Here is a 276,924-nt window from a genome sequence, read left to right as displayed (position 1 = left end):
ACTGTTGGTCAGAGAAATACAGTTACTTCTTGTTTCAGGATACAAAGTAAAGAGTAATACAAGTACCTTATCCAAATAAAATAAATTAGAATATAGAATTTATGTAAAAGAATTGCTGATTCTACATACAGAAGCTTTGAATAACTGTTGTTTGCAAAGCACATAAATACTTAGGAACAATTGCTGAAATTATTTATGTTTTGGTCTTTACAAGATGGCAAAAGATTCTATAAATACTATGAAACACAGTTTTACCAGTTTAAGGACTGTATAACAAAGGTCAATTACAGTTCCAATTCTTTAGATTAGGCTGCTGACATGGAAGAAATAAATAACATGCTCAAGACCTGACAAGCACAGAATTAAGAATCTTCATGTTCTGAATTGAACCACTTAAAAACCTAATCTGCTTAGAAGAAACAACTTACATAATTATGGACACAGATATTAGCTTAGATGAGGAAGCAGCTCATACTGTTATTCTTAGTCCATTACGTGTTTCTTCCACTTCATAACGTCTTTGCAAGTTTCCAGGATGTTCTTTCAATGTCTTTTAAATTCACTGATTCACTCTGACTTGTCACCAGATGTCTTGTTTTCTGAATTTATGATAGGAACTGGGCTCAGACAATGACAGACTGACCCCCTGATCCCAGTGCCTATTCTTTGCTGTACTCAGGAATCCTCTCCACTCCTGATATGGAGTAGCCATATGGTTGAGTTGGCACAGGCTCAACATTGGCATCAGAAACTGCAAAGACAAAATCCCAGCAAGACCAGACTCTTCAAGGACTTAAACTAATAAAGTCAAGGAATTTCTACTGAGCCTGTGCAAACTGAAATGTTTTCAAAGCTGGATTTCCAGAGAAACAGTATTGCTGGTACAAAAGCAGCTCATCTTCTAGAGGCCCCATCCAGAAAGGAGATTCACAGAAACCCTCTCAGATTGCAGCCAGCACTGGCCAAGCAATGTGCATCTTTTTCCTGCAGTCTCACACACATGGCAGTGGGTTTTGGTCAATACATATTGAAAACAAGACTTCAGCTGTATATGGAAAATATGTTTTAACTTCAAGCCAATTTTTTAACTGTCTGAAAAGTTTTAAGGAAATACTTTAGAAGCTGTAACTGGTGTTTCAACTATGCACCTGTAAGGGTTTGCTGCCAGTCCAGCTGGCGATGGACGGTCACAATTAGCTCTAGCCCTTAATAAAGGATAAAACTTCTTCCTATGGGAGTCCCTGCACAGGATTTAACTGCGTTTTATTTATCCCAAAAACTCAACAAGCTGGTGTTATCCTACTGAAATAATTTGGGGCAAAGCATTTGCAAATATTGCAAATTGTATTTGAAATTTATTTTAACTCAAACTCAGATTAATTTTAAGCAATTAAACACACAGATTTCTAATGTGCTACTTTACAGAAAATTCAGTTTGTGCTCAGAACTGCTGGACTTGGATACTGTGCCATGTTTTGTATAAGTATTCTATTATCACATTTAGATTACATAAATCCATAAAGTTGTGAGTGCCCATCCCTGGAACTGTTCAAGGCCAGGCTGGATGGGGCTTTGAGCAACCTGTACTAGTGGAAGGTGTCCCTGTCCATGGCAGGGGGATGGAACAAGATGATATTTAAGGTCCCTTCCCACCCAGTCCATTCTGTGATTCTGAGATCATCGGAGAACCAGGGTTCGTTGTGTGTTAAGTGCTTACCAGTCTCTGGGTGTTCCCAGTGCCCCTAGCATTGCCTGCTCAGTTCAGGTTCCAGTACTTCAAAAAACGCCTGTGAGAGCTTTTGTGGTACCACAGAAAGGAGCTGGGAGCAGTCTCTCCCAGGAGCACCCCTGTTCTAAAACGGATTCGGAAATTATTGAGCTGTTAATCCAGACAAAGGCGTGCAGGAGGCAGACTGAGGAATGGGGAAAGCAGCCCTGCTCCTAGGCCATGCAGAGCGCAATTAATGTACTGTCATGTCTCGGTTTTTGGGTTGTGCTGAATCGGACCTCGGGAATACCCATCCCCGGTGGGGAAAAACTATGAAAGTAAAATTCTAACAGTGTGTTACCGCGTAAAACTGCTGAACCGTCAGAGTTCCCGGTGACCCCGGGATGGAACCGTGCCGCTGAGCAGTGCATGGGAGGAGCCGTAACGAGAGGCGTGTAAGGGAAGGTGCGCGAAGAGAGGCTGGGGAAGAGGCAGGGGAGTGGCCGGAGGAGCGGCCCGCAAAGGGGCGGGAGGAGCGGCTGCAGGGGAGGGCGGGGAAGGGGCGGGAGGAGCGGTCGAGGCGGGGCCGGGTGCGGGCGATGGGAGCGGCCGAGGAAGGGGCGGGGAAGGGGCGGCCCCGCGGGGGCGGTGCCGAACCGAGCGCTCGCGGGAACCGCCGCAGCCATCGCGGCGTGACCCGGCGCGGCCATGGCCGGCTTCATCAACTTCGCGGACGAGGAGGAGGTGCGGGCGTACCTGGAGAACCTGCACGTAGAGTACAGCTACCAGTGCTTCAAGGAGAAGGACCCGGACGGTAAGGCCCCGCCGCCGCCCCCCGGCCGCCGCCGCGGGGCCGGCGGGGGGCTCAGCCCTTGTCCCGTGCCGTGCAGGCTGCCAGCGCTTCGCCGATTACCTGGACGCCGTGAGGAAGGACTTCGTGGCGGCGGGGCGGGTGCTGCGCGACAACTGCGAGGTGCACGGGCACAGCGAGAGCTGCTACAAACTGGGGGCCTACCAGGCCCTCGGCAAAGGTGGGCAGAGGGGTTCTGGTTGTGACTCCACCACCTCCCTGGACAACCTGTCCCGAAACCGGGCCACCCTCACATCTGCCTGTCCTCCTGACCTTGAAGGGGCAGCTACCTGTCCCGCCCCTTTCATGGTCACCTCGTAAAAGTTGGGGGAGGATGGAAAATCTAAAATTGCTTCCTTCTGAAAAATCAGCTGTATGTTAACTATGTATTATTTTTTTATAATCACATCAGTTTAACAGGTAAGTACAGCCAGTGCTCAGTGTTGCTGCATATTCAGTTAATAACATTTCTTCTTCTCAGTGAAATAAAGTAAGAAAGAATCTCAGACTAGTGACAGGTCAAAATGTATTTGCTGGCACTGTAATGGATAGCAGTTAAATTAGTCAGAGATCTTCCAAATGACAGTACTAAAAAAGAACAATATTTTTACCGTAGTTCAAAACTAGTAGCAATCTTGGTGTAGCTATACTGGCAAAATAATATTTGCCTAGTGTAAGATATTAAATCCATAGATGTATTAGTGGAAAGAAAGTTTCGTGGGTCTGGATTATTTTTTGGTTACTGGCACTGTTGTGATTACTCGTGAGTGGAGGAGAGTTTTCAAAGTCAAAGACATTAGCAAAATGTTTCTCAGTGAGACAACAATAATGTCTCTGAAGTCCTAGATGTTGACTACTGCAAAACAGAAAGCTCCCGTTTGTTTTAACATGTCCTCCCAGTAATGTTTTGGTTCTTGGCTGACAGGTGGACTCAACCCGGATTTGAAAGCTGCCTACAAATCTTTTGTGAAATCATGTGAGAAAGGCGGGAAGAAGTCAGCAAATGCGTGTCACAGCGCCGGGCTGCTGGCCCAGGATGGGAGAGCCAACAGTGATCAGCCTGACCCTGTTGCCGCTAGAGATTATTACACAAAAGCCTGTGATGGCAATTATGCTCCAAGCTGCTTCAACCTGAGTGCAATATACCTGCAGGGAGCACCTGGGGTCCCCAAGGACATGAGCCATGCCTTGAAGTACTCGTTGAAAGGCTGTGAGCTGGGGCACGTGTGGGCTTGTGCCAATGCCAGCCGTATGTACAAACTGGGGGATGGCGTTGAGAAGAATGATGCTAAGGCAGAGGAGCTGAAAAACAGGGCAAAACAGTTGCATAAAGAACAGAAAGAGGCTGCAAGTTCTCTAACATTTGGGGAGTAAAACTGGCAGTTGCAGATATTAAGTCTGTTTTTTTAATGGCAAGTGAACTTATAATTTAAATTGTGAGTGTAGTTTTCATTTAAATAAATATCCTGTATTTGGATATACAAATAAAATCATATTTTTGTTTATACAACAAGTGACATTCTCTGCTGTGCCTTTCTATGTTTTAGAACACACAAGTTTTGCTTAGATACTTCCCTTCTTTTTAAAGACAGCTAAAACTTGTGGTCTTTTGGGAGTTCGTCCCTGTGGTTTCAAGTACAAAGGATCTCTTTTGTGTCCAACACTTCAATATCCAGGCTTGTGCTCTGACCAGTTCTAACACACACAAAAGTCACAACTGCAGATAATCCCAGTTTGGGCAGTCTCAACTGTTCCATTTCTCACGAGCATTTTCAGAACTTTGATAGCTGCATACTTGTGTGAGCTGCTCTAAGGCATCGATATTAATCTAATTCTGTAGGTCTAGGCCAATTCCCAGCTCCCTTACTTCCTCCAGTTGCCAACTCATTTGTTACTGTGTATCTGCCTGTCATGCCTGAGTGCTTCAGACTGCTCTCCCAACATATTTGATTGCCCCTCATTTGATCACACAAATTGTTTTATCTTCCTGCCAGCTTCTGGGACATTATGTTCTATTTTTTCTAATACAAATTTAGGGAACAAGGTGCTAACTCATCAGATCTTGGATTCAAATCCATAACCTATATATATATATACACAAACTGTAGCTAAACATACAGATTCTGAAACAGCTGTTTAAATAAGCAGGACTGTATTTGTAAATGTACTCATGAGCTGACAGAATACTTTGTAATTTTAGTGTGTGTAAATATATATGAAGTTTGTGGTGTGTTTTGTTGTATATTTACTACTCAGAACCTGAATCCCCTAGATTAAATAAAGATACAAACTTCACTATTGAAATAAGTGAAGAGGGATTAAAAGCAACATTACTTTGGCTGTGGCCACACGTGAAAGCAGAGTTGTTGGAATCTCACTGCATGTATGAATTAAAGCAGTTCTCCAATTTAACAGCCTTCTTGGGTAGGATGTTTGCTGCTGGAACAGAAACCCGAGCAGCACAGCACAGCACAGTGGTGACACAGGCACACTGTAACAACAGATGGCAGTGTATGAAAACATTATTGCACACTGGTGTGGCTCTGGTATTCAGCAGCCTGGAAAAAAACAAATAGTGGTGGCAAAATCAGAGTAATTTTTCTGTTAACTGTTATTATTTTTTGGCAGTTCAAAAGGGTAAAGCTCTTAGAGGAACACTCTTTGCCTGATTTTTTGCTAGGTACTATTCTGGGCATTTGTTTCACTTGGGAAAAGTAAGTAAATGCTACCTCTGTGGAGTGTAACACTAGTAATAAAACAGTTTGAAATCCATGTTTCCGGAGTAGGCAATTACAGGTGGGTCAAGGCACTCGAGAATTGGATGATATTTTAAGCTCTGTAATGCTCACTGCCACAGAGTGCCTTGTTCAGATCCTCAGCCCAAGCAGCAGAGCAATTTTCTTCCAGCAGGACTAATGACTGTCAGTGATCCTCCCAGGAACTTCCAATCAACACAGCAAACAAGCAAACATCCACCAGAGAACTGTGGATAATTAAAGCCACATATAAAGTGCATGTTGTGGGGAGGTTTTTTCTTAGCTCTTGAGAACTCACAGACTTGCAGAGCTTAAATACTGTAAAGCAAACCATTTTCATAAAAGCTGTGAAGTGAGTAACATAAGTTTATGAAGTGTCATCCAATTTTGCACCACTGGTTGAAAAGGCAAACCCAAGTTAAGAAAGGCTCTTGTGTTTTCAGGCTGTCTCTGAACAGTTTGCTGCCTGGTCTGGGCACACCAGTATCTTTTTTACACAGATACTGATGATGCTGTAACAGATGCATTTAGATAGCTAAGGTCCTCACCTATATGACTTCCCTCCAAAGTGACAAAGCATCCAGAAAAAAGGTCAGTCAGCCACATTTCAGTGTATTACAAATTATATGTGGTTAATGCTGTCTGTAGCATTGAATAGGCTATATGAATAGCAGTCTATTCTCAACCTCAATATTCTTCTCAGGAGACATAATCAAAATCTTTAAGGAGCTGAAAATTTTCCTGCAAATCTTGGCTTATAACCATCTTGCTCTAGTATTATGGGGGCATTACCAAAATGCCAGTATCTCCCTGCTCTTTCTTTTTACCTGATGTTACAAAGGCTAAATTTTATGTTCTCCTGGGAAGAAAACTTTCTTCAAAGCCTCTGAGGTCATAAAGAAAGCACGATAGATATGTGATCATAGCAGAATACTTGGAAATATGGAAGAACCTGTTGATCTCTTCAGGATCAGTGGGTTTTCTAAGAAATTAAGGAGTTTATCTCAGCTTCACAGCTCCTAAACCACTGTCTGCTTTCCCTTTCATTTGTTTGCATTGATCTAAGTGTACAGCCAACCTTCATTAATAACGCAGCAATATCCTTCAGAAGGCATTAACCCTAATTAATTAAATAGACATGTGAATACATTGCTGTAAATGATGAAAGCATTCTCTGCAGGATGCTTCCTGCAGCTATGAGAAGATCAAAAGTGGAGGGCTAGTTTTGAACTGAGATTAAACACTGGTACCACATTATGTGTCATTAAGTGTCATTTGGATTAATCCTGGACAAAAGATGCTGTTGGGTAAAGAAGCCACATGATTTTGTAGAAAAAGAGACTTATTCTAGTGGTTCTGTTTATGTCGCATATTGTAATAAAAGCAGTTTTGCAGCTTGCTGACCTTTTGTTCAGCCACCAGTAACAACTTCTCTCTGCAATGTATGTGTGAAGGGAGTTCTTGTGGCTGTACACACCCACCCAGGGGGATGGTCTGGGAGATTTTGTGTCATTGTCACACCAAAAACCAAAAATAGTAGTGTTCCTTGTTATAGCACAAACTTTTTGTTCAGTACAGAAAGAAATTCACTCTGTTAGCAATTTTTCACTTCATCATGTGAGACAGAAGAACTCTCAAGTCGCTCTTCTTCTCCTTTGGTAGGTGGAGAAGGAAGAATTCCTCCTTCCCTCATGCTTCCCAGCCTCTCCTCCACTAAACCTCAGAGCAACACAGTTCTGCTCGGGATTGGCTTTTTTTGTGGGGAGTGAAGCAAGAAGAGAGAGGAAGGAAAAGGAGTCATGGCACAGCAAGAAATAGATCAGAAAATAAGCAACAAATCTGGTTGTATCATTATTGTACCCCAACCTGTGCTGGGGTGACACCCAGGGGTTCAATTCAGATCCTGACATTAGAGCATTTGTGTGCACCCATAATGACACCCCTGATCCAGAGACCCACAGACTAAGAGTCAGGGTTGCCCAAAGTCCCTAGCACATATTTCAGTCCTAAACACTGGTACCCTGCTCTAATTTTCCAGACACTGTATCAACAATACAGTGCAGAATCTACACAAAACTGATTTCCCCAAGAATCTTAAGACTACAAGGATCAATTCTGTGCCCAATTTTTGATGTCTGATTTCATTTGCCAGATCTGTAGCCTCCCAGTGCTTTCATTTTTCAGTATCCATACTTGAAGCGAGCACAATAACCAGTAATTACACTAATTTTAGGCTATGTCACATCTTTCTTATTTGTTGTTATTGCCTTCTACTCTTAACATTAGTTACAAATTGCCATTGCTATATTTGTTCCAAATGTGTTTTATACTTCTTATAGACACACTTCATTTTTTGCAGTCTTGTTTGTAATAGCTAATATGGTTTTGTAATGTTTTAAAAAATATTTTTGTAATCTTTTTACCCTAATCAACTAGTCAGACATTTGTGTGCTATGGAATTGTAAAATTTAGGCCACTTTGGAGTGGTGATTTCAGATGGAGATTAGTGAACAGCATAATTGTAATGCATTCATGTGCTCAAATTCACGAGTGTGGTGGGAGTTCTCTGTAAGTTCTCATTCTGTCTATGCAAAACTGAAGTACAGTGCTTTAAAAGTACACTGGAGAGATTTTCTTAGCAACTGGTAAAAAAGAAGAAAGAAAGAAGATGAAAACCCTGCATGTTTTTACAGGAGTTGTCACCCACAGGATTCTAGTGCACTTCACCAAGTCCTTTCCAGCTCACAGAGAGCCATTCCATACAGAGCTGGGGCAAGAAAGCCATTACAGAAAAATATTAATTGTTTGACTGTTATACAATTTTCTATCTTGAAGATGAAATATCTGAATTAGTGTTAGAAGTTCCTTATTCTGACAGTCCTTTTTTGACACATAATAGCCTGGTGAACACTTCATTTTCACCAAGAACACTGAAAAGAAGTGGACGGTTTCCTTCCAGCTCTCCTGCCACTGGAAGCACGCCATGTTCCTGTAGTGCTTCCTGCCCAGGAAACTCTTGTTGCTTTGCAACAACCTTTTCTGCAAACTCCTGAGAAGGAAACCTGGATTATGTCTATAGTTCAGAACAGGAGGACAAGCCACTGACTCATTGCAGGACACACAATGTCAGTAGGGGCCCAAAATGATTATTCCCCACATGATCTTTAGCAAGGCAAGGATTTATCAATTCTTTACAAGCCAAGAAACACCAAGATGGGAAACTGGCCTTTGGATGCTATTCTGATAATATTTATGGAGTATTATTCCAGAGAGATGTGATAGCCACCTCAGCACAAGTGTTATCAATAACGACTGAAGAGAAAATAAGAAGTTGCGACATTGTCAACGCTGCAAGCAGCCCTTCAAAGAAGTTATTTTCTGTGCCTTTTTAAGTGAAATGTTTTCTCCACAGCATTGTTTTACTTATTTGTTCTGTAGCTGACACAAAGGCAATATAAAATATCTGTCAGGGAGGCTGAGATAGAGTGACATCAGCTGTCACAGGGACCCAAACTTGCCTCAGACTGGCAGCTCACATGCTGTGGTATTCATGAACAGACAGTGGCCCTCAGAGAGATTATATATAATTTGAGGTAAAAAAACTTTAGATATTTTTGAAATCCTGAGCTTATTCTAAATTCTTTTCTGTTGGGTTTTGTGAGTTTTATATGTTCCTCAGAACCCAGGGGTTGATACCAGAAGATGCCAGGGACTGACATGGTCACAAAAGCCACAGAATATATGAACAAATTCAATACAAGTGAAGGTTTCTGCAGGAGCAAGCAGCATAAAAGTTTTGTTACAGCAAACTGTAAAAACCTCCCACACCCTTTAACACTTAACCAAAACATCTCTGCAGTGTACCTGGCTTGATAAATTCTGTTTTCTGTGTACTGCAGCATGAAGTGCCCGAGTGATGTTTGCTGAGTGTTCTGTTCATTGCTCCCACAGCAGGGAATGGACATTTCCAGATCACACTATCACACCATAGTGACAATGCTATCCACTGATGGTTTAAACTGCAGCACAAGTCAACAGCTAGCTAATATAGTTCTATAAATGACAAGAGATAGGTGATCTCTAGTGGCTGGTTCTAATTCTCTATGACCTTTCTTTCCTAATCTAATGCCATCCTGATATGTGTTAAATTAAAGCCTATGGTCAGAGAGTATTTTCTTATGCAGTACCTGTACCCTTTAGGTAAGAATTTAAAGTTTTCAGTCCTTTCAAATGAAGGATGATTTTACTTTAGATATTGTACAGTTACAAGTTGCAGCCTAAGGCCATATTTATATACCAGAGCCCTGGAAATATTGTATATATACTGTTTTCCCCATTGTAATCTTTGGGGAACAATTTCAATAAAGGGTTTTGTTCTGTGATTTGAATAAATAAGTAACCTCCACTTGATTTCAGTGACTGTTTTCCCCCCTGCATTTTTCAGTACTGATCCAGAATTCTTGCTGTCATCCCAGAGGCACATACATTACAATCATCAATGACACCTTTGAGCCAAACTGTGGAAAAGTCTTATTTCTTTGAAGCTCCAGATGAAATGTTGCCCTCTGGAGAGCCAAAGGCAAGGTCATTTGGCAGGGTGCAATTTCAGCATCATGCACACAACCTGGGAAAATGGCATCCAGAGGCGAGCCAGGACACCTGGTACTCAGGAGCCTGCTGCTCACACTGCTGTGCACGCCTTGCTTGGTGTTTTTGAAACACATTAATGTTGCTGGAGACAGAGGGTGACAGAAAGAAAGTAACATCTTCCGATGTTTAAAGTGTGAAAGAATAAAGCTTTCTGATTCAGTTCCCGTTCACTAGGCTGAACCAGAGATATTGTGAGGCTGGGAAACAGATGCACCCTTGCACATTGAAGCTTAATACTTGAAAATTTTTGTTTAGGAAGGCCCTTGTGCAATCTGGGATTATGGGCTATTTCTCTGCTTTTGTCCTGCCACTGCAAATGGACCAGATGAATGTGTGGAGGGGAATTGATCGAGAACTGTCTGTGCTTGGAGGCTTGAACTAATAAGTGACAAACATAAATGCTGTTTCTTGTTAGAACCTGCTATGTGCAATCCTGCTCAGCTGTGAATACAGTTAAAACCAAAGGGACTCTGTGCACTTCCTGCAGCACATGAAGCATCAGCTTCCCCCACCTGGGAGCTATGTGATTGCTTTAGGGGGCTTGCTGGAGTGTAATTCAGCTTGGCCCAATCACTCCAAGAAGACAGCTCATAGCAGAGCTGGTGAAGATAAACAGGATCTTTTGAAATGGAAGAGTCTGAAAAGAAGGACAACTTCACAACAGAAATGATCAGGAATAAATTGCATAGGAGAGGAACTATTTCTAGCTAGAACCTATTTGTCCTTATACAAAATGAGATCATATGATTAATTAATTTGAAGTGAATTCTATTTTTTCTCATTGCTCAGGCAATAAACCAAAAGGACAAGTAATTTAATTTGGCCGTTGAAGCATCTCTTGATGTCAGGAAAGGGTCATAGCAAACTGCTTTTTCCCCTGACGTCTCCAGAGTGCAGCAAGAGCTACATTTATACTCTGTGCAACAGGGAGCCTGGGAGGACTCCTTAGAGATGCTGGACTACCTTGTTTAGCTTTGGAGATAAACAGATGATCATTTTTTCCAGCTATACATGTTCCTACAGGAAATCATCTCAATCCTAATTTAATGAAGGAACCAGATCCAGATGATGGCATATTCAGATCAGGTATTCTCTGGAACAGAATCCCAAATCAGATCAAATTATTCCTCAGGTATCTGCAAGGTGTCTGGACAACCTGAAACAGAAATCTTTCACAATTCAATATTTCCCCTGTTAATTAACCCTGCAATCCATACAGAGTGAAACTCTAGGCAGGAATATGACTCTATGGCATAGAGTGGGTGTTGATGGGCATTTATTAAATACAGGCCAGGCTTAAAACCCCTGCAGGCAGAGGCAAGGGCTGGGACAAAAATGCAGATTTTCCTCATGGGGTTCTTCACTTCCCATCTGTAGCCAGGGCTGAACTAGTGGGTAGGTGCACACACGCAGACACACCTCACACACATGCATCTGAATTTCGGAAACTGAGAAAGTCTTTGAGCTCAGACCCAGCTGTGCATTTACTTGATGGGATTGCAATAGCTGTTTGAAGACTTTGGAGAACCCATTAAAAGCTGAAGAGTACCCCAGCACTTTGGATTGAAGGCAGTCTGAGTGCTCTGAATGGATAAAAGACCAGAACCAGACATCTCTATTTAAGAAAAAAAAAAAAAAAGAAAAGAAACAACTCTAACCCCACAACAAAACCCAAATGTTCTCAGGATTGGGCGAGCCTTTTGTGCTCTGTCCTCTCGATATGCTGCTCAGCTGTGCTTTTCTTATTTTCCTGTGGGAGGACTGTTCCCTTGGCTACCAGTGCTGGCCTCTAATAGTTGACATTTGGGCACAGGATGAAAACATTGCTCTGTTTTTCTTTCATTCCTGCAGGAGCAGTGGGAACACAACTGAACAGGTTTCTGGTAGGCAACTGCTCCCTATGATACCACTGAACCAAGTTAGGTGATTTTGCCCTGCTGCACCCTTCCCTTCCAGGTGCTGATCCAGCCAATCTCTGTATTCCTGCTGGTCACTGCCTTGTCAGAGAAGTGCTGACAGGAGGTGAGGTTTGGGTCTTGTTCCTCTGCCCTCCTGCACAGGAGACAGCACAGGCCACCTTGAGCTGCTCCAGCCACAGGCATTTCCTTTTAGCCACACGCAGCAGCATGAGGCACAAGGTGCAGAGCCAGCCTCATGCTAACAGGAGGGCAGGTCACTGCAGACACAGCTAATGCCTGGGAGCGGTAAGCAGTGTCTCTTAATCTTGCTGGCTTTCTATATTGAGCACGTTGTTGCTTCTGCATTAGAGGAATTAGAGGAATTAGAATAGTCTTGTCTCCTCTTGAGATCTCAAGGTCCTGCCTTCATTTGTCATTATGTGCTCCATGAAACTCTGTTTGCGCACAACAACCTTGACCTTTGCACAACAACCTGCTCTCTGCAGTCCCTCTATGGTCTGAGGCTGCTCTCATTCAAATTACGCTTATGTGGAGGGAATCAAATACATCTTTTTCTCTACTTAAATGCCTGGAGCAAACAAATGTTCTTCTGCAGTCATGAAATGCGACAAAGGGGCCATGATTCCAAGGACAAGGTGAGGCTTACACTTTCTGTGGAAAGTGGAGACCAATGTGATGAAAGGGGCAGAGGAGGGAAGCAAGAACACAGGTCCACCAGATGAACAGAAATGATTGTACCTCAGACAGAAGTTGAGAAAATGAGGCAGTAAGTGTGAGTGGATGAAGAGTTGTACACTAGGTAGCTGGGAACCTGGTAAGGACTTGAGGTGACTTATAACACAAAAGCAATAAGGATACCAGTAATCTGGGATTGGGAAAAAAAGAGGAAAAGTCACAAATACAGAAAGGGTCTCCTGCTTTTATTATTTTTCCCCCCTGTTTTCTGTGGTGGCCATACCAGATATTTACATGACCAATTCTGAGAATTCAGAGTCATGCCTGGTGCACAGGTAGATCAATCCCATCTTCGTACACGGGACTGCTGGCTTTGCCCACCAGAAAGGCTCAGAGGATAGAGAAGGCAACTTGTGGAGGGAGAACATGGGAAGCATCGGTGCAGGAGGTGCACTCAGGATTTAGTTGTTGTACAGGAATTTGCAGTGCTCCTGCCTAGCTCAGGAACAGAGGGAAGGTGATTAGCAGGTTGGTTTGCTGAGCCTGTGTGATCTGAATTGAAACTGAGCTACAAGGGGCATTGCAGTTCTACAGTCCGTTTCTCTCTCAAGCCAGAATTATCTGTATTTATTATACCTGAGAGCTGTCTGCTTAACCTCTACCAGAGGCTTCAGTCACTGCATGCAATTTTTTCCTGTGTTTACTAAACTTTCCAGCAGAGAACTCATTATTTCCTCAACCACCACAAATACAATGTCATAAAAGAACAATATGGAAGCCAGCAAGAACAACCCAGGAGCACAGAAGGAGGAGCCTCAGCAGTCTAAGGCCTCCTTAGGCTCTCAGGTATTTATTTTGTTCAAGTTGACTGCAGTAGGGTGTTGTTTACAACCAGGTGAAGAACAAGAGGCCTTTCAGCATTCTGGGAGGTGCAGGAAAGACATGATTCTTCAGCATCAGAGAACATAAGTAGCAAGGGGTCGGTGTTAAAATGCAGTACATTGCAATGAAGGAGAGAAGCAGAAAAAACGAGAGTTGCTTCTGGTACTAGTGATAAGGATTATCCTAGATTTATCTTTCAATTGTGCCAAAGTGTAACTGCTCTTCAGGTTTTATTGTTAGTGCTGTCATTGCAATAATATGCTAGAAATGAACTGTTTTATTTATTGATAAGAAAAGAGATTTACCCACCATGTGATATGCTGCTATATTCACAACAGTACTAAGATTGTATCAGAAGGCTCAGCCAGCTGAATAGTACCTGGAATTAGAGGAAAGGAAGTAGTGGAAACCTGTTGTTCCCAGTTTCTGTCCTAGCAGAGGTGCTGTAATGTGCGCTTAGTCCTGATTTTATTTAAAATACTTTTACTGAAAAATGAAAACTCTCCAATGGCTGTGGTCCAGTTCCCCAGAAAAGAGGATCCAAGGCAACCTGGAACACAGACAACTCTGCTCTGTCACCTCCCTGAGAAGCAAAGCTAAAAACCAAACTTGTTGATCTGAATAAGCAGCCTGACATGGTTTTCCAGTCCTAATCTGGTAATTGTGCCTCTGAAGGTCTGTTTGATGAGATGCAATATAGAAAGATACATAGCCCTTTGCAAAGGTTGGACCACAGATCATTATTTCAGCCAAAAATTTCCACTTCAGACAAAGGAAATCAGAGGATACATAGTGAAGACCATATGAAAACAGAATTCACCCACCCAGCCAGCCCAGTAAAAAGGCTTCTGGTGTGACCCAATGAGTCAGCTCATTTTCTTTCAAGCAACTCATTTAGCAGAAGGCGTCAAACCACTTTCACTGAACAATTCTCTTAGATTTCCACGGAATAAAACACCAGATCCCATTTGCACAGTCTGTCATTTCCTTTTTGTATTAAAAAACTCTGAGCTGACCTTATCAGGTCAGGACTGTCTTATCACCTTCCCCAGAAAGGCTACAGTCCTATACGTAACAGAATTACTATTCACTGTATCCCTCAACTCTTGGAGCTCACAGTTTAAAATTCCAAGTGCTGGCTTGGTAGCTCCAGCAAACACTAGGAAGGTTTGGCAGGATCTCTCTAGCTCCTAAACCACTTGGCACAGACCTCCCAAGTACAGCAGTGCTTTTAGGGAGCATCTCTGGCCATGGGCTGATCCCTCTGGATGTAAGAGACCAACAGCCCCGGTGGGAACACCAGGGGTAAAAGATCACTGTTCCCGTTTAACTCAGGATCATGATTTATTGGCACCAGTTACAAATGCAGCCTAATGAAAAGCAAAGCTGCAGAAACACATTTTATCATTGACTCAAAAGAGAAATCAATATGTTCATATATATTAGAGGGAGCAATCTCCATTAAAAAGCAAAGGGATGAGACAACAATGTTCTTCATACTTGCTAGGATCCCATTTTTTTTAACATTTAAGCCCCCCTGTCAAAAACTGATGGGTTCATGCAAGAGATCAGCCCAATCCACCTGCTTTTACTGACTCCTGGAACCTCACAGCCAATTACCAGGCCCTGCTGGGAAGGCACTTTTCCCAAAAGTATGGGGACATCTGCAAAGAAGAGAAAGGTTTTTGCCTGTGAATAGTTCAGAGTAACCAGAAGATGCAGTGAGGTTCAATTTGGCCAAACTGACACAGTGCACTTTGCATTTGCTCACTTAAGAAAACAAAATTGCATTGAGGGGGTTCATGTTTCCTCTAATTGCCAGGAGATTGAATGGGGGCTGTTTGGGTCAAATGAACAATTTTAAATGCAGTGCTTTGTGCAGGTGTCTTTGTTAAAATAAAATAATAATCAAAAAGAAATCAAAAGAAACAGCTTGAGTCACTAGCAGCCTCTCTGTCTTATAATCACTTGTGGTTTAATTTACGAAAATGAAAATTTATTGGGATGCCACTTCAAATAATTTCACTGCTTTCCTTCAGAAAGCAAAAAGTAGAAAGAATTAAGCTGGTCAGAGTAAATATTCTGTCAAAGGAGGCAGCAGACATGACAGGAGTCACACATTACCCTGGCTTTACTAAACCAGTGAGTGCACATTTGCATAGCTGCAGTCTAAACCCAAACAGCTGCTCATCATAGAGTGGCAAAATCCACTAAAAGTAATTAACTGCAATATTTACTACAAAAGCTACGTGAGACACTGGTGCATCTTGTTACTGAAAACAAGGAACTTTCCAAGTGGCTCTGGTCACAGGTTGCATTATGCATGTTAAATGTCTGTGGCAACAGGAGTACCAGACAGTAGGTGAAGAACATGAAGTGTGAAAAGGCAGCAAAATTACCTAACACAGGCAGCAAAACCACCTGCAGAGACTCACTGCCAAGTTCCCAATGAGCTGGAAGCCACAACTCTACAAAGGTATCAGCACAGCCACTGTTTCTCACAGTACAAGGTCTATAAAGTATCTACGGCAGTCCTGAAGAGAAAAGTAGAAATGTGTTAACTAAGGAAGACAAGGAAGATTTGAAGAAGTTATGTCTAACTATGATGTCAAAGTACTATTTTTACATTTGCTGGTAGTTCAGAGAAAACACTATGAAGAGGAAAATCTTCTGTTCTCAGGAGGTTACTCCAATGAACTTGAAGTATAAACATGGATTGATGTTCAAAGCAGAGGCCACTTTCAGCTTTGGAAATTCAAAGTTACCTTACAGCTTGTGGTACTTTGGAAGAAAATCCTGAAAGACTTGATAAAACCAGGCAGAACTAACTAAAAAGTATGTGCTTTGTTTTCTTTAGTGCATCTTTAGCTCTGGTTCTGATAAACCGTTGAAATGTTTAAGCCTGTGTTTTGACAAAACATACCAGGCTCACCCCTACACGGGTGTGCTGACAAAGCATCTGGAGACCTGTGAGCTGGTGCTGCCTTGTTGTGCAAAGCCAGGACTCACCAATTTTCTCCTGCCTCCTGTCCTGGCCATTTTGTGCTGCAGGTTTGGCCCCAAATGCTATTCACAATCTAAGTCAGAAAATGCTGCAGCACCGCCCTTCACACAGTGAGCAGACAAACTGACATGGGGATGTTCATACCTCAACTTGCAGAGTTGTGATCCTGAAGGATATAAACACATTTTTTTTATTATATACTCTGTACATAAAAACATTGCATCTAATTGAACACGTTCTATCTAAAATAAATGTTTGGTCCCCCTCTGCAAATTCAGTGGAAGTCAGAGTAAACCCATCTGTTTTAATCTCTGAGACTAATATTGCTTCCTCTCTTTCATTAACATGCATTTATCCTGCTCTCCCTTGCACGGGAAATGCAGCAACCCTGAACTTTGATTAGCAGTAATCAGAAAACATCCACACCTGCACGTAGGCAGTGGGAGGCTTTTCAATTGGAAATGGATTTTGAGAACATAATGTCTCTGTTCTGAAAGGGAAAATGCATCTTTTAAGGAATACAAGCAATAAAAACCATTTATGTATTGTGTTTCTTCAAGGATGGCAATGCTATCATAGAATCAAGTGCTCTAATTGTTGAAGTGATTAATTTCTGCTCTTTGGAACTAAATATATTCAATGTCACTAAAGAAGTCCTGGGGAGTTTTTCATAAGCTGGATGATAGCTGGATGATAGCACAGCCAGTGCTTATCATCTGTCCAAAACAAGGTGTCCTTTTTCTTGTCCATTTTAGGTTCAAGAAGCAGGTGCAAGGACTGTGGTGTGGGGACCTGCAGTGATGCTAAAGCAGCCCAGACAGCACTGCAGCAGGGCATGGAGGAGCAGGGTGATTTCTGCTGGAGAAAGCAGCCTGGCAGGGAAGCAGTGCCTTACTGAGATAAGTGACTTTTATTCATTCTGTTTCCAAGTCTCTACTATCTTTAATGCCTGTTGAAATAAAGCCTTTGGGTAAAAAGTCCTCCCTGATGGCAAAACTTTCTCATCTTTTGGTTATATTCTAAGGATGTTACTGCTCCTCATTTGTCAGATTCCCAGGAAAAAGGGAGGAAGGCAAGATTTACTATTCCCATAACACCTAAATATAAACTGTAATCAGATTTATAAACAACATCTACAGACCTTTCATAAGCTATAAAAAGCTTTGAAAAGTACATCTGTGCACTTCTGTTTCCTTTTCATAGTCTTTCACCTCTGCTTCTATTTCCCTAAATAGAAAGATAATAGTATTAATCTATTCCTTGGGGCTTTTGTGAAGATTCACAATTAATATTTATGCAGTAAAAGGGAATAAATGCTGTAGAAGTGCTGAGCATCATTATTGTTCTCTCTCTCTTCATTAGCACATCATGTACATGCCAAGTAGAACAGATAAACACAGAAATTAGCTGTCCTCAAAGTCAGGCAAGTGAGAAAGGTAACATGACTGCTAGAGAGCCATTAATTAAAAATGTTTGCTGTGGGTGACATCTGTGGCAAACAAAACAACCCTCTGAGATTTAAAGAATTAAATATATTTCTTTACTCATTTGAGCAAGTTCTGTCTGCAGCAAAGAAGTTCTGGGAATATTTTCAAATTAAATATGCTGCACGTAACCCCACAGCAGCTGTGTCTTAAACAGAAATCCAACTGAAGCAGCAAGTAGGTTTTGTATTCTAAAACCTGGAAACTTCCTCATTTATTCCTTCCAGATCTCATTTCTTTCCTGTGCTTATTACTATATGTGTGTTTTCCAAAGCACAACCCACGTGGAGCTGGCTTCACCTTCGCAACTACTGTAGTAGCCAATCCCCATTTCCACAGGTTTTTGATGCAGGAATTTGTATTAGTCCCAACACAACCAGGACTTCTCATGGCCATCTCAGGCCATGCTGGCCTGCAGAGCTGAGGTGGCCATGCCCTTCAGAGCAGTAAGGTTTTGCAGAGATAACCTCAAAGATCTTCTCTCTAGGAATATCTGGCTACCTGCTGGAATCTAATTAACCCTGACACTGACAGCTATTTAAAAAGTATTGAACCATTTCATGTTCTCAGCATTTGCACTTCAGAAATATCCTAAAGGAAAAGATGGAAGGGTTCATCATGAATGTTGTCCACTAATTTTGTTGAACTTTTTTCCTTTCAAGAGGAATAATTGCCAATGAGAAGCAGTGAAAACTGCCAATGTTGTGTAAAAATAAGTGTAGTATGCAGCTAGCTATAAATTAAAATGTCCATTTGCCATGGATAAGAGCTAGTAAAAGAAACTCAGTGAAGCATTGCTCTCATCAAAATCAGAGCAGAATCTGCCTGTCAGAAAATGAAGTAGTCTTTGTTCACGCAGACCATTACACTGCTTTTTACACACTCTTTGCATTTCCTAACCACTCCTTAAAGCATCCTTAACTCCTGACATGTTCAAACCATTTCCAGGTAAGAAGAGAGTCACTTAACAGGAAAAGGTAATAAAACAAGTTTGTCTTTACTTTTCATGTTCTGAGTAAATTAACTGGTTTTCTTATTTGTTTGGGGGTTTTTCCCTTTAGCGTGTGTTTTGGAAATTCCTAAATAGTGCATTTCTTCCATTCAGACTACTTTAATCAATGCAATGTCTGATCAACTTATCAATAGATTTTCATGGAAGATGTGCAGATGTTGCACTTAAGGACATGGTTTAGGGGTGGACTTGGCAGTGTTGTGTTAATGGTTGGATTTGATGACCATAAAGGTATTTTCCAACCTAAATGGTTTTTTAATTCTATGCAGGGGTGCCATCCACAGCTCTGCTAGGATGTCATACCCTACTTATGATTAAATATTAAATCTCTCCACCCTGCTACTCTTAGTTAGAGATGCACCCACATACAGTCACCTCTCCTGGTACTCTGCAAATGTTAGAGGCTTTGTTGGAGAACTGTGGGAGCAAAGAGAGCATCCTGAGGCAGAGCTACTAGCAGCTTTCATGATGTGCAGTTTTGGTTCCTTGCTTACTCAGTACCAATGGATGTTTTCTTCTCTGTTTTCTCCTGATGTAGTTTATTAATCAAAGTATAAGTTGATCTGCACTTGTTATTTTCCATAAACATCTGTGGGAACTGTGAGAAATGGACAAAACTCTAAGGATCTCTCTGCTTTTCATACAGTCTTGCCATTTGGGATCCCTCTCTTCTGCCTATAAATATCTGAAAGGCTGATTCCTACCCCAATACAGCCACCTGGATCCCTTCAAACAACACACAGCAGGAACGCATGTTGCTGCAGGGTGGAATCTCCTGGGGCAGGAGGAATTGTCAAGTGCTGGTTGCTGTCTATTATTTCAACTGGCTACAGGAGAAGTGTGGACAAATAGCTGAAACCAGCTAATTTTTAGATTGTTAAAAAGAGGATGAGACAAACATGCCCTTTGCAGCTGTATCTGTTTGGCTTTGCTTTTAAAAGTTTTGCTTGGTTTTTAAAAAACATAAGCAACAATTCTTGCTTTCAGGAAAAATCCAAGAAGAATAAATAAACTTCCTTCCCCCATTGGCACATTGTTATTCTTCCCTAACCCTCTACTACTGTTTCATTTAGGCTCCTTCCTGCAAAGCACCTGGCAGTGGGCACACTGAGGTAGCTGCTGGATTGAACTAAACCTTTGCATGGGTTTGGGATGGAAATTCAGAAATACGGAATTCAGCAGTCCTGATGTTAGAAATTAATAATGAAGCATGCAAAGGCACGCTGACAAGAAGTTTACATTTATCCTAGCCCTTTCTCAATTATTGGTTTGAAAGAACATCTCTTGCTCCACCCATCTACACTGCAGTACAAAACTCATGTTGGGCTGTTATTTGCCTTGACTGGCTTTTGCCTTTAACAAGAGAAACACATGCAGGACCCTACTCCTATCCAGTGCTCTGTTCCTGTGACAATCCATAGCAATCCTTAACTAGAACAGCACACTGCAAGGGGTCTCTGTCAATGAACACCATTGCTACCAAATAGCAATGAAGGAGAAAAACCCTTTTAAAAATGAGGGACTAATTGTAGCAGCAGATGTTAACTGCAATTGCCTTGCAGGACTCTCAGAGGAATCCAGAATGGGAGAGACACTGCCTTTAACACATGTTTGCTGTGTTGTACCTATTTTGCTTGTACAGCAGGGTTTGAGTTGTGAGGAATGGATTGGGTGGGGAGTTAATGGCTGATGTAAACTTAAAACTAGCTTAGTTCATATTTAATTTTTTAAAAAATCTTGAACAGTGTATTCCACCTAGGAGCACAAAAGGTGAGTGATACTAGAAGCCCATGGGCTGTGATGGGAGGGAGGGAGGGAGGGAGGGAGGACATGCTGCTTAAGCACCACGGCTGGCGCAAGCCTAATGCCAAGAGAAGGTGGTAAAACAACGGGACCTGGAAGAGACTGGGAGCAGGAATGTATAATGAAGTTACCACATGGACAGGATGAAATAACCAAAAGTCATAAAAGTCACAGAAATCATGCTAAAGAAACTGGAATAGTGAATTTGGCTCCTAAGCTTCTTAATCTGTCCTTACCTATCCCGGTATCACTGATGCTCATTTGCATTAAAGGATGCTTTATTTTATAACAAAAATGCAAATGATTTGTCAGCTGGCTTCTGCATCTGCTCCCTGGTCATTTAGATTAATGGCATGTATGGCTTTTCTTTAAAGAATTTGTTGCTGCAGCTTTCCCATGGTGCCAAAAGAAAGATGTCTATTGCTTTTCATGCTAATACTATCATTTTTAAAAGTCTAAGTTGTTTTTGATTCACTTAAACTGGGAGTATGAGTAGCAAAAAGAATTAAATTTGCATTGCATAAAATGAAGATGAAAGCACTTTGGTGGAGTCTTGATATACACTTAGGAAACATTTTTAAAACACCCATATTCCCAAAATGTACATACACACATTGAGGATCAGTTGCTTGTTCAAAGGATAATTTATTATAATTTATACTGTTTGGCTACTGAAACAATCTGCTTTCTTTTCTCAGTAAGATTTTAGATTATCTGAAAGAATGAGAGACAGATGTTTGTTCCAGTGGGTGTAGTCATCCACTATCATAAGCTTTCTTGTGCTTCTGGATAAGAATTTTATGCCCAGCATTAAAGATGGTCACATTTTTAGCGTTACATGCAACAGCACTGTCTTTCCCTTTGGAGGGTGCTGGGCCAATTCCATAGGAGGACTGCACGTGTTCTGTACATAATCTGGCAGATCCATCAACATCCTGTTAATTAGAGCTGCTTTTGTAAATTCAGGAATAGTCAGGAGTAGTCTCTGTCTCAGTGAAATAACAGATACAGTAGCTTACCCATTATTTGTGCTTCAAGTTCTTTATTTCATCCTGGTGATGAAGACTACAATGTTCATCAAAAATCCAAGCAAACCTGGAGAATTTAGGTACCAAGAGCCAGTGGTCTGATGTATTGATGGAGGCAACAGGAGAGCATCTGTCTGTGGTGAGTGTGCATAAGGCAGTGGCAGTGCCCAGCTGTACACTTGGATGCCTTCTCTTGTAATCCTCTGGCAATCAGAATGGGTCTTTCAGCTTTTTAATCAGTGGTAAAATAGAGAGACAATCCAATTTGTTAATTGTCTGGGAAGAAGAATAAAACAATATTGCTTCAATTTTGTTGAACAATTTGGTTTTCATGATCTCCATATCCATATTGCTGATTGACTCACATTTCCAGCTGCCCTTCACATTCCCCATGAATTTACCTCACTCTAATTATTTTGTATCTTTTAAAATTTGATTTGACTGGAACAATTTTTTTCTAAGCTAATTCTGATCATTTCTAATTTGGAAGGCAAAAACAGATATGGCTTAGCACAATATTCATATTCCTCAACACTCTTCAGTTTTCATTTGGCCACTGGGGAATTCTTTAGCAGCTGAATGCCAGGTTTTAATGAAATGGTTTTTTTTGGAAAAACTGTTTTAGTTCAGTCCTTTGCCTTTCTGAGCCACATAAACAAAGCTGGAAAACTGAACTGCTATTAGAAAACTTTGTGTTGGAAGACAAGATGTGTACAATGGCAGTTCACATACTTTCTGCATCACTTAAAAATCACATGGTGTTCCAACTTCAGCATTATACTATCCCAAACACTAAGCCATTTGGATTATATTCTGGAATTGTGTTGAGGATGTTATGATACACTTTCCTTGATAATTTGTACACATAATTAGATCATATTTCATTTAACGGAAGCACCTAGCAAGAATAATTCTGACTCCAATCACATTAATTCATACTAAGAAATATTTTTAATTACATCCAGGTATCTGGAAATGCAGCAAAGTGCTTAATTCACATGGTCTGATGGAGACGTAGGCTACAATCTGTTTTATAAACCTCACTTCAAGTTCCTTAAGACCAGTCCACCTTTCTTTTCTCTTCTCCTGCTCTCTCCTGGGCTCCCCCAGCCTGTGTTTCAGGCTGGCTGTGAGCCATACAGCACAGTCCTGAAGCTGAGCAAATGCAGATATCAGCCCATACTCAGGGCTTTGCTAACCCATTGTTTGGAGATGGTATCTTCCTAGCAAGCAGAGTGAGATCATGTCTGATCATAAAAAAAGTGTAGGCAGACCATTGGATTCAAGGTAATGTCAATTACTCCTCAAAATTGCTGGCACATGGAGTGAAGCCGAGATTAAAAGCAAATATGGCCTTAACGCGCTGTTATGAGTTGTGCTGCTCAGGGCTTGGCAAATGTTCCCATCCAGAAAATCCTCAGGGAATCTATTTATTCTGCCTATCAGGTCCAGGACCATAAATCATTATACTAGAAATAAGGAGCACTGGAAAACATCAACATTATTTAACATTGTAGAGATCTTTCTCCAGAGAAAACAGAGTTGCTACAAGGATGCAACACAACTTATGGATTTGGGATGTACTTTTGCCATGGCAAACCAAACCTGGGGGACAATGTGCATACAGGAAATTTTAGTGAGCCAACTTACTGCCAGCTTCCTTTCATTTTCCTTAGCCTGCTGTGCTGACTCCAGGCCCCAGCTATGGATTGTTCTGCTCTGAGGTCCCTGGGGAACACTTCTAAACGTGGCAGATAGGTGGGAAACAGGGCACTGATTCTTATCGATCCTCCACCTCCACCTTCATCCTGGCTTGGCAGAATCCCCTGCTAATGTGCCCCTGGGTATTTTCCAGGGCTGGCCTTGCACTGGAGAGCACAGAGCAGAAAACACCATCTTTCCAAGTAAAAAAACAAAGGACTAAATGTTTCTCAGTTTACTTATGTGAGCAGCACAGCACCTTGGTAATTAGTAGTTTGGGGGGTTCTCATTCTGAAGGGTTTAGTGAATATTAGTGATGCTGAGGAATGCTGCTTTGAGTAGTAAATACCACTGGAGCTGTTTATCAAGAAAAATTTTCAATCTAGGTCAGGAACAGAGGATTAAAAAAAGCCAAAACAGTTTATGAAGTACTACTGGGTAAGAGATATCGCTTAAAAAACAAAAGAAACACAGGGGAAAGCTATTTTACACATTATTAAATTATGGAATTTGATCTTTAAATATAATTTAATGCCTTTGTGAGGCATTCAATAACACTTTAGTACTGTTAATGACACAGTATTTCATCAGTTTGCCCAGCAAAAATCATATGTTAACACAGCAAACAAATGCCCTGTAATGTTTTTTATTCTAATATCTTTTAGATCTATATTCACATAGGTGCCTTCTATAAAGTCCTTAGATAGGAAAGTAAGAACAACATTATGGATTATTTTAAGTGAAGCCAAGCTGGTCCCAGCTTTTACTTTACTTCCTTTTCCCAAGTATTTTTTATTTTTGTCTACACCAATTATCAATCACAACTAAAAGCAGTCCTAAGCCACCCCTGATGAGATGCTTACATGAGATGCTTAAAAAAGTAATGAGAATTTTAAGTATCTGTTTTTGACCCTGGGGTCTGGCCATGGGTAAGATCCCTAAAATGCAAATTTGCACACCCTCCCCACTAAAGAGCATGCAGTATCTTTTTTAATTTCCAGAAAAAATGTTATAAATCTGGGATTAAGGGCAGGTGTGGCCACAAACAAATTTGTGAAGGTGAAGTAATTGCTGTTTGCTGAAAGTAATTGCTTCCTGTTACAATTACCATAGCAATTACCGTAATTCTCTATAATACCATCAGGAATAATAAAGTTGGTGGAGAAGAACAGCAAACAAACACCTTTGTCTGCTCTGGAAAACAGATTAGTACCAAACCTGCCTTGTTACACAGACAGCAGGAGAGCTGCATTGTCCTTAGCACTTCACTTTCTTCCTTTTAAATGCTTGGCTTAGTCAAAGTCATGAGAGACAATTAGGTTTTTGTCACTTAGCAACCATAACTGGGTTCAGGAGCAAAGCAATTTGCAACAGACAGTACTTGACTACTAAACATTACCACTGCAGTACATCCACAGCCACTCCTGTTTGGAACACGGGAGTCTGGGCACAGAAAAACAGCCAAAGCACCTTTTAGAAGAAATGTTCTCATTCTCTATTTCAAGCTAGTAGAGGAACTTCCCCTGGTTTCCCACCATCCCCTCACCCATGCAGATGACTTTTTGAAGAAGTCCTCGAGACAGGAAGGACACAAGTGAGCACCTGAGGCTCTCAAGGCATCTCAGTGCTAATGCCACCCAAGTCAGCTGCAGTGAAACACCTGTGTACTGTGGATGTCACAGTAGACCTCTCTGGTGTGTTCACTTGCATCACATAGGTGCTTTTGAGTTTCAAGTGGGTACGTAGGATGTCCTTGGATGAATAGGAAGTTTTGAATGAAAATATGACACAATGAAATAATGAAAAATTACTGTGATTCTACATTCCTTGTAAATGATGGGACTTTGGGTCTTCAACAGTGGTAGACAAATCAAACATTGGTGATAAAAAAACTATTCCTTTTTATGAAAGTACTTCAAGTAACTGTTTTAGAAGGGTCACAATATGTAGTTAAGACTTAAGGCCTAATTTTGGTATTGGTTGGAACCATTCACACAATGGGCTTTCAAAGACTCAGTTTAAACAGTGCATATGAGGGCAGCAACAGGCACGTTCTGCATTCAGCTCTGACCTGACTCTTGACTCACACAGCATTGCCCAGGGGTGACACAAGTGTGTACTTTCCTAGGAGTTTAAACACAATCTTGAAAAATGTTTGATGGATATTACAGGAGCTCCCAATGGAAATAGAAGCCCCAGTGCAGCTGGTCTCAGAACACTGATGGATTAAAAGAATTTTACTCTGATATTCCAGCATCCAGCTAAATCATTCAGTTCTGGAAGACTGAATAGATGTAGTTGAAAATCACAGTAGCCAAGTATTTCTCATTACTTTTTGCTGCTGAAAATGCTATGGAAAACAGAGGAAATTACTTTGGCTGGGGCTTGCAATGCTTGCCTTGAAGTCCTTAAGTATTTTGTTCAGCCCCAGTACACAGAAAATAAAAACGCCTGAACAAATTTATTGAAGGTTTAGGTCTCTACTTGTCACACTCGACAGAAAATCTGTGACTGGCTGGAGATTGGTGCTGCTGTGTGAGGAAGAGCAGCTCTCTCTTGCCACACCACCCTGCCTAATCTCTGGCACTGGTGATCTGCTTATTGATCATTGCTGGGAGATCCAGCTTTACAGACATCTGCAGGGATACAGCAGAAAGGGAGGCAACAGGAAAAGTGCAACCTGCAGCTATGGGGCCTTGGCAGCTAAAGAGCAACTACCTCCCCTCAAAGCAGCTCCTGTGATAGAAGTCACAAAAGTCTGTATTCACCTGAATTAGTACAAGATCCAACAACAGTTTTGGTGTATTAGACATGTGTTTGTTATGTTCTATAGAGAAATAAAATGACATTTAAATTGTCTCTAATAATACAAGTGCACCATGAAACTACTGTAATCCCTTATGCTAAAATAAGCAACAAAGATTGTGATGATATTTTTGCTTTAAGAAATACTATTTTTTTTTTAACTTATGCTTCTCATTAACACAAAGTAATGGGTAACCACAGATCTAATTGTCAGGCTCAATTTATGCTTAATGACATGTGAAGTCTGCTCCTTAACTTGCAGAGAAATGTGGGCTTCTGGGTGTTTCCTTCTGTTTCTTTCTTAAACATGTGCAGCAGTCCTGCCTCCTAAAGATTTATTTTTTAAAAGGCTGTTAGTGTGCCTTTAATACTGGGGGATCCTACTCTTCCTAATCATTAGATTGGAAAGCCTATGTGTTACACAAACATTTGTTAAAATATCCATATTCCAAATCTGTTTCAAGACATACCTTATAAATAATTCAGATGATCTTAGATCCTGAAAGTTACCGGGGATTAGTCTAATATTTTCCAGCCAAATCCCAGAGTTTTAGGTACTGAACTGAACATGGTGTACCTGAAAGCTAAGAACAAATCGGAAAAGTGTAAATGTTAGAGGAGGTATGACCCAGAATCCAAAACTTCAAAAATCCAAAACTTTTTCCTGAATCATTCTGTGAGACTTGAAACCTACACAAACACCATTTCCTCCTCAGGCAGGAAGAATTTGAAATCTGGAAGGCTGAAAAATAACTTTCCCAAAACCCTTTCTCTCACATCTCTTCTGCCATGTTAGACTCTAGAAAAAGTAAAGGAGTGTGTGAAGGCCTGGATGTGAGCACCTGACAGTGCCATGCTCCTGGCTGACCTGCCACTCCAGTGGCAGTAGTCACTTCACTGGGTGACTACTGAGCAGGGCAGCCTGAGACCCAGCAGCCGCAGAAGGAAACATGGAAACAACCCTGAATTCACTAAATTCTTTGCTACAGCACCACACCTGCACTCCCTCTGGATCAATAAGCCCTGGGTGGAAAATAGCTTTGTCTTACCTGCTCCTTCCTTCCCTCTTTCTTTGTGTGCTCTTCAAATAGCACAAGGAAGCAGATGGTCTACCCCTGGCTTTGCACCTCACAATTTTGCCCAAACAAATCTGAGCCACAGAATTATTTGCAAGTTATAATGAAGCTGGACATGGCTATCTATTGGCCAGAGTCCTTGACAGGACATATACACACAATTTCAAACTTTGTCTGTGGTGTAAATGACCAGACAGAGAGAAAGCCTTCCACAGGCTTTCTGCTCTAAGAGTCCTTTCTAATTCCTTCTTTTGGAGTAAACTCTTTTCACTGTTCATGCTTCTTGCTCCTGTCTATTTCCCTTTCCCTGGATGTTACCACGTGGGATAAGCAATGCATGCTAAGTACTGCTCAGATACAGCCCAGTGATCTGCCAGCAAATTCTTTCTGTGGGTGTTTGAATTCCCCAAGAGTAACTTACAGATTTAATTTAGTCCCATTATATCACTGAAACAGAATTCTGCACTTTCATTTTTCTCTGTCCTGGGATATCTTATGTTTCCTTATGCTATTCCCAAAAGCAGCTGCACAGGACATCATGTTTTGTGATGGTTTTATTTTTGGCTGGCTCATAATTAACTGTTAGCTGGTGAGTTAAAGTATTATTCCACATCCCTTGCCTAACACTGCAGGCTGAATGCTCAGTGCTTTACAACTTCTTTCTTTTATTATTATTTAAGATATTGCGATATTCTGACTTAGAAAATTACTTTATTTGACTTTATTACATGTTACCACTGAAGACTCTTCAGGTTTCTCACAGTACCTGCTGTTGCCAAGCTGATAAATATGAAACATTGCTTGTTGATAACCTGCGAGGAATATTATTTTCCTCAAGTGGAACAAGCTCTCCAGTTGTGACGTATTAGAGGGATCTTGACACCAACTGCCACCCATTAACATGCTAATTAACAGCAAAGAGGCAGAGCCAAAACCACAAACCTAAAAATTCATCAAAGATTGAAGGAAACCGTGGTTTTACCACAGCGGTGTTGTACCTGCTATACCAGCAGGTCCTGCTCAGGCTCAGTACATTCATCCTCAGAGCAGAGGTGAGGACCTGCAGGACAAGTTACCATTTCACAGTATTTTCATCCAAAAGATTTAACCAGTCCTCATGATCTTTGCTTTCCCAGCTCCTGCCTTCGCATGGTAATGGAGAAAATAAAAAATACAAAATGTTCACAAATTACACTTAGTACCTTAGAAGAAACATATTATCAGAGGTGATCTGTACATTAGTCATTAGAGCCAACAACTTCAGCACTTGCTTTCCCAACTGTAGTTCAAATTGTTATTATTTTTTAAATATACATGTATTGCATGAATCTATTTCTTGGAGTTACCTTTTAATTGTGGAGAGATTCTGAATTTGTTGTCTTCATCATGAATAAATCCCTGTATTTCACTTGCAATTTCTGGCATTTCATGCTGTAGGAAACATTCAGACACAATCTCATGTGACACTAAAGTCACTGTACCATGTCTCTCAATATCATTAAAATAAGGAATCATCTCTGCTTTAAAATGCAAAGAAAAATTTCACAGCTGCATTATTTTCTCCTTTGGAGAAAAAAATTTTGGGATCTTTTTTAAAAAGGACAGAATGAAAACCAACATTGGACTGAGAGAACAAGAATTTCCTTTACCTTTTAAAAAACCAAATGCACAAATAGTGATTCTTCAGTTACTTTGCCTCACTTCTTTGAAGCTAAAACATCTCTTTAGCAAAACCAGGAACTGAAGGGAGAAGCCAGTCTATAAAGCTCAGATGGGGTGACAAATTAAGTTTCAAAACTTTGCAAACAAGTTGCTCTGAGACAGTTTTCCCACAGCTGAATCTCTGCCTTGTTTGTTCTGATTTCTCACAGGTAGTTATGGCATTGGCAGTTTGAAATAACTTGCTGATATTCAGCATGTTGTTTTATTTCCTCTCCTATAGTTGGTTTGTGCTGGTTTGACATCTTGATTCAGCACTGTAAAAAAAGCAGATTCCGTTTACTGGAATTTCTGCAGTTGACTCAAAAATACCAATTCAATTTCTCAGTACCTTCATTAAGGGAAACATACTTAACCTTACATTTGTTTGCAGAAACAAGTAGCCATTCATCAGGAACAAAAGGAGCATCCCACTCTCCCTGGAGTAAGTTACAACTTTGGTCAGGGATGGATCCAGCCTGAGGCTTGGTTTCCAGAAGGCTTTTCTGCTTTGGAGTACAGTCTCATAAAAGCCATTGCAGAGCCACTTCAGTACTCTGAAGTGTTGACCTTGCATAACACCTTAAGGTTTTCCACCTGCTACAAGCTGTGCAAGAGAAGAGGGAGAGCAGAGGCAGCAATAATGGCAAAGGACCAGGTCAATGCAAGGTGCTATCTGTGAAATCCAGATTATCATAGTAAACATGAGAATTGACAACATAAAATATTCATAAGCCAGCTGCTCATTCTCCTCTATTTCTGGGGACAAACCTTGGCTCTTGCTTCTACCCACCCTTTTGGAACAGATACAGATTTTGCCTGGATGAGGGCTCAGGAGGCTCAAGATGATGCCCCATTAAGCCCATGCCTCTCTGCAGAAGTTCCTCCACAGCCAACCAAACCCTGAACAACCCATTTTCCCTCAAAACCTCTAGGTCACACTGCGTGATTCAGCTGGCAAAATACTCATCACTGCTGATGGAGGAAAGAAAATAATCATGGTCCTTAATACCCTCTTGCCAGCAGGTTTTTTTTAAGCTGTGGGAAAGGGAAGCTGTGGTTTCGTGAGATACTCTTCAGCTTTAGTATGCCAAAATATCAGATGCAAAAAAGGTGCTTATATGCATCTCTTTGAACTTATGCTGTTTCCACTAATCAATTTCACCACTCTGCTTTGCTGCTGCCATCAAAATGTACTCTCAGTATATGAAGCAAGGCTCTTCAACAGTTTTTCTAAAGGATGTGGGCTGGAAAAAGCAGAGGAATAATGGATGTGACTAAAAGGATGTTTTCAAGTAGCTGGTTTATAATACATGTGAAATCTAAATTTCAGTATATTGGTCACAGACTTAGGAATTTCAGAGATGCCTGGGTAGGTTCTTCCCATACAAAGCTATCTTATACACAGTCTGCACACAAATCTGAAACACTCATCTCTACCTGTGTACCACACTCAGGAACTACAGAATGTCAGGAAAGGGATGCTAAATGCAATAATCTTGCTGAGCACTAGAAACCAGCACCTGTTCCAAAGCTCCAGAAATAAATGGTGTTGGGAACTTGGAGAGATCCTGATGGTGGTTGTTCAGATGAGGTCTTCAACTTTTTCAATTTCTCTCTGCAGCAGAGATCTCTTTTTCTGAACCAGACATATCTTCAAATGGCTCAGAACCAATTCTCCAAAAGCCAGCCATTGTAGAATTCTCTCATCCTCTGCTTTTAATACAGTATTATTAAAATAATAATAATAATAGGGGGGATCTCTACCCCACTATTCAGTAATGGTTAAAATATGTACTTTTTTCTTAAATTCCCAAACTTCCAAACAAATTACTATGAAAAGTACAAGATAATTTCAAATCTATTGGACAAATTTTTAAATTCCTCACTTAACATTAAAAGACAGGATTCCTGTGAGCTTCAGGCTAACAGAACAGAGCTTTAAAACTTCTCATTTTTATTCCTAGGAAGTAGCTGAATCTTTATGCTCTTCCTCAATTTTCCCAAAACTTGAAGGATGTAACAGTTGTGAGGATCTCTAGAATTTGTCTTGAGAGGAAAATAATTAAAATAGCTATTATTTTCATTCAGTAAAACTGTGACTTTTCTTTGGTCTTTCTTCCTTAATTTAAAAATAGCAAACGATAAAGCCTTCAGAAATTATACTTAAGTGATTAATTATGAAAATCATTACATACTTGACTGATTGTGTGGCAGCATTGATGAGGTATTTTCTACTGAGACCCAAAGTCAGATTAAGTAACACAAGTGAACACGCAGTTATTAATACTACAGTATCTAGAGAATGGTAGGGATGACAAAAGTAGATCTCTTTGCCACGAGCTGCCACTTCTGGCAGTGTGACTCCAGAGGAAGAAGCAGCCAGGCCCAGAACTGCCAGTGGGAATCAGCCAGCCTGGTGCCACTGACATCAATCAGGGGCTGCTGCTCCTGCTGCTCTGCTGGTATCTGTGTGTGCGCAGACACAAACACACTTTCTACATCCACAGTCTGAGAGGCCGATTTCACACAACTTTTATTTTGGCCCTATGATTAGAAAAACTCCTCAACTTAGAAAAACAATAAAAAATGTTCACAGCAATGCCTGTGAGTTTTAGTAGTTTCTGTACCGTTGATGGCACAACAGCCCTGAATTTGCTTTATGTGCTAATTTAATCAATTTAGGCTTAAAATGTTCCCAGGGCAAAAATTAGGGCTATGTCTAACAAGTACATTAAGGCTTATTATGGCTATTAAGCATAGGGAGTCACCCTTGTTGTGACTGCACATTACATTTGAAAGCTGTTCTGGGCAGTGTGCTGATTCTCTAATCAAACCTGCGTGGGAGGTACTTTTTGGTGACATTTAGAAACCTTCAATTACAAACCAGCTAGCTAAAAGGGCAAAGAAATGGGTTTTCCTAAACACAGTGACAGAAAACAAAAACAGACATTGGACATAGGCAAAGAACTGGACCTTCTTTTTGCATTCTGTTTTTTACTTTTAGTTCTGTTACTTTGGTATCTTAAGAGATTCAAAATGAATAAATAGCCCAGTATCTGAGGGGAAAATAACCTTGTTATTTGAGGAATCAAAGATTTTGAAATTGCCCAAGAGACAGAAATCAAAGATATTTTGATCTTGCAACATTCAAAATATCAGGTACATCTTGTTACTTTTAAGTATCTTTAGAATTTAAAAATTAAAGAAGTGCTGACTCAAATTTGTATGAAGTTAAAATAACTTAAATATTTTTTTTTTCTTTTCATCTTCCATAAATCTTTTATTGGTGGCTCAAAATGAAGCATATGCTAACAGAACATTTATCTCATGGCTGGCATCCTCCAAGGAAACCAGATGGTAAAACTCATAAATTCTTTCCCTTCTGCTCTTTGACAGTCCCAATCAAGAAAATTATGAGGCCGGAAGATCAGGTTTATGTTCTGTTGTTATAAAAACATTTTCTTTATGCATCCAGTGTGGTTTCAATTTTCTCCAAGTCCATAGTGGCAAATAGCAGTTTAACGAGCTATTATATACAGACATACAGCTATTGGAAGAACACACACCACTTTCTGTACTTCAATAGGAGGCACTGGTCGATTATTTCACACAAGAGCAGATGAGACAGAAGCACTCTGGGGCTTTGATGCACAGTACCAGACAGCTACAGAATTTAAATTTCAAGCACTATAACACAAAAAGATGTGACTCCCAGCAGTAGACAACGATTTTGTCTTAACAAGTTGAAGTATAACCACAGACAAAACTGACATGTTAGGTAAATGTTTTAGGCTTCATCTGCAAATGGAAGGTAAAATCTGTCTACTGCCTTAAAATCAACAGCATGGTTAAATAGTTTTGAAATTCTTTTGATCACTCACCTTAAAGAACCCTCACAAGATGAAAAGAAATCATTATGATTAATGTTCATGATTTCAAGCCTGAAAGCTTGAAAGAATTGACAACCCAAATATGACAGTTAAGACTGTGTTGGCTGTTCCTGAGACTTCTGGGGAAATAAAATGTGCAATTAGAGCTCTTTGATTACCTGAAGGAAGTTCAACACTTCACAAATTAGTGCTCCAAACTGAAATACTACTGGAAAATTTTAGTTTGCTTCCTAAGAAATATTCCAACATGTTTTGATGAAGAATCTGCAAAACAATTTTGGATGTTTATTTCAATTAATTTCAGTGTATACCAATCCCAGTGAAAACAGCTGTTAAAATCTAAATTTCCCTAAAAAAGTAAATTCTTTATTAACTCCATCTTTTGTTAGAAAAATTTCCCATGAAAATAATTTCAAGATTCAAAAGAATCTTCTGAGGAAAGAGAAGTGGGGAGAATGATAAATTAAGAAAAATACAACACAAATGCCAGATTTTATTGAGGTACTGCATTCACATTTGTTTGTGCATTGAACAGTCACATTTGGCAAAAGACAACCATGTTCAAGACATGAAGACACCACACTGAGATGGCACACAGGGAAAGCTTAAAATAAAGCTGGGTCAACATGGTGTGCCAAATTCTGCTCTGCTTGACAACTGTGTTATCTCACTGGATTTGCACAGGATAGAGACAACAACTTGCATGAAAATGACTGACAGCAGTAGCTGATATGCAAATCAAAACACACAACTTCTCAGTACAGCAACCGTACACAAACATCCTGGCACAGCTTCAGATTGGCCTCTGGTTATCGAGAGTGGTTGTAAGAGCCAGGAAACACCTCTGGAAGAGTGAATTGGGTTCTCGTGGCTTACAGTCACAGTCTATCCTTGTGGCTTAGGAAATCTCTTGAAGTCACGTGGCTCTGCCAACAGCTTGTTTTGGCGGGGCCTTTGTGGAGGATGCAGCTCTGTATCTGCAAAATACCAATAACAGTTACGAGTTAGACTGAACAGGGGAAGATTTTTTCCCTACAAAAAAATCCAGAAGAAACCACACAGCTCAATCCATTTCACTGGCATTACTTCTTTCCAAGTATCTCATTACATTCTCAGCCTCTATCATGTGAAGAACTGCACCCCTAAAGGGAATTACTACAGCTATGAAACACCAAGTGCCTCCTCTGGAGGTGTTTGTGGATGGGTAGCTTTGCTGCTGCTTCCCTACTGGGCAAATGAGGGCTTCCCCTTGCATGTGATAAAGGCCCCCACAGTGGTGCTGAAACTGAAAAAAAAAAGGTTTTGTAGACAAAGACAATCATCCATACAACATTTCAATGCAGTGCCCCTTGGAGAATGTACCACTAGTATCTACATCAAACTATGCATTTAATTTCTTTTTAATGATAGACATGCTAGACATATTCACAATGTGTGCCTTTAACCCTGAAAGACACCAGAATATATTCCAAATTACACTTGAGGAATTTCTATACAAATAAATTGCTCTACTGCTCATTAAAGCATATTGATTCTGAGGTAAAACACAACAGCTGTTGGTACAGATGGGTTTAGAAGCAAATGCTTGTCTGGATATGCAAAAAAATGGACATGAACTGAAGTCTGGCTGGACAATTTCAACTAACTCAGCTACTGACAGAAGTTCTGAAGCATGAAATCTTGGACTCAAGGCAGATGGCAACTAGCAACAAGAGCATCCTAACCAGCAAAGAACATCACTTCAGTACTGGTTCACTGAATGATGCTCATCTGAGATACCACTGATACTTTTTGTAGATTCTAGATTATTTTCTATTGAAGACTCTGAGGATGGTTACACATTCCTGATGAACTTAAATGAAAACCTGAGACATACATGTAAACTTAGATTTGTACCATTCCCCAGCATTGCCATCTGGCTGACAGCAGCATGCCCTGGCAGCTGAAGAGGCAAACCCCACCCTGAGGTGTGCCAACCACCAATAAACAACCCGCCCTTCAGAGGAAAGGACTATCCTGTTGTATTGAACCTTGGTACAGCCTCACTGTGAATGCAGGTATGGTTCTGGGTTCCACAATTTAAGAAGAATGTTAAGGTACTCAAAAGCATCCAGAAGAGACCAACAAATATGGAGAAAGGGCTGGAAAGACAGGTGGAAGGAGTGTCCCATGAGCAGTGCCTAAGGACTTTGGGCTTGCCTAGCTCAGGGACAAGGAGGCTCAGGGGTGACCTCAATGCTCTGTCCAGCTTCCTGAGGAGGGGAATGTGGAGAGAATGGTGGCCCTGGCACAGCTTTCCCAGAGAAGCTGTGGATGCCCCATTCCTGGAAGTGTTCAAGGCCAGGTGGGATGGAGCTCTGAGCAACCTGGTCTACTGGAAGGTGTCCTTGCCCAAGACAGCAGAATTGGAACTAGATGATCCTGAAGGTCCCTTCCAACCCAAACCATGTTGTGATTCTCTGATCTCTTTTCCCTGGTATCCAGTGAAAGGGTGCACGGGGATGGTTCAAAGGTACACCAGGGGAGGTTTAGACTGGACATGAGGAAGCATTTCTTTCTTATTTAGTCAGCTTCTTTAGTTATACTTGAGGATTTGGTTTCTCCTGTTTAATTACAGTACTTTAATTTTCATTGCATTTCACTTCTTTTTTTTTTTTATTTCAGAACATTTCCTGAGGGCACTGAGATAATTCTGAAAGGTAGTTTTAGCCCCAGAGTCTTGCAACCCTTCTCAGGGTGGTGTCATTCAAAAATTTTATTCATGTGCTCTTCAGTCCTTCAGCCAAGCTCTTACTACTTATCTGGGATAATGTACCAGACACTTCCCAAGACATCCTTCTTCCCTCCAAAAATGTGCTTGAGAATGAGTCACTGAAAATTTCTCTTTGACTGCATTTTCGTAATGATCTGTAATCACAACCACTTGTTCCCACTTATCTGATAGGCAAAATTACCTTGACAAAGAGAAAAATTAGACTGATCTGTTTTCACAAAATGTGTGTCAGATTTTTCTTGTGCACAGCTCAACTATTTAATAATTTAATGTATTATCATTCTAAATTAGAAGCAATGCTTCATCTGCCTAGTTCCTCTCCATTCCCTTTGTAAAGCTAAGAGCTGTGTTTGCCCTTTTGCTGGAAAAGAGCAGGCAAACAAGTTTGAATTGTATGCTGAACTACACCAGGCACAAGGTAAAGACGCTAATTAAAACTCAGTGAATTTGGCAGATGAAATATGCCTGCTAAAGGAAATCTAATTGGCACCTGTAGCTTTCTCCCAGCAGTAGAAATTTGTAGCCACTGATGGACTCTGGCTTAATACTGCACTGTGAAATGGCTCCCCATGACGGGTGTGGGTATGAAATCTGCAATAAGCACAGGTGAAAAGCAGGGGACAAAAACCACTGAGGACCTGGAATTTCTATCAACACTTAGCCATATTATGTGTTGAAGTTCAAAAAAGATCCTTTCCTCCTTTTCCATTCTGAATCAGGAAGCAAAAAGGTTTACAGACTGAGGACATAGTTTTCCTGGATTTAGCTCCAAACGAGGTCACAAGTATTTTAAGTCTTCACTACAACACCAGCCTCATTTTGGTAACAAAAATGTTGGATAATGCATCCACCAAAAAAGCTTCCAGATTTTTCAGTCTTTATATAATGCATGCATTCAATCCCTACCCGAGTCCTTTGCAGCTGCCTCTCAAGTCTCTCCCTGTAAGCAACAGTGGGTTAGCAGGCACCCTATAAACATCAGCCTGTCTACCACAACAGAAAGGCAGGCAAACAGAAGCATGAGGAAACAGGAGGCTCATGGCCTTCAGAAAGCAATACCACATTCACAGAGCTCAGCTCATCTGAGTACTTGGTGCCTGCCTCGGATATTTTTGGATTTTCTCACTACAGACGGCTTTCTGACTGCAGGATCCATTTTAGTCTTTCCATGGCATTTTTCTCCCACAAGCCATTTCATTTGCAACAGCAGAAAAAAAATGTGTGGAGGTGGTTAGGAGTTTTGAAATTAGTTTTGTTACACTTCAGTATTTTTACAAGAATGAGGAGCCAAAATCAACTTGTTATGCTGCTAAAGAGCTCTAAGAAAGATACATTTGCACTTGGGATGCACAGTGGGGCTTTTTTTAAGGGTACAAGAGAAAACACATGAAAAACAGGGAACTCTTGACTTATTTACTTTCCTGCTCATCTGAAAACAACTGCTGAGCAAACAGGACCACTTATTTCTCTTGTGACAGACATTGCTGATCTGCAGCTATTCTCACATTCTGTGACTGTTCAGCCATGAGCTTTCAACCCCCTGCAGAAAGTAAAATGCATGTTTCATGCCATCTGAAGTCCTTTGCATTATTCATAAAGTCCTCTTAAGTCTGAATCTGTTGTACTGGGGTACATTTTAAACACTATTCTGCATATTCTATGCCATAGGCTGTTAGACCTTTACACATGATTTCAGCAGAAAAAACTTTCTTGCAAGATAACCCTCTCCAGTTCTGTGGCAGAATTTACCTGGCACTAATTCCTGCATCCCCAGGAAGCAATGCAAGACTAAACTGCCCACCAGAAACTTCACTGCTTTCACCCTTTGTCACACACAGGAGTCTTTCTGAAAATTCATCACTAAAAAATTTTTTTTAAATAAGTTACAGTGCTCTGCCTCCTCAGTAAGCTCTGGTGCACCCGGGACAGCTCAGGAAAAGGACAATAACAACATAAGGGGAATATAATCTTGTCTGTCACATAACCATGATGGAGTATTCATGTGCCAGCAAATCTAGAAGGGATTTGTTGGGGAAGGACTCTGTCCAAGTCTCTGCAGATACATCCCTGTGCAAGGACAGGAGCAGAGCAGTGTATAAATAAATCAGAGACGGTTTGCTAGTGCTTTTCAAAAATTTCAAAACTCCCATAAAGAATAATTTTATAAAATCTATGCAAAACAGAGTAGAGAGTATACAAATACAACACAGTAAGATGAAAATAAATGTTCTCACGGTACCTCTTCATAACGTTGATAGAATCCATTCAGTGCCTCTGTCTTTAACATACTGAACTCCCTCTGGCCTCACTGTCTGTAAAACAAAGGCATTTTTAGAAGAATTAACAGCATTATTCTTCCATCAGTTGCAAGCAGTAATACACAGATATACCCACTGCACTAGAAAAACCACAGTTCCTGGAATCTTTTACAATTTTTATAGGATGAGACAGATCAAATCTATTCCACTTTGCATTCCTGGGCCTCGGGGAGGCTGCAATTACTAACTTACTTGTGTTAAAAAGGAATAAACATCAAAGTGAAGAGCAGTTTAAGGTAGCAGCACTATGGTATAAGCTGAGCTTGTAGCAGGAAATCAGAAAGTCTCCTGAAAGAAATTGCATTAGAAATTTCCCATATTCGAGAAAACAGACCAGAAATCTCAAACTTTCATCCCTCTCCAAACATAATCAATCACTGTTGCTTTCACCCAGTGACCCCAAAGCTCTGATTTTGTGTGTGGAGGCTCACAATATTTCTTTGCAAGTCTTACCCATGTTTTATTGAAAGATTAAAGTGATGACAGGAGCACATAAAACTATTTTTAGTTAAGCATTTTACCAGTTTCTTACAAAATCTTTAGTTCTGGCATCTCCCATTTTTTGAGGGTTTGGTTTTGAAGCTTAGTAGCATTAGAATATTGTTGTTCAGAGCACAACTTCATAGGTTAATGTAAGCAATAGGTTAAAATTCTACCAGCTGATACAGACACCTTCTTGGAGCAGAAGGGCAGGAATCTTTTGATTCAGTGCAGATAAATTGAGTTTACCCAGCTGATCAGAGTAACTAAAGCAAAGGCAGCTTGCAGTGGATCACTGCAGGAAGGGAGGAGACAGTCTGCCAGTTTCCACTGATCCCTGCTGACAGCCGAGAAAACAAAGCTCTAGAATAAGACTTTCCTAAATGCACTTTCAACTTCATTTATTTTCTTTCTTACCTGATATTTGTTCTTTCATTCCCTTCCCACTTTCTTCCTTCTGTTTCCAATCCTTATTTTCTGCTACTATGCTTCCCATGATGGTCACCATATGCATGAGTAACAAGTCATATTTGGAGTCTCTCCTCTCTCTTTTCTGCCCTAAATCCCAACCCTGTACACGATTCCCCTTCAGCTAGGCTCCTTCTCCATCTCTCTCCCCAAGCACCAGGCTTCAGCTCCCCAGCCCACCCACAGCCACTGCTCCACTTCCTTGCTCCTCCATCCCCTCCAGCACTGCTGACTCCCTGACCTGCTCCTCTCAACTCCATCAGTCCCATCCCTCTTCCAAAAACTCCAAGGAGCATTCAGCTCCTTGCAGTTTTCTCCTTTATCTGCCAGTTCCAAAGCCTCTCCCTGCTTTATCCTGTCATCTAATTCTCCTTATGGAGCTCATCAATCTTCCTCCCCAGTCTCCCTGTATTTCCCATTACCCTTTAGTTCAACATTGTCTTTGACCTCATTTTTCACTTTCCCAAGTGTGGGGCCAACACAAAGAGACAGAAAAGATAAACTTAACTGGGCAGGGTACTTTTCTCCATGCCAATGTGTGGGGAAGGATTGAAAAACATGTTCCCTATATCCAAAACAGGACAAAAAGTTGACAATGCTAATATTTTAATTTAATAAGAAGCAAAGCAGATTGAGAAAGGGGAATTATTTGTTATTGAAAAGTTTTGAAAGTTGCATTTTATTTTACTTTGTTTGAATTGAAAAAAAATGCAGTTTGGTTTCAAAAATAGGATTTGATAGTTTAGCATTTAAAAACATCTGTACAAGAGTATTTAAGCTAAGATCTTGGTTGAAAACAACAGAGTTATTTCAACTGGGGAAAAAACAAACCCAAAAAGAAGAAAAAAGAATTCTTATCAGTTACAGAGAAAGGCACTTTATTTTTTAAGGCTCCAGCAGCTATGGGTATATTTGTAGCAAAAAACCTGACTCCTAATGAGCTGCAAAAATCTCACTGCTACAAGAAAGTCTGGGAAATTTAAAAGCTAAGGAGTCCAATAAAGACATTTCAAAATTTTATATTTCTAGTGATGTACCCTTCCACTAAATTTGAATTCCCAGCTTTAATTTTCTTCATTTCCTTAAAAAAAAAAAAATATTTTTTTTTCAACAGTTGAGCCCATTTGGCTGATTTTTCCCCATACAGAAATCTGAGGTAGATGACTGGCAAAGATAAAAGTAGCCTAACTGGGGAAAATGTAAAGCCAGCTACAAGAACACCACACAGTTGAAATTACTTCTAAACTTAGAAGACAAAATTATAAATATACACTCCAAAAGCCAAGCAGTGTATCTGAATTCAGACAGCAGCTATCTGCTTTCACAACCAATAGTCAGATAATTGTACTGAGCTAAGAAGGACAATGTGTGAGAGTTTCGTGCTTTTTCATCAAAATACCTGAATATTTCATATATTTGAATCACTCCCCATGAGGAATCTCTAATTAAGGAGAGAAATAGGGACAGGAAAGTCATCTGGCTATTTTTCAAGCTGTGTTTTTCCTTATTATGAAATGAAACCATGAACTTTTGCATATTATGATGTCACTGCTTTGTAAGAACAAGGAATTAATAACTTCTATTAAAGCACATTTTCCCCAGCACTTATGATTAATTTACAAGACCACAATTTTTTCACACTCCAACCTGAAGGTCCCTGCTGTCTGACTCTGAATGCATTACAGAGGTCTTCCTGTGCTAAGTTTTAAGGGAAAAGTATTAGTTACCATCTTAAAATGTAATTTGCTATTCATGCTTTGCAGTGGTATGGAACACTTCATCTCCAGACCTCGCAGAAATACTGGAATACAGAAATACAGAAAACATGTTTAAAAACTGTCTGGGTCACCAGGGTGGAGAGGCTCTCTCCATCTTTTATATCTCTGATGTTAAAGCCCATTCTCAGGGACCAGCAGAGATGATCACTTCTCTTCCATCAGCTGCCTGGTCAAGGCAAGTGTACGTGCACCTTTCCCAGAGTCAAGCTGTGCCTCTGGATTTCCCCTTTTCTGCCTGCTTACCACTCCTATCCTGACAATTAGGCAATATTTACTCAGTCCTCCTTACTTCTTGCACTGTGGGGATGTTCCAGCATTATTCACTCAGCCTTAACAAAACACTTAAAATCCTATGACTTCCTAGCTCCCCATATTTTGAAGGGGATAAACCTTTTGCACAAAGAGAAGTTTTTTTGCTAGAAGAACAAAGCACATGACCAAATTCCCTTTCACCTTGAATAAATAAATCATGTTTGCATATTTAGGACATGGATTTCTTTAAGGCCTTTTTCTTACCACTGTTACATGTCTCCAGCCTTCAAATGGGAGAAACAAAAACATCTACAATGAGATAAATGAAAAATACTTTCTCTTGGAAAGAGTTTAACAAGCAACTGAAATGCAGGATCTCCATCTGTATGTGTTTGCCTGCACATATTGTCTTGCATATTATGGATCAACTCTGCACTCTACAAATAGAAATGTCTAACTCTGGTAACATTTAAGTACTTCTTCCTTGTCTACACCAGTGGCTGAGCTCATTTTTCCTGAAATTCAATGCTCAGATTAAAATGTAAATTTTTGCTAGGGCTAAAACATCCCTAGCTAACTCAAGAAACCAATCTGTAATACTCAGTGCTGATGCTATGGAAGATCTGTGCTGATGCTGTGAAAGACCATTTGTTTAAGGCTAAACAGAGGCAAATTCCAGTTGATATGCCTTTTGTAGAATCAGAAACTTTATAATAAAGGGCTTCATATTTAGTTTATTGTTAGATTTATCATTGATCTTGTAATTATTTCTGTAAAAATTCAACCACCCCGCTTCTGTATTTAGGAGATCTTGGATAAGCCCCCAGAGCAATGACCAGCTTCTGCCATTATGTGAGGTAGGAAAGGCATAAAATAACCAACTGTATGTTTAACGAGATACAAAACTCCAACTGAGATGATGTATTATGGGTGAAATGGAATATAAAAAAAAATACTACTTTCAAAAATGAGTGCTCTCTGAGTGCTCCAGAGATCCAGATGCTGCATAACAACTAAAGTGTGACACAGCCTTCATCTTAAGGCAAAATTATGATAGTTCAGAAAAAGCTGTGTTGAACTAATTTCATATTTAAAATTCACAGTCCTCAGGCCTGCAGTTCTCTGAAGCATCTAAAAACCGTTTTAATTTTTAAATTTGTTCTTATTGCTTATGTATGGTTATCCTGCACTCCCAGAAGAACTAAAAGATGAGGAGAGAGGCTGTTTTTATTTTCCCCAGGGCTGCAAGCAGCTAACCAGCCATCTCATCAGACACTCAGCCCTTGCATTACTTCCATGCAAAAGAAACCCAAATATGACAAAGCCAAGTACTCAAGCTTGTCAGCGAAGTCCTAAAACATTTCCAAAGATCTTTTAACCTTGGCAAAGCAACTGGCTTTCAATTTCCAGCAACCCACCTCACCAACAGCCAAAGCTATGAGAATTTGGATGTGAAATAATTGTCATTCAAAGCAGCCAAAGAAGCAGAATAAAAGCAAAAACTCACTCAAAACCGCGTTTAAATACAAAGGAATTTGTTGAAGCAAAGCTCCAAACCACAAAGGAGGTAGCTGGGAAAAAGCAAAGGTCCCTCAGCTTCCCGGCTTCATAAGGTTTGGAATTGTTACTTGGAATGCCTGCATGAATGCTGGGTTATCAGTGGGATGCTATTCTCCTCCTGATAGGAAGAGAGGAACAACCCTTGCTACCCAAGCAGGATGTGGGTTTGCAGCAGGGTTCAAGTCCGTACAGAAAGATGGAATTGCTTGGCAGCAGTGGTGCAGTAGCACCTGCCTCCTTCCCAGCTCCCCACGTGCCAAACATGTCTGGCACAAAAATAAAAGGTATGAGAAATATAGCACTGCTGTCCTGGCAATGGATTAAGAGCTGGTGCCATAGCAGGAAAACCTGAGGGAAGAAGTTAAACAGCAACACGTTCAAAAATATAACGTCAGTTTATAATTAAAACACAACCATCTTGTAGAAGAGCACAAGAGCATTTTGTTCATCCCACCCAAGAGTTTATTTAGGCAGAACTAGCTAGCAGGTCTTAATTCCACTCTCTCCAGGACAAGTGTGAAGTTTTCAATTTGCAGATTAGTAGCAGTTTGCTGAATGTGTGACTTCAGAAGCTTGCTCACCTCATACAAAGGGAGGGTTTTCAGTTCTGACAGCTCTATGAACCACTTTTAAACCAAAGCCGGCATCTCTGGAGGACAAATTTAGACATAGGAAGCTTGATATGAAATGGACTGTGTCCACATAAGGAGGAGGAGGCTTACTGCTCTATAATAGGCTATAATTACAGTAACTCATTGGTCATTTACTGCCATGCAGGTATAGAAGCATTTTAAAATAACAAGTGAAGAGAAAATTTGAGCTGATGGGACTTTTTTCCAAGAATTATTCCCCTTTTTCAACTTATTGGACTTCCAATGCCTAAATAAGTACAACATTCCTTTTATTTTCTACAACTCTACTGGTTGAACTGCTGAAGCAGTTAATTTAAATATTTAGGAAGTCCAAGACAAAGGGGGAAACTTATAGCACCCCATCTTTCCAAGGAGACTTGCAGTCAGATTTCACAAATGTAGTGAACTGGAGCAGCAGCAGCAGCAGCAATTTTTCCATGTGAGTGGGTTAGTGCTGACTACATGCACTGTTCCTGCAGGCATCTGCCAACACAGTCTGGGTACAAAGGCAGGGACTACTGCTACTGAAACAAAGAGTTTAGACTTCAAAGTCTGGATCCTATGTTGGGAAGAAAGGAAAAAAAAGAATGACCTCTCTCTCTCTGACACAAGAAAATACACTTAAAATCTCTTCTGAGATTTTTATTCTTAAAATAAATCACTACTATATGTTTATGTACTCTTGACAGGAAATCCAGAGCAACTAAGTCAGTAAGTCTCTTCCTGGTAAAGAGGCTAATCTATCCTCACTCAGTATTGCAAATGTTTACATTATTCCTACTACTAAATAAATATAGTGAGCTTGTGTTAAGTGTTTTGAGTTTGGCACAGATTTCACAAAGCAGGCAAAACAGCAGGACAGCTTGATTATATCTTGACATTCCCATCAGAAAGAAAACACACACTGTTAGATTCCTCCACATTCATTTAAAGACAGAGTAAGGCTTTTCCTCTGCAGGTGATAATGCACATCAATAACAACTGGTCTTACCTGCCGTCTGTAAGCTCAGACCAGTATCCAGTTTGCTGCGTGGCTTGGTGCTGATAAACAAATAACAGAGAACACACACAGTGATGATAAAAGCAAAGAGGACCACTGCTGCTATTGACAGGCCCACGAGTGCTCCAACACTAAGAGAGAAAAACAAAAAAATTAGGTGTACAGACAGCCTGGGGTACCCATTAAAACAACGGTCAAGATGATGTCTGGAGTTTACTTGTACTCAGGCACGGGAGTAACTGTATTGTACCGTAAAGAAGAGTTGAGAGCTCCATACTTCAATTGCATAAATTGCAGTTATTTCACTGCCCTCAGAAGGGTCAATGTCATTACACAGCAGTTGAACTACTGGCCCTCAGTGACATTTCATGCATATTACTCCTGAGTCTGACTTAAAGTGTATTTATGAAAATCAGAAATAACTTTATGCAGTAACTGATATCAGTGAGATCAAAAAGTTCTTCAGTGCACACACAGAAAAGGATTCTAGGGCTCTAGACAACCCAAACAACATGACTGTTAAAGCAGTATTTTCAGTCAGAAATGCCATTTCTATAGTATAAAAAAACATGCAAACCATGCTATTTAATGTTAGCAGCTCTGCAGAGCAGGGTGGAGCACTGTGATCACTATTGTGCCTTTACATTAATGAAATAAAACTCCAATCAAAACTGGAGAAATTCTCCCATGATCTTTGTCACAGTAAAAGGAAAACTAAAGCTGAATTAGTTTACTCAAAATATCAAAACCATCAAAGAAGCAGGAATTAATTACTCTGGAGCCTGAACATACAGTACTATATGTAGATTTTATCAAGGTGCTATCCTGAAGGATAAAAACTACTTTATACATCTCCCATATGCATACAGTGAGACCATATATGTATATACAGAAATCTCTCCTGATTTCCAGCCCTTATTTTCAAGTCCTTTCCTAATATAAAATTCTCATGATGAAATAAAAGGACCCAATATAATACAGTCTAGCTATCATTTCCTACACTCTCCTGGGCCATTTGATGCCTTCTGTGTTCCAGTCCTCTATTCTACAGTACATGACAAAGATCCTGACTTCTGGTGAAATTAAATAGCAGCTTTTTGGTTACAGATGAGGAGTCTGAGAACTGAGAATCCTTATATTAGTACTCTGGTATATTTACAATTTTGACAGATGTCAAAAGGACAGAAGAGAGATGAATGTCTTGAATTCTACAAGCTCCATCCTCTAGTCATAAAAATGCCTTTATATATCACTGCCATCAGGGAGAAGTCAACTCTACTGTGGCCTTGCAGGAAGATGAGAAGAATTGTGCCTTGGGATGTTTTTATGAATTTTACATTCAAGATACTGCAAAGCTTCTCTACAAGCTCCCACAGCACTAGCACACAGATATGTCCACAGGAGAAACTCTTAAAATCAGCAGGATGAGAAGAGCAGATATTGCTATGACTTTCACATGCAGTTTTCATTAATTACTGGTCAGATTCAGTAATGAAGTTTGGGCAACATCTAGCTCTGTGCACAGCTAAAATAATTTGTTATCAGCAAAATGGTTCTAGACAGAATAGCTTTACCCTTCTGAAGATTTTTCATGGTATTTATCATCTGCATTAAATAGGATATCCTTATGTATTTGTGCATATATGCACAAATTAAGCAAATTTTTCCTTATTATTTTTGTCTCAAACAAAACTTGCAGGCAAGCAATATTCTGCTTACTATGGAATCTGAATATGACCTACACTCAGAGATCTCACCTGGGTTCTGGCCTTATTTTTGCATTTTTACTTGGAACACCTTGACCCAAATTGACAAAATAGGAGAAATACACATTACAAAAGACAGAATAGCCATAGAACCATGTGATACAAACAAGGCTCTTCAGAAAGTTATTTGTCCTTTTTTGACAGTACAAGCCTTATTGTAAGATTCCATTTAAATTCCAGTCTGCAGTGCAGGACTAAGGAGGTTGCTCATTATTATCCAAACATTAAGCAGAGTCAGCTGCCCTAAAGCCAAACAGATCAAGTACATATTAATGATTATACATTTTCCTATTCAGACATCTGCTACTTCTTGGTTGTAGCTCTCCTCCATGCAGTTGTAGAAGATGACATGAACAATACAGTTGTGTATTACATAGCACAATGCATCTTCAGTATCACTACACAACTTCTGTAAGATATTTTGGGAGTTACAAAAGGCAAAGCCAAGAAAAACATGAGGAACTCTCCAGGTCAAAGACTCATCATAGGCTATATGCTACAAGAAATGTTTCTTATGCTCCAGCAGCAACTTGAGAAGATCTCACCCGTATCACAAAAACAAATAGAAACTCTGATTCTACTTCCTGAATGAATCAGGAATCAGGACAATTTGTACTCACTCTTTTTAAACACACAATGTTTCGATACCAGATTGTTCTCAAACTGCTGAAGCCGTCAACCCACAGAAAAGGTATAATTAAGTTCTATAAGATTAATTTTGGTTAAGGTTTGGGGATGGAGGGCTGTTTCTTAATTTATCTAATTCAGAGAAATTTAATATGTCTTCCACAGCTCTGAATACTGACGTTTCTTAACCAGAACACAATCTTTTCCTTCTTTTTTTTACTAGCTAAAGCTGGTATCAGAAACAAAATACCAAATAACTATGGTCACTGACCACTTTAACAATTACACTCTGAAAATAAAGTCAATCTTACACCATGTCCTCTAGATTCTACAGCAATTTCCATGGTGCTGTATATCTGCTTTAAAAAGCCCTTGCTAAAAGCATTTTGCCACCTTCCATTCTTTACATTAAACACTGTCTGAGGGCCATCCAGCTGTCACATGGTAACAGTCTACAGGTCTCAGGGTGTGTCTTTGAGATCAGTCTTCTGACAGTAGAGACACTAAACAAGCAAACTAAAAAGTCCCTCTTGCCCACAGCTGTGGCCTCATTAGTGACCAAAACCTCCTGCATTAACAACCCACTCAAACCCCTGACATGGGCAATGTTAAGTTTGGTAGGAGATCCAAACAGAACTCTCCCAAGTAATTTTCCACATAAAGACAGAGGCATACCACACATTTCCCTGCTGTTACACTGAGTGCCACATCCAGGCCTGCAGCACAGACAAAGGCTTCACTCAGCAGAGGGGCTCTGCTCTGCCAGCAGCCTCCCCAGGGCTCCCCAGGCTGTGTCCAGAGAGCTGCTGAGTGGGTCCATCGACTTGACTGTTAGTGGATGCTCAGCATCACACACCTACAGTTCTTTTTAGTTCATAAAATAAGGCCATCCACACACTCAAAAGCCAGGGAATATTTAAATATTGGCTAAGCAGAGGCAGCATTGCCCACTGATACACTAAAAGGAACTCATGAGTCACCCGGATCCGAGTAAATCAAATGTTCCCAATGCCATTGTTGCAGTGATGTGTTGTTCACAGTATTTGCAAAGCACACAGATAAATATTCTCAAGAGACTGGAAGAATGGGCATAGGGAAACAAAAGACTTGCTATTTCGGAAAGCCAAAACAGATGCCTGGAGGTCGTTACAGCCAAGCAAAGCTTGGCCTCAGTATTAGGCCACCATGGCTCCATGGGTATTGATTAAGAAGGCATTTTGAGTAAAATCTATACATGGCTTGACAGAATTTTAATCAAATATGTATTATTGCATGCAACTTAAAAGACACTGCTTTGGAATGGATATTAGAAATCTATTTGATACTGAAAGAGGCCATTATAAAAAAAACTTCACAGAAGAGTGACAAAAATAAACAAAAATTTTTAGAACAAAGAGAAACAAAAAGGCTTACTGAACATAACTGCTGCAGTTCAGTACAAATACCACATGTTCAGCATTTCTCCCCTTCCACTCAGCTTGGGAGGTAAAGCAGATGTGATAACTGCATGTGCATGCACAGCACACTGCTCTGGAGGCTGAGCTGCTCAGTGTTTGGCTCATTGGTGTTTTATAGCTTCTGTGTTTTGTGGATTCAAAAGCTGAATAACCTCCTGATGAATTCTACCTTTTCTTAATGTTGCCTTCCCTGCTCCATGGGCTCCTCCACAGCAGGAAAAACACAAGTGAAATGTGCAACAGTTTACTGAAATTCTACCTGGTGTGCCATCAAATGGAAGTAATCCCTGAGATATCACCAACCACTTGTGGTGCAGTCAGTCACTGCTTTTCAAATATCTGGGGGAAGTCAAACAAATGAAGATTTAGGAAAAGAACCCCAAAGTTCTGGAGTATAGCAAAACCTAAAACAGTTCCCCCATCAGAACCTCTGAGTCCTTTCCCTTCCATTTCCAGACTTACCTTGGCTGGTTTGCCTAACTCTTGTTTACCTTTAAATCTTAAGGGTCTCAAGTCTTAAAAGTATGTCCTCAAAGGCTGAAAGAAGCATTTTAAGGATTATTTCATCATATGGCTGTTACCAACCAGTATCAGTAACAGTCTAGTGATCACCAAAACATTCTAAGAGTCCAGAAAATGTTATTTTTATGTTTTCCTTAAACTCCTAATTGAACTGTCACATGAAAATGTACACAGTTTTCAAAATTATGTAATATTCTAATGTTTCCAGTGTGTTAATAACTAAAAATTATTCAATTTGTTACTGAAAACACTTATAGGAAATGGTTCAATTCTAACCACTCAATAACTATGCTTAGAGAAGTCAGTTGTATTTATTCATCATTTTCTACAATGAATATAGCCATTTATGGGAGAAGTTAAGCACAACCAAAACTCCATAAATGGCAATTTCCATGAGTCCTTTTAGCAGCTTAGGGATCTGTAGAAAGAAGAAAAAAATTCCATAATTTTCACAGTTTGGGCCCGAATTTCTGACTTAGGTGAAGGCTACACAGTCACTTCTTAGACCCTACAAAATCTTTTTAAAGGAAGAGCTTCCAGAGAGGTATTTCATTAAAGCCTCTCCTGGAATTCAGTTCTTGGAGGTAGTTTTTGAAAAGATCAAGCTTTAAGAGTCTTCACTACGACATCCAGATGAGATGTCGTGATGCAATGTTAACTTATTCCTTCGGTTCTTCTAACATCTTGAGAAGGTTTACTGTGATTGAAACAGTCAAAGGCTATGCAAAAATATAACATTTTAACATAAAAATCTACTCAAAAGTATGAGTATTTGCTAGCAGAAGTGTAAAAAAGGACACTTGGAGATGTCTTCTCACATCAGAGAAGCCAAGTAATTGTGTGTCATTACATGTCACAGTGGTGGATGGCTGGGAGATCCCCACAATCAATCCACTCTTTGCACCAGAAAAAGTAGATTTTAAGTAATAATACTTTAAGTATTAGAGCACATAAATTAAAATAGTAAGTCCACAGTACTGGATAGCATTAACTCACAAGCCCTGAGGGGAATTCACTTGTGGAACTGCAGAGCTGCTGGCCAAGGTGCTGAGGGTGTCTGGTTGCACAGTGCTGAATCTGAGCCTGGCTATGACAACCAAGCTCACCCTCCCCAAATATGAGGGACAGGTCCTTTGATGGTAAAACCTCTACACCCAACCACCTTGTTACCATGCTCTACCCACAGGGAGCTGCTGGCACTTGCAGCTTCCTGACATAAAATCCTTAATGAAAGGATCAGCATTAGGATGAGGAGAAAACACTGCCTTGCTAACCTGCTGGAGTTTATGAAGGCATAATAATTTATATTAGTTTATAATAGGCATATATATAGTTTATAATAGGCAGATGGATAGAGGAACCCAGCAGAAAGAGTAAGATGTCTCAACAAGCCTTTGGACAAAGCCCTGCCCTGGAAGTGGGGTCAAGAAGACTGAACTTATACAGGATTAGGGAAAGATTTTGCTACAAATTTAAGGCTGCTTAAAAGCATAAGGAGCAAAGTGCAAGGCTTAAGTGGTCTCTTTTCAGTGTAAAGAAAGGTCACCAAGACTGATTTTTATTCATATCTTCATTTGTGACCTGGTGAAGAAGGAAATCTGAGTTTCTGATGACCTTAAGCCCTACAAGCAATCAAATGCTGAGGGCAAGGAACACTACAAGACTTGCAGAAAACTGAGTGAACAGACAAAAGTGATGTACATAAGTTTCAGTGTACATAATGTAATGTATAAAGAACAAAACCAAGCCTACATAGCAATAAACTTAGAACAGGCAGCTCTGAAAGTTTAAGAGTCTTCACTGACAGCTCACTGAAATAATGGAATCTATGTGAACTGGCAAAGACATCAACAACACACTGGCCACCAACAGAATGGATTTTGAGAGCGAGACTGGAGGCAACATTTGGCCACTCTGTAGAACCTTGCCACACCCACTCTTTGGGCATGCAGCTCCAGATTATGCACCTCCAAGACGAGCCCTGTGGAGTGAAAAACAGTATGGATGAGATGCAACCAAAACGATCAGCGTGACATAGCATCTACCTCAGCGATAATCCAAAAGCTGTTCTGTTTGGAAAGGTGAAAGCTGAAAATAGATGCACCAAATGCTCAAAACGTTTTAAACACTGTGCATAAACTGACCCTGCAATTGCTGTTCACCAAATCTTGAAATCCTAATACTAGAGGGCACTCAGGAAAAGTAGTAGGGATAAAACAGATAAAAGGATCTATCTTCAAACAGCAGGTAGTAACTGCTGTGGCCAGGGCTCTACAAGCAGACGGTAGAAGGAAGCCCAGAAGGGGATTTGACAACATCAAGGATAATAGCAAGTCCGTAAGAAACATAGTGGAAGCCCCATGCAGAGGTGTACTAACATCCTGACACGGCCAGCGTGGATGCTGTGGAGCCCGAAGGGAATCAAGCACAGAGAGCATCCGGGCTGGCTGAGCGCAGCTCTCCCTGCCGCTGCTGGAGATCCAGCCAGAGCCACGCGGATCTCTGCACTATCCCGGGAGAGCACTGGGCTCATTATCTGCCCCTTCCAAGTGGAAAGTTACGTAGTGCTTTATTTTACATGTAAAAGTAGCTCAAGTCACTGGGAACTTTATGGCACGCAGCACCTTACGTGCTCAGGCCCCGAGACAGCCGCTCCCCTCACGCCCAAAGGGCGGGAGACGCTCCGGATGCTCTGCCAGAGGCACCGAGCATTTTCCAGCGCTTCCTTATCAAGACCACGAGTTATTTCCTTCAAAAACTAACCTGGCACGAGAAAGTGTCTCTCTGGACTGAAGATGCAGCTCTATCGCTACTCTCGGTGGGACAAAGGCAGCCTGAAAGTGCCCGGCTACAAGTACCTCACAGACACGCACCCGAGCAGAGCTCGGGCGAACACGGGTCTCCCGCCCGGAGCCTCTACCCAAGCAGGCACCGCCGCTCCCCTACCTGAGCCACCACATGTAGCTGTGCTCGTAGGGGAAGAAGCTGTGGGGATCATCGCAGCAGTACTTGACGTCCTGGAAGCCGCAGCAGAACACGGCGCGGGCGTCGCCGCCCGCCCGCGGGCAGCTGAACCCGCTCACCAGCACCTTGTCGGCGTTGAGGTAACTGCTGCACTCGGCGCTCATGGCGCGCCCGCCCGCCCGCTGCCCGCCCGATGCCTCGGCTCGGCGGCACCCGGGCGGGAGGGGAGGCGAGGCGAGGCGAGGCGAGGCGGCTGTGGCGGGCGGAGCCGGGCGGGCAGGGGGGCTGCGCTGGCGGCGGGGACCGCCGCGCCCACTGGCCCCGGGGCCGCCACAGGGCGGGGAGTGGCGGGAGAAGCCCGCGCCCTCAGGGCAGGCAGGGAGGGCGGGAGAGCGCCCTGAGGGGCCGGCCCGCTCCGGGCAGCGATTTCAAAGGTTGGAGCACGGCTGTACCTCAGCCTGGGTCCCATGTCGAGGAGAGCTTCCAGGGGTCCGTCCTTACCCATAACCTGGGTGGGGTCTCAGGGCAGGCAAAACAGGGAGAGCATGGAGAGGGATCACACTTCTGTAGGACTCAGGCCCCCTTGGCTTGATGAAGGGGGGAAAGCTCCAGCTCAAAAACAGGCTCAACACTTAAATAAGCACTGCACAAAGTGAGAGGATGAATGGCAGTGATGTGGCTGGTGCAAAGACTCCGGAAAAGAGGAGAACAGGGGAAATCAATGAGTGTTGAATTTCACCAAAAAAAAGGCTAGATGCTGATGAGATTTTGTGAGTTGTAACTTCATTACTTGAGTTGTTCTGATGAAATCAGATGTAATCAGATCCATTATTTTCATTATAAAATTGAGGATTGACTTATTTGAAATATATCCAGGAAAATGATCTACCAAAGACCAAAAGGTAGCCTTTTCATCTCAGTTATGTCAATGGTGTCAGTATGTGTTAGGATTTAATTGTGTGTCTTGTGTTATTTGAGATTAAGAGACCAATCTCCTGGTCATTTGATTCACAAAGACATGGGGACTGCATCTCTGTGATCAAGGAAAGTCTCTAATGAGGGAAGGATGGGTGAATCTCAGCTCAAAAGCCATCAGTTGGTTGCCCAGATCATGTGTCTGAACCAGTCAGATAAACAGCATGTGGTGTGGTTGAAACTAAGATGTTCAGGGGTAAATGTCATGGTTTTGGAGACTGATTCAAGACCTGGTGAAATTGCCAATCCTGGGTTCACAACAGAGACCTAAGTAAGTCTTTCAACTTCCCGGGATGGAGAAATGTCGAATTCCAGTCTCATCATAGGTATTAATCTCTTGAAATGTCTTTATGTACCTTGTTCAGTTGCTAATAACAATTTTCTTCCAAAACATGAACTGCCATTCTTGTGTTTCTCTCTGATTCTCTTTATCCATCTGGGATTGGTTTTTTCTTTATCATATGCTTTCTTGATCTCTTTCCACTGAGGTTCTGTTCATACCAGAATTCAACAACCAGGGCAGAGAGTCATGAACCCAAGAATCATTCAGTTCATGCTTTCAAGTGAGCTTTCCCAAATCAAGTGGTCAAGAGACTTTCAGGAATATAAAACATTCTTGGTTATTTTTTGTATTTCACATTCTGTTTTACTTTCAGAAATTTTTCTCTCAATCAGAACTCAGATAACTATTTTCCTCTCAGAATTATTACTGCGGTGATGTGGAACAAATAAAATTACCCATCACAGTTTTATGCTCAGTCTTACACAGACTTGCACTCATACTTAATGAGTATAAGGTAGACCTGTGTCAGAGTTGAACTAAAGGTGTATCCTTTGTCCAAATTTAAAGAAATTTGGTTTCAAAGAAAGCTGAAATGTTCTGGGGTGGCAACATCATTTTTCATTTGTTTGTTTCATCAATCAGTATACTCATTTATACCATGCAATCATTTTGTGCTTGCCATGATTACTGGGTGATAATAATTAGCATGCTTTCTTGTTCCAATTATTTGGAAAGATTTATATGAAACATTTGAAATTACATTTGAGTTATCTACCTCAGTGATTGAATTAACTATGTAATTGCTGGAGGATTGAAATAAAAAACCATTCTCATTTGATGAGACACTCAGAAACAGGATTTGAAGTGGGAGTGGGTGGTTCTTCACTGACCAGTGGAACATGTGCATCATTTTTTAAGTCAGAAGAAAACATCACATTCCTTTATCATTCCAGTTACAAAACACAGATCTCTTCCAGTAAGGATTAGTGGTTTAGACCTCAAAAAATATGTTTCCCTCTCTCTTTACTATTACAAATATCAATTTAAGTTGCTACAGAGATGACAAGACCAGTTCTCTCTGCTGAGTGAGGAGTGTGTTTCAACCTAACAATGAGGCCATTCAGCTTTCAGAGAAACACAGATCCAGGACCTTTGGGATACTTGGAAGTAAGAGACAAATTATCCAGTTATTCAGGAGCAGCTTTCAGAATTGTATCCAAAACAGGATACTTCTATTCTCTGAGTGCTGAACGATCCTTCTTGTGAATATAAGTCCCTTGTGCAATGAAGCTCTAGCTCTGATTCTGGTAAAATGTAAAAAAAAAAAAGTAAAATGTAAAATGTAAAAAAAATGAAAAAAAAGTTAAAAAAGCAAACTTTCTTGTGTGCTTGCAACTCAGACTCTTCTGCAAATCTTTAACTGATTTACTGTTACTCACTTTGGTTTCCAAGAGACTGCTATGGCTATACTTAAAGCCTGTCTTCAAAATACCTGGGGGAACTGCAGCTTTCTCTTTATAATTAATGCTTTCAAGCCTTCCAGATGAACTCATAAACATAAATATATGTGCATTGTCAGTGCAATAATTAGAACAGCAGCATTTTTTGTAATCATTAAAAATAACTGTGATCTTCATCTAAACTACAATTAATGTTCGTGAAACTTGTGAAAAGTGCACAGCCTCTTATTTACTTATCCTGACTCCACAAGATATTGGCCAGCAGAACTGGGCTGGTTTAATTTTCCATCAAACTACAGGAGTTTTTTTGGCTGATACAGTTTTTAGCAAAGGAGGCTTGAGAAGCTAAAACTTCCTGATTTAGTCATTCCATTTAGAGACAGCTCAAAGTGAATTGTGCTTCTGCAGTGACCTCTACTTAAAAACTAAAAACAAACATTCACATTAACAGTTGTGGGACACATTTTTACCAGCCAACATTCCACAGAAAGTTAATTATGAGCTATGATATAGATGTCTAGATCAGCATCAATCTTCAAACCTACATGGCAAGGTTTTCCTTAAGAGCATAACCTAATTACCAATTGGCAAAGAGCCACATAAATTACTTTCAAAAGTAATGTGGTGGCAAATTATGCAATTAAACGAAATTGTCATGCCAAGATGGTGTAAGGAACTCTGATTAGGAACAAAAAGTTAAACTGATATCAGAGTTAGCGTAGGTAATACATTTTATCATGTTACATGAGCAGCAGGGCATTTCAGGAAGGCAGATGACAGCATAAGGCTCAAAACAGAAAGGGGCACAGAAGTTTTAAGTGGTGTGTACTTGCAGTACAGTGAGATGCTGTCACTCAGAAGACTAAAAAAGGGCTGTGTGTATTACTGAGGGACTGAAATCTATCAAGAGGATATGATGCATCTTGGGTTCTGCTCTCAATTCAACCACCTGTAAGTTGCTTTCGCAGACTGTGCTTCAGATTGTAAGTCTGTAGATTTGTGATAGTGATGGAGTAGTCTGACACTTGTATGCAAAAGTGTCTGTGTTTTGAGATCCTCTCTGTGCAAGTGAACACATGTATAAAATATCATTGTATGAGTTTTTCATGTCACTCTAGAGCCTACCAATTTTCCTAGTAATTTTAACTGTACTTCACACACATTATCCTCTAATTGATTCTCCCAGTCAATATAGGGTATAGATTTTGACTTTCAACTACTTCTGCTTCACAGAACTAAATAAAGAAGGAGAAAGTAATTTTCAGAAAGCTGATGCTCAAAGGAGGTTCTAGTCAAAATTTTAAGAGGAAAAATCAGTGAAACAGGGAAGTAGGAAGTGACACTGGTAATTTTGTAATGAGGATGGAGATCTGATAAGTAATTTGTGTTTGTGTAATGGCCTCATTATCTACAGTGTTTGTGTGGTGTTATTGGTGAATATTTCAGAATAATGACTCAGTGAAGCAAATGTTACCTTTTTACACTTACTCTCCTATCAAGAAGTAGGACAGTCAGAAGCATAAAAGAGTTTTCAAAAATGAACCTAACCAAGTAGTCTTCACTGCAGTTTGTCTTTGCAGAGTGGTTTTTATTTCTTTTTCCTTTTCAGAAAGGAAAATAGTTTTTACTTATCTAAGTAGAAAGCACAAAACTGGCATGTTCCTTACTCACAAAAACACCCTCAATCTGACACTGCCTCAATCATTTACCTTTGCTTTCATTTATACTGCTTGTAAAATATAATTATTTATAATTTTAGAAGCACAAATATATGTTGTAATGCATTTTCTACTTGAATAGAAGGGAGAAAATTTTAAATGGTTCTACCAAGAATGCAGTTTCTGTATGTAAGGGATGATTATGGGGATAATTCTGAAACAGAGTTACTCAATTATAAGACAGCTAGAAATGACGGGCCTGGTATTTCAGACTACTTAAGCAAGATCTCCATCAGAGATAGCACTTGTAAAACATGTAAGTTTCTTGATCTTTTCAGCATTTATTCTACACTAAACAACAAAACAGAAAATTATAGATTCATAGGCTTATATGAATTGTCACTTTCCATCACATTTTGAATTTTCTTTGTCTAAAATTGAAGATTAAAGAAAAATACCTAAGTAAACAGGTTTGAAGAGCTTACTTCTAAAATCAGTGAATAAATTATAAAATATCTTCCCACTATTGTCATGGTAAACTCAAACTGAAGCTTTTAATTTTCTTAATTTTGTTCAAACTCTTTGGCCAATAATTTAGATGTAGTCCTATTAAGTATATTTTTAAAATACCGCAGGTTGTTTTGTTATAAAATCATATACATTTTTTTTGCATATTTTTGTGTGCCTTGGCTCAGAATCTCTTCTGGCACTTAGCCATCACAGAGAACTTTTGTTCTAGTTTATAATTCAAAGAGATGCACATACCAATAGCAGCTATAATTCTTCCTCTTTAACCCTCCCACACAACTGTGGGATTTATATTTTGTGTAGGGGGTACCATCATCTATTGTTAAAATTCTTCAGCAGGAGAGAAACTTTCTACAGGAGGCTATTTACAATTGCTTCTAATTTGAAAAAGCTTTATTGTTGGGACTGAAGTTTTCTGTCCTTTGTGAAAGGAGGTGTTAGGGCCAAAGAGTTGGGCTCTGACCCATTTTGGGATAAGAAACTGGAACTGGCATGACAAATGTAAGAATTGAAGGCTGGGATTTGGCAGTTAAAGGGAACAGGGATAGGGTGAAGAAACAGGAATAGGAAAGAGGCAAATTGAAAGGACAAGGCAAAGAGAACTAGCCTTTGGAGTAACAGGAACTCTGTGCCCTACCTGTGAAGCTTGGAACAGAACATAGGTTGTCTGCTTGTTTCCTTTTCTATCAGCAAATATATCAGTTTAAATACTCTGGGAAAATGTCTGCTTCATTTAGTTCTCTTTCACACATATGATGACAAATAGTGACTTCCTTATTTCATTAATTCACATGGCAAAACTCTGTATGGTGGTTTGAAATATTTCAGACTACTCATGTCATTGCCAGTTTGAAGTTCTGCTCTTGTTTTCTCTATTTGTTTTCAAACAGAAGAAATTACATGTACAAAATTATATTCAAAGAATATTGGGTTACTTGGAATTTAGAAATGTCACTTACAGCTAATAATCACACAACTTTTGGAGAGATTTCAGCTCATTTCACAATGAGTTTTTAATGACTTTATTTTCTTAGTCTTTTCTAATGCATGATCAAAAGGTTATTTTTGAATGTTAACCATACCTAGTGGGAATACAGAATTTCTTCAGCCATGGTTTTTGGTAATACTTATGATCACCTTGCAGATACTGATTCATTTTTCCAGTGCTCTGTGATGTGACGGTGTTTCACTCCTGATATCATTACACTGCTCACAAGCAATGACACGCCTTTGTTAGCAATTCTCTTCTTGACAGATATTCAGTTTTATTTGCTAGCTTCAAAAAGTCAGTTTTGTTCCTTATTTCTGGTGCTGAAGGTGAGTTTCTTTTCCATCTCTGAACACTACTAGATTTGGGGATGCTGTAAAGAGAACCATTTTCCATAACCCTCCTGTCTCTGGCTGAAATTAGAAAGCCTTATTCAGTTTCAAATCCCTTTTCATTCAGCAATGAATACAAGCAGCAGTTGTCCAACATAAGCAGATGATCCAAAGGAAAAAAAAAAATTCTTATTATGAACACTTAACATAGCTTATCCTCTAATAAGATGGTTCTGAGCATTAAAGGCATATAGACTGCTAAGAATCACTTGAGGTTTAATGGTTTTTATGTCTTCAAGACACTACAGGTCTTCCAACTTAACTACACTTGCACAGTAGTTATTAAAATGCTACTGTTATCTCTTAATCTTATGTATCCCTCATAATCAGAGCACCCAATTACCACACAATCTGTAATTAGTGGAATTGCTCTGAGTGACAGGCTAGACCTTCTGAAGCTGGGCCAGGTGAGCCATTGGTCAGGTTTCTACCTCCTCAGTCCTGCTTTGGTGAAATGATCACCATATACATCTCAGATGAGGGATTCATTTCATCTGTGTTAGTCTCAGTAATCAGATGTTCTCTTAGAAACTGGATGAAGCTATAAGATATATTGTATCTGTTCATCCTAACCATCATTCTTCCATATCCAGAATTTGCACCAGGGATTTTGACAGAAATTGTTTCTCCGTTGCTGCTGAAGTGGAATGCATCAGTGCAGCTCATTGTCATGGGCATGAGAAGTAGTCAAAGCAGAATCAAGCTAAACTACCTTAATTTACAGTAGCATTGTTATTTGTTTTATGGAAAGGAATGTAACTACTTCATTTGTCTGTGGCTGTCTATTTCTTGCTTTAACTGGTGCCAAAATAATCAACTTTCACATGATAGCTTGCTTTCTCTGGTTGGATTTACTAGAGGTGATAGAGACATTTGTACAAACTTGGAAACAGAAGATTATGTTCTGTTCTTTGCTTTTCTTTCACTTATTACATGCTGTTGGGAAAATGGTATTACACACGTGCTTAGTGGCTTCATCCATAAGATCGATATCAAGCCTTTTTTTCATGATGCTCTGAGGTTTCTATAAGTTTCTGTAATAGAATATAGTTATTACCATATTAGACTAAAAATGTTCTACTTTACTATCCCTTTTTATTACTATAATTCCTCCATGGATAACAGACATTCTTGGTTTTCATCTCACTAAAAATATTCATATTTTGGTTTGAACCTCATTACATTCAGCATGTGTTAAATTTAGAATAAAGCATTTAACATTTATTTTAAAATTGAAAAAGCTGTATTCTAAAATTTAAAAAAGGACAATTGTTCATGTTAGTTTTGGGAGGGCTGTGGTTTGTTGGGGTTTTTTCTGTAACTAGAGTTGAATTTAAAGGTTAACAAAAAGATCTGCTGAGAAATTGTTTTTCCATTGGGATAATTAAGACTCCATCCTAGTGGAGTAAGAGCCAAGTCTTAATTGTTCACAGAATAACTGTCCAAATAGTGTAAAGTTGTGAAGACGAGGCAGCCAAAGCCTGGTTGGTGTTCAGCCATAATCTCATAATATGAATTATAAAAAGCAAGGGATACTCAGGTGAAGAAAAAGTTGCAAGAGCTTGTCTTGGGCTGGGAGTTCTGGATGGATTCATGAAAAGCTTTGGCCTATGAGCAGAGTTGTGTGTAGATAATTGAGTTTACAGTCAGTGGAAAAAAGCTGCAGAAAAGGTCGATTGTCACTACATTGGTTTTGATCATGGATGTTTCCTAGCAGTCCATGTTGATTCACGTCATATGAGGAAGTTTTCTAAAGCAGCACACAGATGTTTTTCCCCATCATCTGATTCAGTTATTGGGGAATGCTTCCATCTTACACGTGTACAGACTTGTAAACATAAATATGGTATAAAGCCTTTTTTGCTTTAGAGCCAGTGCAGTCACTCATAGCTGTGAGTGCACAGGTATGACTGTGATTTCACATGCATCTTTTTATTGTTGGACTTTAAATCAGCATTTGTATCAATGTAAAGAAAGACAAGAATAAAAGATGGAATTTCAAATCTTGGGGGTATTTTTTTGCATCACTGGTTGCTATTTTATAATTGAATTGCATTTTAAATTTTACATTCAAAATGTTCAGGCTGAGACACAAGCACTGCACTGCCTATTCCAATGGAAATTTGTATTTTTATCTCATTATAGGTATAAAATTCAGATTTTTTATCACACTAGACATTTTTTCACATTAGAAGCTCCCACTCTAAATTCTAATATCTTTTCAGAATAATGCCTATAGGAGGACTGTAATGTTCTTATATTACTTCAATTTGTTCTCAGAAAGTCTCAAATCTTGTTTAAACAGAAGCAAGAATTGTGATTCTATAAACAAAGTCAGAATCCTATACAAGGCCAAACATAAGTAATAATCCACCTAACCTTTACAGCTTTCCATATTCTCTCTTGGGTGTTGAAATTATTAAAGCCTAACTATTCTACAAAAAGAGCCCTCATATCTGGAAATTGCCCATGTGTTTTGGCAGAATGTGAATGAGGTGATTCTGTGAGGAGCTGGACTCAATGAGTGTATGGGTCCCTTCCAAATCAAGATATTCTATGGCTCTGTGCTATCAGCAATATGGAAATATCTGCCTTTAAGTGTAAAAAACTTTGTGGGTTTTCTTTTGAAATAATGCAGTGTCCTCTGACTGCTCATATTTCTTGCACCAATTATTATAGTAACTTTAAAAGGAGTCATCTTCCACACAGGAATGCAAAAGGAAAAGAAATAACAAGTGTGCTCACTGCTGCAAGCCTACGCAAAAGCAAACCTGGCCTGGCAGTCAGGAGAATGCTGAGCATTCATTACTTCCCTGGAAATAACAGATGCTTCACTGTCTATTCATTTTAGAAAATAATCCATTCAGCTCATAAATCACGGGCTGAATGTATTTAGAACAGTGGTAACAAAATCAGTCCCCTGCCATGAGGTCACTCTTTGGTGAGTCACTACTGAGTCCCAGAGACGTCATCCTGCTCTTCCCAACAGGTAATTATTGCAAACAGAAAAGGGGACCAGTGGAATTGTAATTATCAGAGTTGGTGTATATATTGAGGGGGTTTTTAGCTTATTTTGGAAGCTACCAAAGTGTATGAACTAAGATCACTAATCAAGTAGCATTGATAGTGATGAAGCACAACTGACTCTTTTTTCAATTGTCTTTTACTTCATTATTCTACAGTTACTGTGGCTCAAGATAAGTCTGATTCCTGAGAACAGCTGATTTCCTGCATTTCTTACATTCAAGCCAACTGAGAGCCACAAAAATGTGAGTTTATAATTGGCTGATAGAGATTTAATACACAAAAAAAACAAATGTTTATAGATGCTAAGCAGTTGGTCTTTCCAACACATCTCTGTAGCTATTGAAGGTATACAACATTATTTGTTTGTTAATTTAGGACTTCTGTTCATATTATACTGTATATTTTAAGACCAGCCTCCATGCAGGATGTAATTTCATTCACTTGTTAATTAGCTAACAAATATTTTTCCTAGTATTATCAACTCTACTAAATGAAAGGAAAAAAAGATTACAGACTGATTAATTCTTATGTTTCATATCAGAAAGGAGACATTTCCAATGCAAGAAGCCAAGTCCAACAATGAGAACACCCAGCCTGAGCATGACATGATGCAGAGATCTGCAGCAGGTTTTTCACATGCAGTGGTTTAATGTGTACAAAATGCTCTTGGAAGGAAGAAAATAATTAGGTGTGTCCTTGACAAAGAACTGTATCCAACAAGAGGTTCAGAGTATTGCTTATTATTGCTATTGGAAATAAGCATTTCAGACTAGCACACAGTATTTTGGACAAGGATTCTTTAGGAGGACTTTCAATAAATATTGAAGTGCTTAGAAAAGATGTTTTGCAGGATATAAAATAGACAAGTACTCGCTGTAAGATTGGGATGCACAGGAGACTCAGGTAATTTTTATTCATTGATCTTGTCATTGGTAGCAGTTACTGAGCTTCTGTACCTGGTACAGAGCATAAGGAAGAGCACATCTTGGGACAGACTCGTGAGAGATTTTCTTCAGAGAGATTTTCAGACATTCAGTTGCCCTTGATCCTGGGCAGTGGAGTGGTTTTTCTAGCAGAAGCACAGGAGGCTGAGACTCATCTTGAGTTTTACAGCACAAAAATATGGCCAGAGCTTTCTTTGAGACCCAATTCAGAATGACTCCACCAAGTAAGCAGAGGTCATTGTTCTAAAATCTAATTAGCTAAACTACCAGTCCTGGCACCAAACTAGAATGATCCTCTTCCATCCAGGCTCCCCTTTCAACACATTGCCAACATAAGCATCCTAAATATCTCCTTTATCCTTTGTTGTCCTGCTGTTAATAGAGAAGGTGAGAAAATAATCTCTGATTATGAACTAAACCAGAAAGAGAAAATAAAATTGCTTCAAATCATTATACCTTCCATTTGACTCCTTCTTCTCCTTTTGTCTATTGAGTTTTGACCTACTAACAGATGCTTTAATACTTTCCAATAGGTACTTTGTGGAGTGAGCTATCAACCCTTAATTATGTCAGAAGGAGACTTCAAGGAAAGAATCAAAAGAAGTGATCAGAGGCGAAAGGCTAGAAAAGCAATGAACTTTAAATTGACAGGTAAAATGGACAGAGAACTATGTCAGACCAGATTAAATATTCACAGGACAGAAAAATTTCCCAGTAGATGACAGAGGATTATACATCCACTTGCCATAGCTGCAGTAATTCAGCTTTTTATTATAGCTTGATAACAGAAGTATAATTCTGCTCTAAATCTTCCTCTGCCATTGGAATAATTTACCCTGAACTCTCCACCTGTACATGCAATGACACCTTTTCATTGCATACAACTTCCCACCTAAAACTTGGGAAAAGTTTATCCCTTATCAGCTGGCTGTCTATTGGTGTTCTCTTCCCTTCCTAAATCTTAAAAAGAGATCTGATTTACATCCTTTCTTCTATATAAATTATTAAAATTATGCTGATTACATGTTAACTGCATGAATTGTTCACATGATGTTATTTTTTAAGTCAGTTCTTTGAAATGTTTTGGTTTTCTGAAACTGTTCCAATGAACTCTCTGTTCCCAGTTTCTTAATGGCTTGACAAACACATTTACTGAGCATGCAGTTAAAAACTAGAAATGGCGTCTTGCAATTCCCAGTTTTCAATAAGACCTAATGATTCATATAATCAGAGAGAGAATTGATATTTCAGTTTTACTCAATGATATATTCCTGTTGACTTCAGTATTGCTAAAGGCAGAATAGATTGGTAGCCTCTGAAGCTAGAAAGACTTTTTCAAAAGAGCAAGATCTATCAATATTTTTAACCAAACTCTTCTAAGCTGAAACTTGTAGAAAAATATGTTTTGACAAAATTCACAAAATAAATTTTCTAAGTTTTAAAATCGTCTAAGCTTTTTATACTGGCATTTAGATTCTATTTCTTGGTTTGAAATTATTTTAATTTTCAATATTGTATTTATACAGTTTGAAAACATGAATATCAGCTTTGAAAAGTTTCTTATCAGTTGTATCCAGTTAAATGTTTCAGCTTAACCAAACCGACAGTTTAGGGGTTACTTTTGCTTGAAAACTTTAAATATTGTGCCTGGATTTGGAAGAGGAGATTTCAAATCTAAAGTGCTTATATGCCAGAAAAACATTTCCCTACATATCTCTAGTGGTTAGTGGTCTCTCCAGAGAACAGGAAAATACCAGTAATAAAATAAACAGTATTTTGAATATAGAAATAATGACAAATCACAATAAGTGACATGACTATAACTAAGGGTTAGAGAAGCTGATTTATAATTTAAACAGGGAATTCAGGAAGCTGTTTACTTACAAGGAATAGTTTGACTATTGTGTCCTTTTCCAAAGGATGGAGAAACAATCTGTGTGTTATGGATATTTTCTTTGCCAGCTGTTCTTTATTTATCATTGTCAGATTTTACTTGCTTGATAAAGAAAAATATAATGGTTCATCCTATAATTCAGATGAAAGCACTAATTATGATGAAACAGCAATGTCTTTAGGGCAAGGGGGACAAAAAAAACAGAGGACTGTTTTATATAATACAATAACAGCTTTCTTACTGCATCTTTCACTTAAGGAAGCTAAAACTTCAGCTCCCTGAAGCTGGAATATCTGGAATAATTTCTGTCTGATGGGAAAGTGTTCCATGGAACTGCAATTACAGATCAGGCATTACCAAGTTTGTTCTCCACAAAATTGTGCTTCAGTCTTTTCTATTGTTCTATAATATATTATTTCCTTTTACTGTCACTGTTCCATCAACTGGTGCTTGGGGAAGGATCTGTCCCTGAATAAGTAGACGCTGTTAATTCTGCTTCAGTGGGGGAAAAGATTTCCATCAGCAGAATCATCTTGAAAACTTTCACATCTGTGCTTACCCTCCAGAATACAAGTCTGCTCACTCAGAACACAGTGATTCCTCAATTGTTCTTGTTTCCAGGAATAAGTTTAGATATTCTTATTGAGCAGGTATTGTGCAGTGCTTTGAGATAAAACAGCCCATCTTAGGCAGGCGAACTGATGGCTTGGGTCAGGTTTTCTAGGCCAAGGATGGAAACTTACTTGGGGCTGCCTTCAGCTGCTGTGAAGAGACAGCTGGAAAAGGGCAGCCACTGTCACTAGAAAAGCCTCCACTGTTGTCTATGCCAGAGTGCTGCAGAGTTGGCAAAAAAGATGTTCTGTTGTTTCTTATCCTATGTGGTGGGCATCACTGTGTTTGTGAGCTGCCTAGGTAGATGAATTAGCTGTGTAGCACCAGATCACAGACCAGCTTTGAGATGATGTTTGGTACAGCTCAGTGATTTCCTTCTCCTCTGTGTTTGTCTCTGCTATGGAGCTTTAATATGGTTAAGAATTAGTCCTCAAATTTGATGCCTTCAGTATCTCATTTGTCAAAAGGTTTGTAAACTCCTTTGTGTTTTATCAGTGATGATTTTACTGCAGGACCTGTTAATTGTCACAGAGAATACCTGATTTCTCTGCTTACTTGACTCTTTCTGTCAGAAATAAGCTCGTTAAATTCCATCTGTCTCTAAGAGTAGATGAGTATAGATTCATCTGTGTATAGAATATATTTGGTTGATTCAATAATCAAAGGTAGCATAAAATTTGTTTGCTTAACTGAAAAGATGTCCAGTCTCCTGAAAATCCTGACTAACATCGGCAATTTCTTGAATGAGATGCTATTGTGTTTGAAGAATAAATTGAGTACTATCCAGCACAGAGAAATTGTGTCTGGTTTGCCACTGAAGTTTCTGACTAAAATCACAATGGAAACTCAAGTGAAACATCCCCAGCATTTATCTAAAATGCAGCAGATGTGACTGTCAGGATAACTAGGGTATTTGGCTTTGTTCTCCCTATAATCCCAAAAAATGGAGGTTTAAACCCCTGTCTATAGCTTCATTCAATTTCTCTATTTCAATGTGGCATATTCCATTTCAAAAAAGAACTTTGGTTTTATGTAGGTCTGATTATTACATTCTTTATGAGACAAAGTTTCAAAAGATCAAAAGTACCCTGTCTAATTTTAAACTTATAATTATGGCTTTAAAATTATTTCTGTTCCCTGTAGCATGCCAGAGGGGGCACATGGCTGCATACAATAGTGTCCAGGTGCTTAGTTTAATGTTTAAATTAACAGGCCAAGAGTTCACACCTTTAAAGGTGAAAACTGTAGAAGATCAAGTTTTAGATGATCAAGATAATCGCTCTCTATGCATCAATGGGCTCATCTGTTAATACACACTACTATTTTCTCTGCAAAGCAGATAAGTGGCAAGGAAAAATAGTCTTATGCTATAGATTCAGAGCTGGTTTACAATTTTCAGAACTTGCTGTAGGGAAGATCTCTGTCAGATTAGAACAGTGCTGGAATTCACAAGACAAAAAAAGTAATTTCTGATCTCTGCATGCTCTCTCTATCATATCAACAGTCAAATTCAACTCAGTGCAATTTGATTTGCAATTTTTCCAAGCAGAAAGTCATGAAGAACTTACAGTGTGACCAGATATGTATTAATCTACAACTGAGAATATTTACTTTTACTCCAGAACTTTGATTAAAGGGCCAAAGCATTTGTTCTACAAACTGATTTAGTGCAACAAAGGATGGAATCTATTGCATGCTTCATTTAATAATGAAAATGTATCGATTAAGTCCAGAGAAAGTAGTTATATGCCTAAAATCATGTGGCTGTTCAAATATGTTGTTTTTCAAGGCTAGCATAGGTAATATTTACCTTAAGTCTCTTTAAATGGCCAAACTTGTAAGAACACCAATTCTGACAGTATCAGTCTGCAGTTATTCTTAGCACTCAGACATCTGCTCAGACTTCCGGCTGCAGAAATTCTTCACTCACACTAAAATAATAACACTAACAATTGCAGCCTCATTGTTCCTTGACAGAAGCCCTTTGAAAATCTTGTCAGGAAGAACTCTTTTTATCACAACAAAAGCATGATGCTCAGGTCTCCTGCTCTTAGCTCCAGAATGCTTTAAGAAGAATCTAGTCTTGTCCAATTGCAGTATTATTAACAAGTGAAAGCTTTTTTTGTGCCTTGTAATGCTTTTAAAAGCAGCACAAACAATATTTGTCCGTGTAGGACAAAACCTTCCCAACTGATCCTTGCCCTTATATCTCTTTAGACTTGTAGAACTTGTCTAATAGAGAATAGAAGATTGTTTCTATGTAAATCCAGAATTCTGTTTGAAGCTGGACACACAAAATTGAAATAGAAAAGGCTTAAAATATTTTTCATAGCCTGGTTTGGTCTCATCCAGGCTTTAGGTATAAAATAGAAACACTTTCTGAGGAGACAATTTTAAGCCCTGCAGCACTTGCTAGCAGTGTGCTGGGGCATTGCGTTAGCATCAAAGGACAGAGAAAAGAGAAACAGTCTGTGGAGTAATAAAGACCTCCTTTTCAAGGAGTTGGTTCTCTGTCCCTGCACAGTATCAGCTGGGCCTGATTTTCCTTCCTTTGTGATATCCTTAGCAACCATTGTCTTAGAGTGAGCCATGTAAGAATAGACTAAATTACTGAATCAGGCATAGAGTTCACTTCTCTCACCATCAGAGGAGGAAAATACAGATATTCACTGCCACAAGCACCAATTTCCTGCACTGATACAGTTCAAGTGAGAAGTAGCTGATAGAGCTTGGAATGTACTCATTGGTATCAAGTTCAGACTTGAACATTTCCATGCCCCTTTTGTCCCAAAGATTATTTGGCTGCAAACCGTCTTTCTCTTTACTTGATTTCTCCTTTTACTTATGTTCTATTACTTCTTCCTTTTATTCTCTCTTCCACCCCCTCTTTTTTTTCCACTAAAACTTAAAGAAACTTGCTCTCAGCTTCTTTCAGACAATTTGAGATTGTTGTGTGCAGTATAATCTCTGTCTTTCATGTTCTTCCTGCAAATCCTAAAGTACCTGGAGATCTTACTTCCATGGAGAACTCCACAGAATGAGTCAAATCAGTATTCTTCTTTTCCCTCTTGTTCTGTGAGCCAGACCATGCCATAATATTTGCCTTTGATTTCAACAAGAGCCTGCTTGGATGCTGAAGAGCTCTAATGGCAGTGAGGAGTTGGGAAAAGTCTTTACCATGGTCAGGTCAATTAAGGCTTATTTGTACACATGGGCCCTGACAACTATATGGACAAACATTGTCTGTGCTACTTGAAAGCATCAGAAGACACAAAAATGGTTTTCACTCGTCAATAATACTGAAGTTGGACATGGCTAGATTCCTCTTAAGGCATCCTGAGGTTAACAGGATGGGAATATTGGGTTTTTGTTGAGATAAAAAGAGTTCTTCTTGAGAAGATTTTCAAAGGGTTTCTGTCAAGGAACAATGAGGCTGCAAATGTCAGTGTTATTATTTTAGTACAAACTAAAACTAAAATTCAAGGACTTCTGAAGCCTGAGCAGATGCCTGACTGTTACAGTTGGAAAAGCTTCCATTAAGCATTTTTAACTGTAATGTGGTATTAAATTATATAACACTATGCAAGAATTAAATATTTGAAAAATTATTTCCATGGAAAAAATATCTTGATTGTCTGATGTTTGTCTGTACATGCAGCAAAATTGGACAGTGTTATAAATGGAAAAATAATAAATAATAAAATTCAACATCAATTTTATGAGGGGAGAGTAATTCTAAGGCAAAATGCTAGTAGAAGAAAGAAATAGCCTTTTCATGTAGACTCTGGTCCTACAGATGTTCAATGACTATTTAAATATCATCTGATAATCTTGGTGAAAAAATGCGGAAATTCTTCTCATGGCTTCTGGAGAATTTTTACAGGGCCTTTGTCTTCATATTTCTTTCATTTAAGATTTATAGATGCATTTTCCCCATGCCCTTCAAACTTTCTAGACAGATGAAATTAACTGTTTGGCTGTGGTAATTGGAACATGCAAATTCTGTCTGGTCTGAAGGTATGTGGTTTGGCCCTCTTAGCACACACCTTAAGTCAATCAGGCATTTTTTGCTGTTTATTTTATTCATTTTGCAATCAAAATATGACAACAGATTTGTAGCTATCAGGGAAATCCCAGCTAGGACATTCTCATTATTCTGATCTTTCTTCCTATATGAACTGACTTCCTTTAGTGTTACCAAAGACTAATAATTGAATTGGGGAAGAAACAATTGCTGAAGATTTCTTCTTTCCTAGAAAACTCAAACTGAATTTGGTTGGAGAAAATTATTGCATTACTTTGTTAACTTGCTGGTTTCCACATTCTTCGATGGTGAATACAGGTTCAACTGGTCATAATTCCCTTTCCCCGTATACTCTCTTTTGGAATGTGAAAAGACAAAGTCCAGCCCTAAATCTCAACTAAGATACAATTGGCATGCTGGGATTTTTGAAAGTCATAATTCATCTTTCTTCTTTAGGATGATTTTCCTTACAAGTTCTGTAACATGGGGTCTTATTTCTTCAACAGAGACAGTAGAGTCCCAGGCCTTTACTACTTTCCCATTGGGGTCCACCAGGTATTTCCAGAAGTTCCAGGTTGGTTCTTCTCCTGTAGAATCTACAGGAAAAAAAAAAAAAAAAAAAAAAAGCTAAATATTAGGAAACGACATTAAAACGACATTAGCCAATTCCTGACATTTCTTCATGTCAATTTGATGATTAACCTTGCAGAGAAAGAAGGAATGTAAAATTAAGAGGAAGTTCAGACTGAATAAGATCAATTTTCTAACAGACAGCTTTAACTAGACAGTAGTCCCTTGGAAACTAATGAAAACAGGGAAGCTTGAGCCCAGAGAAAGCACAATTATCAGTGTTGAAGTGTGTGAGGGCATGTGCTTGTGGGGTTGTGCTATAGAGATATACTGGATACAGCTTAACACTGATAGGGAAATGGAATTTGGCATGATAATATAGCTGTACCAGGACTGATTACTTGCTTATCCAGAATTTTCCCTCCGAAAGCACCCAGTATCATGTGCTTCAGAAGATTGTTTCAAGAAATGCTACATGAAAAAATAACAAAGTAATTGTTCCAGGTTTCCACCTAATTCTCATCTTCTCCTAAAAAAATTTCCAGGATTTTCAAATAGACCAGGAACCTCATCCCCCCAAAAGCACAAGTACAGATGCTACAGACAAATTAGCATTTTTTTTCCACTGATTATACATTGGGCAAACCTTATAAGGAATTAAAAGTTATTTCAATGTATCATCAAGACACAGCCAGACCTCACTTTTAACTATGTTGTCATTGTGCTGAATAAAGACGCAGCCTCCAGCAGCCTCCCCCTGCGGGCAGGTGAGCAGCGAAACACAAGTTTTGCAAGTTTCCTGGAACACAGGAATCTGCAGGAGTAACTCTCCTGGGCAAAAAGAGATGGAAGGATGTAAAGAGGATTACATGGAACTTTGGCTAGCAGAGTGATCCATTGCAGACACCTGGATGGAGGTGAGCTTGGGGTAGTCAGAAATAATATCCACACTCCTTTAAATTCAGTAGGATTTGGGAGAACACTGTGGTGTGCTGGAGAGAATCAGCAGGGATATGGTCCTTGCAGAATGCAGCTCAGGTGGTACTGTGTCATGCTGGGCTTTATTTCATTGCTGAAAGACATTTCCTTCACATTGGGTTAAGACTGACATTTTAATATAGCAATTAAATAGCATTTAAAGCATCTGTTCAGTGCAAGAAAAGTAGTGCCTTGATAGGGAATATCCTGCTTTTCTGGCTGGTAAGAACCAGCAAAACCTCTTCAGGTGTCAGTGCTGGCTATAAAGCAGATTGGAACTGGAGGAACTGCACAGTAGGGCTGTTCCAGTGCTTGGGGAGGAATGAGGAAGGGAGTATTCAAGGACGTCATCTAGTGCCTGCTTTCACTCTTTGATTGTTGAAGTAAATTATGAGGTGCTTTTCTTCCACTTATCCTACAGTTCTAGAGATGAACCTTATAAATCCAACCTGCAGCACTCATGTCACAGGAGGAGCACCTAGGAGGCTGCAAAATGGAAAAAGGAAGGGCAGGGTGTGTATGCCTAGAGGAGAGTATTTCAGGGCCTGTATTCCATGTAGAGGTTTATTGGACCAGCTTTTACAGGACATCTGCTACTGATGTGTTCTCATCTCTGGAGATCTTGTTGGAAGGTAAAACAAAGGTGATAGAGAGAAATCCTGCCTTGTGCAGGAGGAGGGACTATATGACTTCTGACCTCTTGGAGCCTAACATCTCTGTGAGCACAATCAGAGATCTCTTTGTTCTGTTGGATGTTATTTTGTGTCAGAGGACTTCTATGCAGGTGAAACAACCCTCCAAGCATTCCAGGTTACTCACCAATTAAGTACTTGAAGGCAGGAATTGCTCCGGCTCCACTGACTGTGATTTTGCTGAACATGGGGAAGGAGGCACCATAAGTCTTTCGTGCAAAGCTCTCAATTTCTTTGTTGGTGTCTGGTTCTTGCTGCCCAAACTGATTGCAGGGGAATGCCAGCACATTGAAATGGTATGGGCCCAGGTCTCTCTGCAGCTGCTGTAAGGCCTTGTAGTGGCTGTCTGTGTACCCACACTCACTTGCAACATTGACAACTAGAGACACCTGAAGAACAAGAAAGCACATTTAAAAATGTGTTACACATGTCAGTTTTCCAGCAGGTGGGCTGGAATGCAGACTAATAAAAAAAAAAATAGTATGTCTAGGGAACTGTGACTGAACACATATTTGAAACTACACTGAGCTCTGTTCACAAAAGGAAGATTTAATATTTCTTTTCTGTATTTCTCTTTGGTAAGCATTAAAATAATCAACCAACTTCTGAGTAATCCTAATCTTCAGTTTTCTGAGAATCTGTGTTTTTCCATTCTGCCTTTTGGACAGGTTCTAAGCATAATTAAGAAGAGACCATCCAGCTAAGATATAACAAGTTGCATGAAAGAAACTTGCAAATCAATGTATATTTTGCTGTTTATTTATTTGTTGTGAAGCATCTACTCTGCAGCATGTTTCCTTGCTCAGAATTCAATGCCCCTGCAGAAGTGGCTGATGCATTTATCATTGCTAGCGTAGATGTTTTGACCTGGAAGTTAACAGAAGCAATGAGAGGATTTGGGGTTGGTCTGTGCAGTGAGGGCTGTAAAATTTCCCATCACTTCTAGAGTAAATCTACTCAGTTGTGACAAAATGACAACAGTGTTAGCACAAAGGTTTACTGGCTCAATTAGAGATTCCGAGAAGTGAGGACTGCCCACTATCATTTAAGTCATTCCTGCAGTGGATCGTGTTCAATGCTGTGTGCGTTGTATGAGCACCAGGCACGTGTCTGCCAACACAGATCCAGCTGGCAGGAAGTTGTCACAGACAGGTCAGCACTACAGGAACAACAGAATTTCTGGGGATACTAACTGACCTAAGCCTGAACTAACACATATTACAGTTTCTCAAAACCTTGAAGAACTTTTCATTGGTTTTTGAGATATTTTATCCTTAAATAACCTCTAGAATTTCAGACTTATAGTTTTGTTATTCTCACAAATTTTGTGTGAGTTGCCACTCGTTCTACATAAATTGAGTCCATTCTAGTTCTTTCATGCAAAAGTATTTAAGGAAATAGGATGTGTGAAATAAATTCTATTTAGTGAAAAATAAATGGCTACATAAGCATAGTGTTTTTAAAGACAGAAAACTGGCATATAAAGGTACATATCAGGGTAATATATGGGATCATAAGATGAAATGTGTAGAAGGGGTAGGAATGAGTAAAGAAAAAGCTAAGGGGATGTTGGTATTTGTAATTTCTTACATTAAACATTAACACTTACTTTGTGTATTTTCTACTTTTTCTAACTGTATGGCTGTCATAGAATCATAGAATATCCTGAGTTGGAAGGATCCATGAGGATCATCAAAGGCCAGCTACTGAACTTAAAGTGGGTTTGGAGTGCCACTGTTTTTCCTGGAAGACAGGTAATCTCTTAAAGCACAAGTTGGTGTAATCTTCTTTATGGTGCAGTGTGTCAAGAGGATAGAATCTAAACAACCCCTGTACACTTGTATATGAACTATGACCTGCAGCCATCTGACCTGATGAGATCATCACATTCATTGAGACAACACTTACAAGCTCTAAAATTTTAAATTCAGTCTCCTAAAATGTCCAAAGTTATGGCATATAATTAGATTTTTTTTTACCCAGAGAAGAGGTAATAATTTTATGATGCATTCCTGTTGCAGACTTTCAGCATTTGAAACAGAGTTTGTATGTTGGACATAAAAAATAACTATTGGCAGCTCTGTTTTCAAATAATCTGATTTATCAAGCACAGTGATAACTGTAGCTTAGGAAAGATAAATTGTATCACTAGGAGTTGAAGTCACATGTAGTTCTTCCATGTGAAATTTTAGAAGCTTTTTTAAATATAGTTTAAGTCTTGGAATTTTCATGATGCAGAAGTATTCATAGACCTTACTGATTTCACCTCTTTTGCTACCCTCTCTCAAATAGAAGGGTAATGTAAGAATTTGTCATTGGAGGTTTGGGGGAAATATGGTTGTGTAGGGATTGTGTTCATATTAAAACAGGTATGAAAGATGAATTGCCAGTGAAAACAATCAAGCTTTTGTAGCTTTTACTTGATTTTAAGTAAAAAGAGGGCTTGAAAGAATTCACTCAAAAAGAAAAAACTAATTTCATTCACAGCTGCTTAAAAACAGCATTTACTTGGTGTGGTGGTGAAAGGCTTGAGAGCTCACAGAGACAACAGTGCAAACTTGCAAATATATTCCCCCAAAACAAATGGAAACTACACTCAGCATTTCTTGGGATGGCAGACACATTATGTTTCTCTTTTTTCCTTAGAAAAGTGCATTCTCTGTAACTGAATTCTCCATTACAGAACTCCATAATTTAATAGTGCCAACCTCTTAAAAGTATAAATAACATATATAATGAAAACTTTTGTGATGTTAGTATTTCTCAATAAATGTTTAAAGTGATTCTTTAAAAATCTTTCCTGAGTTATCTTTCGGATGTCTGGTATTAGAAGAGATTTCATGTGCTGATTTTTTTTAGTCTGTATTTTATTTTTAAAAAATAACAGTTACTCTTTTTGCTCTCATGTAGAGGCTGTACTTTGTCTTCTTACAACTATTACTGGTTTAAATTAAGTTCAATATGTCTGACTTTAGGCTCTGAGAGTGCAAGTCAAGCACACCACCTAGTGTGCAGTGCAAACAGTTCAATGGACCTCACAAAAATTATTTAATTTCAGCTGACTTCTTTATCAGCTTTTGTCTGACCTCTTAAAACGATCATCCCCTTTTCTTAGAAAACGCATGCATTCTAGTAGTGAACTCATTTATTTAACAGTGCAAAAATTCTTCTTGCTTTACTTCATGTTCACACCAGAGTGCCTCCTTTAGAGAAAAATCTTGGGACATATTTAGGAATCTGTCTCAGCTTCAAGTAACCCTTTGTGGATCTGTCAGCAGACACAGCAGATACTTGCGGTTTTACACCCAGAAATTCTTAACTGGCTCCATGTGACTGATGGAAGAACTGGCCACAAGTATCAGATGGCACCAACTCATTGAGCTGTCACCTTCATGGAACAAATAGCAATGTTTGTGCAGTAATTCAGTGGCTCTGCATTTAATCCACACTCAGCAACACCTCATTTTTGGATTGCAGCCAGCCCGGGTCCAAAGTGCCTAGCAATACTTTCAATAATAATATTTAGTTAAAAAATAATGCTTCAGTTGTTATAGTGCCTAATGCTTTTCCATTACAACACCTATGGTTCAAGATTTCCAAAGGCACTGCACTGACACTGCTTAATTCCACCCCAGCACACTGTACTTAGCTGGGTGGTAGATTGGTACCGTTACATCAAGACAGGCACAAACACAGCAGGGGAACAGTTGATGTTTGGGAGTTCTGACTCCCAAATAGGTACTATTTTTGGTAAGAATACTGCCTCTTACAGCGTATCAGATACAGATCATATAATAAAAGATTACTGAATTAGATTAGATAGAAAACTAGTCTTGTTTGGATCCTCTTGATTGTTGTCCAACCATAATAATTGTCCTTAATTTTTAATGTAGATGAGTGGTGGGTCAACATTTTATGGTGGCATGGAAAAACCACAGAAGGATGGCCTCCACAGCACAGTGAACCAGAGAGTTTTTTTATCTATTTCAGTTGTGAAACTCTTTTCTCAGTGGTAACAGTCCTCCCTTTATTTACTGTATAACAGAGGGTAATTGTGGTTCATATCAAGATACACTTGAATAGAAAGTGAATTAATATCAGTCTTTTTTTTTTCTTACTATGAAAAAATTGTTTCAATGATCTGAATAGACACAAGTTCATATTAATAATGATTTATTGAAGAATGATCCTGTCAGTCATGAATTTCACTGATTACTTATACTTAGCACGGCTCTTGTGGTTTTAGAATTAGCAGACTTTATTAATTTTTTTAGAGTCTGGAAGTCTTTGCATTGTTTCAATTCCTAGTAAGTTTCTTGACTACCGATTAAGTAGTTATTTAAATAAATTATCTGAATTACTGAATTGAAGAAAATGTCTTCTCTACATGTGCCAGAAAGCTTAAGGCTGGTAAAAGCTGGTTTAGCAATTAACAGACTATTGTTCCAGGAGCTAACTAGTGACTCACTTTCCTTAAAACACCACCAGCATACACATAGTACTTTAATAATATTTGCTTTCTTTTAATAGCTTTAAAATATTATGATAAACCTACGCCTTAACATTACTTATCTAACTACAGATTTAAGCAAGTTTATTTTAAGAAACAAATGGGAATTTTAATTAACCTTTTTCTATCTTGATACTGAGTTCTGACAACATAATGACAAAAAGGGATGGGTTTTATTGCTGTAATTTTCTTTAAAATTGTGCACATACATTAGCAAAGAGCAGGTAGCCAGAATATTAATAGGATCTCTGAACGCAAATCTATCTTTTATTCCAGAAGCTGAATGTCACTTCTTTGGAATAAACTATTCCATGTGCCTAGCAGAGATCAAAGAATACCATTCATCAATGGTATTATCTTTCCCAGATACAGCTCTAGAGCTCCCTTTATGAAACCAGGAGAGTGGCCTGGAACCACAGCACTGGGATACAGCACATGCCCTGAACCTTCCTGTTCATGATATTCCAGACCAGGCTTTGTAGTTTGTTCCAGAGGGGTCAAACACCCCCAGCTCTCTGCAGAGTGGCTGTAAGGAACTCTTCCAAGTTCCCCTTTAACTCCTTTCCATGTGGATTCTGGCCCTGAGTTAGAGAAGCTACAGGTGGTATTTGCTTATTCAGATTAGCAGATGATACGCAGACAAAACATGCACCAGTAACAGGATTTATTGACAGAACCTTTGGAAGGAGCTCATTAAAAAAACACAAATATTGCTCAATATTAAACAGCTTCCATGGTTTTTTCCAGCACAGATATTTGAGTGGGCATGGGACCAGTTCTGCTGTATCTCACTTGAGAATGAGGGGGCATAAGAACTTTGATCAGACAGGATTTAGACCTCTCATTTGGTCCAAATCTACCAGTATCCCTTTCTGCTGAGCTCAAGAAAATGTGCATCTCCCTATATAGCTTCTCTGTTTTCCTGCCAATGTTTTAGTGACCTGCTGCTGAGGACCAGTGAGCTCAGACATCTGAGGAGGAGAAAAAAGAAGGTGTAAACACAAAGCTGGAGAAAAAGAGTGAAAACGAGAAGTGGTGCTGGTTTTTTGGGCAGCAGAGAAACTACTGGACTGCCTGATTGTATCACAGATGTGTCGCTTGAGTGCTAAGAATGGCACTTGTGGGATTTATGTTGATTTTAGCTTCTATAATTTGTGAAAGGGGCTATAAGAGGTTATAGTATTAAGTATAATGAGTGTGCTAAGTTCTCTTTTCACTCTTCCATAGGCACAGACCATCTTTTCTAGGTGATCAAACCACTAATAAAATAAAATGAAATAAAATCAGATTATAGTCAGGGGCACTGTTTTAAAATGGTATGGAAAACTCCACCTAGAAATACTTATTGTAATATGTAAATACAAATTAGAAGACATCATAAAAGCATATGTATCTACGTGCCCTTCTTCATATTGCTGTCACACTAAAAAGCCAGAGAGGAATTCGCATGATGTTACAATTTCACTATACTCTGATACTTTGTAGTGTCTCATGTGTTTACTAACTACTGTGAAATCTGTTAACTCCACTAGCCACGGATCAAATCCCCCTTTTTTTTTAATGTAGATCATTAAAAAGGAATGGGATTTAGGTTAGAATAACACACAAGAAGTCATGCAAGTAAAAGGCAGAAATAAACTCCAAAAGTAAGTTACACAAAGACACAAACTTCCTGAGCTTCCAATGGAATAGGCAGAACCCAGAGCAATCCATCCTGCTGCAAGAACGGCAGGAGGGCAGCATTCCCTGCCTGCCACGTCTACAGGCGGCTGCAGCGGGAGAAGACGCGGACTCACACGGGGTTAGACTGCAAACGCTTTATTGAAGAGGAGCCTGTGTTAGCGAGACGAATTCGCCAAAGGGCAGAGTCACGGAGTGAGCAGCCCAGATGCACACGCGTGTGCACCGAGGCTCCGAGCACTGTCCCCCGCGCCCGCTCCGCGGACATGCAAGGGCTGCCTGTTAGCGAGCCCGGGCGGGAGCCGCCCTCCCCGCCGCACTTACCGAGCCCCTGTACTTCTCCAGAGACACAAGCTTGCCCCTGATGTTTACAACTTTGAAAGTGTAAAAATCAGGCTCCTTCTGCCGCGTAGCGGAAAAAGCTAAGAGCAGGAGCGTTGCAATTGCGAGGAGCATGGCTAGAGGGATGAGGAGGACTTTGGGGAAGGAGGAGGCAGGCTGGTGCTCCACACTGCCCTCCGGGTCCAGCATGCTGCACGGCCGCCTCGCTCTGCCCGGCCCCGGCCCGGCCGCGCTGCCACAAACGCCTCGCTGCTGCAAACGGGCCTTTTGCGGCACCCGGCAGCTCCGGCCGCTCCGCGCCGCGCCGGGACGGCTCCCTGCAGGATGCACACGCTCTGCAAAGGAGCGCTTCGTGGTGGAAGAGGTGCACTCAATGGTTATGGGTTTAAAACACTAGTTTTCTCGGTCTGTGGGATGCCAGTCACAGAATCGCAGAATATTCTGGGTTGGAAGGCACCCCCAAGGAGCGCTGAGTGAAACTCTTAAGTGAATAGGCCATACAGGGATCAAAGCCATGACCTTGGTGTTATTAAAGATCCTGCTTTAACTATGTCGTTGTGATTTTTGATGGATTTGCAGAGGCCTTTTTTTTGTGTGTGTGTGTGTACTAACTATACCATGTAGTGATTACGGTGTAATGTCGAAGGACAGCAGTGGCTTGGTTGCTACTGGTTACTGAGGGGAGCGCTCCGAACAGGAGTCACAGCACACAGTCAGCAAAACCAGAATCACCAACACGCCACATAAAACAGCCACATCAGCCAGGCCTGCGGGAAATTCAGCTCTGCATGCACCTGGCTGGTGAAAAGTGAGTGGCCGGACCACTGGTCTCACTGTGTGAGATGGGAGAAACCACACTGCCGGAGGGTTTTCAATCAAGAAAGAGCCATAAAGCATCAGGAACTGAGTTTGGAATCAGTGTTCAGACATTCAGAGCCAAAACACTGTCTCAGTGCACTGATGTCATTCTTGGGTTGTCTGCAAAAAAATGCCATTTGTACAGTTTGCTTGGAAGAAAAGGATTTGTACTTAAAAAGTAACAACAATAGAAAGCTTTTGATAGTCATTGATTTTTTTCTTGGACCAAGAAACTGGTCAGTCATGGATGGCTGGGATTCTGATAGTTCTTGGCAAAGAAAAGGAAAATGCAGTGATTTACAGAAAACAATTAAGAGTGGCTCCAAGGCATATTGGAAATTTATCTTTTGAAGAGCAAATTACATTTTGTAATCTGACTTTGTGTTTGTTTTTTTAAGAAAAACCTGAATTTTGGTAGATCTTTGACATTTTGATTAAATTTGCTTAGGTAATTCAAGCATGACTGGCATTACTGTAAGGGAAGAAGCCATATATAGCTAGCTGAAAAACTTATTTATAGTTTTTAAGCATTTCAGATGTTTCACATTTTTTATATATTTCAGTGTAAGTAGACACCCAACATCAAGGAATAATGTAATATGCCAGAAAAATATATTGATGGATATATGGAAAATCTTCTGCCATGCTCTCTACAGGAAAGATACACTGTGATGAGAATGTGAAGTTCTTCACAGATAAGTGGTATTTTCTGAATACTTTCCTGGCTGTAGTATTGACCAAGATGACAGTCAAGTATGATTTGCTCATTTTACAAGGAAATTATCTAAGAAGCTTTAGAGTTTCTTCAGACACATCTGGAGAAAGAACAGGGCTTTATTATGGTATATCAATTTAAAAATATTTTTAAAACATAGTAAATTCTAAAAATAATCTTTAAAAAAAATCCATTGATGATCTGCATAAGTTTTTTTTTTTTTGGTCATAAAATTAAAAACAAATCTACAATACACATTTACACTTTTGAGGAATATTATTTTAATTGCTTGGGTATAGGACTAAAAATGAGGCATCATACTGCAACATAAGAAGCAAGTTTTGCTCTAGAAAGGGACTTTATAAAATCTACTTCCTACACCTTTATGATTACCATCTCTGATTTGTAGATAAAATTTAGTGGCTTTCAGAGTCATATTTTCTCCTACAAATTGAGCCCAGAATCTGAAAGCTTTTGATCACTGGCACTGAATTGGGAATTCTTTAAATAATGGCCCACTGGCAGTAGAACTCTGCTTCCTCTCATAGTGCCATGTTTCTATATTGCTCCCTGCAATAAAACATTCTTTAACATCAGCAAAGAAGGAAGCATTGTTCCTGAACACAAAGGAAGAGACTATGTCAAAGACTGTTGGCTTTATACCGGTGCAAGTTTTCAGAGCCAAACTGCACTGCCAGTTCATATTAAAGTCTATCCAACTATTTGAAGGAAATATGCCAGTCAGGTTTGCAAACTGGCGTGTTTGCTCACTAGCATGTCTCAATGTTGATCTAGGAGGACTGTATCCAGCAGCAAGTATAATCTAGTTATTTCTGCAATTTACTCTTTGGCCTCCTAAACCTAACAAAAATCTTTGTCAAATAGATTGGAATAGGCTGGAACCACCACCCAGTTAACCTCAGCTGCCCTCATGGCAGCACTGCTGTTTCTGTCTCTGCTGCCCTGGACTGTCCCGCGTCCCTGAAGGTGAATCCCATGAGCAATACCTTGAGCTACCCAGTCCTAATTTGTCAAGTGTGAACTTCAAGTGAACCAAACAAACAAACAAAAAAAAACCAACCCAGGTTACCTCTATGGATTGTGCTGACTTCACAATACATTCAGAAGTATGTCTTGTCAGTATTTACAGAATCCTGTATTACAGATTTTGCAACTTTTTTTTGCCTACACAAACTCCCTGAGGTAGTGTTTCCAGCACTAGTATTCATATTACTTTTAATAGTTTCCTTTGAACCCCTTTTGTAGTTCAACACTGATCTTTTACATGCCTTGTTTTCCTGGAAAGGCCTCCTTAGCCTGGGCTAGGAAGTGCCAACAACAGGATATTTCACTGCCAAAAAGGGGTAGTACTGGATCACAGAGGGATTTGCCTCAGACAAGCACTTGCCAGTGCCTTTAGGTCACCGTCCAGCACTGCCAAGAGCCGGCAGGCTGGCTCTTCTCCCCCGGGACCTGCGGATCTGCCAGCAGACATGCTGGCCAAGCCACTGTCCCTGGCTGCTGCCGGGGCCAGCTTCATAGCCAAGGTCAGGGAGCCTGGAGTCATTTCCCCATGTCCCCGGAGCACACCCGCCCGTCTCCACCGAGCACAGGGGGAGGGGGTGAAGCCCAGGGGAAGCGGAGATCAAGGCCCGGGCTCTAGCGAGCTCTAACCTGCTCCACAGGGCCTGGGCAGCCAATGCCTCATCGCTCTCCTGACAGGAGGCTGTAGGCAGGAGGGGCCGGCCCCTTCTGCCGTACCTGTAGGGAGAGGACCGGAGGAAATGGTTCTATGTTGTCACAGGGGAGATTCAGATTAGATACGAATTAAAAAATCGTTCCCCGTTAGGGTGGTCAGGCACTGAATAGGTTGCCCTATGGAGTCACCATCCCTGGAGGTTTTTAGGAGGCGTCTGGACCTGGCGCTGGGTGCTGTGGTTTTAGTGGCTGTAGGGATAAAGTGGAAGCCCTGGGTGCACGGTTCGACTGGGTGATCTTAAATGTCTCTTCCAACCTGGCTGATTCTATACGTAAGAAGAGGCATGGGAAGAGAAACAAGGGGGAAAACTAGAATGGCTGTTGGGGGGTAATTAAAGAAAAAAAAAATGCTGCTTCTTCCCTCATCCCCACTTGCCGCTCTGACACTGGGGGAGGTAGGCTTTGAATGCCGGGGGAGACGGGGAGGGGGGCGCGTCGCCCCCTCAGCAAGGGGGAGGTTCTGAGGCACAAGGGGCTCCCCGGCAGAGCCGGGGCGGTGCGGGCAGCTTGCCCGGCTCGGTCCCCGCCGCCGCCGCCCCGCAGCGCCGCCGCCCTCGGGGCGCTCCCGCCCGCCTTCGCCCCACAATGCACCGCGCCGCTGACATGGCGGCCGGGCCGGACTGAGCCGCTGCCGTCGGGGCCTGCAGCAGCCGCAGCCGGGCATGGCGGGGGCGCCGCGCCGGCTCCGCTAGCGCCGCACACAGGTACCGGGGCTCGAGGGCTCTCTGCGGCCGGGGGCGGCGGCCCGGGGGGAGGCGGGCTCGGGGGGTCCTGTTCGCGCCGGCGCCCCCCGCCCCAGCCCTGCCCCGCCTCGACGGCCCGCCGCGGCCTCGGGCCCCGCGCCCGGGCGGGGGGGGAGCGCCGGGGTCCGCGGCGCGGGGGCCGCCCCAAGGTCAGTGGGGGGCCGGGGCCGCCCCCGAGGGCGCATCCGGCCCGGAGCTGGTGCGTGCGGTTTGTTGTTCGCACGCCCTGTGGAATTAAATGATGCGGGGGGGAGACACCACCGCAGTCGGCGAGGCCCGGAGGGAGATGCCCCATGTGCGGGGCTGCCCTCGAGAGCCATGCCCGCTCCGCCGTGAGAGGGTCTCCTTTCCGTGGATTGCGATCTGCCTGGATTGACACCCAGGCATCCCTTCGCCGACGTCGTTGTGCTCTTTTGTTGGCTTATTTTGTGTACAAATACAGCTGAACGACTTTGCTGCTTTTGCAATATGTTGCAATTTGCCAGTTGGCTGAATGTGTCATATTACCTGAGGCCTCCTGGCTTTTAAGGTTGTTTCTGGGTATGTCAAAGGAGGATGAGCTCGTAACACACAGAGAAACAATATAATCGGATTTAAACTAAGGTAGAGATTAGTACATTAAAAAGATAGTTGTATCTAAGTATGGATATAATAAATTTTTTTTATATCCGTGACACGTCCACATCACTTGGCTTCCTGAGCACCATGCCCTGGATTCAGGGGTCGTTGCATTTGCTTGAAAATAGAGGATACATGATGTTTATGCTTTTGACTTGTGCTCCCGGTTTCAGTGGTTGCTTTTTGGATAGTCTGACCCCAGATAGTTATGACATAATTATTTCCGTGACAAGAAAAGTAAGCCAGCCATGGAACTTTGACTTAATTACAGTACCTGGCAGAAGATGCTATATTAGGAGTAAGAGGTCTCTTTTACAAATACCAATTTTGCAATGAGCTTTTTTTAATCATTTTTCTACTTAACTTTAGCGAAAATCTTCATAAAATTAATTCTGTGATGAAATTACCTTTTCCTAGAACATATATTGGCATATGTTCCCAGAAGATAGACATAGAGGGATCAGAAAGTTCCTCCTGTGTTCTGTTCTTGCGCAGAGGACAGCTGGGACTTTCTGCTCATACCTCAGCTTACAGTGGTAAAGAAGCTGCTGGATGCCACGGGACACCTGCACTGTGCAGGGCATTTATCCAGTTCTTCCTCTGAAAGGAATTTCTGCAATGGAGAGAAAGAAGGGGGGGCAGAATTTCCCTGTACTTGAAAGCAAGATATTCCTGAGGAGCTCCTCTTAACTGTCTTGTGGATCTGCTTGTCAGACATGGTTCAGGATTGTTGTATTTGTGTTGATACCATAAGGCAGTTTGACTGTCTGAGAGTATATTCTGTGTTCAAGTTGGAATTCTGGCTTTTTAAACTTTTCAAAACATTTCTACTAAATTAAGTTCATTTTTGTCACTGTCTTAGTGAAATAATACAATACCAGTACTGACTTGTACGGAGAGCTCATGGAAAGAAGGATCTTTCAATTTGCTTAGTGGATTAATGTGCACAATGGAAGCAGTCCAGTGGAAGTCAACATTTCTGGTGCTTTTGGCACATTAAGACTGTTTTGTATATTGCTTGATAAATTGTTTGACTTAGAAGTACAGAAGATCTAAATATTGTAACAATGCACATGAATTTAATTTTTAGTCTTTTTTTTTTTTCCTTTTATTTTCACAGAAATGCTTGCGTACATGTATGTGCACTCATACTGTATCCTTGATTTGTAATTTTGCTTCTAAGGTTTCAGCAAGTCTTTGGAAAAAACCCAATTTATCTGATGTTCTTAGTTTTTATTTGCATTTCTGTTGATGCATGAAATACTACTGCCAGCAAGAAGTAACTTTCAGATTTTAGTTTTTGGTGTCAGCAAAGCTTGACACAGGAGTCTGGAGTCAGTTTTGTGTTACAAACGATTGTGACTCAGTCCACTGAGTATGGCTGTGTTCTTGATAGCTTTCCTGAAGTCGTGATTTTCAGCATGTTTCTTTCAGTAGGGAAAGTGCTGAATGCTGGTGAACTGGCGTAAGGATACTTGTAGAGGATTTGTTTGCTTTTGCTGTGGTTTGTGAACTGGTTTGCAGCTGGTATAAAGCAGTTCAAAGATCATCCCTTCCTCAAGGATTCCAGTTTGGGTGAAGGGCTCACTGTTGCTTAAATACAAGATCCAGACAAGCTTCTATGCCACAATACATACTGCTGTATTGTCATTTAGCATAGCACTGAGCATAAGTGAAAGTTAAGATCAAGGTGAAAAAAATTTGTTTCAATGTGTGGCTGCCATTTAAACCAGTTTTGTGATCCTTTGAGGCCTCTGGAAGCCTCTGAAAGGCTCTAAACCAGTGCAGTGCTGTATTGTGCTTTCCCAGCCTCCTCATGGGTACTTGGACTGATGTTGTATGTGTTTGTTTTTGAAGTTAGAGCTCTCTTGTTCCTGCTCTGCTCTCAGCATGAATGGTGCAGCATATGGGGAGATTTGGGGCAGGTGCTGCCCCTCTTCTGGCTCCAGGGTTTGCTGCAGTTGGCTCTGAGGTGTAAAGGACTATTGCAGTAAAACGTAGGATCAGAACCAAAATGTACAAAAGCACGAGGAGCCTATATGAAATAGAGTGGTAGGAGAGACTGTTGTAACACAGGTGGTGTGACTGAGAGAGGATGGCTTTCCCGAGCTTGGCACGGGAGGCAGCAGCAGTAGTAGGGTCAGAAAGAGGTAGTTCTTGGCGTTGGGTGACGTTAGTTTGTCTCACCTTCTCAGTGAGTCATACAGTGCTGTAGAAAAAACAGTGAGTCAATGCAGAGTAATCTGTAACAAGCGTATCCCTTATGGATCTCCTATCCGAGTGTTTTGTTCACTTCATAATTTATTGTAAGATATTTGCACCTACATGTTACAAAGTTTTGTATCAGATAAAGCCTTTCTTGTTACTTCATTTATTAGGCAGTAGTTTTGTAAATTGCATATTGTCCTGTTACAGTGTTATATATTTTTACATATGTATATATACCCAGTTATTTATCTAATGATGACTCCTTAGAAGTTTTCAATCTTCCACATTGTAAATGCAGCATCAGAGCCTTCCTGTCTTCACTGAGCCCAGAGTGCCAATTTTGTTGCATCTTTGATTTGTGTGTTAAAGTTTATTTGTGCTGTGCTGACTTCCTTCTGGGTAGATTTTTACACTAGTATTACACTTATTAGGATAAATTCTATAGCCTGTAGTAAGAGGGAGTTCTGCAACACTATGTAGCACTTATATTTGTTACTAAGAATACCGATGGGTTTAGTGCTGGGGAGTCTGAAGCGCTTTAGTGGCCAGTAATCTCTGATAGTTTTGGTTTTAAGTACTTTGGAAAAACATCAAGCATGGGTAGTAGTTTGTACTAAGTTATGCCTAGTTCATCATAAACCGAACATAAATGTGTGGCAAATTTTTTTTAAACCATTGACAAAGAACATGGGAGAGGTTTGAATGATTTGTAGACGTTCTCAGAAAACTGGGCCTAAGACTGTAAACAGTCACAAAAGACCCCCCCCACCCCAGCACATTTGGGGTGTCCATAGACATCACTTGTGCTGCACTCTGAGCAGACAACCTTTCCTGTTGTTCCTGACTGTGGCTGTAACCTTTGTTTGCAGAATTTCCTTTTATTTTTTTTGAGGAAGTTCAGCTGGGCTATATTGGTAATGAGGCGAGGGGGGCACTGAGGTTAATCACCCCACTTACTGTTGGAAGGCTGGCTGGGAGATTTGAGCTTAAGGACAATCATAATGGGAGAGATAAAAGCAGGTCTTGGATAAAATACAAGTCTCCCTATCTCAAAGGAGGGAATGCTTTATAGAAAGAGGTTGATAACAGTTATGTTTGTAGTACTTTCTGTGTTTATATTTTATCTAGTACTCCCCAGGGAAACAAAACTTTACAAGCCCATTCTCTTTCCTTTTAGTTGCCTTTCTACAGTCTAGTCCCTACTTTTGGACATTTCAGCCAATTGGGACCACATTTTAGAACATATTTGAAGTAATGTCAAAGGGTCACTGAGTTTCTGTCTGTTTTCTGGAACAATTATGCCTCAGCAGAGGAGAGGTCTCTGCTGAGGGGGAAGCAGGAGGAAGTTCCATTTGTAGCTGGGAGTAGCTACAACCCAGACAGGGCTCCAGCACGTCTGCCCTGCTTGCCCAAGGGGCTGTGATTGAGAGTGGGACAGAGGAGCACAACATGAATGTGTAAGAAACCAGGTAGAGTCAGTTCTGCTGCTAATGAAATTATTAAAAATCTTAAAGCTTTATGAAAGAGCAACTTGGAATGCAAGAGCTCAGTTTAACTTGGCCTTCATCTTTGAAGAGGCCCTGTTATGTCAAAGGCTGACCCAAAATGTATGTATTGAGAGGAAGAAGTGGTACAACAGGTAGAAATACCTTCTTGAAAGTTTGTTGGTGCTTTTCTTTTTCCCCCTCTTTGGGAGTAAGCCTTACTCTGATTCTTTGCAATTCAAATGCAAAGTTTTCTAATGCTAGTCTGCAAAGTGGAGGAAACAAAAAAAAAACTGGCAGAAATGAAAGTGAAACATTCTAGTTTCTTCATTTTGTGAACCTGACATGAATTCTAACCAGAGCTGATTTTAAACATTTTTAATTTGGTTGCTGTAGGTACGTATGGATTTTTTTATACTTTTCTGGAGTTTACAATCAGATATCTTGCCTGACCTCAAGCTGTTGTATTTCAGCCAGATTATTTTTCTAAAAAGATCCAAGAGCTGAGCTAGATTTCAGAGGAGTTACTGGCACTTTACACTTAGAAAGCAGGGGAAACTGAGTCTCTTGTAACACTGGGATATTGAATAAATGAAATATGCTGAAATGGTTTCAACAGGTTAATCATACCCCACTTTGCAGACGCAGGCAAAATGCTCTGGCTTTGTTGCCAGTCTGGCTGTGAGAAAATTCTTCTTTGATTCCAGGTCTGGCAATCTGGTATGAGCCTGAGCTTGTGAATAAGACGTGCCATCCAGGTTTCTACAAAGATGCCACCTCAGCACTGATTCACTCCAGTCCATTGTTTTGTTTCTAACCAAGTTATTTTTTTTTAGAGGCACTCCTTCCCTCTCCCCATTTCCCTCTCTCCCTCTGTCATATGCAGATATATGTCATCTGTCTGATCTTTTTGTCCTGTCCTGGGTTCAAGGGAGGTCTCTTTTTGTTTCTTATACAAAGTTTCATTAGTTTATTTTGCAGTTCGATGTGAGATGGTTATTTGGTTACTCTTGAATATGTTGCAGCAGTTTAAATAATTTCTTATTTGCTAAATCATTTCAGTACTAAAGAGCAAAAGGAAAGAAAAAGAAATCCCAAAGTTCAACAACATTATTATTGCACTTGCATTTCAGATTCTGCATTTCATTGTGGAACTCCTAACTTTTTTTTCATATAGAATATTCTTGTCTTATGAAATGCCATGACCTCTCTTCATTCATATTTCTTAGGAATAAAGACTAAATCTGCTTCTTAACATTACTTATATTTGGTTACATTCTTGATATGTAACACTATCACAGTACTCAATTCATTAGCTGGGTTCTAGTTTTTAATAGCGGTTTCTTTAGTTACGTTTTCCCATCACATTTGTACATTTGATTAAAGTTTATATATTCTCTTTGGATATACAATTGTGTATTTAATTGAATGGATTAGATCAAATAATTGGGATAATTTTTGCAGATTTTTTTAAAACCTACTTTCAAAATTCGACTCTAACATCGTGCCACATACGAAAACAAATTGCAGCCCCACTTTTCCTCCAATGCCGGAGTTTCATGGTAGCTTTAATCTGGAAGTGGTGCCAACAGGAGCTGTCCCCACCCTACGAGTTGTTTGTTATTGCCAGGCGAGCTCTTCCTCCTCCTCCTGCCTGGTGGCAGCTTTATGTTGATCTGGATTGGTTTTCCGGTTTGGTGCCGGCAGAGCTGCCCAAGGGAGGAGCAGCCCCGGCGGTGGAGCGAGCACGGCTTGGGGAAGGACTGAGCCTGGAGCTGGCCTCGTCGTGCTCCCGGCCGGGGCTGAAGGGGAATTGCTCTGTGTCTTTGTGCTTTGGCTTTGTTTGTTGGCTCGGGAGTTTTTCTCTCCTCTTCAGGTTGAACAAGTAAAGCGTGATTAGTTTAGAATTTGAAAAACCATACTCCCATTTCTCTTTTGGTTACATGAAATTAAAAACCAAAACCACCGTAGAGTTTAAAGACAGTGATGGGTACAGAGCTGTGACAGCTCACCAGCCTCTAAATATATATATATATATATATATTTATATAGTATAAATAAAGGGATTTATACTGCTGCTCAGGGACTGCAGTAACTTGAATTTAGCCAACCTGGAGGAACCCTGGGCTCTCCTTACCACCCTGAGGCTTCAGCAGTGCTGGTACAGGTGGGCAGGAGTTCCTGCTGCTTTATTTTTGCTATGGGAAAGACTGGCTACAGTCCAAAGGCAAATATTATTTAAACTTTGCGATTTGGGGTCTAGAAGTAAGAACCAGGTGCAATCAATGTTTAATAGAAAATAGTTGCAATATTAACTGAACGTGTTTGTGAGATAAAATACTTGGCCGTTGGAACAGCTTTAGGAATGGAGATTTTTTTCTTCTTCAGGTTTTATATTTTATTGAAGAATGTGACACTAACAGCATCTTCTGGAAAATGCTTGTGGGTTTTGTTTCTTTGATTTTTCACTTTTGAAAGTGAAAAAAATTTTTATGTATTTTCAATTATCTCAATAGAGACATAAGATAACCATTTTTAGTACATGCTTTGTGTCCTGAAGTATTTTCTGATTTGTGTCTCATTAAAATGAGAGATGGTAACTGTATTATATAGCCTAAAAAAAAATACTCTATATTGATAATTTTCAGAAAGGGGTTTTTTGCTTGTTTTTTTTTTTTTTTTCATAAGCAGTCATTTTAATCTGATCCTTTATTTTGGTTCTTGTTTTTAAGGTACAAAAGTATGTTGTGATACTTTTAATAGCTGTAATTCATAGACTTTTCTATTATTTATTTTCTTCACTAAATGATAAGTGATGGGTTCTCTAAAACCCAGAAACTTCCATGGGTCATGCATTTACCTAGCAAATATGCAACTGGACAACAGGAAAGAGAGAAACTCTGCATTCCATATTTTGCTATAGTTTTACAAAAATAATTTTCTTCTTTGTCTAATGCTTCATTCTTGTAGTTTTCATTACTGTCTAAATGTTGTTATAAGAAAAAAAGTCCAAGTTCTTGCTGTAGATTCTTGCCTTCATTTTCTATATTAATAAGACTAATTCCTTGCAAACAGACCAACTTGTGCTGAGCCTCTTCCCACTGGAAACACAAACTTTGAGTTGTCTCCAGCCTAAATCTCAGATGATCATATACCACCAAAAGGCCTGAGGTTTAGATGAGGAAAGTTGATCTGCAGTTAAACAAAGTATTTACTATTTGTGGGGTTTTTTTCCTACGAAAAATCTTACTTACTTGCTGGCAGTTAATTTATATGAGAATAGGAGTTGCGGGTGATTGGTCAGGTTTATTAATACTTTAAGCTATATCTCTAAATGCTTTTTTAAATCAGTTAATAAAATGAAGCTTGCTTGCTGGAAACTGAATTAGTTTTCTCTAGTGGCTAATTTGAGCTGTGTGTTTATTGAGTGATATTTTTTAGATGTGTTAATTTTTTTTTATTTTTTTCCCAGTGTAGTTGCAGACAACTTGGCTCTTGTTTTTGTTCAGATAGCCAGAAATAGGAAGGGAAGAAAAAAGCAAGCTGTTGGCAGGTTTATCACTGAGTGTTTTTTAGAATGTTCTGCCATTTTTTTGTCTCTTCATAGCCCTCCTCTTTTAAATACAAATCAAAATGATCAAAATTTTCATGTGTTTTATTTTAATACTGGAATGTATTGTGAAAATGCACTTCTGCCTGTGGCGGCAATATGCTTCTATAATAATTAATATTAACACCTTCCTTTAGAGAAGGACATTTATTTAATGTGCTGTCTACAGAGAGATTTAGCCTTTTTCCTTAATTTTAAAAATGTCTTATTATTTCTTCAGTAGACAATCAGCTACGATTCTTGCCTGCACAGAGGATTTAAAATCAACTGCAAATTGCTGAAGAATTGCACTTCAAGTGGTCTCAAGACAGGAGAAGCAGGTCTTCACTATAATGGAAGAGGCCAAGAGCTCAAAGAATGGAAATCATGACCCAAGGAAGTCTGTCCGTCTTGTCTGTGAGGAAGGCAAAACAGTCAAAGTTACAATTAATCAAAATTATAAGCATAATAGAAATGACAAATCTGTGAAGGATGTTGGGAGAAGTTCTCCAAGTGGGAATAGCAGCAGAAAAAGTAAACAAAATGATGTTTGTTCTGAAAAACAAGGAGAAAATAAATCATGCAAAGTAAATAGTTGTATTCCTGGAACTAAAGATTTGGGATCAAGTGTTCAGGATCGAAGTCATGGAAAAGCAAAAAAATTTTCTAATTTATCATCAGCAATGGAAAACCTGAAACAGACAAAACCCCAGCCAGTGGGAGAAAATGCTCCAGGCTCCCAAGTTTCAGGGAATGGGATCAGTATGGAAAACTTAACAGCTACTCAGAAAGGGAAACTGGTGCTGGAAAATCCAGTGGGAGTTCATACTTTGAAGACTAGTGTTGATCATGCTGGTGATCCTGGTAAGACTGCTGCAGATCAAAGAAAAATGGAACATAAGCCTGATGACTTCAGTGAGTATTAGTTAATGCTGCCTTATTCCATTTTCTTCTGGTGCAATTGCTGATGGTCTGAAATGGGCTTTGAAATGTTTCTGTTCGTGTTATTTTTTTTTGCATGTACGAAGTTGCTGGTTGCATTTAGAGAGAACATGATGTTAATACAAGCATATTGCTTAGAGAACAAGAGATTATGATAATAGCTGTCCTTTTTTCTTATGCTTAAGACCTAAACATCTTTGTAAGCTACTTAGTGTGCGTGGGTTTTAGGCAATTTTGTGAGTTTAGTGTCTTATGAAGGGGGAACCCTTCCTAATATCATTGCCACTTAGGGAAATGCCAGTTATTACTGCTTTTCAGAAAGATCAGGGGGAAAATGGGCAAGAAAAGTTTTTATTATCAGTAGAGGGGAAATATTTACTTCTTTTCTGTGACCATTGTGTTCTTTTTCTTACTAAAAATGTTTAAAGTAGGCTTTGGCAGGTGGCTTTTTCATTTGGGGAGCTCTGGAATACCTGTCATCCATCAGTGGTTACCCTTATGAGTCTGTATTTATTACACATATTTTTCAATGTCAAAACTAAATATGTTGATCAAGCTTTGTCTCACCAGGTTAATTCCATAGCTCACACTTCTTTAGAATGCATTTTTTTCTTTCATGAAAATGCTGTTTTAAGATGCCAGCCAGTGTAGACCTTCTGTTTGAAGTATTTCCCACAGCTACAGCAGTTGCTTCTATGGAAATACAAGGAAAATAATAAAGTGTGTGGTTTTTTTTAGCTGTGTTAATAGTGTTTAACAGGAAAAACAAGTTCAAGTGGCAGCATCCTGTGATCAGTCGGCTCTTTGTAGACCACCATTATGTACCGTGGGGACCATCTGTCACTGAGAAACCAGGACTTGAAAACTTACTCAGCTTTGATTCCTTGCTAGTCTGGGGGCACTGATCTCATTTGAAAGGAAAGAAAAAGGAAAAGAAAAGACAAAGCCCAAATAAGCTTCACTTTTGCTTATATAAAAGCGACTGGACTAATTTGCTGTGGATGTTTGTGGAGATGAGTGGCCTGTGACCAATGCACAGGCATGTGGAGGAACTGGCCCTGTGGCACTGGGCTGAGTTTGGGAGCAGCAGCGTTGCAGAGCTCAGTGGCTTCTGTCTGTGGGCAAGAGGTGTCACGGAGCATTCAGGTGTGACCCCAGCAGCTTCCAGGCTCAGGGCTGGGATTGCCTGGCGACTGGCTCCGTAAGGTCGTTTGGGTGAACCTCTCTGAGGCAGTTCTCTGACTTACTTCCTTAACAAAATGTGTTATGTACAATAACTTTATGCCTAATATTTGTTGTTTCTTTTACAGTAGGGCATTTAGATCTTGTTTACTCTGTTCTGGATGACAAAACCCTTTCTTGTTTTGAACAATTTTAAGAGACAGAGTTTTTGACTGAAACACAGAATTAATCTACCTTCTCATTTTGCGTTTTTGACAGCACTCTTAGTAGCAGATTAGTCTCTGAAGTCTTTTTAAAATACTGGTTAACATACTGGAATGATTTAATATATAAGGTGATCTTGGCCAGTGTTTGGACAAAAAACTGGAATGTAGCTCTAATTTGTGTCTGGTTCTTAGCTGCTCTGTACTCTAATTTTCACTTTTCCTTTCCTTGAATCACTCTGAAGAAAATAACTGTTTCTTGCTTTAGGTAAAATAAAGAATTCTGAATCAACAAAAGAACATACATTGGAAGCGGATTATTTAGAAAACACTGGTGTTATTGATGAATCTAATCTGACAGTTGAACAGCAACTAGGATTGAAACAAGCTGAAGAACGTCTGGAAAGAGATTATATCTCCCGACTTGAAAAAGTAGGTTGGGTTATTTATCAGATAAAAAAGAAAATGTGTGTCCTCTTTCATTATCATCACCATATTTCTGGTTGGGTGGTATTTCTATTACAGCCTGCTGCTTCTGTTTCTTTCTTCTTAATAATGAGTTACTTTCTGATCTAAGATATTGTCTCCAGTAGTTGACTAAGTTGTTCATGGTGGCAGATGATATGGATTGGAAACTTAGTGTTCCTTTTGTGACACATGTAGCCTTTGCAGAACAGTATTTTTAAAATCTTCTAGACCTGAAGGTTTACAGTTCCAGTATTATTTAAATAAGATTTTATCTTATAAGATTTAGGCCTGATTCTGTGGAAACTCAGAATGCAGAACTGAAAAGAACCTTGAGCTTTCTTTAGTGTGTTACCTCTCACCAGTCCCAGTCTCTATATTGGAAATGACTGCTTGAAAATGTTCACCTAAATTGTTCTAATATTATCTCTAGTGAAACAAATGTTGAAATTAGTGTAGGTAACCCTGAAGTTTTTGTTAATGTTTAATGGAAGCATTTTAATCCCTCATATGTTGTCCTAGGAAAATAACCAAAAGTTTGTTACTTCTTTTTCATACCATTCTGCACATGGGAAAATCATTCCCATTCCTGCAGTCAAACCTTTTTTAGGCTCTCTTTGTTCATTGGTCTTGTGGGTTTTTAGTTCCTGATTCATTCTTGTTGATTTTCTCTAGACACACAGTGTGTAAGCAGTGTTCAAAGTTGGACATGCAATTTCAGCTGAAGTCTTGCATATAAAGAGGAAAGCTGACTTCATATCTCTGAAATATGGCATTTTTGTTTTGGTTCTCTGCTTTTTTAGCAGCAGTAGGATGTTGGCTTATAGGTGGAGCAGCAATGATTCCCATTGCCTTTCCTTAAGAATTGGTCTATCAGGTGTTTCCAGCCCTGTATGTTTTGCAGTTTATAATACCTAACGAGCGATACTTTGCTCTGATATTATTTAGTTGAAGCTTATTTATTCCACTTCTCTAACTTTTTGTCATCTCTGAATTTTTGTCGTTTTACATCTTCTGTATCCTCTTCCACGTTAATATCTTTTGCAATTATAGTCAGCACACCTTCTGTTGCGTTTCCCACCTCTTCAACAAAAGTGTGGCTATTTCTGCCCCCACAAGGACCCTTGCTGAAGAATGCTTGGCACATGCTTCTAGGTACAAGTGCCCTGAGGACAGTTCTCTCAGCAGTTTTGCTCCCACCTTACTGTTCTTTATTTAGATAGTATTTATGGTCTCCTTTTGAGACTGATACTATGGCAAGTGTACGATGTCTGCTGCCGCTTCTTCAAGAGCTATGACTTATCTTTTAAAAAGCAACCCTAAGATTGGGTTAGTGCAATTTGTTTGTAGCAGACCAGGTTGTCTGTCACCTCTGACCTCTTTTTTCCCTATGTGCTTATTAAAAATGTATTACAGTATTTTTCTGAATGCTAATTCTGACTGGTGCCTGATTCCTTGGCTCATCTTATTTAGCCCTTTAAAGATATTCTTAAGTTTCCCTTTCTTGATCATCTGGAATCTTCCCATTCTCTGTGAGTTCTTTAAAATACAACTGGCTCTTTTATAGATTAGCTCCTTGAGTATCCAAGGACAAACTTCATGAGAGCTGGCTTATTTGGGTGCATCTATCTTACACAAGTAGTAGTCTGTAAGTTTTCTGTCTTGTTAATTTGAGTTTTTCATTTGAGTTAAGCATAATTAGATGATTTTAAAAGTCTTCACAATAAAGGCAAAATAAAAGTTATTACATGATTCAGCCTTCCTTGGCAACATCTATTAGCAGAATACTGCGGATCAATACCGTAAATAAATATATATTTTTTCAAAAGTACTTTTACTGCTGATACTCACTTTATTATAAAAGAATGGTAAAATACTTTTTTACCTACTTCGGTCATCAGGCATCAAATACTGGAATCTTCACTGGTAGCCAGATGTAACTGTCTATAAGTTGTTTTCCAAATGGATGTTTAATTTCCTCTTACTAGATACCTGTCTTAGAGAAAATAGGGGTAAAGAGAATTAGTAATTAAAACAATATTTTAAATTTATATTTACTCTGTAGTTGGAGGGTATCAGACTGGTTGTTCTTTTCCCCTAAAGCAAAAGGTCAAACACAGTAAGCAGTAAGTGGAAAAACTTGCCCAAATTTAACAGTGGTTTAGGTCTCCATATGGTAAGTCAGATTTGTTTAACTGATCAGCGGTCCACCTCTGTGTCTTAAAATGGTGTTCATTCATTGTTGTGTCACTGTTTAAACATCTGATCTTTTCAGTACACTTTTTGGGTTTAGTAAATATAGATATATTAGAACTAGGATGAAAATGTTAAAGTAGTTTTTTTCTCTCCCAGTTATTGGAAAAGTCTAAAAGTCTGGAGAAAAAGTAAAGTGGTTGTGTTTTTTTTGAGCCCTTTTGTCTCTGCAGTGAGCTTTTCAAAAGGTTTCCAATCTCTGTAGCTGTGATCTGTTAGAGCAAGAAAATACAATTGCAGGATGAGAGAGATAAAGTGGAGTATTTGGGAACAAGCCCTTCTCGTTGCAGAGTCCTTTCTGCCTTTTAGTCCAGCAGGTCTTAATGGTTTCCTGGCTGAATAAACTCCATGGTATCCCCTCGTGGACCCTAGGAAAAGAGGTTCCTTTCTTCCCCATCATCCCTGGAGGTTTGACTTCTAGCAGACTTAGGGCTCTCCCAGGCGGCCACTCTCCATTTGTGTACTCCATCTCTGCCAGCCTGTCTGTACAAAAAGGTGCTTTTTCTGCAAGTGTCTCCAATTCTGAGCATCCCAGAGTATTCATCAGAGTGGAATACCATCAGCCCTTGCTGGAGGATGGCACCTTGGCCGAGCGCAGTGATTCGGAAGTGGCTGTGTTCCCCTGGCCGCGCCCTTTCTGACAGGGGCAGAGCCGCTGCCCTTGCTCCCTGCAGACAGCACCGTGACACGACAGCAGGGCTGGACATGGCTGGGCTGCTGCCATTTCCTCAGCAGAGAAAGGCCAGGGGATGCTGAGATTTATCCAGTAATTAAAAGCTTCACCTGACAGGTGAATGGCTTACTGGCCTTTAGGTCAGCCTTAAGAAGCATACAGTCTTCAGCCTTAATCTTATTTCACTAAATTTACAGAGAAATGCAATATTCAGGTCATCTCACTTCTTTCCCTCACTCTGCTCTCTTGTCATACAGATAAAAATCCATTTCTGCTTGTTTTTTGAAGATTGCCTAATGTTTGCAAAGCACCTTCACATTAAAAGTGTTACATAATAGTTAAATACAATTTATTAATCAAAGAATTGAGTTTTTCAGGCACTACTGGTAGAAATACTTGTTTCAATCTATGGCAATTTTTCCTCAGCGTTCCCCAGAATACACCAACTGTCAGTATCTATGCAAACTCTGCTTAGTCCACATTGAAAATATCCAGGGAGCCCACAAGCATATTAAGGAAAAACGTCATAAGAAAAATATAATGGTAAGTTAACATAATTATGGCTATTTTTTTTCTTTCTTTTCCTCCTCTGTTTTTTTATTTTATTTTTTAAATTAAAATATATGGGAGTTTTTTGTTATGTGGTTTGTTTTCTTTGATCATGTTCATTTAGGTGAAAGTTGTGTACTGAGCAGAGATCAACAAATTTCTGCTTTCTGTTTAAGAGGAAGGGCTTAATGATTTGTCCAGGCAGAGAGGAAAGGACATTTTTGGTCATTGCTTCTGAATTAGTGTCTCTGAATAGTGAGCAGTTCATCATACTAATAACAGAATGCAAGGTAACTTAGGTGAGAAATATATATTACATAAAAATATATTCAGTTTTTCTGTTTTCTGAAAATAATGCTGTTGTTAGCAAGACCTACTGGGATTGGAGTTGGGGTTGGGGATATTGTTTTTATGTTATTTTTACTTTGTCTGACTTGTGAAGCTTAGAGGAGTTATAGGAGGGAAGGATTTTATTCACTCATCATCACCCTGGGTTTATTAATGTGTTTAATATGAAAAGCAGTTCTAAGGCTTACAAAGAGAAAACCAGTTCCTTTATCAGACACCACGGGGCTATGGTTTGTTCTAAAGAGCTGTTACATGCAAGAAATCCAATAAAAGGTGCACAGATTTTCTTGCCAGCCCATTTTTGTAAATGCTGGTGAAGAGCTACAGATTCCCCAGTATGCTGGATTTTGTGATTTAGATGTTTAAAATTCCTCTTTCTGTAACCATTCCTCAAAATTCAGTCAAATTACTTTCATATGTTTCCATAGATTTCTTGCCATACTTCTGTTTTTCATTAATGCTCTAATTCTAAAACGTGTGCAAGTCATCACCTGGAAGACTCCAAATGCCATGAATCCATTAAATCTCAGAAAGTAATATTTTTACATTATGGTCAGTGATTATTTGTAAAGGATTCTGGTTCTCTCACTGTCTCCTAAATTGCATCATGCTTTAAAAAATGAGGCAGCCCTATGACTGATCTATAAATGCTTCCTTATCATGCTTTTCATCTGGGCATGAAGATGAGAATTGAGCAATGAGGTTTCTCTAGCACTGAATGGAGTTCTGGAGGACAGGGAGCAGTTTCACTTTTTAACTCTTACCCCAGATAGCTTTATGTTGTGTGCAACATCATGGTGATACCTGTGTAACTGTCCTAAATGCCACTTCATAAAATGCTCCTGTTTACATCTCTGTGAGATACATGACAATCAAATAAACTCAGCAGCAGCTGTGGTTTCCCAACTCCAGAAAAATCCTAACGTGGTGACATAAAAAAAATACTGCTCTAAAGATGCTCATATTCTTTCTTACACTAAATTTGTTCAGATAAGAACAGGAGAGTTGAGAGATGCAGCCTAGAGCTAAACAAACGTTTTCATACTGTACTGTGTTTTCTCAGTGCCTATATATTTTATAGTTATTATTTTTTTCAGTCATATTTTTCATGAAGTTGATGAATTCGTGAAACAAGGGGTTGCTGTACTTAGTCCCAAATGACATGAGTCCCAAATTACTTGATGCATCTGACATGTTCTTGCTGTTGTATTGGGTGCACTAAATCCATTACTTTCTGGAGCCAGCTGTTTAAGCAGTAATGGGACTCAACTTACAAAGTTCCCTTGGAGCTAGGAATACTTTTTCTGCCTTTGAAAGCTTTCAATCCACTATGAAAAACTCCATGTGACTTTTCCAGCTCAGTTACTTTTATTATGTAGGAACAATTACAGCTTTTTATTTTCTTGGATGAATTCTGCTTCAGAACTGTCAGAAAATGTGGTTCAGGAATGGAATACAGAAGATTACCTCCCCAGTTGCCAGCTGTGAAACAACATTCTGTTTTAAACACTGAGCATCTGCTCTCATTCATGGGACCACACTATTGTATCAGCCAGTTATGCCAGGCAGATTTGCTGCCTTTGGAAGTGTTTGGTCAGGATACAAACAACAATCAGCATTTCCAATATCATATAGCAGTAAGAAATAGCCTTTTCCTCTTAAAATACCAGTTTTTACTTATATCATCCACCAATTATTCAGGAGAAGCAAGAAGAAAACGAGCTGCGGGCGCTTCCCCCGCCCTCGCCTGCACAGTTGGCTGCTCTGAGTTTCACTCTCATCGAGGCAGCAAATGAACAAGGCATCTCAGATGAGGACTTCAGAATTCGGCAAGAAATTGTAAATGAGATGGAGAAAATTATTCAACAGCCCTTACCAGGTATTCATAGTATTCTCCATTTGCTTTAGGTGAAAATTTTTCATTATTTTTACATATATTTTTTATGCTTTCACTAATGGTGAATGAGTGTATTTGGGGTTAAATTATCTTGATAGTGTACAATATTAATATATACAAAATTTTTAATGCAGGCTGGCAGTTGATTTAAAAATAATTAACAAATGTACAAAAAGAGGAAAACCTGATTGTGTTTATTTGTCCTTCTTTCTGATGTATTTCTTGATCCTCTTTAAAGTGGTGGGGTAACATAACAAGAAGAATATTTGACATTTGCTTCTTTGCATTGATTTCCAACCAGCTCCTACAGTTAATATACTAGGAGTTTGAAATCAGATTTTTGGAGCTGCAGTGATGTTGACTTTGTGCTAACAGTGGTTTGGTGTTCAGTGCATCAGAACAGAAAATTGTTGCCATAAAAAAGTTTTAAATTTTTAATTTCATCTATATTGGAATCAGGTGTTTGATCTATATGGTCCATTTGTTTTAGAAATACCTTTTTTTCCCTTTGCTCTATAAAAATACAGCAGTAAGAAAGATTTTGTTATCTGCAGGATCATCAGCTTTAGTTTTAGGTGCTTTATGAAATATCTCCTTAAACATAAAGTGCTGAATAGAATAGGGCTTTGTAGGGTGGAGGTTTGCTAATCTGTTTGCTCTGTAAGTGGCTCCTAGTGCAAACTTCTGTTCTGGCACTCCAGGGAGTTTTCCACTGATAGTGGGAAGCATAAGACAAAGCTTTTTCACATAACATTTTTACATAAATACTCAGGAAAATTATTGTTACTTTGTTTGGACTGATGAGCTTCTGTGGAGGTGTAGGAGTAATGGAAGGGGAGTCTGTAATAGTAAACGACAGTTTGTTATTCTCCTTTTCAAAGCCAGCTATGTTTTACTGAATGTGTTTTCCTCAGTTGTAAATTCGGAAAAATTTAATTCATGCACTGTGTAGAAAACATCTGATCTTCTGGCATGATTTTCTCTTGAGATCACATTAGAACTACGCAAAAATTCTTACTACTATGATAAGCCATTGGAAGAAATTGCAAATTATTATTAACCATACAGACTTTAATTCTGGGAGGGCTGTTTTCTAAGCAGTGAAAATAGGCTTGAAGCTATGTATGTGTAAGGTCTATTTTCAGTTTTTAGAGTAATTTTGTTGATGTTTCTGATTGAATGAGTTTGGTCAGAACCCACATGAAGGAAAATATGCAAGAAAAACCCTCTTTGCTCTGAGGGTGGTTGAACACTGGCACAGGTTGCCTAGAAAGGTTGTGGACTCTCCATCCACGCAGATTTTCAAAACCCTACTGGACACACTCTGGGAAACCTGATTTAGCTGATCCTGCTTGAACAGGGTGTTTGATTTGGGAAAGATTGAAAACACTCATTTTTCAGCTAATTTAAGTATGGGAGACCCTAATTTCTCTTTTAGGAAAGTTTTCATCTGCAAAAATTTCATTGTGAATTGGGATAAATTATTGTTTATGGAATGGGATGGCATTTCTCATAGTATTGCTGAGTAGGTACTTCCTAGTTAATTTAGATCTGTTCTGCATCTTTGCAGGTAACTATTAACTAAAACACTGAATGGACACTATTTTCTGGGCCTTGGACTATATTGAAGTTATGCTTTATAAACATATTTTGTAATGAACAGTGTGTTGAAACTTGCTGATGGAATAAACAGATTGGTGCCTCATACAGAAGTCTGTGAGGCAACAAAGAATTTTATAATTGGATAAATGCTGCAGTGAAATCAAGCTGTAGTTAACAAAAGCTGTTATATAAAATCCTACACTGAGATGGTGACAGTTATTATTACTTCATAATTAATTTTTTATTAAAAACAAACAGAACTAAAGCTGCATTTCAAAAAATCTTTAAAACAGCTTGGAAAATATTGGACATTTGGTGATTACAGTATTTGAATTATTTGTTTTCCTGTGATGCTGTTATGGCAATGCCTATCCTTCCCAGGAGTGAGAAAGGGATTCAGTGTTCATTAATCTGGGAGTGTCACTTATGAGGTGCAATATCTAAAGCAAGGTATGCATCATCTACTAAAGAAAAATTTATTTACTAACTGTTAAATAATTGTGTTTCTCTCTCTCCAGACTGTTCTCTGAGGATGTATGGCTCCTGTCTAACTAGATTTGCTTTTAAGACCAGTGATGTTAACATCGATATCAAATTTCCCCCTAAGGTGTGTAGATATTATCTTCTATTAACTAAGACTGGTGTATAAATCAAGACCATCGACATTTATTTCTCTTCCATTGCCTTCATCTTCTTTTGGGGCACATGGTGTTAGAATAGCACAAAGCATCAAATCTTTTATTTGATACCAGCTGTGCTGTGGAGGAAGTTTTCACTGCTCGTTAGATAACTATAATTCTTTGGTGTATTTTTTTTGTTTTTGGACAACATTATGCTAGGCTTTTTCTATTTTTTTTTGAATAAGCACTGAAGCAGTATGAAAATGGTTGGCTTGACTAAATGTGCTTCCATGAGTTCATGATTCAGACTGTAAGCTCTTGTAGGTTTTGATTTCCCCCCTCCCCCACCTTTTAAAATTTGGTATAAAAGTGACATTCTTTAGGTGGTGAAGTTGTTGGTTCATGTTTATTGTGTGATATTAGCAGCACATTGTTGATAGGCACTCAACTGCATGTGTTTTAAAATTGTAACCTTTAAAAACCCCTGGGAAAGTCTTGACATTAAATTCTTTATTGCTGTCCTTTTTTAGTAGTATACATTGACAATAAAATAGCTGAATATACAGCAAGTGCTTGTATATATCTTGTTAATGCAGAACTAGAACAAAAGTGTTGACTAGAGCTGTAGGCTAAAAGAAAGCTGACTGTGAGGTTTACTGGCACCTGTTTTCGTGGTGTAGACAGTTAACTTTTTCATTAATACTGACACATGATCTCACTTTTTTGAAGGACACAGAGTTACTAGTTTTACAACTGAAGTATTTTGAAATAAAATGTAAAGTAAAATATTAGTCTCAATAATGTTCTAATTTTGTCATTGTAGATGAGTCAACCAGATGTTCTGATCCAGGTGCTTGAGATCTTGAAGAACAGTGGTGAGTTATAGCTCATTTCTATTTAACATTCTCTCTGCTGGTTAGTTGTTTTTATACCAAATTTTTCTGTAAACTTAGAAAAATTGATTGGTTTATGAATGTGATTTTTATGAGCACCAGTGCTTGTGTGAATGAGAGATGAGAAACTGCAGCAAGAGAATGGCAACCCCATTAATCCAGTTCAGGTTGCCAGAAGTTGGGGCAGTAGTGTCAGATGGCAGAACAAAAAAATTTAACCTTTTGTAGGATGAATTCTAAGCAGCAAACTCAAAAGCTGCTTTCCACTTGCATATGTACATGAGTGAGAGCTGTTCCAAGACTTCTAAAACTTGAAGCCTCGTGGTTCTGTCAGGAACACAGGCTGGCTGATACTGGTGGTGAGCATCAAAAGTAACCAGAAAAAATTGGTACTGCTTAGCAATGCAGCACTTAATTTGAGTTGTTCTGAAAAATCATGGTAGAAATCTAATGATTTTAAAGACAGAATTGGGAAAACTGTAAGAAACTTTGAAACAAAGTGTGTTTTTTCTCCCTCATTGCTTAGCTGTCTACTCAGATGTGGAGTCGGATTTCCATGCCAAAGTTCCTGTTGTCTTTTGCAAAGATGTTAAAAGGTATGTGTGACTGAAAGAAGCTTTTAATGAGCCACTCTGCTTGTTCACAGCATCTGCTTGCCTGCCTTCCTGACAAGAAGTATTGCTGTAACATTCAGCTAACATATGTATTAAGAGAGAATTGCTCATACACAGAAATGTAATCTAGAAAGAGAGCTGCTTTTTTGTGCTACACAGAACTCACTGGGTGCAGGAATCTGAATTTACTGTTCTCCTTTTAGTTAACTGGGGGAAAAGTGGGGTGGTTTTCAGTTACTTAAAATTTTTTCCAGCAACTTTAAGCCAAGGCCTTAAAAACATTTTATACGATACACATGGCCAGAAAGGACACATCATCTGACAGTTTCAATAAATTCCTAAGAAGCAGCAACCTACTAAATGAAATATGATTTCTTTACTGGCCAGAGGTATGGACTGAAACTCTGGGGAAGTAAATGCAGTGAGAGGGGGTTTGTCTTTTCCTGTGTTTGTAACAGAATAGAAGTAATTATTCTGAGAAGCTAAAGGAAATGTTCTGTGGGTTTACCTTCTCTTAATATGCAGCAGGTCTGGAGAATTAATTTATTAAGTGTTTGGAATGTAGGTGATATATTTGAAATTATATATTTTATATACAATTTCAATTATATATACAATTGAATTGTGCAATATAATGTAACTAAGTAATGGCAAAAAATGAACAAATTCTTAAGGCTGTTTTATATTTTTAGCTGTAGTGATCTTCTGTAAGTTCTAGATGCAGTTGATAAGTTAATAGTAAAGAAAATGTAATTACATTCTGTAGCTTTTGTTTAAAAAATTCAGGTTCTTATATAGGGAGACACTGATGGTTGTTTTTATTACAGTGGGTGTGATGCCCCACCTCCCCCCTGCCCCAAGCATCATCTATATCACAAAGTGATAACCCTTTATCTGTTCTGCATTTGTGTTTGCAGTGGTTTGACATGTAAAGTTAGTGCTAGGAATGACGTGGCTTGCCTTACAACTGACCTGCTGGCTGCACTTGGTAAACTGGAGCCTGTCCTGATTCCCTTGGTTTTGGCTTTCCGCTACTGGGCTAGAGTAAGTTATTTAGTTATCCTCAATACTTCTTTTTAAGCACTGTGTACAATGTAGTGTATAATGTACAAGAGTATGTTTGTGGAAAGAGCTTTATGCCACTGCTTCACCCCACCTCCATACATGAGATGCCACTGTACAATAACACGTTTCAGAGCTGACTGAAATTCTAGACAGAAGCAAAAATATGTCCCACAATCACAATACGTGGTGAAACTGAAAAGAATAATATATGATAGTATTCCTTAAGGTACTCTATGAATTGCTACAGTTTGTATTTTGTCCGTATGTGGCATGGCACGCCCACTGCAGTTTCTGACATACAGCATTTTCTGTTTCACTCTAGTATGTTTCTCACATTTCTATAGTATTTGTCCTTTTATGATAGATTGTAAATGAAAATTCTGGTGTTATATCAGAAAAGTAATTATTTCTTCTCTTACAGCTCTGTCACATTGACTGTCAGGCTGAAGGCGGGATTCCCTCATATTCCTTTGCCTTAATGGTGATATTTTTTCTTCAACAAAGAAAACCACGTATTTTACCATCCTATTTGGGCAATTGGGTGAGTGATTTGGTTATATAATAAGCTTATTGTTAAATTGTTGGCATTATTTCTGTGTTCTACAGCCTCATAAAAATGCAGAATTTGATTGCCAAAGAAAATTATAAATAAAATGTATTGGTACTTAATGCTCACACAGATGATGATTGATGATTCTGAAGACTTTTTTAAAAGGCACTTATAGCAGGCTGTATAGTGTTATCTGTGTTTTGGAGAAAAGGCAGTGATTTTCTTCTGAATTTCTCTGAATTTCTGTCTCTGACATCTGTTAATCTTGAGGGGTATGAATACCACAGTAGTCAGTGTTACATTTGCTGAAAACTGTTGGTTGTATGTATTATATACAGTCTTGTTTCAGAGCTACTTTAATTTTTGTTAGATTGAAGGCTTTGATTCGAAGAGGCCAGATGACCACCAGCTGAAAGGGGTGGAAGATGAAGAATTTGTAAGGTGGGAGTACAAACCACCCACAAATGGTGCAGCAAAAAACTCTGTTGGAGCAGAGAGCAAAGCTAAAGTTGAACAACAAAAGGGTGGTGGCAAGAAGGCAACAAGCTCAGAAGTGGACAACCAAAGCAATGCAAAAGAGAAACATGGGATTGTAAGTCCTGACTTCATTTAATTGAAAACCATTTTTTGTCCTCGTCCCTTTTTTTTTATTTTTAAACACTGATGTTGGATGGAACGAGGACAAAAAATGGGGGAGTATTAATTTCTTATTGCAGTTGAGCACTTGTGTCCATGTTTTTCAGTCTCTCTTAGCATTCAAAACTCCTCACCAAGTTTCACTGGGGCAACTGTGGTTGGAACTTTTGAAGTTTTACACACTGGAATTTGCTTTGGAGGAATATGTCATCAGCATACGGGTGCAAGAGCTCTTAACCAGAGAGAATAAAAACTGGCCTAAGAGGCGAATAGCCATTGAAGGTAGGCTGATCCCTTCCCACTTCTGCAGTCATCTGCATTAGCATCTTTATTTGCTTAACTTGCAAATCTCTTAAAAGAATCTAGACAATAAGTTTTTAAAATGTATGTATTTTGTCAGCTAATAGAGTCTCTTTAAAGATGAGTCTTCTCTGTCTAAAAAGCAGGGAAAGTCACTGAGTTACAGAGCAGTGTATGGCATTCTCTTTGCCTTAAGAATAGAGAAACTGGGTATTTGAGGAAGGCTAAGAAACCATGTAAGTTGATACTTTCGTAAAAGCATGAATAATGACTTTTGAACACTTTCTAGAGATGTTGCTGAAGTGGCTTATCTGTAACACTTGAGGCGATGGAGAGGACAAAGACAATCATACAGACAGAGAATGAGGTACAGAGGTACATTGAAGGATGAGTCAATAAGGTACAAGAAGAGTGAGAAGGAAAAGTAGAACAGAAAAACAAGCAATGAATTCTTGAGGCACAGGTTGAGTAGTGGATGTTGAGATCACTCCTGTGACTTTAATTTCCTCTCCCAATTCTTTTCTTCAATCACTTTTAGCTAGAGTTTAGAAAAAGTAGGCAGGTGTTAATTCAACATGTGGGATGTAAGGTGACAGGACAAATCATTGAGGAAGAAGTGAAAAATAATTTCACAAAACCAGATTGCATTCTGGTTCTGACACCTGCTGTTGTTGGGTTGTGTTGTTGTTTCCTTTATGTTTTTTTGCTTCTCATTTTTGCCTTTTTCCTCCCCCCCTCAATGTTAAGTTTGTAGCTCATGTAAAGTAACAGAATCTCAGTTTGGTACTATCTTCCAGGCAAACTTATAGCAGCTATGCAGGAGCTCTTTTTGCTTGGAAAACATGTTTGATCTAAAAATCGTTAGGAAGGACTAAGAATGGATCCTGGTGAGATTGGTTCATACAATCCTTAAATCTTTAATGTTACTCTTAGACAAATTAATTTCTGAAGGGAAATGGCAATCGTTCTTCAGTGGAAGAAGAAAGGTTCTGGCTGGCCTCTATTTATTTTGCCTTTGTATGTTTATTATGATTTCCACTTTAGAAATTGGCCATAATATAATGGTGCAATGTACCCATGGTTTTCTTTTTGAGTAATACTATTTAGAATTGTTTATGATAGTCAGCCATTCATGGCTGCATGTTTGTATGTTTTGTATGGAGGAATTCTGAAAAAACTTGTGGGTCTTTCATTCTCTAAGTATATCCAGATACAATTCTGGATTATAATATAAGCATCTCCTTAACTGCCCTATAATAACTTAGGGATTTTAGCTTCTTTATGAAATGTGGAAGTTAAAGATTACTAATGAAATTGTTCTTTTTCTTCACAGATCCTTTTGCACTAAAGAGGAATGTTGCACGAAGTCTAAATAGCCAGATGGTATTTGAGTACATCCTGGAGCGATTTAGGACAGCGTATAAATATTTTGCATGTCCACAAAGTAAAGATGGGATTAAATCCAAGCCAGATATCAAGAAGAAAGAAAAAGGGAAAATGAATAATAAGAAATCCGCAAGATCTGAAGAGCCTGTAGCAAACTGTTGCCTTCCACAAGGGGAAAATGTTGTAGATAGAGAAGTTATAGGAAGTGGATGCAACATGGCAGAGAATGAAGTTGAACGTAATAAAGTGGTAGAAGCTGTAGCCAAAAGATGTACTTCCCAGAACATGGACTCTTTGGTACTTTCAACATTGGACTCTAGCTATGATGAAGACAAACAAGAAGCTTTATCCCTTATTTCCAATGAATGCTGTGAATTAAAGGAAAAATCACCTCAAGAGAGGGATGATTTAGAAATTTCAGTGTGTCTAACTGAGGGTGAACTCAGCCACCAGTGTAACTGCAGTGCACATCAGCTTGATGACACAAATTCCAGTAATGAGTTTTCTGATGCTGAAAGTAGACAGAGTTTGGTAACAGAGTCGTCTCCACAGACAAAGTGCACTGGCACCCCAGCTACCTCGGCCAGCTGCAAAGCAGTGCTGGAAACCCAGGATCTCAAAGAGGAAGGCAGGCTCTCAACAGAAGAAATGCATTATGTGTTTGATAAGTTTATTTTTACTTCAGGAAAGGTAAGCAGTGCTGGTCATGTATCACTGAGCCATTACTTTTAAGTCATTAAATCTAAGAGTGGATGGATGGTGGGATTCCACAGTGATTGTTTCAGTCTGGGTTATGGGTGGGAGCTCTGGCATTTGTAGAGTACCTGTTATTCAGCACTGGAAACACCACCCTGTGTGACATTTGAATTAAATGGTCTCTTTCCCTCATTTTAAGCTTTTTGATTTCCACACCAAAAAAAAGAAAATCTGTGTTTCTTTCTGGTTATTTTTGGGTTATTTCTGCCTTTCCTCTCCTACTTTCTTGTAGAATTTTCAGGTGCTTTTAGGCACTGTGAGAACTAAGTACAGCTTGTTGAGAGGTGTTCCTCTCTTTGTAGAGGCTCTGTTGTTGTTCATATCTTAAATGTTCTTGCTTGCTTGGAAATGTTAGGTCTGCTGAACTGTCTTAAGTGCACAAATAGAATTTTCCTCTTTTTTTTCCCCAAAAAAGCCACCAACTATAGTATGCAGCATCTGCAAACGGGATGGACATTCCAAAAACGATTGCCCAGAGGATTTTAAGAAAATTGATCTAAAACCACTACCACCAATGACAGACAGATTTCGGGACATACTTGATATAGTGTGTAAAAGATGTTTTGGTAAGTTCAAAATGTGTTTGTGCTCCACTATATACTGTGATCTGTAACCTGGAAGAATTAAAAACTCTAGGGTTAAGTTATTTATTTACAATTATTTAGAATTCACTAGGAAGAAGCTGTTCCAGGTGCCCTAGGCTACAAATGGATTAATTTTAATTTTCAAATAATACATGGCTGTGATACCTTACAACAGATTTGAGAAACTGATGTTATATGGGATTTTTCTCTGGGTTTATAAAAAGCTACCAGCGTTCCCAGGAATCAGGCTCTGGACAAAACTAATTTTTGTGCTTATCAAATTCTATATCATCTTTTGGGGCTGCTGTGGTGGGTTAACCTTGGCTGAATGCCAGGTTCCCACCAAGCCACTTTGTGGTTGAAAAATTGGATGTCTTGAAATAAAATCCTGAAGATTCTAATGATATAAAAGGAAAACCACAGATTTAAGCAAAGCAAACATAATAAAAAATCCCCATCCAGTCTTTTAATTAGCTTGAAAAGATTCTTGAGTTGTTGAATGTCATGTCTGACTGTGTTTTAATTTGTTTTTACTTAGATGAATTATCCCCTCCTTTATCTGAGCAACAAAACAGAGAACAAATACTGGCAAGTTTGGAGAGATTTATTCGAAAAGAGTATAATGGTATGTAACCTTAGGTAGTGATTCATGAGAATGCTTTCTTCAGTCATGTTGTCCAGAACATAAAGATGTGGTTTGTCTTGTTTTATTTTCCTTGATTGAAGCAGGGGCATCTCTTTTCCTTCCATTTGTAATGATGTCTTGCAGACTTCAACTTTGGACATCCCTTTCATGCTATTTCATGGAAATGTCCCTAGAGTGGAGAAGAAGCTGCCAGAGTAGTAATGCAAGCATAGGAGTGCTCCAGTCAGGCCAAGAAGAAAGTTTGGTTGTGTTTAGTGTTAGCTTTGGTCATGGGCCAAGGACTTTTGTTGCCTAGTCACCAGTGCTTGAGAATTTTGGAAATCCTAATGAGTTTATCTTCACATCCCTTATATAAAACAAGCAAAAGTATCTAAATACAGTGATGGAAGTCAAGGCACAGAGATACCAAATGATTTTTTTGTAGGAGGTGTAAAACAGTGCTAGAGCCAGTTACCAAACCCAGGTCTTCTGAATTCCAGTCCATGGTCCATGGAAGGCTATTCTGCTCTAGCTGACCTGTCATCAAGGAATTAGGAAATCCATCCACTGGCTGTACCTCCACTTACTGGCAACAGCTGAGGATTGAGACCTGCTACAAAGCCTTGAAAGACTTAAGGTTTCCAATTCTATTAAAGTTTAGGAAAAAAAGCTGTGAATAGGTGTTAGATGTATTTTCGTAGCATTAATTTCAGTTGAACAGATCAACATATTCTTTGCAGTTAGGAAGGAATTTGTTTTAACAACATAATTTTGCCATCCAAGAATGAAAATACTTAGTAATATTGTGTTTCAAACAAAAATGTAAACAAAGCAATTGGGGAAGAATCTTCCATAAAGTATTGTAATCGTACTGCTTGTGTCTTCTTGAAGAATATGTTATGATTATAAAAACTCATTGGCCAAATTTACCTAGTCATAGGAAAAATATGCAACCTAGATAAACTCTGAGTAGAGCCAGAAATATTACTTTGGCTACCCTAGGAGTATCTATGTCTTATCTGTGGGATAAAGCTGTACTGGTGACTGGGTTTGCACATTGTTTTGATTTATTAGCAGGGAAAGTGCAGTTGCATACCACAAAACATAGCTCCACATTTAGAGGTGACATTTAATGATTTTAACTGCAATTGTATTGTACTTCAGTCATAAAAAAAATATATAAAATAAGTCTTTATCCTGCATTACTTTCTCTAAATAATTTCTGAAGTGCTGTGCTTCCTCCTTTATCAAAACTGAGGTCTTTGAAGTGACAGTGTAAGCTCTCTGTTTAAGCTCATTTTTATGGGCACCTGCACGTTGCAGTTAAGCAATATTTAATACTAAGCACTTACCATTCAACTGTAAAAAAATTTACCTTCTTCTTGTCTATTCTTTTGATCAGACAAAGCCAGGCTTTGCTTATTTGGCTCCTCAAAGAATGGATTTGGATTTCGGGACAGTGATCTTGATATCTGCATGACATTGGAAGGCCATGAAAATGCAGAGGTAAGAGTTTTGAAATTGATAAAATCTGCTATTTTAAATTCAAGGATTCTTTAAGGTTTTTTAATTCAGTTAAGGTTTCTGTATACAGGAAAGGTAGGATTAACTAGTTGCGCATTGGCTTGTTGCACTCTGCACAACTGAACCAAGATCCAGCCTGTTTTAATGCCTTATAGACACACACTGTACTATAGATATCCACACAGAGCATATCAGTTTGTGTAAATTCATGTGCTGGCTTAATACTTGCTGCTTTTTGTACATAGACTTTCCATCTATGAAATGTATGTGATAGTAAATGTGCTTTATGGAATAGGATCCATGTTTTAACGTCTGAATCTGTGATCTTTGTTTTTCCTAGAAATTAAACTGTAAAGAAATAATAGAAGGTTTGGCAAAAGTTCTGAAGAAGCATCCAGGTAGGTGCTTTAAAGTATTGTTTGTTATGCACTTAGGTTTTCTATAAATGTTGTTAATGGAAATGTTTTATGTACTAAAGTGTTGCTTCCCCAGGTTTGAGGAACATCTTGCCTATAACAACAGCCAAAGTGCCTATAGTAAAGTTTGAACACAGGCGGAGTGGCTTGGAAGGAGATATCAGTTTGTACAATACACTGGTGAGCATCTGCTTGTGTCCTTTTGTGTTCAAAGAAAGCTTTTTAATTCTTTCTATCTTACCCAAATAACCATTTGAGGGAATAATTTTGAAACTAGAATGAAAATGCTTTTGTGTGTTTTTCTTCTACTTACTATTCTACTTCTACTGAATTATTAAAATTCAGTGGCCTGTGTGCCATCATAAATAGTACAGCTCATTCCAGCTTTCACCTGACACTATGAAATTGCACAAATTCTTACATAATTGGTTCACCCTGACACCAGTTTAATTTTTTTCCCCCTTTTTCCAGGCACAGCATAACACAAGGATGCTGGCTACCTACGCAGCTATTGATCCTAGGGTGCAATATCTGGGCTACACAATGAAAGTTTTTGCAAAGGTAATATAAAAAGAAGGAATTTATTTATGTATTTATATACAGTGCAGTGTTTTCTGCTGCAGCCACTGAGTTTGTCTTTTGCCAATACCAACTGGAGAGGAGGCAGTAGAATGCTGTTGATATGAAGTGTACATTTTTAAGCTTACTGTGCTCCATCTGACTGTGTCAAAATCAAATCCTGGTACCTTGTGCTATCTGTTGAAAGATTTCTTTGTAAAAGAAAGCTGATGAAAAGGAACTTTTCCTTTTTTTCTTCAATTTCAAACCAGCTACAATTATAATAAAAAACGCCACCCAAGCCCCAAGCAAAACTGGAAAAATTGGTGCCCATAACGTGTAGGGGCATGTGGATGTGCATGGGCTACCCAAGTTTTCATATCTGGGACCAGCCCAGAGATTACTGCTGCTTTCTTCTGGCACACTTGTCTTGTTTGACTGTATAAAAGTCAGGATTAGGTTGGTATGGGGTGATGGATGAATGCCTGAGCCTCTTTGTGATGTGCCTAGGACATACACTTGACTTCAAGATTTTGGAAATGTCAGATCTCCTGCATCTTTTGTTACAATGTTCTATCAAAGTGTTATACGATACAGCCTTTGATAATTGAAATGTGGGGCTACTTTTTATTCAAACTGCAGTATTAAATACAACACATCCAAAGAAAGCTTAGTGGAACTGGGGCAAATAAAAAATGGCTTATAGAGAGTGCATCATGCTACCAGATATTCATGTAATAAAATACATCAAGATGAATAAAATAACTTTGTGCCAGAATGGAATGGACACGTTCATTATATTGTCACTGAGACTAGCAATGATTTTTTTCTTGATGTGGTCACAGTAGTGCACAATATTGCCATGTCTCATCTCTGTCCAGATTAAAAATGCCTTGTATTGATAATAACAAATCTTACTTTTTTTTGGTCACATTGCACACTATTGTACATGTTCTAAAAATACTTCTGCAAATATGAAATACAAAAGTTGTGGGATATGCACTCATGAATGTAAATGTATGGAAGTGACTTCGTAGCTATACAAATACTCTTGTTTTTAAGCAAAATGCCTCCTCCTCTGTTTGCATTGGCATGAAACCCAGGAACAGCTGTCACTGCTGCTAATCTGAAAGTAATTTGCAAATCCCTGTTTGTTCCAGCCCTAGGAGGTTAAAAATGCATTGTTTGATATGACACAGGCTCGAAACACAGGATAGTTTAGAAGCAGGTGCTGTGGAGAGGTTATACTATAATGAGATACACAATCATAGTAAGGTAATTCACTGATCAGAGTCACAGAAAGGCTTGGGTTGGAAGGGACCTTGAGCTCATCTGGTTCCAACTCCCTGACTTGGTCAGGGATGTTTATTCTGCTCTGTGTTGTGCAGGCTGCACCATGGTTTAATTAGGTGTGTGTATGTTTGCTAGAAAAATGCCATATATGGCCTGCACTGCCAGTACAGTGTGGAAATACTTGCTGTTAATGAATTATTTTTTTAAAAGGGGAGGGAAACCGAAATAATAGGGAATCATAGAAACAGCTCTTGCAGCATGCGTTAAGGAAAATTAAATTTTATGGTACTGAAACCTAGGATTTATGTTTTGGGGGTTTTGATTTGGGTTTTTTTTCTAGTTTGGCGCATTATAATTTTTTTTAAAGTATTTTGGCTATGAAAGGCTTTTCTGTTTTTATGTTGGACAAATTATGCTGTGGATTTGCCAGACAGCAGTTGACTCTTGGGTGCATTTATTTTTCAGGCTTCATAAAACAATTTTTATTTATGAGGTGAATGTATTTGCTGTTACTTATGGGGTTTCAGTTAGCTCTCTGACATAGTTGTTAGTCTTGAACAGTAAAATGTAAATTCAGCATTTTGTTTAAAATGTATTTTTTCAGCGCTGCGATATTGGTGATGCATCCCGTGGTAGTCTGTCTTCGTATGCCTATATTCTTATGGTTTTGTACTTTCTACAGCAGAGAAATCCACCAGTTATTCCAGTTCTTCAGGAGGTAGGTTCAGAAATCGAGGCTGTGAAAATAAATGCACTTCTTCTTTAAGCTAAATATGAGAAGTCTGGGATTGTAGAATCAGAGGGGATAAATGAAATATGGGGCCCTTCTAATCAGCAGGTTCTTAACTCCCTCTTGGTTTTAGTAGGTAAAACTTAGCAAGAAAATTAGATCAAAACTGGGAGTCTGTTGTGCTTAAGTTCTGCTATTACATTTACTTTGGGATTTTGGTCTTACGATGATATTTATATGCTGAACAGGATAGAAAAAAATTGGCAGGTGGTATGGAGAGAAGGGAATTGTAATTATGAGGCTGCACCAGATGCTCTTGAAATGTGAGTCCAGCTCTTGAACCAGTTATTGTCAAAAGCATTATTTATTGCTCAACACTTTATCTGTAAGAGAAAAAGTTTATTTTTTTATTTCATGAGGGGAAAATGCGATAATTGATGCTTTGGTACAACTTTAAAGAAATATTTCACATGTACCAGGCAACTTTATTAAGAGAATAATGTTCTGCACCCCCATTGTATGGGTGGGGAGAATATAATTTTTCAGCTATCTGCCGCTTCCTGGATACACTTTGGAACTCCTAAGCATGTCTGAAAATTATCCCTTTCTGCCTCTTCTGGTTTCTTGTGCAAGAGGAAAATTGGCTTAAGCATTGCAGTTGAGACTCATAGACTTTCTTGCTGATACTTTAGTATCTGATACTTCATTCCTGATTGGGGGTTTTATTTTATTGCTACCCCAAGAGTGCAGTTAAATAACAGTGGAATTTCCCCTTGGCTGTGCTAAAGTCAAAATGTAATAGAAATCATATAAAGTCTCCTTAGAGAATCTGTGGGCAAGAGAGATGTTGGAATCTTGACAAGGTAATTCAGTCATGTTTTCTTAGTGGCAAAGAACAAGTAAAAATTATATATCCAAATAATTTGAGAGGTACAGCAACAATACAAAAAGACTTTCCAACTTTTTACCAATGGGAAATTCTGTCTGTATAAGAAGTAATTGTTAAAATTAAAGTATTTATATTTTTATATTATTTTTTTACCAAAAGAATTGCAAGTATTTGAATTAGAGTGGTAACTGTCACTCTCTGTTCTCGCAGATATTTGATGGCAAACAGATTCCACAAAGAATGGTGGATGGATGGAATGCTTTTTTCTTTGATGACATGGAAGAATTGGTAATATTCTAATTCCAGATGACTAACTAAAATTTAAACCTTGCTTTTAAGGAAAAGTAATACATTTTTAGCGCTGTAATATATAAAGGATTAATTTTATTAATTAATTAAACTTTCATATCCATAGTGTTGCAGCTTCCCAAATGAGTCCTGTTTTGCTAAAATGAATTTCTGCTTTTGCTTGTTTTATTTTAAGTCATTTCTAAATAATATAAATGAGGACAAAGACTTTTTATTCTTGAAAATAGTCCAGGTTTAGTCTTAACTGTAGTTATTTAACCTTACTTCAACTAAAAGAAACCATTCATAATAGACAAACTTGTAATTAGAGAGGTATTTCAGGAGAAGCAGTGCTGCAGTAACTCTAGCTGAATAAATTGTCTTCAACTGCATGTAGAAGAAGCGTCTGCCTTCTCTTGGAAAGAACACTGAATCTCTTGGAGAGCTCTGGCTGGGGCTGCTGCGATTCTACACTGAGGAATTTGACTTCAAGGAATATGTGATCAGCATCCGGCAGAAGAAGCTGTTAACCACCTTTGAGAAGCAGTGGACGTCCAAATGTATTGCCATCGAAGGTACTCCTCTGCTGAATTGAGTTTCTATTCATGAGGAGTAAGAAACTCTGCTGCTTGAGAGGCTGTTCTCTTTGCACAGGATCTTTATGTGAGGAAACTACAGTCAGTGTTTTAAAAAGAAACCTTGTTTGCAAGACCTACAGCTCATAAAATTGATGAGACTCATAATTTTTACTAAATGTCAGTGAATTGTTCTTCGTACTGTATTATGGTTAGTCACAGTTTTAAAACTCTTAGCATTGCTTTGCTATAATCTACTCTGTGAATGCATTTAAAATGGAGTTCTCTGCATTAAAATAAATTCTATTGCAGTGTATTTTTTCCAACTCTGATTTTTTTTTTCCTCCCTTCTTTGTGCAGATCCTTTTGACTTGAATCATAATCTGGGTGCTGGAGTCTCTAGGAAAAGTAAGCTATTAATGTCTACTAATGATTAATGTTCACTGAGTTGTGCCTTTTTTCTGTTTTTTTTCCAATAACTTTGTCTTTCTTCAATAGTGACCAATTTCATAATGAAGGCATTTATCAATGGGAGAAAATTATTTGGTACCCCATTCTATCCAGCTGTTGGAAGAGAAGCTGTAAGTTCTCAGAGTTTTTATTTTTAGTATGTTTTTTAATTTTCTTTGTCCACTGAATTGATGCAAATCACTTGTATGTATTTATCAATTTGGTATGCACAATATGTGTAATTATACTTTGTTTGCATTAAATGTATAGCTTAGTATTAGGCTCCTGGAATATAAAATACAGAGTAGTTGGATGGGTGATGGGTATTACTGAAAGTTTTGGGGAAAGTAAGCTTAATTTGTGTTTTGTTTTTTATAAAACCTCCCACTGTATGATGTTAAGTATTGCAGAAAACTGCAAATTTGGCTGTAAAACCCAGAAACAGTTCTAGGAACCTCACTGGCTCTTCATGCAGCTAAAGAAAACAGATCCAAGAGATGTTCCATTCTATTTTTTTTTTCCACTTGGTGGAGGTAGTAAGGATTGCTGCTTAAGCAAGGAAAAGGATGATGATTGATTTGATTTTTTTTTTTTAACAGTTGACCTTTAAAATTTGCATGGTGAGTCAGGGTTAGGAATGTGTTCATGCAATACCATTTTGGAGAAAGTACTGCTCTGTGCTACAGGGTCCAGTCATTGATGTGTAAGAGACAACTTTAGTTTTTTTAATATAAGCAAATAAAATGCTGCAATTAATATTTTTAAAATAATCTTAGGCATTTTCTAAAACAGTTTAGAGGACTGTTCTCCCAGTGGCTTTCAACAGAAATTGAGTTTCTAAAGGATGTTTAAAATCTTTTGAAAGGTTTTAGTTCCCTTCATCCTTCCCTATCTTCTCTTTTCCATTTGCTTGCTTTATCTGTGTTGTTTTTTCCTGAATTTGTACCTCTATTTCAGTCTTTGAGGCAAGACAGTACTTTCACAATATTTATGTTGCTCAGAGGCTGCAAACTGTGGCCTTTGTGCTGACGCACATCCGAAGTGCAGCTGTACTGAGTAAATTCCAGGGGAGGGGAGTGATACAGGTCAGTCTGCAGGTGCTCCATCTGTTTCCCACCTGAGCTGTGTTCTGTCTAAAGGGATGTAATCATGTCATCTGGGAAGGAACATTGGCTGCTTCGGAAAGCACACAGGCAGTGACTCAGATACCAAAATAGATCATATGCGAAAAATTGCCCTCTAAAGAGCCTTTGGAGAGTCAAAAGGTGGGCAGCAGGCTGAAGCCTGGATAAGCTGTTCTGCAAATTCAGCCTCTGTCCCTAAGAACAAATAGCCCTTTTTAGCCCAAACTGCTCCATATCTCTGAAAATCTGCCATTATCTAGAGAAACAAAAGGACCAGGTGTAATCTCAGAAGTAGTAACATTCAGGGAGCAATAAGAGATGAAAGCTGACAATTTGACTTTGATTCCTCAGTCTTGTAAGTGAATGGTTTATATATTTTATCTGTCTGATGTGTTTTCATAGGAATACTTTTTTGACTCAAAAGTTCTGACAGATGGGGAATTGGCACCCAATGACAGATGTTGTCGTGTCTGTGGAAAAATCGGTCACTATATGAAAGACTGTCCAAAGAGGAGGAGGTAAGTAATACACAAAGCTATCGTGAAATCTTTGAGATTAAATCATGAGGGATTTGGATATTTGAAGATTTAATGGAAATGAAAAATTGCTAAGTTGCAGAGAAAATTAAAGCTTCATATCTGATTCTCAGTTTCCCATCTTATTTTTGCTTTTCTTAAAACAGTTTCTGATCACCTCTTTGAATCTGAAGTGTTTATGGAAGCACACAGAGTAAAATCAACAGTCTATAGTGTGTTAATATGTAGTTAAGCTTAACTTGAAACTTAGATCACTAAATTATCTTTTTATACTGCAAACGTTCAGATGGAGAGCATATCACCTGGCTGCAAAATTTATCATGTGTTAAAATGGATTTCCTGTAGTGATCATGTTCAGAGGACAGTGTTAAATTTGAATTGTTCTGTAGATCTGATAACGTACATCTGCAAAGCAGGTGAAAGTTCATTTATTAAACTCTAGGATTAGTTAAAATGTACTAATGTAGTTAAGGTGCATTTCTGTAACATCATATTATGGCCAGTCACTTGGTGATCTTGCACTTGTACATTAATTTTACTTAGGGGTTTTGGATTCAGGACTCCTGCAAAAGGAGTTCCTGGTCTGTGCGGGTCAATGTTTCCAAAGAGGGTTTAGTAGGAATTGGCAGAAAATGTGCACTCCTCATTTTTTACAGCTTGGCTATTTAATGACACACTCAGCCTAGGTTGTTTGACTCCTCCTAAAGCCTGTTGAAGCCCTTAAAATGCAAATTAATCTGGACTCTTTTATGTGCTCCCTATGTTCAGTTGAGTGCTCCATAATTCTTCAAAGGATTCTTGGTCTCTTCCTGCTACAAAATCTTTATTTACAGCCTTTTGTTCAGTCAGCAGAGTTCAAGATACATGAAAGTGCACTGGAACCCTGTGGTCACAGGTGGACTATTTCTTTCAGATGCTCTCTTTACAAGTACTAACACATGGAATTGCATCACCTCTTTCCCTACATCTGCCTCAGGAAAAGAAGTTGTGATCTGCTCTTCAAACAAACTGCTACTACAGCACAGCCACACAGAATCTCTCTCAGATTGTATATGCAGCTCACAAAATAATATTGTTATTTAACAATCCTGCAGATACCTTGCGGAAGAGGACTCTTACTTCTTGTCTTGGTTCCTGATCACTAGTTCTCCTGTTGTATTAGAACTGAGTGTTTGAAAGAGCCTCAGTGCTTTGTTGCATGTCCTGTCCAGGCACAGACAGTGACAGAAATGTGCCCTGTCCAGTGAGGGGGAGATTGTGTGAACAAGGTGCAGATGACTTGTTTTGGGTTATATTCTCATTCAGTGGAATTGCTGCATGGAAGTGCTCCCCAGCTACCTGGTAGGCTAAGCCTGCTTAACTGCAGGCATAGCTCTGCCCTAATACAGTCAGACAGCTTTTGAGCAAGTCTGGGGAGCTTCTAACTTCATTTAGTTTATACAGGCTGTTAACGAGCCCAGAATCTGAAAATGTTTTTTGGGATTCCTGAGATACTTGTATTCTGGTACAGCTGTTGGTTATGTAACCATTCCCTTTGAACACAGCAGTACAACTTTGCAGAGATAATGTGTTTGTGTGTGTGGTTTTGTGCTATTGCTAATAAAAATTACTGTTCAGGTTGAAGAAAAAGGAGAATGAGAAAGATGATGAAAAAGAGGTGAAAGAGGATGACAGAGAAACAAGAGAGAAAAGATGTTTCATCTGTGGGGATGTGGGTCATGTTAGGAGAGATTGTCCTGAATTCAAACAAACCCGTCAGAGAAATAATAGTGTGCCAGGTAAGTTAATGTGTTAAGATAATTTGAAAGCTCTGATATCCCTTTTCTCTAGTTTTCTCTAGGTTTCTGTACAGACTTGGTAATTGTCTTCAAAAAATAGTCCTGCAAGTAATGTTTCAGTCACTGCAAATACAGCTTTTAGTCTGTGTTGCTTTTCTGCAAGGGGAGTAATGTCTCCTAAAGTACAGTCTTTGCATGGGTGGTAAAAATGTACTCAGCAGTAAAATACAGTGTACTTCAAGGTATTGCATTACTTGTGTTCCACTCAAAATTGGTACATTTAAAAGTAGTAATAGTAATAATAATAATTGAATGCATTTCCTCTTCCAAATGTTTCTCAAATGTTAGCTAACCCATCATCATCTGTGAGAGGTAAGTACATGTATTTTCAGCAAAAATCAGCTCTCTTTCAGTAACACTTCAGAAAAAAGCATACAGCTGAATTAGGCTAAATTCAGCTTTCAAACTACTGATAGTACTTAGAGAAGATTAATAGCAAACTCATTCATATTAGGCCCTTGGGTGCCTGTGGTAGCTGAAAAAGTAGAAAAAGCAGTCATAAGTGAACTTCAGAAGAACCTTGCTTCTGTGTTCTGTTATCCTTTAGTCTTTTTTTTTAGTTTACTTTCTTTGCCCAGTAGTTTCTTCTGTCACTATTGCTATTTAAAATGCCACTGCTTACAGCAGTAATATGGAAACCTGTATAAAGTAGAGCTCCAGCCTGATAGCAAAGGTGAGCATTGTTCCTGCTAGACTTTGTTTCACTCAAAAACAGACTTTGTGTTTAGCTCCTATACCTATTAATGTTGTCTGCTGCCAGTAGAGGGAAAAGTTTCCACTTAAAGGAGAGGAGAGGTGAAAGTGATTTACCTACTCTGTGTCCCATGAGAGTTAAGGTATTGCTGACTCCCAGTTCTGTTCATTATTCCATCACCCTGTGGGTTTTATTAACTCTTGTGTTCCTTGATCAGGCACACAGCTGGTCCGGAGCATGGTAAATTCCCAGCTGGTGGCTGTGGGTCAGCAGCCAGTGGAGCGACCCCTGCGCACCAGGCAGTCATCAGAATGTGTAAGTTCTGGGAGTGGGAGACTGCAGGGAGCAAAGCTGTAGCAAACCAGCCATGCTGGGAACAGGTTTGCATGTTTTTTCTCAACAGATTCTGGACTTGATAATGACAGTGTTGCACTCAGCCAGTTTATGGAACTTTGATTTATGATGTATTGTGTCTTGGAGAGCATTTATGGCTTTTCAGTATGGAATCCTCATAGTCAAGTTTGATATGAGATACCTTGAGATTCTGAAAGGCCAGATTAAGCTAGAACGCCTTTCAAATTCTCGTTATTTTGGCAGTGTTCTGGAGTTACTAAGGGAGATAAAGCATAGCTCATTGTTAACATGCTGGAGACCTAGGTTAGTGACAACCATGACTCTGTGGTTTAAGAGATCTGTCTTAAGGGACTGTCATGTGCAGACATAGAACACAGCTGAATCACACTTCAGTGGAAACCCTGCCAAAGCACACTAGAAGCACAAGCAGAACAATGGGGAAATCTTTGATAGTTTTGTCCTAGAATTTTTTCAAGTCTCTATAGAGCTACATAAAATATGTTTAATCTGCTTCTAAGTGGAGACGGGAAGCAGAGGGTTTTTGAGCAAATACAACTGCTGGCATTTAATATTTTTGGAGCAGACAGTAGAGTAGAAATTAATTTATTTTAAGCTGTTAGTCTGAGAAATGTGTGCCTGCTAATGAAGCTGGCAAGTAAGCAAATATAGTAATCAGGGCTGCTGATCACTTAATGCTCTTTGTTCAGTTTGCTGGTTTCCCAACTGATCACCAAGCATTTATTGGAATGCTGGCTCCAGTAACAGAGACATTATGACTTACAGTGTGCTGCTGAAGAAGGACTGATACAGCCCTAATCTAGGTGGAGGGCTGAACATGCCACAGGAATATTTTTTTAGAAGCCTTATATTCCTGCCTGAGGAATTGAAGCTGAACATGTGGGTACACTCAGAGGCAGACACATCATGTGCACATTCTTGCGTCACCTGGAAGTCATGGCCTCTGTGTGTTTCATGGTTGTTATTTGGCCAGGATTTCTGGGTGAATATGTTCTGTCCAGGGACTGGTTGAGAAGAATGGGAAGGGGGAATATTGGTGGAGTAAGAGGGAGAGAGTGGGAAGCAGATCAAGAGGCTGGAGTGTAATATGCCTCCTGTTCTGCTGCTGGCACATTGAGTGCATGCTTGTGGTGGGTTAATATTTGCAGGAATGTTTGTAATCAGTGCATGTGCTTTATTTTTATAACATTTAAACTGTTAAACTAGTGATCATCTTTCAAATCCCAGGTTTTGCCTTCTTTTCCTGGTTTGGTAGAAAGGTATAGGAGACACTCATACAGGCATACAGTTGGAATAGCAGCAGGGAGCAATCCCAGCTTCTGGGCTCCAGCGTTTGCCCAGGCACAGACACACACCATGCTGTCTGGTCCTGCAGACACCTCTTGTTATTTGAGATGAGTCACTGCCAGTTCAAATGGACAGGTGAGCAGTCAAGGGATAGTGACAAGCTGGAAAGACCTTTAACTCCATGTGTTCAACAGCAGCTGAGGCTCTTGGAGCTTGGCTGGCTGCTGTAGTCTGTGGAGAGAAGAGTCAGTCTCAGGGGGAAAATGAGATCTGTGATTCAGATCCTCCTCTGTGGTTTTGGTACCTGTCTCATTTGAATGTCTCTGGAGGCACTTAATCCATCAGCATCTTGTCTTAGTGCTTAAAACCAGACTGGGGAATCCAGATACTGGCATTAGGTGTTGGCACATAAACTGAGTAACTCTTTTCCCAGCCACTCCAGTTCTTGAAGTGTTTCTCTGTTCAGCTGCAATTCCAAACAGATGAAAGAGCCTCATGCCTGTTTCTGTTGCTGGTGAAAGGGAAGGCTTTGTAAGAGCTCTGCAAAAGCTGTAATAACTGCTATTACCATGCCTTTAGCCATGGCCTAACACCAGGATATGAAGGTGGAAACTGCGTTTTTGGAATTTGCATTTCTCATTAAACAAATTTTTAAAAATGAAAGAAATATCAGGAGCTTACTTTGGAATTACTTAACTGTGCAGTAATAACAACCACTTTATTTAGAAGTAAGGCAATTAGTTAATGAGATACTGGGCTGTACATAAGTTGGGTAGGTAGGTACACTGATTAAAAATCAGAAACAAGTGTGTGAGGAGTCTAATGAAGAGCTTGGGGCTAATACTCGCTCAGAATAGTGTTTCTGATGGTGGGATGCGCCCCATTAACAGACCAAATTATCTGTTGATGAAAGTCAGTGTCAGCTGAACTGCACTTACTGAGGCCAACAGGAACTTTGGTGCAGTGCTTGGGGTGAGTGCTTTGCTGTTTTACAAACAGTCTAATACTGTGGGTGATTGTTAAAGAAAACATCATTAAATAGTGAACTAATCAGAAATACATGCTTTTTTTTTTTCCTCCAGTCTGATTCGCATCAGTCATCTTACTCTCCACAACCTCAACAATTCCCACAGAATTCCTCTCAGCCAGCCTCCATTAACCAGACTCAGCCACAATCAATATCCCAGTCTAAGCACGTTCCTCAGCCACAGCAGGGTGCACAGCCACCCCATCAGGTCCAGCTGCCTTTGTTTAACTTTCCCCAATCTCCCCCAGGTCAGTATTCCACTTTGCATAACCTGGGACTACTTCAGATGCACCATCACCACCAAATTCAGCTTCCCAACACTTCTTGGCCTATTCATGGGCCTGTTATTCACTCTGCACCGGGTAACCCTCCTCATTCTACAAATGTTCCATTTTCTATGAGATCTGGCAGCAGCAGCACCACAAATAACCAGAGCAGTGTAAGCTTGAATGATCCCAGTATCATCTTTGCACAGCCTGCTGCCAGGCCCATGGGAATCCCCAGCACTTCTCATGAGGGACACTGGCACAATCCTGTGACTGCAAACTCACTGGTGAACAATGGCACTGTGGGGAATTCAGGTAACTCTTCTCTCTTGTATCAAACCTCTTGCACTTTGTGTCCAAGTGTTAGGTGTTACAGGAACAGCTAACTCTCTTTCAACTTGTTTGATAAAAATATGATGCTTAAGAAACCATATCATGACTTTCACCTGTCTTAACATTTTCATAGGAAAAAATTAGAATTGATCGCCGTAACTTTTAGGCATTATTCATGTCTGCCATTAATGGCTGTGCAACAATGAGAAATCCTGCATTCAACTGAGAAACCTCTCATCATTGTGTAAATCACTCACATTTCTGTGAATGTGGTGACAAATAATGGATTCCTGATATCAGACAATCATGGAAACATTAAGGTTGGAAAAGACCTCTAAGATCAACACATTGTTACATAATTTATTAGACAAATGCTGAGACTGCAAGCTATGAACTTAGAGACTGGCAGAATTACAGTTGTGCTAGTTGAATATTGTCTCCTCACCTTTAGTACAATATAATATGATCTTATCCATTCTGTTTTTTCCTGTGGCTTATCCTGCCACATTTAACTTCCATAATCCCAATGTTGATTCCTGACATTTTCCTGTGACAAGTGGGCAGCAGCCTCTTGCCTCATAGCAAAGCCAAGTACATTGGTATGTTTGAGGCTGAGGAAAAGCAGGATATAATGATAAAAGCCCATTCAGTTTTCTTTGAACTGTGGCATCCCCTAAATCTTAAGTGTTAACCTTTATATCATTAACCATGGTGGTGGTCTTCTGATTTATTATGAGTGTGTAAGTCTTCCTATGTTTAAAAAAATAAATCCATAATGCAATGTACTGGTGCAGTTGTTCATCCTAAGATGAAAATTCTAAATCTCCTGCTCAGCCTTTATCTGCACTAATAATAGAATTGTCAGTAACAGAAGATTTTCAGCTGAGTCTACAGTTCTAGATGAGGAATAATTCACCAGTGGGCTTCTAACATATGTTAAGATGCTGGAGATACATGATTTTTTATTTAATGCTTTGTGGGGAATATATTTTAAAGGATACAGGAACTTGTACCCGTGTGTTTTCCGTGTCTCCAGTGTGCTTTGTCCCTACCTCTCCATTTCAGATCTTCTCATCTGTCCCCTTCTCCAGCTTTGTCTTTCCCTCAAGCAGCTCTTTCCAATCCACGTCCCTTACTGAGGTAGCCGTCTTCTTTCAGACAAGCTCCATAAATTCTAATTCCTTCTCCATATGCTGTCAGTCACAGTATTTTTTTCCCATCCCTCATCTTCTATCAATTTCCAACTTCATCACACTCATTTTCCTAGTTCCCAGTCATAGTAATTTTCCTCTTTCAATTTGAATCAGTTTTATTTCCTTTTTGGCTTAGATGCCATTAAGGGGAATGCACAGTAGAGATGAGCTGTCTGCTGTCTGCTTGAAGCATGGTTTCTTACCTCCTCAGGACAATTTAAGAACAGTAAGTTTGAGGAAACTTTGTCCTGGATCACATAACCTTGACTTGAAAGGAACTACTTCTAATTTTCTTTTCAGTAGACAACTGATCAGAAGTAGGATCATTAGAAGTATCAAGACAGACAACTCTTCCATGCATACTCCAGACCTGTGCCTCATGTTGTGCATCCTGCCTCCTTGGATGCTTGATTTCTCATCCTTAATGTTGCAGTGATATCAGAATTGTAAATGGAGTAGCTTTACAATTTGTATGCTTATTTCCAAAGTTTTTATTTTTCTTTCTAAAAGTAATTTTTTAAGTCAGTCCAGTGATCTAGATAGCAAGTTTCTTAAGCATGTAAGTATTAGTGGAATTCCAGTTTACTTCTGAGAGTTATTTCTTGCAGTAGGATTACAGCTTTCATGTCACAGCTCTGTCAGTAATAGTGGATATTTGTGTAAGGTCAGGCAGTAGTTCTGAACATTCTTCAGACCTTGTGTTTTTCATCATGAGAAAGTCATAAAAATAGTGAAATTGTAGTGCTCGATTGTAATATTGATTCATCCTCTTTCTTCCCAATAATTCTATTATAGTGAATAATGAAGTAATTTAGGTGGTAATTTGTACTGATACACATTTTTTAAAAATAGTAGCACATCAGATTAATCACATTAAGTCCCCTGCAAACTGTTATTTAAGATGTAAATTGTATTTGTGACTTACTGTTTAATTATTTCAACTTGCAATGTGCTTTTCCTTTTCAACTGAAAAATAGATCAGGGTTTCCAAGGACAGTTTGGTAAAATGAACCCTCCTTCTGTCCCTTGGGACCATGGGACCCCTACCCATTTTCCTCTCCTCCGAGGAGCGTGGCCTTACAATATGCCTCAGAACTACATGCAGCAGGGAAATGCCAGCTACCCACCGAACAAACCTTTCTACCCTCAAGGTACTAGAACCAGTATGTGAATCAACAGCTCATGCACCATGTCTCTGTACTGTCTCAAAGGCTTTAAAAGCCAAGAAATCATGTGTCACTAGCCTCCCTGAACCAGAATGGATCCCAGAAATCAGCACTTCAGCTTCTTCTGTGGATGAATGAAAATCTTTGTGGGAGGGAATGGTTAAAATAAAATTCTGAATTCTGAGCCAGTTTGCAGCCTGTTGCACTTCCATCCTCTTTATCTCTGTTGCTGCTGGCTTACTGTAGAGCACAATTCACTGGCATTTACTAAAAGTTTTAAGTTGTCTCTGCTTCAGAAGAGGTTAAGATTGGCCCATGAGTGTGTTCAGAATATGAAGAAATTTTTGTTGTAATTCACTTTATTTGGCTTTTGTACCTTGCTTTGTGAAATGACTCACATAGGTAAAAACTTGCAAGACCATAGAATAATTGAGATTGGAAGGGGCCTCTGGAGGTTTAGTCCAGCCCCTTCACAGTCAGAGTAGCACTGGTGGCAAAGTTAGGTCAGGTACAGTTCATCAGGGAACTGGGAAGGTCTGACTTAATTTCACCTCTGATGTTTCTGAAAGGTAAAGGTGTTCAGCATCTGGCAGGATGGGGAAAGGCTGTAGAAAAAAGACCTCCACTACCAAAGAGACAATGCTCAAATTTGACTTGGAGGAGGTGCAGCTTCCACGTTGCTGGGGTCACCTGGTGTAAAGACATGGATGCGGGCACCAAATCCTTTTTCAAAATCGTGTCTATTTGCTCTAGCAAGGTTTCCGAGTGATAACTGAATTTACTTAAAATCCTGAAATTACTTTTGTTAAATAACTGGAGTAATGCAACAAAATAATGTTTGTGATTGTTAGGGAATTTTGGAGATAGGATTAAAGTAATTCTGGATTGTCCCATTAAATGGGTTAGTTGTACAGGTAGCATCTGTGTCAGTCTAGTAAGTGGCTTTATTTCTAAGTTAGATTAGTAAACTGAATAGCCAAGCACTGTTAAATATGTGATTTGCTGAAGTAATTGTCATCCATTTTTTTTAGCTGGTCCACTGATGCAGAGTAACCAGCGGTTCTCTCTTCTGTCTCAAGGACATCCACACTTGAATCTGAATTACATTCAACAGAAAAAGTGAAATTGGATGGGATTGTGGGTGGGTGGGGGGAGGGGAGGAAGAAATTCAGGTTCTGATTTAAAATCTTAATGCAACATGTTTAGATACAAGATTATTTAAGACTGTTTTTAAACTGTATCATTTGTACATAGATATGAACTATAGTTTTTACTAGTATCACAAAACTGAGTGATACAAATTTCATCTATTTTATTACCCTATTTTTAAGGGGAATTGTGTTTTGTTTTATCTTGATAAACTGTAAAGAGAGAGAATTTTTAAAATTAAGTTCTTTATTTTCTATTAGCTGTATTCATACTTTGGTTGCTTCAGACTTTATATATATTGTTCTAAAAAAAAATAAAATTAGAAGGGGATTTCATGTGTTGAAAAATTTGTCACTTCTATTCTTTACAGAACTATGTAGTGCCAAAAAACTTTTTAAAAAGAAAAATAAAACTGAAAAAAAAGGACATAAGACTTTTTCCTCTTCCCTATTTGTATGCATGTTTGCTTTAACAGGAATAATAAAAATTACTTCAATGTGGAGATCTTGGAAAGATGAGCAGTTTTAACAAGTGGTACAAGAACTAGACCCATTTTTCTCCATGCTGGTGTTGTTGCATGTGCTGTTCACAGCCAATGTGTGGCTCATCCTATCCTGGAAGGAAGAACATACCTGCTTTTTTGTTTATCTGCTTTGCAAAGTAATATGCAAATACCCTGGAAAAATTAGGCTGTACAGGGAAGCAATTTTAAAGAGGGCTTTCCATAAATTCACTAGGCTCACTTATTTGTGTTGTCAGCACTCCCAGGGCAGTATGAGAATCCTGAATCCTAAAATGCAGAGTTCAGGAATAAACCTGCCTGTCCCTGCTTGTCAACAAAATATTATGAAAGGAGCCTTTAAAGACAAACCTTTTTTTATTGCTCTTCATTAAGTTTTTACAAGCTTCAAGAAAAACAATTAAAAAACAACTTTCAAATTCTATCACAAGGATGAGTAACTACATAAAAAGTATCCTTAGCTTATCTTTAATAAAAAAAATCCAAGACAAGAAAATGAGAAAGATTAAAGAAAGGGACTGCTAAAGCAGCCAGTACAGAGCCAGCTGTCCTGTAGAGCAAATAGGACAGCAGTAGACTGCAGTTCAAGATCCTTAAACGGTGAGCTGGGTTTTGTCTGTTATTCATTCCCTCGCCGACTCTTTTTGTGACTTTTCTTAGATCTGAAACAGAAAAAACAAAAAGCCAATACTGTAAAACATATCTTTAATTCCCTAATTGCACTTAGAAATAGGCTAAGCCTTTACCTTTCAGGTGATTTGGAATGACTTCTGTGTCTGTGACTACGGTGATGCCCTGTAAGATCAAAAGGCAATAGTTATTTCCATTGCCGCTGGAATTTTCTTGTTTTGCTAACGTAATCTGCTTCTAGTGACCAAGTGTGCTAAATATTGCCAGAACAACCTGGTGCCTTTAACCAGGCACTCAAATTAACCTCCTGGCAGGTATCCGAAAACTTACTCAAGACAATTTTGCAGCCATTAAAGGAGTTCCCCAGCTCTGCCTTCATGTGAGCAGCAGTTTTATCAGCCACATTTAACACCTGTGCTACCATCTCAATATGGTGACAGAGATTTTTCTTGCAATGGATGTGCTCCTGATAAAGACTGGCCAGAGTTATTCTGGAAGTGGCAGAAATACCTGGAGATTTCGATCTCGATCTGTGGCGCCTCTCCCGGGATCTGCTCCGGTGCCGTCTCGGGCTTTTGCTGCGATGCCGCTCCCGGCGCGGTGATGGGCTGAGGGAAAGGCAGCTTGTAAGAGAGCTGTACTACAAATGCACATTGCTCAGCTTAAATAAGAGAATTAAAGAGTCAGTACCTTCTTCTCTTTGGAGAGCGGCTGCGCCTGCAAGTGGGGGAGAAAAGCAAAAAATCATTAAAAATCATTAGCAGAACAGCTGTTTAATTTCCCACATCCTTCAGCAACAACACCAGGGATTTTACTTCCCATTAGTGTTCTTGGCCTACTACACATGGGCCTGCTTAGGACTGGACTATGCAGTGAGCAAGAGTTTAGTGATGAATTTTTCCTGGTTTAATATCAGAGCAATTAACAGGATTTCTCTACAGCCTCTGGCTTACATGAAAAAAAAAAAGCACTTGGATCTCTTTGCCATTTTCACTGTATTGTCAAATTTAGCTAAAATTGGCCAGCAAGTTCAAGAGTTAGAGAATGACTGGAGAAACAGGCAGAGGGGTTGACTGTGTCTGTGCACTGCAACTCCTCACTTCAGGAAGTGCTCAAGGAACTGTGAGGTGTGGGAGGTTGTGGCAGAACTGCCACCTTCACTGCTGTGCTCCAGCCATCTGCAGCACAACAGGTAAAAATACTGGTCAAGAAAGAGTCGCCTCACCTCCTTGGGGACCTGCTCCGGCTCCGCCGGTACCGCACCACCGGAGATCTGCGGGGCTTGTCCAGGTCCCTGTAGCCCCTCCTGCGGTGGTCAGGAGATGGGATCCGTTCCAGCTGTGAACAAGTTGGGGGAGGATCTTAAGTCTTGTTTCAGCAAGGTTTTATGCTATCAGTAAAGGTTTCTGAACAATGAACATAAATTGCAAAAGTCAGGCAGCCAAGCTTCCCCATCCCCAAGTATTTCTGATTCAGGAATGAGTGGTGCTGTCCAAAACTGCCAACTGGAAATTCAAGCAGCCACTTCTTATAGTGTTGGTTCTGAAGAAGTACAGCAGTACTGACTGACTGATGGTCACAGGACCTTCCATCATCACCGTCAGTTCTCTCTACTACAAATGCATGTAAATCAATTGAGCTAAATAAGCTTAACACACAACAGATTTTCAGAGATTCAAGAGACAGGGAAACATGCCAACATGGGTCCAAGTCCTCACAAGCTGCTTATATGAAAATACGTTATGAGGGGAGGTAAGAGCTGCCAGCAGCCTCCTGATGCCTCCCCTCAAATGTTTGTCATAGACTGCGAAGTGTCCTAAAGGGGTTCAGCTTCAACTATTTCTTTCCAAAACAGTTCACCAACCTTTTCATCTTCTTCTTCCTCCTCCTCACTAGATTCTACATCATCCATATCTTCTTCCAGAGCACTAACACGAGGCTCAAGTTGTTCAGCTTCTTCCAGAACATACCGTTTCTAGGAGAAATGGCAACTTTATTCAACATAACCAAAGTAAGGGCAAACACCTAAGGAGGCGACTACAGCTTACACAACAAGCCAGCAGCTGATCCAGCTACTGAACTTGGTGCAGTTAGGAATTCCATAACCATCTACATTTCCCAACCTGCAGTCGAGGCAGGATGATGTCACAAACACGTTCTTCGTGGAGTAGCTCATCAATAAATTCATCCACGTGCATAAGCTCAAATTCTGGGGGTGAAAAATAGCATTTAAAAGACAAAATTAACACTAGAGGCTAAAGTAAAGATGGAACACTTCAGACAACTTATGTCAACAGGTAATGTCACAATTTTAAAGATTTATTCTGTTAAATAGACATAAGAGTGTTTACCCCCATTTCTGTTCTGACTTTTAATTTTCCGATAGTCATTGTACAGCGGTTCCAGGTACTTGTAGCAGTCGATGGCAGTGCCTGTCAGTCTCATGTACAGTGCTCCAAGCATTCGGACATACCTGGAAAGGAAACCTTTCCATGGATCTTGGCTTCCTGCACACTTAGCAGTTTGGATAAAAAAGAGTTTTTTCTTTTTTTCCCACAAGTTTCTGAGGAAAATCAGTACACTAGCCATTATACACAACCATTTAGATTTACTCCGTCACTCCCTCGATGCTGTCAAAACTATATATATACTTTACATACATAATGGCTGTATGGGGGCATTATCACTAACAAAGATAGAAGAAGTATTGAAGAAAAAGTAAATGAACGTGAATCCCTTAATGTAGCTAATCCCAAATACTTCAGGCAGAGGTTTATCATCACAGAGAGCACATGCCACAAAGATGAGCCCTTCCAACAGACCAGGTGACAAGGAAAGCAGTCTTGAAAGCAAGAAGAAAAGCTTGGTTTTGAGCAAGCACAGTTTATCAGAGCGCACTGAGAGCTAAACCCTGCACTGAGGTTTTCCTGGCTGTTTTGGGCACTTCCCCTCGGCACAACAACCTCAACGAGAGAAAAATCACAGTACAACTTACTTGAAGTCTTCGTTTTTTATGAACTCCACAATGATGTCCTTCTCGGGCTGGATCTGCAGCATCTTTAGCGTCAGGCACAAGAAGGGCGTGGGTTTAATGTTCCCTCCATAGACGCCCCCCACGTACTTCAGCTCCATGGCCTTGTCCACCACCAGCTCGGCTGTGAGAAGGACGGGACTGGCCGTCAGGGCAGGCTCCCCCCGGCCCCCCGCCTCGGCCCGGCCTCCCGCCCGCCATACCCGTGAGGCCGAAACACTCCTCCTTCCAGTACTTGGACTCGTAGATGCGCGTGCGGATGATCTTCTCCACCAGGTACTGCGGGTTGGTGCCGTGGATGCTGTGCGCGTCTTTCACCGTGCGGTTGGCCATGGCGGCGGAAGCAGCGCAGCCCCGCTCGCCGCTCCCAGCTTAGTCTCCTCAACCCCGTTCCCGTGAGGGCCGCTCCGCCTTCTGCCGCCGCTTCCGCCTCCGGGGCGGAGCCGCCACCTCCGCGGCCGCCCGGCACAAACATGGCGGGGCCGCGCCTCCGCCCGCCCCACGCGCGCGCGCCGCCGGGGGCGGGGCTCCGCGCGCGCTTTGGCGCGAAGTTCCATCGCGGAGCCGGCGGGACGCGCTGAGGGGACACGGTGAGCTGGGGCCGTGGCGGGGCACAGGGCTCCTGGTGCGGGGCACCGCGCATTGGGACCGGCTGCCCAGGGAGGCTGGGCACTCTCCCTCGCTGGAGACATCCCAGAACGCGATCCTGTGCAATGTCCTCTGGGATGACCCTGCTGGAGCGGGGAGGTGGGACCGGATAGACCGCTGTGGTCGGTTCCAGCCTCGCTCGCTCTGCGCGGAGATCGGGCCGGTGAGGGGGGTTGGTGTGAGGGTCTGAGGGTGGTTAGTGGCTCTGTGGTGCTGCCGAAACCCCTCGGTGTCCCGCAGCGTGTCCCGCCCGGCGCAGTGGCCCCTCAGCCGCCATGTGCCGGCCGGGCTGGCGGCGGTGAACGGCACTGGGGGCTGTGTGTGGCTTTTTCCCGACTTTTCAGACGAAAACTCTTACTTAAAAAAAAAAAAAGGAATCAGAAACCAAAATGAAACAAAGTGTTGAGCGAAAGTGAAACGTCGCTGACGGTCTCCCCAGGTCGGGCAGCCGGCCCCGCCATGGCGGTGAGGGCCGCGGGGGAATGGGAAAGGAACTGAACGAGTCACTACTAAATATCTTCCTTTTTTGCCTCATCCCTTGGGGAGGGGTGTCTGTGGCTTTGGGGAAGGTGGGCTTCTCTATGTCCGCCAACCACCGTTCTTCATCCACGCCGAAAGAATTGATAGCAGTTCTATGTATCTTCCCATCTTCCTTTTGTTTTTTTCTTGTTTTATTTTTGTTTTGTTTTGTTTTAAATAATAACCGAAAAGTGTTTATGTGTTTTAGCTTTTACTTGGGAATCATGAACACCCGGCAGCAAAGCAAACTTACCTACTCCTGGTATGGAAAACCCTTGAGTTCAGACAGAAAGCTGAGGACTTCCCAGTACAAGTAAATAACATTTATTTTTGCTTTGCTAAGGGAAATTCAATGTATGTTCCTTTACCTTTCTTACATCGTTTAGGTTAACATGGCAGTCAGTGACAATATGAGTAAGGTTTTGAGCATTTGCTGTGACACTGTATGTATGTAACAAACACATTGTCACCAAGCTCTTGAATTATAAACTGTACAATGTATAAGCAACCAAATCTGTGAATAAGTTTTAACTAATTGAACTACATAAGAGAGCTTCTAATCAGGGAACTAAGTTGTAAACATTGCAAGAAGGGGCATAGCTAACTGTAAATTTGACAAGACATTGGGCTTAATGATATGTGAATTATGAAGAATATTAAATTCTCTTAATCTTGTGTCTGTCACTTTTTAGGGGGATCCTTATTACATCAGAAAGCAGCAAAACAAAAACCTGTATACAGCTTGGTGACTTTATTTTAGTAGAAGGGTTGAATGCAGATCAGCCTTATGTGGCACAGCTCATGGATTTATATGAAGATGGTAAGAGAACTAAAAACTTATATTCTGTGTGAGGAATCTTAAAATGTTTTAAAGTTACCTTTTTCATGGGGGGTGTAGTTAGCATTAATACTATGTCACTGGCCTAATTTATTAAGAAAATCAAGTTCTGGTAATCATTGCATCTGTATTCACATGCTCCCCCAAATATTTGGGACTGATGGCTAATTTCAGCTAAATTTGATAGATAGATGGAAATTTAAGTACACTGTAATTTTTGCAGTCTTTATGCAGTTGTCTAATTTAAAAGCAGTGGTCTTTGAGGAAGGCAGTGAGCTCATGCTTTATTTAGAGATTGGAGAATCCAAATGGAGCAAGAGCACTGCAGCCCTGAAATTTGCATCTTGTTAGACAAGATCAAGCAATTTAAGTATAATAATAAATAAATAAAAAATAAGAAATAATATAATAAAGTACTAGTCTGAATAAATGGGACTTGTTACTTCTGTTCCTTGTAGAGCTGCTTGTTTATACAGAGGTTGATATGAAAAGATAAATCATGGGAGGTGGGTGATACAAAAATAGTCTGAGTTTGAATTGGGAACTACTCATTGGCTCTATCTGGTTACTTTGAACAGCTTTTGTTGGTTTTTGTGCTGTAATAATGCTTTGTGAGTTTTCTATTATCTTTACATTTTTAAAACATAAATACATTTACTTCCATCTTATTTATTTACTAATGCACTTTTTTTGTAGCACAACTGAATATTCTTTTCATGCTGGAATGAAACCCATGAAACTTCCTTAAAAACAAGATATTTCATCAGCAATATTCGCTGGTTTGTCAACCAAAAAATTGTTTCTGGTTTCTCAAAGTACATTGGCACAACAAATACCATCTTGAAATTTCTCAGTTCTCTTTTTATGTCACTGCTTTTAGTTAGCAGGGTTTGAAGAGATCACATCTATGCAAATAAGGAACTTCTTTGTTTGTGACAGGGAGCTGCTGGTCTGGAGCTGGTTTCCAGGTATTTTTGTGATTGAGACCGTGTGCAGATGTTACCTTAGCCCTTAAGATTCTCAACTCAGACATTTTCATTTAGCTTAGAAAATGGGACTTGCAGTCTCTTACCAGATGCTTTCTCACCTGTATCCTGGGAGGATTTGTACCCTTGCTGGCATTTCAGCCAAAATCTGGCACTATTTGTGACACAATAAAATTCTGATGTTCCCTGACTTCCTCTCCTTGTCGCAGGTGCTCAGGACAAACGTGCAGTTGTGCAGTGGTTCTGTCGTTTGGAGGAGATACCTCAGAACAAACGGAAGCTGCTGAAAAGAGAGATTTCTGCCCAGGAGGTGTTTTACGATCAAGTTCTTGGCTATGACACTGATATAGCTGCAGAGACCATTATTAAAAGCATCATGGTATGTATTGCAATCTTTCTACATAGAGAGGGAAGAAAGAGCCCTGTAGTTTAAATTAATAACTAAGGGTTGCATGACTTACAGTAATAAGATCTATGAATAGAAAATAGCTAAACTCTAAATTAACAGTAAATGTTGGTGAATGTGTGTTTTGATATTTCCTGGTTTTGCAGGTATTACCACTACATCTGGGTGAGGAGCTGCCTATCATTAAATTAAACAAGGAACAAACTTTCTATGTCAAACAGTCTTGGGATGGGAAGTGCTTTAAGATTTTGTCCCCAGACACATTCTCTAAGCTGAAAGAAGCTAACAAGCAAAGAGGTGTCATCACAAACTCTTCAAAAGCATTTATTCCTTCAGACGTCCTTACACCTTTGAAAAAAGAGACAAAGAGTGTTGTTCAGAGTGCCACAAAACCAAAAAACGTTGACATGGAAATAGAATCCAGACATTCTACTTCTAAGTCCTCCCTTGCTAAGGAGAGGCATTCTCAAAGGGTTGCTAATAATGACATCAAAACCCCAACAGCAAGGAAGAAGCTGGAGTTAAACAGTATGTATATGGCAATATTCTGTCCATTCAGTAGTTCTGTATATGTTTTGTGCTTCTCCCTTTTGGCTAATTCTAACAATTGTAACATTTAACATCAATATTTTTAGCTACTTTGTTCAGACTTTGGTATCAGCCCTAGCTTTGTAGGCACATCACTTGTTTGTCTTGTCTGTTGTTTCAAGCACTCCACTGCTTATATCCAACTGCTGCTGTCAATGCTTTATTTGTATCTGATAAATCTAAATGAAAGTGCTTGTTGACTGAAATGCTACCAATCAGCCTCACTTGACCTCAGAATGCCCCACTTTCTTTAATCTTCTGACTGACTGTGCACTAAAATGTTTACATTGAGCTGGTTGAATGAGCACATTTGATCCTGTGTAACATGCAGTATTTTCAACATGGAACCTGAACTAAAGTTGTAAGTGATGGAGGTGGGTTAGAGAACGGAAAAATCTGTTTGTCTTCCTTCTGTTCAGTAATTTTTTAGAGGAAGTGACTTCTAGTGATCCAGTTCCTTGTTCCTGGAGTGATATGTCCATCTCCTTTCATTTAAACAGCAGGCACTGAGCCAGCTGTACCATGTCTTCTGAAAATTAACCAAACCAGCCATATTGAAGCCTGACAAAAGTTCATTTTGCTTTTAATTTCTAGGTCCCACAAGATCCAAAGGCAGGCTGCTGGGATGTGAAGTTTTGGGTCTTTTGGATGATGACTGTGATGCCGTAGCACCATTAGAAACATCAGCCACTAAAAGAAAAGTGAAATTTACAAGTGGAATTTTAGGCTCACCACCAAAGATCCCCTGCAGCAACAAGTCCAGGTCAGCATCTGAGACTGCAGGGGAGTGTCAGAGGTTCAGTGACACGTTACGATTGTCCCCCTACACTAAGGTCAAAGATTTCAGTGAGAAAGACAAGACTCTTCATGAGAAAGACGACATTCTATCGTAAGTGGCAGCATTTTTGTCATTATTTTTGTATGGGATTTCTATTTGTGTGAAGCTCTCTTAAAACACATTTATGAAAGATGTCTGGAGAGGAAAGTAGGTGAAGTCTGTATGTGCCATGTTTTGCCTGTTGAGAACAAGGAAAGGAGGAGGAGGGCCTCAGCAGTGACAAGTGAACTGTGATGAAGCGTTAGAAAATGTTACTTGGAGGTGAATGAATGATCAGGGAGATCCAAAGAGAATTTGACTTTTCAGATGGAAAAGCAGTTCATTGCTCCAAGAACAGAGAGATGATGTTGGAAATGGGAATGGTTGGATGATAGGAAAGGAAACTGAAGCCATGTTGATCGTTGTTGTTGTGATGATTGTACCCATCAACATGGATGAGAATCTGTTTTCCTGCACTCAAGACTCAGATGTGGCTGACTTGTGACAAATGTTGAGGGATGCTGGACTGTAGAAAGAAGTTTGATTTGCCTCAGGAGAGTCTTCATGAGAATTGTATGTATACTTCCATGCTAATTTTTCTATAGGAAAGAAAAGCCCAAAAAGCACAACTATTCAAGTATATCTTCACACAGTCTTTACAAACAGCAAAAACTGGGGGAGGAGATGAATGGAACAGACTTTCTTCTGCAAAATGTTGCAAGAAGCCAGAAACCAGTCCTTTTCCTCCTTTACAAGAGTAAAGATGCAGATGCAACAATGGAATTCCACCTTTATTTTGTCACTAATTATATATAGCATGAAAATGTTTACCTTTCATTGATAAGTTAGTGACATTTCAGTTGTATTTATAGATCAAAGAAACTTCTAAGAACTGTCAACAAATTATAAAAGCATCTGTGATTCATCTCATTTTTTTACTTTGAACCAGTAGGAAAGTTGTGTAGTAGCAGTAAAATGTTTCAGTAGCAGGGATGAAGAATCACCTAGGAAGACAACCAAGGAATATTAAAATAAAAAGAGAAAAATACATTCCAAAGGGCAAATCAGAGAGATGCCCAAAGGAAATAATTTTTTTCTTATCTTTCTCTTAAGAAAAAATAATGGGCAAAAAACCCCACATCTCAATAAAATAAAATCATAGCTGTTCTGAGCTCCTGTCCCTTCAGTTTGGCAGTGCAAAATACAGCAAATATTTTCTTTTTACTAAGGTGTATTGAAGACACAGTGTAAGAACAGGGAAATTGTGCTGCCAGCATCCAAGCCATAGCCAATCTGTAAATAACAAATAAGAATTCATGCTGGATGGACAACTGTTGTGTTATCACTGTAACAATTGAGGCTGAAGTTTGAAAGGCCTTCTCTGTGTCTTTACAAGTGTGATGCAAAGAGAGGAAATACAACCAGCTTTGTGTTCTTTCTTTCCAGTTTAGCTGAAGATCAGAAACCGAGCAGCCAGAGCCCTGTGCTGACCCCTCGTTCTCACAGAACATGTGTACAGAAAACCAGTGCTCTCATTGCAGAGCAGATCAGGTAAACCTGTCAGCCATGATCTCCTGTTCAGATTACTGCTGGTAGCTTGAAGCCTTGAGAGCTTGTGTGGTTTAATATTGAAATTCAAATGGTTCTAGAAGCACAGCTGAATTGCAACTTGAGTAAAAACTGGTTTATGTTCAAAAACATAAAGCTGACCTGTGGTGTTCTTTAGAAAACTTGATTTCCTTTAAACCAGTCTGTTAAAAAGCCATGGAAAATAAGCATCTTGAAGTGGAAAATGTTTTGGCTTGATGATTACAAGGACCACAGAAAAAGCTGAAAATATACAAATGTTGCTCTGTGATGTGTAGACTTGTATGTATTTTTTTTTAAAGCTTAAATAATTTCTGTTTCTTACAGCATATTGGACCAGGAAGATTTTCTGTCTGGCTCTGACAGTTCCTACTCTGCAAGCAGTGAAGAAGAGGAGGATGATGATTTGCCCTGTACACCAGAAAAGAAAACTAAATCCAGCAGAATATTCAGCACCCCAAAATCTTCAAGGAAGTCAACAGTTCACACTCCTGCAAAGACACCGAACAAAACTGTAAGGCTCCACATAAAAGAGCTAATTTTTATTATTTCTGAGCCAGTTATTTGAATGCTTGATGCCTGTGTACCAAAGTAAAGTATCTGAACCCCTTGGCTTTTAATCAAGCATTATCTGGATTAATTTAATCTTTGATATGAGTAGGTTATGCAAATGTATAAACCATTTGTGTCTTGTGAATATAGTGACAATGTTGATCAGAAAGCTGTGGCTTAAATGGGGAAAATACTGGCTTGGATGCTGTTTCTTAAGAACTAGATCATTCTGTTAGGCAGCACTTCAGAACAGGACTAACAGCTTAAAAATTCTTCAGACAGTTAAAAGGTGTAATTGTCACCACCCTCTTTCCAGCTTCCTTTTTCTCTTAGGAAGAAAACACCATAAGGCCTATTTGGGAATTCCCTGTGTAAATTCTGGTTCTCAGTTCATCTTGTACTCTGGCATAAGTAATGTTTGGGAAACTCATATCAATGATTTGTTCCTAACAGAAAGTGCTGTTTGTAGAAAATCTGCTTGAGGTTGTAATTTCTCTTTGCAGCCTTCACAAGGAACGCCCAGAACACCCCGGAATGCAACTCCAGAAATTCCCAGGCGCATCCAGGCAACCCAGGAACCAGCCAGTGTACTGGAAGAAGCCAGATTAAGGTAACCTGTGCTCAGGAAAATCATCTTTATTTTGCATCAGGTGTGAATATCAGTAGGCTGTGCTGACATAGGGAATGTCATCTTTACCATCTAGAATAAAATAGGTAAAAATACATTGTGTTGTGATCCAAAAAAAGTATTTAATAATTTACAATACAATACCAGATTTACAAATAATGGTAGTATTTACAATACTATTTTGGCAATTTCAAATTATTTTAACCAGTGCATGCTAAATTCTACAGAGTTAGGTATCTTTATTCTTGCAACATTAGAAGAATAAAGATCCTCTCTGATTAGTTTTAGATTGTAGAGGTACAATATTTGTCTCTTCTTGGTGTGTGAAAAAGCTTTACAGGTATCACTGTAGATCTTCGTGGTGGAAAAAAAAGGCATTTGGGACTGACTATCTTTCAAACTGGGTTTTAGTTCTGTTTCCTATAAGCAGTTTCTCCTGTTTTATCCTACCTCTGCACTGGCTTATAAATAGTTTGTGAATTAAAACAGAGAGATCTTTATTGCTGCATAAATTAAGAGCACATAGAGACTAGGCTATTTCTTTTGGGATATTTGACATTGATGCTCAGACTTAAAAGTATGTAAGAGAGATTTGGAAAACTCCATAGGGGAGGAAGGTGAGCATTTGCCTGTTTGTTTGCATCAGTTCTTCAGAGAGAACAGCAATTTTAATTTTCTTTTTCTTTTCTTTTTTAATTCAAAGGCTGCATGTTTCTGCTATCCCAGAATCTCTGCCTTGTCGTGAGGAAGAATTCCAGGATATCTATAACTTTGTGGAAAGCAAACTTATTGATGGTACAGGAGGGTGAGTTTGGCAAGACTGTGACCAAGATCACATTTCCTTATGGTGCAACAGATGATATATTTTTACTTTATATTTATACTTTTTACTTATTACTTATATTTAAAAAGCTATCATCATTTAAAGTTCCTCATTCAATTTTTCTGGTATTTTTCTTCCTTAAGTGGTGTTCTGTGTAGAAATATGGGAAATATGTAGAAACATGTAGGCTTCTTTATTCTACAGATTCAAATTAAAGACCAAATTATAACTGGTCAGTTTTAGAAGTCTGGAAAACTATTATTTATTTTTTTTTAAAGAGGTAGATTACATTTATAAAATGTTTTAGGTTGTTAATTGTTTCAGTAATAATAAAAATCCTCCAAGGTGTTATGTGTCTCTGCTTGCAAATAAAATAAAATGTAGGGAGTTGTCAGAGGAGTATTCAAGACTGTCAGAGGTCAGGAATTCCAGCTCATTAATCCCAAGAGTCACAGCATTTTGCTCAGGCTGCTGAAGAGGTGCTCTCCTTTTGTAGGTGCATGTACATTTCTGGAGTGCCTGGAACAGGTAAAACTGCAACTGTTCATGAAGTAATTCGGTGTCTTCAGCAAGCTGCAGAAAATGATGAACTGCCACCATTCCAGTTTGTGGAGATCAATGGCATGAAGCTGACAGACCCTCACCAAGCCTATGTGCAGATATTAGAGGTAAGTAAAGTGTTTTCAGTGGCTCCTGGGTTTGAAAGAAGAGATCTTATACTTTACCATCAGATCCTTGATATCTTACAGTGTTCAAGGCACTTATCAGTACTTCCCAGTCCCTCTAAGAGACTGTGCTTTTATCTTTGAGCAGGTTAGAAAATAATTAATTTAAGGCCTTAGCCAACTTCTTGAACTGTTTTGCTTTCTGCTGCATAAGGGTAGTGGCTGAGAAATAGCCTGGTTTATTGCATCTACACATCTAAAACAAATCTAAACGAGCTTTTTATATTTTCCTATGGTGTAACTTTTTCTGCACATCTGCTTAAACAACTGCTAAGGTGACAATTATGGAAGTCAGTGTATCAGTAGAATAATTACTGAGGGGGTCTTAATGGTTAATTGATCAGTCATAATAGTAATTCAGCTAAAGAGGGGCCATCTCTGTCAACAAAAGTGTATTTCTGATATCCATGACAAACCAGTCTGCAGTATCCATCTGGGACTACTGACTGTGCTTGTGTTGTATGGGTGGGAATTAATCTTCTGAGGGCTGGATTAAGATCACCCAGTAGGCATTAGACAGTAACTGCTCAAAAGCTTTCTCAGTTTAGGCTAACTTTAAACCAGTGACCTGGAAATTAAATGGTTTCCTGAAGCATCTGTTCCATTTTCATATAAACTTCTGCTCCATTTATCATCTTTCTGAGCAGGGAGTGGCATACATTAGTACATTACATACATTACATACAATTACATACATTAGTTCTAATGTCCCTATCCTCATAGTTGGGAGTTAAATTTGCATATTTGCATCCTTTCCTCAAACCAGTTTAGACAATGTCTTGCTGAGGGATTTGCTGAGGCCAGGCCACTGTGTTTCTTTAGCATAGTGAGAGGCTTCCTGACAATTACCCTATTTCATGGTACTGTGAATATATTTTAACATCCTTTGTTCCTATCCCATTCAGCATAAAATCTAAAAATGAATAAAGAATAGGCCTTTGGAAGTACAATCTGTTGCCCCTCACTGGTTCTGAACTCAAAGGTAGCCCAAGTGAAATATCCTTTAGGGGAGCACAAAGTCACATGAACCACGTACTTCTCCAATTCCTTCTGCCTCAGCTACTGTCAAAGAACCCTAACTAAGAGCTAGGCTGCTGCTGCTCTCCTGATTGCTGCAGGTTGAAATCCAGTTTGCTGATGTTTCTTTGCACGACTGAAGCAAATTCTGGAGCTTCCCTTCTGCAATTACATCACTGTTGTAGCAAAGTTTAGAGATGAAACAGGGACTGGAAGCTTAAGACAGATGAAAGAGATGAGGTTAAATACCTGTGTTCCACCACAGCAACTGAACTCTGTGGTATATTGGATACTCAGCTCCAGAGCTGTAGAATCGGAGTTCTTTGGGATTCAGCTCCTTTCTGTGACTGCTTTGGATTGTCCTGACTGAATTGGAAACAAGAAACAAGTAGAGAATATACATTAATCTTGTGTTCTGGCTTGTTTAGTGATTGTCAGATCTTGGGTTTATTAGAAATTTTAGAAAAGAAATACAGTTTTGAAATGCAGTCTCCATTTGGCTTTATTGCTGGACTTTGCACTATGATGAACAATTGATTCAGCATCTGCAGTGTAATTTTGAAATGTCATGCTTTGATTTCTGGATATCTTTGGACTTGCAAGGGAAGAGGTAATGTACAGTCAGCTTATCTGTTCTGCCACATAGTTGCAAAAGGTATTGGAGGTATTTTTTAGCTCACAGTTGAATAAATTTAATTATAGATCATGCTGATGATTCATTAGAATTTCAATAGCAGTCCAAGATTACTCAAGTCAGCCTATTGTTGTCAGTTGACTTAGGTTTTCAGTAGGTGTGTGCATTCAGAGATACCCTATAGATATGCTGGGTTTAGAGCCCTCTAGACTGGGTGGGTTCAGGATTTCTTAATGATTCTAAGACAGATTGCAGAGAATTCTGTGGGTCTCTCTTTTTAGTTATGCATTGTTTTGTTTCTCTTCTCCTTTATGGGCAGTTCTTGGTAGACCAAGAGTGTCCTATGAGCTACTTTCTCTTTTTTTTTACTCTCCCATGGAAAAAATAATCCAGGTGCTTGGTGTAGATTGTTAAGGAAAGGCAAAATTTAAAGGAGTCAAACTTTGTATTGCCAGGAGTTTGGTGTGATTAACCTGCAGTATTTGTTCAATCCTTTTGCAGTTCTTGACAGGTCAGAAGGTGACAGCAGCCCATGCTGCAGTACTGCTGGCAAAGCTGTTCAGTACACCTGGGCCAAAGAGGAACACCACAGTGCTGATAGTGGATGAGGTGAGACAAAGAATCCTTTGTTGTCTTTCCTCCAAGATTGTAAGAAGTTTTTGGTGGATGGAAAATTATGCATGCTTTGAGTGTATCACATGTGATATAGCAGGAATAGACAGGAGAAAGGAGACGCAAATAGTTCCTCTTACCTATTTAAATTCAGTTTCCTAAAAAGGCTGAATATCCTGTTGCCATGTTGTTCTCTGCCTTGGATTTCATATTGATTTTATGTTTTGTTATTCTAAGACATGGAATAAGATGTTTGTCAATTATAAATACCAGAGGATTCAACTGAATTTTGTCTGGAAGCTGCTGCTTTTCCAGTGGGAAAACTCACAGAGAAATAAGTCACACCCAATTTTGAAAAGCCTTGAATGTGCTATGTTCAGTAATAATCATATGCACTCTTATTTTTGCTGTAAGCTAATTCAGGTTCTCACTTGGATGGTCTTTGAATCTTGTTAGATGTAGTATTAGTATCACAGTAGTGTTTTAAAAATGCAGCTGTTTCACATTTACTGCTCAATCATCCAGTAGGACTGTGCTTTTCCAAAAGAGATTAGAGCCCTAATTCAGCAAATGCAGTCCTATTAGTAGATGGATAAAGGAAAGGCAACATAGCCAGCTTGTTCAGAATCATGTGAGAAATCTGTGGCAGAGCTGGTTCTCAAACCCCCATGAGGTATTGTAAACAAGAGGCCATTCCTTTTTCCAGTCTGATTCTTCTCTTTTTATCTCTGCAGCTTGATCTGCTGTGGACCCGGAAGCAGAATGTGATGTACAACTTATTTGACTGGCCAACCCAAAAGCACTCCAAGCTAATCATCCTGGCCATTGCCAACACCATGGACCTGCCAGAGAGAATTATGATGAACAGAGTAGCAAGCCGGCTGGTATGTCCTAGCAATTCTGTTGCTATGCCATAAAAGGAGAAGAGATTAAATACTGGATGCAATCAAAAGCAATCCAGGAGAAAAGCAGGATTGGTTATATCAGAAGCTGAACAATGTTTTTTATAATACCCTCTCCAGAGGACTGATAATGAACATATAAATTTTAGCAAAGTAAGTTCAGGAGCCTGTTTGCTAATCAGGTATTATGCTGTGTACATACACTATGTTCTTGTAAGAATGAAATAAGAATATGGATGCCTTATTTAAATATGTTAAGATTTGGATAATCAAATGCTGTGCTTCATGGTTAAGCTGCTTACTCTAGAGTTCAGATGGTTTCCCTACCTCTTTTCCCTTTCATTCCAGGCATCTATTTACTTGTCTGTTTGCCATCATCAGTTGGTAGATTATATAAAGGTATCCAGCAAAGAAAACTGGATGCTCTCTCCACTTGTTTTGAATACATTTTCCTAGGTCATCTCACCACGGCTCTGAAAAGTTATTTGCAAAAACAGTGCTCTGTGCCTCTATCCTTCCATGACTCAAAAACAGCTCCACAGGGTGTGAATTGCTTTCCCCCACCCACTAAGCCCACTGCAGATCAGCTGAGTCCACATAGTCACAAGAGAAGAGTTTTGCATAAGAAATTAAAAACTCAGGTCTCCTGTGGGATGAAAGGCAGTGTGCCATCTGCACCATAGATTGTCCTCATCTGAGGGCAGTTCTTATTTGCTTGAGCTAGAAGAGAGTTTTAATTCTTGGCTGGTGGCTAACTTGAAGTCAACAAACACACAGATTTGCTAAAGGAGATATTTTTCCACAGTTGCTGCTGTTATTATATTCAAAAATAATGTGCAGACAGATGTAATCAAAATATTTTTGTATTGGGGATCTCTGATTTGTTTAAAAGTTTTTTATAAGATAAATCTGAATTCTGGTAGCAGCTTCACTTGCTCCTTGGGCCTTTCAGTGGGGAGATCCAGCCAGTGGTCCTCACTGAGTCACAGTTTTGTGGATTTGTACATTTTTTTCACAAATGTGATTGAGTAAAGCATGTTACTAGGAGGGAAAGGATGTGAAAGACTGATTGGTCCTACCAGAAAAAGTAAAAGTAAACACACAGGTCATGCTTGAGCAGTGGAGAGTTCAAACACTTCTCACTGTGTTGTGTCATTTGTTGTAGGGCCTCACCAGAATGTCCTTTCAGCCCTACACCTACAAACAGTTACAGCAAATCATTTCATCCAGACTGAAGGGTGTGAAGGCATTTGAAGAGGATGCAGTTCAGCTGGTTTCCAGAAAGGTGAGCAGAGTAGATAAATGTCCTTCATGTTGCACGTGGTGAAAAGTGTGGGGACAGCAGGGAGAGTTCTGTAATAGCTGTTAGACCTGATTCTGTGGTTGGGTTCTGTATTGGAGGCAAGTGGGGCACAATTAGATCATATATTATTCAGGGTATTTTCTCAAAAGACATTGCTAGAGCAGTGTCCTTGCTTTTTCCACCTACTCTGAGAAGGCAGCAGCATATTCCAAGAGCTGAAGGCATGACAAGAGTCGTGATGATAAGATGTCAACTGTCTCCACTGTTTAGCATAATGTGAGTCATTGAAGAATCCTGAAAAAGATAGCATGCCAGTGGCAGTGGAAATAGCCTTATTAATTTTATTTCTCAAGATGTTTAGTGCCCTGTCATAATAGATAATACCTGTTCTGTTTGCAAGTCTTAATACTCAGTTGTACAAAAGGTAAGTAATGCATTGGGGATCAGTAGCTTCTCAGATTGAGATATGTGCACTGCTAATGTGTTATATTAGCAGCTCCATATTGAAGTAATGTATTAAAATTATGTCAAAACATCCTACATCATTGTAGGATTTAAAAAGAGTGCTCATGAATATGTCAGAAGTAAATACAATCATGTGTTTTGTTGTGAAGGAACCACCTCTCTGTAAGAATAATAGTTTTTTGGTTGCAGAGGGATGGTTTTGCAGGGGGAATAATTGCAGTGAGTTCTCTTCTGAAAATACAGAAATATACCTTGCAATTAGATTTTCTATGGGGTTTCTCATTCTTGGCCCCATCTGGGTTCTAGAGCTTTTGTATATTATCAGCATCTACTGGGAAAAATAGGCCAGTACTATATGTAGTGAAGTTCATAGCTTTATTAAAACTGTAAAGCACAATTTGGGTTTTAACAAGTATTTAGTTTCAGAAATTTTAGACACCTAAAAATTTCCAGGAACTTGTAAATGTAAACTATCTTAGACATTTCTTTGAGATCTTCTGAAATTATTAGTGTACTCTTAAAATCAGTATTTTAATGAGTATAGAAAAACTGAGTTTTTTGGTGTCATAGCCACCACCTCTTTATTTTTTTTTTTTTTTTGCATGAATGTGGATTATGGTAAAGGTCTTCACTGATAATTAAACTGATACTTCTGAAAACTTTTGATGTTGAAATGAACTGCTCACCTTTAATCTTTTTTTTTTAACCTCTAACTTGTGTTACAGAAAAAAGTTCAGCCTTGAATTTAAGATGACCAGGTCAGGGTGGGGGTGTGGGAGATGTGGAGAGTCGCTTCTGTTGGTTTTGGTCAGTAAGCTTTGTTGTTCAGGATCTGGGATTGTAGTAAGATAGTTCAGAGATGTGTTGCTCTCCCACCAGATGCTCAGAGTGTTTGGGGTTTGTCTGTCTGTTGATTCTTACTCAACTCTTTCCCCAGGTGTTGGGAAATGTTGTCACAAATCTGTCATGTGCACTTGCAGGTGGCAGCGCTGTCTGGGGATGCCCGGCGGTGCCTGGATATCTGCAGAAGGGCCACAGAGATCTGCGAGTTCGCTGCGCAGAAGAAAACCCCAGAGACTGTCAGGATGGTGCACGTGACTGAAGCCATAGATGAAATGTTCTCATCACCATATGTCAATGCAATCAGGTAAAAATATTTCCTTTGCTTTTGCGTCTCTTTCACAGCACTAGTTTTTCAAAAACAAAAATTGTGATGGCAGAGTTGCAGGCTGTGATACAATGGCCACTTGTGACTGCCCACCTTGTGTTTAAATATGTAGCTCCCAAGCAATTTCCCTTCCATCAAGACTTCCTCCTGATGTTTCATAGGTTCTGAACTTCACAAATGGATTTTTGTCTGTTTTGGTTTTTGACTCAGGAATGCTTCATTGCATGAACAACTCTTCTTGAAAGCAGTTTTGGCAGAGTTTCGCAGGGCAGGAGTTGAGGAGGCGACAGTTCAACAGGTATGGGGCTTTTTTGTTACTGACACCAGTGATCTGGATCACAAGGTGGTTTTATTATTTATAGCCTGCATGTTAAGACATGCAATCTCATGCTTCTACCCTAACATGCTTTATAACAGTAAGCATCAAAGAGAAGCTGAAATTATCAGGCAACAGTCCAAGGAGGAAACTGAAAGTTGATTCCTACTTGTGCATCACTGTTTTTCTTCATAGAGGCAGATTTGTCACTGGTGGCTTTGGTTTTTTTTAGTAGACCCATAAAATACTGGGTGCCAGCAGAATTGTGAAGACTGTAGTAGTCATGAGTAGTGTGGAAGCTAAATGTTAATACTTATAGAAAGATATAGTTCTAAACAGTTTTGTGTAAAATTACAGCATCTCAACAGGCTGGAGCTATTTTATCTCCTGTCCCATGGGTGTGGGGGGGAAGGCAGCTTGTCTCTGTGTCACCTTGGCACACTCAGTTGCAGCAGGCAGTAAACATAACCTGTGTCCTTTTTCTCTTTTTTCAACAGATCTACCACCACCACGTGGCCTTGAGCAGGATGGAAGGCCTGCAGAGCCCTACGGTGTCAGAAATCATGGCAATTTGTTCAAGACTTGGTGCCTGCAGGCTCTTGCTGTTGGAGGCCAGCAATAAATACCTGCACATGCGGGTGCGACTGAACCTCAGCCAGGACGATGTCATGTATGCACTCAAGGAAGAATAAAGCAAAAGAGATTCTATTGCTTTTAGTATGTATAAATATTTTAAATACAGTCTATTTTTATTTTTTTTAATTATTGCTAAAATGGAAATGCTGAAATGTATTTTTTTAAAAATGCTTTGCTTATTTGTTTGATGGTCTCTTTTTTAATAATAAAGAATGAATTTCAAAGCATTTTAAATTAATTAGTGTTTCAAACTATTTGTTTTTAGAAGTATTTTTAAGTGCTGGTAGCTGGTCCCCTTTTAATCGAGGTGTATGAACTTGGGATGGATAATTCGAAGAAGATTACCTGCATTACTGGTTTTTTTTAAGGTTTATGGTGTCTTTGGCATTCTGCAGATTTTCCTCAGTGACTTTTACACTCAATGAAAGGCATTGTTAAAATGCGCCTAAACTTTTCCTTACTAACGTAATTAAAAGGAACGTCCAGGTTGCAATCCAACATAATTAAAAGGAGCTTCCAGTTTGCAAGGTAGGCTCGATGCTGGAATGCAGGAGACGGTAACAATAGCGCACGGATTGTGCCATTCGAACACCCAACTCCTTTGTCTGACCGATCGCTATCACGGATCACCCCTCTGCAGCCGCGGCGGTGCCGGCGATGTGTGCGGGAATGTGTGCAGGGAAGCCGGGACGGAACCCGCGGGGCCGCGGCTCCGGGCCCGCCCCTCCGCCGCTCCGCGCAGCCGCCGCGGGCGGGCCCTCCCCGAGCCGCGCCGGGCGGAGCTGCGGCCGCACGGGCGGGAGGCGAGGTGAGCCGGGGCCGGGCTCTCTTCGGGCGGCCCTTGCGCGCTTCTTCGCGCGGCTCCCGGCCCATCGCCTCCGCGGCCCGTCCCTGCGCCGGCCGGGGAGCGCCCGCAGCCGGCTCTGCCCGCAGGGTCCCGCCGAGCTGCCCGGGCGGAGCGCGGGTGCGGCCGGGCCGGGCTCCCCGGGCCCCGCGGAGCGCGTCCCGCTGCGCTGCCCCCGCTGCCCTCACGGTGCGGGAGCCCTGTGAGGGAGGGCCGGGAAAGCGGCGGGGTCGAGCCGGCCGCCTCTGTCCGGCGGGCTCTGCCTTGGCACAGGCAGGGCACTGACTTTAAGTTCCGTGTGCTCTCAGTCCTATAGAGACACAGCCCTCTGAAATTCATGAACCAACATGCTTGGCAGAAGACCTAAAAAGAGCCCTCAGGCAAAGGGCCAGGGAGCTGCAGTTGCAAAGCAGGTAAGAAGGGCAAAGGGCCAGGGAGATGTGGTTGCAGAGCAGGCAGGGAAGCCTCCTACTCCCACTGCTCCTCAGGATAGTCTCGTTCAGACCTCTTGCTGCTGTTTTCCTGCAGAATCTCCCATGTGTTAATAGCATTGCAGGATCATGGGAAAAATTAGATTGTGCGGTGCTTGTTTTCCTTCCTTCTTTAGTGCATTCTTCAAGTAAATATCTGATAGGCAGCTGTGGAGGTCTCGCAGGGCAGGCACAGTGTTGTAATGCTGTAATCTTTGCATGAGACCTCATGACTCATGCTTACAGTATTTCTTAGCAGAGCTATGTTGAGATTTAATAACAAGTGACTCTGTGGAAGTTTTCCTTATATCTCTTAAGAAAACAGGAATAAGAACAGCAGAATATCAGGTAACAAATTAAGGGACATATATGGGAGAATATTAAGGTGCTAAACAAGAGGCAGTTAATTTTAATTTCCCTGTCTTTTGTCATTTTTTCATGTAATAGATAGACTGATAAGCCTATGCCCCTTTCCCGAGATAAGTGAGTTTAACTGTGTCTGTGTGTTGGGGTTTTCTTCCATACTTATCTACCCTGGGATGGAGTTTCAGAAGTCTTATGGAGAGAAACAATAATTAGTCATGGTTGGCAGGTGTAGAAAGTCAGGTGACAGTGTCAAAATTAGAAATACAGTCAAGACAAAATTCTGGGTAGAAAGCTGACAGAAAAAAAAAAATGTAGTTCAAGTTAAAAGAATATGTTAGAACCAGAACAGAATTTCAGAAACCATTGAAGGTAGAATAGAGGCAAGTAACAGGTGGAATAATTGGTAAGAATATAGAGAAATGTGAAAAGGAATTGTAACAGGTTATTAGAATAGAGAAAATAGCTAAGATTCTCTTCTGGTGATTTCTGAGGAACCAGAGTTCTCATACTGATGGCAGAATGCTGCAGTTAGTGATCCATAATGTCACCATGCCCCCAGTGTGGAAGTTTGCATTTCTCTAGTGAGAGAGATGGTGTAGAACTTAGTTCATCTGAGCAGGGGAGAAGATAAAAGATTAAAATCTCTTTCCTCCTTTTGGGGAAAAAAAAAGAAACCTCATTTTGAAAGGACAGAGAGTAAATCGAGGCTCTGATTAACATATTTTACTAATTTCTAATTCAATACAGTTAATTATTCAGCCTGTCTTACAGCATGGATGAGTGTTTCTTGAAACAAACGGCTTGTTCGCTTTCAAATTAATTCAACTTAAAATGGTTTCTTGTTGTGTAGTGTATCAGCTGCAAGCTTTTTATAACTTATTTCTTCTGTTTAAACATTGCTTCAGTACTACTAATTTCATTGGAAATGTTCCTTATTGAATGTATTGGGACTTGGAGCTAGAATTGCTGAATTGTGTTCTTGACTTCCCGTGGTTGCTGCATTCTTTACTCTCCACACTTGCAGAGTGGTAATGAACTGATCATGTGTGCTCCTGATCCGTTCTGCACCTTGATGAAAGGTCTATGTGTGTTCCATAGAACTTGAATCTTTAGATCACCATTATAAATATTTCCTATTTAAATCTTGTTCTCACCTTCTTTCTGTTCTAGCCAAGTGTGAAAATACTTTAGTTTTGCCTTACAGCTGGGAGATGGATAAGGCAGAGGGTGGCTGACTGATCTGCCCAGTGTCTTCAGGAATGTCAAGGGCAGGATCAGGGGTAGGAAACAAACACCTGATTTTGAGTGCTGTTGCTGGTCCTTGGAACCAGTGTTTCTTAGCTATATGTTTCACATTCTCCTTTGGGATTATAAAATGGTCCAAAGAAGGGCACAGGATGTTTCAGGGCAGTAGCCACCAGCACTTTGATTCCTACTGGGTTAAAAAAAAAAATTATTATTCATGTTAATTTATAAAGTTTCAGACAGCTTCTTGCAGCACTTCAGATCCTCGAGACAGAAGGAGATTCCTAACCCTCAGAATAATGACAGCTGATGTTTTTTTCCTGTGCTGGAGAGAAGCTGAAGTGCTGCCTCCTTGGCCATGTGGGGATCAATAAGTTGATTTCCAAAGCTTGTGCTTTGGAAAAGTCTGAGGAAAGCTTCACCTACCTCATAGGATGAATCTTAATTCTGTTCATTCATATTTATAAAAAATCTTAGCATACTTGAGATGCTTTTATAAAGTTTCTGGGACAGTTAGTATCTTAACCAGAATTTAAAAAAAAAATGTGATAAATAGGCATTTTAAAAGAATACCTTTTGGTCTAAGACTCCAGAGATTCCTCTGATGTACTTTGGAATGTTTTGCCACAAGAGAGTGATAACCCCTACTATCATATCCTGATTCCTGTTATTAATACTATTCCCTGAGATGTTATCTTGTAGCTGATGATCTGTGCCAGCCAGTTTGATGGTTTTCTTCAGTGCAGTGTGGGCATTGCTGGGTTTTAATGGCTGTGTTTGTTTCTATGGGATTTAGAAACTGATGTAAGAAAAGAAGACAGAACAGTTCTGTATTCATAAATGTGGCTTCTTCAAGAGATAAGGATGAAGTCTCTGCAGTGTGCAGATGTCAGACCTGTTGTGTGTGAATGAAGAGTGAATATTTTTTAGCTTAGCTGTTACAGGCACTACCCTGAACTTCCCTGGTGGTATCTACTCCATGAAGCTCAGTAAAACAAACATTTTATTCTACCTTGTTATGTCAAACTATTAAATAGGATTGATTTTAAGAAATGGTTTATGTAGAGTTTTAAAGGGAATACTTGTGGGGAATTAAGATTTATGTACCTTACACCAGTTGTGGGTGCCTGGAATGCATTGTTGTGGTAATAGAAGTGGTATGATAGCAGACTGTAAAAAAATGAATTCAAAATGCATGAAAATGTCTAAATAATCCATGCAGTGTAATGCTTTTGAGTGTCATCTTTGTTCTAACTGTAGGGTATTTTATTATTCCGTATTGTTATTTTCCCTTGGCTCCAGCTGGGGTTGTTTGTGGATTTCAATCCTGAAGAGATGCTGCTGGGTGCAGAGGAAGGTGAGGATGATGGGGACCTTGAAGCAGAGCTTGCTGCTATCACAGGAGCAAAAGTGAAAGAAGGAAAACCAAAACCAAAGGTGAAAAGTAAGTTGAAGTATCTGAATTTTATTTACCTTTAACAAATTTATCAGAATTTATTATTTATCTAAAAAAAAATCTTTAAATTTATCTAAAATGGTTGTTTCTTTAATCACTGGTAGAAGCTGAATTTGCAGCTGCTCTTTGCTTTACTTTGAAAGGTTTAATTTGTTACTCCACAGTGTAAAAGTGGTTTTTGTTCATGCTCTTGTAACTATAGGAAAAATATCTCTGGTGGCTGGCCCATTTAATAGCTAAATTAAGACATGTTCTTCTAGCATATGAAGTCATAAAAAGGTGTAGTAGGCGCTAGATGATTTCAGAAGGGAAATTGTGTTTCTTGTGGAGGGTGAGTTGTTTGTCATGTGGTTGTTCTTCTGTTTTAGTTTGAAGAATGAATTTACATAATGAGCATTATATTTTTAGTTACTTGGAGTCTGTAACCGAAATTGAATCCCATTTTCAGAGGCAAATACTGATGCAATAGCTTGGAGAATCCTGTAGCTTGTGTTATGCAGGTTAGAGCTTCTGTTGGAATGAACTGTTACCATTCTTAATACTTTCAGTATCTGTTAATTTTGTCTGGTGGTGTTTGCATGCAGCATTTCAGTGTTTTACAGGCTTGCTGTAATCTACCATAAAACAAGGCTGCCTCTGCGAGGGACACTCCAGTGAGCATGCTCTGCCTCTGAGCGTGTCTGTGTTTGTGGAGCTGCAGGGTGAGCTGGTTCAGGAACTCCTCTACCAAAATAAACCTTGTTTATTTTGTGTTCTTTTGGGAGCTTTTCAGCTGAACCGGGTTTGCTCCCTGTCTATCAGAGCTGGGATGACAGCCGGTGGTTGAGGTAGGACAAGGAAAATGTTCTTCCTGCAGGTGCAGGAAGGAAGGGATTGTGCACCTACAGCCTTATTTGCAGTTCTGCAGTAATTTCCCCATAATATTTGAAGGGGCTTCACACAGAGCAGCAGGGAAATTAAGAATTTTTAAATGTTTTGGCAAGACAACTCTATAAACACTGTAGCTGATGATAGACAAAGGACATGTTTCTATCTGAAACTAAATTCTAAATAATTTCCACTCTCCACGTTTCAGAATGTTAGTAAACTCTTCAAGCTAATAGGCATAATTGTGCAAATAGGCATAATAGCAGAACTTCTGCCATTGGACATAGGTTAGTCATGGCTAAAACGTGCAGAATAATATTTTGAGGTGAATCTGTGTGTCAGGAGGTCTTGAATTGTTGTCAGCTTCTCAAGAGCTGACTTCCCTCATCATGTCACTTATTTTGTTATTTTAGTCTTTTTATGCATATGAGGAAAATCAGTCACTGCAGAATTAACATTTACTATGTCTAACATGTACTGTGCCTTCTAAATGTGTGGTTCAGAAGGATTTTCCAAAGTAATGTGCAGCTATTCTGTTTTCCTGTTAGAATTGGAAGTATGTGGGTTAGAAACTCATGGAGAATGAGCAACTGGGCAGCTGGCACTGGGGGCTCCTCAGCCCTGGCCCAGGGCAGTGGTGGGGCAGGATGCAGGCAGGCCACTGCCTGGAAAGGAGGAGCTGCAGTGAGGACAGGAGAGAAACAGATCCTGTCTGGGAAAGGACAGGAAAAAGGGATGCAGTGCAACTCATGTGCTTGGTTCTTGGCTGAGCACCAGGTGCTGTAATTCCCTCCCTCCTGGATTCCATCCTGGAGCTCTGATTAGGTGTGGGGGAATGGCCTCGTCCTCCAGCAAAAGCTGCACTGTTGGAACATCTTAAGCACAGAGATCCCTGCTCTCTCTGATAAGTGCCAGCTGGGCAGCCACTCACTTGTTTGAAATTGTGGTCTCATCTTGCTGCACAGGATTAGAGCTGAAAAACCATCTGAGGAGGCTTGATTAGATTTTTTGCCTCTACTGCGGTTTTCTGCACAGCCAGTTGCCGTTGGATATGGCCTGCAGTCCGAGTTTGGTAAGGGTCAAATTCATGAGCAACGTGTTTGATACAAATACTGAAGCACTGATGGGGTGAATTAGATTATTTGAACAGAAACAGTTTTGTACCTGGGTTAATTTTCAGCTAATTCAGCAAATGCAGGGAGTGAGTGGGATCTGTTTAAATTGACTGTAAAGCTCTGTCCTGGAGATCTGTATTTTTTGCAGCTTTTACTGCCACTGGTGAGTTACAGTCATGTGTTTGCATAGGGAAGTATCAGAGGCATTTACATGGACAGTTGGCATTTGTGGGCAAACAGCCTCACCTTTGAGAGCATGTGGAGGAAGTTGATAATTTAGGAAGATGTGGTTGGCACAGGATGAAGCACAGATGAGAACTCAGCAATGAGGAGTTAAGTAGAGTTTTCAAGATGAAGACCAGAAGCAAAATTGCAAAGTGAAGGAGCCAAGAAAAAATTGGAAAAGGCTGAATCTCATCATCACGAGTCAACAGTGCAGAAGATGTGCAAGTGTCTTACTGCCTGCCTCGACTGTCGTAGCAGAAACCCCAGTGCTGCTTTTCCTGGGTGCTCACTTCCCAGTCTTGGCCCTTTATCTATAATTATACTCTTAGTTACCTACAACACTGTGCAATTAAGGGGGCACCAGAGGGGAGGTCACTGCTCTCTTTGAGCTCCTTCAGGATTTATACCCAGTGACTGCATAACTGTTCCTTAGGGTTTATGGCTCCTTGGGGTTTCCTTTTACAGCTCCTCTGCCCATGGATCATATTGAAAAGATGGCTGCAGAGTGTATGAAGGACCTGAATGAAGATGAAGAGGAAGATGCAGATGATGAAGACTTGGAGAAAGATACAGACCTGTTGGTATGCATAACTGTTAGCAAAGAGTTTTAATATGTGGGGTTTTTTTAACAGTACTACATTTAGCAAAAATGTCTATTAACTTTGTGGTGAGAAGCTGAAATATTGCAAAAGCACCATTAGATGCAAGTCTTTGCAGGATCCATCCACCTGCACAGCAGAGTAAGAGGGTTTCCTAACATTTATATGTGTGGGGGTCTTAGAGAATTGAGGGAAGAGCAGGAATCCCATTCCATATCAGCTGATGAAAGAGAATCAGGCACAGTCTCCTTAAAGTGATGTCTGCCATCATTTTGCTACTGCTTCAAGTAGTGCTTTGCCTGAGAGAACACCTCAAGAAAGTCTTTGTTGTTTCAGTGACTCATCTAACATCAGGATTTAGCGGAGGAGTGTTAAGCAGTGGTTTTGACTGCCATTGCTAGTAGAGGCTTTCTGAAAACTTGAAATTTAGGTTTGCATAATCTTTGTAAAAGCACTTCTCTGAACTTCTCCAGCTTCAGATCTCCAGCCACAAACTTGTGTGGTGATCCTGGGGCTGCAGTGTGATTTTTCAGTGCTATCTGGAAAGGTAGTATCCAATTTAAATTAATAATGAAAAATAAAATTGAATTTAAAAGACTGGATCTTCAGATTCTTCACTTGGGTTCAAGATCCATCCAAAGCTTTTGACACTTTGGACGTGATTTTATTTCTGTCTTTTGAGGACAGAGAAAATGTGGAGGAAAAGCCTTTTGTTGGCTCTTACTTTTACCTTAGGCAGAGTTGCAAGAAGTTCTGGGGGAAGAGGGTGAGACAGGAAGCTGTGAGGATGAAATAACAGCAACAGAGCCATCCCCAGCTGAACCAGAAGATGAACTACCTGAACTGCAGTCACAGGTAGGAATGAGCTTTGTGTTTCTGACTGTTTTGCTGAATCTGTGTTGTCACGTGGCTTGTGTGAGGGTCATTATCAAGAGTCTAGGCAGCTCTTGTCTTCCAAAGAAGAAAAGCCACATTATTGCAGTTACCGCTGGGGAAACCAGTGCTGTATTGGGTGCAGGTGGTCCTTTTGCTTTGTTCCAAGGATGAACTCTGATGTTAGCAGAGAATTGAAGAGTCAAGCATGTCTTGTCCCTCATTATACATAGGTACATGCAGACTGCAGTGCAGGCTTCCAGAGTTCATATCTTCTCCCTAAGAGTATTGAGCAACGTGCTGAAATTGTGAGACATGTTATAATTCAGCATCTCTGACACGGTTTTGTTTTTTTTATCAATATCATTATCTGTTTCAGTTTAATTTGTCAGTCCTCATGTAGTCATATCCTTTATTCAGTCACTGCATGTTTCTGTTGTGTGCCACAGATTCCAGTGCCCTGTACATTGGGCCCATTAGTAAATGGGATTGAGAGGGTTTCTATAGAGATAATGGCAATAATTGCATCAGGAGCCATCTGCAGGGTCTCTGTGGCTGTGGAGAGTTTGTAAGTAGCTACTCATGACTTTGCTTAGTCTGCTTTTGTCACTGAACTAATTCCAGGCTGTAGGAGGAGGAAAAAGAGCTCTTGTTGTAAAACCAGGTTGAAGCCCAGAAGGGGAGCAAACCAGCATGGTTTAAAAATAAGAAAAGAATAAGTCAAGATTTGTGCCAGAATACCTCTTCACACCCTCTGTTGTGTGGGGTTTGAGAGACTTCAGTGTTCTCCTCACCTACTCACCGACCACATGGCTCCAATTACTCTGTGAGTGAGAGTTTCCCAAGTCTCTCCACCCATTCTTCTCTGTGAGGCTTTTGAGAGCCCAGAGGTGGATGCAGGGACCGTTAGCACAGCACAAACGCTCCTCTGTTTTAGGGGCTGTTCCTTCCTGCCCTCAATTCACGGCAGTATGTGTGTAGAAGAGGAGTGTTTGTTTTTCAGTGCGGTGGGAAAACTCATCTAGCTGGATGAAATAAGTTTTCTTGATTTGTTTTATTGTTTTTTCTGAGACCTCCTCACTTCCTGCTGTTACCAGTGAGCTACAACAGACACTCGAGGGGAGAATTGCTGACTACAGGACGGCAATTTCTAACGCAAAGGAGTTGGGGGAGAGTGCCAAAATACGGCGGTACGAGAGAGGCCTGAAGGTGAGTTGAGATCATCAGGATGTGAGTGAGAATGAGGCAAAGCCAGCTCTCTGACGTGTGGTCTTCCCAGCCGTTTGAGTCTGTTGACAGGGAGATGAAACGTTCATGTGCTGCCTGGTGTTACTTTAAAGACATTTGTTGTTACTGACTACCCACCTTACACAGCAAACACACAAGATGAGGTGTGGCTTCAGCTGCTTTTTGTGCTTCAGCTTTGTTTCTGTTGAATGTGGCGGGTGGTAGGTGGAGGCAGGGTTTGTGGTACATGCTGAAGTTAAACCCACCTGGCTGGATCCAGATTTGACCTGTGGTGACTGCTCAGTGTTACCTTAAAGTTTAGGAGTTTTCCTAGCATGTACACCTTTCAGTTCATCACTGCAGCCTTCCTTTAGGTACTAACCTTCCACTCATTTCTGTCAGACAGAGGGAGGAGGTGCCTTTCCCTAAGTGTGCTGCCTGTGCTTGAAAAGGAATAGTCTTTTGATTAAGGCAATTAAGAACTGCAGCAGAGAGCGGTCTCTCCAGCCTCTCGTGGTTCCAGGCAGGTGGCGTGCTTGCAGTGAGCTGCAGTGCTTGTTTACTGCTGGGCAGGGCCTTTCTCTCCCCGTTGCTTTTAGCAGCTCTCCTGCATCAGCAGCAAGCTGTACAGCTCAGGGCTGTGCAGCGGGGCAGGATGTAATGGCTCACTGGCTACCAGGTGTCTTGGGGGTACAAAGGGAACAATTGAGGCCAAACTCGGGGAAGAAGAAGCACAAGAAAGATGTCAGTGTTTGTCCACTGCCTGCCAGCTCTGACAGGAATGTACATGAAACCACCTGGCCTTTCTGAGAGCCACAGGAATGGGCAAACCAGCTATTCCATCCAGTAGTGATCTTAGTGCACTTTGCCGCTTCCTTTATTTTTCAGGGTAGAGAATTTCCCTGTGCCTAAGCAGTGTGACAGGATAATAGACCAGATCTCACTTCATAGCTCACAGCTACTTAATTAGCAAAATTCCATGTCAACAAATGGTGTAGAGTTCTCTCTTGTATGTAGTTCTTGGAACTGTGAACTTTAATCTCAGTCTGTCACCCCCACGTGGAGAAGAGGGAGCCGCCTATGGGCTGCTGGTTTGAACCCCAGTCTCACATGCAGTCATTTCAGAGTAGCTCTGCCACTGTTACTCAACAGGTCAAACAATGCAATGGCTAAAAAGAAATAGCAGTGGTTCTGGCACTGGTGAGATTTTTGTTGTTGTTTTTCTGTGCTGCCATTTCACGTTTGGAAATAAGTTAAACTTTTGTTTTGGCTTGAAGTGCATGGTGGTCTTTTATCTGAATCTCAAATTAAATTTAAAAAATAAAAATACTGAGGAAGGTAATATTTAGGGTGAAGGAGGGGTTTTAAAAGAATGAGCAGCAGTTAACCCAAGTTAGAGATGGTGAGAGCTCCTTACCATAGGTGGTGAGCTGAAGCTCCATTTCCTTTGTTAGTATTTAATGGCTTTTCTTATTGCATTAAATAGGCTTGCAGACCCCTTCCTTCCCTGGATCCATGTAGGCAGTGACATTTCAGAATAACATTTTATTATATTTTAAGGATGCACAAAATCCATCTATAGTTGGTATAAGTGGCTTCCTTGGTGACTTTCTGTGACAAAGCTGAGTGGATCACATCAGATGTCCAATAATTCTGGGTGCTGAGGTACCTGCAGTTATCTGGTTTGGGTAACAAGGCCTTTGCACTGTGTCTCTGGTGTCTGGACACCTTTCACTGCCACTGAAGTTCTTGCAGAAAAACAGGGAGCTGAAGGGCAGCAGTCTGTGGTGGTGCGTGTTACTGAGCCTGTCATGTATAAGGGGACAAACTTGTCTTTTAATGATATTATGCTAGTAACATGGTTGATGAAAATGCCTATTGACTCTGTTGTTCCTTCTGTGCCAGACACTGGAAACCATGCTGGCTGGAGTGAAGAAAGGCAAAAAAATCAATGAGGAAGAAATGCCACCTCCTGTTGCAACAGGAAAGAGTTCTTCTAACGTACCTCAAGCCATGGGAGTGGAGCTGGAGAATTCAGGAGATTCACCAGAGAATAAAGCTGAGTCTGCTGCAGATGATGAGCAGAAGGCTTCTCCTGAGGCAAGGGAGCATTTGGAATCAGAGTCTCTACAAGGTCGTGCTGCTGCTGATCCTGCTGTGGAAACAGGTACTGTGATCTGAGAGGAGAAGCAGTTGCAACCCTGTTTTAATGCTGCATCTTCCCTGACGTTTGTGTTGTGTATAGCAAAGCACTGCTTATGTTGGAACTTTCCTGCTTAAAGGTCTGAGAGCTGTCTATGGAATGCTGAGTTTCTGCAAGTGGAATCAGTTATTGTGTTAGAGCTCTTCTGTGCACTGGATCAGTATCCTTAATTTCTCCTGTGCCTCAGTTTCTCCTTCATTGTTTGACATGTGGAATTCCAACCTTTAAAGAGTTTTGAGATACTAACTTAAAGACCTAAAATTTTTTCTTTAAATTGGGAAGATTTGGAAGAAAATTTGAATTATTATGTTAGATAGGACTTCTGGAGACTGGGGGAAAAAGGATATTTGTAAGTGACTGATGTGACTTAGAGCAAAAGGGAACAAATGTGGTTTTGCATAGATGGATGTAGCAAGGGATGCAAATCTTGCATGCTCTGTGTCAGTCTCAGCATTGTCTCATTCTCCCAGATCCCCAGCACAGCAGCACACGAGCAATCCTACTTAAGAGGCAGAAGGAGTATAAACTAGCAGCTCTAAAAGCCAAGCAGCAAGGGGACCTGGAGAAAGCAAAGGAGTACATGAAGACAGGCAAGGTATGCACTCAAGAAATCCCGGATGCTGAACATACCCTGTTCTGTACATTAAATGTCACATACTTACTGTGGCAGCTGGCAGGTCTTGGACAGAGCAGAATAAACCTCTTTTTTTTTTTCCATGTTAGAAATTTAATGTGGTGTTGGAAGCTTTGGACAGTGGGCAGCCAGTAGACCTCCAGAATATGCCTCCATCTCCTCAGGGTAAGGTTTGTAATCAGGAAACTTTTCAGAAGTCTCTCTATGATGTAATGGAATGATTCTGCATTTGATTGCAAAGCTATTAAAAGAACTGGAGATTGTTTAGGACTGAGGCTCACTGCATGTTGACAGTCTAATCAACACCAATGAAGAGAAATGAGGTATCATTACTTATATTGCATTTACTCTCTGTGAATTACAAGTTCAAACAAGTATTGATGATATTCCTGGTTTTATAAGTGTAGATAATAGCCAGTATTTGAAGTGGAAGGGAAAGAAGGATAATGGCACATTCTTAAAATTTGCTGTAATATTTGATGGTGCTATGTGCTGTAACTAAAGTTCATAATATTCAGATTAACAACAGATTGCAGTGCACTAAAATCTCATTTTTAAAACAAGTTATCAATATTAAAGGTACCTCAGCTCTCATAAGAGAGAGTTTGGTGTTTTTTTAAGTAGATGCAGTATTCCCTCCAGTAATTAATACTTAGTCTTTGTAGCCCAGTGTTTTAAACAACTTACTTTAGTGGATTATTTTATACTAAGAAATAAAATGACAGATTATTTTGGTAAATCATGAGATTCATGACTCCAGTTACTGATCACTAAATGGCATTGTAAAGAAGCTTCACCCAGGGCATAACCTTGCCTTAAAAAGTCTAAGATTTTTGCAGTGAATAATCTTCTAGTTTTATATTATACAATACCAGAAACTAGAGTTTCTGAATAGATGGTATGAGTTTCTTCCCTTTTCCAGCACATCTTTTGTTACTAGAATATTTTAGTCAATTAGAAGACTTGTTCACTCTTTCCATCTGCTAAGATACCAAGTTATATTTTGGGGAGAGAATTCTTAGAATACTTGAACTACTTTTGCTTTTTTTTTTCCTCCCCCCTCAAGCAGCCCTAACTAAAATTAAATCAGCATTTGAGATTTTCTCTTATATAGCATGTTCTGTGGATAATGGGAACCTTAGATTTAGCTAGCCATGGCGATACTATTTGGAAGCAAAAAAGCTTTCAGGAAGATGTGATCAAATTGATGATTTTCTGAGTGACATGCAGCAGTAATTGCTGTGTGTGGAACATGCTGTGAAACTTCCTGCTTTCCCTGCTTTGCAGATCTTGAAAGCTTAGGACATGTACAAGATGCATCCAAGCAGAAAGTACCACCTCGAGTGGGAAGTTCCCAGGATCTTGCAACACCTGAACCTCAAACCCAAGAAGCTTCAGGTAGGACTTTTGCATTTCTCTAGTAAGTCATGAAAATAGCACAGCTGGGGAGCACTTGAAGGTCTGACCTCTCCCACTGAACTACACCAGGACTGAGTAAACCTGGCTAATGTTCCTGAGTATTGTTTGCTGCTGATCCAGTCTACTTTTGTTCTGGATCAGTGATGGAAGTAAAAGTTAATGAACTTTCTTTATAACAGCAATGTTTGTAGTGAGACTTTGCAGAGATGTTCCCTGAAGAAGGTGAGGAAGGGGAGGAGAAAGGCAGCCTTGTGTGTTCTGAAATCCTTATGATGTGGTATTTAATTGTCTGTGTGGTTTGCAGAGTCTCTGCAGCAGCCCAAGACGGTGCTGGAAGCGTTGCAGCAGCGGCTGGAGAAGTACAGGGCAGCAGCAGCTCAGGCCAAAGCCAGCGGGGACGATCGGAAGGGCAGGATGCACGACAGGATAGCCAAGGTAGAACCTAAAGTGTGGCTCTTTGCATCCAGCAAAGCCATTTGAATTAGTTCTCTTGCTGAAGACTTTTCCAAGGCTGAAATAATTTGTGTATTGTCTTTCTGTTTGAAAAGTGGTCCAGTGGGGAAGCTGGAAAGCATTCGGAGAAAGAAATGGAGACAATGCACATATTGTAGTAAAATACTGAGTCTTGTACAGTGTTTATGCTGGTTAAATACAAATGATTGCTAATTCACAGTCAGCTCTATTTTGTTTCTTACTGAGTGCCTTTGATTGCAGCAATACCAGGATGCCATAAGAGCCCATAAGGCAGGGAGAAAAGTGAATTATTCTGAGCTACCTGTTCCTCCTGGTAAGTGTGAATGTAAAACGTTCTAAAATCCTCAAACTTTTTCTAAAATCCTCAAACTTTTGTACACGTGCTAGGCTTTGAAGGGGCTGTGCAGATGTTGCCTGCTCATCCTGTGGAACAGCTCCTTTTTCTCAGTGAGTTGCTGGCCTTGCTGTTTGATGGTATTGTGAAATTTATTAATATGCTCCCAAGCACTGACCCTGGTGAATATTCCTGCATATTGACGACCTGTTTGACAGTATGGGAACTTAAAACTGGCACTCTTTGAAAAGTTCCAGAACTTCACCATAGGCAGGTGCTAAAAATGTTACTTGCCTATCCTTTGTGTCAGGTCTCCTAGAGGAAAGACTAAATTTGGGTTATTTTGGCTTAGTTTTGCTGGAAAGAGATTTTTGAAAGTGAAAAAATTTTACTGATGTCCCCCATTCTCCTGATTCCTATCAGGACCCTCAGAGCTTGGCATCTAATGAATATCTCCTTGTAACACCAAATCAGTATTGCAGCTCTCCTGGCACGTAAAAGTCTGCAGAGATGAAGCAGATCATGCCCATGGTCACACTGAGACAGTGGCAGAGACAGCAGCTGAGCCTGTTTCTTGAGGCACTGTGTCCTGTTTATCTTCTTCAGAACACTGAGTGCTGTGTCTGGAAAGGTTTGGGCAAGGTCATCTGTGAACGCTCTGACCCTCATTTGCATGATACCGTTTCTCCCCTAGGAAACATCTTTCCTTTTATCTTGGGCCTGATGTGCTCTTCTGAAAGCTACACTCAGCACTGCAAAGCAGTGCCTGGATTTTTTAAGTGAGAGGATAGAGATGGACCTTTTGGTGTTTTTGTCACTGTCAGATGTGGCAATGGCAAGCACTGCAGTGGTAGTAGAGTAGGCACTGCCATCTGTCAGGTCATGTGTGGTTTTGAAGGTTTCCTGCTTTGAAGCTGTCCCTGAAAGGCAGTTTAGCATGCCTTTTTGCAGAATGTGATCCCTTTCTTGGTAAATACCAGTTTCTGTAAGAGTGGGATTCTCCATATTTATACCTCTGGAAATGTGGAGAACTGCTCGGTGTCCTTGAATATCAGCTGTATGTTTTTCAGCCATCATTTAGAGGCCTTGTGATTTACATTGAAGACAATTATTAGGCAGTCACTGAAACCACTGGTGAATTATCCTGGGATGGCATTGCCTTTCAGAGCATCTGGCTGGTGATGAGTACCAGCCTTGGACTCCCTGGAAACTGAAATGCTGCTGAGCAATGGATCAAATGTCACACGGGGCAGCAGCATGCTGTTCTGCCTGCCTGAGTACCTTGAATTTGTGCTGTAGCAGCCATCTCTAGGTTTAGAAGCAATTTAATCACTGTTTCTTAGTAGAAGTAGTCACTTAGTCACTTCTCATGAGACTGGCAGCAAGAATACTTGATATACATTAAATGAGAGAAGTCTTAACAGACATTTTCTAGTAGTGGCTCTGGGTCTCTGAAGCTGACACTAAACTGGTTGTGTGGCAGTGAGAGTTTATCTTCCATCATCAAGCCTTCCTCCCTACCTTAAAAGCATAACAATATTGAAGAGCATTATTCTTCCTACACTTCTCATTTAACTCCTCTGATTCTGCCTTAGTTTGCTACCTCTGCATTGCAGTACCTTTTCAGCAGAGGCTGAGTTTGTTACCCAGCTGTCAGCAGTGGATTGTTTATTACTCTGGGGGTAGCACTAATTTTCTGTGTGACTGCTAAAGTGAGGCAGCAGTGAGAGGGGAGAAAATGAGACTCAATTCTCTACTGGTTCTGGGGGCATCCCTGTTACTGAAGTCTTGAGGTTGTGAGGTTGCTTGGCTGGCTGCAGTTGCTCATCTTGGAAAACTGCTCAGTTATTGCATCATTTTACTATCATCTACTTAAGCTGGTTATCTGTGAGCGATCTGATGTTAAGCAAGGCTTTTTGGCCAAATGAGGCCTCAGTCTAGTTAGACTGAATTCTAAAACACATTAGATAATAGATATTTGCGTAGAAACAGCTTTACAGTAAACAAGTATTATGGAAGACATACCATAGGGCTTATGTAACTCTGTCTTCTGTGCTTCTTTCCTTCACAGGATTTCCTCCACTTCCTGGTGTTGCAGCTACAGATGGTGGCAGCACAATTGCTGCTGTCCTGGAGAGTGCCAGCAAGTTGGCCAACATGGAGGAGAATGATGAAGAGGAGGAGGTTAGTGTTGTCTGTTAGGATGTGTAAAAGTTCAGTTGCCATTTCTTGTGGCATGCAGAGATGAGGCCATTGGTTTTCCAGGTAAGGGTGGTGAGGTGGAATACATCTCCCAAAAGTCTGAGGAGTACAGGATCTCAGAATTAATTTCAGTTTCCTTTATAGAGTAGGGGAGACAGATGAGATGTTATTACAGTCAGTACCTACAGAGTCTGTGAGTGCAGAGCTCAGCTCTTTCATAGCTGTCTTTTATGTAGATTTTATTTTCAAAGCAAACACTTCAGATCCTCACCACTCCTTTACATTGTTCTAAAGTACTTAAATCTGTATTTTTATCCTGCATCCCAGTAGCTTCCTATGTTTGTTCTTTCCCTGGATGTTCAACACTTACTGTTTTTTGGCAGGCTGCACCGGCATTTAGACTGTGGTTTGATTTCTGTCTCTCTCTGGATTTGGTTGCTGATTGATTGTACTTTCAACTGGAGTAGCTTTTAATGAAGAGAATTCCTGGATTTTTTTTCTGCATGCCTCTGCTTTTTTAAAAATCACTGCCTTGTTGAACATTCCCTTTATTCCATCTATGGCTTCCATACCTCAGCTACCTGCTGGTCTGGCATGGCTCATAAACCTCCAAAAGTTAAAATTTGCTGTCTTGAATGCCATGCTCCCCTCAAAAGATTCTGTCCTCAACCCTGGAATAGATTTTATGCATTTATGATGCAATTCTTTTTGTTTTGCTAGAATGAGCCTCTCCCTCAGGCTCCAGTTTCCAAAAAGCCAACTCAGGTTGTTAAGCCAACTCCAGTTCCATCTGCTGCAGCTCAGGAGAGCTCTCCAGACCACCTGAAACGAGCTGCATCACCCTCCACCCTGGACAAGGCAGAGTCAGTGGATCATCTCCCTCCAGCTGGTAAGTGAAGGGATCACCCTTCCCAGTACTCCACAGGCAAGTTGTTTGCTCTAGTTTGGTGAAGACTTCAGCATCATAATTTAGGTGTGAGCCTGTGAATGTGTGTCATAGATTTCCTCTGACAAGAGCCTCAATATGTGTGTGCTAGAGGGCAGACCCAGACCAGCCATGCAGCTTCATTTCACAGAGACAGCATGTATTATTATAAGGCTGATTAGGTTTTTAATTCATTTTGATGTAACAAGTGTATCAATTCATAATGTGTAACTCTGCTCACAGCTGAACTCTCCATATACTCTCATTAAAGGGGATGGGTTGCCTGTGTGAATTATTCATTGATCTCATGCAGCTCCCTACATCAGACAGAGCTCTCTGCCTGGTGTTTCACCCAAGGATCTCAGGCTGGCAGTGCAGGCAGGGGTTCATCAGTCTCTACTCTTCCCTGGCTAAGGCCACTGAGCAGTTGTGTGTACAAGATGAATGGTACAGATAGTAAGGGACAGCCACCACCTCACAGTGTGGTTTGGGCTCACGCAGGCAGTGCTCAGGCTCTCACTGATGCCTGGACTGTAATCCCATCCTCCTCCCCTTCTGCCCTGGGTTGATCCCTCAGGATGAAGTAGAACTGCCTGGCTGACTGATGCACTAACCTGGTACAGTGTAAAGCAAGCTTATTGGTGTGGTTGTCCTTTCTTGTTTTGGCAAGGAAGGGAGAGACTCAAGCATTAGTAAGAAACTAAGAGAACAAGGGATTACAGAGAAGCAGAGGTGATATGTCTGGTTGGGCCTGCACATTGGTTCATTTGGGTTCTTTCCTGACAGATCTGGGGAGAGGAAGGAAATTACTCCAGAGGATGCTCATGATATTTTCTGTTTTTTAGAAGTTAATATGGAGAGCTGAAAGTTTGGATTCAGCTTTTCCCTTGGACCAATCAGCTCTGCTGGATTCTCTCTCAGGCCTGCAGATTAGGGGCTGTAATAACTCTTGTGACACCTGTGAAGTGCTGTGAGGTTTTTTTGATGAAGGATGCTGTTCTAGAAGGAAACTTGTTTATTTTTTTAATGCTTGAAATTGAAAGTGCCCAATAAACAGCTGAGTGCAGTAAGGAAATGTCCCAATTTGACATCTGTGCTTTCACTGATCCTTTCCTGGCTGTAAACTGAACATGGTAAACCTATGTCAGGTGAGTGAGTGTTCCTGTACAACTGTTTTTCAGTTAGGGACCAGCTGGAATTTCTGGAGAACAGGAAGAAGCAATACCTGAAGGCAGCCATCAAAGCAAAGAGGGAAAACAACCTCGAACAGGCAAAGACGTATCTCAGAACAGCAAAGGGCCTTGACCTAAGGATTGAGCAGGCAAAATCTGGCAAAACTGTTGATATTTCCAAGGTTAGTAGGACTGTTAATATTCTGCTTTGTTTCACATTCTTGCACATCTTAGTGCTTACTTTTCCCTGTAAGGGTTCTGAAATGTGGTGTTCTTGTGTTGCAGCTGCCATCACCTCCTACAGATGATGAGGGTGATTTTATCTTTGTACACCATGAAGATGTCAGGCTGTCTCAGAAAGCAGATGAAGTTTATGCACAGCTTGTAAAATTGCTGAAGGACCAACATGAGGTGACCATTTTAAATTTTTTAGAAATGTTTCAGAGTTTCTTTTGGACTTTTTTCTCTGGAGTTCATTAATGTTATAGTCCTATCATTGTTCCAGTGGAGTCTTTTTTTATTTTAAAGTACTTTTGATACTGCATGTCTTAAAATGGAGAATTTTCAGGGCTGGGTTCTATGGCTAGTTGAAGCAAGAGGGTGTGCTTGAAGGCTTGGGACTAGCAAATTATCACTGTTAAACATGAGCACTCAAGTTTGAGAATAATACCTGAATATTAAGACTAGGCCTAAGGTGAACCTCATGTCTACAAATCAGGTTATTAAAAAGTAATAGGGAGAACTGCTCAAACAAATGCTATACTTTGCAGTTGAGGAATGGGGTAATGAGTGTTCTTGAGTGATTTAGGAGAATGCCTGGTTTTGCTTAAATTAAATAGTCATCAATTTCAGAACGATGCCAGTCACGAATCTGTGTGTGAGGATCACTGAGTAAATCTGTTTGGCTTTGTTTGTGTTGACAGAGGTGTTTGCAGTATTCCAAGCAATTCATGCATCTGGGAAACGTAGCAGAAACAACTCGGTAAGACCCAGTGCCTGCTTTCCACCATCCCCCAAAGCAGTTATTTCAGGTTTGAGTCTGCCTGACCCCCTAAAGATCTTGGGGTTTGAGTTGGTACATTTATCCTTTCGTGAAAGGGTTGGGACTGTGATTCCTGCATCTGTGATTCACATGCTCTCAGCTCTGGCTGAGGGTTACTCTGTGCTCTCTTTGATCTCTTTGATTTCTGGCTTGTGTGGCTTTTTTACCTTTTTTTTTTTTTTTTGCCTTTTTCTATAGGTTTGAGAAACTGGCACAAGGTTGTAAAAAGGACATGGAGATCCTACAGCTTGCACGAGCACAGGGAATGGATCCTCCAAGCCATCACTTTGAGGAAAGAACCTTTAAAATGATAAGGTGTGGAAAAACAAAAGGATTTCTCAGGCAGGCAGGAATGACTTTCCTGGTCTTTTGCCCTTGTTTAGGGAATTCTGGGCTTCAGCAAACTTGGGTGGCATCCAGGATTAGGCTCAGCATTCCTGAAAGGATACTCTCAACAACTTAAATACAAAGAAGTTTTTTCTCTAACCTTTTGCTGATTCTTTTGTTTTCAAAATGCCTCCAGCTTCCCCTCTTATATTCTGTTGCTTCAGCCATTCCTTCTTCCTCTGTGTTTCTCCCTCAGTCCTGTTGCCTCCTGGGCTTTGTTCCTGGCCTTAGAGATATTTTTAGCTCTGTTTGTGCTCTTCACTTGCTCTGCTATATTTTGTGGAGATGGTCTCTGTAGGAGTGCACTGTTGAAAAAGATCTGACCAATAGCCATGGAATCCTGGTCTGGCAGTGGATCAGCTGATGGTGGGATGAATGTGCTTTTTTGTCTTTCTCTTTTCACAGGATATTTTCTGATCTGAACAGCACAGAAATGCATCTTCTTATTGTCAGAGGGATAAACCTACCAGCCCCACCAGGTGTGTAATCAGAAGGGTATGTGGGCTTTTTCCTATGAGTAGGTAAGGAAAGTAATGGGGAATGAAATTTCTCTTATCTTGAAAGTAAGCACATTTTGGGCTCATGCCCCCCCCCCCCAAATCTTTAAATGGTATTTTAAAAAAAGCAGACAGGTGAATGAAGAGAATCTGGGTTCTGTCTGGACAGAGAAAAGAAAAAAATAAATTTGCCTGGGTTCACTCATAACTGCTCATAGTTAAGGTTTCATTTTGTTTTGTTATGAGTGCCTGCCTAGTAATTGCACCACTTTGGTTTATTTTGACCCTTCAATAGACAGGGTTTGCTCCTGCCAGTGTTACTGCTTTTAGCCCCTTGTTCCTGGAAGCTTGTAAACCATTTGTGCTAGACTGTCCTAGGACTAACAGCATAAAAAAAACCAGTCGTTTTCCTTTGGATGCCAACTCTCCATGGGTTTTGGTTTGATGGATGGGTTTTTCAGTTGTCAACATGAGTCCTACCATAAAACAGTCGGGTGCTCTTGAGAATCCTCAACGTGACAGATGGAATGACAATGTCTGTACTGGCTGTTTGGATTGGCTGGTTGTTGTCTCACCCAGGTGTGTCACCGAGAGATTTGGATGCATTTGTGAAGTTTGAATTTCAGTACCCGAGTGCGGTGAGTGTGTTGTGGCTCTTCTGCCCCTCAGTCTGTCCCCCCTGCCACTGCATGAGCTTGTCAGGGCTCCAAGGAAAGGGAGGACACTTCTAGACATCCTGCCTGGATCTGCTTTTAAAGCAGATTTATTTTTCTGAGAAACAGAACTGCTGAGTGTGTTGGCTGCAGGTTTGAGCTTTGCACCTTTCTCTCGATGCTCACTTTGTGGTGAAGGTGAAGAGAGCCTTGGCAGGGTGGTGTCAGCAGCACTCTCAGTGCTAAGCCATGCCCACCTCTCCCCCCTGAAGGCACAATCAGACTCTTTCCAATCTTGGCAAAATGTGTCAGAGTTCATGTATTTCAGGGGTGCAAACACACCAAACACCAGGGCACACAAAATTGTTGCCAAGGGCCACCTTAGATGTGATCTCCTTAAGTCCTCTTCTGTGAAAAACCCAAGCTTTTAAAGGCATTGCATTTGAGCCTCTCTTAAAATTGTAGAAATGGATTGAAAAGGTTAATCTTTCTCATCAAATAAATGCTAATTTAATTAGTAAGTACATATATATATACACACCTGACTTGGGCCATGCAAGTTTCTCACCCTTACTAATAAACACTTGTGTGTATGTGCATGTAGGTATGTGTATGTGTATAAAAATATGTATACACATATGTATTACTTCTTTCCTTGGAATTCCCCAGTGTCATCCTATTCCTCTCACCTTTAAAAGCAGTCTCTGGTCTGAAAAACACTCAAAGCTTAGAGGTAGAAGGGCTTCTGAGGAGGGACAGACTGGTCTCAAAACCAGACCTTGCTCTTGCAAGACTAATGCTTAGCCCTGGGAGAGTGCAGAGCCTAGGTTTCTGCCTCCCAGTAAATTTTGCAGTAATTCCACTAAAATTAATTCAGTTACCTGTGGGAAATTGGTGATGGTCAGACCAGGTTTGTGTTCAGGTTTGAATGACATGAGGTCTTAATGAAGGAGTAACTCAGGGTGGCTGAAACCAGAACTGGGATGTATGAATAATTTTCTGGGGAATGAGTAAGAATCAGCATAGTTCCTTTTAATCTATTTTCCTTTATTTAAAGAAAAAACAGATCTCTGCTCCTTAGCCAACAAATAAATATACCACCTTTCTTTTATAGCTGAAATCAGTTTGTAAAGTAGCTGCAATAATTAGGCCACATTGTCCTTGTTCATTCCCCAGAGATTTAGTTTGTACTCACTTTAGGTTAAAAGTTAATTCATTTTGGTGGCAGATTGATTGTCAGGGAAAATAATAGTAGGGCAATTCTCTGAATGATTTGTGATGAATTCCTTGTGTAGCTTATTATTCCAGCTAATGCAGGAGGAACAGAATTACTGTGTCGTGGAAGGTGCACAGTTTGTCATGGAGTTTAACAGCCCCAGTCAGTAACTTTATGATGATTGGATTGAATTGACTGTGACTGTATAGCTCATCTATGGCTCTCATATTTAATGTAATGTTTTGGCTTATTCTTTCCCCAGTATTATCCTTGTTACCACAGTGAAATCCAAGTATATTAGTCTTGAATATACCATGACTCTTCTTATTTAGACAACCCCTAAAACCTCACGTTTCTGGTATAGGCATAAAATAGAGCTGGCAATAAAAATGGTCATTAGTCTGTTTTCAAACAGTACCTGACAGTTTTATGTAATGTCTGTCTCTTTTTTTAATAGGAACAACCTCAAAAGAGTAAAACACCTGTAATTAACAATAACAATTGTCCAGGTGAGTCTTTTTATCCTAGAACAGCAGGAAAAATGTTGCACCTTGGGAATCCCTGGACAGGACAGGCTGGTGTCAGACTCTGAACCAGGTCAGAGACCCTCCCACCACCTTTTTTCTTATTATGAAAGGGTTTGTTGGGGGGTAAAGTCCAGCTGTGTTGGCAATTTCTTCCCCCTCATCCCAATATCAGTAGTAGCTATTATGTCATTATTTAAGCCAGTATTAATTACATTATCCAAAACAATTCCTAGTCATTTGAGTCTTACTCTGCTTTTTCTTCAATATTTTGTATCTTTTTTTATTAGCCACAAACACTTTACTTGCTGAAAGACCTAAACTCTCTAGTTTTAGCTCTCCAGTACTTTGCTGTCAGCTCATAATGGCTCGGTTTTCCTGCACTTTGATTTCTGTCCCTGTAAGGTGAGGGTGGCATGAACTGTGGGACAGGGACAGGGACACACCCTGTGACTGACTGAAAGACCCTCCTGAGGAGGAGTTTCTGTGGCTGTCAAGGGTCTAACAATAGGGCCAGACTGAGAAAAAGAGCTCTGAGTAGGTGCAAGAAATAGAGCACTAAACACAATTTGACTCACAGCTTTCTTTCCTTTATTTCACTTGCAGAGTACAACCAGCTGTTCAAGCTGAACATCAACCGGAACCACCGAGGCTTCCGACGTGCAATTCGGTCCAAAGGAATTAAATTTGAAGTGTTTCACAAAGGGTGAGTCCACAGTTTGCTTCTCTACTAACAGCTGAAAAGAGTGTTGGAGCTGAAGTTTATGAAGCACAATCTCTAAGCCAGCACTAAAGAGTTGTCTGGTACTCATGTCTGAGAGCTTTCAAAATTTCAGCCTGAGCTCCGTAGCTTCCCTTGTAGGGGTGAAGAAAGGCACAGATTCAGTGAAGTTGATTCAGATCAGTTGAGGATTAGTGTGTTAAAAGGACTTGGTGAGGCTGAGAAAGCAGTGATTTATTTCAAATTGTTTTGATTCATACCCAGTTTGGTTTCAGTCATCAGGACTAGAAAATTTAAATATTCTGTGGAATAACTGTAGAAAAATAAAGTGGCAGCAAAATATGAACAGCAGGAAAGCAGGTGATAGATGATGGCAGAACTAGAGTTATGTTTTTGTACTTTCATTCATTGGATCTTGCAGTACTTCCTGAGCACTGCTGGTAGCTGCCTTGAGAGAGACAAGACTCCCCTCAGCTCAGAGAACAGGATCACAAGATGAGTGTTAACAATGTTCAGGGAGATCATCCTCACTCCAGGCTCATAACTGAGTTATTCAGAATAGGACCAGCCTGTATTCCCTCACCCCTGGGTTGGTTGTGATCCAACACTGTGATGGGATGCCAGATAACCTGGTTTTTATCTGCTGGCCCTTTGTCCTATTCCTTGCTGCTATTACTGGGCCATGCAGAAGTCATCCAGAGGTTTTCAAGTTGCAGATGTTTCAGTTTGTGAGCTGAAGTCCCACTGTTCTACTCCAGATCATCCATTGGAATCTCTGTTGAAGCAAAAGTTGATCTTCTTACTCTTTTTCTGTCAAACCTGACTGCTCTGCTGCGGTGTTCAAGATCCCCCCTCTTTTGCACAGAGCTATGAAGTGGTTACATTTCTTTAAAATGTTTTTTTCTAGTCACCTTTTCCCAGCCATCTCCTTGGGAGAAGAGTCTAGATCACTTCATCCTGTGCTTTCTTTAAAGACTGACTGCTCCCTGTCTTTTCTAAGACTACAAATGAACTTTCAGAAACGCTTTTGTGGATGTTGTAGCTTTGGGGTCTCTGATAGCACTTTGACCATCTCCCAAGAATTATTTTTGCTCAGTGAGCAAAGGAGACTTGCTTCAGGTCATATATATTAAACTTCAGTTTAACAACACTTTTAAGTAAAAACCCAGCTATGTATTTTTCCAAAGGAAAAATCTCTTCTTGAGCCTCTCCTAAAAGCTTCTGAAGATGAAAGGGGATTTCCCCAGAGCTGTTTCTGAAGCCATAGCCTAGAGCAAGTTCTCAGTCTTCACAGCAACCCCCTGGAACTGGGCAGGGATGAACCAGTCTTTATTGTTTCTTGAGTTATAAAATGGAAAAGTGCTTCAAAAAATTCAGCAAGAATTGCTGATTCTCTGAAGTTTATGAGCAAAGTGTCCCACATGCTGCAGTACAATTATATAATCCTTCATTTTAAGGTGCCTGTGAAGTGAAGGAAGTATTCCAGTATGTGAGCTAAGAAATTCTGAACTTTCCTAAATGATTCTGTGAGTCTGCTGTGGCCTCATTGATGGAGAGTCTCAGTCTCCTGTTGCCACCGATGATGTGATCATGAGGCACCATTAACGCGTTTCCATTGTGTATGTCAAGTCTTGCTTGGTAACATCTCAGTATCTCTTACTGATAATAGGAAGAAGGATAGATGTTTTGGGGGATGGGTTTTTTAATGTTTGTTGGTTTGGCTGCTTGGTTTTTTTCTGAAATAAAGGAAGCTTCTGAAATCTTCAAAAATTTCCAAGAAAACATGGCAGGTTTGGCCAAATTATCTTCTTTAACTCAACTCTTGAGTTTGGTTATTTGTCAAACCTTTTAGAGACTGGTTCAGGGAGATGCTTGGATGCAGGCAAAGAACTGCTGTGCTTTGAGCTGAACAGCTCTGGAATGAGGGTGGTTTAGTGTTGGCTGTTGCTTTTTGGAGGAGTTTGGATGAGGGTTGTGACACCTGTCTCCAGGTAAGGATTGACTTACTGCTGATAAAACTGTTCAACAGAAATGACTGCAGCAAGTAGAAGTAAAAATGCTTCTGTGTTTAATTCCAGCAGACTGGAAATTCTAAAATTATAGTTTTTGACTGCTAAAACTACCAGTATGTAGGTGAATCAAAACAATAGCTGAAATGTTCTTATTTACTGAAATTGTTTTGATTTATCAAGATGAAACAGAATGATTCATCTGGCTTTTTCCAAAAAGCAGTTTGCCAAAAGCAGCAGGTGCTGGGTGCAGGTTGTTGTGCTGGGAGATGCAACTTCCTTGGGAATTCCTTCAGCCTGTTCTGTTAAACAGCCCCAAGCAGAGGATGGACCTGTCCTGGCCACGGGGACCTCCTTCTCTGTCACCTTGGGCAGGGACAGAAGCTGCTGCCACTCCAAGTGCTGATTTAGTTGATTAGTTTTTCTTCATTGTCATCCTCATCTTTACTTTGGTCACAAAAGAATAATGAATTAATCCTTTCTTATCTTGTTCCTTGTAGTCTGGTTTTTAAGGGTTTGCCTCTGGCTCTGTGGTGTGCACGGGTTCCAGGAGCACATCTTGACTGGCTCTCTCTTGATGTGGGGATGGAGCAAATAATGATGACCTTTGGGCTTGTTTTCTCTTAAATGTTCTGACAATCCTTACCCCTTCATTTCTTTGGCACAGGTCCTTTTTCAGAAGTGACAAACATGTGGGGACAGCACACTTGAAGCTGGACAAGCTGGAATCAGAATGTGAAGTTAGAGAGATCATTGAGGTACTTTTTTGGGATGAGGTGTGTTCTTCTACTTAGTACTTAAAGGGGAAATGAGTATTTGGATCACATAAATGTGTGAGTGCAGTTGCGTTTTGTATTAGGTGTGTTTGATAACCTGCCTGGGTTGTGGGGACCTGCTCTGCTGAGTTCCAGTCCGAGGAAGTGCTTGGCTGTGACACTCCCAGCACTGCAGTCACCTGCAGGGATCTGTCACCCTCAGGCCATGGGAAAATAGTCACAGTTGCCTGAGGCTTTATAGTTTAACAGTATAATCCCTATTTGTCCTAACTGCTCTTCTTTTTGTGGTTGTTCCAGATTTTTGACGGCAGAAAGCCCACTGGAGGGAAACTGGAGGTAAAAGTGAGACTCAGGGAGCCCCTCAGTGGTCAAGATCTTCAAACAGTTACAGAAAATTGGCTGGTCCTTGAGCGTTAGTTCTGTCTGAGGTACGAATGCTGCGTCCAGAGGTGGTCTGGCAGGACTTGACAGGGCTACAGATAAATCCTGCTTGAATAATGCCTTTTGTTGGCATTGACCTAATTACTCAGCTCTGGCTTCAGTAACATTCCTCTTTATATTTGTGGTGGGGAGTTGACATCATTTCATAAATGAGGTTACAGAATCTCTGATTAGTTTGTATCTCAAAGATGCTGTTTCACAATCACTTGAAATACAGGGACAGCTCCTGGTGTCACCTTTACTAAGAATATTATTTAGAAAATAAGTGATAAATAATCTGTCTTCCTTTGCTTGATCTCCTGAAGCCTCTGTGCTCCCTCTTCCCTAGCATACTATTTCACTTTACATTTATAAATGGCAGTTAAGCAAATATTCATAAGCTTCAGAATGACATCACATGTTTGGAAGCAAAGGTGTGGCAAATGGTGTCAGACTGTGGAGCCTGAGGTCTCATTTCAGTAGAGGCGTCACCATTTGGGTATCAAAGGGCCAGTTTTAGTGTTTTCCTCCCAGCCAAGGAGGTCAGGAGGTCCCGTGAGCTTCACTCAGGCTGAGGGACACGTTTGATGGCCATACCTGAAATAACAACTTGGCCTCGTGCCCAAGCACTTTCCATCACTGGAGCTTAATAATTTTGCTCCATTGATTTTTCTCCTTGACCATCCATAACCTTGATGTCAGCATTTTCCATATAATGTCACCTTGAACTGTGAACATCTGTTCTGTGTAGCAACAAGGAATTCTGACGGATTCATTTGTGTTGTTTTCCCCAGATCCATGGGAATGTTGGAAGTCGTGGGCTGAGCGAAGGCAGGAAGATGCTGCTAAGCTGCAAGCACCAAAGATGTTAAATGAATGCACTACTGAACCTAATGTCTATTTTGATAACAGCCATAGTGTTTATTAATAACTCCAAGGCAAACAGGAGGCTCTGGGAATGCGCTGCTGCAGGGCTTGGGACCGGTCTACCCAAAATAGACAGAATTGCCTTAATGTGGGACTACTGATGTAGCACCAGGACGAATGTTACATTAACTATGCAGAGTGCTGTGAGAAGGGTTTAGCCCCTTAAAAATTCCCTGAGGCAGTGCCAGAGCTTTTTGGTTAAGTCACAGGTAAGACCTTTATCAGAATTCCTATTCCCAAGTGTCTGAGCAGCCGGCATGGTTCAGTGAACAGTCTGCTACTGCTTTTTCTGTCCTCTCCTATCCAGGCCTGTTTGGGTTGGGATCTTTTTTTTTGTTTCCTAAACCAGAGAGCTCTCAGCCACCAGTTCAGGGGTGCCAGTCCCTCCTCTGTGCACGCCCTTGGCACGTGAGGTTCCAAGGGCTGTCCCTTTCAGAAGGAAAGGCCCCAGGGCTCCTCAGCAGGTTGGTGTTCACAGACCTCTGTTTTTGTTCTGGCTCCCAGTTGTGTGCTGTGCTTGCTGCACTGCTTGTCCAGCACAGAAGGGTACTGTGCCTTCATCCTTTATGGTGTTGGGGTTTTAATTTTAAAAAGAAAGAAAAAAGTACACTAGACTCTGCTGCTTCCCAAATGTTCCTTGTATTTTTACAAAAATAGGCTTTTACAATTCTTCCAGGTGATGGGGAAAATAGTCCCTACTTTGTCCTTTAAGTAAACTGGATCATGACTTATTTTCAGGAATGCTTTTTGATCAGCAGCATACTGAACAAGAAAGGGTACTAAATCTGTTTGTGTTTTTAAATCTCTGTGAGCTAACAGAAACCAGGGATCTCCAAGGGGAGGATGTGCCTGTGCCAGGGATGGGCAAGTTGGGAGACAGAACAGAGTCCAGACAGGTCAGGCAGCTCTGCCTCTGTCTTCCTGAGCAGATGAAGACAATACAGTGTTTAGTTTTTAATTTCAATAAATTTAATATACAAAACTACATGTTGAAAATAAAAATATAATATGCAGTTTTTTGCAGTGTTAACTAACTGAATTTTAAAAGTACAGTTTTTTTCTAAACAAGTACTCATTTCTTAACAACATGGTAATTAAGGTCATTTCAAAGGCTATGGTTAAAGCAGACATGTCAGTCACCAGTTGATAGTGTTTTGCACAAACAGAATCCAAACCAAAAAGACTTCTGGGGCAAACGAAGAGAAGATAAACATTTTTCACCTCTTTTACTGCATTATTAAGCATAACAATGCAACTAAAGTAACTGGAAAGCTGCTGCTGTGGCAAAGCTGGAGTGCAGGCTCTAGGAGGAAGATTATTACAGAGTTTCTGGAATGCTCTTCCAGCTGTGGAACTGTGCCTACATCGTGTTGTGCTGAGCTGTGTCCCAGCGTGTGCAGAACCAGGGTGCAGACGGGCATCAAGTGGCCTCAGTCCAGCTGGGCTGCACAGGCACCTTGGCAGGAGCAGGGGGTGGGTCACAGCTCCTGCTTTGGCCAGCAGGAACCACTCAATGAGGTGCATTAATCACTTACCCTCTCCCAAATGCCAGAGAGAAGGCTTCACTTGCATCCGACACCCTTTAAAGTGTGGTAGTGTGCTCCCTCTTGCTGGCCAGCTTTTGTTTGTGGAGTTGGCCCCAGTTCCCTGGCCTGTCTTCAAGGGTTGGGTGGTGCCAGCTGTGATTTGGAACATTGGATTTGTCATACTTAGTTTTTTGAAAAGCAGCAGCCATTTATTCCCGAGTGCACTCTGTGCAGGCGCTAGGCTGCTTTTCTATAAAATATATCACCAGAGCCTCAGTTTCACAGGGGCCTGTGGCCCTTCCCTTTCTCTTTGCAAGGCCACTGGTGTTACTCTGTCACAGCACAGCCCAACCAGGCCCCACTGCTGCCCCCAGAAGGGATGGCAGTAGGGAATGTCTGACACCACAAACATCCACCATAAATTAGCACCTGTCTTCCCAAATTAATTAGCTCTAGACAGGAGGAGAAACCTTCACCCCTCTTCCTGGGAGGGACTCAAAAGAGCTGCTTTGCATGACTGGCTAAACAAACCAAACCCCTTCTCCTGCTTACAGCTCTTGCCACTGGTTAGCAGCTTTCCATGGAGACAGTAAGAACATGGAACCACATTTCCTCTGGCTGATGCTCAATTCCAGCTTCTTAATGCCCTGGCAGACACGAGCAGCTGCTTTCCTTACCAAAGCCCTCTTAGGTGAGATCAAGAGCACTGGGCCGAGTGCACGTGTTCAGAACTGACCACAAAGCCTTTTTCAGCAGAACATGCAGGAACAGCCACTCTACACTGGTATCACAGGTAAGCTTGGACATGGGGCTGCAATAAGAAGTGCAAGCTGGCTTGGGTTACATGACACTGGCATTACACTACAGCGAACAGCAGGGAGGGGACAGAGATGCCCTGGGTGGGACTTGCCTCTAAAAAGCAGGACCTACTGGGGACAAGGAACAAGATGGGACTGCACTTTAGGGCTGATCTTTCCTCTGCTTCAGACAGATTTGTAAACAAAGTACAGAATAGCAGAGTTGTTGTAGGAGATCACAGAAACCTGCCCCAGTGACGGACTTTTGTGATAAATACAGGAGAAGGAAACTAGCCTATTACACACACACAACTGCACTTCAGTAACTTTCAGAGAGATGCCTGTCCTGCTCCTCTGGACGCACAGACAAACAAGGTTATGGCTAGGGAATCTTTCCCTATCTTTCAAGGGCTTCTCCAAACGTATTTCAACCAATAATCTGGTCAAAATAATGTAAACGTTGTTTCTTAATGTCTACAGAAAAAACACAGATGGCATTAGGATGAGGTCAGAATGGAGGTCTTGATTGTTTCTTACATGTCCATCTACAGACAGTACAAGGTTGGAATTTCACTTTTTATTTACGCCCCAGTGATCTTTGCACCCTTTTGAGCATTGAGAGTACATGACTGTAAGTCTTTAAACATGAGCATTTTTCTAAACAGTAACAGAAGTGGATTAGCTGCAAGGATAGCATAGCCATGTTGTAGTATAGAAGCTGCCCTGATCCTCTGGTTGTTGACAATGCATAGAAGATTCAGAATTATGGAACAACTGTCCCACCCCCCCTCCCCCCCTTCCCCAATAGTGTTAACAAAAGCTTAATTTTCCAGTTTTAAAGTGCAAATGATTCAGATACAACTGCTGCTGGAACAGGTCTGAACAGAAAATGAAGTCCTCTTATGAGATGTTTTCCAGAATATAAAAGATGAGCTCCATTATGACTGGCCCCTCACTCAATTGACAGGCCCCTCCATGAATCACTGGCACTAAGGCACTGTCCAGGTCATTCATGTATTGAGAGGGCAGTGGCTGTCCATTGCTCCCAGCTTGATAACCAACCTAAAAAATACAAAGAGTGGGTTTTAAGAACAGGACACCAGGCTATGAGTCAGGGGGCAGGAAGGGAGGAGGAGCTGTGGCATCTTCCAGGAAGTCAGGAACTCAAACTGGACCAAGCAGGCACTAAAGCAGCTTTTCCACTTGTCTTTGTGCTTCCTTGTGGTCCCAGTGGCTGCCTGAGCAAAAGGAGCCTCTTTTTTCTCCTCTTTTCTCAAAGCAGCTCCTTGGGATGAGCAGGACTCTCACACAGCAGTAATTACTGGCAAAAAGGCCAATTAAGAATCTTCTCTGAGCACGGAGCAGGTGCTGCTCATGCCATATGGGGGTCAAGCCTGTGTTAATTCAGGCTGGGCACTGGCTCCAACAAATGTCCCAAAATACCAAACAACAGCAGCAGCATCTGATTAGCATCTGATACTGGTACTTCTTCAGCATTCTCCTGGTTAAAGTGGTGTATTCCTTTTCTGGGAAATGAACAAGAAAACAACCCCCCAGTTAAACCCAGCCTACTGAAGACTTACTTGATCAGAATCCAGTGTAACACGCAGACCCAGCTTAGTCATTCCATCTTCTTTCAGCAGTTTCAGATGAGGACACAGAGCCAGACAGAAAGCTTTTGCCACATTTTCGGTCAGTCTGCTGTGATCAGCTGGGTCACTCAAACCATTGTGTTGCTCATCATTTTCCAGAAAAAACACCTGAAGGGAACATAAGACATGACACTTGGCGTCTCTAGAAAATTTGGTTGACAAGTCACCTTAGGGAGGAAAAAATAAAAAAATTTCAGAAGAAAGATTTGAATTTAAATTATCCTCTGAAACCTCAGATCTGGTCAAAAGCCTTGCTATGGAAATTCACTATGTATGACACATGGTTTTAATAACATCTGTTCAAAAACAGGTTTTTAAGTTCAGAAAAATTACACTTAATGTAAGCCCAAAGATCTCTTCTATTTTCTCTTCTATTTTTGTCACTGAATTTGTTTCTGTTGAGCCCAAGTGACCCGGGGAAAAAGGGCACACAGGGGCTGAGCTGCAGAATAAGGAACTTGGTTCCTCCTCAGCAGGCAAACTGAAACACTTACAGAAATATTTTGACATCAGCATTTGTCTGCTGGCACAGTCACAGGCAACATCAGCCATGCAAGCAGTTTCTGAGTGATTTATGCCACAGCACTATAACATGCAACATTTTAGAGAAAGTGGCTCAAAATAACATTTCATTAAAAAACAATTTATATTAAGATTTGTCTCCATGTAGAAAGGCAGCTTTTAACACAAAGACAAATGAAGCCAACTGTTCTTGTATGTAACACAGCGAGTGTTGTTGTAGTCCCCCCATGCTGAACAACCCTGATGTGAGCAGCAGTGGCCGGAGCAGCACATGCAGTGGGAGGATGTTTTGTCCCGCAGGATGCCACCCTGCAGCTCCCTGTGAAAGGCACCACAGGAAAGGCTGGTGGGGAAGCATGTGCTGCTTTCTTGTGGTGAATGGGGGAGCAGCTGGCCCCCGTGCCGGGCTGATGGACCCACCTCTGTCCACCGGATGACCTTCCCGTTGGCCTTGTACTCGGAGCCGTGGAATATCTTCACGCTGGTTATAGATTCCATGGGCTTGCCATCAATAGGGCTCACAACGCTGCAAAAGGGAAGGAGGAGAGTGAACTGTGACTCAGCACAAGGCCTGAGCTGGACAGAGCCCTCTGTAGAAGAGAATGACCTTGGAATTAGAGGGCAGTTCCTGAAAGGGGTCACACGCACAATGCAGGTGCAGGAAGGACCTTCCTGAAGATTCTCAACAAAGCTTTGCAGCACAGCTGAGATCCTGTAAGGTTCTGACAGAGTAATGAGGTATTTCATACAGGTTGGACTTCTATTCATTCCTAAACTCAATGTAGGCCATCAATACCTGAAACACAACTTACACAAGCCAGGACTTGATTGCAGACCCTAAGATTGATCTGGAGAGCCCAAAACTACAGAAATATCCTTTCTAGGTGCTGATTCCTGAAATATGGAATCCATCACTTTACTGTCATAAATACTTCAGCTGCCAAATCCACCTTTCTTTTGGCTTAACTTTAAGTGTCTAAAGATACTGTCGATGTTCAGCAATTTTGTTTCCAACTCTACTTAATGCAAACTAAGCACCAGCAGAGCAAAGTGACCACAGTGTGCAGGGTTCAGCACTGAGAGCTGGAGACAGATTACTGGTTTCAAATAACTGGATATTGGCAATGCCAAAAAAATCCACAGCATTGCCAATTTTCTAAATGGATGCCCCAAAGCTCTGGTATCTCAATTCCATTTCCATTACAATTAATTACATCTTATCACTCAAAATAGAAGTGCAGACTTTTAATTCCTATTGATTTGAAGACTCACGGGCCTTAGAAAATCAATTAAAATTTTTAACAGGCACCAATGTCAAGTGACTGCTCCTCTACTTACCCCTTATGAAAGTTTTTATCATCTTCTACCCATTGAATGTGAACGTGTTCCTGAGGGTCTTCAGCATCTACTTTGCCACAGGTGATGGTGAAGTCTTTCATCTCTCTCAAGGCCTGTCTCAAAGAGTCCATGTTCTCAGCAGTTATCTGGACCATCACTCCATCTAGGGAACCAAGAAGTCCTTATAAACCAAGATAAGCCATGCCAAACAGAGCCTATGTAGAAAAAAAATAAACATCCTCCCTCTGTTTGCAGACATTAAATGTTCATTTTAAGCATCATGGGCAGCAGTGCTTCATAAACCCATTTCTGAACACTCACATCCCTAAAACGCAAACTTGCTGAGTGCTGATGAGGGAAAACACAACAGTAAGAGAAGGGCAGCTCCCAGGTGAAGTCAGCCGTAGCAAAGTCCCCGTGAGTTTGCCTCACAACCTGACAGCTGCCCTAGGCCACCCTCAGAAACCCCAGGTGACACCACTCCATTCAGCCATCTCTGTTGGCTCTGGAAGCAGCACTCCAGCAGTGACAGTGGTTCAGAAGTCAGTGCTTTCCTGACAGTGGCAAAAGATACAGAATTTGGATTCACAGAATTAAGGTTGAAAAGACCTCCAAGATCATCCAGTCCAGCCATTAACCCAGCACCACTTTGGGTCAAGCCTGAGTTACGGCTAAAATAACAGAAGTGAAACACTTCTCCACATAGAGCTGGAGTCCCCCTGTGCCTCTGTCTTACCCTCAGCACCAGCTAGACACAGGAAAGGGCACAGTGACCTGCATGCTCTGGTGGCATGGGCTGCCTGTCAGCCCAGGGACCCAGCCATGGCCACACACTGAGAGCTGCGAGCCTGGAGCTGGTGCAGCAGGAGGAGCTCCTGCTCACCCTCGGGGCTCTGCCAACTGACTGCTCATGTGGGCACCTGGCATCCCTCACCAGCGAGGGCAGGAGCACTGCTACAGCTCTCCTGCCTGCATTGTCACAGCTGCAGGGACCTGACTGCACAGTTGTGCAGCTCAGCTAGCAGGCACTAACAGCTTTCAGCTGGACCACCCCAGCGCCAGCTCTTTCTGTGATACAACAAACCAGATCTGAGAGGGACCAGCTCAGTGATCTCAACCTGTCATGTTCTCATCTGCCCACATACAAGCACATAAACAATGCACATTCACACCCTTGCACACTGCAGAGCTATTTGGTAACAGAGGAATTTTAGCAGGGCTTCTGCTGCTGTTTGATGGATTATACATTCTGCATTTCTTAGGCTCACAATTTCCTCATTCAACCCAAACCAGTGAATTGATCACAGGCTCCCAAGCCAAGTATTTAGTATCTTACCCTCATTTTCTTGTGACCCTGTTTTGCAGCATCTGCACAAATTCCTCCTTGTTAAAGGGAACAGGGTGGTTTTTGCTAAGTAGGATAAAGCTGAAGCAGCAGCAAGACTCCAAAGCCCAAGGCATATGAGCAGAGAGAGCCCTGCTAGCGGCAGAGCTGAGCTGGGCAAAGAGAGCAGTGTGTTTTAAGCAAGCAGTTCAGTTCTTACCTTCCACAATACTGGATTTGGCAAGGTAGCCTGAAGAGGATTTTAAAGCTCCACTGAACACAAAGAAACTGGCACCAGTCACTGCAACAACAACAACAACAGGAGAGATTTTAGTGAGGCTTTTGTCAAAGCGATGCCTTACCCAAGATCAGGTATGACAGCTCTATCAGCCAGAGAAGTGATCACCCTGAATCAGGACAAATGCTGCTTGGAATTCTGGTGCCTGTATTGCACATCATAAGCTTGGATATGCAAAGGCAAAGCACCCAGTTATTTTCTAAACTGGACAACCATTTTTGTCTAAATTAATGAATGCTTGTACTTTATCACTCTCCCTCTCCATGCCGTAGACACCTCTGAGTTTCAGAATGACTAATTTTGGGTAACCAAGCGCACAATTAACTTCTAAATGTTTCCACACAGCTGGTAGATTGTGAGTGAGCTGTTTATGGATCACTCTGTAACACCAACCCACCAGCAAGGCCACAGCTCAAAGCCACCTGCCTTAAAGTGAAATTATCTTCAATGACTACTAAGCATTATGAAATTCCTGCTAGAATTCTCTCTTCTTGTCCCATAGGAGCAGTTAACAGAAGTCAGACAAGACCATCAGTCCCGAGTGACATTCCATGCCAGTACACTTGCTGGAGTGACCAGTGATACTGGGCAAAACATCCAAATCAGCCTCTGTCTTGTTCTCATTTAGAGATTGTATAAATGTCTTTGCCAGAAATGTCCCCAAATCCACAACATTTAAATTCTCAGCACACAGCTGCTGCAGCCTTTCAGCACACTGTAACAAAAATATACCCTGGAAATTAATGGTCTAATTAAGGTGAAAATGAGAAGTTTTTTGAAGATGAATTATTAAAACGCTGCTGTGGTTGGTTACTCTTGTATAACTTTCTGTCCTTCTGAATCTAGTCTTCCTTTCACATAGTGTAGGTCAAGCACAACCAACCACAGCCTCACCTACACATCCAATAATGCCAAAGCCAGATCTCATTACTAATGGAGAGGTGTTGCCTAAGTCAATTCCAGCACAAAGCTGCCCAGTCAGGGACGCCAGCAGTCAGACTGATTTTCTCTAACAAAAACTGGGTGAAACCCAGCCAAATGCAGCTGTAGCCAATTCACAAAGCCCCACAAAGCTGGGGCAGCAACACAGGGGCCAAGCAGCCGTGCAGAGCAGCAGAGGCAGGGCTCCCCTTACCTTTCCTGGGCTGGTTGTGGATGCTGATGGCCTGTGTCTGGTAGTTGCCATCATCGTTCTGCACACACACCAGATGCGAGTCTGCCTTCTCGTTGAAACACGCTCCCCCTGCCAGCACATGCTCGTTGGATTTGTTCATGGCTTTCATCATCTGCAAACACAAAGCTTTAGCATTTCCACCCAGTTCATCAAGCACCTCCATAAATAGGTGGTTCTTGGAGCAGTATAACCAGAAGCTTCTCAAGTTCTCATATTCCATGTCAGGTTTTAGCACTCAGAACCATAAACTGCTTTTGAGAAGAGGGTTCAGGTCTTTTACTGCCTGGATGCTTTAAAGTGCCACCTTTTGTGCGATTAAGGTAAGTGGTATAAGGGATAGCTGAGCTACAGAAGTTGCAAAAGGTGTTATCTCTACCTGGCTTTAAAAATACATGGGGAAAAAAACCCATGAGAACAACCCTGGGAGGAAATACTTGGTTTGTTTACACAACTACAGTTGTTAATGACATAAATCAGAATTACCCCTCCACAGTTCAGTGCCACATGGGCTCTGAGACTGGGGCCATTTCATCCTGTTCTGCCACAACCAGACACCAAACCTTCAGTGGCTCTGTGCTTCACCTGCATGAACTGGTGAAACTGAGATCAAGGTTCCCAATTCGAAGACTTCTAAAAAAGATCCAAATCATGGACATCCAAAAAAATATTTTCTTTCTCTGCAAAGGAGGCCTCCAGAAAGCATCAAAAAAGGTTGGTGATAAATCTGCCCTTCAGTTCTGCTGACTATTATCTAACATACACCCAGTTACATGCCTTGACAAAATACCCTTGTAGGTTATATAGCTTCTTTTCTTTTCTCCACTCTTCCTCTTCGTGGAGGCTCAGGCTTGGTGATTTTTGATACAAAAGAAAACTGAGGGAGTCACCCAACTCTGGAATTTGTTTCAAACACGAAAATGACATGTTTGGTTAAAATAAAAAAAGTCAAATTAAACGACACAAATCCCCCCGCAGTGAAAACCCAGAAAAATACGGAATTATTTGACATCTCCTAACAGCACTCACACTCCCACCTCTGCTTCCTGGAGTTGATAAGCATGCAGGCTACACACAACACATTTGTCTCTCTCAGTCCAACAGAAAACCTTAATTACAGTGTCAGGAACATTAACTGATGCTCGCTGTTGACAAATGCAAGCACAGGTGTAATGTTTGGGGAGGAAACTTAATTAAGGTTTTACATCAGACTACAGTGTCTCAGTGTCTTTCATTATCCAGTTGATCATGTCATGCTCCAGAAACTGGATTTTAGCTCCAGAACAGCCACATTTGTGGAGCCCAGCAGTTGCCTTCAGCACAACGAGAAACTGCTGGATGTGGCAACTGTGCTTCCTTAGAAGGCAACTGATTAAGAAATTACAGTCACCTTTGCTGAGGGACTAAACAGGCAACTAGGGACCTCTAACCTTTAGAAAATTTAAATAATTTTGAAGACAAAAATATGTATTTAATAGCAAAACTATATATTTATTGTAATTTGTTAACCACAGGCTGAATTCTCCCCATTTAATACACGCATGAGATTTCAAGTTAGTTTTTCACTTTTTAGATAGTGAAAACATCTGAGTAAAGGTCCTTTCTAAATAAAAGGTCTTATTATTTAATTCATCTGGAGACTGGCTTAGTTGGTTAGAGGAAGGTGATGGTAACATCAGGGTGATGGGTCTGATCCCTGTATGGGCCATTAAGAGTTGGACTCGATGATCCTTGTGGGTCCCTTCCAACTCAGAATATTCTGTGAATTGCCGAATCTTAATTCAAAGTAAACTCATGAAAAAATTCCTATTAATACAACTTTTCAAATGAATCACAAGCTATGAACAATGTTAAATAAGTAACAATTTCTCCATTTAAAAAGTTGAATCCTTGCATCACACCAGGAAGAGAAGCCAAGCACAATGCAGAGGTTTTCCTACATCCCTGACACAGGAATTCTCTCCCAGTCCTGCTCAGTCCACATCTGGCACAAGTGGAGCTGACACCTTGCAAACACCAGGCACAGCTGACAGTGAACTGCATTGTCTGTGCCATTCCAGACTGAATTCATTCAAACCTCACTGACCTCTTCCAATCTGGCACAACTGCATCAAAAATTAAAACACCTTTTAACAGATCCTTTATCTTCATCAATTTCATCTTTTTCAAACTTCATAAAAGAACACTTTTTTTTCAATGAATTTTTTTTCCCTCTCACTCATTTTACTCAAATGCTTCCTGCAGGGAAATTCCCTCTTGAGATAAAGCTGCATTCTGCTCTGCTCTGCTCTTACAAGAACTTTTACAAATACCATTCTGCTCAGGAGGTTTGTTCTCACCTCCACTCTGACAGGTTTCAAACTACCAAGTTACCCCCCTCTCTTCAGACAGAACACGAAATCAATCCCCTTCTCCACTGTTCCCTTTCATTACTGTTAAAATACCTCCTCCCCCAGCTTTCTCTAGTTAGCAGCACTAACTCCTACAGATGCTGACTGATTTTCTCACACCAGAAAACAAGTATAAAATTTCAACGTTGAGGGAACTTTTATATAAAATAATCAGCAATCCAACAATACTACAAAATGCTTTGAGTGGGAACACACAACACAAATGAGAAAAGCTAATGGATGTTTTCTTCCTAGTTTACCTCGAGTGTAAAGTTTGTGAACTTGCTTGCTCAAATCAAACATATGACACTTTCTGTAAACAGTTCAAAAACCTGAAGAAAAAGAGTTTAAGAGTTTAATTAATACTTAATGGAACTGCATTCTTTCTGTGAAGTCAGCCTCATTAATTTCCAAAAGCTGTGTGCATCACACAACTACTATTTGCTTTTGAGGTATTTTTCCTTAGTGGTACTGAATAAAATAAAAATTCCTCTAGATCCCAGGTACTCCAATCACAAAGAAACTGTACACAAACATATGTATTATAAGCATTACCTCATTATATCTGTTGCTAGGTATTTTGATGCTGGTTTTTCTGACTTCCATATCAACCACTAAACCTTGGACCACAGGCAGTGTGTACTGGTAGTTTCTGAAGTCCTGATAATTAAAATAAGATTTCAAGTTAGCCATGATGATCATCATTAACACTGTAGGTTTCATAACTATCCTAGTGACTACCACTTAGCCCATTCAAATAATTGTAACCAGTGACTAGAAGGTAGGGAGGGACAGAGATACCACAGTGTGCAACCCATGTAATTGCAGTACACAAACAAAAAAAAGTCATTGTGGCTGTTAGTCATTTCACACATTTTTGTACATCAATATTAATGTTCTCCAACCTTGAATATCATCACTGTATGTAAGAAAATTTCCTGTCTTCTGTTACATTACTAGATAGAGTTACTTGTTTTTCTAGCAGTAAGATTAAGTCATACATCAAAGAGAATTTCATATATTGAAAATATCTGCAAAGTAGGAAGAGATAATAACGTCCCTTCAGTCGGAGTGTGGTGTAATCAGAGAGCTGTGACTGCACACTGTGATGACCCAGCACTTCTGAGGAAGCAATATGAGCAAACAATGCACTTATTTCAAGATCCAAACATCCTCCAGCAGCCAGGTTTGGGATTTGACTTGTTATAATTCACTGTGTTGTTGAAAGTTAACACCCACTCTCAGTACCAGCAGGGAAATTCACCCAAATCCCCGCTACTTCCTCTTGCACCTCCTGGACCTTCCAGCTACTGTGTGCACCTGGAGCCCCCATCTCCGCACACAGATCCACTCACACCAATGGAATGTACAAATTCCAGCACAGACTTACTGCAAGGAGGTTCATGATCGTGTGTCCAGTCTCTCCAAACAAAGGCTTACGGAATCTGACACTAAAAAGTGGGCATGGATAAACTGCAATAAAACAGAAAAGAACAGGTCAGATGGAAATTTACATACTCAGATTCTGCAAAACCAGACCTAAATATCATCTCCACAGCTGAATGTGGTAAGCAGCAGCTAAAGAAGGGACTGGGAAGACTGGAATTTAAAAAGCAAAAGGACAGAAGGGCTCAACATTATAACGACCTTACATGTGTCATAGCTGCTTGCCCACCATGCTAGAAACAAGGGTAATTATGTGGAAAGCTAACAGGTGCCACACTACAGACTTGAAATAAGTGACCTGGGCCCTGATGGCAAAGATGACCTTTCTCAGTTCTTTTTCATGCTACTTCTTGGAAATGGCTCCTATTTTTGTACAACCATCCTGCTGCTCTCCACTACAGCATCATCAGTCTTTCAATTCTGTGGCTGACACGTGACATTCAAGTGATAACCCAGATTATTTTATTTCCTGTTTTCATTATTTTATGAGAGTGTGGCAAACTCCCCAGGGGTATGTCAAAAACAATTTAAAGGTCATTTATGGTATGTCAGTGATGTAAAATATCTGCATTCCTTGGCTGACATCCATACCTGTAAAACATCTGTGATGCAATTCTGAGTGCAGGACATGGATCTGGCTGCATTATGTTATGTTGCAGCAGAAGCCATCACAATGCTTGGAACATGACTCATGCCCTGGTACATAATGCCAAGGTTTCCTAAACACATGTTAGAAGGAGGATTCTTAAGCTATCCTCAGGCAAACACTCAGCCTGATTTCCCCAAATGCCACACTCCCAGTTCTCAGTGTGGTCAGAAGGGACTGCAGAGCACTCAGCATCATGTGAATAACATGAGGATTTCCTGATTGAAATCAGCTCCAGCCTCTGGACACTGGCTTGAAAGTGCCACACACCACATGGCAACCAACCCCAGCATAGTGTCCTGAGGCACCAGCAAGGGCTGAACTTCCTGTGACTGCCACCCTGATTTTAAGCAGCAGCTCATCCCAGATGCACCAAATTCCCTGAGCCTGAGCTGTTGGGCTGATCTGCGAATGCTCAGCAGATGTTTTCTGCACACCCAAGCAACCCGAGGACATAAAAGCAGCACCTTCCAGGGAGAAACTGAAGCAGTGCCCTGAAGTCACAACTGGCACAGCTCAAGGGAGTATGCCTAAATCCAAACCACAGCTGTTGGAAAGATGCAAAGCCTGGTTTCCCAATATATCGGAGCAGGTACTTTTGTCATTATCAAAACACTTCTTTCTGTGCTCAGAAACAGATATCACATCCAAAATAAGAGCATTTTTGTTTGTTTTTCTAAATACTGATGGGAATAAATGCGCTACTTAAAAAAATGCCAACAGATACCCACAAAAACATACACACCTTTAACATGAATGTTTCTTTGGACAAGTTTAACCTTCAGTCATCATCCTTGGAAGGCAAATTTTGAGGATTTTATTTTTTTCCTCCAGCAACACACATATTTTGTGGAAAATTCCCAATGTTCTCAAAACTTTAAAAGGTAAAGCGACAAATCTCTGTACAGCATATTATAAAACTTATTCTGTTAAAATGTTCTGAAAAAGTTCTGGGAAAAATCAACAACAGACCATTTTCACAGTAAATTAGATTAATGAGACATGCCAATTAAAACTGCAGATGAGTAAGATACAATTTTTGGCCCGTCATGGTGGAAACTGCCAGTAATGCCTTTACTACAGCAATGGTAAATGTCTCTCGAAAATTATTTTATCTTAACTTTATGCTAATTTCATGCTAACTGATAAGATTTTGTTCAGATGAAACATTGTCTCCAGTCTTTTTATTATTAGTTGCAACAGAATTTTTGCAACAAACTGCCAAGCTTGTTGCCCGTGCACACATATTGTTGCTCTCTGGAAAATGACCAGGTTTTAAAAACCTAAAAGCAAATGGTCTTTCATTTCAGCATGAGCTGAATGGAAAATGGAAAGAGCTTAACATCTCAAAGGCTCTCCCTTGTGCTAACTACGGCAGCTAATCAGACTTGTTCTGCACATAACTCTCAGGTCTCTAAATAAATTTGGATACAAACATGCCCAGAGCTAGATTTGTCTCCACGAAAACCTCCCTGATGAGCCAGCAGAGCTGTAAAAAGGCTGTAGGTCCCATCACCACCTCAGTGCTGCACTGTGGGTCTGACACACAGCTCTTCCTTGCCTGTTTGAGCCTGGGTGGCTCTGACATAACAATCCATGGCTGGGGGTGTGCTCTGAAGCAGAATTCCTCCACTCCCCTGCAGAAGTTACTCCAGCAGTGCCTGCTACTCACGCCTGTATTCAGCTCCGAGTCTCAGCATCAGCCGAATGGGGAACACTTTGGCCCAGGGAGTCTCCCACTTCTGGATGAGGATGCCAAACAAGTATGGTGGGGTTGGGAGCACCAGGTCCTGCAGGGACTGATACGTCGCTGCAACATACAAGAACCCTCCGTGTTCTTTGCTTCCAAGGAAGCTCTGGCTGAAAAAGGAGTGTCCCAGGTTGCCAACAATGTTACCTATGGGGAAAAAAAAAAGTTCATTACTTCACTGGATTGAGAGCTGTATCAAGAATGTCTGGAGTTTTTCACAAGGGAAAAAAATCCACATTAAATTCACTTTGCTTCCTGGAGCATTAATGTGTATTAACCACACCTGAAACAATGACTGCTGCACACAGGTGCTCAGGTTACCTCCTGTGCAAAAGTTCCCCAACCTGGCCTTGGACACTTCCAGGGACGGAGCAGCCACAGCTGCTCTGGGAAACCTGTGCCAGGCCCTCACTGCCCTCTCAGGATATCACAGGAGAGTTCAGGCCAGTATTGCTGCTAAGCAATAAAAAACCTCACCCTGGCACTACAGACACACCCACACAAAGCCTTTTTTCAGTGCCTTACAGATATGAAAAGGATTTCTGCTGCAGAAGCTGCAGTTGTTTGAACTAAACTTTTGGATTCAGCTGCAGTTTAAAGAGGGGTGTGCACCTGGTCAGACAATTAATGTCCCCTGGTTTTCTTTACATTTAGGCAAACCACTGGGGTGACTGCTCAGACATGTATTGAAGATCTGGATCATTTCAAGAATTACACAAAAGACTGTTTATTTCATTAATACACTTAATGTAAAACGCAACTGAGAGAGACACAGGGGAGAAACATCACTAATTTTTATTCACATTTTCATTCTTTGATGCTTCTAATTTCCAAAAATGTTTACACTCAAATGGCTGAATGAATCTGAATGTTGATTAGGTTATTATAGCATCCAACACAGCATTTAACATCGAAGCAAAGAACCATGGTGGGATTCCTTTTATCAAATGACAACAACAGCATGCAAATAATGTACAGAACAGCTGATCACAATTCTCCATAGAGAGATGTGAATATTAATAGCGCTGATTTGCTCTCAAAGAAAAAGGCAATTTCAGAGAGCGTGGTGTGCTTGATCACACCACTCATGAGGAATTGCATGGGATTGAGGTACTCATGCAGACCTCCTGGGTTTCTGGAGCATTCCCAGGCTTTCCCACCTGCAGACAGAGACTGCTAAGTAGGAGTTTCTGCTCTTTCTCCACCACCTCCTAACAGAGTGTTTGTATCTGAACTCAAGGAGATGTGCACGTCTCCATCTGCTCATCCACTGGACACTGCCTGGAGAGTTTCTTCCTTTTTACACACATGATACACACACAGACAAATGCTGGGTTTTAAGTAAGTAAAAATATGAATCACAGAAGTGATACTTTGACATCCTCAGCAATACAAGTTACAATAATACAGCTATTCCAGACCTCTCTCTGGGGATGTGACCATGCTGCTTTGCATGCTCCCAGACCACCTTGGCACAATCATCACTCAGTACTGTCCTTCACATGACTTGGGCCCTCCAGCTTTACATATAGTGACTGGCAGGTCTGTAAGCAAAAGGCTCCTTTTATACTCCAACTAACAAATAAGCTCAGGGGTTTCCTTATTTTCCAATTTTCAGGCCCCCTTTGTGGATTTTTATTTTTTTTCTGTACTCACAAATGCTGCACAAAGTAATTTATTAGGTTCCATGTTAGAAAGTGACAACTTTGGCAGCCCAGCATCGCATAGCAGGGTGAGGCTCATGCAGAGCCTGCCACTGTCCTGCAAAGCCAGATACACACAGGCCAAAGCTGATCACCCAGATCAAATCCCAGACCTCTTGGAGTGGCTACAACTTCTCAGCTGAGCATACTTGATGAAAAGTAGCTACTGGTCAAGCTACCATGAATAACAGAGCCACATCAAATGTCAGCTGCTGAGAATCCCTGCCCATGTGCAAATGCAGCTCTGTCAGCTGTGTTGGGACACTAATGCCTGCTCAGTGAAACACCAATGCACCAACGTGGGCATCCTGCTAGTGAGTGCAAACCAGTGTATCCACTGGTGTTCATGAGAAAGATTTTCACTTATCTAAAATAGCTGCTGGCACTCGTTTGCTTTTGCAGTTCCCACCTACCCTCACTAATCGCCTCTTCTTCATTTTTACTTCCTTTTCCCCTTCCCATCTGTTCTTACCCAAATACAGCTACAGGCCTGATAATAAAGTTACTTGGTGAGGTTCTCAGTTCCAACAATATGACCACAATAATCCTTTTTACCCTTCAAGTCTATGACGTGTATGAACTTCCAACCTGCACTGAATTCTGCCCCGTTTTCTGTGTATTTTCTGTGTGAAGAGGCCAAGCAGAGTGCAGCTGTACAATCCCGCACAGATCTGAGATGTGTGGCACTGCCCACTGGAATGACAAAGCAATCAGACATTTCCACTTGAGACTGGTGCCAAGTGCTGCAGCAGAAGGGGATGACTACTTATTTTTTCCGTTTTAGGAGATGGAGTTTCATCAGCTCACACGCCTGGGATGCCTTAATAAGAATTTTTCAGCCAACGGAAACGTGGAAAAAACCCTTAGAGTGGAATGTGCAACTCAGCTGTTCAGCCCTTTCCTTCCATAAGCCACAGAATCATAAATTACTCCTTCTGACACAAGCAGCTTGCACAGTGCAAGCTCCAAGAGGCTGCCACCACTTTAAGAGGACAAATTACTGGGATTAGGTAGCTGTGCTGCAATTCATTATTTATAACAGTTTAAGAGCCTGGATGTGGACAGCTTGGGAAGAAGCAAGTGTTTTCCTACACACTTCTTTAGTGCCCTTTTCAGTCAGCACAACCAAGTCAAAAAGCTTCTTTGGGCTTGTCCCTCAAAAACTTCTGCCCTGACCAGGGGTTGTCAGTCTTTCCTGCCCTGTCTCTGAAGGTGATTCCAAGCCAAAGCCCCACTGAGAAGTTGCTATTCCCAGCCTGACATTGTCAAATCCAACCCACTGCACCATTACACATTTTAAGCACAGAACTGTTTCAGAGGCTTGTAGAGAAAGTGTAGGCGTCAGAAAAACCTTCAAAAATAACTATCCTTTGCAAAAGCATGTAATTTAATTTAAAACATATCACAACTTCCTTTCTAATGAGGCAATCTCAGAGTGAGCAGAAAGGTGCCTTTCCATATATTAAGTTCCAGCACCTGACATCAGACAACTGACATTATTTAGGAAGTGCTTTAAGTGTGCATGATTCATCTAAAGCAGTTCTGCAGGAGGTCAGTACTTATTCTCTTCTCAATTATACTGGTTTATCCTTGACTTTAAATCTTAAGCACCTCTACAAAGTCTCCAGAAAAAAAAAGATGCTTTTATCCATGGTGTTTTGAATTCTTCACTTATATATCCTTCCATGATGAACAATGTGCTTTGTATAGCAGTTTGGCAATTCCTTCTGGCCTCAAAATAGTCTTTACCAGGAAAGGTAGATGGGAAAATAAAGAGATACCTGTATTTATTTATGGCCCTCAATGTGTGTTGAAGCCAGTTAGGTACTTTTACCAAAAAACAGTGAGGTTAAATTCTTAGTGTATGCTTCCTGGTTTTTGGTTAATGCCAGGTCAAAAACGGGTAATGGCATCCAGACTCAGGCCAGGCATTTATTTGTGGCTTGGGGAAGTCCATCCAGCCTCATTCCACTGCCATCTGGAACAGCCAGGAACTGCCATGTACCAAACTCTGCTGGCAGCCTGAAAACCCCAGCAACCCAGTCCTGCAGCAGAAGATGCAAAGCAATATTTACCTGTGAACAATCTTGCCAGATGAATTTTTTTCAAGAGCAAATGAGCACATTTCCTTTGGAAAAGGAACACAAGCCAAATCACTCCAAGACCAACAGAGTCATAGAACAGCCAAGACCATGAATGTACCTTGATGCCCCAACACATCTGTATCAGATGCCAACACTGAGAAAAACCTCATCAGCTCCATATTCAAAGTTCTGGCTGTGGGCAGCATCTCTTTTTTGAAACACATCAGAAAGTAATTTGGAAAGAACTTACTCCCATTGCCAAGGGCCATAATGCTTCACTTACTATCAGTGAGAGCAGCAGCTGCCAACATCCAAAACTCTCAGGCTACTCTGTGGCAGTATTCCTAACATCACTCACACACCTCATATGAAGTTTGATTTTTGTCTCCACCTTTCCACAGACCAGTTGCAGGGATGTATTCCTTGGTTAATCTGTTCTCTGTTCAGAACTTCTACATGGGCTTCTTTAGAGATTGACTATTAACTACCACCATATTTAATTAAAACCATGCTGGGTAAAAAAATGCACCAGCTGTGTCAGGGGTAGACTGACCCTCACAAGGAATACCCCCAAAAACCACAAAGCCATTTCAGGCAGTTGCCACATTTACATTTGCACTACAAAAGTAACAGTAGCTTTTATTGTCTTCCAGCACAGAGCTGATGTACTAGGGCATCTCTGGCAGCACTACATTAACACATCCAACTGCCTCAAAGTACCCATTCAGAGGGACAGAAGTTCTCATTTTCCCATTCACTGCCAGGCTTATGGCCAACAGACAAGGATAATCACGGGATTACTACTACAGCAGGGCAACTACTACAACCACAACAGAAATCATTAGCTTCCAATTTCAAAACAAGAAAAGCAACACAGCAGGGAGCTTGATGACAGAGGGGCCAGAGAAAAAGTGATGAAAAGTGAGCAGCAACAAATACTTGCCTTAACTGACTTTATTTTTTTATAATTCGCATGCATATAGCCTGTAGTGAAAAATGCCATTTTTCCTTCAAAATCTCTCTGCTGCCACCCTACCAGAGCCAGCCTGCAAACAACACCCAGCACAGAGGGCAGGACTCTGCCTCCAGAACAAGTTATCCCTTCAGGAAAGCAGAAACATCTGGGAAGAGGCACAAGTACATACAAGTACTTTGTGCTTCTAGGCCTGAGCACAAAATTCAAACTCCTAAATTCATGTGACTCATGAAAAAATAATTTGCTATGGATTGGGCTTTAATCAAACAAACAAAAAAGGGATGCTGTGTTTTTCCGCTGAAAACAAGAAATCTAAAATCACTTCAAAGCAAAATCGACAAAAGTAATTCTTGTTTCCATTCCAATAAAAAGTACTGTACATGTCTTTTTCTTTTATTACTGTTTTTAAGAAAACTTATACTAAAGGAAATAAATAAAAAACATCCACATAATTTATTTCAGTTTCTTGATACAGAATATATTTAAGCCAAAGTATTATATACTGAAAAATGGAATGGTGAGGCAGGCTGTTAAATTGTCTCTAAATTCTACTGGGAATTCTTGTTTGCTCTCAATGTCTAAATCATCTCATTGCCAGGAGAGGTGCAGTACCTTTGAAATGAACAGCCTGGCAAGCACGGCTCCACCTACAAGAGCAGAACTGCTAACCACTTCCAAGGGACTACAGACACCAAACTGAAACCCCTACAGCATCACCTCCTCTCTGCCTGAATAATGTTTAAAGCAGCCAAGTTACAAACATGCTAACAGATCCTTCTGCCTCTCAAACAACGCGTGTCTTGGAAAGAAAAAAAGGATGGATATTGAGAGAGCATTCCAAAGTGCTTTGGGAGTTTATTAAGGTGCACTATTCTACAAAACCTGCAGGCATTACACAGTAACTGAAGGTGTCTGTCTACTCATCCTTCATGTCTGAAATACAACACACAGCAGATCCTACAAAAAGAAAACACACAGTGGAATTCTTCAACAGCAACATTTGGTTTCTGATTAAGAATTGTACAATAGTAAGCAGCTCTTTGCACCAGTGGAATTGTAGGATATCAAATTACTACCACTAGAGTACTAAAAAAAGAATTCCAAATACATTATGTAGGAGTTATAAATTATGTATTTCTGTAGTGTAATTATACAAAACTTCATAGCAATGTACACACCAAGCTGGATTTATATCTGCAATATACATATATACACATTTATATACACATGCTTGCCATTTTTCATATCTATCTCCCTCTGAATAACATCATTATAAGACAAAGAAAATGAACTGAGGTTTACAACAGTAGTTGTTTGCCATCCACACAAGATCCATTATGACATGAGATAATAATACATTCTGAACCTGGCAACCTCTCTGGACAAGCTGACCTTTGTTGTGCGAAGATATTTTAGGAAACAAATATCTTTCATTATTTTATTAAAGTACTGGATTCAATCACTCCAAAGGCATTATGAATGATAAGCAGAACCTCTTGTAAATGTATTTTCAGCACATAAGCTTAATGTGATCCAATTTTTCCTCTGGAAAACAAGCTTTATTTTCTGATCAGTGGAACCAAATACTTGCATTTTTCCTTATGCAAAGATTTTTGAATTCTAAGGTCCAACAATAATACCTAGAAGTGGAAGCTTATTTACTTAGCAAATGTAAAATGTGCAATGATTTATATAAAAATCTTGCAATCAAGATACAAAAATTCAAAATTCAGGGATGATTTCTGAAATGCTGTACACTTCATTCTGGGCACACATACACATATTATTTTAAAATACAAACAGGATCTGCATAATGTAGGAATACACACAGGCATTATGAGAATAAAATTCTGAACTAACTTGTCTGGAGATATTGAACATACTATCCACAAGATTTCTCAACATTTTCTTTCTGGATGGAAGATCTTTGGAGCAGTTCCCCAGGTTACCAGCATTTTATTTGGTAAGATCACTAGAGCACTGGATACTGACAACCAACAATACATCCCCCTGTCAACTTTGATCATTATTCTCTTTTATATTTTTTTTATACAAAAAGAGGCATTTGCTGTGACAAAAACGTATCTGACCCTATATGATCATCTATTCAAAGCATTTTTAGCAGAGAGCTTTCCTACCTGCTAAGGCATCCCGGTAAAGTTGCACAAAATGGTTAAAGATATCCTTAGGCAAACATTTCTCATCAGGCAAACACTGCAGGAGAATGACAATCTCTGACTGCCCCACGGCGTGCATCCCCTTCGTGGTGAAACACCAGCACTTCCTGTTCACATCTGCACGGATGGAAATGTGCATCAGCGGAGCAGAATTGCAAAAAGTATGCCTAAATTTCACTGCAGGAAGACAGCTCTTGCAAGGATCAGTTTTACAGCACATATTGTTGTGTTATCTGTCACACAGACAAATTACGTCCTACATCTGTTACCGTGAGGGCAAGCACATCCAAAACAAGAGCAGCTCAATAATTCCCAGTTTACAGCTAAGGAAGAGCCAGAGTATTACAGCTCCCAGTCAGATCTTGGGATTAACACCACAGAGCAGACTTTTAGCAGTTTCTATATTCAAATGAAAGGACAGGATTTAAATGTGAATGAAGGAGCCAGGGAACAGGCCAGGCTGCTGGCTGTGTGTACCACTATCCTGACTGCCAAAACAATTTCCAACAGTGACAGCTCTCTCAATATGGAGAGCTGGATGTCAGGTGTCTCCATGAGACCTCACTGTGTTTTTCTGCTTCACAGGGATGTTAATAACGACACATGCTCTGAGCTTCATTTCTTGAGAATACTAAGGTGTTGAATTAAAACCTGTGTCTATAATATATTACCTTTTCATACATATGTAACACATTTTACTGCAATCTAGGAGATGCTGCAAGGTTTATAAACAATTTTTTTAATGCAAAAAACTGTCCTTCCCAATTTCTCCATCATGTTCCTATCCAGCAGAAATCAGCTGAGTCTGCTTCCCCACTCCTTCCTCAGCACAGGTACACAGAGGCACAGGACAGAAAGGGACAGAAAAGGTGCACAGGGGAATGGAACCTCTGCAGTATTATGAGATCCCATCTGCTTTTTCCAGAATGGGATGACAGGGGAATAAGCAAAGCAACCAAAGGAAAATGGGTGATAAAATACCCTGCCCTACTAAGTTCTACAGGGGACATTGATCTCCAAACATGAGACTGGAGCCTCTATCAATCCAGTTTATATTTTCTACACAAAATTATCTGTTTTTATACCTAAATCACCAGAAAAGGGCTTTTTGCTACTTAATATGGCTCGGTACAAAATTTTCAACCTGTACACATTTTCAGAGACTATCCTACCTAATAAAAATGCTGCTGTTCCTACTAATAATCTAGATAACATTTCTCCTCTCATAAACTAGAACTTATTTAATAATAAACACTTACAATTTACTATTTTTACCATGGACAGCAAATTAGCATTTAAAACAAATACTAGAGGGTCAGGGCCACCATCCTCCAGCTGCTGCATGACAGAGATCTGAGAAGGTCTCTCTTCCACAGCATAGTCTACAAAAGAAACAAACACAATGAAATCCATAAATTACTGGTGCAGACTCCACATTATAATCAGATAACCCCAATTCTAATTCTTTTTACTGTTTTGACCTTTTAAGCAAACACTTATTTAAGTATTGCTGGTTTGATTGTTTCCTAGGCTGGTATTTTCAAACTTCAACATTTATGTTGAAGAATTTATGAGATAGCCTCTGTATACCCTTTAGAAAGGTGCAGCTTGTTTCAGGAAAATAACTATTTTTCAGTATCAACTAGAGGAGAAAACTGAAATCAGGTTGAGAAATGTGTCACAATGTCAACTGAAATCCCAAATGACAAAGAAGTTAGGAATTGTTACTTAAATCGCAGTAAGGCAGAAGGGCATCAGTCCTGGAGTACCATGAACAACTAACACAGGATGGAACAGATCTGTTTTGAAATTAAATGCTGCTCACATTTTGGTTTTGGCACTATACTGAAATAAAAGTTAATAATGTTACTTCCAGCTTAACATTAGAAATGCACCACGTCAGCAAAATATCTAATAGGAACAACCAAAAAAGAGAAAGTAAGTTCATTCCAGGAATGTATTAAAGGATGTCATGAATTAGACTGTGGAAAGCAATTTTACATAAACAAATACACATTTCTAATATTTTAAAAATTAGTTTTTAATTTTCTGAAGCTTCCTCCATTTGGATCCTCTATAAGGGGACATCACAATGACTAAAAGCTGCACTGTGGGCCAAGATGTGCAATAGTTTTGTTGAATACAGTGCTTGGGAATGCCTCAGACAGAGCCCATGATCCAACAGAATTTCAGGGAAGGGAAGCATGAATATTCATAAGGCTAATTAAAACCTATCTCTGTGTGAAACATTCCCCACAGTCCGATTAGTGAAGAAATTAGCAGGTTTCTGAACTGCAGTTAATTTTTTGCTTCGTGTTTTACTTGTTACAGGAGTTTCATTGCAAGGTGGGGCTCTTCCTGGATGCAAATAGGGACCAACTGTGCAAAGGAGTGGCCCAATATTTACTCACAAGTGCTTACTGAGAATTCCTTCAAATACTCAGCACACTGCCAGTATCTTATTTTTAAAATAAACACAGTAGCCATTAGGTTATTGCACCTGGTAAGCATAAAAGCTGGCTGCCAATTTATACCCTCACCTCCTTTTACTCCAGTGGAGATGAGAATTGGAGGAAGACCATCTTCAGGAATCAGATTCATTGCGCTGCCAACAGGACTGCCAACCTGAGTTATATTTCCCGAGAATACAGAGGCATTATCAGTCTACAAGAAACAAACAACAAGGAAGGACAACATTAAAACAGTAATAATGATAAAAATGTAAGAGCTAGCTGGCTAAATTATTATAGATATAGGTGAAGGAGTCTGTGTCTGCTGGAGAAACAGAAGCACCAATTAATCTGGCTCTGTAACAATAGATGATCATGTGATGACTCCTGTATGTGAATTACTGCTAGAAAATCTGCTTAGAGGCTGCACCTTTCTTCTCTAGCACCACACATACCCATTTCTTCACAAAACCTTAATGCACCTATACCCATTTGAACTTTTTGTAGTGTCTCAGTTCCACTTACATGGGGTATGGTGGACTCAACATTGTTAGATTTTATTTGCACTTTCCTGCATACATCATTTTGTGACAGAGTATTCTTCTGATCCACACCACAATAATCTTATTGTTTCAAACTCCTTACTGACCACAATTCACCTTTTTTTAAGCATCTGTTACACAAATATCCTTCACACACCAGCTGTACAGCCAAACAGTTGGAAGCCACACAGACAACAAACATTCTTAGTGATCTGCCCCAAAAATCTTCATTTTTAAAAATATGGTTGTTTCACCACTCTGTAAACATTTAAATAAGGACAACACTTGCTATGCAACATACTAAGACAAGCCTGAACACATTTTGTATACCAGTCTCACTGCAGTCACCACAGCAACTCATACACCGCTCATGACCAAGGCAAATGCAGGATTTTGAGGGCCAAACATTCCCTTACTTCTGCTGATAAAGTGTTGTTGGGCTTTGATGGATCATGAGACACTGCTAAGGTTCCTGTGGAAGTTGTCCCAGCCACTGTCAGCTTTGCTGCATCAGCAACTTCTCCATTGGGTAAAATCCCATCAGCAAACCAAACACGCCTTTGTTCTCTAGGCTGAGCCACTGGAGAGAATGTAAGAAAACAGTGTTTAACATCTCACAGCAACACTGGCTAGAAAACTGGAAAATCTGAGTATAAAACAGAAAAATGGAAAAAATAAATATAAAAATGTGGACTGGAAGGAACTTAAGACATCACCTAGTGCATCCCCTATGGCAGCATCACGTACAGACACAATCACTGAGAACAGTTTACATGTCCTGAAAAACCTGATGTCCCTGCAGAGGGCAGGAATAGCACAACTGGCATTAGCCATTATTTGAAAGAATGAAGTGCAGATATTCTTTCCAAATTCTTACTACAGGTAAACTGAAAGAAAAAGGAAGTGCTCCTACCTTCTGCTCCAGGATGCTTTAGAACTCCCACAGGTACCATGACAGTGGGAGGCGGAGAGCTCAGGGCACCCGAGGCCTGAGCCTGCTGCAAAGGAGGGATAGTAGAACAGTATTCAGCGGGATTGTTAGGGTTAGGGCTCTGGCTTGAGGCACTCATCATGTTCTCCCAGGCTTGAGCTAAAGCAAACAAAGAACAAGAGCCATGAACACAGAGGAAGGTATCTGACAGTCCAAAACACTACGTTAAGTTCTCAGCTGCTGTCAGTATGGACCCTGCACCTCCCAAAGAGCATTCCCTTCATGTAACAGCCCAGGAGACTGCAATTAAGCAAGAAAAGCACAAGGAGAAACTGCACTGGCCCCATGCAACAAGTCCATAGAGAAGTATTTTCTGAAAATGATTACAATACATTTGACTTGAGTGATGCTTAGCTCCTCATGCTTCATTTTGTTTCTTCTTCAAAGATTTAATTGAAAACAGTCCATGTGTACATAAATATATATATATATATATATCACAATGTATGGAGAAATAAACATTCCTACTACAAATGTTTCATAACACACAGAATACTTGAACAGATTTAGCTTTCATTTATGATAAAAAGCACCCTGCATTTCTTTGTGTCCAGGGCAGTTGTGTACAGACCAACAACTTTTATTCTTAAATGTAAAAAAACCTTTATGTTATTAATTTAGAAGGTATGACTTGAGCCTTAACTGGCCAAAAAATAACACATCAATCTTCCTTGTCAACAAAATCTATCACAGGAAAATCTCCTCTGGTGAGTAAACCAGACTATCTCCACAGTGCCACTTCTTTTTGACCTCTAAGGGAGGCTTGTACCAAGATGCCAGAAAATTCTTATGTGTGCTTGCATCCACGACCATATTAGTGTGTTACAAATAAATGCATTATTTGAGTCAGGCATAAATATCATGGCACCTGAGCTCTCAGAGCATGTACATCCTTGGGTTCCTTCAGCTGCAAATTGCTAGAAAACCAAGGTGGAAATAACAAGATTAAAAAAAAAAAAAAAAAAACAACAAAAAAACCAAACAGAACTCAACAGAACATAAACCCTCCTGCTTCCTCCAATTGACCTGCAAAACCAATAGTGAGATGCTTGTCAAAGAAAAAGGTATTGGCATTCCAGTTGAGAAAATTACTTGAACCGAAGCACTTTTTAAACAGTAATCCTGTACCTTTTATAGTAAAAGTCCTGAAAGGACAGATTATTAAAAAAGCACAAAGATACATGTCCAGGGCTCCTTTATTAGAAAAGTAAAAGAGCAGTCTTAAAGCTTTCTTTAAATGGAGCAAAGTGCCAAGTCAGCATATCCACTGACTGAAAATACACTAAAAATAGCACTGGAAATTGATGAAACACACAACCTGGCCCTGGAAACATGCCAGAAAACACACAACCCTCCCCTCACACCCAGTCAAACACAAACCAGGTACTGAGCAATCAAATGAAATTATAACCACTTTTACAGTTCCTACCCCCGCTTCCAGGACTATGCAAAGATTAATGTTTAACCTGCTGCACTGACAGGGACAAAAGCCCCAAAACCTGCACTGACAAAGAAACTGGAAGGATCAGGAGGGATGGGATACAGTCAGGCTACAGGTTAAGTAACCAGTAACCCAGAGCATCACCATGAAGCACTGCAGGCAGGGACAGGGACAGAGGGAGACAGGGCAAGCACAGCACTGGCCCTGGAGAGAACCAGGCACTGTTGCCACTGTTTTCTGCCATTAATGTACATCTGCCCTGGCCACAGGACAGAGAGACTTTCAAATGAAATTATAATAATGTGATCAGTTTTATTATGTCTTTTTAAAATAACACTTTGGTTTCAACCAAACTATTTTCAGATTCTTCCCTTCCCCCAGATGAAAATTAATCCTACTCACCACCACAGAGCCAGCTGTCTTTTGCTAAGTGTATTTGTAATTCCTTGTTCTTGAATGAACACCTTGAAATGTTTTCATTTCTCCATCCCAAAATGTAAGAATTTAGAAACCCTTCAGCATCCTTACTGGGACTCGTTTTTCATTTCTAGATATTATAACTTAAAATTTCCTGTCACCTTACACATTTGGCCTAGAGTAAGAATTATTAATAATTAAGACCTAGCACTGCACACCAATTAATGTTTAATATTTTTGAAACATTTCATCTTTTTGAATTTTTTTCTGAGAAAATTATACTCCTGTTTAGTAACAGATACTGTCTACTAATTTTATACTCTCATCTCAAGACTAAGCACTCAGTTACTTTCAACCAAACCTGACCCAGTGCTCAACTTCTTTGGAAAAAAAATAAAGCTATGACCTTAAGTTTAGTGTTTTAGTTTAGATGGTCAACAAAGAGATCTTTCTGAAAACAGCCCAAATAATCCACTATGCAGTAATACATAAAGATACTGCCAAAATTACTTTGTGTGATGCTGACACAAACCACAATTTTCCTAATCCTTGGTAGAATCTTTGCTAAAAGTCTCCAAAGTTTAGCTAAACAATTGCAGCAACGGAGATTCCACAATAAACCATCCTGATAATTACTGAACAGTTATCCTAACAGTTAAAAGTTTGCATTTAGAGCCTGAATTTGTCTGACTTCTCATTCTACCTTTTACATGTTAGAATGCACCTGTCAGACTTTCCTCTACCACTGAATTCAATTCTGGCATCAAGTTTCAGTAATCTAGATATATATTTATACCCCAGGACCAAGACACCCATTCACCTTCCCACTAATAAGCCAAAATGCCTGGAATCTCTCATGATGAGACAGGTTATCTCATGATTTAAGCACTCACATAGGTCCTCTCTCAACCTAATCCAATTTCTCTGCCTTCTCAATTCAAGACAGAAAAACTGAACATTGACTCTTCCAGCAGCAGCTGTCTCAGTGTCATGGGCACAACTCAGCTGGACAAATCATCACCCACAGGTAACTGCCAGTGTGGGAAGTTCTGGAGATTTTCACAAGCCTCAAGAGAGTTCTCTGTGTTTGCCCATATTTATAACAGAGCTCTAAAGTGTTACTATAATAAAGAACAACACACAAAATACATTCCACAGCCCACTGGTCAAAACTAGAGTCTTTCCTTACACCAAGCAGAGGTGATAGAACTTCCTATCAGTTCTACATATTAACTTCAGAACTACTTGTGACCTCTCTCCTGTGTCCCATGTTCTCACCAGGCTTTTAGCCACAGCACCACCCTGGGTTTGACACTCTCCAGGGATGTGTTAAAGTAACAATCTAAGCTCAGCTGTGCACATTTGTGGACCTGTATTTAGACAAGACTCCTACTCTAGCACCAATGAGTTAAGAAGAGGAGCTGATTAACTTGTGGATAAATACTACTTTCCCAACCTCATATAGTGCATAATCTAGAACAGGCACAACTGCATTACTGTACTCTTTGGCAATTCCATCTAAATGTGTAGCAGGTTATCTACTCAGGCAACAAAGGATACAGAGCACACTTCTGAAGCAGCAGCAAAAGACCCCCAACAATCACAATTTTTGCAATCCTGGTAGAGCACTCCCAAATGAAAGCTTTCAAGCTCACTGCAACCTTACCAGTTTTTCTACTCTTCACAGAGATTCCACACCAGCCTCTCAAGCAACTTTACTGTTTCAGAATACTTACCAATACAAATGAAGTATTTTGATATTTTTCTTTTTAAATGCCCTCATTTAAAAAGAAAGTGAAGTGCCACATCTCGGGTTCCCTCCCCACTCACCATTCATCAGCACTGAGTGGCAGATCACACACACTCTGGCTTCCTTTCGGTCCATGTACAGCAGCTTGCACTTCAGGCTACAGCACGCGGCACAAAACACCTGGAACACAGGGGAAACTGCTCAGGGGTGTGCACAGACATGGGACAAACTTAAGGATCTGGACAACTGAGTGCCTGCAAAGCTCTTGAAAAGCAAAATATAGAGGTAAAAAACCCAGTATTTTCCCATTATGATGGTTTGGCATTTAGGGAAGAAAAGCAGAAAACACCAAAGTTAAGGTTCTGAGAGAGGCTGCTGGAGGCTGCTGGGAGTTTCTTCTCCGCTTGAGACCTGGCCAATAGCTGGCCAATTCTGAGAACTGACACTGTTGTTCACCATAGAGAACTGAGATCAACCCTGTGAATACCACCTTTTAAACCTAAGCCCGGGAGCTTCTCGTTCTGTTTCTGGATTTGAAAGGTAACAGGAGCCGGGCTCCAGCGGCTCCTGGGCAGGGGACAGGGACTGAGAGGTTTTCCCAGTCCCAGGCGGGTCCGGGCTCTCCCGTGGCCCAGCGCTGGGCTGGGGCGGGCCACGGCCGCTCGCCCCACGGCCCACACTGACGGCCGCAGGCTGAAAAAAACCGAGTCCGCCGCTTCTCCAGCCCTGCCGAGCTGAAATCCGACACCATGAATACCCAGCCGCGGCTTGAGCCACATTTTAACCCTTTTACTACCCAGATGAGACCTGCAGATTTAATCCTTTTTCCAGAGAGAGGAAAGCGACAGTGATTCACATGTAAAGAGACATGTAAAGAGACATCAAAGTCAGTGAAAGAAGGAATCAAGCCTCAGATGAGAAGAGAATGAGAAGATGCTTTAATCAGCCAAAATACTCTTTTGTTAAGGCCGTGGAGATGGACAGTAATGTTCTGAAAAACTCATTTAATTCATTACAGAGTATTTGGGGGGGCATGAAGTATTTAAAAGTGTAGATCTGAGAAAAGGTATCCATTGATGAAGCTGAGCAGATGGAGTAGTTGTGATCCCATGAAATGCTGGAACAGAGAGAGAGAAGTGAGAGCTGATGAAGACCCTTGGCCCCAGGGAGGAAAAGAGAAAACCTCTATTCCCAGAGACGATCACAGAGACAGAAGAAGAGAACCTTTGCCTTTGAATAACTCATCCTTAAAATGACATCCCTTGAGTTCATGGCCCATGAACACACCTCAGAGTGGTGTGAAATGGGAGGAGGGCCTGATGGCAGAGTTTTACAGATGGCTGGCATCAGGGGAATGAAAAGCCATGAGAAAACTTTTCTTATGGAGAACTTTCCATGAAATAACAAAAGAGGACTCCTTTCTCTACAAAGACTGATGAAAAGACGATTGCAAAGTTGGGACTGCTTTAACCACTAAGTTTTGTCTCTATGTTGTTAGTTGAAGAAGGAAAAGGTTGGATGGTGGGGAGGAAGGGTTTCAGGAGGCTTTATTCTGGTTTCTTATTCTTGTAGTTCTATTAATAAACTTTCTTTATTCATTTTAAGTTTTGAGCCTGTTTTGCCCTTCTCCTAATCCATATCTCACAGCAAGAGATGAGTAAGTTTCATGGTGATTTTTAGCTAGTGTTTTAAAACCACCCCACTCATTAAAGCCACAGTGACCAATACCTAGGCAGGGTGCCTGTACTACTTACCCTGATAATTATTTTGTGGAACACATAAATGCATTTTGTCCTGATACTGCACTGTATTATTTGGCATAAATGACAGTGGGGGTAATAAATATCTACCACATTACAACTGCTCAGAGAATTAATAAATATCTACCACATTACAATTGCTCAGAGAATTAACAACTTGGGAATTAACTTCAGTCTTAGAAAAAGCATGAGTACTTCCTAGGATTAAATAAGAATTCAATGCACAAGTATTACATATATATAAGGGACTGCTATGGCACAGATGAATTCAAACTTAATTAACTCTTTGCAGCAGCACAATTCATCTACATGGAATTGGACATTAGAAGGAATTTTTTGGACGTCAGGAGGAATTTCTTCACAGAAGGGGTGATTAAACATTGGAATGGGCTGCCCATAGAAGTGCTGGAGTCACTGTCCCTGGAGGTGTTTAAGGAAAGACTGGATGTGTCACTCAATGCCATGGTCTGGTTGATAGGGTGGTGATCAGTCATAGGCTGGACTTGGTCTCAAGAGGTTTTTTCCAACCTAAATAATTCTGTGATTCTATATTAGCAACTCCAACTGTTTAATCTCTTCATATCTAGCAAGCTGTTCCTGGGTTGATGAGGAACAGTGATTATCAAAATGTTTTAATTGTTTAACATATAAACCAAGACATTTAAGAAAGCTGAATGACATTAGTACTGCAAGAAAATCTTGCTCCATTTCTATAAAAAACCTCATTTTGACATGAATACAAACACCACAGCATCACAACAGTAGGGAGAATGCAAGAACTGCATTGTGTGCACCCTAGCTGCAAAAGGGGCTGGGGCAAAGCCCAAGGAGCACAAAGTACTGTGGAGATGCAGCTGTAGGTGCTGCTTCTTCTGCCCTGAACCAGCTCTAAAAACTCCCCAGTCCTGGGCAGGACAGCTTGTTCCTCCAGATAAGCAGAACCATGAAACATGAGTGTGGCTTGTGCACCAAAACACACTTGCATGCAGATATTATCCTACAATAGGTAACTGCCTTCTCAAAATCCTGCAGTACATATACCCTAATGATTTCTTATTTGTTTTAAATAATTATATTGCATTTATTTAAAAAGAAAAAACAAAACTAAACAGTAGTTCCTCAGGGTTATTTTTCAGGTGATGTGAAGATACTGATGAACATCCATTTCCTGCAGAAAGGTAATGTCACATTCAGGAGATCTAGAAACAGCAGCAGCTGCCTAACAAATGAGTTCAGATATCAAGAGAGAATTTCAAAATTTAATTATGGGTGGATATTATCTCTGCAATTCCCTATGCATTATTATGATCTATAACACTTTTTAAATTAAAAAAAATATTCCACCACTCCAGCAGTATTATTTCTGTAATATAAACAAGAAGCTACAAAGGATTCTTATATATAAATATGTTTAAGCCTAATTAAATTTCAACCAAGTTAAAGATCACACCAAATTATGACTACTTTGCAGCCTGTTACTTGCAGGTTTTTAGTGGCAACTGTTTAAATAAGCAAATACAGGTTCTGAACTCAACATGAGAGTTGAAAATCAAATGTGCAGAAAGCTCAGCCTTGTCTCATTAGAACCAGACTTAATGTTTTCTAATTATGAGAACTCAAACATTTCAAAAACAAAATATAATTAAGCATACACTAGAATTTTAATGCAAAAATAAAATCCACCCTTTCACATCTGTGAAAACCTTTAAAAAAGCAAAGTAAATATACTTGAAAAATCTGATTTCTGCATGCACATCACAACCCAATTTACAAGTATTCTAGGGAATATTAATACAGCATCACAGTGTATTTTAGAGACATTTGACATCATTTCAGTTCTCTGGGAAAAACTTCCAGTCAAAAGTTCATTCAGTATTGAACATGGAAAAATCAATGTCATCAACCATAAATGGAGGCCCAACACAAATTAATATCTAATTTAGGACCATTTTTCAAACAACACATTGTGCATTCATGAAAGCTCCCAAATGCAATGATTTAAATATTACAAGAGAAAACAGAAGCAATGACAGAATATCCCCACCTCCTTTCTCAGGCTGCATCAGCCTTGAGCAGCAGTAAAGCAGAGAATGCAATCCAGCACAACTGACAAGTCAGACTTGTTATTAACAATCACCAAGTCATTATCTCAGTACATCATGCTATAAAAAAACAACAGAGCAGTGTCAAAGCAATTTTTTATGTTACGAGGGTTTTCAGGTTCACTAGGAGTTGTTAAAGCATTAGTTGCTAGGGGAATTGCTGATTTTTTTTTTTTTAATATTTTAGTGGAAAAATATAGTTTTGGTTGTCAATAAAAAAGATTGCATAAAAATTTTCTGGTTTTCCTATCAAGGGTGATAATTTCATCTGACAACAGAAAGTACATAATACATAACATATAATTTATAAATGTGTTCACACACATTCACTGGGTTCTTAATTTTACCTCAAAATTTACTGGAAGTGTATTCATTTCTATCAATCCAAATGGTTCATATCATCCATTAACTCTGCAATTATTATTCTCAAATTAAAAACCCTGACAGACTTCCCAGTTGCCACTCAACTATTTTTAAATGCAGTGTTTAATCCCAAATGAAACAGATACATTCACCCCTACAAAAATGATTTGTCATGATGTTAATAAAGCTTAAAAGGAAACTGTTGTGCTAAAGCTTGTGTTCAAAATATTTAATCCCATGGCTTCCTTTAGAAACAAATAACTGAAAGAGCTCAAGATGTTGTCTCCCCAGTTCTTTTAGTGAGATTCAGACATTTAACAGTGGAAGCATCCCTGTGGTTCAGTAGTTACCTACACCATGCATGGTTCACAGGACTTGCTCTGGGGCTGGGGCTGGTGACCAGAAAGCAGGAGCAGACAGCTGAGAACTGGGATTTCTCAAGCCACTGCAGCCACATTCATCAGAGCTTGTCTGTCAAAGCTTTGGTCTCTCTCTGCCCAGAATCTTTACAGGAATTAAGGCTGTAAAGCAATTTGCAGTATGTGCTAAGTATTACTTGACTTACAATGAACCTTAGCATTTATTAACGAGTCCTTTCTGCCACATCTTTTGGTTGCACCTCTGCAAATTTGGTCCAGACAAACATTTGCTAACAGAAGTTTCTAAAAACAATCCATTCTAAGTCTACTGAGTCAGTTTGTCTACTGAACAGAGGGATTTTTTTATTTTATCCATTTCCCACATATAATCAAAAAACCCCACTGGCACTGGTGGTTCTTCTCAAGGTTTGTCAGAAGAATGTAAAAAGAAAAAACACAAAGAAATTTTGGGCCTTGTTCCATCATTGCATGCTTTATCCATTTACAGATACTTTAATTTTCTGCATTTGTGCAATTCAGGGTTTCAGTCATTATAGAGAACCAATTAAATCCAAGCAATAAACTTGTTTAAAACACAAAAGTAAGTAGAAAATTTTACTGCACATGAAAATTGAAGTCATATTTGTTCAACTGGAAAAAAAAAAATACCTAAATAACAGTATAAGTTAAACATCAAAGCTAAAATAATGGACAGTTCTTTAACTTCCGTGACTTACAGATTCTCCTTAACTGCCATGAGAAGAATGAGGCCCCTGAAATAACCCAAAAGCACTTTATGTGAGTACACTGAAGGCAGGCATGTGCTTTATGTGATGCTCATTGATCACCTGTGGTTATTGGCTCCACATCAGGACTTCCACTGCAGCCAAGCTGCAACAGGATGGGCAGAACCAACTGGAAGTCCTGGAGCAGTGCACAAGGAATGTCTGCTTAGCTTTTAGAAGTGTCCTGGGAAAGACTGCCCAGCACTTCTCCAGTGAGAGACTGAGTGCTGTGCATTCTGGTTCCTAAAGGGACGAATGGGACATGTGTTCCATCTCACAGGAGCAAGCCTTGGGGTTCTGCTGGGCTGCTTCCAGAACCAGCTGGCATAATGGCTGAACCAAATCTTTGTTCTAGTTCTCATTGGTTTTAGTATTCCTTTTTACAATATTCATTAATACCTAATTGAGAACAGTGTTAGTTAACTGCTTTTGAATTATCATTTATTTTTTCCCTGAGTTCCTACTTATGTCACTGACATGTATTTCAGTAAAAGATATTTGGAAATACTTTAAAAGTTAATAATTTACAATAAACTCATCACATAAGAATCTGAGTTCACCTAGATGACATACATAAAATTTTAAAACACCCTCAACAGTTAAGTATTTCTTACACAAGAAAAAGTGATATAGAAATTATGCTTTAATTGTCTTCATTATGACATTTCTCACCATGTGGATATACACCAAGTTACAGTTAACCAATTTTTTTTTTTCCCCAGGAGCAAATGTTTAAAAACATGTTAGCACTATTTAAAATAATATAAGCAATATGAGAATAGCAAAGAAGACTGAGAAGAACTGAGCTGATCAGCCATGTAAACCAGCAGGAATGCCAGCAAACCAACAGCCCACTCCCAATGCACAAGTTTGTTTCAGTAACTTTAATGGGATTATTGATGCAGTAATTTCTGTAAAGCAGTTTCCTGCACTTAGTCATTTTATAAGAGCTCTGACATAAACCCAAGGGTGATGATCACTGCAATCAACAAATACAACTGCTCATTTAGACTAAGAACAATTAGTTATTCTTTATTGTCACCCTAAATAGATCACAGCTCAGAAATTCCCATTTCTGCTTCACTCAGACACAGCTTTTTAGGAAGAGATGCCACAGGTAACTATATCCAGTAGCTTAGCAAGCCCTCTGATGCGATGTTATGCAGTATCAGGGAAAAAAGGGTGCTTTGAACTTACTCACAGAAGATGAACTTACCTTCCCACAGGCTCTGCAATGGTGCCTTCTTTTGGTGAATGTAAATCTGGCCTCACATTTCATACAGTTTGGTGCTTGAGAATCTGGAACCCACACTGGAGCAACCTCACCCAAAGTTGTAAAAGGCTTTCTGGCTGGAGCTCCAAACTGACCAGCTCTGAGATCATTATCTGGACTATCTGGGGCTGCTGCAAGGCACGAACTATTAGAGACTCCAGATTCATACTCGTCCAAATGTTCCTCATTAGAACCAGTACCAGAGGCATTTGAAGATGTTTCACCAGGAAACATGTCTGCTGTATCCCCTAACTGTGTCTTACCAAAGACATTTTTGTTTTTACTATTACCTCCACAATTTGGGGGAATAACATCATTTTGTAAGTGGTCCGACAATGGCTTCGGAATCTGCAGTTTCAGATTTGTGGGCTGCTTAGGTCTTGCACCACCAAAAGGAACACTGATATATTGCAGGTTAGTCACTGGTTTTGGTGAAGTCTGCCCTTGCATGGATGAAACCTGACTACAAAGATTATGCAAATAATTTTTCTTTATGTGGTCACCAGTGCTGTTTAAAATAAGACCACTCCCTTCTGTGGTCTCATTTCCTCTCTGTTCATAAACATTAGTGTAACATTCTGACTTGCTCTCCTCAATCTCCTTTTCCTCTGTTACCGAGTCTTCCTTGGAGGGTAAAGTCTTTGGAACATGAGCAACATCTGGGTTCTGCATTCCATAGGAATCACAACCATTAGACAGAGAGCTTGCTGCTGATGTAGCCATCACATCAGAGAGCCTGGACACTCCAAGCTCATCTGTATCAGACCCTTTTAAGTCTATACCTGCCTCCAGTACCACATTTTCATCTTCTCTGCTATTCCCACATGCATCATCAGGCTGTTTGGTCTGCAAAAGTCTTTCATTCTCTCCTAGAGTTTGCTTGTTATTCATCTCATTCAACTTTGTCAGCTCCCAATTAGTCATCTCCTGAGATTCAGGGTAACATTCTGCCATGCTGTGCAATTCCGTTGTGCCGAGATTTTTATCACATTCAATGACTTCGCTTTCAGTGGCACTAACATCCTCTGCAACACATTCCTTGTAATTGCCACTTCCAGCCACGTTAGGTTGACAGGTTTCGGTGAGCCCAGATAGCCTAGACTGCAACTGCTCAGTTGTTTCCTGTTCTACAATTAAGCTCCCACCACTGGAACCAGAAGAGTTTTTAGCTTCTAGATCTGTTCTCTGAGGAATGGCTTTACTAGTGAAATTTTCAACTGACGCACAGTTTTCTTGCATTTTAGCAGTACCATCAGCTGGTCTCTGCAAGAGAGTCACTGCATTGATCCCTGCAGTTGTAGCTTCTGAAAACAGCAAATCTTTACTCATATTAAAATCCTCCTTTAATCGAGAGGAGGGGCATGCAGCGGTCAGGCTTTCAGATGAAGCATTAATCAAATTACTTACAGAGTCATCTTCAGTGCACAGCCTGTTTACTTGCTTTTCTGTATCAATATCCTTTTCTGTGGATCCATTTACAGTAACGCTAAACTGGTCACTCTGTCGGTTTTCATTATCCAGTGTAAAGCTAATAGAGTCCATTAGGGACTGACTGTTGTAATTTGTACAATCCACCACATCACCACTTTGTAGTGTTCTTCTGTCACAGTTGTGCATGACTGCCACCACTAGCACACTTTTCTCCTCTGGCAAGCAAGCTGTATTTCCACATTTCTTTTCTCCTGCTTCCACAGAGTTACACTGATCATCCCGATTACTATTTCTTTTAATCAACTGATCATCTGCTGCTGCCTGATCATCAATCCACATGACTGGGGTCTCTGGGCTTATGCTAAAATCCTTTCCATTAGCACAGTGATCTCCTCTTCCTGTTGGTGTAGTCACTGAGTGGGACAAGGAGAAAGACTTCAATCTCTGCTGACATTCATTAGGAGTTGTAGCTTCGTTCACGTTGGCCACAGTTGAGTTGAATGACAGGCGACGAGAAGGCGGATCTAGAATCTGATTCCACTTTGCACCCAGCAGAGTAGGTGAAACAGCGGCATCTAAAAAAGGGTTTAAACAAGAAAACTTACTGTCATATTAAAGCTATAGGTTCTATTAATCCTGCTGCATTAGAATGTCCCAAATAGAAATGCAGAAGTGTTCACATACAGGCACAAAAATGAAGCTTACCTGCCATAACCAACATCCTTGGTTAACCATCAGTAGTGTAATTCCACAATGTTTTTGGAACTCAAGAAGTTTAGAGCTACCCCAATTAGTATCAGGTTCAATTTGCAAAAGCAACTTTAAAGTATTGATTAATATATTTCAGACAGCTAGAAGTGCCTAGAAAGATTCTCACCCTCATAAAATGAACAGTTCAACTTCCTTGACAGCAAAGAATTACCAATTAGACTAAGCAAAAAAAATTTAGTGCTTTGAACATGATAACCTTCATTATATGATTTATGTGACCTAATAAAACATTTCTGCAAAAGAGACTTTAAATAAGTTTTTCTTGATTTGTTTAAAATAAATGATTTAAATATTGCTACTGAGATTAAGCTTCATAAAACCTTTCTTTAAAAACATAAAAGCACATTTGCTTTTAAAAGAGTAAGAAATTTTACAAAGGTAAACAAGATGAATGAAAGCAGAAGAGAATGCTACTAAGAAATGCTGAAGACATACCATGCAAAATTAACAGATGTGTTCTGTAATTCTGAGATTAATTTGCAACTCAGACCCACAAAGGGTATCACAGATCTCCCCCTCTTCTATACAGTTCTCTGTAGAAGACATCTGATGTGCCTTTACAATCCTGTTCAAAATGACTCACCTTCGTTTTGCTCAAATTCATCTAAAACCTTATCAAGGTTATATGCCTCTGCTTGGAAATAGTTCTCCATTTGTCAGGGAACAACCACCAGATCCTTGTCTAAACCTGCCAGAGAACAAATTACAATCAGATGCTTAACCTTCAGTTGCAGTGTTCCATTACATATTGTCCTGATTTAAGGGGAAAATCAAATTTTTGTAAATCAAATTTTACATACATTACAGACATAAATCAAAAGTATTTTCCAGGAATAAAAACTGTGTGCTTAAACTTGCTTCATTCAGATTAACAACCTCCCCAAACTTGCTTTGGATTTTATTACTTCCAGTCTCACATTAATGTGTCTGGCCATCAGGATCACCACAATGCTGAGCCAAACTGCTGTGACTCCAGTCTAAAGGAAAAAAAACAGTCTAGAGAACCAGAAAGGCCAACCAAAAAATCTGAAGACCTGACTTTCAGATCTGTGCTATTACCAATTAGTTCATGTGGCTTTGAACAAGGAGTTTAAACTCCCTGTGCTTCTGATTTTTTAATGTACGGCAGGCTAGCAGTACTCTGTGTCAGTCCTCATTTCGCTCGAGATGCTTCAAAGATTCATACTTGTAAAAGTTGTTAAGGCACTTAATGGGTGTTACTTGAATTGTGCTGTCTCTTAAAATGTCTACTTTAATAATTCCTGTTTGCCTGAAAGGCAGCCACTGGAAATCTAGCAAAATGCACAGAAGTAAATAGTCTCATCAAGAGAAAATGTTCTCAGGGTAGAAAATAAGATGACAAGAGAGAAATGAGGGGAAAAAAAAGCCATACCAAAGCCAGAAACCCAACTCTGAATCATTACATAACTATCTTCACATAATAAGTAATATTTTGCCCTACCAGCAGTAACATGGACTCCTCACTACCACAGTCTTGTAGCAACAAGACAGCCCGATTAATTTTTTCCAAATATTCACTACCAACAGACATTTTCAGTAGAAAATGTGTGCCATAACCTATAAACCAGAGAGACCTTGATTTGATCTCTTCTCTGAAAATCATCCAAAACTGCCTTATTCTCTTCAGAGTTGACTTTCACTGTTGTGAAACAAGGCAACAGAGGAGGAGAGGGTGAGAACCTTGTTTTGCAGCATGAAGCAGTGTTAGACCTGACGGCTCAGTTAAAAACCTACTTTTTTTTCCACCAGAGACACAACACATTAGAGGAAGTTTCCAAATTAAAACAATACCATTTTCCCCAAGTATCTGGATTTGAGGAAAACATCAATCATCTTTATTTCCATTACTACAACTTTTTCTATTTATGAATTTACAAATTATAAATATTTACAGTACAACAGTTTTGTATTTATTATGGGCAACAACTGCAGTTATGTTATTGACAGGAAAAAGACTGCATTAAAATATTACAAAATGCAGAGTTCAAGTTCTCAAGGTCAACTTAAAATCTGATACATGGTTGTTTTAAAAGATGATCATGATACAACATAAATACACTGCTATTTAATATAATTAGACTAAGGCATGTGTTAAAGATACACACAGAAGTTAGTTTTAAAGAAAATTAATCTAAAAGTAACTTAGAATTGCAATAAGCATCAACAGAAAAAAGACCATTTGCAAAATAATTCCAAGATAAACTAGACTTGTCATCCGACATACTCCTAGATTTATTCTCTGTTCTGGGATTTTAGATTAACTCCTCCTGCAAGGAAAATAGATGATTTGCAGTATCATTTACTGTGCACAGATCATAACATAAGCAATGAAAAGCTACCCACCCTGATCACCAGCTGCATTTCAGGAGTCTCAAAAAGTTGGACTGCTTTGTACAAAATACCAGGTGATTTCACATGCATTTATAATGTATTTAATTTACATTATAATGGTAACATTGCTCCTAGCAAACAACTGATGAAGACATATATAATTATTCCTAGGCAAAGTTCTGCTACTAGGGTCAATGATGCAAAGAGTATTTGTCAAGTGAGGCACTGCAAGACAGAAAAATGTCATAAAAAATTTTTGTGCTCATGAGTTCCAACTGAAGAGAGAAAAGACCTTTTATACCACTATTGTTATTTCACTCACTGATGTACCAGGATATATGGAGAGCCCTTTATTTTTAAACTAACAGTCACTAAGCTGACAGCCACTCTAAATGAGATCTCATTGTCTGTTGCAGCAGGTATTTCTCAGAAAAGGTCAGCTGCAAATCTTCAGGTCTAACATCTAAAATTATTATTATTATATAAAAGAACACAACAACCCCTCAAGCTTTTCTGCAAGTTTCTGCCAAGGGCAAAACACACTGCCAAATCCACAGAAAGTCCTTAATGTCCTCTCCTCTGTCTGACAGTAAAGGAGGATGAGTACTCATGTTCCTAACAGATATCAGCAAGGCTTTCTGATTGTCAGCAACTCACATACTTAACAGTTGAAGATCTAATGCTTCAACTCTCCATAGCCAGCAATTCAAGATCAAAATAAAAAATAAAATGCTCTAACACAGCATGCTGTAATAATTGAGTAGCTGTTTCCCCTGTGGCTTAGAATTTAATTTTATTTTTAATATTTTTATTAAATGCCCAAGCTAAATAAAAAGCATATTCCTTTACAGGTCTTTTGAAGCTTCTCCATGCATCTCACAGGTACCACTATAAAAGTTTGGAAGACTTTTAGAATTACTCTAATCCCAAAGTTCCTCTGAGTACAGAGGTTGGCATGACATTTTTTAAAGGATCCTTAATAGTTGTGAAACTCCGTAGCATTGCTCAAATATCCCGAGTCATGGCACAGAGAGAAGCTAATGAGCAAACACACAACTCTAGAAAAAGGAGAATAAAAACATGAGCAAATAAAAAAGAAGTTTCAGCGGTAATTTTAGCTGTATGCCACAAAAAAGGAGACACTTCCTAAATTACTGTATATTGGGATGAACAATATGAAGGAGAGGATCTTGTACCACTGCAAGGAAAAGGAAGCATAAACCATCAATGAGTAAAAAACAGGAGATTTTTTTTCAAAAATACAGTCCTCCATGAAAAGATTTGTCAGAAAATACTAATTATGGAAAAAATAGTAAAATTTTATGTTTTAACTCTGTATACAAAAAAGATTAATACAATAGTTACTATCCACTAGCATGTAAGTACAGAACTCAAGATCAGTTGTTACCCATTGCAGAGCCATCTTCTGTCTTTCAGGGTAAAGTGCTAATTAAAACATGCAGCCTGTCAAATCAGATTATTTTCAAGCTCCTGTTGGATCACAGATCATGCATAATTCAGAAAGTGTGTTTTACTTATCAATTTCTTCATAACAACAGCATGGGCTTGTCATCCTCTTAATTTCTGAAACTTAGGAACTTGCATTCCATGAAGCTTACATGCTTTACTCTCCCTTGATGTCTAAATTTAAAGGTGCATGTAGCAGAAATGTGTGTGTCATATTTACCCAGAATTACTGCCCTTGTCATCACAGCATTCAGACACAACACAAACTTCAGCTGCATAGTGGGGAAGAGAAGGAGACAGAAGTAAAGGACAGGAAAACCTTCCTTAAAATTAGGTGTTATTCTGAACAGGCTTAGCCTTGGAGACTGCCTCTGAAGAGAGCTCAGATATCCCACAAGCCAGTTTGCTCCTGGGAAATGAACTGTACAAGAGACTGGCCTTGTGTTATACCTGCAAAGCAGCCAGACTCGTATTTGTGTTGGGCTCTATGATAAGGGATTATGTAACACATGATCTTCTGCACTGCACATCCTAAATTATCCTTGGGATAAGTTTACACCACGGGAACTGACAGTCTTTAGTCTTTCAAATTGTCTCTAACAGTGGATGATCAGCTCACAATCACATTAAAACACTGTAATAAAAAATGCACTGAAAGGAAATAATACTGACATTCAACTACTGGCCTCCCAGCAAACACCTAAAAACCAGAGAATATGTAAAGAAGCAGAATAGGATCTCAAGATTTTCTGTCATGCTGTCCTGTAGAGACAACTCTTTCCATATCAAACTGTGAACCTACATGTTTCAGTAATCTCTTACTAAACAAAATGCTCAAATACTTTATTATAGTCCTCATAAAAAATACCCATGAAAAGCTCCTAAGATGGAAGTCACAAAGGGCATGATCAAACTGAAACCAAATATTGCTCATCCATCCTGATAAAAGTCACACATCCAGAAAACGTCATTTTCCCATAGCATGAGAGCACGGAAGTACAGATTGACTGGACAGACGGATTTATTAGATCCAGGGCTCCTGGAGACTTCCTCCAACCCCAACAAACAATGGTCAAGTGCACATCTTGTCCCAGCTCCCTTCGGCGATCTGCACATTACCTGTCCCCGCGAGCCAGGCACCTCTGCTGTAATGAACACTTTGTTCAGAGTTGAGCAATAGCTTTATTTAGAACTGATGAGATCTGGCTACAGCACAGACTGAGAAAGAAAGACTTTGCCCGCCTTCCCCCTCTCCCAGACAAATAAGACACAATCTTTGCTCTAAAATGGGGCAATTACTCTCAGTAAAAAACAAACCAACAAATTGCTAAAAATACTCCATCATCTTCTATATAAGAGATCCATCCATATACAAAAGTGTATGTACGTAAATATATACCCAAAAGAATGCATAAAAAACATTTCAGGTGCAGAACTCTGAATTATTTTATTCTAAAGCAGAACTTGCCTCTTACCTTTTTCTTAAACATATGCTAAGAAACGAATGGCCCTGTGCCTTCTCATGATGACTGCAGCACAACTAGCCAGTTCCACTGAATCAGGGTGTTCTACCTGATCCTAAAAAGAAAATACAAACATGTATTTTATGATTGTTAATTCTGCCACAAACCATGTTCTTCTCAACACATGACTGCAGCTAGCAAGGCATATTTGGCAAATGCTGCAAGCTACAGATGATTTGGATTACATCTGCAGCTTTAAATTCAGAGATGTGTGTGCACTATGCCACTATTGCTCTCCAATAGTCTGGTGAAAAATGTTGCTTATAAAAACCACATTGCTACCTACCTGTTATTATTCTTCATTTAACTGTAAACCCTCAGTGTAACACAGCAACTCCAACTGTCCTTGTATTCCTGATGACCTTGACTGTAACGATTTATAAAACTAGTCTCTGAAATAAATTATATTATACTACAATAGGCCTTCCAAAAATAAAGAGCTAGTAGCTTTAATAGTCAACAAAAATTCACAGCCCTCTGAATTCTGTAAACTGTATTCATCAGCTTCCCACTGATTTTGTTACAGCTAAACAACAGGTTTTGTCTTCAAATTATTCCCCCTACAATCTTAGGCTTCCTTCATTTCCTAAAGGCTTCTTCTCACAAAACCCACAACAGCACCAACCTTCAGTAACAGGGAGACCCAAGAGAAAAAAAAAAGTCATCTGAAGAAACTTTTGTTCTTTAATCCACAGCATTTCTATAGGCCAGGTGCTCATTTTCCCAGCTGCATCCTAACAGCCAACATAGCTCAAAAATCCAACACAGCCATGGGCAGAGAAAATAGAAACTAGTTTATGACAAACAGTGCAACAAGAAAAGGAATGAGATATGTTAAATTCATTTTTAATGTTTTCTAGCACTGACATTTTGACCTGTTAGGTAGTTGAAATATTTATTAGTACACTGATGAAGCTGCAACACGTGTTAGAAAAAAATCTTAAAGCTCCAGCAAAATTAATAGTGCTTAAAAAAAAATAAAAAAATCAGTTCTCCATGCATGAAAGCAATATTCAGTGTTACACTAAATTTTTCCCAGGGTTGTTTATTATTCTTTTCAGAAATAAGCTACAGTAATAATTCCAGGAAACTAATGAACTGAACAGTAGCACTCTGAGTAGTACTGTTTCCAAACTCAGAATCCCACAGCTTTGAATGCCAGCAGAACTCTTCCTGTATACAAGTAAAATTTCTGATGCTATGTATATTTCTACCTCTATGATTGAAAATTAATTTTGGTTATCTGGGAAATGGTAGATGTTACAACATTGCTACAAAATTCTCTAGATAGGCTTCACATACATACAAAAACAGAAGTGGAGGAAATTTAATTCCTCTGAAAGGCTTCAAACTAAGCCTTTTCAAAGGGATGTGAAGTACATGTAGCAGCGGGGAAGGTTTTCTGTACCACCACCGTGTCCCCTCCCAGCCTTTAGTGCAGGAAAATGATTCAGTTTTCATGACTCCTTTGAAAAGACAAATCAATTAATGACAATTCTGTTGGTGATTTATGGCAAGGCCTGTCAGCTGCATCATGAACATCACATGAGCCAGTCATACATTAACCACAAAGTTCAACTTTCCCTGATCAGAAATGGATCAGCCCTAGCAACCCACGGCTGAAACGAGCTGTGCTGACATCCGTGCTCTAAGCCAGCAAACCTTCTAGGCAAGCAATATTCAGGGCAACAGCACAGCTTTATTATTCATTGTTTTTATTCTGCTCCTCTTTCCTTGTTCCATTCTTCTCAGGTAATGACTTTTTGGTGCGTAACCACTCAACAGAGAAGAACACAGATCAAATCAATCACTGCCAGTCTCAAAAGTAAGCTTTGAAGAGATATTACCTGGACGTCCTGGAGCTTTTTGTTTACAGTTCAACATTTACTCTCAGCAGCCATTTCCCTTTACAAAGATCAGTGCAAAAATCAAAGAATGCTTACAGGTATGAACATAGTATATTTAAACAAAAAGCAAGTAAAAAAAAAAGTAAACTATAACATTTGGATTTCATTAAAAAAATGAAGAAGTTGGCAACAGAGCCAAATTCTTTTTTCAGTAAGGATTTAATATAAGAGAAGTATATTTAAATGAAAATCAAGGGCATAAGGAATAACTACAAATGAGAGCCAAGAATACTCACAACAACATATAACCTAGTGATTATTAGGTTTTCTCTGAATCACACACACTGCTAAAAAAGGGTTCCATCACACTTGTAAAGAATACATACATTTCTACCTAAAAATTATGGGCCCACTGTGACCTAAGATCACTGCAAATGAAGGAGGCCCAGTGTCCCTGCTGTCCCAGTTTGCTACTTGGAGCATTTCAGTTCCTTATCTCTTCTGCTGGTGGTTGCCTGAGCTCCTCTGTCTCCTGCCCTACAGTGGTGTCACTCAGGTGCTGCTTTGGTTGTACCCTGCATGTCTGACTTCCCTCAGGAGCTCCAAGAAGGTGACTACCAATTACTGCAAAAGCAAAACAAGAAATTGAAGAGAAATTTGACAAGCAGAGACGTGCTCAGAATAAGAAAGGATGAAAAACAGAGGAAGAGAACACTAAAAATACAAAATTAGAAATATCTTCTACAAAAAAGAATGTAAAAAATGTTTACAACATTAAATGAAAGTAATCTGAACTAGCAGAAACTGGAATAGATTATAATAAATGGAAAGAGACTGAAAAAGAAGCAATTTTGATACTATGGTAAAAAAATGCAAAAAATGCTCAAAGCATGAGGAGATGCTAAAAAATGCTTCCATCTACTGGCAAGGATCCAACTCTTAACTACACTACAGATCCTCTATAATGTGCTACCAGTGAGAAGATGTCTTTGAGTAGGCAGGGAGACATTTGCAGCCATTTTAAGGCACTTTATTATTGCTAGATTAGTTGAACTAGGCATTATCTTAAATGCAAATCCAGATTTCAACACTGGTATCTCCACTTCCTACCTTGTCTACACTTTGGAAGTATCAGATGGGAGATTCAGAGACTACAGACAAGGGATATGTTCAGGCCCCAACTCTGCAAGAAAATACAAACTACAACAAGAAATACCATAGCAGGGGTTACATTAACAGGAAATCAATGTACTTGAACAAGGGAAGAGACAAGTAGAAAGTTTCAGGACACACATCAGTAATGCAAAATTATTTCATCCGATCAAGCAATCTGGAACTTAAAACCTTTACAAATGGAAAAGGGGGTTCTTCACTCAAACACAAGTGTAATGCTTGCAATAATGGTGGTTTACCACATGCCCAACAATTTTGTCCCCAAATATGGAGTTCTTTCTACCTAGCACCTGCCAAATGAAGGGAAGGGCAGGCATTACAAAGTGTTTGTGACACAGCAGTAGCAGTATCTGTCATATACCTGAAAATGTCTGCAATAGCAAGGACTTCAGATTAGGCCCCAAATAAAACATTCCAGAATTAAGTGTTCTATTAATAAATTAAAGAAGTAGTTGTTCAATGCAACCAGAAATAAAAAAAAGAAAAAGAAAATAATTGTTTTCAAAATTCTAAGTTATTAAAGAAAACTAGGAAACTCAGCAAATGAGAACAGATTTTTTTTTTAAATACATGGTCTATACCACAGTTCAGATTAGAAAATCTAATTAAAACTCAACATAATTCCATTTAGTAAGAAATACTAAATACAGCTGCAAAAATTAAATGTAACAAATACAAAGAAGATACAGTTGCTGCTAATCCTTTCCCTGCACCAAAAGCTCAAGATGACAGAGCATCCTTCAGCTTTACTTTCCATAATTTGCCGATGTTCCTACTACTCAATGTAAATGCACCCAAGAGCAGGCTGGAGCATGGCAGGCTATTTCTGTGTAACACAACACTGTACCAGCTCACTACCCATGAATGCTGACAAAAGAAAAACTATTGCAATGTTGCATCAGATTGTCTTTTTTTCCAATCAACTGAACAAACAGAGATGGACAATGCTTAAAGCAGAACAGTCTCTCTAATTATTTCACCAATATTTGCATCTTTTCCCTTGACTCTCCCCCATGCCATTTTAAAGCCATTATTTCCACTTTTGTCTCCAGCCAAGTTTCCATAAGGAGACATTCACACATGCATGAGCAGTAGTAAGACAGTCAAAAGAGCAGCAACTTCAAAGCAGCATTATAGGAAGTATCACAGTCAAAAGTAACAGGGAGACAAGACAAACTACAGCAGCATTATCAACCTTTGTGCTCCAGAAAATGAAAGCAGCCCAACTGAAAAGGACACCTGCTTTATAACCATTTACAGTAGAAATAAAATTCCTTTTCCTACCCTTTTTTACTATTTCAAGGAGAAAGCAATTGATTTGTTTTCCTGACACAAACCCCAGCCTTTCCAAGCAGCCTCAGCCTGCTGCAGAGGCCAGGCCTCAGCACCTGGAGACAGGAACCAGCTCCTGCTTATGTAACTGCTTTTGATGCCTGGAAAAGGATCCATCCCTGCTCTGGGAAAGAACAAACAGATAGGTTTACACCGTAGTGCTGCCTTCCACGCAAGTTTTTCCAGAGGAATACAGCTGGAAAAAAAACAAAGAGAAAAATCCTTTCCTGAGATTACTCATATGCTCATAGAGGTCACTTCAAAAAGTGGTGGTTTATGTATCTAGTGTCTTATAACACTTTGTTTCATGCAACTTCCAAGTTTAAAATACTGTAAACCACAAAAAGCTAATGCACAGTGCATTAAACATAAATTTAATATGAAATCATGTTTCTTAATTTGTGCATGGGTTCCAAGTAATGTCATCAATGTAAGAACATAGTTATTTTTAAAAATTAATCCATTTAACATACTGATCTGAAGCTGTTATTTATCTTTATTCAAATATAAACTAAAGTAAACATATAGAACAAGTAGGTTTATGGGATGATTTTTATGTTTCAGTATTTGAGAAGGTTTTGACTCTGATGTTTAACACATTTGAAGAACAAAATTATTTAAGCTGCACACTCTATCCCAGAGTGGATTAATCCTGTATTCTAACACTTTATGAATTTTTCTTTCCAGTGTAGGTTAGAAACAAGAATAAAACGCAAATAGACTCAATATTGTTTCAGATCTTTCTTAGATTTGGGCAATAAGGGAAGAACTGACTGAGTTCCCCTAGAATCTCTACTTAAAAGCCTACAACTCCTAAGGAGCTGTCCCTTTTATAAAGCCCATGAGGGACTGACACTTGTGAGTGCCAGTGAGCAAAAGCTGATAGTAAAAGCTGGAACTGCCACACAACCAGCATGGAACAGATCAAAAGGACAATGGGCAAGAAGGGAAACTGCTTTGCTACTGTTTACCAGCCCATCAATTCCGAGTTGTACCCACCGGGGAGTGAAGCTGCTGGAAGCAACACAATTTATACATTCAGCTGCTTTTTAGAGAATGGACCATCCAAACAGACAAAAACTCTGAAAGACCACTGGAGAGAAGTCAGGCAGCTACTAACACCACTTTTATCAACAGGCTGTGTTTCCAACACTCCTGTGGTCATCTCTGCTCATCTGATAACTGTGTCACACAACAGTGCTCTAAATTCATCACTTTTAAAGAAATATCATAATTATAGACACCAAATGGTTACTATTTCTCAAATGCTATGTTATGTAAAGCTGGATTACCATACATCCCTGAAATAAATATGGACTTTTATCTCATACTCTCTTCTCCCTGAAATTATTTCTAAGTAGGTAACTTAATTGTCATTTTGTGTAGACCTTTATATTCATATCATACCAAACACATTATAAAACGCTGTTGTCAAGTGTAGCAAAGATCCCTACCACGTTTGTGATCATGATCTAACATCACTGATGATGCTCACAGTGCATTATGTCTTAAGTCATCTGTAACTAGTAACTCACTCGATACAACTCAATAATCCATGGCAACAGTGCATACTGAAACTGCTATTTTTGAGCATGTATCTCATCTGTGCTAAGGGCCATTAACATGCTTGTAACAGTGCTGAAGGGACTGAGCACTAACCACCAGAAACAGGCAGTAACTTGCTTTTAGGTGCACTGTAAAGCTTTTTTCTTTTCACTGATATACTGTGCAACTGAGACAATCAGGACATCTACCTGAAATTTATGTTTGGCTCCAGGAAGTTTTAGTTTTAATACTAAGTGCCCATAATTCTGCATCTCTGTTAGCAGTCACAGGAAATAAAGACTTAACAGACAAAACCCAAAAACATTTGAAAGCCTTCCTTATTATTAATGAGTTATGAGTATTAATACAGAAATCTTACAGAGCTCAAGGAACTCCAAATTCTTATAAACTCAGATAGATCAAAACTGAGAAACCTCTGCCACTTCTTCTGTCCACTGATAGGGTGGTTGATTCTGCTCAGCCATGAATCCCCACCTCTTTACCCCTTCTTCTCAGTCTGTAGCATATATTCCTGTTTTCTTCATCTGGAGGGCTCCTTTTCCCCTCTCACATTCCTTTCCCATTCTCTTCTTTCTGCATCCATTTGTTTTCTCCCTACCCAAGCTTTCTTCTTTCTCTGACAAAAAAAAAAACCAAACATGAGAAACCCCATGTTCCAACATTTCTGTTCATTACTGGTATAAATATACTGGTAAACAACCTTATTAACCACAAGATTAAGAACAGTGGGAGCAAACCCAACAGCAGTGGTGGTACATCCACTTTGCAAACAGAAATGGAAGTCTTTAGAGAGTTGGCCATCAAAAAAGCAAAAAAAAAAACCCACATGGCTAAAAAAACAGCCGTATGCTACGACACCATCCTGACTGCCAACCTGTGCCCTACCCCTCCTCATCATTACAGACCATCATTAAGCTCCTTCACAAATTCACTTAAACCCCTAGTCTTGTAGTCTTAAATGCATTTTCTGACACATACACAGCGGGTATTCAGTATCCAGGACCACTTCTCTCAAGCATCTCAGTATTTCAAACCTCTAGTCAAGGTAAGTTTTGTTAAATACATAGGAGGCACTACTGCGTGTTTCCTCAAATTAAGGAACAATCTGAGTATTGAGTAAGGTACAATTACATTTAAAAGCCATCTGTACAGAAATGAAGCTTAATAAAAAAAGCTTAATAAAAAAATACATAGCTACAAGGGGTATTATAGAAAATTAATAGGGGAACAAAACCACTACATATATATTTATCTATTTCCTGTGAGTGTCAAGAAACAATTTCTAATTGGCATGATAATAAACCCCACATTCATTTTACATGAGTATACAAAAAGAAAATCTATGAGCAAATTCCAGAAAAGGTTTAAAATGCATTTTACAGGTTATTTGTTAAGTGAAATCATGGTAAATATAATATAGAAGTTATTAAGCCAGTACACCAATACAATTACTTGAAAGCAGAAAAGCACACAGGTGGACCGATGCTTAAGTAACAACCTTTCAAGGTTACATTTATAAAAGAGTCGAGAAAGAACTGTGAAACCCATGAAATACACTGGGGTTTTATGCAGCCTTCATCATTTATACAAAAACACAGTATGAAATTACTACAATCAATGCAATTTGGTGTTTCAGCTAAGAGGCTGTTTCAATATATATGCTATTTAAAGTAATCTGTTAATAATATAACCTAAGAAGTGGGCTTTGCATGCACTTTCAAGTTCACCAAATAAGAGACCATTAAAATACTCATTTTGAATTAAACAAAACAGCACTTACAATGTACCTTTGTAACACAGTAACAACCAATATGCTCCGCTGGACTATGAAAGTAGAAACAACAGCTGTATACTGGAGGATAAAGTCCAAAAAGGGTGTAAAATCAGATACCTGTGCCTTTTTCTACAAAACACAAGACTCAGAAGCAAGCTATTTCCAAGCCATAGCATGTATTTCTACAGTATCACAGGAGAATATGCAATTTCAAAGACTGCAAGATAAATGAAAAAAAAAAAATCACAAAGAGGGAACTTTCCTCTTACATTATCTCAATTCATATTAAATGTCCATTTATCTGCATTACAGTGCAGATAGGGAATAAAAAATTACATTGTCATGATTTGTTTGCTGGGTATATTTTAACCATGTAACTTTTGTGTTTCCTCCAGCCTACAAAGAAAGCTCAGTATTCACACTCTCAGTAATATGACGAACAGGACTTACATACTGGTTAAAGTGTTCAGATGCTGCCACTTTTCAAGTGTTGTATCTTTACTCTAATCTCCTATAGAAATTAAGATTATGGGATTTTGTTGTTCATTTACTATTCTTTATGCACATATTTTAAAATATAAATATATATCTGTCATGAAAATGAGTATCTACACAGTAAAAACAAATCCAAGTGACTGCCCTCCAAGGGAAAAGCAAGCTGTTCTATGTATTTTGGCAGCAACCTGCTGGGCAATCAATACCCACACAACTCTGGAAAAAGTCCCCAGAATTATGGTGTTATGTGAGAAAGATGGGATTAATGTAGAGAAGGAAGGAAGGGAAGAGATACTATGGGGCAGAAAGGAATTACATCTACAGAAAAACAAGATTCTTTCATTCCACAGATGGTGGAACAAAATGCTTACTAATATAGTATCTCCAAGAACTTGGATACAAATAACATCAGATAAGATTTACACTATAATAAACTCATTCAACACATCTTCCAATTTGAAACGAAACATACTTCTCTCCATCTCCAGATCACAGAAGAAATTCCCTGCAACTTACAAAATCTTTCACAAAATCTAAAGAATTACAGGTGGAAAATAAATTGTAGCCATCAGAAACGGATCTGGAACAGATTCCCAGCGTTTCAGCTCCTTTATTACTGGTTCCAGCACACTGCACTGACTCAATCAAAGAACCATTGAACTCTTCAGAGCACCATGTTAATCAAGCCCAGTTCTCTGCTGTCCTCAGTATTGGATGGTGTCAGGCAACAAGCTCCTTGGATCTGTGATGCTAAAAAGAAAGGTCAGCACTACCCTACGCAGCAGTTGGTGGGAGTGACACACAAGATAAACTTTTTTCTTTCCTATCACACTTAAGAATCACCAGCACAGTTATCCACCTCTCTTCTGCAATAAACCACAGCGGCCCACTTGCTTTTGCTTCTCAACAACACCTGCAGAAAAACCAAATGTGCACCTCTTCACTTACCACACTTCCCAACCTGGCAGAGAAACAAGATTAATTTCATTTTGTTTAAATTGATATGCAAAGCTCAGAGCTGCAGAACTTGAAGTGGGAATACAAATTTAATTCTGCCAAGCACCTTCAGCAGATGACTGGGGCAGGGTTTACCTTCACCCCCACACTCATCACCAAAGTGCACCAGAGTGCATCAGAGATACTGGATGTGTGGCACATCCAAGATCAGAATGAGGTCTGTGTACCACACAGACCAGAGGAATCTACATCCTCAGAAACCGGGACCCAAATTTTACTATTATTGATACCAGTCTTCAACATTTCTCTTAAAATCCAACAATTCAAAAAAAAAAGAGAGAAGAAAAAAGAAATCTAAGTTGTTGACAAAGAAAAGGAAACAGATGAGAGAACAATTTCATTGACAGGGTTAAAAGAAATGCAACAGAAGCACAGTAAACAATATCTGAGAAACAAAAAACCTCACAAATCTGAAAATATCTACCATTTTTGTCATGTAGTATCTTATAAACTTCCAATTATCTGACTGGACAACTGGTCAAGCAATACATTTTATGCATATTCATATGATTTTCCAATTCTTCTTGAATTTGGAGTAACTACATGCACCATAAAATCATATTTTCAAATGGCTTGGCCTTTATTTTAGTGTTCCTAAGTCAATCCTCTAGTTCACATTTGAAGCACAAACAGGTAAGACAACATGTACACTGAGTTCAAAGCACAGTTTTGACACAACAAAACTGAACCAGGAAACAAGAAAAGTTCCTCTAATAGTCAGAGTCATTCACAGATAAAGAAGGTATTATGTGATTTAGAAAGCTCCTTGATCTTCCACTGAACATTTACCAACTTCTTTTAAGTGCATCACACTACTTTTTGGAAAAAAGTACCAGCGTATGTTCTTCCATTGATAATCTGCTATGAATCTGCTAAAGTATTTCACCCACATTACTTCCCTAAATAAAATTTTAAACTTGGAGTGAAATAGAAATGTTGTACCCAAAACGTGTATGAAGTTTGAGTTACATTATTTATTTTAAAAGGCTTCAGTATATTGTAGAAGTAAATAAAAACTTTCCAATCACAGTATTTTTTGAGAAGAATCCAGAAGATTGTTAAGTACTACTAGAGCAGCTTGAGCTCTTCTGTAAATGATAGAGCACACATGAATCTCTGACCCAAGCAAGGCCTAACTTCAATTTATGCCCTGATAGGAAATGTCCTCTGGATTCTTTGTATGCTGGGAATTGGGAATGACAAATTCCCCTCAGCTACCATTTTACTGCTAAAAAAAAAAAACCTCTTCTGCAAAATTGTAGTACAAGTAGTCAATATGGAAAATTCTGAAACACTTTCAATCAGTATGGAAAAAATTTGGTATATAGCATTTCTCTTCTAGTTCTTAACTGAGCAAGGGATCTTCTTAGCTCAAGCAAAGAAAAGCACAAAACACTTCAGGCATCTTTGATTGTGCCTAATTCCTCCAATGAAGAATAGCTGGGAAACAGCCTTAAAATAGTTATCAAACTGAATTCTACAACATTTTCACAAATAGAAAACAGCAGAGGAAGAAACACTTCCAGCTTTGTGTACACTAGGCTTTAGTCCTTTTCTTGTAACTACTGCAAACATCAGTTCAGCTCAAGTCAGGCCAAAAACCAGAAAAACAAAAGTGAAGGCACATTTACTGCACTGCTTTTTACATACAAATCCATCCCCTACACAGGGTTCAGCAGCACTGTCTAAAGCACCAGCTGATGCCTCAAACCTCCATGGGAAATCTTTCCACCTCTGTCAATATGCTGGAATCAAACTGCAACAGAAAATCCAACAACAGTGCTTGAAAAAATTGTTACTGGGCAATACCATTTCCAAATGGAAAGCCCTACTCAACTCCACTGTGCCACCAAGCTCTTAAAAACAGAAGTTCATCAAGCTTTCTGTGGATATTGAAAGGAAGGGGAAGAAGTATAGGAAACAAGCAGCATGCAATAAAATTCTTGACAGATAAACCTAGACAATCCCAGCAGAGCTTACTGGAATGCTTCTGGACCTTCAGTGTACTCCCTTAAACAACTGATACTACTAATACCCCACAGGTTTGTTTCAGTTGCCACCAAAATATCAGAGATATAGTATTAACAATATTAACACATATAGCAAGCAAGACAAAGTTATTTATATATTCTATATACAACACAGATAAAATATAGAGAGGTATAGCTATTAGCATTACCTACAAATAATTCCATATGAAAGTTGTTCATTTCTACTCAAAAAACATAGAGACAAACAAAAAACCAATCAAGTCCATGTTTTCCTTTGCTCAGTATACACTGGGGACAAAACATATGAAAAGTTTCATATATCAACACCAAAACTTCCAAGCATAACGTGGTCACACTGCCGCATATTGACATTTCCAAATCATCAAATTTCACATGAAATTAAAACAATGTTGAAGTTTCCTAAAGCTTTCTTTTCCCTAACCTTCATAATTAAGACACCTATTGCCTTAGTTTATTCTCAGACTGAAGATATCACACAAGCTCTTCAGAGAGCACTCCAGCTCCACACTTCCTAAAACACAGAGGATCTACAGGTTGTGACTCCACACCTGCTTTTCACAGTTTATCACCTTTTCTTTTACTGTAACAGAATTATTCCTGTGCAAATCTCAGCTGGCTGGACTCACTTCTTTATGTCCCCTCTCCCTTGAGCAGATCTAGATGAAGGATAGGGAAGGAACAATTTACCCTCTGTTGACACCCTGAAGTTCCCGGCCATGCACTGCTGGCCTTCAACCTATGTTTTTACATTAATTAGATTTCTCTAGTAACTACCTGTAAAATATTTTAAGTGACACTTTATGGACTTCCTCTGCCAATCATGTTAAGCCTATTTGATGCTGATGTACTACTTAGAGAGCTGTTATTTCTGAAATAGAAGTACCAATATTAGCCATCTCTGCTTGTCTCTTGCAGCAGTACAGCAATAATGTAATTACTGATGGAATAATCCAGTAATAAACCAGACTGAAATTATTCAGTGAAAGAACACATATAAACTCACCTTAAAAGTATTTTTCCTATTCTACCGTCTCCTATGGCAGCCTGAATAGCAGCTAAAGTAAATCTCAAACAAATAGTAAGTAGGAATGTACTTGTATGTAAAAACAAAATTATTTATAAAGATAAGACAAATAATTATTCTTTACATATAAATTATATTTGTGTGCATTATGATAAAGGTCATTTAGTTTTATCACACTGATTTTCCAGTGTGCTATTTTTTTGATAACTATGTAGCATGTTTTGCTCTAGCCATTAGTCCAAAAAGCTGTATCAATACATATCCTGAATTTTATTTTTCCTGAATTCTAATTCAAGTAGTATCTACTACGTCAGTGAAGGATCCTTGATATATATTTTATATCTTCCTATCCATCTGCAGTCATTGACACAATTTTCCCAGTATTGCAAGATATAGCCAACACTTCTAGCTAACACAGAAGTAAAAACTGTCTCTACTCAGCATTTTCAGTTACTTTCAGCCATTTACTTTTGACTTGCTATGGCTTATCAATACAAAAAGCTTTGTCAACTTGTAGTACCATTGTATCTTTCTCAATGCTTTAGAGAAACAACAGGAGGGAAAACCAAGCATATTAGTTCACATTTCTGTCCATTTAAAAGTCCGAGTCTCCTAAAGAATCACAAATAGAACCATAAACAGGCCACCTTTCAATTTCTTTAATCTCAATCACATTACAAAAATAAACATTAGCCTTTATATAACACTTTCAAAGAAGCCTATGAATATACCGGCGTCTTAGAACAGTGTTCTGGAAAAGATCACAGATTCATCAGCACACAGACTAACTGTGCACTGAAACTATCATTCCTCAACTGATTTTTGGTTAAGAAAATCAGTTTTATTGAGAAGATTCTCAGCTTAGTATATCAAAAATATTTTTCTGATCAACAAAACATGAATACACAAATTCTTCCCAAAACCTCTTTTTGGCCAACTTGTATTTAAAAGCAAAAGGCCACTCTAATTCTTTAGCAAAATATTTTCCAGGTAATTTTCTATAGATAGCCTGTAAACTGAAAAACAAGCAAGCTGTTTTCTGCCAAAGCTGGCACAGTGAGTGGACAGACTACAACAGACATTAAAAGCTTATCATTCTTCGGCCACAAGTTTTAATACTGCATCTTTGTTCAGGCTCTACCTTTGTTCCCTGAGACAATCACAGCCAGACTTTATGCCAAGCTAAAAAAACTGTATTTCATCTCAGCCTTAGCCCCAGGCCTCAGATCCTGAAATGAGTGTGTGTTTGAAAGTATTTAATCCCCAGCCTCGTAACTGACTCAAAGCTAACACACAAAAATAACACCCAATATCAGGAGTCAGCACGGTGGTTTTGGGGTGGGTTTCTTCCTTTCTCACATGCTAAAGGAGGCACCATAAAGCAATTCAAATAAATCACAGTCTGTCAGAACATGGTAACTTGTTCAGCGTTGATCAGGGCTTCAGTTAGAAAGAGAGGCTTGTTTGAAATTTTAGACCCTTCTTCAGCTTCCATTTCAGATTCCCCAAACCTCTGAAGAGATTTTTAAATTTGTCTCTCTTGGGTCAAGGAGACTGTTCTTCTCATTTTGCATCACATGCCGTAACTTTATAAAAAGAAGCACACGGAGGGTTCAGGCAGTAACAAAGGATTTGGATGTTTCAGCCTCTGAAGGTGTATCTAAAATCTGGATTTGTTCCATGCAATCAAAAATTAATTGCTAATGGAAGTTAATTACAACATTTTAAAGCCTTGCCTAGTCAGTTAAATGTTGCCCAAAGAAAATAAAAGCTTTTATTCAGGTAGAGCATCTTTTTCATTGTAACTATTTTATTTGTTTTTACATGGCTCCTTCCGGGTTTGGGTTTAGTCTGGACCCAAAAACTGAGGGCAGTGTTATTCAGAAATTCTAATCTGAGACAACCACACTTAATAAGAAGAGTGACAGAATTCAGTTAACTTTTAATATACTGAACTGAATGAAAATACGTGTAAAAATGACACCCTCGGAAAAACCTCTGTCATAAAATAAGGAATATCCTGTCTATAAATAAAGAAGACCGTTAACACGAAAACAAAGTCTATCAATTTCCATCTGCTACTTCTTTCTCTCTCTGGTTAAGAAGATAAAAACATTTCTTGAGCCACGCTCTGCCATAAGCACCTATTTAGCCATAACATTTATGAGCAAGAAACTAGCCCACCTCTGCAAAAAGTCTGACATGCCAAGAGTGCCAGTTATTCTTAGAGTGAGACATGACCACAATTTCACGTAATTAGAGATGTTATAAAACGCATCCCGCCCGCTCTCCCCATCCCCCTCCACCACTACCACCATTGCAGGAGTGACTTGTTACACATCGCGATGAGCAAGTAACATTCCCTGCCCGGGGAGAGAACGGAGATCAGGCCATAAAATGGGCACGAGATGCAAACAGGGATCCTCCCCTGCCCGGGCCGGCAGCCGCGGCTGCTCGGGCACAACCTCGCCCTGCCCCGCGCCGGTACCGGGGTGTCCCGGGGGGAGCAGCAGCTCATTCCCCATCCCCGGGATCGCTCGGGGAGAAAGGTGCCCCGGGCGAGCGGGTCACCCGGTCCGGACGCCCAGGGACGGAGGAGGAACGGCGGGGAGGGGGCTCGGAGGACCGCGGCGGCCGCCGGGGAAGGCTGGGGGGAGACCGCTGCCTTCCCCTTGGTGGCGTGCGGAGGACAAGGGCGGCGGGGCGAGGGGGCGCCCGGAGCCCGCAGGCCCAGGGCGCTATCGGCGATACGGCGGCTCCACCGAGGCACCGGAGCCCTTCCCACCCGCCCGCCCGCGGGGCCGCGCTGCGGGCGGCAGGGGCCTGGGGAGCGGGGCACCCCGGCCTCAAGGGCCCGCGGGCGGCGCGCCGGGCGCCGCTCACTCACCTCGGGAGGCAGGAGGCGCCGCCGGGTCTGCATGGCGAGGGGGATCCGCCGGGTCCGCCCCGGCAGCACTGGGGGCCGGCGCGCCCTCGCCGCCGCCAGCCGGGTTCGCTCGCTGCCTCCGCGGCCAAGGCCGCCGCAGCGCCCGGCAGCAGCGCCCCCTGCCCGGCCCCGGCGGCAGCGCACGGCAATGCGGCACCGCCGGGGGGGGGGCGCGGAGCTGCCGCGCCCCCGCCCCGCGCCGCGGGGTCCGCGCCGGCAGCGTCGCACCGGGCTCCGGGGTCCGCCGCGGCACCCCCACAGCGGGCGGACAGCGGGAGCAGCCGCCCGCTCTGTCCCCGAAGGGACCCCGCAGCCACACACACACCCACAGGCAGGGGCGGCACCGGGAACCCACCGCCGCCACCGGGCGCTGCCGGTGCCCCGCGGCCGAGGGATGGATGCGCCTCCGGGCAGCGGCTGCAGTGTGTGTAGTGTGACCACTCCACAAAACCTGGTCAGAAGGACTCGCGGCTGGGAGCCGAACATGTGTTATTTCGCCGTTTCATGTTAAGTCTCTCCACAGTCGGAGAGGGACTCCATCCTGCGGGACGCCCTCAGCCGCCCCGAGAGGTGCGAGGCCCGGAGCCATCCGCTGGCACACATGTTCAATCCTCAGTAAAGAGGCTTCCAGAAATTAAAAAAAAAAAAAAAAACAGAAACAAAAATAAAACTAAAAAAAAGCAGAAAACAAACCACTAAACAACAACAAACAAACACGCTCGTTGCCACAGGAGCCGCGATAGCGAGCTGACAGGGTACGCCAACCCGTGACACTGCGCCCGGAGTCTCACCCATTCTCTGCAAGAGGAGGCGGCCGCCCATGCCGGGAGCGGGTCTCTCCGCCTGGCTGCGGGCGCTCGGCAACTCCAGGGAAATGTCACAATGTCACTCCCGGCGTGTGCCGCTGTCCGGCGGGGGCGGCCGGTCCCGGGCTGCGAACCGGCACAGCGCGCCCTCACCGCCGCCTGCGGCCTCACCCGAGCGAGCGAGCGCCCAGCGCCTCACGAAGCCCTCACTCCTCGTCTCAGGAACCTCTTGCCTCAGGAACCCCTCACCTCAGGAACACCCCATCCCTCGCCTCAGGAACCTCTCTTTCCTCACCTCAGGAACCCTCATCGCTCTCCTTAGGAACCCCTCGCCTCAGGAACACCCCATCTCTCGCCTCAGGAACCCCTCACCTCGGCTCCCCCTCACGAAAGGCTCGCTTGGTGCCAGGGGAATGGGAAGGAGTCGCTCTCCCTTCGCCTTTGTGCAGGTCCGTGACCTCCCAGCCGCAGTAGTGCCATGTCAGCCCAGAAAGGAGGGAAAGGTGAGTGTGGTGGCTGCTAATGCAGTTTCACGCCCATTCCTTCTTCCCAAGCCTTCACACTTACAGGCCATCACTTTCCAGCAGGTTGGGCTTCTCCATTAACTTCCCACATATGTCAGTGAATGCAGTGTATAATGAGCCCCAGTGATAAAATCTAGGCCTCCTTGCTGCAAGAGCATCAGCCCATCCTGCTTTAAATGAAAGGGAAGCACTTAATGTTTATTCATTGATTCTGGTACAACTATGTGCTTTTCAAGCAGAAAATATGAGATACTCCCAATCAACTGAATCATCAATCCATGGGCAAATAGCTGAGGAGCTAAAAAATGCTCATCCATCATAGCTGGGAGAAGCATGTTAATGGAGATGGAATTTATTTTCTCCCATAAAGCATTCCTGGTTAACCCCAACTTGCTATCTCTTTAACAATTAGTAGTGTCATGCTTGTGAAGCACAGATGAGGGGTTCAGATTGGTGCAATACACAATTACTGTCCTCAAAATGGTTCTCATGAAACACCTCAGACTGACAAACATAGAATATGACTGATAAAATAAAGGAAATTAATTAAAGACTGAGCAGTGTAACACTCCGTAACCTCTGGCCAAATGCATGCAAGTGCATAGCTTTGCCATCTATGAATGTCTCACAGAGGCATATCACTACCATAATTTTGTTCTACTTTTATTCCTCTGGATGCAGCCATTCATTGGGATGTCTTCTCAGCAAACACGGAGAGGTTTTTCCTGAAGGGTATCATAACTGGCTGTTTTGCAAGAAGGCTGTCACATGAAAGCATGCAAAACAGGAGTTAGGAGCAGTGGGAATCTTCTCTGTGATATAGGGTGATAGGACATGGTCTCATTCCTCCTGGGTATCTTGGATGCCATGTGACATGTTCCTAATGAAGATGTATCTAGAGGAGCTGCAAACACCACAAACTCCAGGGTGCTGCTCCAGGCAGCTGTGGTGCCAGACACCTGAGCTTAGATCACGGAGATTGCCCATCTTGTGTTCTCAATGTGCTCCCTCTGCTAGAAGAGGAAACATTTCAATATTGATAGTGAGAAACGCTGTGTACAAACTAAACCAATTATTTTGATCCCAAGGCACAGCAAGGCTGTAAGACATGGACCATGACCTTTCATTTGGCACAGGAGTCCAAGTTGCAAACTCTCCAAAATATATCTGCAGCTCTTCCATGTCTGTGAACCTCCACAGCATTGTCATAACAAGTGATGCCTGATACTATCCCACATGACAGCTTGCTATTGAGCTTGACACCTCTTTTCCCAATTATTTTGCTACTTTTTCCCAGCTCTTTATGAGAAGCTACCAAGGAAAAGGCATAAAGGAGAGTAGAGAGAAGAGGATACTCCAATTTGCAAAAGGCAGGGCATAGGAAAGGGGATGAGCAGACCGCAGTTAGAATGGTGAGGGGAACCTCTGAGGTGCCCTGGTTGCAGGGAGCAGCACTTAGTTACGGGGTCAATACAAAGATGTGTATAATAACGTGTGTACTCTGGGATCTAGGAGTTCCAGAGAATTCTAGGGATTCAAAATGATGCCAGAGTAATCTTTGAATAATAGAGTTAAGGACAAATAAGAGGATTTTTTAACTATGTGGTGAAACTTGCAGAAACCTGAACAAAAGGAAGTTTCATAATGGTTTCACTCAGTTCCTAGGTAGAAATAGTGGAGTGGTTAACAACAGTGTAGGAAAGGCAGAACTCAATTACTATTCCTGGTCTGTTTTTGGGGAAGAGACATATGATACACAAATATCTGCTGCTGCTGATGATGAAATACATTCCATTACAACAAGCACTGAGGAGGATCTTAAACAGAAGCTAATGAAGTTGGCTCAGCAGGTCCAGGTAACTTGCATCCAAAAGTTTTAAAAGCACTGGCACAGAGTATCTTTAGACCATTAATGAGGATTTTCAATAAATCTTGGAACACTGTTAAAGTTCCAGAGGACTGGATGAAATATTGTACCAATATTTTAAAAGGGTAAGCAAGATGACCAAGGTAATTACAACCTGCCAGACTGACAAGAATTTTGGGTAATAAAATGGGACATTATCTACATTACTTGATTAAAAAAGAATTAAAGGGTGGAAACACAATAAATGCAAATTAATTTGGAAAATAAATCTTGCAAAAATAATTTGATTTTTTAAATGGCATTACAAGTTTGGTTGATGAAGGTAAGTAGCTCTGCAAAATATTTGTTCTGGTAACTTGCAGCATTTGAATTAAGAAGCCAAAATGAAACTGACTCATCACAGCACTTATTAAACTGTTGAGACTCTAACTGACAGTTACAAAGTGGGAAAATAAAAAGCCCTCATCAAAGAATATGTTTCTGCATCCTATGACAATTAGTTCTACACTGCATTGTATTAATATTAATGGTTTTAAGAAAAACATAAAATCATCATTTAATGAGTTTGCAAGTGATGTAAGCAATAGGGATTCATAAATAACAAGTCATACTGCAAAGTAGCTGAGACAGCTTGATAACAAGTAATGTGCATTTCTGTACAGCCAAATGTAAAAACGTGTACCAAGGAATAGAGGGAGTGATTATAGGATGAAGGAATTTGTGCTTCTACAATTTAATGCTCAAAAACCTCAAGAATCATCACATATAATCAGAAGAAAATAATCAGGTGGTGTGGTGCTGTAGCCACGAGGATAATGCAGTCTTTGGGTTTATAAATTGGAGAATATAGAAAGATGTCTGTATTTATTTTTCTAATACTTTCTGTGCCCACTTATCCTGAAGTCTGATACCCAAATTCCTTAATTCCTTAACAGAAGCTGAAAAAGAGATGGTTCAGAGAAGATCAATAAGAATGATTTAGACTGAAAGAGAAAATGTTCCATTTATTTCAGTGTGAAAAAAGAAGGCGAAGGGGTGACTCAATCACAGGTTTTAAGGACCTCCAAGATTCAGTAAGTGTATGCAGATGTATTCATCTTCCTGTGAGGTCTTCTACCAGGGAAGATAATTGATCACCAGGACAGTTTAGGATGGGACAAGCTGGATTTCCCAGCACTGGGAATGTCAAAATCAGGAGGTTGTAAAAACTTAATTTTAACAGAAGCAGGAGTTCAGCCCTGTAAGTCTGCTCCCCGGGAGGTAGAACTCTGTGTCTGAAGCTGAGGATTCTGGCTGCTTGTCTATGCAGAAGTTGATTTCCTAGGGCACTAAGAAGTAGCAACCTGTCATCTCTTTCAGCATCATCTGACACAGCTCATGTGCTGCTCAGCACATGATGGGAGCAGCCGTGGGGATGGCAATGTTTACAATGGTTGAAGGGATGGGTGGACTCCTTCACAGAAGGCAAAGCCTTTGAAGCATATTGCATGCCAAGATAACTTTTCTCACTCAGGAAGCCTGAGACATACTTTGCTGGAAGCTGGGTGGTTACTCCTGACAAGTGTGACTATATGATTATCCTGCTACTGAACTCTTCCTCTGGCATGTGCTTCTGGCCACTGTCACAGACAGCACAGTGATCTTGTTCCAAGCAGTCTCTCAGGTCCACACCAAAGCTGACCCAGGCCTGCTCTTTGACAAGTGCAGTGAGAAATTTAGTGTGAGCAGAGAATAGATGCTTGATAACATGCATAGCATGGGAGAGGGCAAGAACCAGTGGAGAGAGCAAGAATTCTTAATATTAGAAGGTCAAAGGCTGACTTGGGTAGGGGATTGTACATAAGGCTCTGGATGTCTCCAAAATCTGTCATTGAAACATTTGAGTCTCTCGGTCTGATCTGGTACCATCAAAAAACTAGGAAACCTTGTGGCAAAATATTCATGACTTTCCTAACATAGTTCCCTGTTACAAGTGCTCAGCCTTCTAGTGATATGCAAGATCTTGAGTAGGAAAGTCCTGTGCTGTGAGCCTAAGAGTCCAAACCTCTCGAGTGACTGAAGCTTTTATTCACAGTTCCATGGAAGAAAATGTTGGCTTTTTTTCCACACAGTTGCTAATAACTGCCTGCATGCCACACTCTGACAGAAACAATACTCTAAGTATTCATTACTAACGCTGCTCCTAGTGAAGGGCTTAGAGATCATTTAACCTGTTTTTGTTGTAAAATAGACGCCGTCGCTGGTAACACCCTTGGAAAGAGGCGAGCAGACGGCGCTGCCGACTGCAGTGCTGTGGCTTTGCCCTCTAGTGGCTGAGGGACTGGCCCAGCTCCGGTGGTGTCTGTCTTAATACGTTTTGATTACTTCATCGGCCTTGAATCTTTGATTTTTCTAAATTCTGTGCAGTCTTCATCCATTAAACTCAAGTACTACCTGCACCAGAACAATGTGAATCAATAAAATCCCTGGCTTAAGATTCTCAGAATCCTATATTAAGGTTAACTCAGTATTAGTGAGTCATACGATAAAGCCACTAATACATGGGCACTTAATTAATCTATGATGCATTTTCCACCAGATAGGACTTAATCTCTTGGAAGGAAAAAGGCCTTCTAGGTCACCATCTCATTGTGATTGTGTGAGTCAGTTTAGAGTCATTCCATGCTGAATATCTATTCTTATTTTGTCTAGTTTAAATTTTAAATGTGCCATGTATCCTTAGGAAAAGAAAAAGAAAAAGAAAAAGAAAAAGAAAAAGAAAAAGAAAAAGAAAAAGAAAAAGAAAAAGAAAAAGAAAAAGAAAAAGAAAAAGAAAAAGAAAAAGAAAAAGAAAAAGAAAAAGAAAAAGAAAAAGAAAAAGAAATTGCATGGTAATCCTTTGCAACAGTAAACTCAATTGGTTACGCATATGAAAAGGGTATGACTTCTTTACTGTCTATGCTGGCTAAATCTTGAAACATCCGTCACTTTTCTGTCCATACTCCAGACACTGGCCTAGAGTCTCTAAGAGATCTGTGTCTGTATCTGTTCTAAACCTCTATGGGAGCTTGAGCAAGGGGTTTGGACTTCAAGGACATCTCATTTTTTTCTATTTCTCTCCCTCTGGCACCCATTTTATATTATTAGACCAAACTTCATAAGGAAATAGCATTTACTCAATTAAATTGTTTGCCTTTCTCTTCTGCCACAGCTGAAAATGTGTTAAGTCTCAAAGGAAATTCAGTTCTCACAATTTTTGTATCAATCCATGGCCAGACACAGAGGGGCTGATCCAAAGCAAGTCCAACTCCGCTGGTCCATACTCAGTGTGACAGCAGCCAGTTTACCAGTCAGTGCCCTGGCCTTGCAGAGAATGTGGAGGGAGTTGAAGTCGTTGTGGTCGCAGGGTGATCCTCATCATGGCAAGGCTGAAGTTAGTGCAAGGAAGAGATGAGAGGGTGAAGACAAAACTACATGTGCAAACTCACTCACAGGACAACTTTTCAAGGGCTCGGTATTTGAGCATGAGATATGATACTCAGGTAATTTGAATGCCTCTGCTAAGCAAGAAGTCAAATTACAGGATTCAGTAGTTCCAATAAACAACAGGATCATTTAATTCTTATTGTTTATTTTGTTATTCATCTGTATTTAGAAGCCCTGGAAATGCTTAAGTACCATTTTTGATTACATTCCTGCTCTGGCCAGAAGCTGGAAGTGGCTTTAGTGAATACTCATGGGGTTCATGTATTTGTGAGGCTATTCCAGATGAACACGTCTGTGCTCAGTAACAAAAAACTGCCAGGATCTGGAACTGGGAGAAACAGGTTCTTGTTCAACTCCTTGCTGCTTTGCTGAGTGACATTTAACCCCTCCCTGATCCCCTCTCGCTATGTGCAGTAAAAGTAGTAATATCTACAGCATGAGTAAGTTTTCTGTGAGTCCTAAGGAAGGTCTGTGAAACTACTTGGAGATTCTCTTACAAGGAAGGTTATTATGATGATTACACGAAAAGCCATCATTTGGAAGAGATGAAATCACCACCTAAATATGTGCCTTCTAGTTCACTGAGACAAAAGAACTTTGAGATTCAAAACTGAATAGGAGTTTGAAACATTAAATCCATCTACAGAACTTCATCTCCCTAAAATGCTGACAGATATGTATTTTCCATTTGAAGATTTGAAAGTAATTTACAAATAGTTGAAACCTGCTAGTTGCCCTGTGAGGATTAAACAACCTGCTCATTATCACTCAAAAAATGTATTTAAGAATTTGACCTGGAATTGTAGAACTCATTTTACAACAGATAGGCTGATAGTACTCCAGGAGTAATGTTGGAGCTGTGCCAGAGGATGGTGGAAGGTAGGAGAATTGAGATTCTCATTGTTTGGATAAAAGTCATAATTCATGCCAATTTGGTCAAAAAAACCTGCCTTAAGTGTGGTATATTAGTGAGGAGGGAGGGCCCAGCACAACTCTATAAAGAACTATCTGACAACTTCTATAACAAGTTTCTGAGTTGTTGACAGCCCTACACACATCTCCATATGAACCAACATTTCTACACTTCATGGCCAGTAGGAAGCACAATGGTGAAGAACAGGTGATTTTTAAACTGAGAGTCTCCAACCTAGACCAGAAATGGCCCTACAATGGAGCTTAGAAGCTCACAAATAACATCTCAGGCATTTGTGTGGGCTTCAGTGAACATGCTTGGGGCACTCACTCCTAGAAGCAAGGCTTAGGAAATGGGTTGGCTGGGAGCAAACCCCACCAGACACTGGCAGAGAGGAATTCCACCAGCAAACAGTAGCACAGAGGATGTTTTGTGGTGGATTTTTGAATGACTGTTTTTATGAACAGAAACCCTCTCTCTTGAATGTCAGTGCTTCAGATGCAAGGAAAATTCTATGGATAAAAGAATATTAGAGAAATCAAAACACTACAATTCAAACTTGACTTGATTTTAATTACATACAGTGCAAAATAAAACTGTTGCAAATTGAAAAATCACATCAACATCGGTATTATTAAATAACTCATTATTATGACTGTTGAAGTGATATCTTTTGATGTGTCTTTTCTTTCTTTTGTTCCAGCATAACTATATTCTATGACCAAAAAAGCTGTCAGAATTTTTTACAGATTCAGTACACAAATTAAATAAATCTGTTCATCATTGTACTTATATAAATGGAGACACATTTTACACAGAAAAACATCCAATCATTTTCAATCCCATTTCAGTCTGTGATGTCTTGTAACAGTGAGTTCCATGCACTAATTGTGGCACTTTAAAAGTATTTTCTTCCAGCAGATGTAAATGCTCTACTGCACAATTTAACTTAATACCCCTTTTTTTCCTCTTCTAAGAAAAATTGTTCTCTGTGTAATCCTCAATTCTGTTTATCTCTGCTATGTACCTCCTTATCCTTCTTCTGTAAAAATTATGATGTTTTCAATTTATCTTTAAATCACAAGTTTCTCTGCATCTTTATATGGTGTGTCATTTCCAGTGTTTAATTCCTCAGTCCTATCCCTATTGACAGGATGAGGGTTATGGGCAGAGCTGAGGGTGCCATGTCACCGAGTTAGAGAAGCTCTGCTGTTCTGTGGTTCTGTGGAAGGTACCTAAATAGAAATCGAAGTCCAAGGTGGGAACATAGACAAAATAAACAGATGAAGGTCAGAAACTGCTACATCTGGCTCCTTGTATAGCCTGTGCTGCCAGAGCACAGCAAACAGGGACCTGTTCTTCCGTGCCTCACAGACATTGGTGTGCAGCACTGGGGGCCTGAGGGGGAATACTACAATATCATTTTTTCTCATTATTTCTTTCACCAGTTCCTCCATATCTGCAGGTCTGTGAACCAGAGGGAGGAGAGGGAAAGCTGCTAGTCTCGGAAGGAGAAGGGAGGATGCAGAGAGAAGGAGCCTGGTGAGTGTTGGGGCAGAGGAAGGCAGAGCATGAGGGACAGTAGGAGCAGTGAGGGCCTACATTTTCCATGAAGCTTATCATTTCTGTTTGAGGTAGGAAATACATTTCAGACAAAGCTTTTAGTCCAAGTGTAGCCTTGTTGACTCGTCTTTGACCATGCAGCTACATATTTCCAGTCTGGCTGGTTTTGTTGTTTGAGGGGCTTTTTTTCTGAGGATGTAAGTAAACAAAAGTATAAACCTTCGTCTGCAGTACCTTTTTTTTTTTTTTTCAATGCTTATGTGAAGGGTTTGATCTAATATTTTATTCTTTAGATCTTTCTAGATTCAAAGGAAGAACTGAGATTTCTTTAGGGAGGAACTGTAACTTGAGAGGAAGTGATAGATGTAGTCGGCTCATTGTTATCTTAAGCATTTCCTTTCTTTGTTGCACTGGAGGTAGCTGAATAGCTGCTATGTATGGACATACATGACTCTCAAGCTCTGGTTAATGATTTTTGGAAATTAAATTATTCAAGGTGTGATTGAGTCAAACTCCAGCAAAAGGGAGTTTATTCTTGAAAGAATCTGGCAGGCATTACTTTTGCAACACTTTCTTCGTTTATCTGCTGTTGGCATCTTGGTCTTTTCCTCCCAAATTCTCCTTAATGACAGCGGGTGCAGTGGGCATTAAAACCACCATCCTTTGTGCACAGAATATTTGAAGCTGTCTTTCAAAGGAGAAAGGCTCACACACCTGTGCTGCAGATTGCAGGCACATCTTTGTTTCTTAAATAACTCAGGAACATGTTGCTTGAATTTAACCACACTTGACTGAGGCAAATGGTGACTGTTGTAGGGGAGGGTCAAAAATAGCTGCCACTGCTGAGGGCACAGAGAGGGAAGGCAGCCATTGCAGTAGCTTTCAGCAGCAGGTGGCTGTCAGTCAGCCACACACAGGCTTATAATTCTTCATAGAGTTATTTCTCCTCTATCAGAACCACCACAGGGAATACAGTGCCTATAGAATACCTCAGGGAAAAGGTGTGATGGGGGGAAGGTAAAGAATGGTTAAAAACATGGGCTCCTGCTTTACATGGGCTCCTGCTTTCATCAATTCTTCGAGCAGTGAAATGTTTCTCACACACACACACACCCATAACAAAGCTTTAAGTATACCCTGAAGTATTCAAGGCATTAACGAAAATCCAATGCATCTTGCTCATTTCAATTACTTCTCCACCCACATTCTTCATTGAATTAAAGGATATCCTACACACTCTTTTGTTTCACTTATTCCCCAAAGATTGTTTCATCATACACCAAGCAAGGATCTTCAGCATATTCATAGTAACGTCTCAGTCATGGCATTCAGCATTATGATGTGCCTGGCACAAGGGATGTTATTAGAGGATTGAAGAGATGAATAGATGGCAAATTTCCCCAGGGCAGCACATCAGAAAATGGACATCAAAAGAACCTGGCTCAAAATGCAGTGGGTATTACTGTCTCCTGACAAATCCCACTCATTTCTGAACAGTAACACTGTCAGGCTGTGTTAGGGACAAGTCCATCCTGGAATACCTCCATAAAACTGTTTGCTTATCCAGTAAAAGCACTCTCATTTCAACACCCACCCCTCAAGTTGAAGACAGCATAATCTTCATTAGTCAAAAGTACTTTAGGCCCAAATCCAAACACAGTCTTATACAAATAATGACCAGCATCCCAAGGCTCAGGCTCTGTAGCCACCAGAATTACCTTTTTCTTCCACCATTTTTCATGAACCCATGTGGATTGCCCTAGAAACCCTGAATATGTGAGTCTCTTGTACAGGACACGTAGGCTGTCACATATTACAAATCATTTTCACAGACTCCAACAGGATAACAGGCAACAGTCTGTGACAGGAAATTTTAAAAATTTCTATTTCCTTTTTCACCAAGAACTAGTTGGAATTTATTTTCTTAAAGCTATTGCAAACCATGAGTAACAATTCCTGAGCAGGCTTTGAGGAAGGAGAGGCACATATACTGACATGATGTCATCACCTGAATTATTCTGCTGAGATATAAAAATAGTTTGGAAGGCAGCATGGCCAAAATTACTATATCATTTAATTACAACCTACTTTCATGACAGGCCATCAGTTAATTAAGAGTGTCAAAATGCTGAATTGCCTCCAGCTTCTACATGCTTTGCAAATGACATGGAAGTCATCTTTTTAAATAGCAACAGCTTAACTGAAAATGTAGAGCCCATAGTGAAACACTTTGAAAAATGAGGCAGTCAACCGAGCTGACCTGAAATTCCCCATGCCATAAATTCACTAGGGAAGACAGTTATAACCCATTTAATTTACTCTCTGAAGATCACATTCACATGACATCAAAACTATTTTTCTGAAATTGATATAATTTTGAAGTGTTATAAAACAGGAGCCTGAAGTGACTGCTCTGTGCAGGTACACACAGGGCCTGGCTCCAGCACTAGCACCTTCCCTCCAGGGAATTGCTGGAATTGCTACAATATAGGCAACTGTAAAGCAGGAAAAGGCTTAGAAAAAAGGGGCTTTTCCTTTAGAGATGAGTCACCTTCACTGATTCTCAAGTATCGCATATGACATGAAAGAAAGTTCTCTGTAAAGGGAATAATGTTCCTATAAACTTAGAAAATGAAGGAATTGGTTTACCCATTTATTACATCTGATACCAAATCCCTTATTCTCTTTATAGAGTTATATAGTTTTTTATTAAACAAATTTATTTAAACAATTTTTAAACACATTTAAACAAATTAAACACTTTATTAAACAAATTATTTTAGTTTTATATAAATAACAGCAAAACAAAAAAATAATAAAATGAAAAGTAAACTGGATAGAAAAGTCATGTTTCCAAGCACCAAAGGATAAGAGTAGTACCCATCTGCAGAAAAAAGCCAAACATCTTGAAACTGAAAAAAAAAACCAGAGCAGTCCCTCTCCCTTATTCTCCCTTTGGCAACGAGGGGGTTCTTTCATTGGAGAGACAGATAAAATATTGTTTGTTGGCTGGATTTTTATTTTCTTCCAATGAAAATGAGTGCTTCACACTGGGAAAAAAACCTGATGAGCAAACATCTCCCCCTATAGTTTGCAAGAAACTAAGCATCTTAAAAATAATATTTAAAATGGCATCACTTGGCTGAATAAGGGAGCCAAGCCAAAACCGGGCCAGAACTTTATGCAGTATGGCAGTATGAAAGTGGATGCTACAGGAAAGTGTTCAAATAAAAAGTACGAGGCTACAAGGAAGAAATTTAATCATTCAGAATTGTGTCAAGCTCAAGGTTTCATGACTGTGGCAGTAGCCAAGTGATTAACAAATTCAGGGTTGGGGAAGACAGACTGAATTTCAATATAATTTACGTGTGGGAGTAAGGGGAGTGCATTAGGCCTGTAATTTATGCAATAGGCAAAGAACTTCAAATACTAGAAAGAACTGAAAGTGCTTGCTAAGTTGACTTCAAAGTGCTCCCTACTACTAAACACTTTGATCGAGATATTTTCTGGTAAAAATGCCATTTAATCTAACAGGCCATAAAAATGAAAACTGACCAGTAAACAAGAATGCTTTGCCAGATGACAAACACCTCAATGCAACTTTCACAAAATGGTGATTATTCAACAATTTTATGTCTGCTTTAAAGGGAATATGTATGGGATAGTTCCTGTCATCCGTGTCCTCATGCTAGGACATTGTTGCTGTTTCTGTAAGGAAGAAGCCCTGAGCCCTGTATCTGGACTTCACTGCCATTCACAACTACTGAAAACCAGCTGTCATTCATTTTACAATCCCCATGGAGGTTTAAGGTAAAGGAATATCTTTTATTCAGTGTTTTTACAGAGAACAGTCTGACAAAGGAGTTCATGTCCAGCAAGGCCCATGATACAATACAAGGATGCAACATGAATGGAACACTGTGTTCTCCCCTGAGCGTTTACCTTCCGTGTTTGACAGGCAATCCTTGGGGTCCAAGCATTAGCCCAGAAGTGGCTGGGATGGCATTGGCTCCAGCCCTTTCCCCTAATGGTGGGAAATACCCCATTGGTTGCAGTTGCATGAGCTTAGCAAATGCTTCACATACCAGCCTGTGTTGGTCTCCTTATTCGTAGGAACATACTTAAAATTCCCATTTGCCAGGTCTCATGTTAGACATGGACTATATGAGTCTAGAATTCTGCAGACATTGGAATGTGGCAAGGGGGATGAAACTGAAGATGATCTTTAATGTCCCCTCAATACCATCATGATTTCTTACAGATATTAAGTCATAAAAAATGAGTGAAAGGAACAATAGTGTCACTATTTTTATGTAAAGAGCTCCTGACTAAATACAACCATTCTAGGCAGGCATGCCCACTTCCCATTGGTTCATTTCTCTTTCACTAGTCCATATGAGGGGGGAAAAGACCCAAACAAACAACAACAACAAAATCTGAGACACACATGCTCCTCTTGATCATGTCATTTATTGAGTCAGCAGTGATGGCAAACAGAGAATCAATCGGTCTTACCGTCACAGGCAAATGCTACCATCAAATCCCATGGAAGTGTACACATACTCCTGCTTGTCCCATGAACTCCATGGCTTTACTGGAACCCTCCTGGTCTCCTGGCAATGGTTTGCCTTTGCAGCAGTGTGGCAACTCCCTGCTCGAGCAAAAGGACATTGCTTTACTGGGTGTAATTAAGCCTAAAAAAAATCACCTTGGGCTTATTTATGCCTTGTTAAATCACACGATTGAGATTTTGTGGAGTGCTGTGAGTCAGACATTTGGGAAGGCCTCAACAGCTATTTCCTCAACATCTCAGTGAGAGATGTCTGTGTGTTGTTCATGTTTGTACCTCAGCAGTTAGATGAATGCTTTGAGTTTGCTAAAAAAGCCTGGTATCCCATGCTGAAGTGCCAGAACCCTTGCAAACAATTTTGACTACAGTACAGAATTAAGTAGGGCACAATAAATAACAGCACATACATCAAGAAGCTGCACTCCTGGGGGAGAGACTGGGAAAGAAAAATGCTCTTTGGCATCTTTGACATCTGTCTTTTATTTTGCTTCCATCAAACCAGAGAGACATTCCAAGTATAAAACTTGCAAATGTTTCTGCTTTAACAGGATTACTTAAATGTGGCAGGAACAACTGTTAAAGCTTGTTTTTATTGTGCAAGCAGACCAATGCATGTAATTCCTCCTACAGCAATTTTTCATGGGGCTGCTTATGAGGGCAGGAGTAATTGAGGACAAGTATTTAATCACCCCTCTCTTATCTTGGCTTATCTAAGTGTTAAGATAAAAGGGCAAAAATTGAACCATGGCACTTCTCATACAAATTTTAACACAGATTAATGTCTCAGCAGAGAAACTAATAAAAAGAATTGCTCACCATATTTATTCAATGCAACTGAATTCTTGTTCTGGATAGTTACTACTTTCTTCTTTTCCAACAAATACTGGCCATCCTGAACCATAATGAACCTAAGGACCTGAGCAGTTTTAAAGTATCAGCACACTGTGATGGCAGTAGTCCTGTCAAATTCAGTAGTCCTGTTTCTCAGACAATACCACAACAGCTATAGAGAGAGGAAGATGACAAAACTGCAGTCACAAAGGCAAATACAATGGGTGTACATTCTTGACAATGCCACTGTGAGCCTTTCAAGAAATGGACATGTAAGACACCTAAACCTTTTATTACAGTTTACTGCAAATCCATGAACGGCCTGTGCAGATTAAAACCAGTAAGACTGTGTGCATTTTTCATGGAAGAATTTCCATCAGTTAAGATGCTAATGATGTTTGTCTGCTTGTAGCCAAAGAACAAGCAAGCTTGTTCAAAGAACTCACCAGGCTCCCAGTGATCCAGACTGCACTATAAAAATCCTCTATGATTTACAAAATCATCAGGATAGAACATGTATTCCACCAGAAACAATAGCTAGATTATCCCTTTAAGTTTGACTATAGCCTTTAAAAGAAAAAAGAGTGTCTGGAATATTTTTATGGAAAACCTATTTCAAGGTTCTCAGGAGAACTGAGCTGGAAAAATCACCATGTAATGGGATCAACTATTACAATTTCAGGGCTGGAAGTGGCCAACATGATTTCTCAGTGCACACTGCCAATGAAAGCAATCCTGCAACTCAAAGGGCAGGAGAAGAGTTAAAGGCAATAATAGCCCTGTGTTCAAAAGTTAATCATTTACAACAACACTGAAATCATGCTGCTGAAAGGTGATATAGTAAAGACTAGAAAATAACACATCCTCTGTTTTTCAGAGGACTGACATCACTTTTGTGTCAAAATAGAAGGAAGTCTCAGCAAATTGCCCAAACATCCAGCAGGAGATCATGAGAAAACCCAGTGTCTTTCAAACTGTTGAAGCAGCCTGTGGGAAACTTAAGACACATAGGGGAAGAAATCCTTATTCAAAGTAAAAATTATTTTAGACTGCATTTGCATTCTTTCAGGAACATGCAAACATGCAAAATGTCACTAATTACAACTGTCAATCACAGAGCAGACCAAGTCTCCAGCAATAGAGCAAAGGTTTCAAAATGAACAGAGCAGGAATTTAGTTGCATTATTACTCCCTGGAGATTATAACAACGCTGTAAGCAAGCTAGGGTTATTTTCACTTTGACACCATGTGTTAGGAACCATTTGAAACGAGATCTTGTCACAGAACTGGAAATTCCATATTAAATATCTCAGTCAGTAACTTTAAAAGTGATTTTCAGTGAACAAGAATTTGCAGCATGAAACATCGAAACTTCAGCAGCTTGCCCCAGTAAATCAGTGTTCACTTAGAAGGAGCCATGCAGAACAGGCCCACTGGGAAGGCTGTGCAGCTGTGGAGCATTGGGGTGGCTGGGGCAGAGGGCAGCAATGGCACACTGGGCTCACATGGGGCAGCTCATCTGCCCATGGTGCAGGCAGAGTGAACTAGACAGAACCTCCCCTCCTTCACAATAAAAATTCCAGAAACAAACTGCAAGTTAGAGGATCTGATGACATCATCACCCAAGGCTTCAATATGGCCAACCCCTCCCTCCTCCCAAACTCTGTATGAGCCTGGGAGCAGCAGCACAAGCTGCTCTACAGTATCTTGCCAAGCCCCAGCAGCAGCAGGGCTAAAAAGGCCAGTTCAGTCCAGCCTGTGAGGCTGCTTTGCTGCTGGCCATCCCCATGCAGCCTGCCTGCAAACACTTCCCTGTTAGGGGGTTAGCCTTTATCTCCCAGAAATTTGTCAAGCTCATTGGCAGGTGGTGAGGCAAAGGCAACAAAATGGGCTCCTGTAGCTTTGGAGCAAGCTGGTCCAGCTGACCTGAGGCATCAGCTAGGAAAAGCAAAGGAAGCAGAAGCCTTGCTCTGTTGGAAGCAGAAAAGCCAGAAATCAGTGAAAGCATTTCAGGGAACTTCAGTCTTTGTGTGCAAAGTTCTGGCATCCTGCTGACATCTCCTGAGATTTTACATCTTCACTTACCTATGTCGAGCAATAACTTGCATTGCTTGGAAATTTCCAGCTTTGCACATGGCCTCAAAATTAGATCTGCTGTTCTCAAAATGTTGTTTGTGCCACACCTCCCAATGTCTGTAGAGAGCTGGTCTCACAGCACTGGCTCTTCTTTGTCAGCTAAGTTGCATTAGACAGAATCTAAAAATACATTAAATACTTTCTAATATTACTTTTTGACATAAGCAGTTACTATAGCTGCAACAAGGATGTTGCAAGAAAGTGCACGAGGTTGCATAACTCTCCTCCGTACCCACAAACTCCTTTTATTCAGCTGGGATATGTGGACTAAAAGGTCAAAAGGCTTTAGGATAGGGGTTTTTGTTTCAATGCTTGCCTTAGCATTCATACTTTAACAAAATATCAAAAACAACTTCAGGAACTCAAATGAGCAGTTCATCTCCTTTTACTTCAAAAGGAGGCAACTAATTTAGCTTAGCTACAAAAATCTACCTGCAATGCAAAATTCAAAGAGATGCTGCCTAATATGTGACAGTCTGACAGATAATAGTTGACAAAAAAGCAGCATCTGAGCAAGCTGGGGGTCTGTTAATTGAGAGGGAGTTTAACAGCACAGAGAACCCACCAAATACCCTGTGTTTATCACACAGAAGTAGCTTTTTTTATACCAATTGCACAGAGATGTAGCTCTCAAGAAACATCCAGTTTGGTATTCATTAATTTACAAAGCACATAGAGGAGACAGCAGTACTTCTGAAATAAAGGCAAACCAAGGCCCTGGAAGACTTACAAGTCCAGTGTTTCTTGTCCAGCAACAGTGGTGGATGTGAAATGAGAGCCCACATAACCCTGCTCTAGATACCAACCCAAGCTTCCACCCAAACATACCAAGAAAACCAATTTTAGAATTAGTGTCTTTGCTTGCTCCCCAAATCCTTGACTGCAGCCCTCATGCTTCTGGATAAATCCAGTAAATTCTTCAGTGTCTGCAAACTGGTCTTTAAAAGGGAGGGATTAAAATAAAAAATTCTTTCTTGGGAAAGCAGTTGAAGGTGAATAACCATTCCCTGCACTTGTGCTGTCACTTCTGTGAAGCTGCTATGGCTGCTGTTATGATGTGCTTCTCTTCTGCACCACTTCATTTGCTCAAGTACAAAACAGGGATCATTTAATTAGTGAAATCTGGATCCCCAGAATACAGACTGCTCACTTTGTTGAACAAACCAGTATTGCCTTCAAATAATAAAAGCACTTATCTGAAGTGCTAGTGGAAGAATTCACTCACTCACCTTCACTTAAGGGGCAGTTTGCTCAGCCCTCTGTAAATTCCTACTGTCCAGAGCTGCATTGCTTCTGATTCCAAGGAACCTCAGGAGGATCCTTCCTCAGTAGAGGAATAAATTCATCTCTTTTAGATCTCTTAAGCTTTACTGTGGTTTTATGGCTGCATCAGTTCCTTCCTGCTAACAGAAGCACACTGGTCAATCAACCCACTGCTCTATAATTAAATCAGCTGTAAGACCTCCAGGGCTCATTTTGTACACACCAAATCCAAAACACTAATTGTGAAGATCCTGTCAGAAGGGAGCTCATAGCAACTCCTAGTTCCCATGGAAAGGTGACAGATATGAGCAAGTTATCAACATACTTCCACAGCAGTTCTAAATTCATCTTTATCATTCCTGTGCACTCTTCAAATATTGCTACATAACAAAAGCTAAATATAAAAAATCCAAGGTCTGTATTGTGCATTGAATGTCCTTTTTATATTAACTCCTTCCACCCTACAAACACTCCCAGCTGTAAATTCACTTTGTTCTTCAGCTCCGCATGGGAAATCCACGCACCCGTCCCCAAGCCTCCAGCACCACTGCCTGCACCGTAATTTCAGCATCCATCACAGACAAGCATTTCTTTCTCTTAGAGAAAACTATGAAACAATTGCAGGTTTTTACAGACTTCTCTCCTGCCTCACAGAAGCCAACCAGACCCAGGTCTCCCAGCCATAACCTAGGGAACTACACAAATACATCAGCAGCCATGGCAGGAAGGTCAGTGTTTGCCGTCTCACACATTTGCAAATTCTTTGATAGTCACTGTTTGAGCTTTGACTGCCTCACATACAAACCAGGAGATATTTTATTTCCTTTCTGCTCCATCTTCCTACTTCCCAATCACTGCTAAGTTAACATGTCAATAGCATTACCGGTATCTTTAATATGTCAGCAGAGTTAAGTAGTGAGCAAGTAAGCCCGAGGGCTTCAGAAGTATGGTGGTTATCGTGCTTCAAGCCAAGCAAAGAACTTAGTGCTCCCTCTTATGAAAGGAGTTTTTATTTACCAATGCTCCCCAAAACTATTTTTAGTAACCTTGCATTTCCATCCGCATGTAAAAACACTGTTTGTGTTATACCATGAATAAATACAAAAGAAAAAGAGCTTTTCCCACAACAGCCTTGATGGGCTACTTTTAATTAAAATCAGTTTAATGATTGATAAGCTCTAGTATTTCCAGCAGCAAATCATAAGTGGTCGATTGTTTCCAGACACAGTGAAAAAACTGAAGATAATGTAACTACATAAGCTAGCACAGTTAGTTGGTTTACTGGTTATCAACATAGGAAAAATTTGAGGGTTTAACATGTTAATTCATGAGCAAAAACTATCAGTATTTTGTAGGAATCAGAAAGTTCAGCTATATAAACTTATGGAATCATTGTTTCCAAGGCTTACTTTTAGTCTCTCACAGAATTACTTTTGACATGTTTCCTACATCAGAATGAACTAGCAAGAATTTTCAGCTTCTGATTAGTATTTAGGAAGAGGATGTCCCATATATTCAACTCAGTACAGTTGCTACTTAAAAGGGTTCTTCACTTGTGCCTCTTAAGCAAACAGAGGAACACTGCAAATACCTGTGACCTCATGTCCTTCCTTTGCTCCCTGGGCTCACAGAGGCAGCAGAAGGCAATTCCATGTGTGCCTGAGCACACACTTGTGGCAACATCTCCTCCTTAGAAACAGAACAAATCCTCTACAGCTGATCAGCCATAAAAGAAACCAAGGTTTCATTCAACACCATAGAGAAAATAGGAGTGAGTATAGGGAGTGTGAAATCCTAGAGCTCTAATGGGACCCCCCCACTAGCCCTGCATGTCTTCCTTGGTCACTGTCACCAAGAATGCAGTGCTGTCTCAAACAGCTGCTGCATCCACCTGCTTTCCTCAGCCAGTGCTGGTGGGAGGAGTAGACAACACACAGGAGGAGCATTTCCCCTTTTGTACTGTTATTTTATTTTGTAGTAAGATCCATGTAGTATATAAAATTTAACAGGAAAAACTGAACAAAGCCTAGAAAATGAACCGAGGAGTTCAGCTGATGAACCACTACAGCTCTACTTCCATGGGTTCATGAAGTCTCCAGAACTCACAGACTGTTTGCTTGTTCTATTACAGTTCTCTAGCATATGAGCCTACACCAAAAGCTGATATGTTCCAATTAAGCCATAGTTAAGTGACAGATGTAGAGAAAAAAAAAAGTGGCTTTTGTAAGCCACAGCTGCCCTTGACAGAGGTTACAATGATGTCTAACTATACTTTAATGCACGTTACATCAAGAATCTTGAAAGAGCCTCTGAGAAAACGGCTTCACATTAAGCATTTTAAAGAAAGGTCATAAATACTGCACTGTACCAACAGTACCTCCCAATGTCCTCCTTATGCCTGAGGAGCACTTGTGTTTTGTAAGAAGCTACTACATAGATGACACCAAACCTAGAGGTAGGTTATAGGCCAAGGTAAGTTACAGGCAAAAAAAAACAAAAAAAAACAAAACACCAAAATAAAAAAGAAAAATATCCCTTTAGAGCTAGTCACTGCACAGACTGCCCAGCAGGAAGCAAGGCAAAATGTCAACAACTCTTTTCTCCCACCCTAAACATTGCTCACACAGTGCATTTAGTTCCTAGTGCCCTAAGAATGAAAGTGGATCATCAGCTGCTAGTAAATGCAGTCATGCCAAGAAAACAGCTTGAAGTTATTCAAGCAAAAACTTGTTACTGTGCAAAACTGGTGCACTGGACTGTTACCAACCAGACCTCCAAAGCTTAGGAAGTGACCCCACAGTAGAGAACCAAGGTGGTTTTCTTTTGACTGGGAAATACTTTAGTAACCAACAGGAGAACATACTGCTAAGCCTACATGGAAGGAGTCAAATACCAGCTTGTATCAAAACTTTAGAGACCAAAAAACAAAGCAAAACCAAAACAAAATGAAAAAGGTTTAAAATAGCACACTTTGATGAGACCAAGTTCTTAAAAAGTTACTGTACCAAACAAGCTGCTAAAACAGCTCATCTCCCCTAATATCTGGGATCAACACAAGGTTGATAAAAAATATGTGTACACTGAGAAACACACCTGAAAGTACAATAATTACAGCAAATTAACCCCAAGTTTTAATGGTGTAATGCCTTCAGGTCACAAAATGTGGACAAAATGTTAATCTTAACTCCCTCTGTACACTATTTGGTGATAATCAAAGTAACAATGCTGAAGATTCATTTTATTTCTATTTCCAAAGGAAAAGGGTAGATGGTTAAATATGTGTTTCCAATTTGTTCTCCACTATACGTACACCCACACACATACACACATACCCCTCAAACTGCACTGACATTTCTTTTTGACCAAAAGAGTAGATCCTGGGAGTAAGTGCAAAATGCAAAATCAACTGACAGAAAATGCTGAACAAACAGCATCATAAAAATACAAAATATTTATATTACTGAACTATTAACAGATGATGTTCTCTGTTTCTTTAAAACTTTGGAACCACATAGCTGATTTCTTAAATCTAGTCCATGCCAGCTTCCAGAACTATTAATGTTTTAGTTAGCTTCATTCTTTGATGCTTCATCAAAATTTTCTACGAGATCTGAAAAAGATGAAGATATTTAATACAGTAATGCCCAGTAAGATTACCTTTTTAAGTTTAATGAAAATGAATATAATTACAGGAAAGGTTAAGTAGTACTTAATTACACTTAGGGAAACTATTTCTTTATGGGCAGATTTCAAAGGGCTTAGAAAATACTGTTTAAACATACACAAAGAACTAGAAATGCAGAAACACGCCAACAGTGAAAATTCTAACATTAAGTGATTAAGAGCTGATTTTCAAAGGTGCTCTACTAGCTTCAGTTGAGTTTTGAGCATCAGCATTCTTTAAAGAATGCCTGACATTTTAGGGAATTGAACTTTATGCAAGGCCACAAAAAAATAAACCAGTGCCAAGGCACAAGGAATTGAATCTCTGGTCCACACATATGTTGCTTTAGCTAACGCACCATCCTGAAGGATACAGTGGAATGTGCGTATTGACAAAACAGTTATTCACTGACAAATAAAGAACTTATCATAATTACTTCCAGACACTGACATAAGCCTGTTTTCTTCTGCTACAGAAATAAAAATTCCCACTCTGGACCCTGATATTAAAACAATCTGATAACTATGCCAATTATGTGATTTTGCAGTCTTAAAATCTCCATTTGGATATTTAGATACCTGTTTGACCTCACTGAAATTATTTTAACCTAGTTTCACTTAATAATTAAAGTAGTTGCACAAGGTAATCCCTTTTTCAAAAACTGGAATCCCAAGTTGTGTTTTAATGCTCTCCTATATAAGACTCCCTTAGCAAGTGAGGAGTATAATCACATCAAAAGCAACACATTTAAATGAATGAATCAAAATATTTATATATTAAGTGGACCTAAAAGTGTGTCTGTGCCTACCTGGGACATCATCATCTTCTTCATCAATATCTTCAGATTTTGGTGCTTTACTATCCAACACTATAAAAAGAAATTTGGTGCTGAGTTCTCGTGATACACATTCAGGGACACTCACACAACAAAATAAAAATCATACATGTGAAAAAAGCCAGCATTTCCCCAATCCCCAATAGTGACAACACACACAAATGACCAGGTACTGAGAGTTAACAGCATGACCAAAAGGTGTCTTTGGGGACATTCTGACAGCAAAGCATCAGCAGAGCCATTTTCAGATGCTGTGGGGTATTCATAGGGCTTGCAAAAGATCAAATGATACAGAGAACCCCCAGCATGGCTTGATCTTCGAAGTGAAGTCAGGTGTTTGAATGCAACAGTAATACAGCATCCACCAGTGACCAACATATCATATGGTTCTAATACACTTATGATGATCCATCTCTCTAAATTTTAGAAGCATTTTACAAGTTACTAAAGGAGAAAAACAAACCCTTTACTTTCACTTTAACTCTGAACATGAATGTTGGAGAAATTAAAACTGATTTAAAAGGAGTAAGTATTTGTTGAAAACATTAGAACAGGTGATGTATATTCCATTCCAAACACAGACAACTGTAACACATCCAACTACAGTAATCTTAATGGCCATAACAGTCTGAACTGGAACTGTACCTAATCTTAATTTTTTAACTGTAAAATTACAGTGTAGTAGTTATACCACATACACCCCTTCACCCATGCTCCCACGGTTTTAATAGAAAAAAAAGAATCACATGCATAACTGTGATTTGGGTTTTTTTTTAGTTTTCCATTAAAACTTTGATTTTTAACTAGTTTTTTGAAGTCTTGGTTGAATTCTGTAGTGAACTGTAGAACAAAAGAATGTATTTCTTTGTCTATAACTGCAATAGAAATATGTTTTGTATGAACAAAGAAAACAGAATAGATGTCCTGACAAAAATAACTGGTTGAGTTTTTCAAAGTAAAAACATGAACTTGCTTTCCCCTAAGCATTCTGCCATACACAGCTGTACACCTGCTATGACAGCATGCCAGACTTACCTATTTCTTTTAAATCAGGACCTGCCTATGTAATCTTGAATCAACAAAGATAAAAAGAAACTTCTTCCCCCACCCTCTACTTCCACAACAGTGGCAAATAAATAAAAGCACACACACACTTCTGACTTTTTAAGTCATATGCTGTTGTTAAATTTGGGTTAAAACTTTTAGTACTTTGTATGTCCTTTAAGTCAGCTATGAAAGATTCCAAAAAGACCTACCTTGTCTTGGGAATTGTTCAGCTAACTTCCTGAGACTTGTTAAGCTGTCAGCACCAAGCTGGCTTAAGATGCCTGGAAGCATTTCTGTGATCGGTTTAGCCTCTGCATGACCAGTAATTGCAAAGGTGTTGGCAGAGAGGGAAGCTTGAACCTTGGGGTTGTTGAAGTGAATAACTGTTCCATCGTCTTTTATCATGTTCACCTGTTTAAATACATTAATAACACTTACCAAAGTGCTGCAGCATCTTGTTATCAAGCATAATAACTAAAATCTAGATTTGAAATATTAACAGGTACAGAACTAGCACTTCTCCTAAAGGACAACATAATCATGATAAAAGCACCCAGAATTAACACCATCTAAAGTGGAAGCTCCAACAGCAGCACCTTGCCACATCAGGTTAAGCCCCTGCCTTTCACAGGTACCTGTGTGTCACCCACCAGGAAAACACTCCTGCTTCTGCCCAGCTGGCAAAAAGCCCAGGACTCACATGGCTCAAGGCAGGGATGCACACACAGCACTGGGGGATTATGTACCAACTACACTAGAACAGACTTCCAATACATTCCAAATAATTCCACAAGGGCTCTTAAGATTAAGGATACCAAACAGTGATCCTGCTTTCTTCCTCTTCCCCGGCCTTCTGAATCACCAAGAATTCTATTTTACAGCCAGTGTAGTGGCCTGCTTCAGAAAGTTGAAAAACTTTTTCTTCTGGCCATGTCTAAACTATTATGTGAAAAATAATTCTGTCTGACTGTAGGAATAGAGTTCTACCCATCCAACACACAGTGTTATTAAACTTATGTGAAAAAATTATTAAGCAATGTTTTTAAGTTACAGGGAGAAAAGAGGGATTCAGAACTAAAGATGACATCTAAAATACAAAAACATCTAAATTCTCAATCCTCACACAGCAGCAGAGTTCCAAATATGTTTTCAGCAGGAAATCCAGGTGTGCTGTTCCTGCAAAACTAAGCAATGTCCTGTCTTTTGCCCATGGGAAAATGGTAAAGGCTTCAAGCACAGTCATCCTGTTACTTAAAAGGCTCTTTCAAAATGACACAAATGTGTTACTCATGCTTGACTCAACATTCTTCTATCTGCACGAAGCTTACCAAGGTCAACTTGCGTTCACTTGAATAAAACATTCCACAATTATGTCTCTTGCTATCAAGGTAGAAACATTTTGCATCATCTTCCTACACGGTGAGATATTTAAAATCCTTAATAACTGTATCTGAATAAAGTTCCTGTGCTCTGTGCAGGAAAAGAAACCCTGAACATACACTAAGAACCATGTCTTTCTATAATTCATATAGCTCTGCATATTTGTAGTAAGCTTAAGAAAACAGACAAACTGAACTGTTTCTGTAACAGAGGTCTGAAAACTTACAGGTAAACCACACCAAATCTGCATCTGCCTTTGGAAGGGAGGAATGCACATAGTGACTTCTGCATGCACCTTGTAATCCTGCTTCAATTAATTTAGTCACAGATTAAATATTGTTCTTCTTTAACCAGGTAGTACAAGTACTACAGCAATGCTGCATTCACGATGGAGGAACCTCCTCCCATGTATGAGGGTCACTCTCAACACTGTTATGGAAAACATGTTTTATTAATATTTGTAAATTAGAGGTATTCAAGGAACATCTGAAACCTTCACATTCCCACTTACATTAACACAGAACCTGCTTCTGTAGAGTCTCTGCAGTGTTTTAAAAATCATGTCCTGTAACTACTGCAAACAATTCCAGCAATTTTTATATAGTAAAACGTCCTAATTTTGATAACACAGACTCAAGTTCTTACTCAAGGTGTTTCTAAACTTTCCTTCATATTCTGCACCACAGTTGCTCTAGATGTGCCTGCACAATCTGTGTACATTTACTGCTCTTTAGAGCAGGTAATCAAGTTCACAAAAGTCAGGAATGAAGAGAAGTTTTGTTCTGCAATGAATTAAAGACACACACACATACACAGAGCTTACTACTCCACTACACACTGCTTGGCCAGCAGACCCTTTACCCTTCCTTCTGGTATATACACATTCATGCCAATGAGACAACCATACATCAAACAACATTACCCCTCAGTATCCAAATCTCCATGGTTTTGCTTGGAAGATAAAACTGTTTTCAAAACCAAAAGCAAGCCCTACCACACCACCATCAAAATAAGAGAGTGAATTTAATTTCAAACAGGAAACACTTATTTTTTCACTATACCTCTTCAATGCCAGCAATGTTATTTACTGCCAGTTTTTTGAGGGAGCTCTGAAGTTTTTTGTCATCAGCTGTAGCTGTTCTGTGCACCACCTTCTTCTTTCTGCGAGCTGTACCCTGGGAAGAATCAAGAGACAACAGTCAGCTCTGTTCAAAATCTCTCCACACTAACTGCAAAAGTCAGGCCACAGTCTGAGCAACATCTTTCAAGTTATGAGGCACTTCTGTAGACAAAATTGCTTCTCAGCTTATTTCCCTTTACCTATTAGCTTTGGCCATCATTCCTAATTTTAATTTTTTTCTTAAGCATAAAAGACCAAAGAAATACCAAAAAGCAGCATATTTTCCTTTCCACTAACCCAGACTACAAAAGTATTACTTAATATTAAGCAACACGTAACAAAGTTTCCCCAAGACATCTTTTTCCAAAACAAAGCACAAACACAGTGATTTAAATGGTCCCACTTTGGCAGCCAAGTCATTAACACTTTCAGAGTGTTCCACAGACAGCAATTTTGGAATTCCTGCTTTGCAAACTTTTGTACAATCATCCCTATGACAGGGGATAAGCACCCACACTGAACAAACTACATGCCTTTTTATTGGTCATATTAACTACCCACTAGCTCAAAGAAAAGAAACAGCTCAGTGCACAGCCAGTGTGTAAAGCAGGCACAAAGAAGAAAATCCCCAACAGGGAGACCCAAAAGGCAGAACAGGTGAGCTTAGCTGGAGCTTTCACAGGTCACAACAAGTCACTGAATTAAAACAATGCTTGCACACCAGAAACTGCTCATGCAGCAGTTGCAAACTGAAAGAGACTTGCATTTCAGGTAGCTGCACTATAGGCCACATCACACAAAACCTGTATTGGTCAAGCCTGAGAATAATTTTTTTCTTCCCTTTCCATGGACTTCAGCTTATGTTTTCAAAAGCATGTGTGCTGGTTTTCTTACCTTTCCTCCTATTCGGACCTGCGCTTGAAGCTTGGCCAGTTTTTCTTGGTTCATAGTGCTACGTCTAAAGAGCAAGAACAAGTTCAACTTAACCATCAAAACAGTAACAAAAAAAGGTCACCGTCCATTTTAAGAGTACTCACAATTGCAGTGAGTTTCTCAAACTTCTAGAACATCACCCAAAACAGTATGTCAAACACACAAACAGAGCTTTAAAGCCACACCACCTAAGCGATCCTTAGTGGTCCTGCAGTAGGAAGGACCCGCATTTAGCTGAAGTGTTTGTGCTACGATGAGGCAACTCGACAGGATATTTCATTCTGCATCAGGCCGAGGTACTCATTTCCACAATACCAGTTTACTGCTGTAACTATTGAACTGAATTACTCACTCCAACCAGACCCAAACCAGCACATACAAGACAACTGGGTCTGGGAAAACACACTTATCTTTACGACAGCCCAGGGACAGATTAATCACTAAACTACTTGGAATAGCATTCATATAATGAATCCATGATACTTATGACTAATAAGCGACATCCAAACTCTGTGAAGTTCGTGTATGGACATATTTGCTACGTGAACTTCTGGCAGCTCTTCATCCAATATAGTGACTGGGAAGTTAGTCCAGTGCTTCTCCCACGGGTCAGGTGCGACCTTTAAAGGCTGAAAGCCCTGAAAATCCTAATGGGTGAAAAAACGCCTCAAGGTTTCCAGCAAAAGGAATGCGTTTCACTGCTCTGCCCCAGCAAGTTATCAGTGATCCCCGGAATGATGGGGAAGTCTCCGCATGTGCTTTGTGCCGGGAACGACCGGGAGAAGAGCGGGAGCGAGGCAGGGATCGGAGCACGGAGGGACCCCGCGGGGCGGCGGGAGAAGGGGCTCAGGGTGGCTCGCTGGGCAGCCCCAGAGCACGGGGAACGGAAGGGGAACACGGCTCATCCCCCGAGATCCCGTGTACCCGCGGCCCCACGGGACAGCCGCGGCCCCGCGAACCAGGGCAGCCCCCGCACAAGGGGATCAGTCGCTCGCTCGGCCTCTCCTCGGGGAACGGCCCAGCACAACCCAAGGGGATAGGACCGAGCTGCCACGGCGCCCCGCCCGCCTCAGGCCAGCGGGGACGCGGCGCTATCAGGACACGGAGACACCGGGACACGGGAACAGCGGACCCCCTCACCTGAGCGCGGCGGAGCCCCCGCTGCCAACACGCGGCGAGAACAAGATGGCGGCCGAGGAAGGAAAGAGAGGCGCACAGAGAAAGGAAGCGCCGCGCCACGTGACAGCACCTGCCCGCCCGCGGATTGGCGATCCCGCCCACTTCATTTACATAGAGGTGGGCGCGTGCGCGCAAGGTCTCCTGGGAGTTGTAGTCTCCGATGAGACTGCCCGGGGCAGACAGCGGTGCCCTGTGGCCTAAATCCGGGACGCGGCGCTTCCAAACGCGTCACCACTCGCTCTGTCCCCCTTAGTGAACCCTCCCTCACACGATGCGCTTGCGGTCAGTTTTGCCTTCCCGACACCTGGGCAACTCCGGAGAGCAGCGGACAAGAGGGTTTATTTGGGAAGGAGAAAATAAATCCGGAACTACCCCGCTCCCACCGCTGCCTGCTCCTGTCGGGATAACGCTGGGGTTTGCCCAGGGGGAGTAACCAGGGCTCTGGGGCTCCGGTGCGATGACCCCTGCCCCGGGGGTCCCGGCTCCCTGTAAGAAGCTGAGCTCATCCCGAGCTCCCCACACCGCTCCCGCCCGGGGCCTCCCCCGTCACCCCCGGGCCGAGCCGTGAGGGCGGCGCACCGCCCACATCCGCCACACATCACTTCCTGGGCTTTAAAAAACGGGATAAAAAAAAAAAAAAAAAAGAAAAAAAAGCCAAGCTAAGCGGGTCCTGTCTTGTCCGGAGGTTCGGGGCCGTACCCGGGTACTGCCGCTGCCCGCGCCAACACCATGAAGGCTCAGCCCGCGGCAGCCTCCGTCCTCTGCCTGTGCCTGGTGCTGGCGGCCTGCGCCGCCTCCGCCGCGGGAGGGCTCGGAAAGGGTCAGATAAACGCTTTCTTCGGGCTTTCCCCAACTTCTGTCCCCACTCGGGCTGGGTCCGGTCCCCTCAGCCCCCGGGGGCCGCCGGGCGGGGGCAGAGAGCGCAGCTTCGGGGTCTGGAGGTGTGGGAGGGCTTTGCGGGGTTTCCGCCGTCTTGGTTCGGTTCTGCTGAAGCCCTTCCTGCGGGCTCCGCGGAGCCCGGGGGGAGCAGCCCCTCGGTGCCCCCGTACCGAGTGCCCGGTGCCTGCCCGGCCTCCGCCGGGCTCCTGGCAGGAGATGAATGGCCTTTCCCTTGCTCTTCGTGACCGCTCCTCACCTCGCTCTTGGCTTGCCCAGGCTCCTGCTCTAATTACCGTGTCTAATAGCCCGGGTCACCTGGGGCCTGAGCTTCACCCCAGGTGGTGGCTTTGCCGTAGAGGTAAATCTCCTCCTCAAGGCTGGTTGTAACAAATTTCATTAATGACAGCAAAGCCGTGGTGTGGATCCCAGCCAGCCATTCACCTTTTAATTCCCCAGATGACTTTCATTCAAAAGATACACTCTATAATGTGTTGGGCAGTGCTTTTAAAAACACACTGAAGCTCACCACAATGTGGGGTTTGTTTTAAATATAGAAAAGCATTTGAGAAGTGTTTCCCATCTAGAACAACAGAAGGTTTTCCCTGCTTTAACATTGTGGCTTTTGACTGAAATAGCTGACGTGTCAATATTCTGGGTAAACGTGACATGTACTAATCCAGCTGGGTTTTGCTCTGGGATGTTTAGTTCGTACAAAGGCTGCCTCAGCAGCTGCTCTTTGGGTGTGAGGGGACAGGGAGGAGGCTTCCCCATCCTGCTGTGAGCTCATCTGTTTGATGTGTTGCATCACTAATGTTCACAGTTGCTCATATCAGCAGAGATCAGGTAACACAAACACTGTGCCATTGTCCTTGATGCCTTAAGTTTTAGCTTTTATATTTTTCATATTCTGGGGTGTGTAGTTTTAAGTTTCATGTTAAGTGTTAGTGAGCTCTCTTCACAGAGTAGATAGACAAAATAATTCCTTTTATAGCTTTTCTAGCTTGCCTTCCAGATGCTGAACTGAGTTATCCCAAAGACTTGCTAATGCTGGAACAGGCTTTCTCCAGCTTCTTTGCCTGTGTTGTCTACTGGAGACAATGTCCACTTTCCCCTGTGTCAGCACTGGCGCAGTCTATGGCCCCTGATCTCTGTGCAGCTCCTGAAATCTGCTCCCCTCAGCACCTTGGGCACAGCGGGTTCCTGACTAAGCCGAACCCTTAGGGATGGGAAGGGGCAAGGCTCATGTTTGGCCATCCAGCACAGTAATTGTTAATTACTGGAACCAAGACCTCTGAGGAGGTATTCCAAGAGAGTTCCTCTTTGTACAGCTCCTGGATCTCCTTCAGCTAAGCTCTCCAGGTGGCTTTTGGCAACATGCTGTGTTGGCTACTAAAGAAACCCAACCCTGGCAGTCCTGCTTTGCAGCTGCTAAACGTACACTGACTCACACTTAAGTCAATTGACATTACAGGACTTGTTATCTGGATGCTAGATAAAATATTTCCTGCTTCATTTGGTCACTGTAACGCTCAAAAATCCGTGTAATGGTGTTCTTTCTTGCTCTTCCATGATATTATCATCAGCAGGATCATATGTTGGCCTAGAATTTTTTAAGTTTCAGTTTAGTTCACCTTCAGTGGGATTTAGGAAGTGAAATGCTGACATGTTTAATTTGTCATTCATCAGATAATAAATGTTCAAAGATTAAAAAAGAACAGAGAATAATCAGAAGGCAGTTCCATTTTAATATCTGTTTTGGGGATTTTACTGTCATTTACATATATATATATATATAAATATTCATGACTATGGTATGTTTTTGTTAATTAATTTCAGTGGGATTCCTCATATGACTGTGTGGGCTGTAAGTATTTGCAGAAGTCTCTCCAGAAGTGGGGCTATAGTTGGCTTTAGAAAAGTAATAAAAAATGAGTTGAAAATACTTTCGAGGGTTGGACTATTTTCCTTTGTTAGCTGACATGTTAAATTATGCAGCATTTATAAACCCTTCTCTCTGGCAGGTTTTGGAGATCATATTCATTGGAGAACACTAGAAGATGGAAAGAAAGAGGCAGCAGCCAGGTATGTTTGTTAGTTTCAAATACAGAAATGTGTTTTCAGAAGCATTCACAGACATTCTATCCCAGCCATAAATTTAACCACAGAAAACAGTCTCTATTAACAAAAATGAGGGTGGTTTAGGAGACTCTTCAGATCCCTACAGCTTATTGGAGAGAAAATACAGATTTTTTTTAATTTTGCTAAGACACCACATAGGTTTAGTCATTGCAGTCTAATTAAATTATTGATTTAATTAGACTAGCATGTCTTTGAAACAAGAAAGTAATTATTAATCACAATAAAGAAAGATAAGTTTCTCAAACACACAAATGAAAGTAAGTGGTGCTCAATGCACTTAAACTCAGCAGTGCTAAGAGCTTCCCTAAAATTCCCTTTGCCTGTATAGATGAGGTATTTTGTTTCTATCTACAGCAAAAATCTGGAAGTTTCGAACTGTAGTGAACTGTCAGAACCTGGTCTGGGATAAGCTTAAATTCTGAAAAGAACACTGTCTCTATGAAAAATGGCATCTTAATCTTTTTTTTTCTCAGAGTTTCTTCTGCTTCTTGTTAAAATGCAAGAGGGAGAATGGCATGCTTATAAATTCTACTTGTATTTTAACTTTATAACCTAGATCTGACAATGCTGACATGAGCAGAAATTGCTCATGCCTTCCAGGTTTGCCGTTTAATTTAGCTCTGCTCTCAAACAGATCCATCTGGCAAGTTCTACACTCCAGTGCAGACATTGAATTAACCCAGATGGTACACTTCAGAAGTCTTACAAGTTTTTATAACTTGATAATTTAGCATTTTGGAAAAATAAAAATAAAAAAAAAAATATTTCAGTATTTAGTTATAATTGTAGCATTGCTTTGCAAAGCAGCAGAGGAAGCTTTAAAATGAGACAGAGGAGGGCGGGAGGGATGGCAAGCCCTGAGCTCTCAGGTTTAGGCAGGATTAGTGTTCCTGTTCAAAAAGGAGCAAGGGATGGGATGGGTGTGAACCAATTGTCCTTTCATTGCTGATACACAGATCTGCTCGCTGATAGGAGCTCGGCAGCATTTGAGTGGTATTGAAATGGGAGAAACTACTAGTAGCAAAGAAAATATAAACCTAAAAAGTACATTTTTTTCCGAAGTCTGACCATAAATAAGGAGATGAAAAATTACACCAAATAATCTGGGATGTAACGAGTGAAATGCACCAGAGCCAGTGGTCTAGGAAGTTTCAAACCTTCGATTTCAATTCTGTAACTTGCACGATGTCGTGGGATGCTGGGGACTTCTCGGTTTTAAGTTCCCTGCGGGCGAGGGCGCGGTCCCTTCGTACCAGCAACTGCTGCGATGGCGTTTTTAAGCGGGACGCCTCGCAGGACGATGTCGCGGTGCCAGAGCCGTGCTGGGGCGCGGTGATTCTCTGCGCCCGTGGGGAGGAGGAGCGCGCCGGGGCTGCGCGGGGGCGGCCGTGCGGGCCCGTCCCGAGCGGGGGCCGGAGCGAGCTCTGGGTGTGTGTGACCGGCGGAAGCAGTCGCTCCACGTCCGGGTCGGGTGGCGCTGGCGGGGCGATGCCGCTGGTGGTGGTGTGCGGGCGGCCGGGCAGCGGCAAGAGCCGGCGGGCGGCCGAGCTGCGGGAGGCGCTGGGCGGCCCGGAGCGGCCGGCGCACGTCGTGGCCGAGGCGGAGGGCGGCCGGGCGGCGCTGCGGGCCGAGGTGGGGCGGCGGCTGGGCCGGCGGGACGTGGTAATCGTGGACGCGGGCAACGAGCTGCGGAGCATCCGCTACGAGCTGTACTGCGCGGCGCGGCAGGCGGGCACGGCGCGCTGCCTCCTGCACTGCGCCGGCGGCGCGGGCGGCCCCGCCGAGCCGCTCTTCGAGGAGCCCGACCCGAACTGCCGCTGGGACCGGCCGCTGTTCACGGTGCGCGAGGACGAGCCGCTGCCGCTGGGCGCCATCCGCGCCGCGCTGTTCGAGAGCGCCCCGCCGCCGCCGCACCGCGCCACCCGCACGCAGCCGCTGCAGTCCTGCGGCTTCCTGCACCAGCTGGACCGCGTCACCCAGGACGTGCTGGCCGCCGTGCTGGCCGCGCAGAGAAGCGGGGCACAGCCCGGCGAGACCATCCGCGTCCCCGGCGTGGCCGAGGGGCTGGTGCTGAGCCGGCCCGTGAGTGTGGCCGAGCTGAGCCGGCTGCGGAGGCAGTTCATCAGCTACACCAAGATGCAACCCAGCGATGAAAACTTGCCCCAGCTGGCCAGCATGTTCCTGCAGTACCTGAGCCGCAGCATCCAGTGAAGTGCCACCTATGCCACCCAGCAGTGGCGGTGGTCCGGCCCCGAAGTACTTGCAGCGGGAAGAATGTGCCTTCAGCACAGACCCTGCAGAGCCTGGGTCCCAGCCGCTGGGGATAACATCACCTGGCAGCAGCAACTCTGAGAAGATGGGCCCGTGTCCCTGCAGCAGCCGAGCCAGCTGCATTGCTGGGGAGATCTCTCGGGAAGCAGTTCCTCACCCCTTGCATTCTCCCCGCTGCCCTCATGCAAGAAGGAGAGCTACTGTGCATCCCCAAGCGAGGTCTCCTGTGGAGACGCAAAGCCCTGTAATCAAATAGTGTGACATGAAAGGTCAAAAGGTGATGACTGTAGGGAAAACTTTTCCCTCCACATTGGCAGGTGTATGCCTGGAATAAGAAGATTGTTTTTCCAGAGTTGCCTCCAGATAATGTCAGACTGCAGAAGAGACTTCAGGTCCAGAACTGGAACAGGCTGTATTTTTAGGATGTGACTGTTTCAAAGAATCTAACTGGGCCCAAGAGAGATTTTCAACTCTGCACTGCAAAAGGGTGCTGGCCTAACAAACTCAAACTTCTCTGTTTCAGGTCTAATAATAAAATGTGTGCCTTAAATGGAGTAAAGTCTTAACTTACCTGCAGGGCTATTTTACTGAAATAACTTGGCAATGAACTTTTTTATTCAAGGTCATCATTATACACCCTTAAAAACACAAATTGCTTGAGTGTTATAGGAAAAATGAGCTAAAATGACAGTGTCTGTTCTGTGTGAAACTCGTAAGTCTGTACTGGCTGTGTTGGGTAGCTAAGTTTCCATTAATTTTGAGTACAGCTTATATAAAATTCTCGCTTTCTGGTGGATGCTTCATTCTAATAAATGGTGGCTTTTGGTTTTAATTTTATGTGTAGTGCTCACTGGGATGAAATACTGAATTTGGCCAGGAAGGGTTACTTCAGTTACAGTGTGTCTGGCACACCAGCTGTTAAGGGGTTTTACACGCTGCAGAACTGAGAAATTACTACAAAAGTGTTTTTATGTAAATGAGTTTATCTTAGCAGTCAAAGTAAAGAGAACTAAGCTGAGAAAACACATAAATTATCTCAAACCTCTAAGAGTTGGTATTTCAAGGATGTGAGCACTTTCACTTTTAAAATTTCTCTTTAAAAAGTGTGTGGCAGTACCAACCACCAGACGATTGAAATCTTTCAACATGAATCACTGATCTTTGATAATAAGAACAATCTTAAATCCAGGTTTAAATCTGCCTCTCCTCAAGAAGGAAGCAAAATAATTTGTTTTGGACTCTATAGAAACAATGAAAAGAAGTGTTTTTCATCATCAGGGAGAGGGCACTGACGCAGTGCAAGCTTTACTAGGGAAATGTGTGTTCTTGCTCCTTACTGCAAACAGATATAAAGTTGATGACATATGCATTAATTATAGATGACAGATTTGTGTTTGAACAATTCTAAATGTTAATGGCTTCCTTTCCACCCTTACCTCATTCTAAAGTTCATTACTGAACACTGCTAAGTGGAGATTTCCTTTCGTATCTATTTAGCTAGAGAAAAACTCATACTAGTTCTGCTAGTAATTAATGTTGTGTGCAAAGGTGTTAATAATTTATGTGTATGAAAATGTGACTTTATTTTTGCCCCGTAATATGGTGCAGAGTTTAGAGTCAGGGAAAGCTTACAGTTTGCTTTGCTTGGCATATCCTGAAAGAAGTATCCATATAGGATGTTCTCTCCAGATTCCTTCCTCTCCTTCACCTAGTTTTAGGCTGTTCTTACTGTTCCGGAAGCCATATCATTATTATATGGAAACTTAACCTCTGGGTAGCATAGCTAGTAAAGGTAAAATGAATTATTTGGAAAGAGTGAAAGCAAAAACAGCTTTGGTCCTTTTGTGTTTGTTGCACTTCATTTAGGCTGCAGTTCCTTACAGACCCCCTCTCTTTCTTAACCCTGGTACCAGACACATCCCTCACAATTAGTTTCAACATACAAATGTGTAGGAAGCCATGCAGGCAGCCAAAGGGTTTGCTGGGTTAATGGGTTTGCTGGCTGTTCAGTGGAGGGCCTTAGTCACAGGAGGTGTCTGTGACATGTGGGCTGAAATGGGCAGAGATTGTCACCCACTGGATTGCCTTAAGCAGCCACAAAAATCCATCCTGAGATCTCTCAAGCATCTGCTGTCATTAACAATTTCCAGTAATCCAGAAAAAAAAAGCATAACCAGTTGTGTATCTGAGAAATCTAATAAGAGAAAGTCTCTTCCTCTACACAAGCAGTTATTGTCTGGCAGCTGTAATAAATTATTATATTATACATTTTAAAATTGGGAAAACTTTTTGCAAGACAATCTTAGAGCATCACATAATCTCTTTACATCTGACTTATTTCCCATTACATTTAGTCTCTGAGGAAGGCTTGACTGTTAAACTGTACATGCAATAGATTTTCTTTGACAATTTTCTTTCTTCTTTTTGTTAGTGGTTTGCCTCTTATGGTTATCATTCACAAGTCCTGGTGTGGAGCTTGCAAAGGTAAGTGCATCGAATACTAGAGCTTGCTGAAATTTCTAATGAACCTTTGTATAAAAATCGTGTAGCCATGAGAAATGTGAACTCTGCATCCAAAATGTAACTAATGGTATTTGTATTTCATTGAGTGGCACAGTATGACAGTGCTATAGCCAACAAACAAGCTGTGTGTATGGCTAAGCCTTAAAGGATGAGGTAGTTGAGTGGGAGTGGTGGTTTACAGCAGGATTTGTGCTTCTGTTTCACTGCATCAAATAGAACCACCTCTGTTTGTTGGGCAGGCTTCAGCCCATGGCTGCCAAACAAGAATTGCTTCAGGTACCTCCTGTTCCAAGCCTGGCTGGAAGGGTTGGATACATATATCCCATTTATTCACTGCTTATTGAAAAGTGCCACCTTTCCAGAGCGAGGGATGAAGTGGAGATTTTGATACTCACCTGAAAATCTGAAATATTTTCCACTGGTTTCACATACCTCTTATTTTTATGATTTTCTTTTAGCTTTAAAGCCAAAGTTTGCTGAATCCAAGGAGATCTCTGAACTTGCCCATAATTTTGTTATGGTCAACCTTGAGGTAGGCTTCCTTCTGCTCTGTACTGATGTTCTGCCTAATCATTGAAGCATTTGGAATCTAATTCAACTGGTTACAACCTGTTTTGTGTACATCCTAAATCCTGCACTTCTGAATAGGCATTCAGGATTGATTGATAGAACTCATTGTTTTAAAAAGACTTCTTTTCCAGTCTGGTTATTTTAATTGTGTTTATAAGCCTGGCTCTCTGCCATTGTCTTTTTAACAATTTGTACCTTGTGTGAATCAGTTTCCACAAGAAAGGAATTTATATTCATTCTCTCAGTACATATCAAATATTCCTTTACCAGAGTGGGGTGGGTAATGCAAATTGACAGACCAAAAAAAATATTGTTATTTTCACAAATGATACTTACATAGGTAAAAATAGCTTTCTTTCCTTTGAAGAGTGGAGGATACTGCAGTTATTTAGTATCTCTTCAAGATGTAAATTGCTCAGGGTAGAAGGAATCCAAAGGCAATAACTTGTTTCTGTAAAAGGCACCATGCTTTGTTAGATGTCTTGCTAATATATTTCCTCTCTCCTGGCTTGCTGTGGTAGGATGATGAAGAGCCAAAGGATGAAGCCTTTAGTCCTGATGGAGGTTATATTCCCAGAATCCTTTTCATGGGTAAGGCACCCACAGCTGTTGTGTCCATTCACAGCACTGGGTTCTTACTGTTTACATCTAAATTTCCTGTTGGATTTCTTATTTCATAGACCCAAGTGGAAAAGTCCATCCAGAAATCATAAATGAGAGAGGAAACCCCAGCTACAAGTATTTCTATACCAATGCTGATCAAGGTATGTGCCAAGTTGTTTGAAGTGCATTTTTAGTGAGATGAAGGTTTGCCAGTGAAGAGAAATGGTGTTATTTTAAAGTATAACTGCGAGTAGTTATACAGTGTGAGTGAGTGATTCTTTAGTGCTTCAGGAACTACATTCAGAATCATGATTCACCTTAATACCTATTGAAAGTCTAATTTTGTCTCCAGTTGTGGCATGGGAAATCATGGGATTTGCAGGATCCAGCCACAGATAGTTGGAAAAAAAGGTGCTGGACTGTTTTTTTCTAACAGATTAATCTGTAGATTACATTCTGTAACTGTGTTGTTTTAAAACACTTTCATTACCAGTTCACCTTGATATTTTCAACCTGAGATTAATCATCGGTGTCTCTCTATGTAATCTTTCAGTTGTCCAAGGAATGAAGGAGGCCCAGGAGAAGCTGACAGGTGATGCTTTCAAACAAAAGCACCTGGGAGATGAACTATAATGAATGAATACACTGAATGAAACCTTTTCATCACTTCAAAACTGAGAGGAAATGATTAAACAGACCAAGAATGTAGATGCACTGAAGGGACATAATTCCCCTGTCAACAATGTTAGGTTAAACCCTGTTTGGAGTTCACACACACACAACAGTTACAGTGTTTTCTCTGCCTGCTGGTTTGCACTGTGGTGATTCTTTGCAACTGGGTAATGTGCAAACACATCTCGTTGTGTGTTTGAGCAACCACTAATATTTGGTGTTAAAAGGGAGGTGTGTAGGGAAAACACTTTTTTGAGGACAGTGTGATGGGAAAAACTAGAAGTAGCCATCATTTTGACACTAATCAGGGTTGACTCTCTCTTTTCGCACTGGTGTTATGTGATCCCATAGTTTTTACTGGGCATTCCCATCATTGGGCATATTCCTGGGCTAGATCTTTTCTAGATATCCAAAACCATGAATTCTGCCACTGCACCAAGTACATTTCATGAATGTTCAAGTAGCATGTGAATTATCAGCTCTGCAAATGTATTTTTGTGTAAAACTCTGTGATTCATCTTTTTTTGCCTTTGGGCAAAAATTTAACATTTTCCTTATGCACTCACCTTTTGATTGTTCCATCAAGTGAGGGTGGGTTATGTTGAAGCTTTACGGGGTTTCCCCTTTTATTCTTTGAATGTTTTTGGCGAATGCCTTGCCATCACATTGTACTGTATTTTTGTACCAGGGTGAAAAAATTAAACCTTTTTAAACATAAGCATGCAGAGAGTGTTTTGTGGTTAAGGGTGTAGCTTTACATTCTTAAGCATGGGAGGATATGTTTTTGTGTTGCAGTGATTGTTAATGTTGACTGTCACAGCTGAAGGTTTCTCCTTTTTATAATTAAAAGATATCATTTGTTCTTCCCTACAATTGCAATTCAGCCATTCTTACACTACCCACACTGTTGAAGGCAGTGTGTTTATTTACTGGAACTGAAGAGAAGAACAGAGGGGAGTAAAATCACCCCTCTTGACCTGCTGGGGACACTTTTCCTAGTGCAGCCCAGCATGCTGTGGGCTTCTTTGTCTTATGGCTGTATTGCTGGTTCATGGTTAGCATGTTTTCCGCCTGGATTCCCATGTTCTCGTGTGCAGCAAAACAAGATTTCCAGATTGTACTGGTGCACAGGTTGTTCCTCCCCAGTTTAAAGACTTTGAATTTCCCTTTCTTGAACCTCCTGACAGCCCTCTCTGCCCATTTCTCCAGCTTGTTAAGGTCTTCAGTGGCAGCACAACCACTGTTACCTGGATAGCAGCTCCTCTCTCCAGCTTTATGTTACCTTCCAGCTTGCTCAGAGTGAGGTGTTAAAAAGTACCAACCAAGGGTACTCTACTAATGATGAACCCTCTTCAGCCCAGCTGTCCTGCCAGTTTTTCATCTGTCCATTTATTTAGGTTGTACTTCATCGGTTTGTCAATGGGGATGCTCTGGGAGACAGTGTTGAAAGCCATATAAAGCCAAAATAAACACCACCTACTGTTCTCCCTTCAGCCACCAAATTAGTCTTCTCAAGCAAAAAATCCTGTTCAAAAGACACTTGCCATAACTTCCTATAGCAAACAGGAAACATTTTCTACAGGTACTTTTCAAAAAGCCATCTGAGGGCATTAGGTGGGGGTAATTGTTTATACAATAAACCCAACTTGTCTACTGAATGCACTTTTACTGTTCAGCAGCATTAGGAATTTTACTTTCCAGACCAGTCTGTCTAAGGGATTTTAGGCCCACAACTCAACTGGGTACTAAAAGACAAGGACTCAGTGGAATTAATGGGACTATTGCACATTGCAGTTACCCTGCTCAGCTGCTAAGAGTTACTCTACAGGCCTTATCCTCTGCTTCTCTTGCAAATTGTCTAACAAATTAACAATGGAATTGAACTCAGCAGCTACTCTCATATCAGCCTCAAAGTAAATCTATATAAGCTTTAAAAAAGGATTTGTGTTGTGCAAAATATTATTTTTCCCCCAGCTCTATCAGTTGATCAAATAAAAAATAGTTCCCATCTGATGTTCATTGCCTTTAGAGCTTCAGATTGACATAAAAAATCATTGCGATGGCTTTTTTACTTGCCACCAGGGGGAAGACTCTGCATGTTCATCTGGGATAGGATTCAACAAATCATAATTAAAGAACAATCTCTGATGCAAATTAGCAGGGTGCACCGCTGTGTGTTTCCACACACAGTTTTGCAGCAGCTCTGCCCTGCTCTTACCTCTGCAGTGAAGCTGCAGCCTCTGGGATGTACATCAAGTGTCCCTTTCTTTGCAAAATGCTCTGATGCCTGAAGCAAAGTGGCCTCAAAGTAATTTTTAGAAAGTTCTTCATCGCCAGACATGTCCCTTCAGTAACAGGTACGAACAATGTGCTTCATCCTTTACATTTAAGACCACCCTGATTCAAAATTATCCTCCTTCACATCTTCTCTCACACATCTACTCTCCTTAGCGCTTCATGCCTTCCAGACTTAGTACTTTGGAAGGAAAAACTTATTTCATTACCCTTTTCCCTTTGTTTTTCAGCTGCTTCATTTCTCTCCAATTCTTTCTAGCCTCTATGTTCAGACACGGTGAGCTGATACAGCTTCTCCGCCCTCTCTTCCATTTGCTTTTTTCTAGACCATGTTTTTGTCCTCTGTAGCAGGATGGAGCTTGGCACTTGCCAACCTGCTTGGTGTCTTGCTGGGGTCTCAGTAGAATAAGATTTATATGCTGTCACAGCTTGATTTCTAGGAAAAACTGGTTAACTTGTATAAAAGCTGTTTAAACGTCTCTGGATTGCAGGGTGAGCATTCTTTTAATCTGTCACTTAAGTATTTTTCCTCTTTCCTACCTGTTAGTTTTATATCTGGATAAATTTGTTGCTATCTCCTACTGCAGATTCTTTACATCCTTCTTCATAATCTTGATAAGGTGGTACAGATGGTTGGCATTTTGTTCTGTGCAGAGGGATCCACCCAGCAGTTGCTTTTTGTATGTTGTGTGACTTTGTGCACACAAACAAGTCCCCAGGGCTTAGAGAAGCTGCTTGCTGGTCAGTGTTTCCTGTAGCTGTGTTTGAAGTTAACATATATACTGCAAATTTATACTGCAGTACTGCTCAGTAACCAAGGCCTCAGATTGGTTTTGTTTCTTGTGCTTCCCATCTGTGTATGACTTGCAGTAACTTATTTTATCACTTCTTCACATGCATCTAGAAATCCCCTTGATTTCTCAGCTTCTCTTCCTTCTATTGTGATAAAAAACCCAGTGACACTCCAAAATTCTTAGTACATACTCAGAGAGCTGCCAGGCCAAATCAGTCTCATGTAAACAAACTTGCTGTCAGCTCCCTTTCTTCCTGAAGCAACCTACAGAGGAAAAACACCCCAAAGTTAATTAGGGAGTGCCTGGATTGCAGCCCCCATCTGGCTGCCTGGGAGCAGAGGTTGCTTTGCACACCTGAGGCTGGACAGGCTTTAAGGAAGTGTCAGCTGGAGACTCGGGAAACCTTTCCTTTGCCATGTTTAGCAGCAGGGAACAAAACGGCACCAACCAAGAATGCCTTCATGGACAGAGTGTCCCATCTGTTATCCTGGCATGCTGAGTTTAGGAGTCGTCTACTTCAAACACACTTTTGTCCCTGTGGCTGTCTGCTTGCCACCGTGCCTAGCCTGTATCAAACTGCTAATGAGTTTCATTCACTCAGAGCCCACTTAGAGCTCCTACAATGAATAGCTCTGAAGTGAAATACTATTAAACCCCTATGAATATGAGGTGATATGATGTTGTTAGATGTCATGAAACTTCTCTTAACTTTTGGCAAGAGGAGAGGTATTTGCATTTACCTTATGCTTTGATATTTATTTGCAGCTGACCTGCAAATCAGGGTTTGTCCAGCCAGGAGAACCACTCTAGGGCTATTCTTTGACAGCCATTGCTATAGGTGGATCTAAACTTGAGGCCTGAGGGTGGAGATTCAGAAAGCAATAAAGATGGAATTACTCGGAACAGAGCTGTCTCCAGAGAGCAGGATGAAAAGGGGAACTCATTGCAAATCCATGCTTGTTTTAAAGACAGCAAAGCCAAAGATGAAATTTTTCTAAAGGTTGCATCCCCTTTCCAGACTGCTGTGTAAGTTGTCATTGGCACTGACTGGAGAGGGAAGGTTGCTGCCTGGAGGGAGCCAGGAAACAACAATAAGGTCTGTCTAAATGTTAAAAGTCACTTTGTCTCAAAACTATTTGGCATATTAACCTATTCCCACTTTCCTCCTCGAAGAAACAGGTGCTGATTTGTTAAGCAGTTAGTCAAATAATCTCAGTTTGCTTTTCCTCTCAAAGTTTCTCTAGAGCTAGGTGTGGCTGTGCACAGTTCCCAGGCCTGCCATTGTCCAGGGAACACCGCTCCTGCCATTGCAGCGCCAGCCCGGTGCCACCACGTCAGCACCATCCGAGGAGGAGGAATCTTCACTGACTAGTGCCAGCCTGCCCCTGTGACCTGTCACAGGCAGTGGGAACAGGGACCAAAATTTGAGTGATCCTCTCCAAGATGTGAAAAATGTCATTTGTGATGGCAAAATCTGCAGGAAGTGCCTTTGATTATAGACAAAAAAAAAAAAGAAATAGAGACCCCCAAACTTCTCTGCTCACACCTACACTGGAAGCAGGGACTGGCTGACCTGTGCTTACAGCATTCCAGGCTCTGACTCAGAACAGTGAGAGAGGCTGTTACACACCACCCCGTGCTGGCTCTCATCCCAGCACGGGACACAGGCATCAGGAAAAGTGCAGGGAGCAGCCAGGATGTGCGAGCAGGCAGGATGTGGGGAGCAGGCAGGATTTGGGAGCAGGCAGGGTACAACCTGGGCACAGGATCTCAAGTGCTTGGGTGCTGCTCCCGTGTTCTCTTTTCCTCCAGTCAACACAGGAATCTCCCCCTCCATTCCCATGTCTCTGCTGTGATGTGGGAAGTGAAGGGGAGCCAACTCCCTAGAATTTCCACCCTCTCAAAAGGTCATGATCCCATTGTTACCACTCCAAGTCAGGCAAGGGAGGAGCTGGAGCAGAGCTGAAGGGGCAAGAGTGTGTGGACTGAGTTTGGCTAAGGCTGTAGGTAACTGGATGCTGATTAGTTTATTTGCTGGTATACACTAATTTTTGGAGCACTTTGCACATGCACAGCATGAAGTAGGTAGATGTGCTGGAGAAATATTAATTGATAAGAGCTGCAGATGTTCTCCCTGCTTTTTGAGTGTTTCAGGTCACAACATAACATGCTGTGCATAAAAGAAGCAGTACTGGCAGCACAGTCAAATTTGGATGCCACTTTATTGTGCTATTTCTGCTATTATGACCAGTGTTCAAAGAGCCATTTGTGGGGATTTGGGTGCATTAGTGCATTAACCCTGCTAAAGGGAATGAAATTTACATGCATCCTGGGGACACAGCATGGGCCTTAAATGCTCTTTATTCCTCAGTGAAGTGGAGAAGCACCTGGGTGAGTGCTGCCTATTCAAACAAGGAGGACTTTGTTTGTGGGTGTCCTGTTTTTACCTGGATCCCCTGGACAACAGCTGATTTAACTGTTTTGGTGCTGCTCTTGCTTTAAGAATAAATAAATCAATACATAAATTGATGAATTATTTTTTTAAATTCCCTTTTAGAAAATATTAAATTTGTTTCTTCAGATCAATTGCACTACGTGAGGATGCATTTTGAATTTAAAATAGAGTAGTAGAGTATGTATATTGTGCTTGATAAATGTGCTCTCATGACTGCTGTGAGAGAGTGAGATAGATCCACATGTCAGAAAACAAGATAAAGCACAGCATCTACTCCTCCACCTCCATGCGCTTGTGGGACTTCTTTCCTGTTTCCTTATTTCCCTATCTATAAATCTAAAATAACAAAGACCTCCCCCACGGGAAGTGGTGTCAGCAATTCATGACTGTACAACATTAAAACCTGGAAGGGAAGTGCACTAGGAGAGAAAAAAATATTCATAAATTATAGAAACATGTCTAAGAAAGGTGATAGACAGCAAAAATCACTACATATTCTCCTGTCTTCAAATTACCTGCCTTCTTTTGATTATCCCTGACTAAGAAAGGGTTTGTAGGTAAACACTGGCGTTTCAGGGATGGCATAAAATCTGGAAAAGCCTTTGGAAATTAGGATTGAACAGTGTCTCAGCGCTTGTGCTGCAGTTATGGGGTATCAAATCACGTGATCGCTACCAGATGCCCAGGTGAACCTCAACCATGATTTGTCCTTTGCATCAAGGGTGCAGGTATTGCCCATGACCACTTGCATTCTGTGTTGGTGCTTTATAGGCTGTAGGATCATGATTTTCTAGGCTGAGCATCAGTCAGCAGACTGAGAGAAGAGCCCTACCCATGTTGAGTTGACGAGGAGTCAGGTTTTGGCAAAGGCAGAGATCAGCTATCCCAGAGCAACAAGAGGATTGCAAGGAGCTAGAAAGACTTTTTTAGGGGTCAGGAATGCTAGGTTGTCTTTGAAATACTTGTTGTAATGAGTTTGGGATTTAGTTACTCTGTTGATTATTTATAGTTGCCTGCACAAAGCTGACACTTTGCTTGAGGCTTAAATCAGCTCCTGGTTTATATAAACAGTAGTTTTAGTTGGGGTTCTGATGGCAAATGCACATTTTAATTCTAAATGAGGGTAGAAAATTACTCTCATGTTGGGTAGAATTGTCCCTTGGGCCACTGGGCAGGTAGCTCTGACTTGAGTAAAATGGAGAAACTGTATGGCATCTCTGATCTGCAGAGATGTGTTCCTTAAAGCTGCTCAGGATCTCTCCTGTAATTGTTCCTAAAATGCTCACCTTAGCTATATGCTTGTCATACAGTACAACTGTGCTCCCTGGCTTTCTATATTTTCATGATGCTGGTAACAAGTCAACTGCCCTGGGCAAAATGCAGCAATAAATCGTCAGTCTTCTTTAAAGTGGCTGAACTGTTATAAAACTCAAGCTGCTCCAAGGGCTTGTTGACCTACGAGCCAGTCCAAAGACCACCAAAGATCAGAGTGGAGGATCAGATGCTGAAGATCACCAGATGTGCAAAAAGCTTTTACAAGAGGACAAAATTATTCCTGTTCTGTGTGGGCAGTGTCCAAGCTGAGTCAAAGTGCTGCACATCAAACAAAAGGCACAGTGAGACTGAGAAGAAAGCAGCAGTGCTCTGGAGGACATAGCAGGGTGAAGAGACATCTGCACCCCCAAGTTTTAGGGGTTTGAGTTCAGAGGTGCTGCCTGAAGACAGAAACCCTGCAAATCCAGTACTTTTAAGCACCTCCTGCTCTGGCCTCCCCTCACAAGGAACCTCT

The 276,924-nt window shown here is 40.5% G+C and overlaps 11 protein-coding genes across 19 annotated transcripts; 6 read left to right on the top strand and 5 right to left on the bottom strand.

Moving 5' to 3' along the window:
* The first annotated feature begins 2,356 nt into the window (after positions 1–2,356).
* On the top strand, positions 2,357–4,071 carry COA7 (cytochrome c oxidase assembly factor 7). The gene is made up of 3 exons (XM_005521164.2): positions 2,357–2,522; positions 2,599–2,739; positions 3,484–4,071. Exons 1-3 carry the CDS (start codon positions 2,417–2,419, stop codon positions 3,930–3,932), a joined length of 696 nt encoding a protein of 231 aa, XP_005521221.2. The 5' UTR covers positions 2,357–2,416; the 3' UTR covers positions 3,933–4,071.
* A 29,331-nt stretch (positions 4,072–33,402) lies between these two features.
* SHISAL2A (shisa like 2A) lies at positions 33,403–51,723 on the bottom strand. The gene is made up of 4 exons (XM_005521163.2): positions 51,524–51,723; positions 44,197–44,336; positions 37,957–38,029; positions 33,403–33,921 (listed from the first exon to the last, which is right to left on the bottom strand). The coding sequence occupies exons 1-3, from the start codon at positions 51,703–51,705 to the stop codon at positions 37,998–38,000; spliced, it is 354 nt and encodes a 117-aa protein (XP_005521220.1). The 5' UTR covers positions 51,706–51,723; the 3' UTR covers positions 33,403–33,921; positions 37,957–37,997.
* A 16,638-nt stretch (positions 51,724–68,361) lies between these two features.
* Positions 68,362–77,288, bottom strand: GPX7 (glutathione peroxidase 7). Its single transcript, XM_005521162.3, has 3 exons — positions 77,081–77,288; positions 70,694–70,955; positions 68,362–68,922 (listed from the first exon to the last, which is right to left on the bottom strand). Exons 1-3 carry the CDS (start codon positions 77,285–77,287, stop codon positions 68,759–68,761), a joined length of 633 nt encoding a protein of 210 aa, XP_005521219.1. The 5' UTR covers position 77,288; the 3' UTR covers positions 68,362–68,758.
* A 3,731-nt stretch (positions 77,289–81,019) lies between these two features.
* TUT4 (terminal uridylyl transferase 4) lies at positions 81,020–125,353 on the top strand. Of its 3 annotated transcripts, none has more exons than XM_005521161.2 (30): positions 81,020–81,133; positions 89,313–89,986; positions 91,667–91,830; positions 95,216–95,332; positions 97,388–97,565; positions 99,704–99,792; positions 100,629–100,680; positions 101,225–101,294; positions 102,230–102,356; positions 102,799–102,918; positions 103,298–103,519; positions 103,671–103,845; positions 105,197–105,939; positions 106,421–106,571; positions 107,128–107,214; positions 108,617–108,720; positions 109,079–109,136; positions 109,231–109,334; positions 109,626–109,715; positions 111,610–111,723; positions 112,835–112,912; positions 113,310–113,487; positions 113,848–113,895; positions 113,986–114,068; positions 115,464–115,579; positions 117,215–117,375; positions 118,347–118,444; positions 120,871–121,396; positions 123,585–123,758; positions 124,805–125,353. In XM_005521161.2, exons 2-30 carry the CDS (start codon positions 89,425–89,427, stop codon positions 124,894–124,896), a joined length of 4,881 nt encoding a protein of 1,626 aa, XP_005521218.1. In that variant the 5' UTR covers positions 81,020–81,133; positions 89,313–89,424; the 3' UTR covers positions 124,897–125,353. The 3 variants fall into 3 exon arrangements, with proteins under 3 accessions (XP_005521218.1, XP_014106241.1, XP_087916261.1); XM_088060135.1 differs by having other exon boundaries at positions 81,049–81,133; positions 89,316–89,986; XM_014250766.2 differs by lacking the exon at positions 123,585–123,758.
* Positions 125,354–125,893: 540 nt separating this feature from the next.
* On the bottom strand, positions 125,894–129,520 carry PRPF38A (pre-mRNA processing factor 38A). The gene is made up of 10 exons (XM_005521160.3): positions 129,307–129,520; positions 129,068–129,227; positions 128,424–128,545; positions 128,196–128,281; positions 127,937–128,047; positions 127,298–127,410; positions 126,763–126,789; positions 126,583–126,680; positions 126,189–126,237; positions 125,894–126,104 (listed from the first exon to the last, which is right to left on the bottom strand). The coding sequence occupies exons 1-10, from the start codon at positions 129,434–129,436 to the stop codon at positions 126,062–126,064; spliced, it is 939 nt and encodes a 312-aa protein (XP_005521217.1). The 5' UTR covers positions 129,437–129,520; the 3' UTR covers positions 125,894–126,061.
* Positions 129,521–129,594: 74 nt separating this feature from the next.
* ORC1 (origin recognition complex subunit 1) lies at positions 129,595–145,410 on the top strand. 2 transcript variants are annotated; one of them, XM_005521159.3, is made up of 17 exons: positions 129,595–129,693; positions 130,479–130,583; positions 130,963–131,090; positions 132,304–132,473; positions 132,647–133,028; positions 133,683–133,977; positions 135,352–135,456; positions 135,820–136,006; positions 136,548–136,654; positions 137,376–137,477; positions 137,992–138,163; positions 140,373–140,480; positions 141,218–141,367; positions 142,551–142,670; positions 144,134–144,300; positions 144,532–144,619; positions 145,135–145,410. In XM_005521159.3, exons 2-17 carry the CDS (start codon positions 130,495–130,497, stop codon positions 145,327–145,329), a joined length of 2,565 nt encoding a protein of 854 aa, XP_005521216.1. In that variant the 5' UTR covers positions 129,595–129,693; positions 130,479–130,494; the 3' UTR covers positions 145,330–145,410. The 2 variants fall into 2 exon arrangements, with proteins under 2 accessions (XP_005521216.1, XP_087916570.1); XM_088060444.1 differs by lacking the exon at positions 129,595–129,693 and adding an exon at positions 129,776–129,914.
* Positions 145,411–146,013: 603 nt separating this feature from the next.
* CC2D1B (coiled-coil and C2 domain containing 1B) lies at positions 146,014–174,108 on the top strand. Of its 2 annotated transcripts, none has more exons than XM_005521158.3 (25): positions 146,014–146,081; positions 146,426–146,530; positions 149,501–149,642; positions 152,327–152,442; positions 153,196–153,315; positions 154,405–154,542; positions 156,466–156,727; positions 157,234–157,358; positions 157,487–157,562; positions 158,685–158,795; positions 159,121–159,251; positions 159,531–159,603; positions 161,696–161,808; positions 162,547–162,715; positions 163,933–164,105; positions 164,209–164,334; positions 164,847–164,905; positions 165,164–165,280; positions 165,758–165,831; positions 166,429–166,487; positions 168,176–168,227; positions 168,849–168,948; positions 171,640–171,730; positions 172,046–172,176; positions 172,963–174,108. In XM_005521158.3, the coding sequence occupies exons 2-24, from the start codon at positions 146,465–146,467 to the stop codon at positions 172,163–172,165; spliced, it is 2,613 nt and encodes an 870-aa protein (XP_005521215.2). In that variant the 5' UTR covers positions 146,014–146,081; positions 146,426–146,464; the 3' UTR covers positions 172,166–172,176; positions 172,963–174,108. The 2 variants fall into 2 exon arrangements, with proteins under 2 accessions (XP_005521215.2, XP_014106227.2); XM_014250752.2 differs by lacking the exon at positions 146,014–146,081 and adding an exon at positions 146,289–146,306.
* ZFYVE9 (zinc finger FYVE-type containing 9) lies at positions 174,042–231,933 on the bottom strand. Of its 2 annotated transcripts, none has more exons than XM_005521156.3 (19): positions 231,800–231,933; positions 216,625–216,727; positions 211,914–212,018; positions 209,072–211,134; positions 202,567–202,666; positions 198,801–198,977; positions 198,304–198,467; positions 197,436–197,559; positions 196,155–196,277; positions 194,857–195,012; positions 187,878–188,102; positions 185,504–185,586; positions 184,669–184,773; positions 181,688–181,838; positions 180,475–180,555; positions 178,931–179,093; positions 178,013–178,118; positions 177,002–177,178; positions 174,042–176,480 (listed from the first exon to the last, which is right to left on the bottom strand). In XM_005521156.3, exons 3-19 carry the CDS (start codon positions 211,981–211,983, stop codon positions 176,319–176,321), a joined length of 4,230 nt encoding a protein of 1,409 aa, XP_005521213.1. In that variant the 5' UTR covers positions 211,984–212,018; positions 216,625–216,727; positions 231,800–231,933; the 3' UTR covers positions 174,042–176,318. The 2 variants fall into 2 exon arrangements, with proteins under 2 accessions (XP_005521213.1, XP_014106226.1); XM_014250751.2 differs by lacking the exon at positions 231,800–231,933 and adding an exon at positions 223,065–223,084.
* Positions 231,934–250,892: 18,959 nt separating this feature from the next.
* Positions 250,893–261,005, bottom strand: BTF3L4 (basic transcription factor 3 like 4). 4 transcript variants are annotated; one of them, XM_088060729.1, is made up of 6 exons: positions 260,984–261,005; positions 258,717–258,780; positions 257,764–257,877; positions 255,532–255,733; positions 254,249–254,308; positions 250,893–253,386 (listed from the first exon to the last, which is right to left on the bottom strand). In XM_088060729.1, exons 2-6 carry the CDS (start codon positions 258,768–258,770, stop codon positions 253,340–253,342), a joined length of 477 nt encoding a protein of 158 aa, XP_087916855.1. In that variant the 5' UTR covers positions 258,771–258,780; positions 260,984–261,005; the 3' UTR covers positions 250,893–253,339. The 4 variants fall into 4 exon arrangements, with proteins under 4 accessions (XP_087916855.1, XP_087916854.1, XP_005521209.2 ...); XM_088060728.1 differs by lacking the exon at positions 260,984–261,005 and adding an exon at positions 260,634–260,760; XM_005521152.3 differs by lacking the exon at positions 260,984–261,005 and adding an exon at positions 259,896–260,045.
* Positions 260,626–270,309, top strand: TXNDC12 (thioredoxin domain containing 12). Its single transcript, XM_005521155.2, has 7 exons — positions 260,626–260,754; positions 262,835–262,895; positions 267,655–267,707; positions 268,205–268,278; positions 268,838–268,907; positions 268,997–269,080; positions 269,473–270,309. Exons 1-7 carry the CDS (start codon positions 260,664–260,666, stop codon positions 269,550–269,552), a joined length of 513 nt encoding a protein of 170 aa, XP_005521212.1. The 5' UTR covers positions 260,626–260,663; the 3' UTR covers positions 269,553–270,309.
* Positions 264,438–266,055, top strand: KTI12 (KTI12 chromatin associated homolog). The gene has a single exon (XM_014250704.2). It carries the CDS (start codon positions 264,441–264,443, stop codon positions 265,161–265,163), a length of 723 nt encoding a protein of 240 aa, XP_014106179.2. The 5' UTR covers positions 264,438–264,440; the 3' UTR covers positions 265,164–266,055.
* Positions 270,310–276,924: the final 6,615 nt, after the last annotated feature.

The sequence above is a fragment of the Pseudopodoces humilis genome, chromosome 10 (assembly GCF_049639895.1).
Source record: "Pseudopodoces humilis isolate 2021_Gansu_Grassland_sample_001 chromosome 10, ASM4963989v1, whole genome shotgun sequence".
Taxonomy (NCBI): Eukaryota; Metazoa; Chordata; class Aves; order Passeriformes; family Paridae; genus Pseudopodoces; species Pseudopodoces humilis.
Note: the sequence above shows the minus strand (reverse complement) of the source record. Positions and strands in the feature narration are given on the sequence as shown.

Coding starts and splice junctions, on each gene's coding strand:
- ORC1 (XM_005521159.3), top strand. CDS start 130,495: ATGAACACCCGGCAGCAAAGCAAACTTACCTACTCCTGGTATGGAAAA. Junction 130,584..130,962: donor CTGAGGACTTCCCAGTACAA/GTAAATAACATT, acceptor GTCACTTTTTAG/GGGGATCCTTATTACATCAG. Junction 136,655..137,375: donor CTGGAAGAAGCCAGATTAAG/GTAACCTGTGCT, acceptor TTTAATTCAAAG/GCTGCATGTTTCTGCTATCC.
- GPX7 (XM_005521162.3), bottom strand. CDS start 77,287: ATGCTGGACCCGGAGGGCAGTGTGGAGCACCAGCCTGCCTCCTCCTTC. Junction 70,956..77,080: donor TGGAGAAGTACAGGGGCTCG/GTAAGTGCGGCG, acceptor CTTGTTCTTCAG/GTGTCTCTAGTTGTCAATGT. Junction 68,923..70,693: donor TGCCTTCAAGTACTTAATTG/GTGAGTAACCTG, acceptor TTTTTCCTGTAG/ATTCTACAGGAGAAGAACCA.
- KTI12 (XM_014250704.2), top strand. CDS start 264,441: ATGCCGCTGGTGGTGGTGTGCGGGCGGCCGGGCAGCGGCAAGAGCCGG.
- TXNDC12 (XM_005521155.2), top strand. CDS start 260,664: ATGAAGGCTCAGCCCGCGGCAGCCTCCGTCCTCTGCCTGTGCCTGGTG. Junction 267,708..268,204: donor CTGGTGTGGAGCTTGCAAAG/GTAAGTGCATCG, acceptor ATTTTCTTTTAG/CTTTAAAGCCAAAGTTTGCT. Junction 269,081..269,472: donor CTATACCAATGCTGATCAAG/GTATGTGCCAAG, acceptor GTAATCTTTCAG/TTGTCCAAGGAATGAAGGAG.
- TUT4 (XM_005521161.2), top strand. CDS start 89,425: ATGGAAGAGGCCAAGAGCTCAAAGAATGGAAATCATGACCCAAGGAAG. Junction 95,333..97,387: donor GTCATAAGAAAAATATAATG/GTAAGTTAACAT, acceptor CCAATTATTCAG/GAGAAGCAAGAAGAAAACGA. Junction 99,793..100,628: donor ATATCAAATTTCCCCCTAAG/GTGTGTAGATAT, acceptor TTGTCATTGTAG/ATGAGTCAACCAGATGTTCT.
- PRPF38A (XM_005521160.3), bottom strand. CDS start 129,436: ATGGCCAACCGCACGGTGAAAGACGCGCACAGCATCCACGGCACCAAC. Junction 128,282..128,423: donor AAGTCAGAACAGAAATGGGG/GTAAACACTCTT, acceptor TTTCACCCCCAG/AATTTGAGCTTATGCACGTG. Junction 126,790..127,297: donor CGGAGCAGGTCCCCAAGGAG/GTGAGGCGACTC, acceptor CCCCACTTGCAG/GCGCAGCCGCTCTCCAAAGA.
- BTF3L4 (XM_005521152.3), bottom strand. CDS start 260,041: ATGAAGTGGGCGGGATCGCCAATCCGCGGGCGGGCAGGTGCTGTCACG. Junction 257,878..258,716: donor AGGTCCGAATAGGAGGAAAG/GTAAGAAAACCA, acceptor GATTCTTCCCAG/GGTACAGCTCGCAGAAAGAA. Junction 253,387..254,248: donor AGAAGATGATGATGTCCCAG/GTAGGCACAGAC, acceptor CATCTTTTTCAG/ATCTCGTAGAAAATTTTGAT.
- COA7 (XM_005521164.2), top strand. CDS start 2,417: ATGGCCGGCTTCATCAACTTCGCGGACGAGGAGGAGGTGCGGGCGTAC. Junction 2,523..2,598: donor CAAGGAGAAGGACCCGGACG/GTAAGGCCCCGC, acceptor CGTGCCGTGCAG/GCTGCCAGCGCTTCGCCGAT. Junction 2,740..3,483: donor CTACCAGGCCCTCGGCAAAG/GTGGGCAGAGGG, acceptor CTTGGCTGACAG/GTGGACTCAACCCGGATTTG.
- SHISAL2A (XM_005521163.2), bottom strand. CDS start 51,705: ATGAGCGCCGAGTGCAGCAGTTACCTCAACGCCGACAAGGTGCTGGTG. Junction 44,337..51,523: donor AGCTACATGTGGTGGCTCAG/GTAGGGGAGCGG, acceptor TTTCTCTCTTAG/TGTTGGAGCACTCGTGGGCC. Junction 38,030..44,196: donor TCTGAGCTTACAGACGGCAG/GTAAGACCAGTT, acceptor TTTGTTTTACAG/ACAGTGAGGCCAGAGGGAGT.
- CC2D1B (XM_005521158.3), top strand. CDS start 146,465: ATGCTTGGCAGAAGACCTAAAAAGAGCCCTCAGGCAAAGGGCCAGGGA. Junction 159,252..159,530: donor TGCACGACAGGATAGCCAAG/GTAGAACCTAAA, acceptor CTTTGATTGCAG/CAATACCAGGATGCCATAAG. Junction 161,809..162,546: donor AGAATGATGAAGAGGAGGAG/GTTAGTGTTGTC, acceptor TTGTTTTGCTAG/AATGAGCCTCTCCCTCAGGC.
- ZFYVE9 (XM_005521156.3), bottom strand. CDS start 211,983: ATGGAGAACTATTTCCAAGCAGAGGCATATAACCTTGATAAGGTTTTA. Junction 198,978..202,566: donor CCACTCAGTGCTGATGAATG/GTGAGTGGGGAG, acceptor TGTTTGCTTTAG/CTCAAGCCTGGGAGAACATG. Junction 188,103..194,856: donor TTACCGGGATGCCTTAGCAG/GTAGGAAAGCTC, acceptor TTTTCCCCATAG/GTAACATTGTTGGCAACCTG.